The 287,109-nt window shown below is 43.3% G+C and overlaps 16 protein-coding genes, 1 non-coding gene and 1 pseudogene across 22 annotated transcripts in view; 11 read left to right on the top strand and 7 right to left on the bottom strand.

Annotated features, from left to right (window-relative positions):
- Window positions 1–20,516, top strand: part of LOC121552579 (exostosin-1-like) — a 334,670-nt gene extending 314,154 nt beyond the window's left edge. Inside the window, exons 9-12 of the mRNA XM_041865537.2 lie at window positions 10,733–10,822; window positions 14,859–15,019; window positions 19,153–19,324; window positions 20,295–20,516. Coding sequence (XP_041721471.2) covers window positions 10,733–10,822; window positions 14,859–15,019; window positions 19,153–19,324; window positions 20,295–20,480 — 609 coding nt within the window. The 3' untranslated portion in view covers window positions 20,481–20,516. The remainder of the gene's footprint in view (window positions 1–10,732; window positions 10,823–14,858; window positions 15,020–19,152; window positions 19,325–20,294) is intronic.
- A 33,225-nt stretch (window positions 20,517–53,741) lies between these two features.
- On the bottom strand, window positions 53,742–62,183 carry gnpat (glyceronephosphate O-acyltransferase). Its single transcript, XM_041865698.2, has 16 exons — window positions 62,092–62,183; window positions 61,788–61,976; window positions 61,239–61,415; window positions 60,932–61,061; window positions 60,660–60,787; window positions 60,464–60,539; window positions 59,956–60,107; window positions 59,566–59,696; window positions 58,889–59,112; window positions 57,358–57,606; window positions 57,017–57,096; window positions 56,762–56,902; window positions 56,242–56,341; window positions 55,676–55,769; window positions 55,517–55,578; window positions 53,742–55,170 (listed from the first exon to the last, which is right to left on the bottom strand). The coding sequence occupies exons 1-16, from the start codon at window positions 62,113–62,115 to the stop codon at window positions 55,127–55,129; spliced, it is 2,001 nt and encodes a 666-aa protein (XP_041721632.1). The 5' UTR covers window positions 62,116–62,183; the 3' UTR covers window positions 53,742–55,126.
- A 112-nt stretch (window positions 62,184–62,295) lies between these two features.
- On the top strand, window positions 62,296–66,085 carry c36h1orf131 (chromosome 36 C1orf131 homolog). The gene is made up of 7 exons (XM_041865700.2): window positions 62,296–62,487; window positions 62,962–63,245; window positions 63,423–63,479; window positions 63,601–63,696; window positions 63,908–63,994; window positions 64,082–64,113; window positions 64,352–66,085. The coding sequence occupies exons 1-7, from the start codon at window positions 62,406–62,408 to the stop codon at window positions 64,476–64,478; spliced, it is 765 nt and encodes a 254-aa protein (XP_041721634.1). The 5' UTR covers window positions 62,296–62,405; the 3' UTR covers window positions 64,479–66,085.
- LOC121552687 (E3 ubiquitin-protein ligase TRIM9) lies at window positions 64,633–92,549 on the bottom strand. Of its 3 annotated transcripts, XM_041865696.2 has the most exons (11): window positions 91,715–92,520; window positions 78,541–78,636; window positions 77,646–77,768; window positions 75,737–75,847; window positions 74,465–74,618; window positions 71,257–71,325; window positions 70,840–71,000; window positions 70,319–70,457; window positions 68,922–69,225; window positions 67,698–67,860; window positions 64,633–67,407 (listed from the first exon to the last, which is right to left on the bottom strand). In XM_041865696.2, the coding sequence occupies exons 1-11, from the start codon at window positions 92,471–92,473 to the stop codon at window positions 67,357–67,359; spliced, it is 2,130 nt and encodes a 709-aa protein (XP_041721630.1). In that variant the 5' UTR covers window positions 92,474–92,520; the 3' UTR covers window positions 64,633–67,356. The 3 variants fall into 3 exon arrangements, with proteins under 3 accessions (XP_041721630.1, XP_041721629.1, XP_041721631.1); XM_041865695.2 differs by lacking the exon at window positions 71,257–71,325 and having other exon boundaries at window positions 91,715–92,549; XM_041865697.2 differs by lacking the exon at window positions 64,633–67,407 and having other exon boundaries at window positions 67,769–68,524.
- Window positions 92,550–94,379: 1,830 nt separating this feature from the next.
- On the bottom strand, window positions 94,380–96,973 carry exoc8 (exocyst complex component 8). Its single transcript, XM_041866069.2, has one exon. The coding sequence runs from the start codon at window positions 96,819–96,821 to the stop codon at window positions 94,752–94,754; it is 2,070 nt and encodes a 689-aa protein (XP_041722003.1). The 5' UTR covers window positions 96,822–96,973; the 3' UTR covers window positions 94,380–94,751.
- Window positions 96,974–97,786: 813 nt separating this feature from the next.
- On the top strand, window positions 97,787–101,267 carry LOC121552665 (DNA-dependent metalloprotease SPRTN-like). Of its 2 annotated transcripts, XM_041865663.2 has the most exons (6): window positions 97,787–97,872; window positions 99,596–99,736; window positions 99,959–100,056; window positions 100,181–100,309; window positions 100,401–100,719; window positions 100,844–101,267. In XM_041865663.2, the coding sequence occupies exons 4-6, from the start codon at window positions 100,196–100,198 to the stop codon at window positions 101,029–101,031; spliced, it is 621 nt and encodes a 206-aa protein (XP_041721597.1). In that variant the 5' UTR covers window positions 97,787–97,872; window positions 99,596–99,736; window positions 99,959–100,056; window positions 100,181–100,195; the 3' UTR covers window positions 101,032–101,267. The 2 variants fall into 2 exon arrangements, with proteins under 2 accessions (XP_041721597.1, XP_045067135.1); XM_045211200.1 differs by lacking the exon at window positions 99,959–100,056.
- trnag-ucc lies at window positions 98,959–99,032 on the top strand. Its single transcript has one exon. It is a non-coding gene; the product is annotated as a tRNA-Gly (tRNA).
- Window positions 101,268–101,994: 727 nt separating the features above from the next.
- LOC121552271 (protein FAM89A) lies at window positions 101,995–107,351 on the top strand. Its single transcript, XM_041865047.2, has 2 exons — window positions 101,995–104,415; window positions 105,040–107,351. Exons 1-2 carry the CDS (start codon window positions 104,164–104,166, stop codon window positions 105,298–105,300), a joined length of 513 nt encoding a protein of 170 aa, XP_041720981.1. The 5' UTR covers window positions 101,995–104,163; the 3' UTR covers window positions 105,301–107,351.
- A 6,042-nt stretch (window positions 107,352–113,393) lies between these two features.
- Window positions 113,394–120,924, bottom strand: LOC121552831 (protein ARV1-like). The gene is made up of 5 exons (XM_041865896.2): window positions 120,829–120,924; window positions 116,692–116,811; window positions 116,383–116,536; window positions 115,949–116,170; window positions 113,394–114,075 (listed from the first exon to the last, which is right to left on the bottom strand). The coding sequence occupies exons 1-5, from the start codon at window positions 120,922–120,924 to the stop codon at window positions 113,948–113,950; spliced, it is 720 nt and encodes a 239-aa protein (XP_041721830.1). The 3' UTR covers window positions 113,394–113,947.
- A 105-nt stretch (window positions 120,925–121,029) lies between these two features.
- LOC121552830 (tetratricopeptide repeat protein 13) lies at window positions 121,030–144,955 on the top strand. Of its 2 annotated transcripts, none has more exons than XM_041865895.1 (23): window positions 121,030–121,288; window positions 121,965–122,059; window positions 122,192–122,267; window positions 123,960–124,030; window positions 124,272–124,337; window positions 124,723–124,815; window positions 126,730–126,846; window positions 126,941–127,051; window positions 127,318–127,400; window positions 127,560–127,701; window positions 130,043–130,217; window positions 130,342–130,498; window positions 130,782–130,912; window positions 132,795–132,927; window positions 133,102–133,194; window positions 133,335–133,418; window positions 133,499–133,583; window positions 135,459–135,565; window positions 142,514–142,649; window positions 143,085–143,164; window positions 143,327–143,405; window positions 143,536–143,615; window positions 143,706–144,955. In XM_041865895.1, exons 1-23 carry the CDS (start codon window positions 121,108–121,110, stop codon window positions 143,818–143,820), a joined length of 2,490 nt encoding a protein of 829 aa, XP_041721829.1. In that variant the 5' UTR covers window positions 121,030–121,107; the 3' UTR covers window positions 143,821–144,955. The 2 variants fall into 2 exon arrangements, with proteins under 2 accessions (XP_041721829.1, XP_041721828.1); XM_041865894.1 differs by having other exon boundaries at window positions 135,456–135,565.
- A 213-nt stretch (window positions 144,956–145,168) lies between these two features.
- On the top strand, window positions 145,169–151,325 carry selenol (selenoprotein L). The gene is made up of 9 exons (XM_041865897.2): window positions 145,169–145,379; window positions 146,618–146,696; window positions 146,809–146,862; window positions 146,982–147,027; window positions 147,160–147,287; window positions 149,799–149,913; window positions 150,349–150,471; window positions 150,605–150,742; window positions 150,902–151,325. Exons 1-9 carry the CDS (start codon window positions 145,274–145,276, stop codon window positions 151,034–151,036), a joined length of 924 nt encoding a protein of 307 aa, XP_041721831.1. The 5' UTR covers window positions 145,169–145,273; the 3' UTR covers window positions 151,037–151,325.
- Window positions 151,326–152,390: 1,065 nt separating this feature from the next.
- On the bottom strand, window positions 152,391–155,213 carry LOC121552833 (C-type lectin domain family 11 member A). The gene is made up of 4 exons (XM_041865898.2): window positions 154,329–155,213; window positions 153,930–154,026; window positions 153,640–153,831; window positions 152,391–153,508 (listed from the first exon to the last, which is right to left on the bottom strand). Exons 1-4 carry the CDS (start codon window positions 154,437–154,439, stop codon window positions 153,108–153,110), a joined length of 801 nt encoding a protein of 266 aa, XP_041721832.1. The 5' UTR covers window positions 154,440–155,213; the 3' UTR covers window positions 152,391–153,107.
- Window positions 155,214–155,242: 29 nt separating this feature from the next.
- On the bottom strand, window positions 155,243–157,637 carry LOC121552233 (uncharacterized protein C1orf198 homolog). Its single transcript, XM_045211199.1, has 4 exons — window positions 157,262–157,637; window positions 156,754–156,804; window positions 155,952–156,638; window positions 155,243–155,766 (listed from the first exon to the last, which is right to left on the bottom strand). Exons 1-4 carry the CDS (start codon window positions 157,565–157,567, stop codon window positions 155,710–155,712), a joined length of 1,101 nt encoding a protein of 366 aa, XP_045067134.1. The 5' UTR covers window positions 157,568–157,637; the 3' UTR covers window positions 155,243–155,709.
- A 2,252-nt stretch (window positions 157,638–159,889) lies between these two features.
- On the top strand, window positions 159,890–195,270 carry LOC121552795 (cation-independent mannose-6-phosphate receptor). Of its 2 annotated transcripts, none has more exons than XM_041865835.2 (48): window positions 159,890–160,110; window positions 160,718–160,857; window positions 168,145–168,269; window positions 168,784–168,882; window positions 169,932–170,064; window positions 170,535–170,646; window positions 170,837–170,942; window positions 171,142–171,301; window positions 171,513–171,699; window positions 171,823–171,926; window positions 172,072–172,248; window positions 173,515–173,661; window positions 173,936–174,082; window positions 175,494–175,631; window positions 175,814–175,964; window positions 176,204–176,381; window positions 176,532–176,647; window positions 176,826–176,985; window positions 177,329–177,505; window positions 177,612–177,713; window positions 177,837–177,938; window positions 179,464–179,638; window positions 180,620–180,793; window positions 180,944–181,093; window positions 181,239–181,414; window positions 181,520–181,607; window positions 181,723–181,932; window positions 182,040–182,170; window positions 182,284–182,387; window positions 182,515–182,645; window positions 182,833–183,029; window positions 184,521–184,647; window positions 184,870–185,001; window positions 186,065–186,333; window positions 186,843–187,058; window positions 187,208–187,357; window positions 187,499–187,657; window positions 187,855–188,056; window positions 188,312–188,464; window positions 188,591–188,825; window positions 188,989–189,125; window positions 189,315–189,432; window positions 190,010–190,156; window positions 191,422–191,606; window positions 191,849–192,035; window positions 192,290–192,451; window positions 192,596–192,665; window positions 192,872–195,270. In XM_041865835.2, the coding sequence occupies exons 1-48, from the start codon at window positions 159,968–159,970 to the stop codon at window positions 193,304–193,306; spliced, it is 7,524 nt and encodes a 2,507-aa protein (XP_041721769.1). In that variant the 5' UTR covers window positions 159,890–159,967; the 3' UTR covers window positions 193,307–195,270. The 2 variants fall into 2 exon arrangements, with proteins under 2 accessions (XP_041721769.1, XP_041721768.1); XM_041865834.2 differs by having other exon boundaries at window positions 171,507–171,699.
- Window positions 195,271–195,953: 683 nt separating this feature from the next.
- LOC121552146 lies at window positions 195,954–199,748 on the top strand (annotated as a pseudogene).
- Window positions 199,749–201,018: 1,270 nt separating this feature from the next.
- On the top strand, window positions 201,019–206,768 carry LOC121552583 (solute carrier family 22 member 2-like). Its single transcript, XM_045211293.1, has 11 exons — window positions 201,019–201,491; window positions 201,948–202,051; window positions 202,141–202,295; window positions 203,020–203,188; window positions 203,317–203,431; window positions 203,523–203,623; window positions 205,207–205,421; window positions 205,531–205,639; window positions 205,741–205,853; window positions 205,977–206,076; window positions 206,183–206,768. The coding sequence occupies exons 1-11, from the start codon at window positions 201,075–201,077 to the stop codon at window positions 206,268–206,270; spliced, it is 1,686 nt and encodes a 561-aa protein (XP_045067228.1). The 5' UTR covers window positions 201,019–201,074; the 3' UTR covers window positions 206,271–206,768.
- Window positions 206,758–270,177, bottom strand: LOC121552147. The gene is made up of 38 exons (XM_045211177.1): window positions 270,071–270,177; window positions 269,081–269,216; window positions 268,879–268,985; window positions 268,178–268,292; window positions 260,859–260,998; window positions 260,508–260,628; window positions 259,678–259,796; window positions 259,256–259,418; window positions 258,977–259,101; window positions 258,622–258,781; window positions 255,406–255,599; window positions 251,873–252,021; window positions 251,652–251,745; window positions 249,693–249,807; window positions 249,480–249,566; window positions 248,541–248,681; window positions 248,324–248,430; window positions 248,018–248,163; window positions 246,630–246,789; window positions 239,014–239,091; window positions 238,191–238,326; window positions 237,989–238,095; window positions 237,288–237,402; window positions 226,369–226,508; window positions 226,018–226,138; window positions 225,413–225,531; window positions 225,004–225,166; window positions 224,725–224,849; window positions 222,767–222,926; window positions 219,692–219,897; window positions 213,655–213,803; window positions 213,434–213,527; window positions 209,868–209,982; window positions 209,667–209,741; window positions 208,893–209,033; window positions 208,676–208,782; window positions 208,370–208,515; window positions 206,758–207,124 (listed from the first exon to the last, which is right to left on the bottom strand). Exons 1-38 carry the CDS (start codon window positions 270,117–270,119, stop codon window positions 206,939–206,941), a joined length of 4,911 nt encoding a protein of 1,636 aa, XP_045067112.1. The 5' UTR covers window positions 270,120–270,177; the 3' UTR covers window positions 206,758–206,938.
- LOC121552585 (solute carrier family 22 member 2-like) lies at window positions 239,661–246,433 on the top strand. The gene is made up of 11 exons (XM_041865543.2): window positions 239,661–239,749; window positions 241,601–241,704; window positions 241,794–241,948; window positions 242,675–242,843; window positions 242,972–243,086; window positions 243,178–243,278; window positions 244,872–245,086; window positions 245,196–245,304; window positions 245,406–245,518; window positions 245,642–245,741; window positions 245,848–246,433. Exons 2-11 carry the CDS (start codon window positions 241,637–241,639, stop codon window positions 245,933–245,935), a joined length of 1,233 nt encoding a protein of 410 aa, XP_041721477.2. The 5' UTR covers window positions 239,661–239,749; window positions 241,601–241,636; the 3' UTR covers window positions 245,936–246,433.
- Window positions 270,178–287,109: the final 16,932 nt, after the last annotated feature.

The following is a 287,109-nucleotide window of genomic DNA, read 5'->3' as shown; positions in this document are numbered from 1 at the left end:
GTTGTTGTTGATGTGCATAACTGAGGGAGAGAGAGCCTACCTTATCATGGTTGTTTGATGAATAGGACTGTAAACTTCCCAAATGTAAAAGGACTCCCGTGGTATTTACATATTTGCAGAAATCCATTCAGGTGTATTTTGAAGCTTTTGGCGAATGCGTTCTAATGATCTAAAGTCATTCTGTTGCTACTGCCTGTAACCACACAGTCCAGTTCAAAGTGAATGATGACAGGCCCATGTGGCAAATTGCTTATTTGCATAAAGGCCTACTGTAGCTCTGATTGGCTATGGCTCACCGTTCTGCGTAGACTCCGGTCCTTGACGAAACAGATGTTTTTATTAGGTTTTATTGCTATACAATTTTCACAAATGCCAAACATTCTAAGAATTTATGAAAATGTCAAAATGACCATATCTAAGTGCCCGCTTGTCAGAAAATGTAAAAGGAAAAAATGTGTCATATTCTTCCTGGGTGTGTATATGAACAGATTTTAATATGTTTTCATGTTGCTAAAACTCTGTCAGTTCCACTTTAAAGTCAGGGGAGATAAAATCCTTTCAAGCTTTTCTTTCATTTGTCCTTTTTGGAACTGGATCTGACTCCTGGGATCTGAGCTTAGCTTACCCTGACTGTTGAGCCATGAAGCAGCTTGATGCTGCTTCCAGGAGTGTTCCAGGCGCACTCTGGATAAAACACCGGTCCATCACAAGGCCATTACTGTGCCAAGCCTCAGCTGAATCATTTTAGTAATGCTGTAGGTACCACTTTGCAGTGATGTTCTTATGAGCTTTTAAAACAATAGGAGTTAGTACACCAGACATCATACTTCCAAAGAGGACAAATGCTCTTACTGAATGCAAGCATCTTAAACACAGTAATGCGGTTTCAATATAACTATTCTGATGAAACGATATTGCGCTGATTTGATACAGTATGAATTCTTCCAATCCTTCATTGAGTCCAAATAATCACTCCGATTGTGTTATTTGGAGCGTTCCATTCACTTAAAGAGAGTGTTCACCCAAATTACACAATTTCCATGCTTTCCTTACCCTGTAAGCAGTAAATTGACAAGTTATGACAGCAATCCATGCTTTGGTTTAGTTTCCCTGGCACTGTTTCCAAATGCTAACATTTTAGCGTTTGTAGTACAAATCCCATTCAAGTCATAGGACTGATATTATAATTTTTCATGCGTCATGTCCAAATCATTCGAAAGTATCTAAAATTGATTGTGAAGATCAACAGAGTCACTTATAGATGATTTGAACATGATGCGCAAAAAATGCTAGTATCGGTCCCATGACATAAAATGGGATTTGTACCACAAATGCTAAAACGTTAGCATTTGGAAACAGTGCCAGCCATGGAAACTAAACCAAAGCATGGATTGCTGTCATACCTTGTCTATAGACTGCTTACAAGGTAAGGAAACCAATGTGTCCTTTTGCAGTTTGGGTGAACTATCCCTTTAATTTCTGGCTTCATAAATATCTCCTACTCAAAGTCAAAGTGGAATTCCAATCAGCAGTGTCATGCTTGCTGCTTACCACAGAATTCAGTCAAATCTCTCTCACACACACACAGGCACACACTACTCAGTTTTTCCATAACCCGCAGCAGCCCAGCTGTTGTCCTAACACAGGGGCAGTGCTGACTGCAGCCCTCTCCGTGCCGCCCCATTGAGGCAGGAGCAGGACCCTAAAACCCAATGGCAGATCCCTTAATTGATACTGTTTGTTCTCATGTAGTAAACGCGGCAATGGTAAAAATGTGTTCCCATTATAACAATAAACAGCTTTTCTAAAAGTCATCTTTGGGCTCCTAATTACTCAACCAGAGTATTCTAGCCTAACAAGTCAGCTGCTCCAGAGTAGTAATTCTCCACAGCTCTCTCCCCAAACAATAAGAGCTTCACTGTGTTGAAACCAGCGAGTCAAACGTTCACATCACACTGAATCAGAGTGCTGCCAGGAGACTGAGGATAGGCTAACAGCAGATGTGTTCTGTGTTCCGTGTTCTGCTATTGTGATTATTTTGTTATCCCTCATATAATCTGCTAAAAAAGCAAAGTAATTGTATGTTTGTCAGGGGGGCAGTATATCTAAAGAGGCTCTTATTATCTGGTGTCCTAAATAGCTTACCTCCCCTCAAGGCCGGCATTCAGTTTAAACATTTAAGCAGTGTTTTCCTACTGCCTAATACATGTAACCAATTTATTTAGCATTATTATGCAGGCTCATGGAAATTACACTGTAACCTAGACCCCATTTATTGTGTTTTCAGTCCTATACTTTCCATTGTGTTTGCACTATTTTCCTTTTTAGCAAGCTAGTATGAAAAGCAGGGGCATCATTTCATGCTGTTGCATGAGTGCATTGTGTGATAGACAAGGGAAAACACCGGCTGCTGTGAAAGGGCCTTAATGAACCACAGTCCCCCTCCGTCGTAATATATAATTATTGTATTTCAATGGACTGCACTAATCAGCCCTGAGTAGAGGTCACCAGCAGCATTTGATCAAAATCCAGCATATTATATTATCGATTTTTCCTCCATGATTGTGTCCTCAGGAAAGTAACACATCTAACAATAAGTCTCCTTATCTTGTTCCTTCAATTTGGTTTCCATTTGAAGGCTAATTAAGTTGGCCCGCATCCGTGCCATGGATCATTTTATAGCCAACTGACATTAGATCACTATCCTTGCTCTCGGCAGACCTGCCACTCACTCCCAGGCCTGATGGCTTGGAGCTAAGCCCTTCACTGACTTGTGGGTTGTGTGTGATTGTGTGTGTGTGTGTGTGTGCATGTGTGTGCATGTGAGATCTCCACAGTAGCATCTCCACAGCTGTGTGTGGGTGGCTGGCTGGCTGAGTGTGTTCCTCTCCTGCGATGCGACGCCTCAAGAAGGGCTTACTGTCTCATTAGCACCTCTCCATCTCCCCATCCTTGTCTGATAGCCATTTTCATCACCTGATAATTAATATACAGCCTGGATCACAAGATGTCTCATCAGAAGGGAAAGTGGTTAATAAGAACGGATAATGAAATAAGGTGAGTCTTCCAAAGCATTAGATATTAGATCTCTTGAAAAGTGTTAGTAATTGCGTTAGTCAAATGCTTTGGAGCACTCTACCATTTTCTCCTCAGGGCTGTCATTTGTCAGTGCCCCTCTCACCATGTATACGAGGTGATCTATGGTCACTCAGGGTGTCATTTGTTGTCCCTGACCAATTCTGCCACCTTAATTAATTGTTATTTTCAATAATAATTCCCTGCTTGGCACCCTGAATTTTCAGTTCATGAGTTGACCCTCAGAATCAGTTCAGTCTATTCATTCAGGATATACTGTATGTGTTAAATGTTAGAGGGCAGAGATCAAGTAGGCCCCCACTAAATCCAGTCTGCATGGTGATTAGGCCATTCTAGGGGTCAGACCCATAATTGATAGACTTGCAATGCCTTTACTTTGAAAATCCTTTACTCCAAGGTTTCACTATTGCTCTTTGCTGCAATGTGGATATTTGAAACTATGTTGACAGATTTCCATATCAGAATTTACTGAATGGCATAATTTACTGAATTACATAATTAGGCTAAGCATTACTCATCAATATTTCTTATATTGTTCATATTCACATTTTACAGTTTTTCATTCACAACTTGGATTCACAATATCCGTATCGCCTAACCTGCAATCAAATCAAGCTGTAGGTTACAATTAAGGAATAATGACACGATTGCACTTTGAAGCAAATTAATGGTTTGTTTTTTTGAATACTGAAAGTGGAGGAAATCTATTTCTATTGCAAAAAAGCACACCTGCATGGCACAAATTATCCAAGTTAAACAAGCTGAAATATCTCACTTCACTTTCCCTTACTCCTAACAGAGTCTGTGTAAACAGCAATTGTAAAGGGAAGGTCACAAAGGAGCTGGGTTTCTGTGGGCCTGTTAGGGTTCTTGGGCCACGGGGCAGGTTGAGGTTATCCCTGGTTGGCAGGTAGCCTAGTGAAAGGTCGCTGGTTCGAATACCAGATCTGTAACCTTGAGCAAGGCACTTAACCCTAATTTGCTCCAGTGGCACGGTACTACTATGGCTGACCCTGTAAAACAACATATTTCACTGCATCTATCTGGTGTTTGTGACAATAAAACATCATCCATCTTCCTCAGACTCCTAAGGCAGGCTAGACAGCTTGTGAGAGAGAGGTCAAAAGGCTAAGGAGTAACGGCCACAGGTAGCAAACAATCAATGACAAAGACACTTGATTTGTGGCTTAATATTTAGCTGAGTCATGACTTCAGAGTTGTGTTCTGCTTATTTGGCATCTTTATCAAACATAATGCAATTTTAGTTGACAGTCACTGTAAATAATATGAATATTTAATATCTGAAAAAGCTGTACAAAATGTGAACTTCATGCGATTTCATAAAGTGTATGTTTACCCCACTATGATACTATGAATTATATAAAGAGATGGGCTTTGACAAAAATGAATCTTGGACACTTGAGCCATTAAAATAATTTTCTCTGCTGAACTTTGAACTTTGACTATGAATGTATCAAGCATCAAATATGATTAACCAGTAAAGAAAAGCATTGACAAGCCTCTAAAGATTGGCCTTGAAGTAGCAGGAGTCAATGGAGATAAGGGTGATGCCACATCTTCACCAGGTGACTCAGTGCTACATCACTGTATATCTGCCTAGAGGAAACATCCATTGACACTGACCAGGGAGAGAGGGGGAGGAACGGAGAGCGAGAGATCAAAACCCTGTGCCACTGTCTCAATGAGACTAGCTAAAGCAACCCTGGGGCGAAGACGGTCGGCCCAGCGACAGAGGAGGCGGAGGGAGACAGACACAGGAAGGTTGAGAGAGAGAGAGCGATGGGCAGACTGAAGGACAAATAGTCCCTAAAGATGTGTATTGGAATCGGAGCTCCAGAGTATATACAGACCTGATGGGAGAGCTGCGGGTGAATCAGAGGAGTGAGCGATACAACAACAACAACAACAACAACAACAACAACAGCTGGCTAGCCTGATAACCAGAGCAATGTGTAACCATCAGAACCTTCCTATATGGGGAAATTAGAGCAAATAATTGAACATTATACAGAGAGTATGCAAACTGTCAATGCAGACCATTAATACAGTAATGCAAAGTGCACTGCAAGCTAAACGAATGCCACTTAACGTTGTGAAGAGTGTGTTGATAATTCTTACCCCTACTGAGGGAGTTTCATTTGATACACACCAGTGAGAGTGCTTTAGTGAATATCCTCCAGGCTTTACGCTGAAAAAACAGTGAAATTCAGACAGCATCACTGGCATGCTGATTGACATTAGAGCTTATTGAGATTAAAGGAATCCATGTCATGTAGAATCTTTTCAAATTTGGCACAGTTTGATTAAATTATTCTCAACTAAAGAGGCACACTGCATACTCATTTCACATTGTGATATTTGCTATTCATTTCTATTTTGACAAAATATCTTCGCCCTTGGATATCCGAGTTCCCGTTTCCACAGAGGAAATATAATTAGCGTGTAATAGCAACGTATTCATTCAAACTTCACGGAAGGACTTTGTCTATGAACATACATGGAGCTATTGAAGCTGGAGTCCCCTTTTCCTCTTTTATATAAAGACCCTTAAATAATTAAAATCCTCTAATTATGAGTCAATAGCATAATTACAGGCAGCTCTATAAAGGCTGCATTTAGTCTAATGGATTAGGACGTCGACATCATAGCCCGGCCGGCAGATCGATAGTTCATACGGAAGGCACTGATCCCTAAATCTGTGGTAGGAGAATTATCATTAAAATATGCATTCCTCATGTAAAATGGATTTATAGTCCCATGAGGATTACCACTACAGCCCAAGTGTTTTAAACTGGTCTTATTAAATCAAGCCCCCAAGCCCAGGAGACTGCGAGACTAAATATACATCATTTAAGCAATAATACATGAGGCCATGTGTTCTGACATTTTTATCATAGCTGTGACGTGGTCATAGCCACGAGGCAAGCAGAAGTGGCGTAGACCGCCACAGCCATGATAAAAATGTCATAATACATCGACTCAAGTGTATTGCTTTTATACAACAGATTACAGCATTAAAAAGCAAGATTCTTTCCCAAACCATACATTTTTCAACAAAACATGATGCTACATTCACTAACACTGGTTGTCAAGTGCAATGTTAGGCCTTCTCTGGTCATTAGTGCTATTCGTATTGACTGCCATGTAAAGCAAAACTACCCATGCGCTGGTTGATAGATCCAGAAACTTTGCATGTTGCTATGTCAAACAAAATGGTTGCTATGGAGGCTTTTTACAGTGGATATCAAGTTTATAAGTTGCATGGCTGGGCAGATGACAGTGGATCTGTAAAAGTAGTAGTGCATTGCTAAGTAACGACGTGAACAATGGCACTTTTTATGAATGTGGCCATGTGTATGTTGTCTAGCATATTATGGGCAGGATAGACTCTAACAATGGGAATTCCAAACATTTACATTTCAGTCATTTAGCAGACGCTCTTATCCAGAGCGACTTACAGTTAGTGAGTGAATACATGTATTTTTTTCCATACTGGCCCCCTGTGGGAATCGAACCCACAACCCTGGCGTTGCAAACGCCATGCTCTACCAACTGAGCTACACGGGACCACCCCATTGTATAATCATATTTAACATGACAAAATGTAAACATCACATGAAACAATAATATTGACAGATCAGGACAACAAGATCAATGGCTACCACTATCTCTTCAGGAAAATTCTAATCAAATGTTATTAGTCACATGCTTCGTAAACAACAGGTGTAGACTAACAGTGAAATGCTTACTTACAGGCTCTTACCAACTGTGCAGAGAGAAAGAAAATAGAAATAGTAGAAAAATAATAAAAACAAAAGGAATAAATACACTATGCGTGACGATAACTTGGCTATATACACGGGGTACCAGTACTGAGTCGATGTGCAGGGGTACGAGGTAATTAAGGTAGATACAGTGCATTCAGAAAGTATTCAGACCCCTTGACTTTTTCCACATTTTGTTACTTGACAGCCTTATTCTAAAATTGATTAAATATACACTACTGGTCAAAAGTTTGGGGTCACTTAGAAATGTCCTTGTTTTCCATGAAAACATACATGAAATGAGTTTGAATAGGAAATATAGCAAAATGAATAGGAAATGTAGTCATTGACAAGGTTAGAAATAATGATTTTTAATTGAAATAATAATTGTGTCCATCAAACTTTCGTCAAAGAATCCTCCATTTGCAGCAATTACAGCCTTGCAGACGTTTGGCATTCTAGTTGTCAATTTGTTGAGGTAATCTGAAGAGATTTCACCCCATGCTTCCTGAAGCACCTCCCACAAGTTGGATTGGCTTGATGGGCACTTCTTACGTACCACACGGTCAAGCTGCTCCCACAACAGCTCAATAGGGTTGAGATCCGGTGACTGTGCTGGCCACTCCATTATAGACAGATTACCAGCTGACTGCTTCTTCCCTAAATAGTTATTGCATAGATTGGAGCTGTGCTTTGGGTCATTGTCCTGTTGTAGGAGGAAATTGGCTCCAATCAAGCGCCGTCCACAGGGTATGGCATGGCGTTGCAAAATGGAGTGATAGCCTTCCTTCTTCAATATCCCTTTTACCCTGTACAAATCTCCCACTTTACCACCACCAAAGCACCCCCAGACCATCACATTGCCTCCACCATGATTGACAGATGGCATCAAGCACTCCTCCAGCATGTTTTCATTTGGTCTGCGTCTCACAAATGTTCTTCTTTGTGATCCAAACACCTCAAACTTCGATTCGTCTGTCCATAACACTTTTTTCCAATCTTCCTCTGTCCAGTGTCTGTGTTCTTTTGCCCATCTTAATATTTTATTTTTATTGGCCAGTCTGAGAAATTGCTTTTTCTTTGCAACTCTGCCTAGAAGGTCAGCATCCCGGAGTCGCCTCTTCACTGTTGACGTTAAGACTGGTGTTTTGCGGGTACTATTTAATGAAGCTGCCAGTTGAGGACCTGTGAAACGTCTGTTTCTCAAACTAGACACTCTAATGTATTTGTCCTCTTGCTCAGGTGTGCACCGGGGCCTCCCACTCCTCTTTCTATTCTGGTTAGAGCCAGTTTGCGCTGTTCTGTGAAGGGAGTAGTACACAGCGTTGTACGAGATCTTCAGTTTCTTGGCAATTTCTCACATGGATTAGCCTTCATTTCTCAGAACAAAAATAGACTGACGAGTTTCAGAAGAAAGTTATTTGTTTCTGGCCATTTTGAGCCTGTAATCAAACCCACAATTGCTGATGCTCCAGATACTCAACTAGTCTCAAGAAGGCCAGTTTTATTGCTTCTTTAATCAGCACAACAGTTTTCAGCTGTGCTAACATAATTGCAAAAGGGTTTTCTAATGATCAATTAGCCTTTTAAAATGATAAACTTGGATTAGCAAACACAATGTGCCATTGGAACACAGGTTTGATGGTTGCTGATAATGGGCCTCTGTACGCCTATGTAGATATTCCATAAAAAATCAGCCGTTTCCAGCTACAATTGCCCTTTACAACATTAACAATGTCTACACTGTATTTCTGATTAATTTGATGTTATTTTAATGGACAAAAAAAATGCATTTCTTTCGAAAACAAGGACATTTCTAAGTGACCCCAAATTTTGAACGGTAGTGTATATTTTTTCTTATCAATCGACACACAATACCCCATAATGACAAAGCGAAAACAGGTTTTTAGAAATGTTTGCTAATTTATCAAAAATACCTCATTTACGTAAGTATTTAGACCCTTTACTCAGTACTTTGTTGAAGCACCTTTGGCAGCGATTACAGTTTTCTTGGGTATGAAAACTGTATTTGGATAGTTTCTTCCATTGTTCTCTGCAGATCCTCTCAAGCTCTGTCAGGTTGGATGGGGAGCGTCGCTGCACAGCTGGTGCATTTTTATGAACCAGCCTACATACAGCAGCTACCTATCAGAAGAAGCAACCCCCCACACTCTCTATCTGTTTCAGGAAGGTGGTCTTGTTGTTGTCATTGAGAGTCAGGTCTGATGCTGTCATTCATCCTAAGGTCCCTCCACAGCTGATAAATGGCTGATTACTGAGTGTATAATAGGTGTAATGAACCTGTACTTTGCCACTCTTATCTCTCTCAATATGTTCTTTAGGAGAGCTTTTTGCCACACGACTCCTAAACGACTCTTAAAGTATCCCAATGCTCCTCGTTTAATCAAGCCCTCAGCTGGTAAATGACTTTTCAATAGGCACCATGAAAGGCTCTCCTGAGCCAAGAGACTTGGCTCTGCGCAGTGCCGGCCCTGCCAGCGATACACTGCCACTATTATCCTGCTATGACGCACCGGGCAGGGATAGTTAAAGTGAATAGGAAATAGTGTCCCATTGAAAAGGACCCATTAAGCCATAATGATGCGAGTCCACAGCACCTGGAGTCAGCCACTGCAAAATAATGACAGAGGCCCTGTCGATAGCGCAGCCACACCCACTTGCTCTAGAGCAGCCAACCCAAGGCAAGGCTAATATCCAAGTCAACAGGTTATTTTCGATAACTTTTGAGGAATGAGGCAGCAGCCAGTGAGGTTGAGGAGGAGAGAGGGAGGGATGGATTAAACAGCAGCTACCTTAACCCCATAAACTTGGTGTCAAGAGCATTGCAGGGCGGTAGACAGACAGACAGACAGACAGACAGGCAGGGGGAGTTTTAGTGAGGATGCACCATACCACACTGGCTGGCAGCCTCCCAGAGAGAGCGATAGTGAAGGGGATTACCCTGACATCCCTCTCAGGAGGCCACTGCTGACAGTTCACTTCTGCCATGTGTGTGTGCTCCCTAATATTATAGGACATACTGTGCAGCAGGCAAACTACCAATAGCGCTGGCTGCAGAGAGAGAAACAGCCCATCAGTCGTTTCCAATAGAAACACCTTCAAAATGTCCTCGAAATGAAATGCCCACAGACAATAATATTGGAGATATAGATTTGAGGCATTTTATTAATAATGTCATTATTGCAAATAAATGTTTTCATTGTGTGCCTACACTGTAATTGCACTGTATTAGTAAGCACAAGTGTTATTGTGAAGTGGGGCTTTGGACAGAAGATACTGCCATGCCATTGTGGTGTTTTTTATATATAATTGGCCTTCACCCACATACTCCACAGAAGAAGGTTTTTCATCCAATAATCAGAACAATATTTTCTCCTTAAAATGAAAAGTCCTTCAATAATATGACAAAGATTGTCCTTCTATGGATTGTTAGGGAGGGCTAAAGAAATTGAATAATGTTTCAAACACTAAGAAGAAGATTAAGGTTACTCTCTGGGTGCGTCAGGATGAAGGGATTAAATAATTTGTCCATCTTTTTATCCAACATGAAAAGGTGACCCCTCTCTTGCTATTTCTGGACGAGCCCATTTAAAGATACCTGAAATACTTGTGATTGAATAGGTCCCCACACACAGTCAGAGGTGCTGACACCAGAGCCAATGGATGGATTGTTGGAGTTTGATTGAGCGATGGCAGCCATTGACCACATCTCTCTCTCTCTCTCTCTCTCTCTCTCTCTCTCTCTCTCTCTCTCTCTCTCTCTCTCTCTCTCTCTCTCTCTCTCTCTCTCTCTCTCTCTCTCTCTCTCTCTCTCTCTCTCTCTCTCTCAGACGATGAGCAGTCGCTTTTTCCCCCATGACGTCATCCTCACAGATGCTGTCCTCAGTCTGGACGAGGACTCCGTCTTGTCGACCAATGAGGTAGGAGGAAGACTTATTATTCCCTCTCTGTCTACCTGAGGCTTTAAAGTTCAAAGACCAGAATCAATCAACACTCATCTAGCAATGTTTATGTAGTGTCTTGCCCCTCCACACTTCTTATTGTGAGAACTGGAAAATACCTATGAGGGGAGTCTACCTGGTAGTAGAAGCAGAATTGTATAGTACCCAAAAACATTCTCTGATTTAATTTGATCATGGGAAAAAGAACTAGGCAGGTTCAAACAGAGAGCTGGAGTCCCAAGTCTGTGTGAAAATAAGCCAACAATTAACATTGGATGATCAGCTACAGCGTTTCCTGTCTCTTTTATCTGACATTGACATCAACAACGGCACCAACTGGTGAGATTTAGCAGCAACTGAAGAAGTGACAGAACTTCCAGACAGTTTCTTGAAAGTATTCCCTCTCCCAGGGGTGTGGAGATTGACACCAACTGACTTCCTTCATCTTCAAAGCAACTCAATGTTTTGTTTGTAGTCTGTTGTTATGCAGAGAGCCGTGTCGCTGCCCTTGTTGCTATGCTATGCTCCTTGTCTGTGCCTGCATTTTGTTCCTGTTAATTCTAATTTCTTCTATTCAATTAGTCCCTGTATAATATTTGCACATTGCAGAATCAGCAAAGCGCTAAAGCTCTTTTTAATTGCTCATTCCCATTAATGTTACTCCGTTAGAGAACAGCCTAATGGAGTAACTAAAAGTTGGGTATTTCAAAATAACTGCTCTGGTCTAATGTTTAAGCTGGCACTGAGGCCCAGGCCGCACTCTACAGAGAAAGTCACTGGTATCATGAGCTACTGTAGAAGAAATCAGTCAAGACAGAGGGAGGTGAAGCAAGGTGACAGGTTATATTAGTAGATCAAGTGTGTGGTCCAGGTGGACACACTTCACACTAATCATTCACGGTAGAGAGAAATCCATCCTCTCTAACTAATACATCTCTCAGCCTGTTGAACCACAGGGACGTCTTGCCTCATCTGATAAATTCCACCCCTGTGTTTCTCTATTAAACAGTATCAGTGAAATGGTCTGGTATCTGTCTCCAAGTGTCTCTTCCCCTGTGTATGTTACATTGTAGGTTAATATTGATGAGGTCATTTCAACACCCCTTGTCCATAAGAGAAAGCCCTGCATTGGAAAACCCCAATGGAGTTCATTTGTCAAGCATAGCGTAATAACTAATTCACTTCTCGTGGTCGGGACGGATTGATTGCCCCTCTAAAAGAAACCATTTGTTGTATTTAAGATTCCTGTTAAGTCTTGTTATTGCTTCACTGGCTGGAAACTCTGCCAAACATCTCAAACGAGGGCCTTTTCCTCCCGATGCTTTCATTATCTGGATGTAGTTAGCGAAAGGATCTTCCCATGCTGTGAAATGCAAATTCGGTGACCATGGTGCCAATTCAAAAAACAAGTATTCACTATCTGGCCTGGAATGAGAAACTAATGAATGCCCAAGTTGTTTCAAGCAATCAGAAGGTTTGTGAAACATATTACCTCTCCGGCATGCTAGTCTCTGCGAAGATCATTAGACTGTCAAACCATGAAGTCACAGTTTGATTAAGCTTCACGTCTTGGAAAGGGAAAAGCTCTAGTGGCTCATTTTGCTGGCAGTTGTAAAAAGAAATCACTCAATGAACCAAAGCAGGAGTTGCCTCTGTGTGAAGATTATGTTTGCTCTTTTTTAATCAAAGTTTAAAACGTGTGCTGAATTATTTTGGCTCAGCCCTTGGAAATGTTGATGTTGTTAGTGTCTGACACAATGTACAAGTTGGATTTGGAGTGGTTTATCTTGTTCCAAATATTGAACTTGTTAAATCAAGCTCATTAGGAAATCCATTGTTTTCTGCATCAAATTAGAGTCTTGGTGGTTGAGTCACCATAGTTGTTTTCTGCACCTGCTGCTCTCCATTCTAAGCACATGTTGTATTGCTTCAGTGTGAATCAATAACATTTCTGCTGTAAATCACAGTAAGAAAAGGTTCTGCTTTGGGAAATGTAAAACTTCAAAACTGACCGACATGTCAGTGTAATGATTATGTTCCACATGTATTTGCCTCATACCTTTTTGACGCATGATGGACACAGACAGACAGACACAGTAGGCTATGTTTCTCTTTTTGGTCTAATTCACCCCATCCATTACCTGCATTAAGAATGAGAACATCTAAGACCGTTAACATTTTTACATTTACATTTTAGTCATTTAGCAGACACTCCTATCCAGAGCGACTTACAATTAGTGCATTCATCTTAAGATAACTGGGTGAGACAACCACAAATCACAGTCGCAGCAAGTACATTTTCCCTAATTAAAGTAGTTATCAGCAAAGTCAGTGCTAGTAGGAAAATCTAGCATTAAGTTAGAGACACAACAAGGCTTTAATGAAGACGTTTCATGCAGGTGAAAGGTAACGGGTTTATAGCCAATATTCACCTTTCAGACCACAGTTATCCAAATTTGAAGCTCCCTTAAGATTTCAGTGAGTGAAGACCCCATCCTTAGTGTGAGTCTCTCAGCGTATAAGAGACCTGCAATGTGTTATTCATCTATTTGATATTTTATTTAATTGCAGCAAGTCAATTTCACCTCTGCCTTGCAAGAGGATCCACTTACATTCTATAGTGGTACAAGATTAAAGAACTAATGTTACAAAAGTTTGATGAGGATATTTCAGGGGAAAAAAGGGAGAGCCTACAGATGTGTGTCAAAGATTCCAAAAACCAGTCACAGCAAATCCCTCATCTGCTTAATAATCTGTCTCAGTAATTGCCCTTTAAACATTGAAATCATTTTAATTGAAAGGAACTGAAATGTGAGCGAGTAGAACACTTTTAATGGGACTTTTCATATTACAATAACTACATGGAACAGTGACTGGACAGAATTCATAATTGCATTGTTTCAACTCATTAATCACATGATTAAGCTTTAAGAGAGGATACGGTGTGGAATATGAATGTTCCTATCATGACACTGTCTGGCTGCCCATGAGAGAGCAGGGCACAGAAAACCGTAAAACAGTCAGCTTGTCAAAAGTTCTCCAGGGATCCAGTGGAATATCATATCAAGGGTAGATATGACTGCATGGACCATACACAAGGACATGATCTTGGTCATTTAACAAGATCTCTCAATGCCTGATGTTGACTTTCCTTCAGCTCAGATCAGAGAAGACATACTACTGTACCTGCTGGAAACCAAATGCTGAAAGTCTGTCTTTCCTATACGACTATACTTTTCTATTGTTTAATAACATATCACATCAAATGGCACAGGTAAATTATATGCCAGTAGAGATTTGTGATGGATCAGTTTGTAGACTCCTCGGAACCCATATTCAGAAACCATCTTATTTATTAAATGGGATCAATGTATGTTGCCCTTGGAAAGGCTTTCTGCATGCATAGCATTCTCCCTCTGCGCTTGTCATTTTTCTTCCTCCCTATTTTCAATCCATAATTAACTAAGACACGTTATGAATGGGCCAAATCACAGTCTGTCACAAATGATGCGAGGCACAATCAGGGCATTATAGGAGCGTAATTCCTGAAGGCAAATTATTTGCATGATATCATAAATCCTGTGCTGAGGTAATGGCTAACACAGCGATTAATCAAAGGCTACATTAAGAGAGATGTTTCCAACCTTTTCCTGAGATTTGTGGTCTCATTCCTTCATAATTATGCGCACACATCATGACAGAGGCTGAGAGGTGTTTGGTTATTTTAAGGGACTATCCATTTTTTAGGTTCTGCTCTCTGTAGCATTTTGGAAATGAATGAACAGCAAGGTAGAGTCAGTGTGTGTATTATACAGTATTCTACTATGTGGTGTTCTTCATATTCTCTTGACCTGAGTGACTGCTAGTCTTTTGACATATGTACCTGAAGAATAACTTTGGAATTCAATCTACTCTTTTGCTACATTGTACTGCAGTTGATATTGCTCATCTAATGCATAAGTAAATATGTCTATAAGGGATTTTCTAAGATGTTTTATTTTCCTCTGAACCGCAGGTTGACTTTGCCTTCATTGTCTGGCACAGTTTCCCAGACAGAATTGTGGGCTACCCAGCACGCAGCCATTACTGGGATGGCAGCAAATCAAGATGGGGCTACACCTCCAAATGGACTAACGAGTACTCCATGGTGCTCACAGGGGCTGCATTCTATCACAGGTACAGTCAGTGCCCCTGCCTGCTCTCTGTGAGGGGTGTAGGGGCCATGATATTAGCTCAGGGAGGGGATGCAGATGGCAGGGAGGAAAACTGTCCAAGCGGTAACACATCATTGACTTTGAGCACATACATGCAGGCAGGCGACGTGACTATAAAAAGCCCTAAGACATATTGTGGCCGGTTAACATCCTCCCACTGTGTAGCAGCATCTCTGTGAGTTCTTTCTCCTGCACTTGTCACTTACTCTTATCGCGGATGGGTGTGATCAGGTTTGTATTGTTCTGTACCAGCAGCACATGCTGTCACAGACAGACTGCAATACTGGTTCACATATTATGTTTTATTCAGGAGTAGTCTACTTCCTTCAGTACAGTAAGTGCCATTGAGAAAACTCATCTGAATTCCCCACACCACTGACATTTGTTGTATATAAGCGTAATAGAGAAGGAAATAAAGTATTATGTTTTTTCCTTCCTTTTTTCGTGAAAGATTTGATTGTGAAATGCAATGCATCATCAAAATGAATACAAAGTATTAAGCCATGCAGCAAATTGAATTAGGAAGTATTTTCCTCTCATGAGAGATTTGAAGTAATGTCTTTCCGGGCAGTTGCAGATAAACAGCTCTCCTAGTCATTTTTCATTGTTCTATTGTATGGTTTCAAAATGCCTCTATTATTCAGGACTCAAGGCTCTCAACGGGCTGTCTACTGAGGCATTGCGCTAATAATCAAGAGACAAGTGTTTCTACCAGATAGTCACCAGGAGAAAGTGTAGAACAATTCTATCAGATCTGCGCAATTAACAAATCAGTGTCATTAATTAGATTGCTACTTTTCCGATCCAAAGATATCAACATGAACAAAGATGAATATCACACTCTGCCTGACTGTGATATTCAGATCAGAAAAATGACAACGTTAACAAGATGATTGACAACAACATCACATAGATCAATAGCTTGGCATAGAGAGAGAGGCCTGGCCTGGGCTCACAGTTTGTCTCAAAGGAAGGTCCTTGTGCTCATCTTTCCTGCATGGATGTGACAGACAAACGGTGCTGACGGCAGACCTTGGCTGTGACACCTCACCTTCACTAGGCTGACAGTGATGTACCGCTGGGCAAGGCGCTGATGCTGCAGAGGCCAAGAGCCTAGCGGGGCTCCCGAGGAGGAGGAGGAGGAGAGGGGGGGAAAAAAAGAAAACAGGAAGTCGTCTTCTTGAGGGAGATGAGGCATGAGTCTGAAGTCTCTGGATCTAAACAGAGTGACCTCCTAACTGACTGAAGCCCATGTGTCACCACAGACAAGAAGTAATGCAGTTGATCCTTTGTCAGCCATACAGCCAGGGCCCCCAACTTAATAAACACATGGGAAATGAGACATGGCACAATCAGGGCCGCAAGAAAGAGAGGGGAGAAGTATTTCACTCTGAGAAATTAAAACATCAGTCTCTGGGTGTTGTCAGGCGGGTGGATGAGGTCGCTGGGGAGGGTGGCTCTTATAAGGGCTGGCTGGGGTGGTTAACTCCCCTCATTCTGCCAGACGGATCCACCAGACAGATTGCCACCCATATTCTGTGACTCAGTGAATAGAAAACAACAACGAGCACTATCCAGAGAAATGGTGAACATTCAGGAAATGGCACTGAGAATGGAATTAAGGAGATTTGATTTCCTGTTAGTCACTGCCCATTTTCCATTTGCAATATTGTGCATTAATATTATACTATGCAGTATGTCTATAGCTAGGTTTCCATCCAATTAACGACAGATTTTCATGCGAATATTCTAAAATCCGCATATCCGCATTTTCCCACCAGAGGTGTTTCCATCAAATTGATTTGTTGCGGATAAAAGGCTGTGCGTGATGACGTAGTGCACATAAAAATACCTTTTGCGTTTACATTTTCAAGTACCGAATAAAAAATACAAGTAAAAAGGGTGTATGTTGATATACAGTATAAAATGACGCAAGATTCAAGACTTGCTTTTCAACTAAAATATCGTACAGAATTCTTGCCACCAACAAAATGTTGAATATTTGGGGCATACAACCATCGCAGCTCTGCACATTTTGTTGTGAGGATACAGAATCAATAGACCATTTATTCTGGTATTGCCCTCAGGTAGCATGTTTCTGGTCTCAGGTTCAGGATTGGCTGAAAAAGCATAACATTAATCTAAACTTGACCCTAGAAATAGCATTGTTGGGAGATTTTGGAGAGACCTGGTCAGTCAATTACTAATATACTAATACTCTTAGTAAAAGTATTTATCTTCAACTCGCAATCTGTGGATTCTATTCGATTAGATAGATTCTAATTGTATGTTAAACATCACAGCATAGTTGAAAGATATATGGTGTGTAGAAATCCGAAGAGGGTGGCCAGCAGAGATAGGTGGGATGGGCTGAGCGAAGCTGAGGGTTGGGATGTGGAACTGGAGACAAGTGGGAGTGAAGTTGCTGGCTGGGGGGGTAGAATGAAGGTCAGAGATAAAAGTCCAAAATAAACAAAACCAAAAAGTTGAATTGACACTAAGACATTGTTACATCCAATGCCTGTTTGCCTGAGGCTGATGCCACGCAAGCGCTTGTAAGCGCGTACATATCCATACATGCAGACACATACACACATGTAAATACATTGAGGGAAAAAAGTATTTGATCCCCTGCTGATTTTGTACGTTTGTCCACTGACAAAGAAATGATCAGTCTATAATTTTAATGGTAGGTTTATTTGAACAGTGAGAGACAGAATAACAACAACAAAAACCCAGAAAAACGCATGTCAAAAATGTTATAAGTTGATTTGCATTTTAATGAGGGAAATAAGTATTTGACCCCCTCTCAATCAGAAAGGTTTCTGCCTCCCAGGTGTCTTTTATACAGGTAACGAGCTGAGATTAGGAGCACACTCTTAAAGGGAGAGCTCCTAATCTCAGCTTGTTACCTGTATAAAAGACACCTGTCCACAGAAGCAATCAATCAATCAGATTCCAAACTCTCCACCATGGCCAAGACCAAAGAGCTCTCCAAGGATGTCAGGGACAAGATTGTAGACCTACACAAGGCTGGAATGGGCTACAAGACCATCGCCAAGCAGCTTGGTGAGAAGGTGACAACAGTTGGTGCGATTATTTGCAAATGGAAGAAACACAAAAGACTGTCAATCTCCCTCGGCCTGGGGCTCCATGCAAGATCTCACCTCGTGGAGTTGCAATGATCATGAGAACGGTGAGGAATCAGCCCAGAACTACACGGGAGGATCTTGTCAATGATCTCAAGGCAGCTGGGACCATAGTCAAGAAAACAATTGGTAACACACTACGCCGTGAAGGACTGAAATCCTGCAGCGCAAGCAAGGTCCCCCTGCTCAGTGGCCGAGAGATCGCTGGTTCGGGTCCCCGATTCAAATGGGTGGGGGATCTGTCCTTGTGCCCTTGGGCGGGGCGCTTGACCCTGGTTGCTCCTGTGGATCGCTCTGGATGGGAGTGTCTGCTGGATGACTAAATGTAATGTAATGTTGAGTGGCTTCACTGCAGGTAGTTGTATGTTTTAAAAATTCAATAAAACTCTACTGACAGTTTTCTCACAAAGACATTTGCGTTATATAGCGAGTATGCCCACTCTGGTATTGGCACATGTGCTTTAGCCAACAGCTGGCAGATACAGTGCGGGTATAGCCTACATGATGAGATTATTATGGACAAAAGAGCAAGATTATTTTTCTTTGTCAAACGGCAGCCAAGCATCGATGATCATGTCACCAGAATAAGACCCTCGATATTTATTGAAAGGACCATCAAGCTCATCACCTTATTAACCTATTTAATCTGTAGCCTAATAAACTGCATGCTTTCCCGACGAGTCGTAGTGGGAGGACCACTCAACATATTATCGCATGACTCCAAGTTTACTTCGATATGATATTATATCAATACTTGCGCATAAAAGCGTTTCCACCGACATTTCAAGCATCGTTTATTTCACAGACACAAAAAGATCCCACTTTGTCTAAATTATTTCATTTAGTCGACATTTGGAAAGTTGACCAACACATTTTCTGTTTCCGTAAGGCCCGTCATGACATTTTTTAAATTCATGGTTCCATCTCTCTTCCTCTGTGTTTCTAGGTATTATCACTACCTGTACACTCACTACTTGCCAACCAACCTTCTCACCATGGTGGACCAGATGGCCAACTGTGAGGACATCCTCATGAACTTCCTGGTTTCCGCTGTCACTAAGCTCCCACCAATCAAAGTCACCCAGAAGAAGCAGTACAAGGAAACCATGATGCAGCAGGTACAGTAGGTTTCTTTGGTAACTGTATGTGTGTGTGGTGCGTGTGTTTGTCCTGAAAATCATAGCTCATTGAAGATGCCGTCTGTGAAACCATGTGTTTACCCAGGATATATCACTCACCAACAGCCAACTTTCAATAGAAGCCACAAGCTGATATCAGGTATCCAGTGCATGGGACAGGGCCCAATCTCAAGGTGTCTGAAGTGGGCCTAAAATTGCAGCCAGAGGAGCAGCCATGAGAGGGGGGGGACTGCAGGATTGCAGACCGGTTCAATTAGGAGCATCTAGTGAGAGGTGGAGGAGGAGGTTGCAGCATGCTGACAGTCTCCCTCTGTGAATCCCCGTTCGGTGTGTGTGTGCGGGCTGGGCCGGGGCCGGCCCATGTCAGGTCTGATTGATGGCCCAGCTTCAGGCAGCACGATGACTCTGCACTATCGGCCATATGATTGTCTTAATTGTGTAGACAGCAGCGTACCAGTGGTGTATTTACTCGCATCTCTTTCGACACCTAGTATCTTCAGGCCCTTTCCCTTTCCAGGACAATTTTTCCACTGCAGTCAGTGCTGTAAGATGTGTTGCCCTGCACAAGATCACACAGGAAAGGGGGGAAGTTTGTTGTAAACAAAAGGAAGTTTGTTGGAGATTGTAATGGAGATTTTGGCCAACACTTTATCAGTTGAATGGGAGTTAAAAGGCAGCAAAATAAAACCTTTCTTAGATGTAGTTTGATTTGTGTGTATGTATACAGTAGATATGAGCTGTTTTCTTAATGCCCTGGGATAAATTCCTTGCAGCAACCTATTTGTGTATTTCTAGGCGATCTTTGAAGGGGAAATTGTTTGCTTCAGGCAACACAGCTCTAATGTACCATCCTCCTCACAATATATGTTTCTGCTTTTACACTGAAGCAGAGTCAGTGAGTTTTGTGATTGGTGTGCTAAACTGACATATCTCCTCTGTCTGTCCACAGGGTTCTAAGACGTCCCGGTGGGCCGACCCAGACCACTTTTCCCAGAGACAGACCTGTATGAACTCATTCAGCGGCTGGTTTGGGTACATGCCTCTGCTGCACTCCCAGATGAGACTGGACCCTGTGCTGTTCAAGGACCAGGTCTCCATCCTGAGGAAGAAGTACAGGGACATTGAGAGGCTGTGAACCCAGCCCACACACACACACACACACACACACACACATACACAAGAGACTTGAGTGGTGTGGGTTTGGGCCAAATCTCCCTCCTAGATGCAGGTGAAAAGAACTGCCTTTTTGTAACCAGCCTGTTCAGTCAGTCAGATTGTCCGAACAATACAGTGAAATCTCTACAGAGTAATTTATTATGAAATATGCAACACCAGGACCGTTCTCCAGAGTTGATGGTCTTGGCTATTGAAGATGATTCAGAACTCTGGTTGGTTCAGCTCTCTCCATGTCAGTGAGTTGGACTGTGTCGATGTTGTCGTCATTGTTGTCAAAAGAGGAATATTGCGACTTTTCTCACGCTTCAACACAAGACTGATTGTCGTTGTCACTTCCTTCCTCTGCCAGAGCAGAACGGGAAGTGAGGTCACAAATGCCTGCAATGTGTACTCCAGTTTGGTTTCAGATTTTTTCTGTGGCAGTGTGTCTTATACAGAAATTAACTCAGTGCATTGTCTTTCCTATAAGAGATCTATAAAGTTTTTATCTCTAACATTGTATCTGTTGCTTTCCATTATTAATTTCTGGGGCTTATTGGATTTTCAATTTGGAATTGTTTTATTTTTGGTTGATTCATTCTCCTATGAGATTTAAATTGCCAAAAAAACTACTCTGATAAAAGATGCTGAAATCTATACCGCCTATTGTTTTAATTCTCTCTGTTTCAGGGATGATGGTGGTAGACAATGTGGTTAGAGGGAATAACTAACTACCATATTATTTTGTCTTGGTGAAACATGCAAAACCTGAGCAAACAACTTTTCCCATCAAAGACCACCTCAGGACACCCTCCTGATTCTCTCCATCTGTTTGCTGGCTGCTTGTATGTCTCCTCCAGGCTGTCTGTCTAAATGCTGGAGACATGCCTCTCACTGTGACCCTGCCTGGCTATAAACAAGATGTGGGTTTCTGCATCCACTGATGGATTTACTAAGTAGGTGTTGGTACTGTGTACTCATGGGGGTAGGCGTGGCGATGCTACAGACAGGCATATTTGATTTCTATTCAAGGTCTGAAGCATCTTTCATGTCCCTCCAGAGAGCCAACCCAATCTACGCTCCACTGTTCAGCTGGTTCTGAGAGGAGGAGACCAGCCTCTGCATGGCACTCCCTGTACATCCCCCGTCTCCCTCTCCCTACCAATAATCATGTTTACTTCATTACCATTCTACTATAATAACTCTGAGCATCAGACACCTCGGGAATGGTCAAAGTCTCAATGCCTTTTATTGGATTAATAGAATGTTTGTAAATGCTACGCTGTACATGGGTCAATGTTATTCATGAACATGAGCTTACCTTTGCAACTACTAATTTCTTTCTTAGGGTGAATGGGTATCAGGTATGCTAAGGAGCCAATATCTCTATGTGTGTGATGTATTTTCATAAATGAAATGTCACACTTGACACCGTGTGGTCTAGACACCATGTTCACTTCCCAGCACAAACAACCAATGATTTAATGAGGAGCCTAATGGCAGGCAGGCAAGAATGTTTTTGTTTCAGTTTCACCGAAGGGATATCTCGCTTGCCCTCTCACTTCTCACAATGATGCATGATAATGACACTGCTCCCCCAGAACTCATTCAATACAGCATCTGAGGGACCTGCCTCTAAAGAGGGCCTCTTTCTCAAATGGAACACAGTCAAGGCTATTTTACACCGCGTGGAGGCCATTCTGAATATTAATGAATAGATTTGTTGATTTATATCACCGCCAGAAGGGAGGGAAAGAACATTAGCTTGTCTTTTTTAAAGCATCTCCTCTCTTCATCTGCTCTGTTCAGAGGTAACACCGGAGAGTTGTGGAGCGAGAGGAGAGAAGAAGAGGTATAGGAGGGAGGCTGATGCATACTCCAAGTCATTTGGCCCGTACTGCCTTGGGAAATAGGAATGAGCACACAGAATGAGTCTGCCATTGATCCACATTGATCCAAACGGAGAGCCAGCCTTTATTTGTTTTCAGAGGAAGAGCAGGGGTAATGTCTGTGTTCAGGGGACACATTTAGCAGGTTCAACTATCATGCAGCCTGCTTTCCCACAGTGTTTATTAGATTCCCATTTCCCATTTATTACTGTTCCAGTTGAGGTGGTTTAGTATGTGTCACGACATACAAGAATAGCATTAGAGGCACATTTACAACTCCATGCTCTTATTCGATATCGCTGAACTTGTCTGCCCTGCAAAGCAGATGATACACAATGAATACAAATGTGACTGCGTATTTCTAATTCAAGTGTTAGTGCAGGCTTACTGGTGTCATACACACTCAAGTGCTATTGATTTACTTTCTAGTGCCTTTATATTGAAATAGTTGAAGGTGTGCATATATTATTGTTTTAGCACTATTTGCCAGTGAAACACCATGTATAAAATGTGTTTGTTACTTTGTTGAGTAAAAGTAGCGTGACATTTCCTGTCAGGTGTCTGCTATCTTCAGAGGCATAGCTACCCTTCACTGGTCTCCCCAAAGTTGATGTACAGCTGTTATCTCCAGCCTGGCTGGATGTGGGGTCAGGGAGCTTCAAATACCACCAGGCTTGGAGCTGAGGAGTTGTCAGAAGGGGAGGAAAAAGCCAATAACTGTAGACATCAAGACAGCCCATCTCAGGGCGGCATGGCAGCAAAGCCCTCTGTGACATATCTGCTCAGCACATGCCACACCGGAGCACCCAGACATCAAAAATGAAGTCCCAAATCTCTGCACATCAAATGAGAGTAAAAGCAGACAGCAGCTGACGTTCGCCCCGCCTCATAACGGGCAGTCTGAGCCCTAGATGTGTGTCGGCACATAGGTGTTCGGCACACTTTATGGGCACTGAGAAACCCTCTCCAGTGCCCCATTACTGTCACAGATGGGGTTTTATCAAGGTGTGTGACTGGAGACTTGTGTGAAACAAAAGCTTTTCTCTCTGTGATGGTACAAGCTCCCATTGAGGATGGCTGAGCCGTGAAGCATTTCTCCAGAAAGTGTTGTATCATTTTTATAATATAATATGCCATTTAGCAGACGCTTTTATCCAAAGCGACTTACAGTCATACGTGCATACATTTTTAGGTATGGGTGGTCCCGGGGATCGAATCCACTACCCTGGCGTTACAAGCGCCATGCTCTACCAATTGAGCTACAGAGGACCACATCATCATAGCTGTTCAGTGGAGGCTGCTGAGGGGAGGATGGCTCATAATAATGTTTAATACCATTCCATTGACTCCATTTCAGCCGTTTATTATTAGCCGTCCTCCCCTCAGCAGCCTCCACTGCTGTTGTTATATGTCTGTGCCTGTGTCACTGGGGCTCAGCCACAGAGTCAAGTAAACACTGAATTGGCATAAACTGAAAATAACAGGAAGTGTCTTTCTCTCGCTGTCTCTCTGTGACTGTCTGTCTCATTTTCTTTCCGTATTCCTCAGTCTTTCTATTCTTCTTTCTTTTTCTCATTAACTCTCTTTTTCTCTCTCTCTCTCTCTCTCTCTCTCTCCCCTGCTGATTTTGTACGTTTGCCCACTGACAAAGAAATGATCAGGCTAATTTTAATGGTAGGTTTATTTGAACAGTGAGAGACAGAATAACAACAAAAAAATCCAGAAAAACGCATGTCAAAAATATTATAAATTGATTTGCATTTTAATGAGGGAAATAAGTATTTGACCCCCTCTCAATCAGAAAGATTTCTGGCTCCCAGGTGTCTTTTATACAGGTAACGGGGTGAGATTAGGAGCACACTCTTAAAGGGAGTGCTCCTAATCTCAGTTTGTTACCTGTATAAAAGACACCTGTCTACAGAAGCAATCAATCAATCAGATTCCAAACTCTCCACCATGGCCAAGACCAAAGAGCTCTCCAAGGATGTCAGGGACAAGATTGTAGACCTACACAAGGCTGGAATGGGCTACAAGACCATCGCCAAGCAGCTTGGTGAGAAGGTGACAACAGTTGGTGCGATTATTCGCAAATGGAAGAAACACAAAAGAACAGTCAATCTCCCTCGGCCTGGGGCTCCATGCAAGATCTCACCTCATGGAGTTGCAATGATCATGAGAACGGTGAGGAATCAGCCCAGAACTACACGGGAGGATCTTGTCAATGATCTCAAGGCAGCTGGGACCATAGTCACCAAGAAAACAATTGGTAACACACTACGCCGTGAAGGACTGAAATCCTGCAGCGCCCGCAAGGCGTTTTTCTGGATTTTTTTGTAGTTATTCTGTCTCACTGTTCGAATAAACCTACCATTAAAATTATAGACTGATCATTTCTTTGTCAGTGGGAAAAAGTACAAAATCAGCAGGGGATCAAATACTTTTTTCCCTCACTGTATATATATATATCTCCTCTTTTTCTCTCAGTTTTACACACAAACACACAAATCAATAGACAGTCCAGGAGGTGAGAGAGGCCATGGAGATAGGGGTGAGTGGCATCGTTATTGAGTACAGTCTGAGAGTCTGTGTGTTCCTGCAGCACTGGTGTCAGACACAGGTCACAGTCATGACTCTGGCCATCTATTACAGCTACACTAGGGAAAGGAGAGAATGCTGGTGATAAATCCATCTATCTGTCTATCAATTGTTCTACCAATCTGTCAATAGGCTGGCTGTTTGTCTAGCCTCAACCTTCCAAACTGTCCATCTTTCCTTGCATGTTGATTATAATTTCTGAAACTGTCAATATTCATCCTGATTGAAATGGTGCTCTGTTTGTGCATCACCACTGCAAACTGCATAAATTATATTTGAAAAACGGCTGAGATTATAATAATTCCATTTTCATAAAACTGTTTTGTGAAACGTAAACAGTTTTCATGGCCATGGAGTCAAATTGATTGTTTTCAGGCCCTCACTGGAGACTATGAGAGGGGCTCACCAAAGTCCTGTGAAATTGGGGGAAAGACCATGGTTATCCACACGGGCCAAATTGAGTTATAATTGCAAGTAGGACACAAAATACTTCTTCCATCTCCCCAGATATTAATTATGGTAAGTTTGGAGCTGATTCTGTAGCAGGGGGAGATGGGATATCCTCCTCTGCTGTAATTGTGTTATAAAAGCCATTAGACCTCGGTTTCTTTTTATTAGAGTCCCACAATATTGCTCATCATGGCCCGTCTCTTTACATTTGTCAGATTGGGGACTGCAAGGATGGCTGTTCTGTAATGGACATCAGGGATGGGGAGGCCACCAGCCTAATTCCACTCTCTGGTATAGCCCTGTGGGAGGCTCACAGGCTGCAGCAGACCGACTCCGTCCATAGCCCAAAGAAACACCACCATCCACCGAAGCCTATTGCCTCAGGTTGATTGCGACTGAGGCTGAAATTTCTATTACCTCAAAGCGCATTTTCCTCACCAGTGGGTGGTCAGCATCATCACTTTGTGGATTTGATAGTACATATCACAGAGATGCCTCTGTGAGAGATCCTACACGTAATTACTTTACCAGGAGCGTATTATGACAGCGAGAGAGCGAGAGAGTGCTGATGTGGCGATAGGCCAGGCTCTGACAGGCTATGCTGTGTCTTAGGTCTATTCCTCTGATATTTCTGTCCAGGGTGCAGTGTTTTGTCAGCTATTCTTCCTGTCGATACAGTATGTGGATGACCGCCTCCGATGCACCTTATATTCTGTTGTGGCTTGATATGAGTAAACAGGGTGTAGCCAAGGTCTGACATGCCAAAATGGTGATTCATAGGAGAGAATTACTTCTCCAGAGAGAAGTTGCCATTTGCCGTCTCCAGGTCCCTTAATCACTTAATAAAGCCCTCTACTGGCTAGCAGTTCCCTGGGAAACAATCAAATCTGCCTGCTGTGGCTCACAAGTTTCTGTGAAAATCAGCCTTTAACTATAAGATTTATACTACAGTACTAAATTGTCAAAAATATATAAATCCTGGAAACTTGTAAATAAGGTTGAATCTGGCCTCATGTTTTCTTTAACCTGAGTCTCAATACAATACCATGAAGCTATAATTCTATAATTTTGTTTTCATATTCAACTGTATCCTCCTGTAAACAAACTGATTTCTCTATCCCGATGCTTATGGAAAGTATTGTATGTGATTAATTAAGCAATAAGGCCCGAGTGGGTGTGGTATATGGCCAATATACCACAGTTAAGGGCTGTTCTTATGCACAATGCAAAGTGGAGTGCCTGGATACAGCTCTTAGCCGTGGTATATTGGCCATATACCACAAACCCCCCGAGGTGCCTTATTGCTATTATAAACTGGTTACCAACGTAATTGTCATACCTGTGATATACGGTCTGATACTGTATACCAAGGCTGTCAGGAAATCAGCATTTAGGGCTCGAATCATCCAGTTTATAAAGTATATTATACCATGGCATTGTTGAATACTCATTTCTGATTGACTTGAAGGGTAGAATTCAATGATTATAGTTCATTCTTACATGTTCTATGTTTTAGCTGCTTTTGAAAGAAAAAGTCTAATTGAAAACATTGCCGTCGTTGAATTAGATTTTCATAAAATAGCAAGCTAGGACTGATGGTTTGGTTAGCTAAACAAGCAAGTCTGTTTGTTTGGTTACCGAGGCAACTACTGTATCTACACTGCATGACCAGAAGTATGTGGACACCTGCTCATCTCATTCCAAAATCATGGGTATTAATATGGAGTTGGTCCCCTCTTTGCTGCTATAACAGCCTCCACTCTTCTGGGAAGGATTTCGACTAGATGTTGGAACATTGCTGTGGGGACTTGCTTCCATTCAGCCACAAGAGCATTAGTGAGGTCGGGCACTGATGTTGGGCGATTAGGCCTGGCTCGCAGTCGGCGTTCCAATTTATCCCAAAGGTGTTCGATGGGGTTGAGGTTAGGGCTTTGTGCAGGCCAGTCAAGTTCTTCTACACCGATCTCGACAAACCATTTCTGTGTGGACCTCGCATTGTGCACGAGGGCATTGTCATGCTGAAACAGGAAAGGGCCTTCCCCAAACTGTTGCCACAAAGTTGGAAGCACAGAAAAGAGCCCCAGACCATTATTCCTCCCCCAAATTGTACAGTTGGCACTATGCATTGGGGCAGGTAGCGTTCTCCTGGCATCCGCCAAACCCAGATTTGTCCGTCGAACTGCCAGATGGTGAAGCGTGATTCATCACACTAGGGAACGAGTTTCCACTGCTCCAGCTGATGCTTGGCATTGCGCATGGTGATCTTAGGCTTGTGTGCGGCTGCTCGGCCATGGAAACCCATTTCAGGAAGCTCTCGACGAACAGTTCTTGTGCTGACGTTGCTTCCAGAAGCAGTTTAGAACTCGGCAGTGATGTTGCAACCGAGGACAGTTTATTATTACGTGGTACGCGCTTCAGCACTTGGCGTTCCCGTTCTGTGAGCTTGTGTGGCCTACCACTTCTCGGCTGAGCCTTTGTTGCTCCTAGACGTTTCCACTTCACAATAACAGCACTTACAGTTGACCGGGGCAGAAATTTGACGAACAGACTTGTTGGAAAGGTGGCATCCTATGACAGTGCCACGTTGAAAGTCACTGAGCTCTTCAGTAAGGCCATTCCACTGCCAATGTTTGTCTATGGAGATTGCATGGCAGTGTGCTCGATTTTATACACCTGTCAGCAACAGGTGTTGCTGAAAAAGACAAATCCACTAATTTGAAGGGGTGTCCACATACTTTTGTATATATAGTGTATCTAGTAAACTGGCAAGCTACTTCAGTGGATGTTGAACACATTTCTACCTGGCAAATGAACACATTTCTAGCGGCAAACGTGTTATATTATAGCCATGGTATGAAAGGAATAATCAATTCGGGGCTCTATAAGTTCTCTGGAAAATAATGCAACTCTGTGGAAGGTAAGTCGTGGAACACACCTTCCACGTCGTTCATTATTTTCCATACAACGCATATCCGCTCGTTGATTATCCCTTACATATTGAGGGTTCAGTCTCAACAAGATGGGTACAACAAACAAACTATAGCTGGATGTTTTGTTTGAAATATCTCAAGGCTTAAAAAGCAATGTAGACAACTGTCAAAGACATCAAAAGCATTCCAATATCAAAACTATTAATTACATCTAAAATAGACAAGTAATGGCTTCACACCATGAAAAATAAATACCAGAGAGTGATAGGGTGTACAGTGATTTACTCCAAAGGTAATAGGAAAAGACAGCCATTCCAGCATTAGCATGTCTGCCTTTCATGCTGTGGGATGAGGAACTTCTGTTGCTCTACCTGAACCTATGAAGTGGAATTGAGTCACAGACACTGAGTGCATAGTTTTATCGCTCTGCTAAAATGGAAGTGGAAGTGGTGGAGAATATTCCAGCACACTCACTCCAGGGACCCCGGCTGGGTTTTTTCTTTTACACATCGCTAAATTCCAGCAAAATATCTGCTCCCATCTCTCACCCCAGACTATCTTGCCAATTTTCCGCATCTGTAGATCTAACATGTTTCATGCGTTTCCTGCCTCCCTGCAGGGGCCCTAGCTGGCTGCCGCCGGTCCTGTGCCTTGTGTTAGAGACGCGTGCATGAGATGCACTCTGACATTTTCTGCTCTGCATTGTCCGATGTCCTCCGAGTGGTCCTATAATTAGCTCTCCTGTGTTTACCCCCACTTAAGAGAGAGAGAGTGTAATACAATTTACCAGGAGAAAGATCAAAAGAAGAGCTCTCTGGACCTCAAAGAGGGCAAATGAAACAGGAGGGCCGTCCTGTAATCTAAATGAGTGATGAGAGATGGAGGCCGTGGAATTAGAAGTTCATCACGTCTTGAAGATTCCAACTGGGTTCATATCCGGCTTTGATGTTCTGATGTTCCTACCATTCTGTTTCAGCCTGTTCTATGTGCTCTACAGCTCTGGCATCATGTTCCTCAGTCATCTATCTCTTAGCGAACATCATCCAGTCCAATAACATCAGAGAGGGCATGTGACTGGACTCAAACTAAAGTGAGATGAAAATGGGTGTGATAATTGCTCTGGAGACAAGCACCATTTACATGATGAATGAGGAAGGAGAATTTAAACTGCATACTGTGTTCATTTATTTATTGACTATAGCAGGACTCTGTTGCATTTCACGTTCAGGACGAGGTATGCATTTTATATCTTAAATCAAGATGTTAGCGTGGGTTTCAAGGAATATAGATTTTTGTGAGTCTAGCAGTATTTTTCTTGATGTATAACTCTGTTTTATACCAAACTCCTATTCACTTTTCAAACTAGGAGTAGTATAATGCTTTAGGGACCGAAAATCCCAAACCACTGACTGACCTTATCCATGTATCTGGTTAGGTTGATTCAGTCTCCGCAAATTATGTATACCCTAAATTTTCCCACTGAATCACATGGGCATTCACCTATTTTGATGAGTCATTGTTCCATGTTGCTCTCTCACAGGACATTATGAAGGGGTTCTGTCGTCCAGGGATGGTTCCATTTCCAGTCAAACACTGCATATATTTACGTCATTTAGCAGACGCTCTTATCCAGAGCGACTTACAAATAGGTGCATTCACCTTATAGCCAGTGTGATCACCACTTCACAATTCTTTTTTTGTTTATTATTTTTTAAATTTTTCTGTTTTGTTCATTTTTATTATTTTGTATATTATTTTTTATATATATATATATATATATATATATATATATATATTTTTTTTGTTGGGGGGTTGGGGTTTGGGTTGGGGTAAGGGGGGTAGAAGGATTACTTTATCCTATCCCAGGTATTCCTTAAAGAGGTGGGGTTTCAAATGTCTCCGGAAGGTGGTGAGTGACTCCGCTGTCCTGGCGTCGTGAGGGAGCTTGTTCCACCATTGGGGTGCCAGAGCAGCGAACAGTTTTGACTGGGCTGAGCGGGAACTATGCTTCCGCAGAGGTAGGGGAGCCAGCAGGCCAGAGGTGGATGAACGGAATGCCCTCGTTTGGGTGTAGGGACTGATCAGAGCCTGAAGGTATGGAGGTGCCGTTCCCCTCACAGCTCCGTAGGCAAGCACCATGGTCTTGTAGCAGATGCGAGCTTCAACTGGAAGCCAGTGGAGTGTGCGGAGGAGCGGGGTGACGTGAGAGAACTTGGGAAGGTTGAACACCAGACGGGCTGCGGCATTCTGGATGAGTTGTAGGGGTTTAATGGCACAGGCAGGGAGCCCAGCCAACAGCGAGTTGCAGTAATCCAGACGGGAGATGACAAGTGCCTGGATTAGGACCTGTGCCGCTTCCTGTGTAAGGCAGGGTCGTACTCTCCGAATGTTGTAGAGCATGAACCTACAGGATCGGGTCACCGCCTTGATGTTAGCGGAGAACGACAGGGTGTTGTCCAGGGTCACGCCAAGGCTCTTCGCACTCTGGGAGGAGGACACAACGGAGTTGTCAACCGTGATGGCGAGATCATGGAACAGGCAGTCCTTCCCCGGGAGGAAGAGCAGCTCCGTCTTGCCAAGGTTCAGCTTGAGGTGTCGTCAGCGTAGCAATGATAGGAGAGGCCATGTGAGGATATGACAGAGCCAAGTGACTTGGTGTATAGGGAGAATAGGAGAGGGCCTAGAACTGAGCCCTGGGGGACACCAGTGGTGAGAGCACGTGGTGCGGAGACAGCTTCTCGCCACACCACTTGGTAGGAGCGACCGGTCAGGTAGGACGCAATCCAAGAGTGAGCCGCGCCGGAGATGCCCAGCTCGGAGAGGGTGGAGAGGAGGATCTGATGGTTCACAGTATCAAAGGCAGCAGACAGGTCTAGAAGGACAAGAGCAGAGGAGAGAGAGTTAGCTTTAGCAGTGCGGAGAGCCTCCGTGACACAGAGAAGAGCAGTCTCAGTTGAATGACCAGTCTTGAAACCTGACTGGTTTGGATCAAGAAGGTCATTCTGAGAGAGATAGCAAGAGAGTTGGCTAAAGACGGCACGCTCAATAGTTTTGGAGAGAAAAGAATGAAGGGATACTGGTCTGTAGTTGTTGACATCAGAGGGATCGAGTGTTGGTTTTTTGAGAAGGGGTGCAACTCTCGCTCTCTTGAAGACGGAAGGGACATAGCCAGCGGTCAAGGATGAGTTGATCAGCGAGGTGAGGTAAGGGAGAAGGTCACCGGAGATGGTCTGGAGAAGAGAGGAGGGGATAGGGTCAAGCGGGCAGGTTGTTGGGTGGCCTGCCGTCACAAGTCGCAAGATTTTATCTGGAGAGAGAGGGGAGAAAGAAGTCAAAGCATAGGGTAGGGTAGGGCAGTGTGAGCAGGACCAGCAGTGTCATTTGACTTAACAAACGAGGATCGGATGTCGTCAACCTTCTTTTCAAAATGGTTGACAAAGTCATCCACAGAGAGGGAGGAGGGGGGGGGGAGGATTCAGCAGGGAGGAGAATGTGGCAAAGAGCTTCCTAGGGTTAGAGGCAGATGCTTGGAATTTAGAGTGGTAGAAAGTGGCCTTAGCAGCAGAACCAGATGAAAAAAATGTAGAGAGGAGGGAGTGAAAAGATGCCAGGTCCGCAGGGAGTCTAGTTTTCTTCCATTTCCGCTCAGCTGCCCGGAGCTCTGTTCTGTGAGCACAAAACACCTGGATTTCTTAGCCTGAATTTTAGATCCAAATTAATTCTCTCTTTGTTCCCCTCTGTATTTCTTAGCCTGAATTTTTGATCCAAATTAATTCTCTCTTTGTTCCCCTCTGTATTATGTTGCTTGCTCCTAGACTCTACCCTGGCAGAGTCTACGTGATTTCCGTGTGGCTCAGTTGGTAGAGCATGGCACTTACAACGCCAGGGTTGTGGTTTCGATTCCCACAGGGGACCAGTACGAACAAATATGAAAATGTATGCGCTCTGGATAAGAGGGTCTGCTAAATGACAAAAATGTACATGTAAAACCTAGTGTCATCAGACGGTTAGATAATCTGGGACAGTCCTCCCTGAAATGAACAAATGATTCAGTCAATCAGGATTACAGTGAGTAACCTAAAGTTATTAGGCCAAGGTCAGTCTCCTATATACAGTATATGTAATGTTGCCTATCTAAATGTAGCATAATTTCCATATGCCCACATAGGTTCAGTAAATGCAATAATGGTGTTAAAACTAATACAGAGGATAACATTTCTGCCAATAACCAAGAGGTAAGATAATTGAAATCCATTGGTCTTTGGCTAACGGGTGTTGCTTTTAGGGTAGAAATAACACTTTGACACCACCATGGTTGGTGTGGTCCTCTGTAGCTCAGCTGGTAGAGCACGGCGCTTGTAACGCCAAGGTAGTGGGTTCGATCCCCGGGACCACCCATAAATGTATGCACGCATGACTGTAAGTCGCTTTGGATAAAAGCATCTGCTAAATGGCATATTATTTTAATAATGGGCACTGATGTTTCAGACATGTACATACAATGGTACATTTGAACTCATTCAACCTCGTTCAGGTGATGAGATATGTATTCCCATCAACCATCCAGCTACAATAGCTTTAACATTAGCAACACCTTTTTGATCCTTTATATTCAACACCAGGCCTTGAGGTTTATTAGACATTTTAGCAACAGAACATAGAATATCTGACACGCTGGCTTGACTACGGCCGTCCGCTGAGGAGAGAAAGCAATAGGAAATTAATCAGTATTCAAATTGAAAGAATCAGGTTGTCATCACAGAGCAATTTGTGTGGAGATTCTATCTGATACTATTAAGCCCAAAGGTATGTGGCTCAGCCAGCCACTGGAGATAGTTTGTTTTGCCTCAACATTCAATTTAAGAGTAATTAGTTTGGATTATCCCTTTTCGACAGCCAAGCTGGTGTTGTATCTAATTCTAATTATTTATCTATGTAAAACACTTGTCGCGTCGCCTCTCTCAGTCCTGAAAGAGGCCCAGACATTACGGTGCTGTCTCGGTCTCTGTTTCTGCAGCAACAGCCTTACTAAATTAACTGGCCAGGGCCAACACGGGGCCAAGCCTCTCCAGAGTGAAAGGCCAAAGTTCCGCTAGACCATTTTTACAAACCGTAATTGTTCACCGCTCAGAGAGACAAAAACAAAATCGACAGTCTTGACGTATCCCAAGTCTGTCTCCTTTTGAAATTAATCAAGGGCTTGTATATGGGAAATGAGGTGGCATTTCCCAATAATGAGAAAAACTGTTTCCTGGCCCCAGCCACCAAGATTGACATTTTCCATTACAAATAAAAAATGTACATATGTTCGTCCATCAGTGTGTCGGGTGCAGTTGATTTTGGCACACGGTGCCAGTCAGGTCATCAATCTTCAGTATCCAGACGCAGCCTTGCAGTGGAATGGGGAGGTGTTGCGATGATTTATTAAAAGAGTGGCGGTGGAACCCTGTGGTATGGGAGCCCTGTAAATCCTGATAAAAGCAATTTAATGCCATCAATCATGCAATAGTGGGGCTGTAACATAACAGTGGGGAGTTGGGTCACACTCACAAACACCTGAACTGGGAGGTATCCATTTTACCTGATCTACAGCCCTCTGTGTAGACACACACACTGGTCTCCTTGTAATATCAATAACAGATTCATTCACTTGGCTTGCAAAAGGTTCTAGTTACTGCATAGATGTAAGTAAATAACTTGAGAGTGTAGGGTAATTAAATACAGGTCGGAGGGAAAGTATTAAACATTCAAATGAAAAAAAGCATTGTCTTATGAGGGAAGTGTTGCTATTCACACACAAACCCCAAGGTGTATTAAGTGGATGATTTATTGGATGGCAATATTCCATCTATCAATGGATTTCTGCTTGATTATCCTGGATTAAAAGGAAAACACATCACAAGGAAAAAGGTCGTATTTTCCTTCCGAATACAAAGTCCAGGGACTTGCATGCCTCATCTCATGCCTCAGTCAGAGCATATTCTCATACCAGGGGTGCACCGCCATCTTGCCTCCTGTGTAGCATAGTCTATTTTCTTCCTGAAAAGTTGTTCAGTTGCTTCCCCCAGCTGGATTTGTTTTTTGGTGGACTTGTTTGGACAATGCATCTTTTTATTGGACAAGCCAGACTGGGGAGGCCTTGAGAAATTACTTGATTTACTCCACCAGGCAGTAAATCAACGTTCCTGCATTGCCTATGCAGCTGGATCAGTGATGTGAAACATTTAGCCCCATGCTACTTTCTCCTGCAATGCAAACAAGACAAGTTAAAAACATAGGGAATGTATCTGATGCTGTGGACTGTTTAAGCAGCAGGTATTGAACTTCCGAGGCCTTTAATCCTAGTGTTTAATAGGGAGGCTCTGTGGACTGGACCATGCCAGCATAGAGCCTGATGGCAATGATGCATGAAGTGATTAATCCTAATAAACACACCCTGACATTAACGATATGAGTCAACCTGCTCACTGCATGCCTGCAGATGTCTGAACCATGTGTGCACCAAATGTGTTCATTCTGCTCTTCCTGTGTAGAACAATACATACAGTATTCATATTGAGATGTCTGTCGAGCGAGCTGGGACGATAAATCGAAAATTATCCACACAGACCAAACCAACCACTTATCGTGGACATATTGCTGATATATTTTATTACAATAAATAACCTATAGGGCCCTACTAGATAAATGTGAAGTTTGAAATGAAATAAGTTTGTTAATATCGGTGATTGTTAATGGGACAATTGATGGCTACAACATTCAAAGTAGTAGTAGTTTTAAGGGTAATATAAACAAATAACTGGTGCACATTGTTATAAACATATCGTTCTATTTATCATTATAATTGTCAATTTATTGTGATATGGATTTTTGTCCGTATTGCCCAGCTCTAGTCTAACGGGCCTAAAGAGTATAGATTTCCTCACTAAATCACTGCAGCCAGAGGGATGACTCTCAATGTGACTCAAGCTTCCCCAACAATTAGCTGTTTATCCTCGCCTCTCACCTGGCATCCTTCAACGTCAGTGAAGTCATGCAGAATAAACATAGTACCATTCCCTGCAGTAAGATACACACCCCTCTTTGAAATGAGCCTGAACTACTGCCACCTGTTAACATTGTAATCACACAACACCAGTGATTCACAGAGAGACTCATTAACAACAAGAGCTCATACTCATACCATCCCCTCATCCTCTACTACTTGGGTATTTCTTCCCCTGTACCTCCTGTAGGCTACCTCTCTACCTCTCTACCTCGTTACCGCTCTACCTCTACCTCTCTACCTCTTTACCTCTCTACCTCGTTACCGCTCTACCTCTACCTCTCTACCTCTTTACCCCTCTACCTCTCTACCTCGTTACCGCTCTACCTCTACCTCTCTACCTCTTTACCTCCCTACCTCTCTACCTCTTTACCTCTTTACCTCTCTACCTCTACCTCTACCTCTTTACCTCTCTACCTCTACCTCTTTACCTCTACCTCTCTACCTCTTTACCTCTCTACCTCTTTACTTCTCTTCCTCTACCTCATTACCTCTCTACCTCTCTACCTCTTTACCGCTCTACCTCTCTACCTCTCTACCTCTTTACCTCTCTACCTCTTTACCTCTACCTCTCTACCTCTTTACCTCTGTACCTCTACCTCTCTACCTCTTTACTTCTCTACCTCGTTACCGCTCTACCTCTCTACCGCTCTACCTCTCTACCTCTTTACCTCTCTACCTCTACCTCTTTACCTCGTTACCTCTCTACCTCTGTCCCTCTGTCCCTCTCTCCCTCTACCTCTCTGCCACCTGTTAACATTGTAATCACACAACACCAGTGATTCACAGAGAGACTCATTAAAATAATAATAATAATATGCCATTTAGCAGACGCTTTTATCCAAAGCGACTTACAGTCATGCGTGCATACATTTTTGTGTGGTCCCGGGGATCGAACCCACTACCTTGGCGTTACAAGCGCCGTGCTCTACCAGCTGAGCTACAGAGGACCACTACAACAAGAGCTCATACTCATACCATCCCCTCATCCTCTACTACTTGGGTATTTATTCCCCTGTACCTCCTGTAGGCTACCTCTCTACCTCTTTACCTCTTTACCTCTCTACCTCTACCTCTCTACCTCTTTACCTCTCTACCTCTTTACCTCTACCTCGTTACCTCTCTACCTCTTTACCTCTTTACCTCTCTACCTCGTTACCTCTCTACCTCTGTCCCTTTCTCCCTCTAACTCTCTCCCTCTACCTCTCTCCCTCTACCTCTCTCCCTCTCTACCTCTACCTCTCTCCCTCAACCTCTCTCCCTCTCAACCCCTACCTCCCTACCTCTCTCCCTCTCTCCCTCTCTACCTCTCTTCCTCTACAGTGAGGGAAAAAAGTATTTGATCCCCTGCTGATTTTGTACGTTTGCCCACTGACAAAGACATGATCAGTCTATAATTTTAATGGTAGGTTTATATGAACAGTGAGAGACAGAATAACAACAACAAAATCCAGAATAACGCATGTCAAAAATGTTAGATTGATTTGCATTTTAATGAGGGAAATAAGTATTTGACCCCTCTGCAAAACATGACTTAGTACTTGGTGGCAAAACCCTTGTTGGCAATCACAGAGGTCAGACGTTTCTTGTAGTTGGCCACCAGGATTGCACACATCTCAGGAGGGATTTTGTTCCACTCCTCTTTGCAGATCTTCTCCAAGTCATTAAGGTTTCGAGGCTGACGTTTGGCAACTCGAACCTTCAGCTACCTCCACAGATTTTCTATGGGATTAAGGTCTGGAGACTGGCTAGGCCACTCCAGGACCTTAATGTGCTTCTTCTTGAGCCACTCCTTTGTTGCCTTGGCCATGTGTTTTGGGTCATTGTCATGCTGGAATACCCATCCACGACCCATTTTCAATGCCTTGGCTGAGGGAAGGAGGTTCTCACCAAAGATTTGACGGTACAATGCCCCGTCCATTGTCCCTTTGATGCGGTGAAGTTGTCCTGTTCCCTTAGCATAAAACACCCCCAAAGCATAATGTTTCCACCTACATGTTTGACGGTGGGGATGGTGTTCTTGGGGTCATAGGCAGCATTCCTCCTCCTCCAAACACGGCGAGTTGAGTTGATGCCAAAGAGCTCCATTTTGGTCTCATCTGACCACAACACTTTCACCCAGTTCTCCTCTGAATCATTCAGATGTTCATTGGCAAACTGTATATGTGCTTTCTTGAGCAGGGGGACCTTGCGGGTGCTGCAGGATTTCAGTCCTTCACGGCGTAGTGTGTTACCAATTGTTTTCTTGGTGACTATGGTCCCAGCTGCCTTGAGATCATTGACAAGATCCTCCCGTATAGTTCTGGGCTGATTCCTCACCGTTCTCATGATCATTGCAACTCCACGAGGTGAAATCTTGCATGGAGCCCAGGCCGAGGGAGATTGACTGTTCTTTTGTGTTTCTTCCATTTGCGAATAATCGCACCAACTGTCACCTTCTCACCAAGCTGCTTGGCGATGGTCTTGTAGCCCATTCCAGCCTTGTGTAGGTCTACAATCTTGTCCCTGACATCCTTGGAGAGCTCTTTGGTCTTGGCCATGGTGGAGAGTTTGGAATCTGATTGATTGCTTCTGTGGACAGGTGTCTTTTATACAGGTAACAAGCTGAGATTAGGAGCACTCCCTTTAGTGTGCTCCTAATCTCAGCTCGATACCTGTATAAAAGACACCTGGGAGCCAGAAATCTTTCTGATTGAGAGGGGGTCAAATACTTATTTCCCTCATTAAAATGCAAATCAATTTATAACATTTTTGACATGCATTTTTTTTCTGGATTTTTTTGTTGTTATTCTGTCTCTCACTGTTCAAATAAACCTACCATTAAAATGATAGACTGATCATTTCTTTGTCAGTGGGCAAACGTACAAAACAGCAGGGGATCAAATACTTTTTTCCCTCACTGTACCTCTACCTCTACACCTCTCTACCTCTACCTCTTTACCTCTTTACCCCTCTACCTCTACCTCTCTACCTCTACCTCTACCTCTATACCTATCTACCTCTTTACCTCTTTACCTCTCTACCGCTCTACCTCTCTACCGCTCTACCTCTTCACCTCTCTACCTCTCTCCCCTACAGTGAGGAGACACGCCCTGGCGAAGGGACACACTGTCAGACACAACACTTTTAAACTGTCACTTCTGAACTGAGGGCGCTGACAGGCAGCATTGACACCTGTTTGGGCTGTCGCTCTGCCCTCCCCCGGGAGCACCATTATCTGGGAACTATCACACCGCCAAGCTACAGCGTTCAACAAGGCCGAAAGCAGTGACACAATCTTGTTTGCATGCTGCTTTTGAGGAAATCACTGTCGAGCGAGTCTGAGTTTCATTCTGGGTCAGATTAGGAAAGATTTAAAATGACACATTTCCAAACTTCAACATTTATGAACACCTACAGTGAGGGAAAAAAGTATTTGATCCCCTGCTGATTTTGTACGTTTGCCCACTGACAAAGACATGATCAGTCTATAATTTTAATGGTAGGTTTATTTGAACAGTGAGAGACAGAATAACAACCACTCCAGGACCTTAATGTGCTTCTTCTTGAGCCACTCCTTTGTTGCCTTGGCCGTGTGTTTTGGGTCATTGTCATGCTGGAATACCCATCCACGACCCATTTTCAATGCCCTGGCTGAGGGAAGGAGGTTCTCACCCAAGATTTGACGGTACATGGCCCCGTCCATCGTCCCTTTGATGCGGTGAAGTTGTCCTGTCCCCTTAGCAGAAAAACACCCCCCAAAGCATAATGTTTCCACCTCCATGTTTGACAGTGGGGATGGTGTTCTTGGGGTCATAGGCAGCATTCCTCCTCCTCCAAACACGGCCAGTTGAGTTGATGGCAAAGAGCTCCATTTTGGTCTCATCTGACCACAACACTTTCACCCAGTTCTCCTCTGAATCATTCAGATTGGCAAACTTCAGACGGGCCTGTACATGTGCTTTCTTGAGCAGGGGGACCTTGCGGGCGCTGCAGGATTTCAGTCCTTCACGGCATAGTGTGTTACCAATTGTTTTCTTGGTGACTATGGTCCCAGCTGCCTTGAGATTATTGACAAGATCCTCCCGTGTAGTTCTGGGCTGATTCCTCACCGTTCTCATGATCATTGCAACTCCACGAGGTGAGATCTTGCATGGAGCCCCAGGCCGAGGGAGAATGACAGTTCTTTTGTGTTTCTTCCATTTGCGAATAATCGCACCAACTGTTGTCACCTTCTCACCAAGCTGCTTGGCGATGGTCTTGTAGCCCATTCCAGCCTTGTGTAGGTCTACAATCTTGTCCCTGACATCCTTGGAGAGCTCTTTGGTCTTGGCCATGGTGGAGAGTTTGGAATCTGATTGATTGATTGCTTCTGTGGACAGGTGTCTTTTATACAGGTAACAAGCTGAGATTAGGAGCACTCCCTTTAAGAGTGTGCTCCTAATCTCAGCTCGTTACCTGTATAAAAGACACCTGGGAGCCAGAAATCTTTCTGATTGAGAGGGGGTCAAATACTTATTTCCATCATTAAAATGCAAATCAATTTATAACATTTTTGACATGCGTCTTTCTGGATTTTATTCTGTCTCTCACTGTTCAAATAAACATACCATTAAATGTATAGACTGATCATGTCTTTGTCAGTGGGCAAACATACAAAATCAGCAGGGGATCAAATACTTTTTTCCCTCACTGTACAACCGTCTTTGTATTCGTGGATTGATTAAAGTTTGTTATTGTGACATGTAGCAACTGTGACTCAGCTAGTACAATCGTATCAGATGCCCATCTTTATGGAACCAAGTTCTTTGAACTGTCACGGCTAGAAACATGACAACACATAATCCAGCAGATATAACTTCCTGGAACTCTGAGTATACATACAGGAACATGCACTCTTGGCCTTTGAGTCATACAATAATAGCATTAAGTGAAGTTGGAGGATGGGGAACGAGAGTGCAGCTGTGACCCTCTAGCCATCTACTCATGGCTTTACAGGTGTCTGAGGAAAGCCCAGAAGATCATCAAGGACTCCAGTCACCTGAGCCACTGTCACGTTCGTATAATGACGGGTCAGACCAAGGCGCAGCGTGATATACGTACATGTTTATTAAAACTATTAAACACACAACAAAACAAGAAACGAAACGTGAAGTCCAAGGTAGAACACATACCTTACACGGAACAAGATCCCACATCCCACTAGTTCCAATAGGCTGCCTAAGTATGATCCCCAATCAGAGACAACGAGCGACAGCTGCCTCTGATCGGGAACCACACCGGCCAACATAGATATATACATACTAGAATAACACCCATAGAAAACGCACAACAAAGAATATACACACCCTGACTCAACATTTAAGCATCCCCTGTGTCAGGGCGTGAGAGCCACAGACAGTTTACTTTGTTACGTCTTGTAAACGGTATCGGAGCATCGAGTCTCGGACAAACAGGCTCTGATACAGCTTCTACCACCATGCCATCAGACTGTTGAACAGCTAACCCTAGCTGTCTACTTGCTCAGACCTGCACCTTAGACTATTTGCACCTCAGAGGGTGTTTCTCAATATGCATACTACCATGCTCCACACTTTAATGCTCCGAGTGCATTCTCCGACCATGTTCTCTTGACTATGTTGTTGTGAGGACGAGAGTGTGGAGAAAGCATTTAACAATACATTTGAGAAGCACTCGCACTCATCCTACTGTATTACCTCATGCTTCACCTCCCCATTCACTGAGCCTTCTTCCAGCCAGGACAATGGCAACAACAGATCAAACAATATCTACACAAAGCAAACGTTTAACTTCATAATTATCAGCTAGATTTATGAATCGTAATAATCTAGCTAGCCAGCTAGTTAAACAGGCAAAAATGATCTAAAACTAATGTTATGCAAGGTAGATATACATTCTTCATGGCTAGCTAGCTGGCCCTATTGACTTATTATGGACTTACCCATTCACTGAACAGTCTTCCAGCCAGGACAACAATGGCAATAGATACGAAGCAAGATATACACAAAGCAACCATTTTACTTCACAACTATCAGCTAGCTATATGTGAATCGTAATAATGTAGCTAACCAGATAGTTTAACAGGCAAAAATGACCTAAAACTAATATTATGCAAGATAGATGTCAATTTTTCGGGGGTAGCTAGCTAACAATTCTTCGTGGCTATCTGGCTAGCTAACAGTACTAGTAGCTAGCCATGTTAGCCCTATTGACTTATTATGGGCTTGCGATCTACGGTACGTAGGCCGGTAAACATGCCCAAATTAACACAGCATGTATTTATTAACGTATCAAGATAAAATATTGTAGTCAGACAACATTTGAGATGTGAATAGGCAACATGTCATTCCGAAGTTGGAGTGTATTTTCACTCGCATCAGCTGCAATACATTTTGCGCAATTCTTTATGTGGTTGCGTCATATTTCTTTGCATACTTTCCGTTGAAGCTTTCATCAATGCATGCTTCAAAATATGTACAGACGGAGTACGCATTCGAGAAGTGCCCTCCGTGCTCCATTTCACATACTTTGATTTGGACTCATACTCCGACCCTCCTGTGCTCCAATTTGCGTGCTCGGACCCAGTGGCGGCTCCTGAAAAAATTCTCAGGAGGGGCAATTTTTCTGATGATTTAGGTGACCTACACACATTTTAAAAAAGATATGTCCAGCAACAACATGAAGACAGGGGCCGCATATAAGTCAATACCAGAAGCATTTATTGACTGATCTGGGGAGATGGATTCCAGTTTCTGTGACAGATTATAAATAATCTCTGATGCCTTTGTTATATTAGCTTTTGGTTGAATGTACTGTCGTAGTAAATATATAATGTTATAGCTTGGTCTGACTAAAATCTTGTGCATGACCCATTTTGTGTTGGGCGTTTGTTTTCAATCAATGCTGTTCCTATCCTATAACAATGGACAAAAGAGTCCTATCTTGTCAGCCTTGTCAGCAGGTGGCCAAGGACAACACCCACGCCATAGGTCTCTCAGTTCTTCCAACTCACGAGTTCTTGCTCTGAGGACACACACACACACACACACACACACACACACACACACTCATCACTGATAACACACACACACACACACATCATCACTGTTAAACACACACACACACACACACAAAAATCCCCTCTCTTTAGGCTGAACATTTGAAGACAGAGAACCCGACTCAGAGCCAATGCAACAGTGGAGGGGACCTCGCCCAACTCATCAGGACCAATCAGAAGATCAGAACTACTAGATTCAACCTACATCATTTATTGTATAAAATGTCTGCACACAATGTTTTCGGGGCTCTCTTCAGATAGCTCCCTAAGAGTTTGACGAACGAGTCCGTGCACGCGATTCCAGATATCTTTACCTCTGAATAAACTGCCTTTATTATACCATATCCACCCTGTCCAAAGTCTCTACTTGGTCTCAGTTCTCCAGTAAACTTGTGATTATCAACAGTACACAACGGTAACAAACAATTGGGGGAACTCACGGGGCAGATAGTAAGGTCGCAGTGACACAGAAAGCAGTTCAATGTCGGGGGTACAGAGTCGCTCTCTTACCAGGATCGATTTTCCCTGTGACTGTGTCAGATCGCGGTCCGCTCTGACCAGGGTGAAGCCGGCCGGCTCCACTTCTCTGTCCGGGACTCTGTCATCCAGCCAAGTCTCCCAGCTGTATTGGATTCCGCTGCCAGCAGCGTTTTCATTATTTAGTCCGTTCGTAGCGGGTATGTACACGATCAACAAGATCAGTCCAAAACCCACCACTGGAAATCCATGGTTGGCAGAATGTTTGTAAACTAAGTGTACAAATTAAAAACATAAAATAACGCCACTAAGTGTACAAATTAAAAACATAAGATAACGCCACACTGCAGGTCGCAACAGAGACGCTGCTAGCCGCTATTTTCTTAGTTACGTTCATGGTTACGTCACGTATGACGAAAGCGCGTAAGTGCAAGCCCACAGACACCCATAGAGATTGTATTGAAAGCTTTGAAATTTGAAAAAAATAGATTTTACATGGGAGTCTATGACAGACTTCTGGGCGATTTTCAACATGACTGAAATCGCCCCAAAAACGGGCGGGGCCATTTGAAGCACGACTTTAGCCTGATTTGACATTTAGTGGCAGTCAGATCAGATTAGAACACTGATAACTACTGTTGCCGTGATATAATTGATTAGAAAAAAAATCCCTTCCTTTTCCCGTTTGGCAGTGCGTCGCCCATATCGCCCTATTGAACACACCGCCCCTGCTCGGACCACGGTAGTATGCATTTTGAGAAACACTCAGAGATTATCTGCACCCTTACACACAAGCACACATACTTTCACACACACATTAGCCTCAGTGGGGTCGTGAATAACCGGACGTTCCGGTTTTCAGGGGAAATGGAAGAGAGTATGTGACTTGACTTCCGCTTTTGGACATTAACAAGGTGACCCTCCATCTAAACTCCTCCACATTTACTGGATTGGTTGAACAGTGCAGACGATAACCTCCCCCGACAGTAAAAAATATATATTGTTAGGACCAGAATGTGGGGGATCCAATTACAGGCGTTTATTTTATGCCTGCTATGTTAGGCTACACACACACACACACACACACACACACACACACACACACACAGAGAGAGAGTCAACACTGCTGTTCTAGTATATACTATTTATTCAACTGTGCAACTTTATGTTGTAAACACAGTCATACTTGACATAGCACATTCATAATTTATACTGTAATTAATATTGTGTACATATCCGTTATTTTTTATTTGATTATTATTGATATTGTAATGCAATGTGGAGGGAGCTAGCGTGCAAGCATTTCACTGCACTTTTATACCTGCTGTAACTATGTATGTGACAAATACATTTGATTTGATTTGAGGCTGAGCTCAGGGACAACCCCCTCCAGTACAGTGTCCCTGTACTACCCATGCGTCCTCAGCAGCCTGTATTTCTACTGCTGCCCCTCACTTCACTGGTGACAGAGGCTGACCTCTCGGGGAGGTGAGGCGCCCAGCGCACTGCTCCACTGCAGCGTTCAGATAACCTTGCCCTGTCATTGCATTCTCCTCTTATCAGAATCTTTTAGCAGCAGCAAATGCAATTTCCCAAGCTCTCATGGGTGCCTGCTTCAAATCCACCACAGGCAATCTGGGGTTTGATCTGACATCTTTAAGAGGGACTTGAACCGTACCAGTATTCGTTTTTTTTTTATTGCATTGGTGCAATAGTATGTCGTAAATCTTCACAACTCTTAGTACAAAACTCAAAACAGATCATTAAAAAGGCAGTTGTTTAAAATCTCTAAGAAATTTTTTTATTGACTAAGTACAACACACAAAATCAAGTTTCACCAAACTTAATCAGCTGTTTCATCTAGAAATATATGTTTCACATTGCAATACATGTTCATCTAAAGTAATTGCCTTTCACAATGCAATGCTCACATTACTTTGATATGATTCTCTTCTATTTTGTTAAAATACATTTCACTATTACTTAATCCAACTGCTCTTAATTGATGATCACTTAAACGTTTGGTAAACCTATAGATTTTACAGGTAAACTGGTTTGTCTACTATACATTTTGAGCACTACAGTGGCTTGCGAAAGTATTCACCCCCCTTGGCATTTTTCCTATTTTGTTACCTTACAACCTGGGATTAAAATAGATTTTTGGGGGGGTTTGTAGCTCAGCTGGTAGAGCACGGCGCTTGTAACGCCAAGGTAGTGGGTTTGATCCCCGGGACCACCCATACACAAAAATGTATGCACGCATGACTGTAAGTCGCTTTGGATAAAAGCGTCTGCTAAATGGCATATTATTATTATTTGATTTACACAACATGCCTACCACTATGAAGATGCAAAATATTTTTTATTGTGAAACAAACAAGAAATAACAGAAAACTTGAGCGTGCATAACTATTCACAAGCTAAATTTTAGTCTAATCTGACCAGAGTACCTTCTTCCATATGTTTGGGGAGTCTCCCACATGCCTTTTGGCAAACACCAAACGTGTTTGCTTATTTTTTTCTTTAAGCAATGGCTTTTTTCTGGCCACTCTTCCGTAAAGCCCAGCTCTGTGGAGTGTACGGCTTAAAGTGGTCCTATGGACAGAACCTCCGCTGTGGAGTTTGCAGCTCCTTCAGGGTTATCGTTGGTCTCTTTGTTGCCTCTCTGATTAACGCCCTCCTTGCCTGGTCTGTGAGTTTTGGTGGGCGGCCCTCTCTTGGCAGGTTTGTTGTGGTTCCATATTCTTTCCATTTTTTATAATGGATTTAATGGTGCTCTGTGGGATGTTAAAAGTTTTGGATATTTTTATATAACCCAACCCTGATCTGTACTTCTCCACAACTTCGTCCCTGACCTGTTTGGAGAGCTCCTTGGTCTTCATGGTGACGCTTGCTTGGTGGTGCCCCTTGCTTAGTGGTGTTGCAGACTCTGGGGCCTTTCAGAACAGGTGTATATATACTGAGATCATGTGACAGATCATGTGACACTTAGATTGCACACAGGTGGACTTTATTTAACTAACTATGTGACTTCTGAAGGTAATTGGTTGCACCAGATTTTATTTAGGGTCTTCATAGAAAGGGGGTGAATACATATGCACGCACCACTTTTCAGTTATTTATTTTTTATAATTTTTTGAAACAAGTACTTTTTTTCATTTCACTTCACCAATTTGGACTATTTTGTGTATGTCCATTACATGAAATCCAAATAAAAAGCCATTTAAATAACAGGTTGTAATGCAAAACAATTTGAAAAACGCCAAGGGGGATGAATACTTTTGCAAGGCACTGCACATAATGAAAATGTATATCTGTAAAGTAGAAACATAAAAAGTCTGATATATACAGTGAGGGAAAAAAGTATTTGATCCCCTGCTGATTTTGTACGTTTGCCCACTGACAAAGAAATAATCAGTCTATAATTTTAACGGTAGGTTTATTTGAACAGTGAGAGACAGAATAACAACAAAAAAAAACAGAAAAACGCATGTCAAAAATGTTATAAATTGATTAGCATTTTAATGAGGGAAATAAGTATTTGACCCCCTCTCAATCAGAAAGATTTCTGACTCCCAGGTGTCTTTTGTACAGGTAACGAGCTGAGATTAGGAGCACACTCTTAAAGGGAGTGCTCCTAATCTCAGCTTGTTACCTCTATAAAAGACACCTGTCCACAGAAGCAACCAATCAATCAGATTCCAAACTCTCCACCATGGCCAAGACCAAAGAGCTCTCCAAGGATGTCAGGGACAAGATTGTAGACCTACACAAGGCTGGAATGGGCTACAAGACCATAGCCAAGCAGCTTAGTGAGAAGGTGACAACAGTTGGTGCGATTATTCGCAAATGGAAGAAACACTAAATAACTGTCAATCTCCCTCAGTCTGGGGCTCCGTGCAAGATCTCACCTCGTGGAGTTGCAATGATCATGAGAACGGTGAGGAATCAGCCCAGAACTACACGGGAGGATCTTGTCAATGATCTCAAGGCAGCTGGGACCATAGTCACCAAGAAAACAATTGGTAACACACTACGCCGTGAAGGACTGAAATCCTGCTGTCACGCCCTGGCTCTGGGGACTATTAAATGTTGAGCCAGGGTGTGGATTTTCTATTGTTTAGTTTTCTAAAGAGAGATTGAACTTCACTCAACTTTCTGGTTTTCCCATTATTTAACACTCGTTAAATAATGGGAAACTCAACGTTTCCCTTTACTGTGGGAATTGTGATCGAATCAATGCAATATTAGCCACATTCAATGCAACATACTGGAGCATTCACTTTGAACTGGACTGTTTTTACAGCATGAGCGGTCATGAGTAGATGTGCTTGTTTTGAGATCAAAGCGAGAGCTACATGTTGCAACGTGTGCACATTTGTTCATATCCTTTGCTAGTTAGTGAGTTATTAGCCCAGTTATAGATAATTTTTAGTCAGCAATGGGGGAGGGATTGCATCCTACAAGAGCACAAACCCTGTCCATTTCTAGACATATTTAAAAATCTAGTCACGTAAAGAGCTTTTTTTTGTCTTAAAGGGGCAGTGTTGTATTTTGAGACAGGCTTGAATAAGCTAAGAAGCCAATACGCAGAGGGTAGCATAATTTGTCTGATTCTCTAATGGTATGGGAGTAATGATGCATTATATTTTGTAAAGTGGTTTCTTGCATCAAACAACACAACAACATTTTCAGTCACCTCCTTGTCTGAAGGACAAGTGGATAAACAGTCTAATGTCAAGCCCTGCATGTTTTTTTTCAAAACGTCTCATGGAATGTAGGCTTACATTGAACACCACACATTGGCTGCTACTGTAGGCTGAACGATAGAACAGCTATTTCCATGTTAAAATGTTATGGGATGGCTCTGTCGCAGCCGGCCGCGACCGGGAGACCCATGGGGTGGCGCACAATTGTCCCAGCGTCGTCCAGGTTAGGGGAGGGTTTGGCCGGCAGGGGTATTCTTGTCCCATCGCGCACTAGCAACTCCTGTGGCGGGCTGGGCGCAGTGCACGCTGACATGGTCGCCAGGTGTACAGTGTTTTCCTCCGACACATTGGTGCGGCTGGCTTCCGGGTTAAGCGGGCATTGTGTCAAGAAGCAGTGCGGCTCGGCTGGGTTGTGTTTCGGAGGACGCATGGCTCTCGACCTTCGCCTCTCCCGAGTCCGTCCTGGAGTTGCAGCGATGGGACAAGAGTGGAACTACTAATTGGATACCACAAAATTGGGGAGAAATAAATAAATAAATGTTATGGGATGCATTTTCTCCATTGTTTTTGATGGTAGGCTACTCTGGGAGGCCTACATTATTTGACAACGTCTTATGATGCTTCATCTTGCTTGTTTTCCATCCCACAGATCACAGGGACACATTAGCGACTGCAGAGACCCACCCTGTCCCTCCCTGTGTGTGATAGGGGAATACTCTCAAAGGGTGTGTGTGTGTGTGTGTGTGTGTGTGTGTGCGCGCGCATGCCTGTGTGCGTACGTTTGTATGTGGGTGTAGGTGCGTGTGTGCACGAGTGTATGAGGTGCTCTTTGTCACATTGCAGAGCAGCACTTCATCTTCTGGGTGCCCCATCCTTCCACGAGAACAGCAAATCAAATCTAAACAAATGAAATCTAGATGGTATCTTCTTGGCCTTCTTGTGAAACCGGGTGCTGTAAATGTCCTGGAGGGCAGGCAGTGTGCCCCCGGTGATACGTTGGGATGATCGCACCACCCTCTGGAGAGCCCTGCAGTTGCGGATGGTGCAATAGCATTACCAGGCGGTGATACAGCCCGACAGGAGGCTCTCAATGGCGCATCTGTAGAAGTTTGTGAGGGTCTTAAGGGCCAAGCCGAATTTCTTCAGCCTCCTGAGGTTGAAGAGGCGCTGTTGTGCCTTCTTCACCACACTGTCTGTGTGAATGGACCATTTCAGGTCGTCAGTGATGTGCACACAGAGGAACTTGAAGCTTTTCACCCTCTCCACTGTGGCCCCATCGGTGAAAATGGGGGCGTGCTCTCTCTGCTGTCTCCTGGAGTCCACGATCAGCTCCTTTGTTTTGTTGACGTTGAAGGAGGGGTTGTTGTCCTGGCACCACACTGCCAGGTCTCTGACCTCCTCCCTGTAGGCTGTCTTGTTGTTGTTGGTAATCAGGCCTGCCACTGTTGTGTCGTCAGCAAATTTGATGATTGACCACGCAGTCATGGGTGAAGAGGGAGTACAGGAGGAGGCTGAGCATGCACCCCAGTGGGGCCCCCGTGTTGTGGCTCAGCATGGCGGAGGTGTTGTTGCCTACCTTCACCACCTGAGATCGGCCCATCAGAAAGTCCAGGATCCAGTTGCAGAGGGAGGTTTTCAGTCCCAGGGCCCTTAGCTTAGTGATAAACTTCGAGGGCACTATGGTGTTGAATGCTGAGCTGTAGTCAATGAACAGCATTCTCACATAGGTGTTCCTTTTGTCCAAGTGGGAAAGGGCAGTGTGGAGTGCAATAGAGATTACATTTACATTTAAGTCATTTAGCAAACGCTCTTATCCAGAGCGACTTACAAATTGGTGCATTCAACTTAGGATAGCCAGTGGGACAACCACCCTTTTTTTTGTGGGGGAGGGGGGTTAGAAGGATTACTGTTATACTATTCCAGGTATTCCTTAAAGAGGTAGGGATTCAAGTGTCTACGGAAGGTGGTCAGTGACTCCGCTGTCCTGGCGTCGTGGGGGAGCTTGTTCCACCATTGGGGTGCCAGAGCAGCGAATAGTTTGACTGGGCTGAGCGGGAACTGTGCTTCCATAGAGGTAGGGGGGCTAGCAGGCCAGAGGTGGATGAACATAGTGCCCTCGTTTGGGTGTAGGGTCTGATCAGAGCCTGAAAGTAAGGAGGTGCCGTTCCCCTCACAGCTCCGTAGGCAAGCACCATGGTTTTGTAGTAGATGCGAGCTTCAAATGGAAGCCAGTAGAGTGTGCGGAGGAGCGGGGTGACATGAGAGAACTTGGGAAGGTTGAACACCAGACAGGCTGCAGCGGTCTGGATAAGTTGTTGGGGCGGTATGTGAATTGGAGTGGGCCCTGGGTGTCTGAGATGTGGTCCTCTGTAGCTCAGTTGGTAGAGCATGGTGCTTGCAATGCCAGGATAGTGGGTTCAATTTCCAGTACCACTCATATGTAAAATGTGCGCACGCATGACTATAAGTTGCTTTGGATAAAAGAGTCTGCTAAATGGCATATATTATTATTATGATGGTGTTGATATGAGCCATGACCAGCCTTTCAAAGCATTTCATGGCTACAGATGTGAGTGCTACAAACACTCTCTAATGTACTGTACGTTCATAATTTCAGTGGATTAGTTATATAGAATCACATCCAAATGTGTGTTTAAACATATTTACAGATGGAGATATCCAGTGGGAGCACCAAGCAATATCAATCTGGGAACTTCTTCTAGCTGGCTTCCTTTCTCTCACATATATTCCCAGTCATTGTCTGGGAGGGAGAATGGAGTCCATGTGAGTCACTCCCCATCAGCCAGCAGTGTACCCTTCAGGCCATCTGAACGCTGACGTTGTCAACCTCACATGTATTCCTCTGCAGACGCGATGCAACATCAAAGTTGGAATGGGAGAAGGACAACTGTCTGCAGTGCGAAGACTTCGCTATTTACCCAGTCTACTGCTAGAATGCATCACTGTAAAGTTTCTGTGTGTCATCTGTTTAGCCAGTGGTCACTGGAGCAGAAATAGAGGGGCTATATGCACCTGTGTTTGCCGGCAGGAGGACTACAAAGTCAATTAAAACAGCCAGAGGTTGTTGGTAGATGGATGGATGTACAAACTGTTTAAACAAGGAGAAACATACAGGCCCTATTCAATCAAACAATTCAAACATCACCCATCTTCATGTCTGTCTTGTCAGAACTTAATATCACTGATCCAATTTAAGACAATAGGATGTTTCAAATGAGATTTGATCAAACCACTATGACAGTGCAGCTCAGAAGGCTGATATCCATATTTTATATATTATCACTCTCATTTACCATAGCATCGGACTGCTATCCTCCTCCCTATACACTCATACAGGCCTCTGGAGACAGAAAAAGAGAGGATCAGTGTAATTGTAATTATAAAAACTATTTTGGCAGCCGAGTGCACTCATAAAACGAGAAGGGAAGTTTACCTATCCACTAATTTTAATTAACTAAAGGTTCGCTATTCACTTAATGAAAGGGCTCATTGAGACCCAATGGAACTCATTTTGTCATGCTAATTGGGAAGGCCACAGCCAGCAAGCCTAATGCTGTGTACCCACTCATTTGAATTGTGCTGATCAGCCTGCTGCTTTGTAATTTCATAATTACATTTCCTGTAATGCAGAAATGCAGTTGCCTGAGGGCAGGGCTAGGCAATGCATCATGAACCGACTCTGATTAAATATAGCGAGGGTATATAGGAGGTGGGAGGAGGAAATCCAGTAGAAGTTAACTCCAGTAATGTGCTGCATGTAGACTACAATCATTGGGCAGGCATAGGAGAGAAGACTTGTTATATAGACTAAACAATCTGAGAATTACCAACCAATTGACATAACCGCAGTATAAAAAGTGTCTTCCTTATTGAGACATATTGAATACAAAAGATCATTAATGTCATTTCCTCTCTGTGGCTTATGCACTTAACATATACAACTCCCCATTGTGCCCAGCAATCTGCATTTTCCCCTTGAATAATCAAAGCAGGAAATAGTATAATGATGGGGTTTTTTTGTATAATGGGAGCTTATTAATCCATAGGGTAGAATGAATATACTCTATTACATTGGGAGGTATGAGTTAAGGAGCACACAGCTAAATGCAGGCGCCTTTACGATGAATAGATGTCACATTACCTTTCCACATCTTGTACCTTCATCAATGTACCTTCAGATTTCACAGGTAATGTTGAGATCCTCATGTCTCTCAGTACTGCAAAGGAAATACCAAATTGAGAGGATGTTTTCTATTTTAGGGGGTAGATCAGCTTTAATATCTCCCCTTGAGAGGATGTTCTTTGACAGTAATGACATCCAGGGGGTAAAGAGAACAAGACAAGCCCACAGACATGACACGGAGAAGGCACTTTCTAATGAAGTGTGGATAATGCCATACTTTCACTGCGTATCGAATGGCCCTGATAAATGCAACCTGATGCATGCAAGAAGGCCTTGTGCATTCTATTCATATGAAATATGGCATATGAAAGGAAAATAGCTAAAGACAACACTGAGTTTAAAGACAATATACAAATACTATATACAGTATTACAAAAACATAGAATGGATAAACATTCTCTTTGCAATCATTCCCCACATATTCACAGCAGATGCTTTCTACTTTGAGTACAACTTTGTTTAGCTCATTATCTGCATCAGGCCCAGGGGGGTAAAGGTGTTGCAGGAACACACTATGGCAGATCCATCAGTTTACCAAATACCTTTTTTCCTTTATAATGTGTACTTTGGAGATCATGACAAAAATAAAGAGAGCTTGATTGCTCTCTGGGGGGGTTCTGGCTCACCGCTTAAATTAGATGGCATTGAATTGTATTACATTTTCTCTAGGCTGTCACTTCATTGCGGTCGCCATCCAAGGATTATTATTTATTTTCCCGTCAAACTGGCATCTCCAGAAATCCCACAGAACCGAGACGCTACTCTGAGAGGGGAGTGGAGGGCGGTGTATGAACTGACTGCTAATGGATCCACTCCCTGGTGAAAGTTGAAACAATGTGTTCAACAACGTGGGACATCCTCACTTGGCAGACATTTCGAATTAGACTCCTAACACGCAGGGGCAGGCTCTCAGAGGAGCGTGGGGAGTGGCGTCTCTCTGCCATGTCAACAACTCCGCTCTCTACTTAATGTCACTGACTGTGTCATGAAACAACATGTTTTGTCTTTTGAGTCTTCAAACAACTACTTCCAGTCCCTGCTGCGCCAATCAAGGTGTTAGATATCATAGCATAGGAAGGCTGAATCAAATATTTTTCTGAAATGCAAAGCATTATATCACTGTCATATATGCTCAGGTGGATATTACGCCACAAGGTTACCTATGAAAATTGTCAAGGCTAATGGTGTTTGTATTTGGGCAGGAAGTATTCAAGGAAATTAATTAAATCAATCAGACTGTCCAAGGTTAACTACTAGGCATCAACCCGTTTCAGTGAATATATCTCACATTCATGATGAGGCCACACTAACATAAACCCAATACAGACCAAATTAAGAGGTGGGTCAGAAGAGTAATAGGAAAAGCAAAGATTGGTGTTAAAAACATTACTTTTTTTTTTTTTTACGGCACTTCTGTAGATGGAAACCCACCTGACTGGCCTAACCTGTTCTCCACAGAGCCCCAGCACCAGCTCTTCAGTTGAACAGAGTTAATCTGGTTCATGCCCCTTAAATAAAGCATGTCATGAGAAAAAATATAAGTGCTGATATAGCTGTTAAAAGAGCTCAACAGAGGTCTGGATTGAGAAGGTAAATAGAGTGTGGGGACTTTAGAGAACCCAACAGTGTCAGAGAAAAATGGATGGAAGCTAGGGGATTTGCTGGCCGTATTATCTTACTCAGCAGCATGACCACAAAACAACATGATGGAAAATACTTCCCTGATATGACACGTCCATCCACATTACTTCCCTGGAAATCAACAACCTACAGCATTTCATAGAAAGAGGAGCAAGCCTGCCATCTATGGGAAGGTCATAAACATTTCTGCCTATAGATAACCACAACATTCCCCTAGTCCACAGAACAGTCAGACCATCGAACACTATATTTCAAATCTTCTTTATTTACATAACTTTTTCTGTCTGTAGATTTACTTCAAAAGGCATCATTGATCACAGTTAACTGCCACACACGGTCATATAGTTAAATGTTACTGTTCAGCAACAGTAGTCACTAATGTTAGAACATTAATTCCACATCAAAAACACATACACATTGCACCCTACTGTACATGACAGATTGGTAGGGTAACAGACACATATACTTTGGCAGGAGACCAGCAGTCAATGCATCTGCTGCACTTGGTAACAGAGATCATGGTCACATTCATGTTTTTGTCAAATCCGCATTGTAAACACAGTCATTTCAAAACAGTTCAGAAACATACTTCAGTCACACTAAACAAACCAGGAAGTATAGGAAAAGATTAGGGCAAATCCTCAGTGGTCAGGTTACATAATAATGATATATGCCATTTAGCAGACTCTTTTATCCAAAGCGACTTACAGTCATGCGTGCATACATTTTACCTGTGTGATCTTAGGTCTTAAGTTGTATCTGAGTACTACACAATAGTCATCATATATCAGAGTAACAATGATGCTACAGTACAATAGCAGTTGGATATGTAGTGCTGCCTATGTGTATTAAACAGATGTAAACAACATATGGCTCTCATGTTTGGATATTAGACCCTCAGCATATCTCATGAAATCACAAACTCTTTGGCTTTGATCATGAGAGGGTTTTTTCACTCTCACTATTCCAAATCTGTTTTTATGATATAATAAAATATAGTAAATACAATTTCTTATCTACCCAGTGTTCACTTTGTATAAATAGGCTGGTATCCTCAATTGGGTCCATAAACAACATGATGCGACCCCATTTTTGTAACAATGATTTCTCTGAAACACACACAAAGGCAACAATCCCAGCGGAGGAGAAAGGGAGCGGTCCACACCAACACACAAACACATAGATACAATACAAAAACTCTGACAGACTACACAAGCAGCTATGCCACATCAGGCGTCATAACACCAAAATAACAAATGAACAATATATTAATGAGTCCAAGCAGTGTTAGAAAACAAACAGGATTGCATCAAACGTGTTAATTAAAATGGTTACTATTTAATTTAGGTTGGCAACCTCGGAAATGTAAAACGTCTCTAGATAGAAACGTAGTTAGTGTGAGCGAAGATCTAAAGAAGTATTTCGGTGTTATTTGTCATAAAAAATGTGAAGAGCGTGTGTGTATGGAAAGAGTGTCCCAGATGGCAACCCTGTGAAGTCCCTTTTAAAAAACTATGACAAACAACCTTTGTAGTCAGCAAAGCTGTGCTCTCCTAGAAAATGTGGCATTATGGTAATGAAGGCAGAGTTTACTCTCCAGAGTTTTCATTGGCCCGCGAAGTGAGTGAATTACAGTCGAGCGAGGACAGCTTTCTGAGTGGGAAGTTTGCCTCCTGAAGAGACAAAAAACAAAATCAACCATCAGGACTCATACACTTGTGGTGTGTAATGGAAAATCCACTATAGGTTAGCTGTCATGCATGTGCCAGTGCCACATCATCCAAAGTGGGTCATGACAACTGCTGTAACAAAAAGTGTAAGTAGGCCGGTCCTCAGTACCTGATGCAGCCATTTGAAATGAAACAGCACTACACAAGCCTGTGTGACTCAAATATAATTAAATATACCATCATCTTATATAACTTTGTGTCAACCCATCTCTATACATATCTTCTGCTAGAGTACTAAGAGAGAGACTGATCTGAGTCTGATTGATATGACTGATAATTCCACTCTTACCCAGTGTATCGTCTATAGAGTTCACAGCCATCTTGTTCACTTTGAGAGTGACTTGATCAGCTCTGAAATGAAATAACAAATGATTCAGTCAGTACAAACATTCCCACAGCAAAATGAGACTTCACAACCCAGACATAGGAGCAGTTGAACTGGACTTACACTTTGACCTTTCTTACAGCATCCATGCGCAGCAAAGCGGCAAGAGCATTCTTCTGCATGTCTGACGAAAGCACCTCATAGCACCTCAGGTTTCCTGTGAAAACACACAACACAGAATGCTCACATCTGAGAGTTGGCAGTGGCATCTACAGCCACTAGATGGCAGTTTTCATTGTGTCATTTAAACCAAGCACAAGGGTGTAGACATGAAGCTGCCAACTGGGCACACACTGGTTGAATCAACGTTGTTTCCACAGCTTTTCAATGAAATTACGTTGAACCAATGTGGAATAGACAGACGTCTGTGCCCAGTGGGTAGGTTTAGGGTTAGAGCTTAGCTGGATGTGGACATAAAGCTAGGGTTAGGGTTATGGCTAGGGTTAGTGTATAGTAAGTCAAAATGTTGTTGACAGTTAGTTGAACATCTACTGAACATCTACAAACCATTAATTTGAGACTATCCAAATAAATGTACACTGTTCCACTTGTTGGTAAACTAAACATTTTATCCTGCTGACTGAACCCAGACCACACTCAAAACATTTTAGAGTGTGAAGTGAAGGCACCTGCTAGGATGAGTTTGACAGCGAAGCTGCGGACAGCAGGGATGTACTGCTTCTCTGTCAGGCCCTCACTGGCCTCCTCACAGAGGTACCGACACACCACCTAGAGGAGACACACACAGGAATTCAACACCACAGTCAACTTATACACAGCCACTGAAGACCACGGAGTGGCACCATCCAGAGGAATGTGCAGTGCTGATTTGTGGACACTCGGCATGTAACGCCATAACGTGACAATGCTCTGGTTATAGAGCTCCCTCTACTGGAGACTGGTCATGAAAGTTCATATTTCACAACATTGGCAAGACAGTTTGCCACTGTAAAATTAATTGACAACTTTTTGGAACTCCATCAATGTCAACAATACTGCTAAATCATCAGGTCAATATACAAGTCTCTTGAGCGCTTTGAGTAAAATGTAAGAAAAGTGTTTTAAGTTATGATAAAGTTAGAAAGCCATCATGAAGTATCATGCTCAGACAAAAGGTTTACATTAGTGCTAGACAGAGGGCCAGTGTACCTGGTAGCCTTGTAGGAAAGGTTCCAGCAGGCCATTGAAGAAGGAGAGGGTGGGCTGGCCTCTCTCGGTCATCTCTATCTTGTGCTGCAGCATCTGAACAGCACCAGTCTTCACCAGCAGGTAACACGCCTCCTCAAAGTCCTGCAAGGATATTCACCATAGGAATAAGTGCATACTAAGAACTTATTACGATTTTAAATTCCTTTAAATTATTTAGTTGTATTTTTTAGTCATCACTGTGCTTTTAAGTATTACCTGGACAGTGTCTCCAGGACAGAAGATGAACTCATTGGAGAACATGTTCCGAAGGAAGCTAAAGCAGTTGTACACTTCATCTGAAAGATGCAGCCTTCATTTAATTAATTGGGAAAACACACATTCAAAACCTCAGCCATGTATTCTAGCTAGCACCCTATTGGGACGACATAAAATCAGGTATATTGAGTGGAAACTCAAACTGGGGCTATATATTATATTTCAACCCTAATAAAATAGTTCTAATAAGCATATTTTAGTCCATGAAGCGCTATATAAAACCCATGAATGTACTATTATTATTAATGAGATCAGAGTTGGCCTAAAGCCAGGCCACTCACCTTTCTTAGAGGAGGCTGCGGTGTGCATGGCCACAGCCAGCATGGCGGGCCGGAGGAACACGTGAAGGACCTGGTTCCTGTAGGAGGCACAGGAGAGCACGCTGACGGCTCTGTTAAAGAGAGCCTCCTCTGGGGTCACCGGGCCCATGGGCTCCCCTACCACCAGACTAATCCGGCCCCCTGAGACACACGCCAAGCCCCTGTGGAGAGCCAGGCTGGACGACACAACCTTCGCTGTGGGAGCATGGTCTGGAGGAGAGAGAGAAAAGAGAGAGACAGAAACAAAGAGAGGGGAGTCAGACAAAGTAACAAGGTGACATGAGGCCCAGCAGTTAGCTCTGCCTGGAAGGCACACGCAGGGTGTCTAACTGAGATGATCCTTCAGATCCTGTCACAACATCAGTGAGTCATTAAGGATGGCAGGGGACATCCCCAGAGAAGTGACAAGGGACTGACTTCTGAGGCCTGGAAGGGCCACGAGAGCATCATCTGGGTCTGGTTAGCAAGCCCAGAGGTTCACACGTAGCTAATTATAGAGCTAGCTCAGTCGCTCATACTCAAACATGTATTCTTTTGACATCAAAGGGAACTGGATATCAAACATCATATTGCATCAGGAGCAGTGGGTGTGATAAATAAAATAGGGCCAGTCAAAGTCAGTGAGTGAATGGAGACTCTGCACTTTCAGGTAGAGAATGTTTTTAGGGCTCATGAAACACTTTTGTCTGAGAAAGGAAGTTAAGATTCTTTCACTGGCTAAATTCCAATACGACCATAGTGCAATCAACCCCCTGATTACATAGCTTTAGGTTTGTGTGGGGCAGTAGAAAACAAAAAAAAGAGAATTACTTTGCCTTTGATTACATTCTAAGGCAATATGTATGACCTTCACTTGTTGCCTGGAGGTGAACCAAATGTGCTGCATTTATATTTGGCCAGCAACATATCACCCTGCATCCCACTGCTGGCTTGCCTCTGAAGCTAAGCAGGGTCGGTCCCTGGACGGGAGATCAGATGCTGTTGGAAGTGGTGTTGCAGGGCCAGTAGGATGCACTCTTTCCACTGGTCCAAAAATATATATCCCAATGCCCCAGGGCAGTGATTGGGGACATTGCCCTATGTAAGGTGCCGTCTTTCGGATGGGACGTTAAACGGGTGTCCTGAGTAGCGGTGTTAACCCCGGTGTCCTGGCTAAATTCCCAATCTGGCCCTAATACCATCATGGCCACCTAATCATCCCCAGCTTCAAATTGGCTCATTCCTCTCCCCTGTAACTATTCCCCAGGTCATTGCTGTAAATGAGAATGTGTTCTCAGTCAACGTACCTGGTAAAATAAGGTTTAAATAAAAATATATATAGGCTAGGTTGTGCTGAGGCTACAAAAAAACACTAAGCAACAGCATCAATGAGCTTACTGTATAATTTGAGGTCAACCGGAGAGTTAAAGCACAATCAATGATGAGTTAAAGTTAAAAGGAAGAGTTACACTGGGATCAATGTGCATTGCCTATGGCTGGGTGTGGATCCTACCTGGCCAGTCCAGGAAGGCAGCATAGGACAGGGCCAGGCCTCGGAGCCAGAGGGTCTGCTCTGTCAGCACAGACAGCTCCAGGCCCTCCAGGTTCTGCAGGAGGAGGGAGGCCATCAGGACCCAGGGCTTCAGCACCATGTTGTCCTCCTGCAGACGCACTATCCTGTAGGCCGTGTCGTTCACAAACGACTGGGTCTCCTCCATGGGCTTCCTAGGGATGTGTCTGTAACAAGATAAGACTCCAGTGATTACTGAAGAACATGACTAACCATCTCAATTTAAAACAGGGTCTCAATTGAATTTTATTTATTTTTTAATCTGAGAAAAAAATCCACTTTAGTATTACCTAGTGGGGAGAGTTATGAGTCAGGGATTGACATTAAAGTCTGAAAGGCACTTGCCCATCGGGCATGTCAGGAATATTTTTGGGTTGCCCGAAGATCACTTGGCCAAAAATGTAAATGTGCTATTTACATGCAAAAGTGCCATATATTGCCTGCCTTTCATCTACACATAAGGGAAGAATCAGAAAGATCAGTACTGGAGTTCTTCGTATTTTGGTTGTTATCAATACAAATAAAAAACAGATCATTCTCAACATGCCCGACTGCCTGAAATTACATAAATTGTCTGTTTTTGACTTAACAATGGGGACGAGCCAGGAATATAAGTTTACCTTGGGAAAAGGTTGTACTTAGAGCGGTTGACCTTGCCCTGGGCCAGACTCCGTACTGACACTGGTTGGCCAAAGTACACATGAATGCTGCCATAGTCTTCACTGAGGATTCTCCTGGCTTTCAACAGTCCCTGAAAGGCAAAATAGCAGCCTATGTTTGAGTGTCAATATGCAATTGCCTGGCATATACTGTGTAAACACAGGTGAATGATATCAACTAAGTGAGTTGAGATATCAATGAGGCCAGGTATGCAGGAAGTAAGTTATTTTCAATCATTACTGGAAAACTGATGAAATCAAGTGAGTCTACTTTCTCCAGACAACACCTCTCTTGGTTGTAAATCAGATCCATCAGTACAGTACAGGACTAGGCACATAGTGGTGACTCACAGAGGTGGACTCCTTAGGCTTGGGCACTCCCAGGAGCTCTCTGGCATAGAGAGATTCCTCCAGTATCCTCTCATAACTGATGCTGACAGGCACTAGGTTGACATCAAACACTTCTCCTTTGAAGAAGGGTTCCATTATGATATTCAGTAGCCCTGAAATGATGAGAACCATGTACCGAAATTATCACAGTGGATTGGTTTCTCATACATCTACAGACAAGAGCATTGTATTGTTTTTAAATAATGCCACTGTCACCGTAAAAATTACATTTATTGGGGTCAATTCCGGCACCTCTCCCTTGATATATAACAGAAAATCTGGTAATGGTAGCAGAAAAGCTATTTCCTGTCACCTAGCATTTATTTGCTGAAAAATGAAAAATGTCATAAATCAAACAACTGAAATGCTACATACTGCACAACAAATGCAGAGCTCAGCAATGACCTCAATCAAAAGCAAGGAGCCAAGTCAGATACAGGAATATAAAACAACATGGATGTTTATTTACCTAATTTCGGGGTGAGGGACTTGCATGTTCGGCTTCTTGTACCCTCTAAGAAGAACTCAATAGGCGCAAATCCATTCTAAAGAACAGATTCAGAGATACAGACAGACATACAAATTAATACTCAGCACTCGCTTTGTTACAGCAACAAAGCACAATAAAAGGACAGCAGAACAGAACAGTATGTCATTGTATATACCCTCAGCATGGTCTTCACATACTCGGAGAACACAGCCCAGTACAGCTTGTCTCCTCCAAACGAGCGCCGGATAAAGAACGCTCCTGACATCCGAAGCATCTCACCAACAAACTTCATCCCCATGAAATCTATATCACACCATAATATCCTCAATATTAAGGCGAGCAACAACAACAGAAATCAGCCAAACAAAAGATAAAAGAACAAAGGAGAGAGTGTCTTTACACAGTGAACATTAATGTGTTCAGAGAGACATTGGAGCAGATGCTTACCCATGCCTGCTGCGATGACAGGCAGGGCGAGGTCATAGGTGTATAGGATGTAGGACATCAACAGGAAGTCCATGTAACTACGGTGACTGGGGAGCAGCACCACCGGATGCTCCTGGATGGTCTGTTGAAGCTGGAGAAATGAAGAACGTGTGGATATGAATTAACTTTATTCATAGGGCAAATAGTTAATATCCCATACTCCTTAATGTACTACTTTGCATTACATTTACAACATAACTCAGAATCAGATTACTATTTGATGTGGAAGTGAGCTACCATTTTTTTTTGTCAGACTCAGGACACTCACTCTCTGGATGCCCTCCTCGTTGACACAGACATGTTGGAAGAGGGTTTTGAAGGCCTTGCTAAGGGCGAATGCAAAGAAGCGGACGGTGCTGATCTGGAGCCGGTGGGCCATCTCCTCCAGAATGACAGAGGCCTCTTCTTGGATGATGTCAGGGGCCTCGCCAGACTCTTGTGACACCTGGGCATGATAATCAACCAGAAGGCAGGGGTTATGAATAATACATGTATTGCCTAACCCTAAAGACAGTTTCAGAGGATGTCGTCAATACATTAGTCATTGGTAGTCAAACTAGTTTAAACAGTGAAGGGATAGAATTAACCCTTTAGTGACAAAGTCAAGGATAACCCTGCATGCATGCAAAGTGATGTCAAAGTTACATTCATGCACACATTTTATCAACACATTTTGTAATCTACATGTAACCTAAAATTGTGGATCAGAGGGGTTGAGATGTCACTATTTTGTGAGGCACAATAGAAAAACTGAGATTTAACACTTATAACAACCAATGACAGTTTGCACATGCGGGCTATGGCACTGATTACCTACCTGATTAATGACATAGTGTAGCTGATCAGATTGGAGGACAATATTCTTGAGCATGTTTGCTTTGCAGGGAGTGACTCCCTTGTAAAGAACCGGTGCATAGCACCTCAATGCATACTTTAAGTCGCTGGAGTTCCTCCTCTCTTCCAAAATGTCTTCAAAGCCATCTCTCTTTAGCATCGGGTCCCTTTGCTGTAACGTTACAAACACAAGAATGTTAAGACAACTGGCAGAAACAGTTGACATTTAGCTCAAGTGTCAAACATTTTGGTGGGTGGGGCAAGCTAGCAATGTATAGCCTACGTACCAAATAAATCGTTTTTGATGCCATTCCTTAGCAGGTATTATAAAAACATAGATGCTGCTTTGGCTGAAGAATCACTGGCAGAGATTTAAGGTAGATATATGTTTGACTCGCTGGATAATTCCCTGCTATGAATGGCTACTTCCTTGTTTGTACATTAAACTACGGTGGCCAAGAAAGGACATCCTGATCCTGTTGCTTTTCACTTGCATACACACACGTGGGAATATTGGTTTGGTGTCAGTCATCCACAATCGTGCTTTTGCTTTGTTTCCCTATTTTATTTCGTCTTTACATGGCTTTTGTCACTGCTTGAAATGGACAACAACGAAAATGGAAAAGAAGAAAACACGGATCAGTTTTGTCTTGACCATGTCCTGAATAAGCTGTATGATTTCGGTAAGCAAAAGCTAGCTTGCTAGTTAGCTAACACACATAGCAGAGCTAGCATTAGCTACACGGAGATGGTTGTCTTACTAGTAGTAGTTGAACGTCGTCCTTTATTTACCAGTTTAGCTCTGCTTTTTATACTTGCTAGCCATTAATTTAGCTAGCTAGCAGAAAAGCTAACGTTAGCTAGCTGTGTCTGTGACGTGTTGAAACAGGGCCAACCTCTTCCTGGAGAGCAATTGGGTGTGCAGGCTTTTGCTCCAGTCCTGCATTAACATTTGTTCTACTAATTAGCTGCTTTTCTGAAACTTGATTAGCAGAATCCAGTGTGTTTGAGCAGGGTTGGCGCAAAAGCCCACGCAACTAGCAGCTCTCCATGAGGTATGGCCACCCCAGGTCAAGGAGATAGCAAGCTAGTTACTAATTTCTGTGTGGCTTGGTTCGGGTGGTCTTGGATATTTTTCTAACAGCATGTTGTTACAGGTGATAGATCAGTATCAAAGAGAGAACACAAGTCACAGAAGAAGAGATTCAAAAGGAGTGAGGTGGAGGATGAGGAGGACACTGCAGCAGATGATTGCAGTGAGACTAAAGACAGTCTGGAAGTCAGACATTCGGATATCTCAGCGATTGACCTTCCTGGCTCTTCTGAAGTTGGAAACACAAGTTCAACCACTAAACAGACACCACCAGTAGAGGTGGTCACATTCCAGGATCCTACAAAGAGACCGAGACAAGCCAGAAAGCCATCAGTGCCCAAGGACAAGGTACTATGCCAATGTGGAGCACTGAGTTCTTCAATTATGTTTTTGGAGTTTTGTTATGTTGAGACAAATTGCAAAACCTTGCCTAAAGGCATATTTAAATGGCATATTACAATTTCACCTCAACCTGAGCCTCTTGTCAGAATCATTTTATCTCATACATTTTGTACCTCCCTCCAGCTTCCTCAAACAAAGGAGAAAAAGAAGGTGGACCCAGATGAATTCAGTCTAGAAAAGGTAACAAAACAAAGTTAATGTTTTAGGATATTGACATTTTACCCAATTATGATACAATCTTATACCAATGATACAATTATTTTGTTGAATTACAATGGTTTCCTGTTTTATTGTTTGTTAGGCTCGATTAGAAGTTCATCGATTTGGAATCACTGGATACCAGAAAGTGCAGCAGAGGGTTTTTGAACAGGAGCGAGCCATCATGCTTGGAGCAAGGGTAAACTGTGGTTGCATAAAGTAAACATTTTATGCAAATTCCAGAAAGTGTAATCTCGCCTGCTATTTGCACATCAACAGAGTTCACCATATCATTCCCCCCCTCCCTTTGTAATCTACAAACATGATCCTCTGAAAAATGTTGTGTAAAGTGGGAGTTGGTTATGATAAAGCAGAGTAAATAGTCTGACAAACGTTATTTTCTATCACAGCCCCCTAAGAAGGAGTATGTAAACTACAAAGTGTTGCAGCAAAGGGTTAAGGACAAGAAGCAAAAAACAAAGGAAGCGATTCAGACGGTGAGTTGAATGATATCCCCCTAATTTAGCATTGAGTGTGATGTCATCTCAGTTCTGACTTTTTATACCAATTATTTTCCATTCTAGGACTTAAAGAAAAAGAAGACGACTAAACCAAGGTTAGTGATGTTAATCTAAGTTTTGTTTTGATATAGATTTCCAAATATGTGGACATTTTGCCACATAATTGAATAGTTATGTTTGATTATCAAAGGTGAACCACTGTCAGTAACTGTATTATGTAGCACGTTTGCTCCATGCCTCTGCTTATTATGAAGTTCTGCCTCCCTTAAGTGTTAAATCTCCATGTTTCATAGTCTGTGTTCACTGAATCTTTCATGCTGTACCATTTACTAGGGATGAGAAGAGGAAATCATCTTCCAGCAAAGCTCCAACAGGCCAGGTGGGACGCTTTAAAAATGGAATGCTGGTCCTAAGCACCAAAGAAATCCAGAAAATAAAAGCCTCCATCAAAAAAAAATAAGAAAGGGATGAAGTGAAAACAATGATGAAGAGTTGTATTTTTGCTGCATTTTTTGAGTTTTGAAGAGACTTTTCACATGAAGATGCAGTAATGGAAAATCGATGTCCAAGCCACAATTAACATGACTACAGAAAATATGAAGAGCACATTCATATTCCATCAGTTTATTCATTTATTCATTTTATAAAGGAAAAAATACAGCATTTTGCTTTTCTTTTAAACTGTATAATATGAAAACAATGCCAAGTACAATGCATTTCATATACAAACCACTTAGAAGTACAAAACGTTTACATCGTATGAGAGATGAGAACTAAAGAACATACATAACAGAATTCTGGAAAATAAAGCACAGGTTTTTGTGAACACATACCCTGGGCATGGATGCCAGTGTCCTAATGGACCAGTTGACATTCCCCATGAGGTTTGGTGGTGTACCCTGCCTAGTTCTCTGGTAGTGTGGCAGTGAGAGGGCACTAGCCACGATTCCAGGGCATGAGTTGCATGCCTGCGTTTAGAAGAGAGATGCCCCACAGACATTGCAACAACCTTACCCACATGGCATAGTCAGGGTGGGGACAGTAAATATCTCTGAAATGTATTATACATTTAGATAATATGAAATAAATATGTCTACTGTCAGTCTCTTGAGGCAGAGTCTAAGATTGAAACACAATTGTAATCTGACAGTAGTGACTGTTTCTAGCACCGTTTTTTTTTTTTTGGGGGGGGTGTTCACATTCAGAAGCAGGCTGGTAAATGCATGCCTAAAACTACAATATGACATTTAGAGAGGATAAGCTACTATGTGAATTTACTACAAAGGTTCCTTTGATATTATGGTCTGTACTGGCAGTGTGTCTGGAAACACCATTTCCATAGTGATTACTGTGATTCTCTCATTGACAACATTCACTTGGAGACACTCAATAACCAACCGTACATGCTGCAACCTGATGCAATCGCTTGTCTCTATACAAAATGGCTTTAGCCAATATCATTTATTTACCCAGGGAATGGTCACCTCCACATTGTAGCTTTGGACATACTGTTCTATCAGACAGTCTGCTCTACATCATATCAACATGTTTAATGTACAAGGCATTGGCTCTGTTCAGAGAACATTAACACAGCTAAATAAACCCAACGTTAGATTTTAAGACCATTCAAAAATGCATGACTATATTTGGTGTTTTTACAAAGAGAGAAGGATGCAAGAGTACAAATCATTTTCACCAATAGTGTACCACCATGCTTCAACACAGACTCTGAGCAGACATTTTATTCTAATAACAATAGTATTAGTATTCTTAATCCAAAAACCTGTTACCATTTTGGATTAAGGGAACATCACTTTGAAGCAACACTTTTAGTAGCAGTCTGGGATCAAAATGTTCACACAATTATAATTACAGAATATGGTACAAAACAACTCCTAACTGCATCTAATGATGATTAATGATATACCGGTATGTGAACTTAATGAGGACATGGTCAAATGTAAATGTGGGATAATAAGCCTGCCTAGTATCTAGAATTCCATGAAGGCTCCCTCGGAAAAATCACAAACGCACTGCTTAACCCTTTAAATAAATGTTGTCATCTGACATTGCCTGTTAATATGCTTGAGCCCCATTCAATTATATTAAATTGTCACAATGGTAAAAAAAAAAACGGCAAATTAACGTGATGCTGTAATGTTGACTTCAAACTCTAGGGGGCATATTTATTGTCCTGTACTAGGTAGTTTAAAAGGCTTCTGCATATCACTGTTTTAGGCATTGTTTTACTATATACAGATGGAGTTAAGTAAACTAGTTCGCTTAGAATACATGCTTAGCACACAGTCATATTTAAAGTTTCCTTACATACAGTATCATGCAATCTTGACCCTCTAGTGGTCTGTCAATACAATATTTCTAACTGCTTTACAATACCTGTTTATTCACATGAGCATACACCCTCTTAATAAATATTTCAATAGTGTAGTAAAACCCAATGCATAAACAGTAAATCGTTTGAAAAAAGATACTATCTACTGTATTTTAAATAGTTTGACAAAATATACATGGCAATGTTACATCTCAATGTCACAGTGGTTTGGCTTCACTTTGAACCAAGGTTTGTCATCTAGTGACAGAATTGTAGGTACCGTTTGTCCTCTGATTTGTCCTTTAAACAGATGTGACGATCTATGCCCTCTTATTGAAAGCGAGGCTGGGGTGAATTCCACTTCAATTTCAGTCAATGAATAAAATCCCCATAGGTCATTTTCAATTGACCAGAATTAAAATGGAATTTATTCAAATTCTGGTATGGAAAGGCTTTGTAAAGTTTCAAAGACAGTATATCACCAATAATGTGTCTAAGAAAAGCTCTATTATTCTCAACTTTTGAGTGAGGAGGGAAAGGGAAAGGGGGATACCTCGTCAGTTGTACAACTGAATGTATTCAACTGAAATGTGTCTTCTGCATTTAACTCAACCCGTGAGATAGACTGGGCTTCAGTTTCCTATAAAGAAATAGGAGTATACAAACTCTATGAAGGAACCTGAGAGAAGAGAAGTAGAGAAATTGTACTGTAGGGCATCTCATGACTCTACCCTCATATGGGATTTCGTTCCAGTGATGCACTTCATTAAAGCACCCTGTGGCATTTTGACTGTAAACACAGAATATGATTGTACGGCTTGAGATGCAATTAGGACTAGGACAATTCTAAAAACAACAGAATATTTTATATACAAAAGTCCCTTGTATATAAGACTCCCTCAATGGGTGATATTTGATCATAGGCATTGAACAGCATAAGATATACAGTAATAGCAAGAAGAGATAGGGATGGAGCAGGAGGACTACATGTTGACACCTTAGGAGGCTACTGCTGCTTAAAATTCTTTGGCACCTCCATTCCTGTTAGTAGGGTAACCTGTGAAGGACAAACATTACCAAATGAGATCATGACAGACTAAGCTGCTGACTCGAGGTCCAGGATTTGACTCTCAGGAGCCACAGAGCTTACTTTCTCAACATAATGTATATTTGCTGGTACGTAAGAATTTAATAAAAATATGTGCACAACCTATGCAGTTTAACATATCCCTAATCTGGAGATTCATTTCATTTCTAAATTAAGACAAAATGATCAGAATTTTCACAAAATACTATGTTCTCCAGAGTTCTCTGTTTAAGCAACACTGTCTGACTGTCTGTGCTCACCTGGACATTCCTGTTGATGCTGACAGCAGGCATGAAGACTCCATCCAGGTTCTCGAAGGCCACAGGGCCATGCTGCTCTTTGTTGATGAAGAACGTTACAGTGTGCTTGTTCAGGTCCAGCAGGATGCCAACAGTGGCACCCTTGCTGATGCCCCCCTCAGCCCTGCAGAACGCGCACACACACACAACAGATCAAACAGGCCCTTTGAGAGTGGTATGGGATCTCAGAGGGATAGAGGGTTGCCATTGACTCCAAACACAGTTTGGAGCGAATGGCTTTAAGCGGTTTATTGTTTCCTCTATTCAAAACATTAGATTTGACCTAATTGCTAAATAAGGTGTGTTTTGTATGTAGGCTGTGTGTGAATTGATGTACAGTAAATCCGGAATACTTGTGGTTCAACAAATGTATGAAAACAGCCTCGAGCTTCTCCTTCAGGGTGTGTAGCTTTTCTCCATTCCAATGGAATTAAGGAAAAACTTTTGGCAAAGTAAAATAAATGCATCAGTATCCAAACATCTGAAATACTTTGGCAATGCAAGGCTGTATGTAAATAGTTACTCAAACCAGTCAACTCACCCAAAAAGCCAGCAGATTTTTGTTTTTTGAGAATGAACAGCTCAAGCAACAAAATGGTCAAACAGCTATGTCACAAAGCTACAGGGCTCTACAGGGTTTCCAGAGAAAACCACTAGGCGAAAGAAACAAACAAGCAGGATTGCAGGCAAAAATCTGCCTTTGATGATTACCTGACATACATGTATACCTGGCACTTTAATGAGGGAAATGAGTGAGTCATTCTGGGTGATAGGCTCCAACGTGACAGCTGACAGGAAGATAAATAATGAGGGTCAACAAACACAAAGATGATCACAGGGAAACCTTTTAATCAGCTACTGAAAATGGTAACTACTACTGCATTATTGTTCATTAAGGGGGAAGGAGGATTGTGCTTTGTGTATTCTTGTCCCTGGAGGTAGATTGCTAAGCCTGTGGACTTTGAATCTATGGATTTCATTACTCTATACTACTCAAAAGAATAAGAGCATTGCCCTGCAAATTATCTCTTCCATTTCCAAGTAACTGCCTGCCAATATTGTATGTGCGTAAGTGGGTTATTTCTGACAGTATGACACACAATGCGGATTATGATTATTTATAAACTTCGGAAGCTGTGGAGGAGCAGGAGTCAGCCTTCCACCCCTGAGAGATGTCCCACCTACCTGTTGGTGTGGGAGTTGTTGTGCATGAACCAGCTGCGGTTGTTGTCCACGTACATGGCCCAGGCCTTATCATCCTTCCCCAGCATCATGTCCTTCATCGTGTTGATCCTCGCCACCCCGAATGACGGGTCTGGGTGGTTGTCATAGCGATCCACCATGAGCTCCCAGTAATGTACCCCCTTGGAGAAGGCGGCAGTCCCCAGGACCACACGGTCATCGTAGCTGTTGCAGCTCACCGTCTGGTTCTCATTGGTCAACATAATGTCCCTGTGAGCTGAGGTGGGGTCGAAGGTGAACCAAGCCACTGCAGGAGAGACAAAGTAGAGCAGTAGGATGAGTCAGAGAGAAACGAGAGCATGGCTGCCTGAATGAACCTTAGTGGAGGATGGAGCAGCAGGAAATAATGAAACATGATGCTATTATAGAACAGCACGATCAGCTAGGACCCTATGGCAGGCTGCATACCGTGAGATGATAAATTAATATTCACAAAGTGCCACAATTAAAAATGTAACTTGATGTTCTCATCTAAATGTCAAGCACTGGATTAATTCTCATTCAACAGCACTTTACCCATAAGGCACTGCTGTATCAAATCATTGCAGTGTATTGTTTTAATTAGCCCCATTCCTGCTATGTTGGAATAAACAGTTATCTGGCACACGACAGGCACTCACTAAGGCCTCCACATGCAGAGATCCATTGTTATAGCAGTTGGCAGATCCATAGCTGGAGCCGCCTGCACTCTAAGTCTAAACTCTCCCTGTGTCACCGCTCTGTCAGCCTCTCCATCCCTCCACTCCCTATCCCAGCCTTACACTCAATCAATGGCATCGACAGCCTATTCTATCTCCCTCTGCACCCTCTCACTGTCTTCCCTCCAGAACTGACAGGCTAAAGTATCACAGTCTGGCACGTGCTCACTGTCATGCGTTGCTAAACTGCAAGACCACTTCCACTGTCTGCCAGCACTATATCAGGACTGGACACCTCTTTAGTGGAGCTCCTTCAGCTCTGGCTTTGGCATGGCACTGCCTGGTGTTTACTGCTTTGGGCAGATAAACCAGGAGGATTCTTGGAGCCGGCTAGCACCACCACACCCAGCCAGGACAGTGACAGATTGCACAAGTCGCCTTTAATTAAAGTGGGATCGGGATGCCATTGCCATTAAGGACACAAACAAGAGTGTTGCTGGTTGATGGAAGGGAGAGGCTCTGTCGGCAAACAGCAGGCCTGGATGTCCCAGAGGACTAGCTCGGCTCAGCAGTGCTGAATACAGAGTTTCATTCTGTACCCCGGGTACTAATTAAGCCTGCCGTCCCCAGTCAGAGGGGGATCTTCCCTTTCAGGTCTACAGTTAGGTCCAAACAGAGAGCGAAGACAGAAAGAACACCCACCGTCAGATGTCTTCAGCACCACAGTCTTGCTATAGGGCCCCACCCCTGTGGAGTTGTAGGCCTTGACTCTGGCGTTGTAGGAGCTGTTGAAGTGGAGGCCGTCCACGGTGCACACGGTCTCCTTCCCTACATACACCTCCTAGGACCCACAGACATACAGTACAGCACAGGACCATCTGGCGTTAATTACGGCTCTGACTCCACCATACGCACTATGAATAATAAAATATTCCGTAGAGGTGACAACTGTTATCTATAGGTGAAATTTACTCCACATAGAATTACAGTGGAACTGTATTACACATATTGAAATAAGCTTGGCTAAATAAAATATTTCCCATAGATTCCTTGCATTGCATAATGAGCATCAACTTTCTTACATTAAACTTTTCAATTCTTTGACTAAATCTACTGTTAAAACACCAGAGAGTGAAGCGCTCCATCCTAGTGTCAGACTACATGGAGCGTCGGACATGACGACACACACTGGCTCTAATATATGAAGTGAAGGATTATCTGACCCTGTATTGCCCCCCATTGCCGTCGTCCAGCTCCAGGATGTAGCCTTCGATGGGGTTGCTAGGGGACACAGTGACCCTCCAGGCCAGGGTGGCACTATTGTTGCGGGTGCAGCACTTCTCTAGCTGCAGCAGGGGGGCCGGGGGCATCGTGGCAGTCTCCACTGGAATAGAAACGGATGGCAGGAACACCACAGAGGAGTTAACATCTATCTCTGCATGGATAGGTAGCGGTTGATAGTGGTTGTTGTCAGGCAGGTGAGAATATTAAAAGGGAAGAGTGTGGTAAAACATGCATGGGAGGAGAGCACTGTCGGGACCACTATGCCCCTTAACGTGGTGGGCTGGTGTGGGCTGGCAGGTCTCAGAGGAAAAAGGGAAAACTTGGATTTGGATGATCATATAGCAGCTCTGAAATACCTCCTGCGCTCTCCGTGTCTTTCAGTCCACCTGCATGCATTTGTTTCAATAATGGAGTCTCCTGAATATCTGAAACATGATATTGGACATTGGTTCATGTGTGACGCTTGAGTTATTTTGCAACATAGTGGAAATGATCAACTGCTGTGCTTTCTCAAGAGAATGCTGGTTCAACTCCCCATGGGTTCAGAATCACATTTCTTTTACAATTACGTTTTATTTGGGCCAGACTGAGTTAGTAACTGGGTAAGGAAAAATCTTGTTTGCTTCAGTAGGTGTTGAAGCGAATTGAAATACATATTTGTTTATATGAAAAATATATCCTGGTATTCTAGGACATTGCCAGGGGATATACACTACAAATCTTCCTCAGGTTTACTCAAGCATGGTCCTTAAAAAATAGGCTACAAAGTTTTGCATATGCTACACATCGAAACACAAGGAATAGTGTTTTTGTAATTTTTAAGGACACGTAAATGTGACTCATTTGGCCAACATCCCTAATTTATTGATGGCGCTGGCTGCGCCAGGTTGGATCTGAATGCATATGGATGTCCATTACATTTCTCAAATGTCCGGTAAATTAAAATCTTCCCTGTCATGTTGTCTGGCGCCAAATATTCCTAAAGGAAACTCTGAAATGGCATATTGTTTTTATGAAGATTTTAGAATATTCACATGAAAATCTGTCGCTAATTGGATGGAAACCTAGCTATAGACACCCTAAAGACTCTGGCAAGTGCGCTAGTCCAGTGTCACTTTGATCATCACCAGCAGCCCCAAGCATCTAAAGAATAAGCTACCAGCCAAACAAGCTTGTAAGAATTGTACTTCAACTCCTCCTTCATACCTATCTGGAGGCTGAGCATTTCTTCTTCTCTATCTCTGTAATGTGTCTGTATCTCTGTAATGTGTCTGTATCTCTGTAATGTGTCTGTATCTCTGTAATGTGTCTCTATCTCTATAATGTGTCTGTATCTCTGTAATGTGTCTGTATCTATGTCATGTGTCTGTATCTCTGTAATGTGTCTGTATCTCTGTAATGTGTCTGTATCTATGTAATGTGTCTGTATCTCTGTAATGTGTCTGTATCTCTGTAATGTGTCTGTATCTCTGTAATGTGTCTGTATCTATGTAATGTGTCTGTATCTCTGTAATGTGTCTGTATCTCTGTAATGTGTCTGTATCTCTGTAATGTGTCTCTATCTCTGTAATGTGTCTCTATCTCTGTAATGTGTCTCTATCTCTGTAATGTGTCTGTATCTATGTAATGTGTCTCTATCTCTGTAATGTGTCTGTATCTATGTAATGTGTCTGTATCTCTGTAATGTGTCTGTATCTCTGTAATGTGTCTCTATCTCTGTAATGTGTCTCTATCTCTGTAATGTGTCTCTATCTCTGTAATGTGTCTCTATCTCTGTAATGTGTCTGTATCTCTGTAATGTGTCTCTATCTCTGTAATGTGTCTGTATCTATGTAATGTGTCTCTATCTCTGTAATGTGTCTGTATCTATGTAATGTGTCTCTATCTCTGTAATGTGTCTGTATCTCTGTAATGTGTCTGTATCTATGTAATGTGTCTGTATCTCTGTAATGTGTCTGTATCTCTGTAATGTGTCTGTATCTATGTAATGTGTCTGTATCTATGTAATGTGTCTGTATCTCTGTAATGTGTCTGTATCTCTGTAATGTGTCTCTATCTATGTAATGTGTCTCTATCTCTGTAATGTGTCTCTATCTCTGTAATGTGTCTGTATCTCTGTAATGTGTCTGTATCTATGTAATGTGTCTGTATCTCTGTAATGTGTCTGTATCTCTGTAATGTGTCTGTATCTCTGTAATGTGTCTCTATCTCTGTAATGTGTCTCTATCTCTGTAATGTGTCTCTATCTCTGTAATGTGTCTGTATCTATGTAATGTGTCTCTATCTCTGTAATGTGTCTGTATCTATGTAATGTGTCTCTATCTCTGTAATGTGTCTGTATCTATGTAATGTGTCTCTATCTCTGTAATGTGTCTGTATCTCTGTAATGTGTCTGTATCTCTGTAATGTGTCTGTATCTATGTAATGTGTCTATATCTATGTAATGTGTCTCTATATCTGTAATGTGTCTGTATCTCTGTAATGTGTCTGTATCTCTGTAATGTGTCTGTATCTATGTAATGTGTCTCTATCTATGTAATGTGTCTGTATCTCTGTAATGTGTCTGTATCTATGTAATGTGCCTCTATCTCTATAAAGTGTCTGTATCTATGTAATGTGTCTGTATCTATGTAATGTGTCTGTATCTATGTAATGTGTCTCTATCTCTATAAAGTGTCTGTATCTATGTAATGTGTCTGTATCTATGTAATGTGTCTCTATCTCTATAAAGTGTCTGTATCTATGTAATGTGTCTGTATCTCTGTAATGTGTCTGTATCTCTGTAATGTGTCTGTATCTCTGTAATGTGTCTGTATCTCTGTAATGTGTCTGTATCTATGTAATGTGTCTCTATCTCTATAAAGTGTCTGTATCTATGTAATGTGTCTGTATCTATGTAATGTGCCTCTATCTCTATAAAGTGTCTGTATCTATGTAATGTCGTATCTATTAAGTGTCTGTATCTATGTAATGTGTCTCTATCTCTATAAAGTGTCTGTATCTATGTAATGTGTCTGTATCTATGTAATGTGCCTCTATCTCTATAAAGTGTCTGTATCTATGTAATGTGTCTGTATCTCTGTAATGTGCCTCTATCTCTATAAAGTGTCTGTATCTATGTAATGTGTCTGTATCTATGTAATGTGTCTCTATCTCTATAAAGTGTCTGTATCTATGTAATGTGTCTGTATCTATGTAATGTGCCTCTATCTCTATAAAGTGTCTGTATCTATGTAATTGTATAAGTATTTATGTACAAAAATAGGGACCACAATGGAAATAAGTCCCTGACTTTATTGTGCAATCCTGGTCACTTAAAAAAAAAATTGCCTACAGTATATATGTATTTTTTTTACTGACAAAATCTATCAATCAATCAATCCAAACTGTGCAGCGGAAAGAGACATCTGTTACAATACACCCAAAAGTTTAATGACATTCGGAGATTGTCAAGCCAAGCCTTCGATACTGGGTAAGCCTACAAGGTAGGGAGGGATGTATTTTCTGTTTGTCGAGATTGACATAGTCTATTTATTGAGGTGTTGAAAATGATAGATTGGGTACCTTTGCTCTGGACAAAGTCCAGCTGTATTATGGTCTGCAGCAGGGGGTCGGTGTTCAGGGTCAGGTCAAACTCAGGGCCCACCTTGGGCTCCAGAGCCCCTTTGACCCACTGGTCCTGAGACGATGTCACACGTTTGATCAGCGCATCGGAAATCTACACAGAGACACACACACAGCAGGAGGGATCAGCATAAAAGCAGATACAACTCCCCTAAAACATTCAGCTACAGTGTAATATACTATTACAGAGTGCAATATGGTTTTAATTGGCTTTTTATGATTTCTCTGAGGCTTTGTGCTTCTGGAAAAATGCCAGCGGGAAATGTGCTGCATTTAGGAATAGCCCTGTAGGGCAGTGGTTCCCAACCTTTTTCGGTTACTGTACCACCAACTGAATTATGCTCTGCCCGGAGTACCCCTAGAGTACCCCCTCGTGCATTTTACCAGTAAGCCTATGCTTATGAGTCTTCTCAAGTACGCCCTGTGGATGGGCCGAGTACCCCCTGTGGATGGGCCGAGTACCCCCTGTGGATGGGCCGAGTACCCCCTGTGGATGGGCCGAGTACCCCCTGGGGTCCTAGTAACCCTGGTTTGGAAACACTACTGTAGGATACCAGCTTTCATGCTACCTGCAAAGCTTTTGTAAGGATTTATACAAGCTTTAAATGGTACAGGGCACAGAATTTGTTCCAAGGGGTATAAGAAACTGTTCAATCAATACATATACATTTGAAGGGGGGAGGGAAGCATCGATTCCCAGAAGATAGTCTTTCCTCTCCATTTCATCTTATTCAGACCGCTCCTATCAAAAGACCAGGAGAATCAATGGCTTCCAGCTAATGGTGAGGGGAACTAAATATGACACCGTTCAACTTGATGAAGGTGTCACATACCAATGTTCAGTATCAGGTTAATCTTTATTAGTGCAAGCCAACGAGAAATGGTTTGGGATTACCTATTAAGTATCAATATCTTCATCCACATTTAGCCAACAACAAAAACATGTATCGACATCTTGCTACAAGCTTATCATATGCACTCTGAATCAATATTTATTAGTATAGTAAAATATATAAGTGATTCTTTCAAAGGTCTCCTCTGTTTGGTCTTAGCATTTAGAGCCCAGTAGGAGACAGGGACATCTGAGGGGAATGGGAGGGAAATCTTCTCTACGTGAGAGGCAGACCGGCAGGCAGGCAGCAAGGATAGCCTCATCCACAGCCTTCTACTAGCAGAGCTCCAGCCCCATTCATCCATACATCACTACTGCACCTGCAGGAAGCCGCTGGGGTCGTTCTCTTTGATCACCTCCAGACAGTACTCCATCATGCCTGTAGTCTGACGCAGCTTCATAGTGCAGTGAGTGATCTGGTCACGCACCACCTGAACACAACACATGAGAAGCCAGAAGGACACAGACAGGCACCCTTTAATGTCATATTAACACTGGGCAGGCATTTCACACACACACACACACACACACACACACACACACACACACACACACACACACACACACACACACACACACACACACACACACACACACACACACACACACACACACACACACACACACACACACACACACACACACACACACACACACACACACACACGTGGACCCCAGGAAGAGTATATGCTGCGTCAGCAGAAATATTATCAGAAAATATTGATTCATTTCAAAGCAGTTAATCACTCTATATTTAAATTAAGCATTAGAATTCCAAATGTATCCAATAAATAATTTGATTAAGTCACTGACACATTCAGGCAATTAGCCCATCATTAATTAAATGCTCATAAATTATTCAACTGGTTCTTAATTGAATAAAATAAGCAAAAAATGAGCATTCCTAAAGGGTAGATTGAATAAAATATCACACAAATATAAACACACCAGAGGACAGTCAGGAACTGTCATATCTATCCAATCATAATGAATTGGCATTAAGGTAAATAATTATAACAACTCAGATTGTATAATCCACCCATCACGCAACATTAAGACAAAAACAATCCAGGGGTCTATGGATTATGCCTGGACTAGACTGTCACGAATCACATGAAATTACTCTCTCCCTGGGAATGTGTAGTGTGGCGAAAGAGGCCACTGATAAAAACACTACTGACAGACTACAGGCTCGGAATAAATGAATTAGAGTAGAAAATGACGTTCACCGACACACACTGACACAAACACAACACTTCAGACGATTGAGCAGGGGGAAACAAATGCCCTGATGTTGGGATTACAAGATAAAAAATAAGATATTTGTGCTTTTGATGATAGAAACAGCTGCGTGATAGCTGAAATATTTTCAGACAGAGACCATTGTTTTGTAGCTGATATAAAGTAGCTTCCCGCTAATTATCAACCATCTATCTCCACCACACTGTAGGGGATCAAATGTAATGGATACCAAATGTCACCACAGCAGTTCGGTAAAAGCCCAACAACTGCTCTTTACGGTCCAGTCACTGACTTTACCATATGGCCGTGAACTAAACTCCATAAAACTCTTATTTTGTAATCTTCTGAAAAGGGCACATCAGTGTGATGGCCTTAATCAGAGTGAAATGAAGAGACCCTGCTGTGTGATGCTGCAGCAGTCCTAGCTTCTCTTCAGCTCCAGCCCTGCTAAACACAACAGCTGTCCTCTGGAGCCCCAATCCTCCAGCTGGCACATTGAGCCTGGGCATGGATCCATGTGACCCACAGAGCTTAACGCCAGCCAGCCTGTAGGCCCAGGCCTACCCCTCAGCTGGGGCTTCAGATGGAGAGGACAGGGGGGCGGAGAGGAGAGAGACCTGGGTCCAGATGCACCTCGACCTGGGCCAAAACAAGTGCACAACCCTGGATGCCCTTTGTGTCTAGAGAGAGCTGACAGCTGAGGTAAAAGAGTATATCACTACTCAGAGTTGTATTATGAATAACAGTGATCTATTGATCATATATTTGATGCAGAGAGAGTACTGTGATTATTGTTATCAACAAACCATAAACCATCTACCTAACTGAATGATGCCATCTGTACATTAAAGTCAACAGAACCTTGTCCCCAGGCTAATTGTGCACAGTGCAATCCGAGCTTGGTCTGGTGTGTGAGACTGCAGTCAACATGACGTTCCCACCCATCAAGCTGTTGGAGCGTCCATCAGATCCGACCCACTGACCCACCTTGAGCTTGTACTCCCTCTCTTTGGTAACCTTGGTGAGGAGCTTGGCTTTCTGCCGCATCAGAGCCTCAATCAGGGCGTCACACTGAGCCACCAGGCAGGCCTCGAACTCCACCCCGTTCTCCTGCCAGGGACAACATAACACATCGCTTACTGACAGAACAGGAAGGTACAGGGAGGTACAGGGTGCTAGGGCCAGGCACAGAGAGACAGGGGGCAAGGACACCACACTGATTCCTGTTAAATCTTCCATCATCGACACTGTATATCAATCATTTATGTGAGTGTAGATGAGGCCTGAGATAGTGAATTCTAATCTAGCAACACTTTGCACTCGGTTCAAGGATGAGCAGAGCTGGGATTTTACTCAAATAGAATCCCCTTAACCCGAGAATAAGAGTCTTAATACACAGCATTGCTGCAACTGATAAGACATGGCAGTGCAGTATAAAAGCTGTGATTGTCTGGGGCAGTCCCTGTGGACAGTGTTGCCGTGGTGATTAGAGTGGCACAGCAGCCCTCTCCTGCTTCAGCTGTGAGCGTGGTCACAAAAATATACTTGTGGGTCCGCTGGGCGACAAGAAGTGCTTTATAAATGATGTAGTGCCAGTCTAAAAATGAAAAAAACCTTTTAGAATCCCCACAAGTTACCTACATAATAAAAATATTCCAGAAAGTGACACTGTATGAATCTGGAGCATATTTCTTCTTTCTTTTAAGTATTTGTTGAGCATCTGTATACCCTTGATCTACAAAGCTGACAGGCACAGGTAAGTAGGTGATGGGGAATACAGGTTAAATTGATATAGGACAGAAATAACAATTGTATTCTATTTCAATACATGTGGATATTTCAATTGGATCTGCAAGACATGTATTTGAAAAGAGAATGTTACCTGTATCTGCTGAAGCATGTTCTTCAACTGCACCAGAAATTCCTTGGCATCCTTGGCTTTATCCGACACACCATTCAAAGCTTGGGACAGTTGACACTGTGAATCAAAAACACACAATTATTCATCCAAAATAAATCAAAACACAATCTATGCAGACATTTCAATTGAATGAGTTTGAGAACACAGCCATTTCTGAGAGCAATAACTCTCCAAGTCACTTCTCTAACACTGCACTCTATACTCCTCTGTAAACTGGTCATCTCTGTATACCTGTCGCAAGACCCACTGGTTGATGCTTATTTATAAAACCCTCTTATGCCTCACTCCCCCCTATCTGAGATACCTACTGCAGCCCTCATCCTCCACATACAACACCTGTTCTGCTAGTCACATTCTGTTAAAGGTCCCCAAAGCGCACACATCCCTGGGTTGCTCCTCTTTTCAGTTCGCTGCAGCTAGCGACTGGAACGAGCTGCAAAAAACACTAAAACTGGACAGTTTTATCTCCATCTCTTCATTCAAAGACTCAATCATGGACACTCTTACTGACAGTTGTGGCTGCTTCGTGTGATGTATTGTTGTCTCTACCTTCTTGCCTTTGTGCTGTTGTCTGTGCCCAATTATGTTTGTACCATGTTTTGTGCTGCTACCATGTTGTGCTGCTGCCATGTTGTGTTGTTACCATGTTGTTGTCATGTGGTGTTGCTACCATGCTGTGTTGTCATGTGTTGCTGCCATGCTATGTTGTTGTCTTAGGTCTCTCTTTATGTAGTGTTGTGGTGTCTCTTGTCGTGATGTGTATTTTGTCCTATATTTTTAATCCCAGCCGCCGTCCCCGCAGGAGGCCTTTTGCCTTTTGGTAGACCGTCATTGTAAATAAGAATTTGTTCTTAACTGACTTGCCTAGTTAAGTAAAGGTTAAATAAAAATTTAAAAAATAATAATAATAACACGTTAAGATTAAAGCCTGGGGCAGTACCAGTGACGAAATATACAGTACAGTACCAGCAATGATGTAAACAACTAATAAACATTTCACTCAAGCCCACCCACATGACCTCTGAGGTCATAGTAATCAAGGAGATTCAAACGAGGCCCTCAAAGCCATGTTTAGAGGTCAAGCCCTCACCTTGTAGTCCTATAATCATTTATTTCTCTATCTTTCACCAGATCTGCTCTGTGCTGAGGCTGATTACCCATGAGTGATGGGTAATCATGGTGTAAACCAACCCTGCTGTGATCAATCTGGCCAGGATCCAAACCTCCCACCTCCCTCCCGCTCCTCCCACCTGCTCCTCTTCCTCTTGGCCTCTATGTCAGTCTCAGTCAGGGCTTCTCTGGGGCTGGGCCTTTGGGCCATGTGCGTAGGTTCAAGAAGGCCGCAAATCAAGCCAGCCCTCCATGGTCCATTAATGTGCCATCTGGCACAAGCTGTCGGTCCGCACCGCTAACAAGGGGATGAATGATTCCCCTCCTCTTTGCTGTTTCTTTCCACCAGGGCCCCAGCCACAGACAGACAGGACAAGACAAGGGGGCATTGGCAGGCCAATGTCTGTCTGCTAAGCCCTTTCTCTCTACACTGTGACACTGTGTCAGGGTGACCTCCAGGGGTCAGGGTGAGGGGTCCGGGGGCCCTCCTATGGAGAGAGAGCCTGTCCCACGGCAACCTCCTGCACAACACCAATTAATGTCCTTTCACTGGGTTGTGCTTGTTTATCCTAACAGTGTTGTATGGGAGAGTTGGATTCAATATGGTAAGGAAGGATGCTACTACTCAACATGAAGAAATTATCAAGGGAGCCATATCTTAAAGGTTTTATCGTCTTGTCATGTTCCCCATTGTCAAATATATTTATTCTTTATGAGCTAATATTAAACTTCATGTTATAATTAAGTTCTGGATATTGTCCTCATGTGGCTCAGAACTGTCAGCGATCTCATTTGTAGAGATGGATTACAGCATCAGTGGTAGACAACCTAAATAACCCCTTCACTGTCACTAAGGATAACAGGTGAGTTATGGCAGGAGGAAATACCTTTTGTGAAGTAATTAGTAAAACGGGTCATAAGATGAAAGGTGAGGCTCTATTCTTCAAAGAGGAATCCAATTAATCATTTTAGAAATGTACCCTTAATCGTAATGTATTTCCTCCAGAAAAAAAAGGGGGGAGAGGCATCCGTTTTCCTGTCAGCAGCATCATTCCTCTCTTATTATCTGATGCAATGAATGCAATGAAGAGACCCAGTAATGTCATCAGAGAGAGAATTCTTAAGTAATATGCATGACATTCAAGAGCAGAGGCTTTCAATAGTGGAGGAGCATAGCTATTCATTTCCAGCCCAGTGTTTGGGGATCTGGCTAAGACGATGCGAAGCTGCAGCGCTCATCTGCAGTGTTGACCATGACTTCAAATGGGTCTTTAGGGACACTCCAGGAGGAATGGCATAGATTCCTATGCCCGCTTCTCCCTTTCCCCTCCCTTTTCTCCCTCGCTCAGCAGCTGTGTCATTAGCGCTCCACATCTGGTTGAGAGCAGAACCAATCTCCCTCCCCGGCTCAGCCTCACACTGCTGCTCCACGACCGACTAATGTTCAACAGCATGTCCACGACAGCCAGCACAGCACAGTGCTGCACAGTGCTGCACAGCACAGCCAGCCCAGTACAGCATCACAGAGAATGCACACGCTGCCAGGCAAATTAGGAACAACCCAAAGAAACCACGAAATCAGAGAACACACAATATTTACCATTATAGAAAATTCTCCATTGGATGATTAAATTGAGAATGTAGTGAAAGTTCCCTTTCAGTCAACTTCGGTACAACATACTATGGGGAGTCTCACTCTCGTGACTTCGATTGAAGGATCTACAATCATGCCTGACAAGTCCAATGAAATTCATGCCTTGTTGGAAGCTCCACCTTCCTCAGATTCATTCCTTCAATTATTCCGCTCTTCACCTCAGTGTAAACAAGAACGATTCATGCTAATAAAACAAACAATTGGAAAACGAGACTGTCTTACGTTGCGCCAACTAAACTGTCCCATAGTGTAATAGCCTGCTCACCCCCTGGATATTGTGTGCTGAAGGTTGTACTTGTTCTCATACGTTTTCTAATCACAAGCAATTAGTTATTCTTCCATTTGCTGGTGCAATGGCTAAGAAAACGGCCAAGATGGCTAAGAAAACGGCCAAGACGACGATGGCTAAGCCGTGTTCGGGGTCGAGATCATGCCCCCAGTCATGCGGTTACAGCACTTCTCTGAAAGATAATCACGATCTATGTATAGTTTGTTTCGGCATGGAGCACGCTAATGCAGCCCTTGCTCGAATCAGTCTGTGTGCGCATTGCCACGTACTGTGTACAAACTTCCTGGAAAGACATGTAGCATTCTTGAGGAAGCTTGGAATTACCGATGGCGACTTTCCTTTCCTGGATGCCAGTACCTCGGCTGGGACCGAGGTACAGGAAGCGGAGATGGATTGGGTCGTGGGAGCAAATGTCTTGTCTGCCTGCACCCAACTTGGCTCCTGTGTGCTCTGTCGCCAGTTACGGGAGGCTACTTGAAGAGAGAGGGTGGGCAGGTTCGGTGGGTACCCCCCGCCGCCTGTGTATGCCTCGGTCAAGCACCGCTTGCCTCTCTTCCCAGACTTATTGATGAAGAGTCCGGTCCCACCTCGGTGATCCGGTCCTACGTGGACTTTCGAGACCGGGCTAGCAAAACGAGCACTGCATAGTGTGCTAGCCAGGTTGGCTAACTCGCTGAGGCGAGCTAGCTATTACTAGTTATTCCTGCCTCCCCACAGTGGTGTTGTTGGGTTAGCGCTCTTGTTTAGTATATGTGGCGTTAAGTCGCTTGGTTATTCCAAACGGACTGTGCTGCGGTCAAAGAGGCTAGCTAGCCTAGCTTATGCTAAAAAGCCACCTAGCTAACGTCGGCTAGCATGCTTAACTTCCGGCGAGTGAAATTTACTAGCTTTCCCCTGGCGTTATGGCAACCCCATTCCTATTTTCAGTTCCTGGAGTTGGAGGGAGTGAAGGAAACCAGGTTTGCGTGCACCTCAAATGAAGAAGCAGTCCCCGAGCACTTGGCTGGGGTAACCCCCGGAGCAAGGGGCCTTGGCACGGGTCTGAGTGACCAGTGCGCCCCTCCGCAAAAACATTACTGTGACAACATAGCCCCCACGTTTGGCAAACGGGGTACTACGTCTGCCATTGCCAGAGCCCCCTGTGCCCATAAAGGGGCCGGGCTTCATGCAGGCTATACAGTCTCACGGAAGCACAACGTATGTTGGAAGCTTGTCCATATTTAATGCTGCCACCTCTGTTACCCGCGTTCCATGGTGTTCACAGGGTTCAAAGGGTATATCAATCTCCCCAGGGTGAGAGTGACAAGTTGGGTCAATGTCCACAAGGGGGCGCCCCTCCCCATAGGTGGCTCATTACTGGGATTCATTGCTGATTCCTGCCTGTAGCTCACTAGTCCCTATGAGGTGTCTAGTGATACAGGTTATGGTCTCTATAGGCGATTAGTTGTTGGTAGCGGAGTCAAGGGAACAAGCAGGGTTGGACACGACCATACTGTCTGGGAATTAGATTCAATTATGAATCGCCGCTGTCTGTTACAACAGAAGGGGTCCGTTTTTCAGAGCTGTCTGTCCCATTCCCAGCTAGGTTACAAGGCGCTTTGTTGCCAGTACCTATGACTTTGCTAACCTCCATGATAATGTTTTCTCCCTGGGTCTATTTTTTATGCGTGCGGTCAAGCGCTGGGTGCCAGCCGGTTACCGGAACGCATCTTACTGCCTAAACCGAGTGAGGCTCATTGTGATAACAGTACCCCCAAGTGGCACGGCCAATCGGGGCACATCACTGATCGCCGGAGCCCGTGTACCCAGAGTGGGCTGGGCTTTAGGCAAACTTTGAAACATAAACAACGTTTTTTCAACCGAGTTCCAAAGTGTTCACGGGTGTTAAAAGTGGTCTCCCGTAGGTGAGTTTGATAAAACGTGTTCCTTCTCCATGTTCAGACATACGGTTGTCAAGAGTGGTGTAAATGGAAGAAGAACCAATCTCTCCCAGTCTACAAGGTGGAGTCCTGCCCCTTCAGATCACGGGAGTCTTGCTGTCTGCTTCGACCAATGGCGCGCATGTGCAGTGTCGCCCTGGATCATGCGAACAGTGATATCAGGGTACAGGCTACAATTTGTTGTGTGTCCCCCACGCTTCTGCAGCATCATCTCGTCGACTGTTCCCGAGGCCTCAGTGCCCATTTTGAGGAAGGAAAGATCCTCCCATCTCCAGAAGTAGGGCAATCCGAGTGGGTCCTAGACCTACTTGCCCTCAGCAAGCACCTCAGAGTCTACAAACTCAGAATGCGATTGGCTGGTGGCGGCGGAGTCGAGGGGGCAAGCAGTGTTACACACATCCATGCTACTGTCCCGTATTCAGTCTCTAGGCTTCATAAGAAACCAGAAAAAGCGCATTCCATTTCTGGGTCTCAAGCGAGACTCACTCGCGTATCACGCTTTTCTATCCCCATGGAGGGTGTCCAGGTTTCGACTCTGCTTAGCCAAATATTGGCTGGGTCACACAGTGAATTTTCGCCAGTGCCTATGCCTACTGGGGATGATGGCTTCTGTGATTGAAGTCGTTCCTGTGGGTCTATTGTTGATACGGCCCTTCCAGCACTGAGTGCTAGCCACTCACCTGGACACATCTCGCCATGGCCCAGTGGTGGGACCCTCAACTATTGTCAGGAGGCTCCCATGGGCTGAGTTGTATCCCGAAAGGTAATCACGACAGATGCATTCCCCAGAGGGTGGGGTGAGCTGTACGAAGGCAACTCGATTCGGGGGGGTATGGACACTGGTGCGGAGTGCACTGCATGTCAATTACCTGGAGTATCTGGCGCTCAGGCGCTTCCCCCTGTTTTTGTCGGGCTGGCTTGTGCTGGTCAGAACTGAAATATGTCAGTGATGGCGTGCATCAACAGATGGGAAGAGACTGTCTCTCTCCCTCCTAACCTTGGCTCGCTCCCTATTGCTGGGGAGCAGTGTGCACATGCTTTCGATTGGGTGACGCATGTCCCCAGTTGCCTCAACTCGGGTGCAGATCTTTTATCCAGATGGGACCCTCTCTCTCAGGAGTGGAGGCTCTCCCAGGTATGGGACATTTTCAGCATTTTTCTCGATGAAGGACCCGAGTGCCCCATTGGGAATGGACGCTCTGGCGCACCAGTGGCTTCTGAGCCGCCTTTACACGTTTCCGCCAGTGGTTCTGATTCACCCCACGTTGGAGTGGGTGCGCCTGCAGGGCTTTCTATTGATTCTTGTGGCTCCCAGGTGGCCCATGCAGCCTTGGTTCGCGGAGACATTCACCTTTAGGCGGGGACCCGTGGAAACTCCTGTTGTACAGGGACCTGTTGTCCAAGGCACACGGGCAGGTTTGGCAAGCGAGGTCAGAGATTTGGTTCCTATGGGCCTGGCCCCTAAGACGGCCAATTTGATGGCTAGAGAACCTCAGAATGTTATTGCTACCATTCAGTCTGCAAGGGCGCCCTTCACGAGAGGGATGTATGCGTATAAGTGGCAAGCGTTTGAGCTCTGGTACCAAGATAAAGGACCTTTTCAGTGCTCTTTGAAGAACATCCTTATGTTCCTACAGGAGCTTTTCAAGCATTCTCCACTTTAAAAGTGTACATGGCCGCTGTCTCAGCGTGTCATGTGGGAATTGACGGAACCTCACCGGGGGCTCACCCCCTGGTGGTGCAGTTCCTGAAAGAGAGAACCGGTCTCTAAAGACCGGTCTCTAAACCGATTGCGCCCACATGGGACTTGGCGCTGGTTTTGGAGGCACTGTGTGTGTCCCCCTTTGAGCCTCTGGAGTTGGTGGATCTGAAGATCTTCTCCTACAAAACCTCCCTGCTCATGGCTTTGGCTAAACGTGTTGGGGACCTCGACGCGTTATCAGCACACCCTTCCTGTACTCAGACTCTAAGGTGGCGTTGCATCCAAATGCGTCCTTCGCCCTGAAAGTCATGGCTATGTCCTACAGGTCCCTAGATTTTGAGCTATTTCCCTTTTTGCCTCCCCCTTTTGCTTCTGAAGAGCAGCAGAGGTTGCATGCCCTGTGTCTGGTATGAGCTTTATGCACGTACATTGAACGGAACCGGGATATCTGGTTATGTGACCAACATTTTGTCTGTTTTACTAATCCAGCTCGCGGCAGGGCGGTCTCTAAGCAGTGTCTCTAGCGTCACTGGATTGTGGATCCCCCTGGCATATACAGTGCCTTGCAAAAGTATTAATTCCCCCTTGGCGTTTATCCTATTTTGTTGCATTACAACCTGTAATTTAAATGGGTATTTTATTTGGATTTCATGTAATGGACATACACAAAATAGTCCAAATTGGTGAAGTGAAAAAAAAAATAAAGACTTGTTTCAACAACAACAAAAAAGTGGTGCGTGCATATGTGTTCACCCCCTTTGCTATGAAGCCCCTAAATAAGATCTGGTGCAACCAATTACCTTCAGAAGTCACATAATTAGTTAAATAAAGTCCACCTGTGTGCAATCTAAGTGTCACATTTACATTTACATTTTAGTCATTTAGCAGACGCTCTTATCCAGAGCGACTTACAGTTAGTGAATACATATTTATTTTTTATACTGGCCCCCCGTGGGAATCGAACCCACAACCCTGGCATTGCAAACGCCATGCTCTATCAACTGAGCTACATCCCTGCCGGCCATTCCCTCCCCTACCCTGGACGACGCTGGGCCAATTGTGCGCCGCCCATGAGTCTCCCGGTCGCGGCCGGCTGCGACAGAGCCTGGATTCGAACCAGGATCTCTAGTGGCACAGTTAGCACAGAGTACACATGATCTCAGTATATATACACACACACACACACCTGTTCTGAAAGGCCCCAGAGTCTGCAACATCACTAAGCAAGGGGCACCACCAAGCAAGCGACACCATGAAGACCAAGGAGCTCTCCAAACAGGTCAGGGACAAAGTTGTGGAGAAGTACAGATCAGGGTTGGGTTATAAAAAATATCCAAACCTTTGAACATCCCACGGAGCACCATTAAATCCATTATTTAAAAAATTGAAAGAATAATGGCACCACAACAAACCTGCCAAGAGAGGGCCGCCCACCAAAACTCACGGACCAGGCAAGGAGGGCATTAATCAGAGGCAACAAATTGACCAAAGATAACCCTGAAGGAGCTGCAAAGCTCCACAGCGGAGATTGGAGTATCTGTCCATAGGACCACTTTAAGCCGTACACTCCACAGAGCTGGGCTTTACGGAAGAGTGGCCAGAAAAAAGCCATTGCTTAAAGAAAAAAATAAACAAACACTTTTGGTGTTCGCCAAAAGGCATGTGGGAGACTCCCCAAACATATGGAAGAAGGTACTCTGGTCAGATGAAATTGAGCTTTTTGGCCATCAAGGAAAACGCTATGTCCCAACACCTCTCATCACCCCGAGCACACTGTTACGGATACAGGTATCCTGTGTCTTTTTGTGTTTTTCCTCTCCTTCTGCCCTAATCACAGGTGTGATCATCCCCACAGTGAAGCATGGTGGTGGCAGCATCATGCTGTGAGGATATTTTTCATCAGCAGGGACTGGGAAACTGGTCAGAATTGAAGGAATGATGGATGGCGCTAAATACAGGGAAATTCTTGAGGGAAACACGTTTCAGTCTTCCAGAGATTTGAGACTGGGACGGAGGTTCACCTTCCAGCAGGACAATGACCCTAAGCATACTGCTAAAGCAACACTCGAGTGGTTTAAGAGGAAACATTTAAATGTCTTGGAATAGCCTAGTCAAAGCCCAGACCTCAATCCAATTGAGAATCTGTGGTATGACTTAAAGATTGCTGTACACCAGCGGAACCCATCCAACTTGAAGGAGCTGGAGCAGTTTTGCCTTGAGGAATGGGCAAAAATCCCAGTGGCTAGATGTGCCAACCTTATAGAGACATACCCAAAGACTTGCAGCTGTAATTGGTGCAAAAGGTAGCTCTACAAAGTATTGACTTTGGGGGGGGTGAATAGTTATGCACTCTCAAGTTCTGTTTTTTTGTCTTATTTGTTGTTTGTTTCACAAGAAAAAATATTTTGCATCTTCAAAGTGGTAGGCATGTTGTGTAAATCAAATGATACAAACCCCCCTAAAAATCAATTTTAATTCCAGGTTGTAAGGCAACAAAATAGGAAATTGCCAAGGGGGTTGAATACTTTCGCAAGCCACTGTAGCAGCAAGGGGCAAGGGTTACCTAGCGGGGTACACGCCCACTCCACCAGGGGTCTGGCAGTGTCTTGGGAGATGTTTTATGGATTGACTATAGGAGATATTTGTGCTGCGGGAAGTTGGGCATCACCACACAGTTTTGTGAGGTTTTATCACTTGGATGTCACTGCTCCCAGTATAGCACACAGTGTGCTTATGGCTGGGACAGGGGAAAGTCACTAGGCAGCCTGCCGCATTTGGCAGGGTCAGGTCTGTGTGGTCTGCCATGGGCCGTTTCATTTAGTATCTGTTGGGGTCGGCTTGGGGTGTGATTATATTTCCCCATAGTCTGTTGTACCGAAGTTGACTGACTGAAAGGGGACATAACGTTATGACTATAACTACTGTTCCCTGAAGGATGTACAACACCTGTTTGGCCCCGCACCGCCTGTTCCTGGGCTCGGTGAAGAGCGGTATTACATTGAAGGAATGAATCCGAGCCTCACGCTTATCATATCACCTATGGAAGGTGGGGCTTGCAGCGAGGTGCAGATTTCATTGGCCTTGTCAGGCGTGATTGTAGATCCTTCAACCGAAGTCGCGAGAGTGCGACTCCCCATAGTATGTTTTACCTCGTTTCCCTCCTTCAGTGAACAGTAGCTATAGTCATAACGTTATGTTCTATACTTAAAAGGAAGTGCCTTAACAATATATAAAATATTGATAGGATTTGCTACATTAATATATGTATGAATATGCAGAATATGGACAATTTCCATTATATAAAGCCCAGTACAAATTCGATTAATTAATTATTTCTTCAGCTTTCAGCTGTGTAGCTAGATACATCGAAAAGCATTGATCATAAATTATTGCTGCCATTTGAGATATTACACATATTGTAAAACCTGTTACATACACTTACAAAGTTAGAATATATGAATCTATTAGGCATAATTTTTTTCCAACATTCTGGTAACTTGCCTCCGTGTAGCCATGGTAACACTTGCAGTATTTGCGCACAGCACCACAATTTCATGTCCACACACTTCACAAAGGTCTTGCCCAAGCACTCATTCTCTCCTCTAAAAATAGCTCAAAAATATTATCCTGCTCCTATGCCTTTGGTTACAGTAGTTGCACACAATCAGTATAAGCACTCATCCTTTATGCCTGGTTCCCCCATCACCAAATGTTTATTCATCACAACATGAACCAAGTCTAGTGTACTAGGTACTAGGCAGGTAGAGTATGGCATAGCACACATATTCAATGGGATGGGAGATACTGTACTTTACATTACCTACATTCTGGAGCCAATGCCATTGCTGGGACTGGGAGAGGGGCTCTGTATGCCTGAGGTAGCATAGCAACCTGTCTTTAGCTGCAGTACCATCTGTATCTACAGAGAGGAACCATGGTTTCTCTAATCGCCTAAAAGGGTCTTGGTGGCCATTTTAAGGTGTAATATTTGGGAATTCAGGACAAAACAAAAAAATATGAGTTGGTTGTAACAATCCATTTGATGGCTTACATTTTTCATTAGGTCGGCGAGCTGCCCTTCTCTGGACTTGGCAGGGCCCGATTGTGCATGCCTGCTGGAGCCTGGTGAGAAATGCCCTGGCCTTGTGCATGCAGGTAACGAGTTTGGGAGAAGTGTGTAGTGTGTGTGTATGGAATTTAAATAGACACTGACTTTGGGTGTTTCTGCTTGGCTGCCCACAGGACATCCACAGGAAACTACACCACTGTGACTTCCCCTCCAATCCCTCATCTGTGGTTTATTCGCTTGTAAATACATATTCATGATGTATTCCTAGCAAGCATTTATTTCACTAACTCACAGTGGCACTGTAAAGGGGGAGAAAAACATCACTGATACCCTAAGGCAGTCCCTTGTGTTCCGTTGTTCCATTTGACATACTGTAAATAACATAAACATAACAATATCCTTCTTTACATTACTTTCAAATCATGTTTGTAAAAGCATTCCCATAGAGAAAGATAAGACTGACTACTGAAGGTCCAACCAAAACTAAATGGGGGCTTATTGTTATTCCCACTAGCAAGCCAAGTGCAATACAACAGCTTAACCACTGTAATAAGAGACATACCCACACACCCCACCACACGCACACACAAGCGCACACACTGTCTCTCATTCCCAGTGGATGTGGGTCAGATTTGAGGAGTGAGACAGCAGCAGTCCGGCAGAGGAGGTGTGTATGTGTGTGTGTGTGTGTGTGTGTGTATGTGTGTGTAGTTGGGCTTTCAGTGCTGATTAAGTTCTCCACAGACGGTCAGCACACACATGCCTCTCCATTATCAGCACTCTGGGTCTCTGCAGCATGGAGGATGACAATTGCCTCTGAGCCACAAGCCACAATCCATCTGTGGTCATAAAAGAAACCTCGGAGGAGCAGCCTTTCTCTCTCTCTCCTATCAACACTGCAATCTCCAGGCCTTCCTACCCTAACTAACAGACTGGTTGTTGAGTCTGTTCAATTGAGTTTTCTGTCAGCTCCTAGAGGAGGACAAATGATAAAGCATGTCAGAGCCGGAGGGTGGATCTGGAGCTGTGGATGAGAACGTGATTAACAGATTTGAATTAGTCCCCTGTGTCACAACAAAATCCCATCCTAGTGACAGTGACATGAAGAGCTGCCTGGTGTAGTGGACTCATTCATACATTTACATTTGGTCTCATTTACATTTAGGCTCAGTTGGTAGAGCATGGTGCTTGCAACGCCAAGGCTGTGGGTTCAATTCCCACGGGGGACCAGTATGAAAATGTATGCACTCACTACACTATGTTGGTCTGCACAAGAGCATATGCTAAATGACTAAAATGTAAATGTTCAGTGACATGGGGAGCTGTCTGGTGCAGTGGACTCATTCAAGAAGAGGCGTGAAGAGTGATAGCGTAGCTTCAAGAGTACAGAGATAATTTGCCATAATAGCAGACCAATACATTCATGTCCTCCCCCTCTTCATCAACACATACTCCCATTCCATCTCTCACTCACACACACACACACACACACACACACACACACACATTTCCAACCTGAGCAGAGCTCACTTGACCATCCCATTATTGTCAATACAGAACATTGGCCATAAAATACAGCACAAAATGGACTATGTGCTGGGGTGTAATCGATCTCACTCAACCCCAGGAAATATATGAACTAAGCGCTTCTGCATCTTTTATTTATAGGGCTCAGTACTTATAAATGCTGCTTCACGCTTATGTGATTTTCACGGTCCATTTGTGGGACAGTAGGCTAGCGTGATAAAAGTGAACTGAACTCAGAACAACCCTTCTAATCAGTGATGATGAGTGGGAAGACGGATGCATGCTGTTTGATAAATTATGGATGGAAGGAAGGTCGTGGGGCATACTGTCCCAATCATGCAAAATGTGAGATTAGTGACCCAATTTGCTCTGTGGGTGATAAAGGCTTTTAATTTAATTTGTGATAGCTGTGTAATAGCTCAATGTAATGTGTGTGTGAGATCGGGTACTACTCTACTGTCTCTCAGTCCACATTCTGCCTATAGGCATGCTATGCCTGGGAGGAGGAGGAGCAGTGCCCAGCTCTGAGTCATGGCATCCTTCTCCTCTTCACCATGTAGTGGGAGCTGAGAAAACCATGGGGCATGTTACACAGCGCTGGTGACCTTTTCACAAATTAAAATAACAAACCCAGAGCTGTACTGTAGGCAGGATTATTTATTTATCTGTGATTAGGCTATAATGTTGTTGCCTGGCTAGGCCTACTATAGGCTACCACGGATGAATTGTCCCTTACAGTAAATGTATCTAGTTGGTGTGATTTAAATGGCACTGATGACATCAGTGATGTGATGCTACACAGAGCAGCTGATGGTCAAGGCATCCCCACCGCCTCCATCCTTACCTTGTGCTGTTTCCACATGGCCGCTAAAGGTTTTACATCGTGACTCCCATGCTTGCCACCCTCCAGACACTTCATGCACAGTGGAGTCTTGCAGTTGACGCAGTACATGCTAAAGTTCTCCGTATCATGGTCTGCACATGTCCCCTGTTTGCGTAAGGTGGCGGCGGGCATCTGCTGTCCTCCTGCCGCTGGCAATTGGGTCGGTGGCACTAATCGATGTTTGGCCAGCGGTCCACGGGAAGGGTGGCATCGCTGCTGGCAAGGTGTGCAGTAAAACACGTCACACTGCTCGCACATCACAGTGGCATCGACAGGGTTGCGGTCACATAGCTGACATTTCACGTTGGCAGAGTGGCTCTGCTGATACCGAGACACGATCGCCTCCAGTAGCCGGTTACGTGGAAAGCCCCTAAACCCCCGCTCATCCAGAGAGACACTACGGTGACAGAGAGGACATGTTATGGAACAGTGGCGGTGCACCAAAGTCGGAGGAAAGACCCTGACCCCATTTGGAGACTTGATGCACGGCGTGTATGATCCATAGCCGCTGTCCGTTTCACTATACATGCTCATTTTGTCCATATCCAAATAATCGTAGTCCGAGTTGGAGGCACGGCTATGCGCTAGTGTTTCGCCTTCTGGTGTCTGTACAATGATATTTCGGGCGCACGCCAAACACACATTGTGCGAGCAAGGTAAAAGAATAGGATCCTTGAAAAGAGAGCCGCAAACGGGGCATTTTAATTCTTCATCCATCATGTCTATAAAACGCTTCTCACATAGAACGCAAGAGCAGCGATCAATGAAAACAGACCAGCGCTATTAGATACCGACAGCTCCCTTGCCCGTTTTACGCAGGCGCGCGCGAAGGGGAATTGTTGACGTTGTAGTCCGAGTGGATGGGTTCTGCAACTGCAGCTTCGCAATAACAATTTCACTTTTATCAACAACAAAAATCTACAACACCCTTAATCCCAGTGAGGAGCCCCAACCTTTTGTGAAAAATATGGTCATTGTAGGCTATTTACACCTCTGTGATACTAAACTTGTTGTGAACCAGTAGGCTATCTAAACCATATGGGTAGCAGACGCATCTGCCTGCACACTTCATAGGCTATTGAATGTGCAATGCATGTTGGTGGTGATTTAATTTCATTTAGATTTTCAACCTAATAATTTAATGAAATGCTGGATGCATATTCTGAAAATGTGGCACATTTTCCCAGAACGTTTCCCTTTTCCTACTGATATGTAGGTCGAGCTATATCTATCCATGATTTACATATGCACCCATTGTCCTTGCCAAATTGGTTGGCATCACTGTGAGCACACTGTCATTGAAATGTCCTGTCAGGCATAATTAACCAGTCAGGACAAGATTATGTGTGTCCCTGGCCCTGATGTGTGCAATGCAGCAGGCTTGGAATAATTGACATCCACTGTGGCAGTTTATAAATCAATTGGTCTCAGATGATCTGAGATCCAGTCAAAGGGCTGTCATATCAGGAGTCTAATTGCTTCATACAATCGGAAAAAAGCCACATGAACAATTGATAACTCACGCTTTGTATAACACAATCCCAAATTAGACTATCAACAGTTTACTATAGGCTATCTTTGATTGAATGATTTCAAGATTAATTTTTGATTCCAATGATGCAGGAAATATGCTTGCTGTCAAGACTCTGGATGCCAGAATTCCTTTCTCTGGAAAAATGTCAATAATATCCATAGCAGTTCTTTCAAATGGAAAATAATTGGCTCTCGAGGAGCTTTGTCACACAAAATAATATTTATCACCTTACCCTCTGTTATGTCTTTACTATGTGAATTGAGTTTGTTACAATAAGTTTCAATGTTTTATTTGGTTTTGTCAAAATGAACCACTCAGCAAGTGGCTGAAGACCATTCTAGAAAAATCTGCACTCCTGGTTCCCTTTCTCAGAACTGCAGTTAGACGATTTGAAGGGGTGACATGAGGTCAGGTTATCTCCAAAAGCAAGCTTCACTGGCATAGCTTAATCCCTGTCGATAGTTCAAGGGCCCTTTGTGAATATTTGATCAATATGTTCTATGTACTCTAAGAATGTAAAAATAAAAGGAAGAAAATAAATAAAATGAATATTTAATCTACCCTCCCATTGTGCTTAATGTTAAGGACTAGGGGCTTTTATCTGAAACTCAGTTGTTTTTCAACCCGCCAACACACCTGTCCAAGGCAGGGCACAAATGTCAACCAATAGTTGAAATATTTTGAATATCCAATCCATTAAGAAAATCCAGAGATGTACTGTGAATTTTGACACCATGTTACAAGGCTAGAATCAGTTATGATGGAAAACATTGAAAATAAAAACCATATTTTATCCAGAAATAACAACATGTCTTTTTGAGGCTTTGTTCTGAAAATCTTCACTGGGGATATGAAAAAGGTTGTATAAGAAGATTATAGTGTCAAAAAATCCCCTGCCCTCTTGATCTATTTTTTTATCATAACACTCAATCCTAGGGTCAAAAGCTACGTATATTTTTAAGTCAAAATCCTTTTTCACCATTTGGTTCAGTAATCCTTAGAATTTCCATTGTCTTGCAGAAAGTTAATCAAACAGTATCAAAAAGTATATTAAATAGTTTTTTCAATAACTGGACAAAGTTGTTATAATGCATACACTTTTTATTTTTAGAGATAATTTGTGTGATACCATAACATTTTTCAGAGGCGCATTCGTACAAATCAATAACATTCCTAACTGCATTAAGTTAATACATTACTTTATGAATCAGTCATCCTATTCCAGTTAGCCTACAATTTGTAATGCTATATCATCAAGCATAGGAAAAATAAGTGAAATTCTAAATCACAAACTATATCGATGTCATTGTCTTCAACATCACATTCAACAGAAAGAATCATCACGGAATAACCTATAAGACATGGCAGAATAAAGATTTAATAAATTCTGGCCAAATATTTGAAGTTCAACACTGGCATCAATACAACAAAAAGTGTTGTTCACAACAGGTTATCATTCACCCCCTAGACCTGAGACATAGTGCTATCAGGATTGACACGAATGGGCCGTGCACTTTTTCTCAAGTCCTGTAATTGCTTAGCAGGTTTCCCCACTCCTTCCTCAAACCTCTTTTCCACCACAGGGAGGACAGTATCGTGCAGGAAGGAGGCATTTTGGAGAATGAAAGCTTTCTTCTCTGCCTCCTGTTCACACCGCAGGCTGTAATCGACATGCTGCACAGCCACAAGGATGATCTCCCTCAGGCTCTCCAGCAGTACCATGTGCAGCTCTGGGAAGTAGAGCTTCAGTCCCTCCTCCAGGAAAGCCATCATCTGTTTGGTGAAGGCCACGATGGTGTAGCTGAGGTTGACCCAGCAGTCGTCTCCTGTATACTGATTGAAGCTGCTCATGCCACAACTGCGCATCTCCTCCTTCAGCTTGGTCAGAGCCTCTGGAGTCATTAGGTTCATCTTCCTCCACATCTCCTCAGAGTTGCGGTGCTTGGTGGCCTCAATGATGATCTCCTTGTAGCTCTGCAGGGCTGCCTTGATGTCTTTGACCAGGAGGGACTGCAGCGTGAAGGTGAGGTCCAGGCCGATTTCACTGAGCTGCTTGCAGTGCTCCTTGGCCACCTTGACACACTCAGCGGCAGTGGAGAGGCTCTCCTTGCTGTCAAACACCTGCCCACTGAAGGCATCCACAAACGTCTTCATGGATGAGCGCGACCAGACCACAAATGCTGAGTAGCAGCCTGTGTTACCGGCAAAGTCCATCTCAAACTCTTTGGCCGTCTCCAGCAGGCTAGTGAAGAAGATGTTGCAGAGCTTGTGTATGTAGAGCAGAGTAGCCCCCTCAATGCGCAGCTGGCGGATGGCGGTCTGCACAGCAGCGGCTCGGTTCTTCAGGAAGAGCTCACAGGCCTTGGTGGACTGCCCCAGACGGATTAACTGAGACACGGCCCGACGGGTCGCTTTGGGTCCCCCACGGAGGGAACGGTCAGGAGAGAGCTCAAACACCAGCACCTCTGTCAGCTGTCGGACACGCTCATCCACCTTCACCCTGAGCTCCTTCACCCTCGGACTGACAGGCTGGTCCTTCAGGTACTCATTCAGCTTGTCCAGGAGGTCCACGGCACCTTCAAAGTCCCGCTGGGCAATGCACACGTCCAGGTCTTCGGGAAGCTCCTGGATCCACTCCAAGCCCAGATCCACTGCCTCCTCTGAGTCAAAAGGGTTGGTCTCTTCGTCATCAAAAGGGTTGGTTGAGACCAAGGCCTCTGGTCTCACAGGTGAATTGGGAACCTCTACCTCTTCTGTCTTGTGTTTTTCCTTAGTCACTTTATTTTTCTTTGTCTCATCAAGGATCTCCAGCCACTCCTTTTTAATCTTGCTGTTCTCTGCCTGAAATATGCGGCTTTCAGGGAACATCAGGATTTTGAACATGTCCTTCATTGGGGGATGGTCCTTCACGTTGACGATTGCAAAGCTCTCCAGATCATACAGTGCATTGTATTTGTACTTCACTGTACCATGGCGATTCGCTAACCAGGTGGCAATGAGAAGGCAATCATTCATCAGGAAGGCATGCACTTTTTGAAGTTGTGCCATGTTGTCCACATCATATTCAACCAGGTCGCCATTGTACACTAAATACCTGCCTGGGGTGTCCATAATGTTTTTGCACCCCTCTACTTTCTCAAGCAGTGTAGTCAGTGTTCTCTGTTTCACTTCCTCTGTCTCTTTGGGGAATGCCGCCAGCATCTCCTTTGCCGTTTCATCCTTATCTGTTGAGAGCAAAGACTGGGTAATGCTCTCCATGATACTTTTCTGCTCTGTCAAAATATGACTCAGTTGGTACATCTCACTCTCCAGGTACGAAATCTCTTTGGCAGTTTCGATGAACTGTCTGTAATTCTTGTAGACATTTTTCTTCAGGTTTTGAGCCGTTTCATCTGCTAGGGTCTGTATTTTTTGACGATGTTCCTGCAAATCTCTGTCGCCATCAGACTGTTGTGAGAGATGCTTGACATAATTTTGCGGCTCGAAATTAGCTGATTCCAATTGCTTGCGCAGTCTGTTCGCCTGGTCTGTCATCTCCAACGTTATAAATTGTATTCTTCAGATTAAAAACATGTGCTAGAACAGTAATAATAGCCAGAAATAGGTGAGAACGACTGCCGACCGGCTTGTTTTTTTTTAGCCGCACAGTGCTAACAGTCAGGAAGAGGAAATAGGTTAACACCCAAAACGTCACGAGCCGTCCGGAGACTAGGTGGCCAACAAAATATGTAGTTTGGTCAAAGATGTTCGATGATATTGACAAGATAGTCGCGTGATCGCTCTAACAATGGAAATACATGTCCTTAAAGATGGAAGGCAGACAGGAGGTTGTGAGATCAGGTGGGACCATTATAGCTAATGAGAGGGCAGATACTCACGTGTACAATAGGCACAACTCCGATATAAAGTTTATTTTTTTGTTGTTGACCAAATTCGACACTCTCATTGACCTCCATACAAAAACATCTTCACTTGGTGTTATTTTCGTGGACAGATTTTGGGCAGAGTATATCATCTCGCTTCACCTATTCCTCTCTGGTATGGTTTAAAAAAGAAATGCATTGGATCATAAAATAAATGGTGTGCTCAGTCATCGAAGTTGTATTGATATTGAGAGATGAAAATGACACTCAATATTCGGTTGAACGTTTTATTTTATTTCAGTGTAAGTTTTATGCAAAATCCCGAGTAACTGTTTAGTTGGACAACATTTATTCGCGAGTGCTACTGTAGAGGGTCATCACTAGTTACTTCAGCCACAAAGTCATAAACACATTTCTTAAAATGTGATTTTAAACCTAACCTTAACCTCAGCCACACTGCTAACCTTATGCCTAACCTTAAATTAAGAACAAAAACCGAATTTGTGTGTTCATATCTTTTTTTTTTTTTTTACAATATAGCCATTTTGACTTTGTGGCTGTGGTAACTAGTGGAATCTCTGTGGAGGAATAACGTATCCCAGAATTCCCAAAAGCACCATAGACTGAAATTACACTTATTTTGAACAGGAGCGAATTTGCTGTAGTTTACTACCTAAAAATAACCAACATTAATCTATATTTAACTTAAACTGGATATTGAGGTAAGCTTACGTAGATATATAACAATAATATTTATCAGACCACGATTACAGTCGGTAAAGTTAGAGCTATCCAGCTCCAAATCAGCTGCATTGGGTTTTGGTGCATTCATTAGCCAGCTAACGTTAACTAAAGCGAGCTAGCTAGTCAACGTTATAGGACAACGATATTATAATGAGTACTACCAATCTAGCTAATCTACACTGAACAAAAATATAAATGCAACATGTAAAGTGTTGGTCCCATGTTTCATGAGTGGAAATAAAAGATCCCATACATTTTCCATACGCACAAAAAGCTTATTTCTATGTGAATTTTGGGCACAAATTTGTTTACATTCCTGATTTCTCCTTTGCCAAGATAATCCATCCACCTGACAGGTGTGGCATATCAAGAAGCTGATTAAACAGCATGATCATTACACAGGTGCACCTTGTGTTGGGGACAATAAAAGGCCACTCTAAAAAGTGCTGTTTTGACACACAACACAATGCCACAGATGTCTCAAGTATTGAGGAATGTCCACCAGAGCTGTTGCCAGATAATTGAATGTTAATTTCTCTACCTAAAATACGCCTCCAACTTCATTGTAGAGAATTCGGCAGTAAGTCCAACTGGCCTCACAACCGCAGACCACGTGTATGGCGTTGTGTGGTCGAGCGGTTTGCTGATGTCACATTGTGAACAAGAGTGCTGCATGGTGGCCGTGGGGCTATGGTATGGGCAGGCATAAACTACGGACAACGAACACAATTGCATTTTATCGATGGCAATTTGAATGAGATACTGTGACGAGCTCCTGAGGCCCATTGTTGTGCCATTCATCCGCCGCCATCACCTCATGTTTCAGCATAATAATGCACTGCCCCATGTCGCAAGGATCTATACACAATTCCTGGAAGCTGAAAATGTCCCAGTTCTTCCATGGCCTGCATACTTAACAGATATGTCACCCATTGAACATGTTTAGGATGCTCTGGATTGACGTGTACGACAGCGTGTTTTCCGGTTCCCGACAATATCCAGCAACTTCACACAGCCATTGAAGAGGAGTGGGACAACATTCCATAGGCCACAATCAACAGCCAGTCCCCTGTAGCTCAGTTGGTAGAGCATGGCGCTTCCAACGCCAGGGTTGTGGGTTCGTTTCCCACAGGGGGCCAGCATGAAAATGTATGCACTCACTAACTGTAAGTCGCTCTGGATATGAGCGTCTGCTAAATGACAAAAAAATTAAAGATCAACTCTATGCGAAGGAGATGTGTCGCGCTGCATGAGGCAAATGGTGGTCATATCAGATACGGACTGGTTTTCTGATTCACGCCCCTACTTTTTTTTTTTAAGGTATCTGACCAACAGATGCATATCTGTATTCACAGTTATGTGAAATCCATAGATTAGGGCCTAATGAATTTATTTCAATTGACTGATTTCCTTATATGAACTGTAACTCAGTAAAATCTTTGAAATTGTTGCATTTTGTGTTTATATATTTGTTCAGTGTAGGTATCCATCTAAGTTGAATTATCTTTTCAACTCCAGTAGCTAGCTAGTTGAACTTGGACGAAGATTTTGTGCTTGCCATTCAGCTGCAGGAGCAGTTTGACTTCGAGGCATCCTTATACACACCAACTGATGATAACTATGGCCAAACCAGCAAAAAACTGAAAGTTGAGCCTAGCAGCAACAATGTCATTCTATTTACATCCATCTGTTGCCCCCAAGAGACCAATGTCAATTGTGGATGAGTCGTGGGAGGTGTTTGACCCAAGTCTACGTGAGGGCCATGTTTCTGGAGTTCGATGACACGTTCTTCTGGGGAAAGCTCAGTGGTGTGGAAGTCAAATGGAGCCCCCGAATGACACTGTAAGTCTTAACGATTCACATTGTTGTATCAACCATCTGATATGATAAATGTGTTTATGATTATATCTCATACATTAGAATAATGGCTGCCCATCAACTTTCAGAATTTAAAGTGTGTGGGAACTTTGGCTGTCATGGCTATAACTGGTCCATGTGATTGCTTTCCTGTGGTTAATTTTCCATTATTCAATACCTGTCTCGTCATACAATCTTCAATTGTAGGTGTGCAGGTGTGTTCTTACGAAGGACGAGGTGGACTGTGTTCTATTTGACTTAGTGAGCCTTTACTGAAACTTAGACCCCGTCGGGATCTTGTACAGGTACTTTGACTAACCAACCTGAAACTTCTCAAATTGATGGCAATTGTATAAGATATAACATAAGCAATGTAGCTGATGTAATTTCTTCAGTATAGCATAACATGAAAATACCCTGTTATTCCAGACACTTCTGCATGAGATGATCCATGCACTGCTCTTCGTGACTCAAAACAACAGAGATCATGATGGGAATGGGCCTGAGTTCTGCAAGCACATGGACAGAATCAACCAAGCCACTGGAACTAAAATCACAGTAAGTTCTGCTCAGTGTCCCCACAATGTCAACTGTGAAAGTGTACTTTGTGTTAATGTCTCTGATTCCAGAATCAACTGTGTTCCACCAGGTCTATCACACTTTCCATGATGAAGTAGATCTCTACCGTCAGTACTGGTGGCGGTGTGAGAGGCCCTGTCAGACTCGCAAGCCCTACTTTGGATATGTGAAGAGGGCAATGTACCGTGCCCCCTCAGCCCAAGACACATGGTGGGGGGATCACCTGCGCTCCTGTGGGGGCACCTATACAAAGGTCAAGGAGCCAGAGGGTTATGGAAAGAAAGGCAAGAAGACAGACAACAGCGAAAGCAAGATAGACACCAGCAAAGACAAGAAGCCTACAGACAAGCCCACAAGCAAGAGCAAGGCTTCCAGCACATTTACTGCAGGTAATACATGTCTCTTTCTCATCTAATGAATGCTGAGAGTAGTAATATTATTTACAATTCAAAATATGGCTTAGTGAATGTGTCTTCTTGAATCTACATTTGATTTCCTATGCTTTGGTCTCAGGCTCTGGTTTACAGGATATAAGGAATATCATTCCATTCAGTAGCAAAGGCTTTTTGCTTGGAGAGAGTTCACCATCATCAACTCAGAAATCTCTTGTCAACAGTCCCACAAAACCCCTCACTACTCCTGTGTCTCCCAGACTTGTGCTGTCTCCTCCAGCTCAGGTGACAGCTAAAGGAATCAACTGATTATCCCACAGAAAAGGGGAGCTCCACAACCTCCATAGCAGGGGGAGCCCATGGTCCCTTCAGAGGACAGAAACCCCCTATTAAAAAATGTCAGCAACACCAAGGCATTTTTCAACATCAATGGTTCACCTGCTAGGGTTTACAAACCCAACAGCACTGTGACCAAGGCACATTGGACACTGTGTTAACAAACCTCCAAACGAGCTTCAACGCCATACAACACTCCTTCCGTAGCCTCCAACTGCTCTTAAACACTAGTAAAACTAAATGCATGCTCTTCAACCGAAAGCTGCTTGCACCCGCCCACCCGACTAGAATCACTACTCTCGGCGGGTCTGACCTAGAGTATGTGGACAACTACAAATACCTAGGTGTCTGGTTAGACTGTAAACTCTCCTTCCAGACTCACATTAAGCATCTCCAATTAAAAGTTAGATCTAGAATCGGCTTCCTATTTCGCAACAAAGCCTCCTTCACTCATGCTGCCAAACATGCCCTCGTAAAACTGACTATCCTACCGATCCTTGACTTCGGCAATGTCATTTACAAAATAGCCTCCAACACTCTACTCAGCAAATTGGATGTAGTCTATCACAGTGCCATCCGTTTTGTCACCAAAGCCCCATATACTACCCTCCATTGTGACCTGTACGCTCTTGTTGGCTGGCCCTCACTACATATTCGTCGCCAAACCCACTGGCTCCAGGTCATCTATAAATCACTGCTAGGCAAATCCCTGTCTTAACTTAGCTCACTGGTCACCATAGCAACACCCACCCGTAGTCTGCGCTCCAGCAGGTATATCTCACTGGTCATCCCTAAAGCCAACACCTCCTTTGGCCGCCATTCCTTCCAGTTCTCTGCTGCCAATGACTGGAACGAACTGCAAAACTCTCTGAAGCTGGAGACTCTTATCCCCTTCACTAACTTTAAGCGTCAGTTGTCAGAGCAGCTTACCGATCACTGCACCTGTACACAGACATTCTGAAATTAGCCCATCCAACTATTTTCTTTCTGCCAAAATAAGACCAATGTTCATGTTTTAATAGTAATGTGTATGAAGGGATTCAGTTTTATTTAAAAAATTTAATGTTCTTACAATACCCTAAGTATCTTCTGGCTGAATGTGCCTTTTCATAGTCCTCCTCAATGTAAAACTACAATGGCAGACTAATAGAAATCAAAAAGACAGTCTCAAATACCATTTCATCATATCACTAAACTCATTAAATTGACTGAAAAATTACAGAATTCTCGGACACATACTTCAATACCCATACATGCTCAGATGCTTTTGAATAGATTTCCTGCCTCTCCAAGGGCATAGACCACCGACGAGAAAGGTCTGTTGATTCACATTCAAAAAGTACAGGATGGTTTTATGAGGACATAACTAGACGGGCCAAGAGAGCAATGACAGTTTCCGTAAAGACAAAGTGCTTGTGCAATTTAATACCAATGGTGCTCTTTTTATCCTTGAATAAAAAAATTATGCACTCACTAACTGTAAGTCGCTCTGGATAAGAGCGTCTGCTAAATGACTACAATGTAAATGTAAAAGCAAGGCATATGTTATTTAGGGAAGGAAGGTGCAGGGGCAGTGGGGTGAGCTAAATGTCGTAGAAGAGAGGAAGGGCAGCAGATTTCAAGGAGTCAAAGACCAACAATAAGGCAGGCAGCTATATGTCACAACTTCTGCTCCTCCTGACCTGCAAGATACTGAGGACAACCCAGACAATTAGCACAATGACAAATAAGTAGCATATTATGGATTTTAGGAAGAAGACAGATAAATGAGCAGCACTAAAATGTGTTGCATCCCATTATTTTACATTTTAGTCATTTAGCAGACGCTCTTATCCAGAGCGACTTACAGTTAGTGAGTGCATACATTTTTTTTTGTTTTTTTGTTATCTCTAGCCTGTATTTAATGTGTCCTCGGGTAGACTCATGATTCTTTCAGCTTGAGTGCACTGCAGTCAAAAGGCACCAGCACTCATGTTGATTATGAAGGCTTTATGGGGTAGTCACTAACTGTCCTTGTCTTGACTGTACACAATTTAAAAACTCATTTTGAGTTCATTTCAACTCATATTGATGCACTGCCAATTCATATAAAATAGTATAAAATGTGTTTTAAGTGAGGGAATACATACATTATTTTGTTTTCCACATTTAAAATGACATGTCAGTTGTTGAGACCTTGCTTTTTCAATTACATCTGCCATTGTTTAGGCCACATGTGCCTCTGTGGGTTGGGCTTCCTCTCTTTGTTGAGGGGCTGTTGTTAGTGATGCAGGACCATGGATGGAAAGCCCACCATCTGTCCTTCATACTGACACCTTTGTTCTGCAGACACATACTTGTCATGATGACCTCACCCACCGCCAGTAAATCACTTTTGGTCGGCTGAAACATGTAAACCAGCAATTTTACACTGGCAGTTGCCAATTTCTGTGTGATAAGATTTGCAACGCTAGCCTGTTGTACTATTCTCAGTCAGTGGTATTCATGTGGCACATGTCAAGTTTGTTTCTTTTCTAAGTGTTCCTTTATCCTAAAGAAAATAAGCTTGAGAACTTTAATTTGATAAAATGTTGAATGATGGCTATTTGGTGGTGGCTCATTATAACTGTCTTAATAATTAAATCACTCCACATACTGTAAAATGTAATGTAAATGTAGAGCTGTGATTTACTTCAGGAATAATGCCGCGTTCATGCGCTAGTCGGAACTAGCAAACTCGGAAATTTCCGATTTGCTAACTGGTTGAACGCGGCACGTGTCTAACTACAACCAGTTGCAAATCGTACATTTCCAAGTTTCCTAATTCCGACTAGCACTTGAACGCGTACTCTAACAAACAAAGAACACTCTGGTATTAGGTTATGAATATTCAACCACCCTTTCCTGTCCGTCGCTGCGGGTGACGCCCAATCAGCCTGGAACTGTGTTAAAGGGACAGGAAGTGCGAGTTAGCCAGAGCTCGAAAGGAGAAGATTACTGTTGTTTGGCGTCAACGGCTGTTGCATGTTGTTCGTCGGAGATGTGCTTTTCATTCCTGAATGTGGTGATTTATAACGACTAAAACTAAAAGTATTGCATTTGTTTGAGAAAAAAAAAGGTATAACGATGAACGGTAAATCCGCGAACGGCACAGCGGGCGGAACACTGGCCTCCATTGAGGGGCTACCCCCACTGCCAAAGAGCCTAAGCGGCTTGCTGAATTCAAGCGGCGGGTCTTGGAGAGAGATGGAGAGGATGTATGCAAAGAAAACCATGATCCAAGACGACCTTAGCCGTGGGCGAAACAATTCAGACAACCTGCTTGCAAATAAACCGGCCAACCTTGATGCGGCTTTAGCACTCCTCCGAAAAGAAATGGTAAGAAGTGGAGGGGAGGTGATCAATTAATGATTGCAAACAGGAGGGAGGGAATTTTGAGGCAAAATTGTGAAATGAGAGCAACAGCTGTTCAGACAGAATCAAGAAATCACTCCATTACTGTTCATTACTTCATGGTCTAATTAGTATCCTAGCTCTTTTTGGTCGGCTGAAACATGTAAACCAGCAATTTTACACTGGCAGTTGCCAATTTCTGTGTGATAAGATTTGCAACGCTAGCCAGTAACGGTGACAACAATGAAACATTTATACATTGTTGTTTGTAGGATTTCATAGCCTACATTCATACCATGTCAGTTTGGTTTCATTTGATAGCCTACACAATCTATACTCCATTGATCTGTGTGAAGATTTCAGTAGGAGTATGTCTTTGAAAGCTTACAAAGCAAACTTTCTTCCAGCCTTACTGTAGGCCTATCCTCCTATGGGGTTAATATTTTATCCCATAAAATATTTCTGCTTAATTGAATAAAAGAAACATTTCTAGTTAAAGGCATGAAGCACCAACTTTTGTCTAATTGCTAACGTTTAGGCCTAAGTATAGTATCAAGCACCTGTTTGGGAAATCTTAAAATAATTCTAGTATCATTTTTATCTTTCCAGGTGGGATTGCGTCAGCAGGATATGTCTTTGCTGTGTCAGCTCTGGTCCCTCCATGAGTCAATCCAAGAGTACAAGGGCAGTTGCCAGGACCTCAGCGTCGGGCACGGGATAGAGAACGGCTACTTTGACGAAGATGATGAATACTACCAGGAGACCAGCACAACACCAACTGACCAACCGGAGGGAAGTGAGGCAACATCTCCCAAAAATGGGACTAGCAAGGACTCCTGGCTACAAGACTCTTTCCACATCACCATCTGAGAGACCCAAGAGCTGAGCTGTTTGCTCCTAAGTTAGACTCTACACGTTTGAGGCAATAGGCTTTTTATAAAGAGCTGTGCCATGCATTGAGTTTTGCTGGCTTATAGTCCTTTTTCAGCAGACCTCTTTCATATAAATATATACAAAAGTTCATTATTTATTATAAATGTTTTTTCCCCCTATTACTATGGACATTTCAAGTTTTCTATGATTGGGTTGTGAGTACTTCCAAGCTCTGTGTCATCTTCACAATGTTTACAGGGTTGAAATTCCAGAGACTGGGACAGTCTTTATAAACAAAATAGATGGGATTCCTGTCCCTGCAATCAGGGGAGGAAATCAACTTTTAGATGGTGTGTAGTGTCAACGGAGACTGGTTTGTGTTGCTTAGGCTGGAGAAAAGTATAAAATGCTGGAAACTGCTTACTTCTGGAATGGTTTTAAAACCAGGGGTAAGTAAGCATGTGCTTCTCAGAAGCCCTGTCTATGGTGTGCAGACGCTGTGCTTCTCAGAAGCCCTGTCTATGGTGTGCAGACGCTGTGCTTCTCAGAAGCCCTGTCTATGGTGTGCAGATGCCATACTGTGCTGTGGCTCTCCATACTTTTTCAGTTAATAGTTCAATGAGACTGGGAAGTTTGCATTGTTGAATTAAGTACAGTTGCTTCCATCATAAACCTTTGTTTTCAATTAACAACTCAATACAAGGTACCCATTACGAATTCATAGTATGTTGACCCCACTAGGACATGCATTTAGTGCACGTATGGCAATGTTGACCATAGTCTTCCATAGCCAACTGACCCCTATCTTGAGTCTCTATGTGCACTCAACATTTAGCTGCATAGACTGTATCAAAATAATTTAAGCTAGAAGTGCATTCTTGAAAGAAATTTTGCTTGTGTATCCTTTGACAATTTTGTGTGTAAACTGGTCCATAATTAATGTGCTTGTGGTACGCAAACCAAAGAGTATAATTGACGCACATTTGCTGAAATGTATTGGGTTTTAGGAATGATACTGTAAAATGCAATGTTCTTCCAGATGATATAGTCTGTTTTCTCGCCGAACAATGTACGACAATATATCAAGAATGTTTTGTAATACAGGAGGTTGATCTGTTGAGACGTACGTTTTCTTCACCGATTCAATGCAATTTGACAATATACACACCAGAGGATGTTTGGAGGTCATATACAGCATGCTTTCAAAATGGGGAGTTGAAAGAAAATGTTCACGGTACCTTCTATGCCTCAATGTGAGTGATGATCATGTACTGAATTTTCTACCTCCAGCTTCACGGTAAATGTATATTACCGCCACCAGCCCCACATTGAACATTTGTATTTAAACAGAACACTAAACAAATCTCCACACTTAGTGCCTTTTTAGGTCTCAGACCTTGGCTATTGCTGTTGTCTGTCCCTTCAACTCACAGCACTTTTCTCAATCTGGTCATGTCTTTCGGATGGTCTCATGGCAAACACGTAGTACACCGCATACTGTAACTCCAGCACAGTTACTTGTTCAATTCCCACCTAAAAGGAAACCTAATGTTTCTTCACCAGTGTCATTAATCCAGGTATGAAATGTACACAACAGCATCCTGATTAGTTCCTTTTTCATGTGGCAATATATATCCAGATGGATATAGTCTTGATTTCATCCAATCAGAAAGCTGTGTTCTTGTACCACAGTGTCATCTCGATTTGTTGGCTCTGAATCAGAATCTACAGACCTAAAGGAGTCAATATAGGCCTCAAGCCAAGAAAATGTAACCTGAATTTCAGTCCAGTGGCAAGGTCAAGATGGATGAATCTGTCATCAAAGGAGTAATATATGAATCTGTGGAGGATAAAAATAAAAAAGTATATTTCATTGTTTCCTCAGATACATAACTCACTGAGTATTTGAAGGGTTTGTTTTGTTTCAATCCATTCCTCATGTTTGTTATTTTTCAGTGAATGACCATACTACTGTTTTTGGAAGATTGTTATGCTCTCTTATGTGATAGCTATAATTATGGATTTAATAAAATGACTTGATACTCAGATTTGTTATTCCTGCATGAAACTGTCGTTCATAGGCAACTGAACACAACTGTCTACTTTGTAGCTCTAAAATTAGCTTTGGCTTTACGGGTCAGCACTCACCACTTTATAGTGTATTGATCACCCTTGGCACCGACCAATAGAACATTGCACTTCTTGAGAGTAAATTTAAATAGTTTAGTTTTATACAGTTGAAGTCGGAAGTTTACATACAATTAGGTTGGAGTCATTAAAACTCGTTTTTCAACCACTCCACAAATTTCTTGTTAACAAACTATAGTTTTGGCAAGTCGGTTAGGACATCTACTTTGTGCATGACACAAGTAATTTTTCCAACAATTGTTTAAAGACAGATTATCTCACTTATTCACTGTATCACAATTCCAGTGGGTCAGAAGTTTACATACACTAAGTTGACTGTGCCTTTAAACAGCTTGTAAAATTCCAGAAAATGATGTAATGGCTTTAGAAGCTTCTGATAGGCTAATTGACATCATTTGAGTCAATTGGAGGTGTACCTGTGGATGTATTTCAAGGCCTACCTTCAAACCCAGTGCCTCTTTGCTTGACATCATGAGAAAATCAAAATAAATCAGCCAAGACCTCAAAATAAATTGTAGACCTCCACAAGTCTGGTTCATCCTTGGGAGCAATTTCCAAATGCCTGAAGGTACCACGTTCATCTGTACAAACAATAGTACGCAAGTATAAACACCATGGGACCACGCAGCCGTCATACCGCTCAGGAAGGAGACGCGTTCTGTCTCCTAGAGATGAACGTACTTTGGTGCGAAAAGTGCAAATCAATCCCAGAACAACAGCAAAGGACCTTGTGAAGATGCTGGAGGAAACAGGTACAAAAGTATCTATATCCACAGTAAAAGGAGTCCTATATCGACATAACCTGAAAGGCCGCTCCAAAACCGCCATTAAAAAAAGCCAGACTACGGTTTGCAACTCACATGGGGTCAAAGATTGTACTTTTTGGAGAAATGTCCTCTGGTCTGATGAAACAAAAATAGAACTGTTTGGCCATAATGACCATCGTTATGTTTGGAGGAAAAAGGGGTTATTTGCAAGCTGAAGAACACCATCCCAACCGTGAAGCATGGAGGTGGCAGCATCATGCTGTGGGGGTGCTTTGCTGCAGGAGGGACTGGTGCACTTCACAAAATAGATGGCATCATGAGGAAGGAAAATTATGTGGATATATTGAAGCAACATCTCAAGACATCAGTCAGGAAGTTAAAGCTTGGTCGCAAAGGGGTCTTCCAAATGGACAATGACCCCAAGCATACTTCCAAAGTTGTGGCAAAATGGCTTAAGGACAACAAAGTCAAGGTATTGGAGTGGCCATCACAAAGCCCTGACCTCAATCCTATAGAACATTTGTGGGCAGAACTGAAAGTGTGTGCGAGCAAGGAGGCCTACAAACCTGACTCAGTTACACCAGCTCTGTCAGGAGGAATGGGCCAAAATTCACCCAACTTATTGTGGGAAGCTTGGGGAAGGCTACCCGAAACGTTTGACCCAAGTTAAACAATTTAAAGGCAATGCTACCAAATACTAATTGAGTGTATGTAAACTTCTGACCCACTGGGAATGTGATGAAAGAAATAAAAGCTGAAATAAATCATTCTCTCTACTATTAGTCTGACATTTCACATTCTTAAAATAAAGTTTTTTTTTTTTTTTTTCATTTAGCAGACGCTCTTATCCAGAGCGATTTACAGGAGCAATTTGGGGTTAAGTGCCTTGCTCAAGGGCACATCGACAGATTTTTCACCTAGTCGGCTCAGGGATTAGAACCAGCGACCTTTCGGTTACTGGCACAACGCTCTTAACCACTAAGCTACCTGCCGCCCTAACTGACCTAAGACAGGGAATTTTTACTAGGATTAAATGTCAGGAATTGTGAAAAACTGAGTTTAAATGTAGTTGGCTAAGGTGTATGTAAACTTCCGACTTTAACTGTAGCTGCTATAGAAACATCCTTCTTTGTCTATATGTGTTTTGGAGAATTGTTCACTATTTCAACACTATTGCTGTTTGACCTAGTTTTAAAAATGAATGTCTTATTCAAAAGAGGCATCGCTTAAGTTATGATATAATTTATGATATGTAACTAGTGCTCTATATGTACAGCTGAAGATAATTGTTTATCTCATACTGAAAACTGAGAAGCAAAGCTTCTGGAAGAGCAACTTAGGTGAGGTAGAGAGCTATTGCACAATATGGCTCTGCAAGTGTTTTCTTATCAGGTCAAGGCTCCGTAGACAAATCATGTGATCAACACTGGTGGACCCTCAGAAAGTTACCCTGTTACTGTATCTATTCACAGACATATAGCAACCAACCCAGCTGGGCAGCTAAAATCTCGAACTTCATACACCATCGTGTGTCCCTTAGAGTACAATATGAGCTACATGTATTCAAAGGAGAAGTGAGGGTAAATATTGACTAACATCAAGTGCCCTTTTGGAAAGCAGCCTGTAGTGAACACGCCTCTGTGCTGGGCTGAGCACCTGTTTAGGAGATTGTGGTAGATTAACATAATCTTGATTGAAAGCAAATCCAAGGTATGTGTAACTCTGCCCCTGGGATGGGACAGCTTGCCACACAAGCGCAACTGGGCTGTACCAACTATGTGCAACTGGGCTGTACCAACATTCACAGACCACAAACACACTGCTCACAACAAAGCTTTAGCAATTAATGGGAAAGAACACCAACGAATTCCCTTGGTTCTACTAACGCCAGAAAACGAATACAGCTGAGGAGTTTTCAGAGGAGATAGTATCCTTGAAGTTTGGTTTTATTCAGAAATAAGACTAAAAACATATACAAATTGTTGATGAACACTTACATAAGTGGCAATCAAATAGTGGTGTGGTTAGAAGGACATCTGACCTTTATTGTGTCAACAGATGCGCTGTCTGAAGCCTTGGTTAACTTGTCCAGAGGATTTTGGAAAATCTGATTGAGAGCTTACAGCCCGGCTTTGGCACAGAACAGTCAGCTCTCCTTCAGTGATCCTGTCTGACTTTTACTCTCTGAGCCCTGGACCTGGCTAGCACTATCCTCATGCGCTTACACTGAGCTCTTCTTCATCTCCTTCACTGAGATAGAGAATTACAATGACAAATTCTCTATTCTTCATGACATCTTTTGTCCCAATGACTCAAATGTTCTTTCCCTTTAACAGTACATTCATGCACTGGTCTCAACATCGTAATGCCTCTGATGTGATTCTTGTTATACTAATCTGATTATCCAGACTCATGATCTACCACTACACCAGGTTGAATAATGCTGCAAACACTCACTACACTCTTGCTGGAACACTTTGAGCCTTTCTCCATTACCAACACTGAGCTGGGGACGTTTAGTATGTGTGCTTCAAGGCTTACTACAGGGGTTGAAACCAGTTTGATTTCACAAGCAGTGGAATGTCTTTCAAAACATGGATCTACAATTACCCACGACCACCTGAGGCCTTACATAACACGTTCCCCCTGTTTGAAGGCACCAGGCTGGGTCAGCACGTCAGGCATTAGAGATATCTATTTATTTAAAATGACACATTTGCCATAAGTGACCCCCACTGCTCTTTAGAATGCACATCACCAATTGACTTGATACATTAGCGTACAGTATGTGCCCTAGGAACATGTGGGGTTGAATCTCTGTTCTAGCATTGTTGTTTACATTTCCTTCCACTTGACATGCCTTCTTGTTTGGATACGGTATCGATACTCACTATTCATTGAAGATACTCCACTCACTATCCTCTCCCCTTATTCCACGTGCTTGCAAGGCAAGCAGTCTAAAAACAATGACTATTTGTCATCCTGGACCATTCACTGACAGATGCTCAGATCCACTTGAGGTATCCTTGTAAGGATACCAAACATAACATTCCCAGGCAGAGTTCACTCAACGATGTAAAGGCTTGTTACAACGTGTGAGCACAACATTAATCCTGAGCCGAGTTATGGCAGGAATTACAAAAATTAAATATAAATAATTTTATCTCTGTTCAAAAAGGAGAAACAAATAAGACCAGTTTGAAAAATCTCTGAGGACAAAACAGTGAGTTATCAAAAATATTAATTTTATTCACACTGACTTCAGGCTCTGTCTGCATACAAAAACAGCCTTTCTGGAGGACATTAGTGTGCTTCATACAATTAAGAAATACCAACAAAGCAACTGGCTTTGGTCAGAAAAAATCTAAAGACTCATACAGTATGTTTGTGTATGCACTACTTAACCATAAGGTATCAAGGGGCCTTAGCACATACAGTGCCTTCAGAAAGTATTCATACCCCTTGACTTATTACATATTTTGTTGTGTTACAGCCGGAATTCAAAATGGTGAAAATATGTTTTTAGAAATGTTTGCTAATTTATTGAAAATTAAATATAGAAATATGTAATTTACATAAGTATTCAAACCCCTGAATCAATACTTTGCAGAAGCCCTTTTGGCACCTTCAGCACAACCATTCTCAGGTATTGTCATAGATTTTCAAGCAGATTTAAGTCAAAACTGTAACTTGGCCACTCAGGAACATTCACTGTCTTCTTGGTAAGCTATTCCAGTGTATATATGGCCATTTGTTTTAGGTTGTTGTCCTGCTGAAAGGTGAATTTATCTTCCAGTGTCTGGTGGAACACAGACTGAACCAGGTTTTCCTCTAGGATTTGCCTGTGCTTAGCTCCATTCCATTTATTTTTATATTTTACCCCCAATCATCGCTGCAACTCCCCAACGGCCTCGGGAGGTGAAGGTCGAGTCATGCGTCTTCCGAAACATGACCCACCAAACCGCGCTTCTTAACACCCGCCTGCTTAAGCCAGCCGCACCAATGTGTCGGAGGAAACACTGTTCACCTGACGACCGAGGTCAGCCTGCAGGCTCCCGGCCCGCCACAAGGAGTTGCTAGAGCGCGATGAGCCAAGTAAAGCCCTCCCGGCCAAACCCTCCCCTAACCTGGACGACGCTGGGCCAAATGTGGGCCGCCCTATGGGACTCCCGACCACAGTCTGTTGTGATACAGCCCGGGATCGAACCCGGGTCTGTAGTGACGCCTCTAGCACTGCCACACCACTCGGGAAGCCCCTTTCCGTTTCTTTTTTATCCTGAAAAACTACCCAGTCCTTAACGATTACAAGCATACCCATAACATGATGTAGCCACCACTATGCTTGAAAATATGGAGAGTAGTACTCAGTAATGTGTTGTATTAGATTTGTTCCAAACATAACACTTTGTATTCAGGACAAAAAGTGAATTGTTTGCCACATTTTCTGCAGTATTACTTTAATGCCTTGTTGCAAACAGGATACATGTCTTGGAATTTTTGTATTCTGTACAGGCTTCCTGTTTTTCACTCTTGTCAATGAAGTTAGTATTATGGAGTAACTACAATTTTGTTGATCCATCCTCAGTTTTCTCCTATTACAGCCATTCAACTCTGTAACTGTTTTAAAGTCACCATTGGCCTCATGGTGAAATCACTGAGCGGTTTCCTTTCTCTCCGGCAACTGAGTTAGGAAGGACGCCTGTATCTTTGTAGTGACTGGGTGTATTGATACACCATCCAAAGTGTAACTAATAACTTCACCATGCTCAAAAAGATATTCAATGTCTGCTTTTTTTTTGTATGTACCCATCTACCAATAGGTGCCCTTCTTTTTGAAAACCTCCCTGGTCTTTGTGGTTGAATCTGTGCTTGATATTCACTGCTCGACTGAGGGACCTTACAGATAATTGTATGTGTGGGGTACAGAGATGAGGTAGTCATTCAAAAATCATGTTAAACACTATTATTGCACACAGAGTCCATGCAACTTATTATGTGACTTGTTAAGCACATGTGTACTCCTGAACTTATTTAGGCTTGCCATAACAAAGGGGTTGAATACTTACTAACTCAAGATATTTTCATTTATTTTCATTTTTAATTAATTCCACTTTGACATTATGGTATTCTGTGTAGGTCAGTGACAAAAACATCTTAATTTAATTCATTTTAAATTCAGGCTGTAACACAACAAAATGTGGAAAAAGTCAAGGGGTGTGAATACTTTTTGAAGGCACTGTAAAGCCACCCTCTGTGAACATGTGTGTCAAATGCTTATTATTCCACAGCTCCTATACTTAATCATATAGGCTGCATCACCAAGAGAGTATTGCTCTCTTTTACTGTACAGCTTCAATAAAATAAAGAATTCAAGGCAATAAATGGGATTACTCACTGCAAGTTATCTCTCTCTGTGACACACACATCTTACATCTGTTCCATATCAAAATATGTGTTGCTTATACACAGCCTGTGGTTTTTGGCATTGCACAGAATAATGAATATGTTCACTATGTGCTTTCTAAGGTGGTAGGTATTTCACAAATAGCCTCAGGAATGTCCCGTAGCCTCATTAACTCCAATACCAACAGAGAGGTTATTGTCAGTGTTTGACTATATGTCTAGGCACACTCCACATAGCACTAATAGTTTCCCCTCACCGGTCTCTGGTCCAGGGCATAATAGGTGCCATTGTAACAGTGTGTTCTTTAGGACCGGCCTGAAACAGGTCATTGGAACGGCAGGATGTCCTTTATGCTCCATGGAAGCGTCTGAAACGCCTGGGCTATGCACGTCTCCAATAGCAGACCCACACACACAGCCAGCAGGGAGAGCCTTCTGCTGCAGTTAAGAATGACTGGAGAAGAGAGGAGAGGAAATGATCAGGTCTTACAAGAACACAAACATGACAATATGCAGGAAAAGTACTTGTTTAGAACACCTTTAGATCATGTTAATCTCCTACTTGTTGTAGAATTGAGAAATACTGCCATCAGTGCAATAAACCATGAATTCTACAGGAATCCAATATCAATCAATCAAATGTATTCATAAAGCCCTTTTTACATCAGCAGTTGTCGCAAAGTACTTATACAGAAACCCAGCCTAAAACCCAAAGAGCAAGCAATACAGCTGTAGAAGCACAGTGGCTAGGAAAAACTCCCTAGAAAGGCAGGAACCTAGGAAGAAACCTAGAGAGGAACCAGGCTCTGAGGGGTGGCCAGTCCTCTTCTGGCTGTGCCAGGTGGAGAATATGGGGGAGAAAGAGAGAGAGAGACAGAGAGCACAAACAGACCCCACAGAGCCCCAGGACAGCAAAACAATTAGATCCAACCAAATCATGAGAAAACAAAAAGATAATTACTTGACACATTGGAAAGAATTAACAAAAAAACAGAGCAAACTAGAATGCTATTTGGCCCTAAACAGAGCGTACACATTGGCAGAATCCCTGACCACTGTGACTGACCCAAATTTAAGGAAAGCTTTGACTACGTAGACTCAGTGAGCATAGCATTGCTATTGAGAGCGGCCGTCGTAGGCAGACCTGGCTCTCAAGAAAAGACAGGCTATGTGCACACTGCCCAAAAAATGAGGTGGAAACTGAGCTGCACTTCCTAACCTCCTGCCAAATGTATGACCATATTAGAGACACATATTTCCCTCAGATTACACAGATCCACAAAGAATTAGAAAACAAACCCAATTTTGATAATCTCCCATATCTATTAGGTGAAATACCACAGTGTGCCATCACAGCAGCAAGATTTGTGACCTGTTGCATCAAGAAAAGGGAAACTAGTGAAGAACAAACACCATTCTAAATACAACCCATATTTATGTTGGTGTATTTTCCCTTTTGTACTTTAACTATTTGCACATAATGACATTTGAAATGTCTTGATTCTTTTGGAACTTTTGTGAGTGTAATGTTTACTGTAAAAAAAAAGGGGGAAAAAGTGTTTATTTCACTTTTGTTTATCCCATGCCAATAAAGCCCTTAAATCGAATTGAAAGAAAGAAAGAAAGAAAGAAAGAAAGAAAGAAAGAAAGAAAGAAAGAAAGAAAGAAAGAAAGAAAGAAAGGAGAGTCTCGAAACAGCAGGTCCGGGAAAAGGTAGCACGACTGGTGAAGAGGTCAGGGTTCCATAGCCGCAGACAGAACAGCAAAAACTGGACCAGCAGCACGATAAGGGCAATTACCCTGAAATGTGACAAACCACAGGGGGCACACCGAGACTAGTGCTTGCTTTGCAGGCCTGATTGTTTGGTGAAAAAAACAATGCATAACGTTAATGCAACTTTAGTGAATTAATGGATTACAATTTTGGAACTATTTAATAACTCTAGGGAATAACAGAATTCACTACGTGAAAAGTCGATAGATATGGTGCTCAATGTGTGAAATAGGTTATTTAATAGTATCAATAATGAGTAATGAGAACTTTTCAATCCATTTTCACTCCAATTCACTCGCTGAATTAACAGGAACAGCGATGGAGCTAAATGTGAGTGACTAATGGTCCTCTGTAGCTCAGCTGGTAGAGCACGGCGCTTGTAACGCCAAGGTAGTGGGTTCGATCCCCGGGACCACCCATACACAAAAATATATATATATGCACGCATGACTGTAAGTCGCTTTGGATAAAAGCGTCTGCTAAATGGCATATTATTATTATTAGTATTATAATGGGAGCATTGGTACACTGAGGGAGGAGTTGGCTAATGTACCTCTGATGGCCTGAGAGTTGGATGTGAGCACAAACAGCTTGATGAGGCTGAAGCAGTGCGGGGAGTAGTCATGCTCCCATATGACTGCAGCGATGAGCAGGATTTTGCCATAGCTGGACAGCAGGAGGGCTTTCAGTAGTAAGCTCAGTTCAAAGTCATAGCCAAGCAGCCTCTGCACCAGCCACAGGAAAGACAGCACTCCAACAGAGAACGCACCCAATTCTGTGGACAAATGAACATGAAATCAGTACCAACCAGCAGAAGACCGTCATTTGTATGAAATCATTGTGAAAAGAAAGCAGGATTTGTCATTTTATCTACACTTGGAAACATTGTTATAACATTGCTATTAACATTGTCAAAGGCATGTTTGTTGATGAGTGCATGACTTGTTATAGTAATGATGTGTTTTTTTCCATGCTTTATATACCCACCAAGAGCTGCCATCCCAAACATGCCATAGAAATCCCATTCTTTGGTGTATCTAATGATGTCTGCAGGGTCATTGCTCTGTTCAGATCCCGGAAGTTGTGACCACCTCAGGTAGGACTCACACAGCAGGCAAAACACACACAGCTTCCAGTGAATCTGTAGAGGAAACCATCAATAAGACATGCCATCATGCCTTGTGTCTCTCTGCAGAGTAAATGCAATGCAATGTGGATCAAGTCTCATCAATTTTCTAAAGCATGCACTGTAATCTGACTCTGGTGAATCGTTTTTCAGTGTCTTACTGTACTTACGTTCAATGTAATGTTGAACAGAATGTGTCTGAATGCTTGAGTTTTGCATAAAATGGCATCAATCAGAATAATGACTGGATCATATTCAATGTACTTGTCCACAGGCTTTTGACAGGATTCCTGAAAGAAGTAGAGACATTTACCCATTTCAGACAGAAGATGTGGTATGTTACCTGTAAAAACTATAAGGAAATGTTTATATGACCCCCGTTGAAACAGCCTCTTATTTACCACTTAATTGCAGGTATACCCCTTTCATACATATCAATAGACCCACTTCAATTTGCTTACCGCTCCAATAGATCCACAGACGATGCAATCGCCATCACACTGCACACTGCCCTATCCCATCTGGACAAGAGGAATACCTATGTAAGAATGCTGTTCATTGACTATAGGTCAGCATTCAACACCATAGTACCCTCCAAGCTCATCATTAAGCTCGAGGGTCTGAACCCCGCCCTGTGCAACTGGGTCCTGGACTTCCTGAAGGGCCGGCCCCAGGTGGTGAAGGTAGGAAACAACATCTCCACTTCGCTGATCCTCAACATTGGGGCCCCACAACCACCCGAGCCACTGCCTGTTCACCCCGCTATCATCCAGAAGGCGAAGTCAGTACAGGTGCATCAAAGCTGGGACCAAGAGAATGAAAAACAGCTTCTATCTCAAGGCCATCACTGTTAAATAGCCATCACTAGCACATTAGAGGCTGCTGCTGCCTATTGAAATCACTGGACACATTAAGAAATGGAACACTAGTCACTTTAATAATGTTTAAATATCTTGCACTACTCATCTCATATGTATACAGTGAGGGAAAAAAGTATTTGATCCCCTGCTGATTTTGTACGTTTGCCCACTTACAAAGAAATTATCAGTCTATAATTTTAATGGTACATTTTTACATTTACATTTTAGTCATTTAGCAGACGCTCTTATCCAGAGCGACTTACAGTTAGTGAGTGGATACATTATTAATTTTTTCATACCCTCCCGTGGGAAACGAACCCACAACCCTGGCGTTGCAAACGCCATGCTCTACCAACTGAGCTACATCCCTGCCGGCCATTCCCTCCCCTACCCTAGACGACGCTGGGCCAATTGTGCGCCGCCCCATGGGTCTCCCGGTCGCGGCCGGCTACGACAGAGCCTGGATAGTAGGTTTATTTGAACAGTGAGAGACAGAATAACAACAACAAAAATCCAGAAAAACGCATGTCAAAAATGTTATAAATTGATTAGCATTTTAATGAGGGAAATAAGTATTTGACCCCCTCTCAATCAGAAAGATTTCTGGCTCCCAGGTGTCTTTTATACAGGTAACGAGCTGAGATTAGGAGCACACTCTTAAAGGGAGTGCTCCTAATCTCAGCGTGTTACCTGTATAAAAAGACACCTGTCCACAGAAGCAATCAATCAATCAGATTCCAAACTCTCCACCATGGCCAAGACCAAAGAGCTCTCCAAAGATGTCAGGGACAAGATTGTAGACCTATACAAGGCTGGAATGGGCTACAAGACCATCGCCAAGGAGCTTGGTGAGAAGGTGGCAACAGTTGGTGCGATTATTCGCAAATGGAAGAAACACAAAATAACTGTCAATCTCCCTCGGCCTGGGGCTCCATGCAAGATCTCACCTCGTGGAGTTGCAATGATCATGAGAACGGTGAGTAATCAGCCCAGAACTACACGGGAGGATCTTGTCAATGATCTCAAGGCAGCTGGGACCATAGTCACCAAGAAAACAATTGGTAACACACTACGCTGTGAAGGACTGAAATCCTGCAGTGCCCGCAAGGTCCCCCTGCTCAAGAAAGCACAAATACATGCCCGTCTGAAGTTTGCCAATGAACATCTGAATGATTCAGAGGAGAACTGGGTGAAAGTGTTGTGGTCAGATGAGACCAAAATGGAGCTCTTTGGCATCAACTAAACTCGCCGTGTTTGGAGGAGGAGGAATGCTGCCTATGACCCCAGGAACACCATCCCCACCGTCAAACATGGAGGTGGAAACATTATGCTTTGGGGGTGTTTTTCTGCTAAGGGGACAGGACAACTTCACCGCATCAAAGGGACGATGGACGGGGCCATGTACCGTCAAATTTACATTTACATTTTAGTCATTTAGCAGACGCTCTTATCCAGAGCGACTTACAGTTAGTGAATACATTTTTTTTTTAATACTGGCCCCCCGTGGGAATCAAACCCACAACCCTGGCGTTGCAAACGCCATGCTCTATCAACTGAGCTACATTCCCTCCCCTACCCTGCCGGCCATTCGCTCCCCTACCCTGGACGACGCTGGGCCAATTGTGCGCCGCCCATGAGTCTCCCGGTCACGGCCGGCTGCGACAGAGCCTGGATTCGAACCAGGATCTCTAGTGGCACAGTTAGCACTGCGATGCAGTGCCTTAGACCACTGCGCCACTCAGGAGTACAAATCTTGGGTGAGAACCTCCTTCCCTCAGCCAGGGCATTGAAAATGGGTCGTGGATGGGTATTCCAGCATGACAATGACAAAAAAACACACGGCCAAGGCAACAAAGGAGTGGCTCAAGAAGAAGCACATTAAGGTCCTGGAGTGGCCTAGCCAGTCTCCAGACCTTAATCCCATAGAAAATCTGTGGAGGGAGCTGAAGGTTCGAGTTGCCAAACGTCAGCCTCGAAACCTTAATGACTTGGAGAAGATCTGCAAAGAGGAGTGGGACAAAATCCCTCCTGAGATGTGTGCAAACCTGGTGGCCAACTACAGGAAACGTCTGACCTCTGTGATTGCCAACAAGGGTTTTGCCACCAAGTACTAAGTAATGTTTTGCAGAGGGGTCAAATACTTATTTCCCTCATTAAAATGCAAATCAATTTATAACATTTTTGACATGCGTTTTTCTTGATTTTGTTGTTATTCTGTCTCTCACTGTTCAACATTTACATTACATTTTAGTCATTTAGCAGACGCTCTTATCCAGAGCGACTTACAGTTAGTGAATACATATTTTTTTTATACTGGTCCCCCGTGGGAATCGAACCCACAACCCTGGCGTTGCAAACACCATGCTCTATCAACTGAGCTACATCCCTGCCGGCCATTCCCTCCCCTACCCTGGACGACGCTGGGCCAATTGTGCGCCGCCCATGAGTCTCCCGGTCACGGCCGGCTGCGACAGAGCCTGGATTCGAACCAGGATCTAGTGGCACAGTTAGCACTGCGATGCAGTGCCTTAGACCACCTACCATTAAAATTAACGACTGATCATGTCTTTGTCAGTGGGCAAACGTACAAAATCAGCAGGGGATCAAATACTTTTTTCCCTCACTGTATACTGCATTATATTCTATAATATTCTACTGTATCTTAGTCCATGCCGCTCTGTCATTGCTTGTCCATATATGTATATATTCTTAAATCCCATTCCTTACTAGTTTCGTGTGTATTGGGTATATGTTGTGAAATTGTTAGATATTACTTGTTAGATATTACTGCACTGTCGGGGCTAGAAGCACAAGCATTTCGCTACACCCGCGATAACATCTGCTAAACACGTATGTGACAAAGAAAATCTGATTTGATTTGAAATTAGGAGGGGTGGGGGGTGTTGTTAAACCATGGGGGCTGTTTGCAGTTTAAATTAGGGAGGTGTTAAACAATGGAAGTGTTAATGTCTTTACCTGCAAAAAAGCAGAGAACCATTCACACAGACCCGATACCTGTATTTTGGTTACAGGGTCTGTGAAAATGCAGGAATCATGACTCGGTCTTTAGGTGGCTTTTATTTTCCCACGTTTTTTACCCCCTACCCCTTTCAGATATACGAAAAAGCTGTTATAAAAATGCAGACATGATAAATTAGTGGGATTTTGGTCTATGTATGAAAGGGATAAAACAGGCACACCATACGCATTTATCTAGCTTTTATGGCTAAACTAGATAGCTAGCTTACTGTTTTATCTGTTGTAAGGGTAGAGACCCAACCACTAACCACAAATATCAGCTAACTATCCATCATCAGGCATCATAACTTGAATAGAAACAGAGAAACCGCTGGCAGTGACAGGTCCCTTCATTTCTAGCTAGCCTAGCATCATCAGTTAGCTAATATCTAAACCAGGAAATGAACATGGGCCAGTTAGTTAACTCACACATATGTTTATCTTCAAGATCCCATTACTGTAATCTCTGCGAAGCTCGTGCGCGTCCTTAATGCATTCAACACATCTAAAGAAACCCTTTCCCATTCTGTTTTATGTTCGCGACTTGGCAACGATGGAGCAACCAGCTCGAGGAACCTGACTTCCTGGATTTATGCGTGATTGGTTGGGAGATGTAGTCGTTTGCAGTTTGGCTGGCGGTTTAGGTCAAGAGGGGGCGTAGGTACTCGGGAACTACATTACCAAAGCTCCCGCGCTCCTCACCGACACATGAAACACAACATGGCACCTGCTGGCCGGGGTGTTGTTGTGGTAGTCCTCTCATTTCTGTACTTATCCCGTGCTATATTTTCCACTGAATACTTCTCTACACTTACTTTCTTTAATAGCGAACTGCATAAACATGGTTGCAGCTCTCCGTCAGAGTGGGAGGAATACGCAAGTGATTGCGGTAAGTTTTGCCACGTCCTTGTAACTCGCTGTGTAAATGTGGCTAGCTAACAAAACCTATATTTTTCCGCACCCGTTGACAGGAGGTTAGCTACTGTACTAGCTAGCAAGCGTGGGATATTACCCGCTCTCTCGTAGAGGTTAGGATTTGATGGTAAAGGTCAGGGTAGAATCAGAGGCTCCTCAACTGATATTTCAAGATTAATAGTACTAATAAGACTTCGACAAGGTCCCCAGTGCTATGATGTCCTCACCTAGATACGTTTTTACACACAATGTCAGTTAGTACATTCTGCGTGTCTTTCCTGCGCGTGAACGTAACCCAGAGCGCACCTCAAAGCTCGCGATGGTCTTGCTTGCACAGGTTCTGTATTGGAATGTGCAATCAATGTATTAAAATAAAATTGCATTGCAAACTGTGACTGAATCAAAATATCCAGGATAATGAATGAAATATGAATGAGATCATCCTATGACTTTCCCACTGAAAGATCACAAAGCAAGGCTTTTATGAATCAATCAATAATAAAAGATTAGTATTTGATGTGACCAGTCCCTTCATTGCAGATCAGGTAAGAAGCCTGCCAATGTTTTTGATCCTTATCTCTCCCCATAATGACCAAGTTGGCAGCAGTCTGGCTGCTGTGTTGTGTCTGATGCTGTATATTTCCCTACAGAGTCCTCCGTTCTACAGTTGGACAACCCAGACTGTGAGGAAGGAAGCAACCTGCCATGCGAGTCTGTCTTCTCTCTCAACGCAGAGAAAATTCTGGTGAGATGCACAGACTTCATTAAGATCTCAATGCTTTTGCCTTGGCATTTTTGTTTGACTGAACCTTTTATTTTCACAGAGGAAACTGAACGTGTAGCTAACTACACAATGATCTCATCTTCTTTCAATCAGAGCCAAGCCAAGTTGTTCATAGAGCAGAAACGATTCCCGTTTGCAGTGGACAACCACAACACAAATGAGGAGCTTGGTAAGTTAATCTAGTAAGAGTTTGGTATGTGGAGTGTATGCTATACAGTGAGGGAAAAAAAGTATTTAATCCCCTGCAGATTTTGTACGTTTGCCCACTGACAAAGAACTGATCAGTCTAATTTTAATGGTAGGTTTATTTGAACAGTGAGAGACAGAATAACAACAACAAAATCAAGAAAAACGCATGTCAAAAATGTTATAAATTGATTTGCATTTTAATGGGGGAAATAAGTATTTGACCCCTCTGCAAAACATTACTTAGTACTTGGTGGCAAAACCCTTGTTGGCAATCAGAGGTCAGACGTTTCTTGTATTGGCCACCAGGTTTGCACACATCTCAGGAGGGATTTTGTCCCACTCCTCTTTGCAGATCTTCTCCAAGTCATTAAGGTTTCGAGGCTGACGTTTGGCAACTCGAACCTTCAGCTCCCTCCACAGATTTTCTATGGGATTAAGGTCTGGAGACTGGCTAGGCCACTCCAGGACCTTAATGTGCTTCTTCTTGAGCCACTCCTTTGTTGCCTTGGCCGTGTGTTTTGGGTCATTGTCATGCTGGAATACCCATCCACGACCCATTTTCAATGCCCTGGCTGAGGGAAGGAGTTTCTCACCCAAGATTTGACGGTACATGGCCCCGTCCATCGTCCCTTTGATGCGGTGAAGTTGTCCTGTCCCCTTAGCAGAAAAACACCCCCAAAGCATAATGTTTCCAACTCCATGTTTGACGGTGGGGATGGTGTTCCTGGGGTCATAGGCAGCATTCCTCCTCCTCCAAACACGGCGAGTTGAGTTGATGCCAAAGAGCTCCATTTTGGTCTCATCTGACCACAACACTTTCACCCAGTTCTCCTCTGAATCATTCAGATGTTCATTGGCAAACTTCAGACGGGCATGTATATGTGCTTTCTTGAGCAGGGGGACCTTGCGGGCGCTGCAGGATTTCAGTCCATCCCGGCATAGTGTGTTACCAATTGTTTTCTTGGTGACTATGGTCCCAGCTGCCTTGAGATCATTGACAAGATCCTCCCGTGTAGTTCTGGGCTGATTCCTCACCGTTCTCATGATCATTGCAACTGATCTTGCATGGAGCCCCAGGCCGAGGGAGATTGACAGTTATTTTGTGTTTCTTCCATTTGCGAATAATCGCACCAACTGTTGTCACCTTCTCACCAAGCTGCTTGGCGATGGTCTTGTAGCCCATTCCAGCCTTGTGTAGGTTTACAATCTTGTCCCTGACATCCTTGGAGAGCTCTTTGGTCTTGGCCATGGTGGAGAGTTTGGAATCTGATTGATTGATTGCTTATGTGGACAGGTGTCTTTTATACAGGTAACAAGCTGAGATTAGGAGCACTCCCTTTAAGAGTGTGCTCCTAATCTCAGCTCGATACCTGTATAAAAGACACCTGGGAGCCAGAAATCTTTCTGATTGAGAGGGGTCAAATACTTATTTCCCTCATTAAAATGCAAATCAATTTATAACATTTTTTGACATGCGTTTTTTCTGGATTTTTTTGTTGTTATTCTGTCTCTCACTGTTTAAATAAACCTACCATTAAAATTATAGACTGATCATGTCTTTGTCAGTGGGCAAACATACAAAATCAGCAGGGGATCAAATACTTTTTTCCCTCACTGTACATTTCTGCTATCGAAGCCCTTTTGCTTTACTCTCATTTTCTTTTCATTGCAGCTATAGGATATGTTCTTATTGGAAATGGCCTGTACGATGAAGCCATCAAACACTTCTCCTTGTTATTACAGGTTGGTTAACATTCATAGATGCATGAATTACAACACACATCTGTATATATGTCTTGGTCTGGCCTACTTGACAGTTTGAATAATGCATATTTTTTGTTTAGTCAAATATATGAATAGTAGAGAGACAGACATAGACATTTACATTACATTTTCTCTTTCTCCTTGCTTTGAATATGTTGTGTGGTTTGCATTTGCAATAAAGGACATATTTCTTATCAGTGTGTGTTGTGCTCTGGTGTAGGGGGATCCAGAGGTGGTCAGTGCCATCTACGGGAGAGGGATAGCATACGGAAAAAAGAGTCTGCAGGTAAGTGATCACATTAGCATGATACTGGAGTTCACAGAATGTTGACACCAGCAGTTCTATTCAGTCAGCCAATGTTTGCACTGTGACACATCATAAATAAAAATCTAATCTGTGCTAACTTTTGATTATGAGAGTGGCCCCACCGGGGACCCTGCTCAGCAGTTAGCATGTGTGCGTGTCAGTGGATGTGATTGATAAAGGCTGAGAGTGGTGATTTTTTAACATTTATATTTAAGTCATTTAGCAGACGCTCTTATCCAGAGCGACTTACAAATTGGTGCATTCAACTTAGGATAGCCAGTGGGACAACCACCCTTTTTTTTTATGGGGGGGTGGGGGAGGTGTGTCCAATGGAGGTGAGACTGTCTCTTTTCTTCTATGGAAGGACATCAAGAATGCAGACTTGGCGCTGTTCGAGTTAAGCCGAGTCATCACTCTTGAGCCCAACCGTCCTGAGGTGTACGAACAGCGGGCAGAGGTGAGGATAATGCTAGGCCTGTTTTGGCGTCATGGGTTAACTGTCTGTTCGTGTTAGACCTTGTGTTAGGGTATTGGTTTTCATTGGGGTTTACGATCATGCTTGAATTGTATGTCTCTTTGAATGGAGCAGGTTTCTATGTAGCCACATGCAAAATGGTTACAAATGAGTGAGGGTGGTGGTATTCTCTCAAGCAGGCTTTTAAAAAATTGTGCACAGGAGGCAACCACTGTTGTATTAACAATATGCCTAGAAGTAGCCTAGTTAATAGACCATTGGACTGCCCCACAAGTAAAATGAAGGGAAAGTACAGTGCATTCGGAAAGTATTCAGACCCCTTGACTTTTTCCACATTTTGTTACTTTACAGCCTTATTCTAAAACTGATTAAATTATTTTTTTCCCTCATCAATCTACACACATTACCCCATAATGACAAAGAAAAATCTGTTTTATTTATTTTTTGTGCAAATGTATTAACATTTTTTAAACTGAAATATCACATTTACATAAGTATTCAGACCCTTTGCTATGAGACTCGAAATTGAGCTCAGGTGCATCCTGTTTCCATTGATCATCCTTGAGATTTTTCTACAACTTGATTGGAGTCCACCTGTGGTAAATTCAATTGATTGGACATGATTTGGAAAGTCACACACCTGTCTATATAAGGTCCCACAGTTGACAGTGCATGTCAGAGCTAAAACCAAGCCATGAGGTCGAAGGAATTGTCCATAGAGCTCAGAGACAGGATTGTGTTGAGGCACAGATCTGGGGAAGGGTACCAAAAAATGTCTGCAGCATTGAAGATCCCCAAGAACACAGTGGCCTCCATCATTCTTAAATGGAAGAAGTTTGGAACCACCAAGACTCTTCCTAGAGCTGGCCGCCCGGCCAAACTGAGCAATCGGGGGAGAAGGACCTTGGTCAGGGAGGTGACCAAGAACCTGATTGTCACTCTGACAGAGCTCCAGAGTTCCTCTGTCGAGATGGGAGAACCTTCCAGAAGGACAACCATCTCTGCAGCACTCCACTTCTCAGTAAAAGGCACATGACAGCCCGCATGGAGTTTGCCATAAGGCATCTAAAGGACTCTCAGACCATGAGAAGCAAGATTCTCTGGTCTGATGAAACCAAGATTGGCCTGAATGCCAAGCGTCACGTCTGGAGGAAACCTGGCACCATCCCTACGGTCAAGCATGGTGGTGGCAGCATCATACTGTGGGGATGTTTTTTAGCGCCAGGGACTGGGAGACTAGTCAGGATCAAGGGAAAGATGAACGGAGCAAAGTACAGAGAGATCCTTGATAAAAATCTGCTCCAGAGCGCTCAGGACCTCCGACTGGGGCAAAGGTTCACCTTCCAACAAGACAACGACCCCAAGTACACAGCCAAGACAATGCAGGAGTGGCTTCGGGACAAGTCTCTGAATGTCCTTGAGTGGCACAGCCGGAGCCCAGACTTGAACCCGATCGAACATCTCTGGAGAGACCTGAAAATAGCTGTGCAGCGACGCTCCCCATCCAACCTGACAGAACTTGAGAGAATCTGCAGAGAAGAATAGGAGAAACTTCCCAAATACAGGTGTGCCAAGCTTGTAGTGTCATACCCAAGAAGACTTGAGGCTGTAATCCCTGCCAAAGGTGCTTCAACAAAGTACTGAGTAAAGGGTCTGAATATTTATGTAAATGTAATATTTAAGTTTTTTTTAAATTTGAATACATTTGCTGAAATTTCTAAAAACCTGTTTTTGCTTTGTATGGGGTATTGTGTGTAGATTGATGAGGGGAAATAAACATTTAATCCATTTTAGAATAAGGCTGTAACGTAACAAAATGTGGAAAAAGTAAAGGGGTCTGAATACTTTCCGAATGCACTCTGACTTGCAAGTTTTACTTGAATAATGTGCTTGCAGATTCTTTCTCCACTTGGAAGAATCAGTGAGGCTCTGAGTGATCTCTCCAAAGCCATCCAGCTCCAGCCCTCTGCCCGCCTCTACAGACACAGAGGAACTCTGCTCTTCATCGCCGAGGTCAGACTGACAATGTATTCAAGTTTCTGATGAGTGTTGAAATAGAGTTCAGTTCACATAGTGGGTTTTATATGCTTTTGTTTTCTCTAAATAGGATTATGTGGCAGCTATGGAGGATTTTCAACAGTCTTTGGATCTGAAGAAAAACCAGCCCATTGCCATGCTATACAGAGGTCTAACATTCTTCCACAGAGGAATGCTCAAGGTAGTCCCGTGTAGCTCAGTTGGTAAAGCATGGCGCTTGCAACGCCAGGGTTGTGGGTTTGATTCCCACGGGGGACCAGTATGAAAATGTATGCACTCACTAACTGTAAGTCGCTCTGGATAAGAGCGTATGCTAAATGACTCAAATGTAAATGTAAAAATGTATAGACATTTTTGTAGAAAACCAGAGTTGCTCAACTTTGAGTACTGCCAGTATAACCAGTTATATCCCTGCACGTTTACGATACAATCTTGTCTTCGATCCAGGAAGCCATTGAAACATTCAAGGAGGCCCTGAAATTAAAATATGACTTCATAGATGCATACAAAAGTCTCGGACAGGCCTACAGGTACAGTAGGGATGCTCTATGGCATGCTTTGGTTTCAACCAATGTGCCTCAAAGTTAGGACCCAGAATTCTTCCTGGTCAGGTCACATGGTCAGGAAGAACTCAGGGCCTTAGTACTCATGGGCCAGTGCAGTAAATGATCCCTGTTGTGTGTGTGTAGAGAGTTGGGGGACTTTGAGGCAGCCATGGAGAGCTTCCAGAAAGCCCTGATGCTCAACCAGAACCACATCCAGTCTCTGCAGCTGAGAGGCATGATGCTCTACCACCACGGCAGCCTCCAGGAAGCCATCGGCAACTTCAAGGTATTGGCCGTGTAACACACAGCTTCTTTCTCCTGACACAATATCAGTCTACCACCCATTACAAGTGGTAACTACTTTTTTTAAATGTAGTTTAGTCTTTAGTAATTTTGACAAATATCATGAAGTATTAGTCACATTTTTGTCATTTGAATAATGATTTAGTCTAGTTATTGTCAAAATGACGAAAACAGTGGGCCATTTTAGTCAACTAAATGCCCTTTCATTTTAGTCACATCACATTTGTATTGCCTCATTAACCTATAGTAAACATAAATCACTGACTTCCATGTGCACAAACATAGCCTTGTCCTACCAACATATTTTTCTGTATAACATCCTATCGCATGATTCTCTTCCCAACAGCCAAATTGGCAGCAGAACACATTACTCGGCAGCAGATTAAAAATCACATCTCTTGACAGGGCTCCAGACTAACTTTTTCAGTTGGTGGCACCAGCCATGATTTGGTCGCACCAATTTTGTTCCGTGGCATCACACAATGGAACAAATTAGTAATCACCTTATAAAGTCATTCACAGTGCTTTAGACTGTGTAATAGACTGCTGAGATGGTAGGCTATTCAATAAATATGTTGTTTCATCTAACATGTCCAAGCAGGAATACATGATTCAAGGTATTTTGATGTGCAACCTAATCCAGTGATTGTCATGAATTGTGGGTTGACAATAGGGTATTGTTGTTATATTTTACTGTTGAAATACGGCTCCAGAATATTCTGAATTTTGTGGTTCAATAGAGATGAATTTGCCTACATCTTTATGTATACTAATATCATAGGCTAATTTATTTTGGGGCTAATTCACCACATGAGGAAGTGAAAACTCAAAACACATTAGCTAGATTTCTAACACTAAATATAATACCCACCCTACTGTAGCTATAGTATCAAAGTTCTGTCATAAGTAGTGGTCTGATAGGTTGCAGCAAACTAAAAAGCTAGCATTATCAATCTGTTATTACCTGAGCGTATATATTGAGATGATGCTCTTTCAGATTGTCTCTTGAGGTTGGTAGTATTCGACTTGGTTGGTAGTATTCCCCTTCGACTTGTGGGTGTAAACGCTGTCTTCTCCCGTGGAAACGTTGCATTCGGTTTGAATCAACACGATAAGCAAAGTGGCTCCAAACGTTGCCCCTTTTTCTACCGGGAGCTTGTACTATACACAGGAAGAGTCGCCATGTCATGTGCGTTATTTGCATCAATGATGTGTTGCAGCCAGATTGGAGAATCTCTCCAAAAACTCTTGTCCAGTCCATTTACCAGTCAGGTTTTAGTCACAGAGTGTTCATCAACTGAAATGAAAAATCATTTTCGTTTAGTTATAGTTTTCTGGGTCTATTCTAGTCAGTTATCATCTCGTCAATTGCCACTGAAAAATGGGTGTTTGACAAATATTTTCGTCATTATTGTTGTTGACAAAATTAACACTGCAAGGGATTCTCCTGATGGTTTGTTTTCACTGTGGCTTCAGGCAGTTGATGGCAACGCAGGCTAACGAGCAGCAGTGCCGTGCCCCTGATCACAGACGTGTGTCATGTAGGCCGTACTGACTATCGTCATTTTCCATATCCCCTATCTGTCCCCATGATGGCATTTGCCTTACTGTCCCATCGGCAGCCCCGCTGTGGTGACTCAGTAGGCCTCATGCATTGATGTGTAGTAGATGTGGCAATACTATGACGGTTACTACCGGGGTGGTGGGTAGCCTAACGGATAAGAGTGTTGGGTCAGTAACCGAATGGTCGCTGGTTCGAATCCCGAGCCGACTAGGTTAAAAATATGACGATATTCCCTTGAGCAAGGTACTTAACCCTAATTGCTCCAGGGTCGCCCTTGATAATGGCTGACCTTGGCCGTGACCCCACTCTCCAAGGGTGTCTTGGGGAGTTGGGATATGCATGTCACACGTGTATAATACACACTTGTGAAACAGGACAAATCTAAGCACCCACCAAATTAATATTATTATTAACTCTAATTGCTCCTTTAAGTCGCTCTGGATAAGAGTGTCTGCTAAATGACAAATGTATATATAAATATATATATATATTACCTCCCCCACACAGCAGCTTACATGACCGTGTCACGTGCTTCCCACACTCCCTGTGGAGAATGTGGTTTGGTGGGGTCATGAGTCAGTCTAGAGCCGTCATCCTCAGGCCGTTCACGCAGTCAGCAGCGAACTGTAGTGATATCCACTTTGAGTCTGAATTATGTATGTCTGAATTTGAGGTTCCCTCCCTCCCTTTTTAATTATTACACCTATGTGCGTCATTGGACTTGATGTGTAACACCTCCATGTTGTATTGTGTTTTGCAGAGATGTCTACAGTTGGAGCCCTACAATGAGGTGTGTCAGTACATGAAGGGTCTGAGCCACGTGGCTATGGGACAGTTCTATGAAGGCATCAAGGCTCAGACTAAAGTCATGTTGAATGACCCTTTGCTGGGCCAGAAGGCAAGCTCGGAATATCTCAAAGTGAAATACCTCAGAGGTGAGCGCAGCATTAGTGACCTCTCAACTAACATTTCAACCTGAAGCTGAATGTTTTATCTTTGATAATTTCTTGTCTCTGGAGATCGATGGTTTGAATCTCTCATGTCATTTCCCCCCCACAGAATACTCTCGCTACTTGCACTCACATCTCGACATACCTGTGGCAGAATACAATGTTGATCAGGATCTTCCAGGAAACTTCAAAAACCACTGGGCAAAAAACCTCCCTTTTCTTATAGAAGACTATGAGGAGCAGCCAGGACTGCAGCCTCATATTAAGTGAGTTCAAAGGGATAGAACCTGCTACTGACTGAACACAGTTCAATATCTTCTGCCAGCATTGTATGAAACATGTATGCACTCACTAACTGTAAGTCGCTCTGGATAAGAGCGTCTGCTAAATGAAAGAAAAAAAAATATATATATGTAAAATTGAAGTATAGGCTAACTGATAGGTAATGGAGTAGGCTAATTTAGTTGACTTTGACCTACTCAGTGTTTGTGCTATTCAACCCATTTGTAACCTGCCCAACTGATCTTGTTTCATGCCTTGTCATTGTAGGGATGTTCTACTTCAGAACTTTGAAAGCTACAACACTGAAGTTCAGAAGCTCATTTGCACAGCTGATCACCTTGGTGCCCTTATGCAATACAATACACCAGGATTTCTTCCCAATCGCAGAATACACAGAGGTGGGTGAGTCACTGAGACACATTAGAGTTGTAGTCCTCTTATGTACATTCTTGGCTGAAATCAGATTAAGTGACTCTATCAGTTTAATCTACTAGTATCAGCCCTGAACTTGTTAAAAAACCCTATGCATGCTGGTAAGAAACTATTGTAGAAGTCGTTTTTTCTGGAATACATATTCTCTGATCCGATCTTATGTCTTACAGTGCCTTGCAAAAGTATTCATCCCCCTTGGTGTTTTTCCTATTTTGTTGCATTACAACCTGTAATTTAAATGGATTTCTATTTGGATTTCATGTAATGGACATACACAAAATAGTCCAAATTGGGGAAGTGAAATGAAAAAAATAATAAAAAATAAATAACGGAAAAGTGGTGCGTGCATATGTATTCACCCCCTTTGCTATGAAGCCCCTAAATAAGGCCTGGTGCAAACTGTTACCTTCAGAAGTCACATAATTAGTTAAATAAAGTCCACTTGTGTGCAATCTGTGTCACATGATCTGTCAAATGATCTCAGTATATATACACCTGTTCTGAAAGGCCCCAGAGTCTGCAACACCACTAAGCAAGGGGCACCACCAAGCAAGCGGCACCATGAAGACCAAGGAGCTCTCCAAACAGGTCAGGGACAAAGTTGTGGAGAAGTACAGATCAGGGTTGGGTTATAAAAAAAAAAAATCAGAAACTTTGAACATCCCACGAAGCACCATTAAATCCATTATAAAAAAATTTGAAAGAATATGGCACCACAACAAACCTGCCAAGAGAGGGCCGCCCACCAAAACTCACGGACCAGGCAAGGAGGGCATTAATCAGAGAGGCAACAAAGAGACCAAAGATAACTCTGAAGGAGCTGCAATGCTCCACAGCGGAGATTGGAGTATCTGTCCATAGGACCACTTTAAGCCGTACACTCCACAGAGCTGGGCTTTACGGATTAGTGGCCAGAAAAAAGCCATTGCTTAAAGAAAAAAACAAGCAAACACGTTTGGTGTCCGCCAAAAGGCATGTGGGAGACTCCCTAAACATATGGAAGAAGGTACTCTGGTCAGATGAGACTAAAATTGAGCTTTTTGGCCATCAAGGAAAACGCTATGTCTGGCGCAAACCCAACACCTCTCATCACCCCGAGAACACCATCCCCACAGTGAAGCATGGTGGTGGCAGCATCATGCTGTGGGGATGTTTTTCATCGGCAGGGACTGGGAAACTGGTCAGAATTGAAGGACTGATTGAATGGCGCATAATTCTTGAGGGAAACCTGGTTGTCTTCCAGAGATTTGAGACTGGACGGAGGTTCACCTTCCAGCAGGACAATGACCCTAAGCGTACTGCTAAAGCAACACTCGAGTGGTTTAAGGGGAAACATTTAAATGTCTTGGAATGGCCTAGTCAAAGCCCAGACTTCAATCCAATTGAGAATATGTGGTATGACTTAAAGATTGATGTACACCAGCAGAACCCATCCAACTTGAAGGAGCTGGAGCAGTTTTGCCTTGAAGAATGGGAAAAATTCCCAGTGGCTAGATGTGCCAAGCTTATAGAGACATACCCCAAGAGACTTGCAGCTGTAAATGCTGCAAAAGGTGGCTCTACAAAGTATTGACTTTGGGGGGGGTGAAATAGTTATGCACGCTCAAGTTTTTTTGTCTTATTTCTTGTTTGTTTCACCCCAAAAAATATTTTGTGGTAGGCATGTTGTGTAAATCAAATGATACAAACCCCCAAAAAATCTATTTTAATTCCAGGTTGTAAGGCAACAAAATAGGCAAAATGCCAAGGGGGGTGAATACTTTCGCAAGCCACTGTAAATCCAGTAGCTCTATAACAGTATATTTCAAAGTTCTGAAATTGAACGTGTTCTGTATTTCACTTCAAAAGCCATGGGTCTAGCAACCCTAGAGGTCATGCAGGCAATGCAGCGCACCTGGAGCAACTCAAAGGTGCGAGTCAATGGCAAAACCAGGCAGATGCAGTGGAGAGACATGTTCGATATAGCTGTCAAATGGAGGAGGTGAGGTTTGGGTGTGAGACTTGTTTGAGAAAGTTACTATATAACAATGTTATTACAACAATGCACATCTGCAGTATCGATCAACACCCTGTCTGCAGTTTCTTTATTGTCAGTCTGTGAGGTTTGGTACATGTTTCATGTCATACATCATTGTGTTGTTCTGTCCCTTTGAAGGATTGCTGATCCAGACCAGCCTGTTCTGTGGCTGGACCAGATGCCTGCCAGAAGTCTCAGCCGAGGGTTCAATAACCATATCAACCTCATCAGGTAACCTTAAGGAAAATGACATAAAATCATCTCAAAGATAGTCCCTGTGTGAATTTAACACATAACAAACTGTAGAGTCAAGTTGTAATTTTAGATATCCTTTTTGATAATGTGGTTTTCCTGTTTTTTTTGCATCACAGAGGACAGATCATCAACATAAGATACTTGGCCTATTTTGACAAAATACTCAACTTCATCAAAGACCGAATATTGGTTTACCACGGGTGGGTATTTTTTAAAGAAAATACAGATAGCTTTTTATTGGAGAAATCTGTTGGCTTACTTATTTATGCATTGTCCTCAGGGCATACAACCCAAAAGGCCTACTGGAAGTCAGACAAGCACTGGAAAATGTGGACAAGGTGGAAGACCTTCTCCCCATAATGAAGGTAATAAGGAACAACACCCAGAAAAGAAAATATTGACTCATCAAAATAGTATGATATAGTGTTTTCAGACTCTGGACCCAGGGGGCAAAGCTTTGAGGCCTGATATATTCATGGAAATAGCATCTACAGTGAGGGAAAAAGGTATTTGATCCCCTGCTGATTTTGTGCGTTTGCCCACTGACAAAGACATGATCAGTCTATAATTTTAATGGTAGGTTTATTTGAACAGTGAGAGACAGAATAACAACAACAAATTCCAGAAAAACGCATGTCAAAAATGTTATAAATGTATTTGCATTTTAATGAGGGAAATAAGTATTTGACCCCTCTGCAAAACATGACTTAGTACTTGGTGGCGAAACCGTTGTTGGCAATCACAGAGGTCAGACGTTTCTTGTAGTTGGCCACCAGGTTTGCACACATCTCAGGAGGGATTTTGTCCCACTGCTCTTTACAGATCTTCTCCAAGTCATTATGGTTTCGAGACTGACGTTTGGCAACTCGAACCTTCAGCTCCCTCCACAGATTTTCTATGGGATTAAGGTCTGGAGACTGGCTAGGCCACTCCAGGACCTTAATGTGCCTCTTCTTGAGCCACTCCTTTGTTGCCTTGGACCGTGTGTTTTGGGTCATTGTCATGCTGGAATACCCATCCACGACCCATTTTCAATGCCCTGGCTGAGGGAAGGAGGTTCTCACCCAAGATTTGACGGTACATGGCCCCGTCCATCGTCCCTTTGATGCGGTGAAGTTGTCCTGTTCCCTTAGCAGAAAAACAACCCCAAAGCATAATGTTTCCACTTCCATGTTTGACGGTGGGGATGGTGTTCTTGGGGTCATAGGCAGCATTCCTCCTCCTCCAAACACGGCGAGTTGAGTTGATGCCAAAGAGCTTGATTTTGGTCTCATCTGACCACAACACTTTCACCCAGTTCTCCTCTGAATCATTCAGATGTTCATTGGCAAACTTCAGACGGGCCTGTATATGTGCTTTCTTGAGCAGGGGGACCTTGCGGGCGCTGCAGGATTTCAGTCCTTCACGGCGTAGTGTGTTACCAATTGTTTTCTGGGTGACTATGGTCCCAGCTGCCTTGAGATCATTGACAAGATCCTCCCGTGTAGTTCTGGGCTGATTCCTCACCGTTCTCATGATCATTGCAACTCCACGAGGTGAGATCTTGCATGGAGCCCCAGGCCGAGGGAGATTCACAGTTATTTTGTGTTTCTTCCATTTGCGAATAATCGCACCAACTGTTGTCACCTTCTTACCGAGCTGCTTGGCGATGGTCTTGTAGCCCATTCCAGCCTTGTGTAGGTCTACAATCTTGTCCCTGACATCCTTGGAGACCTCTTTGGTCTTGGCCATGGTGGAGAGTTTGGAATCTGATTGATTGATTGCTTCTGTGGACAGGTTGAGATTAGGAGCACTCCCTTTAAGAGTGTGCTCCTAATCTCAGCTCGTTACCTGTATAAAAGACACCTGGGAGCCAGAAATCTTTCTGATTGAGAGGGGGTCAAATACGTATTTCCCTCATTAAAATGCAAATCAATTTATAACATTTTTGACATGCGTTTTTCTGGATTTTTTTGTTGTTATTCTGTCTCTCACTGTTCAAATAAACCTACCATTAATATTATAGACTGATCATTTCTTTGTCAGTGGGCAAACGTACAAAATCAACAGGGGATCAAATACTTTTTTCCCTCACTGTAGGTCCTAGGAACTACTAAGTGGTGTGTACGATACGATATCATGTACTAAAACATCTATTGCAAAAACATCCAAATTGATATATCAACTTGGCATGAGTTTCACAACTGATAGAATGTAGATGTCTGATTTGCTGCTGTTTTTTCATTTTTATCCTGAAGCAGTTTAACAGTAAAACAAGGGATGGCTTCACAGTGAACTCCAAGGTGCCCAGTCTAAAAGACCCTGGGAAAGAATATGATGGTTTCACTATCACCATAACAGGAGACAGGTCAGTTTATTTGGTTCTAATAAATTAATAACAAACTAATCTCTTGACTTTATAGTCTCCATCAGTGGTTTGCCTAAGCTTTTCCAATCATACAGAAATCCGAGACACATTTCCTCATCACTGAACATCATTTCATGTGGAAAAACATCAGGGTTTATTATGTCAACTCAGCTCAGTTGAAAGCAGTTAAGTAATTCAACACATTGTATATTTTTGTTCATTCAAATTCAGTGCTCAGGGTTTTCTGTTAGGGAACTTCTAGCAAAGGTTCTAGATCTGTTTGTTGACATTGCATTAAATGTACAGTACCAGTCAAAAGTTTGGACACACCTACTCATTCAAGGGTTTTTCTTTATTTTTACTATTTTTTACATTGTAGAATGATAGTGAAGACATCAAAACTATGAAATAACACATATGGAATCATATAGTAACCAAAAATGTGTTAAACAAATCAAAATATGTTTTATATTTGAGATTCTTCAAATAGTCACCCTTTGCCTTAATGACAGCTTTGCACACTCTTGGCATTCTCTCAACCAGCTTCATGAGGTAGTCACCTGGAATGCATTTCAATTAACAGGTGTGCCTTCTTAAAAGTTAATTTGTGGAATTTCTTTCCTTCTTAATGCGTTTGAGCCATTCAGTTTTGTTGTGACAAGGTGGGGGGGGGTATACAGAAGATAGCCCTATTTGGTAAAAGACCAAGTCCATATTATGGCAAGAACAGCTCAAAAAAGCAAAGAGAAACGACAGTCCATCATTACTTTAAGACATGAAGGTCAGTCAATACGGAAAATTTCAAGAACTTTTAAAGTTTCTTCAAGTGCAGTCGCAAAAACCATCAAGCATTATGATGAAACTGGCTCTCATGAGGACTGCCACAGGAATGGAAGACCCAGAGTTACCTCTGCTGCAGAGGATAAGTTCATTAGAGTTACCAGCCTCAGAAATTGCAGCCCAAATAAATGCTTCAGAGTTCGTCACAGACACATCTCAACATCAACTGTTCAGAGGAGACTGTGTGAATCAGGCCTTCATTGTTGAATTGCTGAAAAGAAACCAGTACTAAAGGACACCAATAAGAAGAGACCTGCTTGGGCCAAGAAACACGAGCAATTAGCAATAGACTGGTGGAAATTTGTCCAAATTGGAGATTGTTGGTTCCATCCGCCGTGTCTTTGTGAGACGCAGTGTGGGTGAATGGATGATCTCTGCATGTGTCGTTCCCACCGTAAAGCATGGAGGAGGAGGTGTTATGGTGTGGGGGTGCTTTGCTGGTAACACTGTCTGTGATTTATTTGGAATTCAAGGCACACTTCACCAGAATGGCTACCACAGCATTCTGCAGTGATACGCCATCCCATCTGGTTTGGGCTTAGTGGGACTATCATTTGTTTTTCAACAGGACAATGACCCAACACGCCTCCAGGCTGTGTAAGGGCTATTTTACCAAGAAGGAGAGTGATGGAGTGCTGCATTAGATGACCTGGCCTCCACAATCCCCCGACCTCAACCCAATTGAGATGGTTTGGGATGAGTCAGACGGCAGAGTGAAGGAAAAGCAGCCAACAAGTGCTCAGCATATGTGGGAACTCCTTCAAGACTGTTGGAAAAGCATTCCAGGTGAAGCTGGTTGAGAGAATGCAAAGGGTGGCTATTTGAAGAATCTCAAATATAAAATATATTTTGATTTGTTTAAAACTTTTTTGGTTACTACATGATTCCATGTGTTATTTCATAGTTTTGATGTCTTCACTATTATTCTACAATGTAGAAAATAGTAAAAATAAAGAAAAACCCTTGAATGAGTAGGTGTGTCCAAACTTTTGACTGGTACTGTGTATATATTTTGTATTATTATACTTTTTTTAACAGGTAGGGCTCAAAACAGGTGGGGCTCTGAATGACGGGTCGCCACTGGTGTTGTCTCAATTGATGGCAGGCACAACACAAAAACCTCAGATGAAAAAAAAACTCAGATGAAATGGGGTCTAAGCTACAACATATTCTAATCTGAAACAAATCGGAATTTACACATTTTTAGATAATTTACGTTAAAGGTTTAAAAATGAAAAAAATAATTTAAAAAAAGTAAATGCATTAGATTGACGACAACACTGTAAGCTTAAATTACAGTGCATTTGGAATTATTCAGACCCCTTGACTTTTTCCAAAAAAAATTACGTTACAGCCTTATTCTAAACTTGATTAAATTGTGTTTTTTCCCCTCATCAATCTACACACAATACCCCATAATGACAAAGCGGAAACAGGTTTTTAGAAACTTTTGCAAATGTATTAAAAATAAAAAACGTAAATATCAAATGTACATAAGTATTCAGACCCTTTACTGTTGAAGCACCTTTGGCAGTGATTACAGCATCGAGTCTTCTTGGTTATGACGCTACAAGCTTGGCACACCTATATTTGGGGAGTTTCTCCCATTCTTCTCTGCAAATCCTCTCAAGCTGTCAGGTTGGATGGGGAGCGTTGCTGCACAGCTATTTTCAGGCCTCTCCAGAGATGTTCGATCGGGTTCAAGTCTGGGCTCTGGCTGGGCCACAAAAGGACATTCAGAGACTTGTCCCGAAGCCACTCCTGCGTTGTCTTGTCTGTGTGCTTAGGGTTGTTGTCCTGTTGGAAGGTGAACCTTTGCCCCAGTCTGAGGTCCTGAGCGCTCTGGAGAAGGTTTTCATCAAGGATCTCTCTGTACTTTGCTCTGTTCATCTTTGCCTCGATCCTGACTAGTCTCCCAGTCCCTGCTGCTGTTAAAAACATCCCCACAGCATGATGCTGCCATCACCATGCTTCACCGTAGGGATGGTGCCAGGTTTACTCTAGACGTGACACTTGGCATTCAGGCCGAAGTGTTCAATCTTGGTTTCATCAGACCAGAGAATCGTGTTTGTCATGGTATGAGAGTCTTTAGGTGCCTTTTGGTAAACACCAAGCGGGCTGTCATGTGCCTTTTACTGAGGAGTGGCTTCCATCTGGCCACTCTACCATAAAGGCCTGATTGGTGGAGTGCTGCAGAGATGGTTGTCCTTCTGGAAGGTTCTCCCATCTCCATAGAGGAACTCTAGAGCTCTGTCAGAGTTGCCATCGGGTTCTTGGTCACCTCCCTGACCAAGGCCCTTTACCCGATTGCTCAGTTTGGCCGGGCGGCCAGCACTAGGAAGAGTCTTGGTGATTACAAACTTCTTCCATTTAGGAATGATGGAGGCCACTGTGTTCTTGGGGACCTTCAATGCTGCAGAAATGTTTTGGTACCCTTCCCCAGATTTGTGCCTCGACACAATCCTGTCTCGGAGCTCTACGGACAAGTCCTTCGACCTCATGGCTTGGTTTTTGCTCTGACATGCACTGTCAACTGTGGGACCTTTTATATAGACAGGTGTGTGCCTTTCCAAATCATGTCCAATCAATTGAATTTACCACAGGTGGACTCCAATCAAGTTGTAGAAACATCTCAAGGATGATCAATGGAAACCGGATGCACCTGAGCTCAATTTCGAGTCTCATAGCAAAGGGTCTGAATACTTATGTAAATAAGGTATTTCTGTTTTTTATTTGTAATAAATTTAGAAAACTGTTTTCACTTTGTCATTATGGGGTATTGTGTGTAGATTGCTATAATCTTTATTTTTTATTTTTTAATTCGTTTTAGAATAAGGCTGTAACTTAACAACATTTGGAAAAAGTCAAGGGGTCTGAATACCTTCCGAAGGCACTGTATATCAAACTCAACCCTTTATCTTTTCCAGTGATGAAGACATGGATGTCTCGTGGTATGGTGGGGAATGCAAAATCTGTCAACTTTGAGCAACTTCTATCTCCTGAATGTTTTGGCATTCAGGTCCAAAAAGTCATTTTCTGACCACTTCTTCCATGGGCAAATATGTATGGGAAGTTTTGTTTAAATCAAAAGGGATGTTGTCAAAAAGTGGATTTACTCAGAAGCAAGAACTGCAGTGTGATGCATACTGTATGGATATCCTCAAGTGTGAAATATTAGCTAAAAAGAATGGTTGCATCTGAGACATGAAATACAGTGGGGAGAACAAGTATTTGATACACTGCCGATTTTGCAGGTTTTCCTACTTACAAAGCATGTAGAGGTCTGTAATTTTTATCATAGGTACACTTCAACTGTGAGAGATGGAATCTAAAACAAAAATCTAGAAAATCACATTGTATGATTTTAAAGTAATTCATTTGCATTTTATTGCATGACATAAGTATTTGATACATCAGAAAAGCAGAATTTAATATTTGGTACAGAAACCTTTGTTTGCAATTACAGAGATCATACGTTTCCTGTAGGTCTTGACCAGGTTTGCACACACTGCAGCAGGGATTTTGGCCCACTGCTCCATACAGACCTTCTCCAGATCCTTCAGGTTTCGGGGCTGTCGCTGGGCAATACGGACTTTCAGCTCCCTCCAAAGATTTTCTATTGGGTTCAGGTCTGGAGACTGGCTAGGCCACTCCAGGACCTTGAGATGCTTCTTACGGAGCCACTCTTAGTTGCCCTGGCTGTGTGTTTCGGGTCGTTGTCATGCTGGAAGACCCAGCCACGACCCATCTTCAATGCTCTTACTGAGGGAAGGAGATTGTTGGCCAAGATCTCGCGATACATGGCCCCATCCATCCTCCCCTCAATACGGTGCAGTCGTCCTGTCCCCTTTGCAGAAAATTATCCCCAAAGAATGATGTTTCCACCTCCATGCTTCACGGTTGGGATGGTGTTCTTGGGGTTGTACTCATCCTTCTTCTTCCTCCAAACACGGCGAGTGGAGTTTAGACCAAAAAGCTCTATTTTTGTCTCATCAGACCACATGACCTTCTCCCATTCCTCCTCTGGATCATCCAGATGGTCATTGGCAAACTTCAGACGGGCCTGGACATGCGATGGCTTGAGCAGGGGGACCTTGCGCACGCTGCAGGATTTTAATCCATGACGGCGTAGTGTGTTACTAATGTTTTCTTTGTGACTGTGGTCCCAGCTCTCTTCAGGTCATTGACCAGTTCCTGCCGTGTAGTTCTGGGCTGATCCCTCACCTTCCTCATGATCATTGATGCCCCACGAGGTGAGATCTTGCATGGAGCCCCAGACCGAGGGTGATTGACCGTCATCTTGAACTTCTTCCATTTTCTAATAATTGCGCCAACAGTTGTTGCCTTCTCACCAAGCTGCTTGCCTATTGTCCTGCAGCCCATCCCAGCCTTGTGCAGGTCTACAATTTTATCCCTGATGTCCTTACACAGCTCTCTGGTCTTGGCCATTGTGGAGAGGTTGGAGTCTGTTTGATTGAGTGTGTGGACAGGTGTCTTTTATACAGGTAACGAGTTCAAACAGGTGCAGTTAATACAGGTAATGAGTGGAGAACAGGAGGGCTTCTTAAAGAAAAACTAACAGGTCTGTAAGAGACGGAATTCTTACTGGTTGGTAGGTGATCAAATACTTATGTCATGCAATAAAATGCAAATTATTTACTTAAAAATCATACAATGTGATTTTCTGGATTTTTGTTTTAGATTCCGTCTCTCACAGTTGAAGTGTACCTATGATAAAAATTACAGACCTCTACATGCTTTGTAAGTAGGAAAACCTGCAAAATCGGCAGTGTATCAAATACTTGTTCTCCCCACTGTATACTGTATAAACACATTTTACTGAGTTAGTTCATATAAGGAAATCAGTCAATTGAAATAAATTCCTTAGGCCCTAATCTATGGGTTTCACATGACTGGGAATACAGATACAGTGGGGGAAAAAAGTATTTAGTCAGCCACCAATTGTGCAAGTTCTTCCACTTAAAAAGATGAGAGAGGCCTGTAATTTTCATCATAGGCACACGACAACTATGACAGACAAATTTAGATTTTTTTTCTCCAGAAAATCACATTGTAGGATTTTTAATGAATTTATTTGCAAATTATGGTGGAAAATAAGTATTTGGTCACCTACAAAAAAGCAAGATTTCTGGCTCTCACAGACCTGTAACTTCTTCTTTAAGAGGCTCCTCTGTCCTCCACTCGTTACCTGTATTAATGGCACCTGTTTGAACTTGTTATCAGTATAAAAGACACCTGTCCACAACCTCAAACAGTCACACTCCAAACTCCACTATGGCCAAGACCAAAGAGCTGTCAAAGGACACCAGAAACAAAATTGTAGACCTGCAACAGGCTGGGAAGACTGAATCTGCAATAGGTAAGCAGCTTGGTTTGAAGAAATCAACTGTGGGAGCAATTATTAGGAAATGGAAGACATACAAGACCACTGATAATCTCCCTCGATCTGGGGCTCCACGCAAGATCTCACCCCGTGGGGTCGAAATGATCACAAGAACGGTGAGCAAAAATCCCAGAACCACACGGGGGGACCTAGTGAATGACCTGCAGAGAGAGCTGGGACCAAAGTAATAAAGCCTACCATCAGTAATACACTACGCCGCCAGGGACTCAAATCCTGCAGTGCCAGACGTGGTTGGCAATGACACAGGTCAAACGTTTTCTGTAAGTCTTCACAAGGTTTTCACACACTGTTGCTGGTATTAGTCCTTATCCAGAGCGACTTACAGTTAGTGAGTGCATACATTTTCATACTTTTTTCATTCTTTTGGCTCATGAAACATGGGACCAACACTTTACATGTTGCGTTTCAAAAAAAATTCAGTATTGAAACAGCCAAACCCCTATTTGAACCTTTTGAATTCTTTGTCCTTCAGGTTGGACTTTCTAAAAAAACTTGAAATACTAAGCTTGAAATACAAAGCTTGAAATATGATTTGGCTTGTTATTCTACCTCTAACCCTACAGCTTTCACCAAAGTGCGCCTTGTTATCTGTCCCATGATGAATGTTGATGTATGTACAGTACAGTAGATGTTCATAGAGACCAAGGTGTTTGTTCAGACTGTGTGTATTTGTGTTACCTTAGAGTGGGGAACATGCTGTTCTCAGTGGAGACCCAGACCACAGAGGAGCGCACGCAGCAGTACCAGTCTGAGATTGAGTCGATCTACAAAGACCTGACTGCCAAAGGCAAGGCTCTCATGCTGTCCACTGAACTTGGGGTATGCTCTCTCTTCCTCTTTCTCTCTCTTCTTCTTCTTCTTCCCTATTCCCTCTCTTTTCTTTTCTCTGACTGTCAGTGTTGGCTTCCAGTTGTGCGATTCACTGCCACCTCAACAATCTGATCCATACTGTTGCTTTCCTATCTGATGTAACACACGTTTTTCTATTGTTGTGTTGATAGATTTACTCTCTACCACTGAAAATGTGGAGCAGTCCGTTTTGTATGAGGCTACCTAACCTGTTAAAGGGAAATTCCACTCAATTAGTCCACTGTTGATAATGTCCCAAAATGTTTTGCATGTCAGCAGTCAAGTTTTCAAGTTATTGGACTTTCAAGAAGCCAAGTGTCACTGGCCACATCCTTGTGTAATGATATGACCTCTGTAAGTGGACCCTGTAGTATGAATTGCATTGTTTTTGTTTCTATCTTTTAGGATGCAGATGCAGTGTGTAATTTAATCCTCTCCCTGGTTTACTACTTCTGTAACCTTATGCCCCTCTCCAGAGGGTCCAGGTAAGGTTTTGTCTAAGTCATATAACCATCAATACATGATGTTAAGGCACATGTTTCAGTTGGTCTTCTCTGAATGGTGATTTCATTTTGTGAAACAGTTTTTTTAGTTATGAAATCAGTCCCATTTCCCATACTTTTTTGTCTCTATTTCTCTTTTTTCAGTGTTGTGGCATACTCCGTTGTCATGGGTGCACTGATGGCCAGTGGAAAGGAGGTGATAGGCAGAATCCCCAAAGGGAAGGTAATCGTGACGTTTTGCTCTACTTTACACTACTTTATTTTAATACATTACATTTCCCAGTGGTGGTATCAATGTGGTAACAATGTGCCTGGTTTTTAAGCTTTTTTCTTGTTTATGATGATTTTTTTAGTTGGTTGATTTTGAAGCCATGACAACACCCAGTCCTGACAGCTTTAGTAAAACAGCTAAAAACTGGATGAATTTAAAGAGGTGAGTAGCTCGACATGCCCACTGTTATCACCTTTAAACGCATCATAAGTTGGCCAATTATTGTATTGATAACCTTTTTTTACCTCATAGTCTACCAGTGTGGTACCATAGTCTTCCATCGGTAGCAGAAACGTTCCCGACGACTAGAACCATGATAGAGGTCCTCAACACGGACTCGACATCGCACTGTCCAAAGAAGTCCTAACACCACTTCTCCTGATGAGAACAAGGGCCACTCGCCCTGTCCACTCTCTCTGCTCACTCTTTCTGCTCATAGTCTCTCTGGCCAAGCTCAACCCCCAAAGCACAACATCTGTCTAAACATGATTTATGGCAACTACATGTTGTTCAGATATGTATGCAATACCAGCAAAACCCTAGTAGGGTCTAGTATGTAAAAGCTAAGAAGCAACATTTATTTGAATGGGAGGTAATCTCTCGATCGTGATTGGCACTAAAATTCTAACTATTTTCTTTTAAAAAACCCTCAGTCTATAAGCAAAGAAAGTGGGGGAGGAGATTATAAGATGTAAACTTTCCTTCAGGGCTATTCTATTCCACTTGGGATACTTGAACATTTAGAAAAGTCAAGCAATCTTTTTATTTAGTCTTGTCGATGGTGCGATTGTGGAGAGTGTCACTCTGTGGCATTTCCTTTTTCAGTAATTGTTTTTAACTTGACCAATAAAGGGCATGAGGCAGGGCTGGTTTTAGGTTGGGTCAAACTTGTTTTGGGGAAAGCACACAACAATGGTCCTCTGGTCTTATTTTGAGACATCTGTTTCTGTCTTGTTGCTGTTCTCTCTTTCTTTTTTCCGTAAAATGTTTTTAAATCATTTGACAATGGTCTTATCGACACACAACATTTGAACACATGTTCAGGGATACATTAAGGGGAGTATGTTCAACTGCTCTGAAGAACCTCTTCATGTGAGGACAAGCTTTGGTGTTCAGTTTGTATGTTTCCCACTTACCCTTAACTGTGAATGACAGAATAAAATATGCATTGCCTGCCGGAGTCCTTATTGAATGAGCTCCAGAGGATCAAATAAAATAACCAACAACAATGTTAAGTTCTCTGCTTAACGTTATTTAATTTTTTGGCAGAACTACTGTTTTATCATGATGTTTCCATATCAATGTTTGTGCTGAATGGCTGGGAGATTTGTTTTAATATTTTTTTTGCACTGGGTGAATTGGCTATGTTTATTAAACCGCTAAGGTGGATTTTTAAGCTAAGCATATGTCCCATCTTGAAGTTTAAACTCGAAGGAAAGAAATCTGTGGAGATTTTAGGGAATTGGGATGTTCAATGGTCAATAAAATTGGTTGACAAATGAGTGGTTTGTTTCTTGTTATTTCAATTCAACCAGGAGTGAAACTGATATGGTTATCTACAGTTATGCCAGATCACCCACAAAGATGTTATTAATTAATGAGCTTGCTTTCTACCCCTTTCAAACACACCTTGCTTGTACTTTCATTCAGGTCAGCAGATGTCGCACAAGTGCTCCTAAATACTGTAAACCACTATGACCTTAGCCAAATCATGTGATGTTTCTGATAAGCCGAAGAGGATATGGTTTGCATGCTTGCTACACAGTTGCAGCTAACACTACTGTTTCTGCTCTGCTGGAGGAGGCTGACAGTTCCCAGAGATGGCTGAAGATATCAGTGAGGCAGAGGATACTCTTATTTATTGTTTAACAGGCTTGAATACTATGGGAAGAATTCTACTCGAAAATGGCAAGAAAGAAGCAGCAGGTACAGTATACTACCGGTATTTCAGTAGCTATCGTGTGGTGCTAGCTAACTACTGTCACATATGACCTATGCTGAGTGAGCCAACAATATCAATAGACTCTGGATAGCTATGAATATTGAAATAATATTGACAGTGATCTGTGAGCCCTAGAGTGAATTTCTCTACATTGCATGTACTGTTGCCTACAGTGGGCTTTTCAAACTGGGACGGAAGTGAATTATGTATTTTTTATGAATATCGCTACCTGCAACAGAATATCATTTGTATGTATCTGACTGCGTCCAGCATGAACGAAGTTAGAGGTAGTTTCACGAGCCAATGTAAACTAGCGTTAGCGCAATGACTGGCAGTCTACTGGAACGTTAGCATGCTAGCTGTTCCTCTTCATCCGACTCTGGGGAAGTAGATAAACGGCTTCATTGCAAAATTTCGAACTATCCCTTTAAAATAGAGCAAATTACCGTTTTCTTTTAGGCTTGCCGTCTGTCTCAGTGGTAATTTTCCGGATGGAAAACTGTTTCTGTGTCAATTTGAAGGACCAAAACCAGATAGAAAGAAGGCAGAAAATATATTGAAATATATATATATATATATATATATATATATAATAATAATCTTTGAAAACTAACAATCAAATAAAAGCTAGACAGTAAGCAAGAATAAAAAAATAAATTTTAAAAACGGGCATTCAAGGCACATGCCTATTGATTTTGTACAAATGTTTGAGCAGAGGAACATGGCATTAGCGCCATGGAAATAATGCATAGAATTTCTGGAAATTTGCTTCAAAACTGCAACATTTTCTCTCAGCTCAATGGAAAAAGTTTAGATTGCAGAAAATTTGCTTTACAACAGCAAAATGTACTTAACGCCACCAATATACTTTTCTAGCTAATTGACTATGTTAGAGTTTATGCTTCCTCTTCCACTTTGGGGAGGTCAACATAATGAAACTGTACACCAAATCTATTCATTTAAAAATGATGATTACTTCAAATTGCCATTATCAATCACCTTTGCTAACATATGATGGGGGTCCCTGGGTAGCCAGTTTGCCTGGGCAGGGGTCCCTGGGAAAGAAAAGTTTGAAAACCCCTGGCCTACAGCACATGTTCTCAAAGTAGAAAAGTGTGATCGGGGATTAGTAATTTAGCAATATGGGAACTAAGCTCCGTCATTCATTTGCCAGGACTGTCAGTTGCACAATCAGCTACAATGTTTATTTGTCATTCTGCAGGTTCCATTGAAGATTTTGTCCCAAATAAAATTACAACATTATTTGGATTAATGACTTGTGGTGCCAACTTCTATAACAGGTGGGTGTGTGTTAGAGACTTTTGGCCTACTTTAGTTTCAGTTTCTTTCTCTCCTTTGGTGGCAGATATTCAGTCCAATCCTGATGAATACATTTTTGTTCACGTTTGTTAGTATTGGTGTGAAGAAGAGGAGTGAGGCTGAAGACCTGTGGAAGAAATCTTTTCAGTGAGTTTGGAGAGCAAACATCAGAGAACTGCGTTACTCAATCTGCAAACTATTGTTCTTTTAGAAGAAGAATAAATACATTTTGACAATGACACTTCTCTCCCCCATTCCTTCACCAGCCATGCCAAGGTGCAAGAGCAAGTTGAGGAACTCCTGCAGTTGGAGGTTAGTCTTCCATTCTACACAATGGTCTATTGTTATCCGTGATTTCAGGTGTACTTTTGGCATGACTTGAGAGATGAGGTTGTAGTAAATATGTAATAGAGATGTAATAGGTGTGTGTGTGTGCTCCTGTAGGAGGAATGGGATGCCTTTCTGGACTGCATAGACACTGAGCTGAAGACAACTGACAAGCAGCTCACAGGAGGCCCAACCTCACAGAACCTGAGTGCTGATACGCCCCTCACAGATGCTAGGAGTGGAGAGTGAGTCAACATATACTGAACAAAAATATAAATGAAACATGTAAAGTGTTGGTCCCATGTTTCATGAGCTGAAATAAAAGATCCCAGAAATGTTCCATATGCACAAGAAGCTTATTTCTCTCAAATTTGTCAAGATAATCCATCCACATAACAGGGGTGGCATATCAAGAAGCGGATTAAACGGCATGATCATTACACAGGTGCACCTTGTGCTGGGGACAATAAAAGGCCACTAAAATGTGCAGTTTTGTCACACAACACAATGCCACAGGTGTCTCAAGTTTTGAGGGAGCGTGCAATTGGCAATTTTGGAATGCTGACAGCAGGAATGTCAACCAGAGCTGTTTCCAGAGAATTGAATGTTCATTTTCTACCATAAACTGCCTCCAACGTCGTTTTAGAGAATTTGGCAGTACATCCAACCAGCCTCACAACCGCAGACCATCTGTAACCACGCCAGCCTAGGAACTCCACATCCGGCTTCTTCACCTGCGGGATCGTCTGAGACCAGCCACCCGGACAGCTGTTGAAACTGTGGAATCTCTGCACAAACTGTCAGAAACCGTCTCAGGGAAGCTCATCTGCGTGCTTGTCGTCCTCACAAGGGTCTTGACCTGACTGCAGTTCAGCGTCGTAACCGACTTCAGTGGGCAAATGCTCACCTTCGATGGCCACTGGCACGCTGGAGAAGTGTGCTCTTCACAGATGAATCCCGGTTTCAACTGTACCAGGCAGATGGCAGACAGCGTGTATGGCGTCGTGTGGGCGAGCGGGTTGCTGATGTCAAAGTTGTGAACAGAGTGCCCCATGGTGGCCGTGGGGTTATGGTATGGGCAGGCATAAGCTACGGACAACAAACACAATTGCATTTTATAGATAACTTAACGAGATCCTGAGGCCCATTGTTGTGCCATTCATCCGCCACCAAGACCTCATGTTCTTTTTTTTCTCCCCAATTTTGATCTTGTCTCCAACGGGCTCGGGAGGCGAAGGTCGAGTCATGCGTCCTCCGAAACATGACCTGCCAAACTGTGCTTCTTAACACCCCCCAGCTTAACCCAGAAGCCAGTCACACCAATGTGTCAGAGGAAACACCATTCAACTGACGACCAAAGTCAACCTGCAGGCGCCCGGCCCGCCACAAGGAGTCGCTAGAGCGCAATCAGCCAAGTAAAGCCCCCCCGGCCAAACCTTCCCCTAACCCGGACGACGTTGGGCCAATTGTGCACCGCCCTATGGGACTCCCGATCACGGCCGGTTGTGACACAGCCTGGGATCGAACCCGGGTCTGATAATGCACGGCCCCATGTCGCAAGGATCTGTACACAATTCCTGGAAGCTGAAAATGTCCCAGTTCTTCCATGGCCTGCATACTTACCAGACATGTCACCCATTGAGCATGTTTGGGATGCTCTGGATTGACGTGTATGACAGCATATTCCAGTTCCTGCCAATATCCAGCAACTTCGCATTGAAGAGGAGTGGGACAACGTTCCACAGGCCACAATCAACAGCCTGATCAACTCTATGCGAAAGAGATGTGTCACGCTGCATGAGGAAAATCGTGGTCACATCAGATACTGACTGGTTTTCTTATCAACGCCCCTACCTTTATTTTAAGGTATCTGTGACCAACAGATGCATATCTGTATTCCCAGTCATGTGAAATCCATAGATTAGGGCCTAATGAATTTATTTCAATTGACTGATTTCCTTATATGAACTAACTCAGTAAAATGTGTTTATACAGTATCTGTGACCAACACAGCGGCGCAACATTCACTGGGGACAGGGGGCCATGTCCCCCCCACATTCTGAAATTGCATTTTTGTCCCCCCCAGTTTTATCATTGGAATGTGATACAAAACGAGGCAACGGTGTGCTTTAGGACGATGCGGACGCCTCTGAGCGGTCGGGTAGGCTGTTTGGAGTGTTTATCCGACTGGATTAAAAATAATAATTATTATTATTATTATGTTCCCCCCCCACTTCTAAAACTAAAGTTGCGCCCCTGGACCAACATATGCATATCTGTATTCCCAGTCATGTGAAATCAATAGATTAGGGCCTAATTAATTTATTTCAATTTGACTGATTTTCTTATATGAACTGTAACTCAGTAAAATCTTTTAAATTGTTGCATGATGCGTTTATATTTTTGTTCAGTGTAGAACCATTACATTTTAGATTTTAGTCATTTAGCAGACGCTCTTATCCAGAGTGAGTGCATACATTTTATTTTAATTTTTTTCATCAGCATAACCAGCTTGCTCACATCATTGAAATAGTCTGGACCGCCACTGTGGTAAACTTGTCTCAGAAGGACTAGGAGAAAGTTCAGGGAAAATTGTGAAGAGTACAGTCTGAGTACAGTCTGCTATTTACCTAGAAATTACATCGTAAAATATTAATAACCAAATAATTCCATTTAGGTTTCTTTGGGATTGAGATCTTTAGTGTTTCAGCAGGTATAAAATACCCAAACTGACCCTCTGTTGTTGTGTTTTGCAGGAATGTGACTCTGGGCCAGTACTTTGGGAAAGGGGAGAATCTACTGCTCGTCCTTATCCGACACTTTGGATGACTACCGTGACGAGAGCACGTGGCTGAGCTGGAGACCCAACAGGTCAGTCTACCTGAGAGGAGAGGAGCTCATCTCCTACCATCTCTCAGTGCTCCTAACTTCCTTTAACACCACCTACCTACCATCTCTCAGTGCTCCTAACTTCATATAACCTCTCCTACCATCTTTAAGTGCCCTTAATCTCTAGCAGCCTTTAGTGCCCCGTATTGCACTCTGTTTTCAGTAGGGATGGGTGCGAGTACTTGAATATTCGAGTGTTCGATTCAAGGTTTGTAATCTATTTCTAGTATGTCAAATGCAGTGAACATTTTTAAATGTACTTTTCAGTTGTGTATCAGAACAACCAGTAGGTCTAATTGGAACAATCGATAGCACACCTCAAACTTTTTTGGCCTTCAGACCCATTTCACGCTAAATTTTTTGCATATGAGCACTCGAACACAGACATTCTTTCAAATGCCCATCGCTAATTTTAAGGGACTCCTAGATTCTCAGTCGGCTCGGGTACTGGTGGTTTCCTTTGGCTGTCGGGAAGGTGCTCAGCTCTGGCTAGAACAGACGGGCTGCAAGTACGACATGCTGCTTGACCCACAGAGGAAGGTAAGAGTACGGCAGCCACTGTAGAGGGCCACTCAGGGCTGATCTGGACCTTTGGTATTTCAATGTAAAGCTTGTATGTACTCAGTGTTATGCCAATGTTTTGCCTACTGGAAACGTATTATCTGTGTTCCAGATTTACAGGGCATTTGGCCTAGGATCTTCCTATTTAAAGGTGATGAATTTCCACTGCTTACTTCAGTATGCAGAGTATGTTGTGTTAGGCCAAGAGTTTCCTGACATTCCACCACGTTTCCTGGAAGATCTCTATCAGGTATTCAGAAATCCTACTTAAGATACAGTATACATTAAACACAGAAAATAATATTTCCTCTTTCTATTAAGAAAAGTATCCATACAATGCCCAATTATTTTGGGATAGGTTTGTATAATCCATGTCCTCATTATAATTCCGTTTTTGATACGATTTCAGATGGGCGGTGACTTTGTCCTGGATGAAGGCGGGAAAGTGATCCTCTCTCATCCCTGCAAGAATCCAATGGACAGGCCTGAAGTAACACAGATGGTGGCTACCATCTCGTCTGGTGGCCATCCTACTAGCTTATAATGTAGTAGTGACTCGCTCCATCTGAGTGGACATGGCACTGACCTCTCATTGGAAGGGCACCTCCTTGGCTTGTGTGGATGAAGACACGGCTCAAGCTCATGACCTCATGAAGAGCAGTGTCTGAAGGGAACTCACAAGCCAAGGACAACTGCCCTTTCTGCTGCGGGATTAGTGCTGCGCTAGTGCTATTATTTCTGACTGAATTCTATAATATTTTTCTCCCCAATTTCCTGATATCCAATTGTGATCCAATTACGATCTTGTCTCATCGCTGCAACACCCCAACGGGCTCGGGAAAGGGGAAGGTCGAGTCATGCGTCCTCCGAAACATGACCCGCCAAGCCTGCTTCTTAACACCCGCTTGCTTAACCCGGAAGCCAGCCGCACCAATGTGTCGGAGGAAACACCGTTCAACTGACGGCCGAAGTCAGCTTGCAGGCGCCCGGCCCGCCATAAGGAGTCGCTAGAGCGCGTTGAGCCAAGTAAAGCCCCCCTGGCCAAACCCTCCCCTAACCCGGACGACGCTGGGCCAATTGTGCGCTGCCCTAAGGGACCCCCGATCACGGCCGGTTGTGTCACAGCCTGGGATCGAACCACAGGCTGTATTGATGCCGCAACACTGCGATGCAGTGCCTTAGACCGCTGCGCCACTCGGGAGGCATAATTGTAGATTCTAATGTTTACTGAACTTTGAATTAAATTAATTCAGATCTCAAGGATGATTTTTAAAGGTCCAATGCAACCGTTTTTATCTCAATATCAAATCATTTCTGGGTAACAATTAAGTAACTTACTGTTATTGTTTTCAATTAAAATGGTCAAAAATAAACAAAATAGCTTCTTAGCTAAATGCAATTTCTCAAGCAAGAATTTAACTAGGACTGTCTGGGAGTGGTCTGAGAGAGGGGCCTAATTAGAGGAGCCTAATGGGAGTTATGTGTAACCTGAAAACTAGCTGTTATTGGCAGAGAGGAGGGAAAGGGAAAGGGGGATATCAAGTCAGTTGTACAACTGAATGCATTCAACTGAAATGTGTCTTCCGCATTTAACACAACCCTTCTGAATCAGGGCAAACTCTCTTTGTTATTGGTGTATTAACTTATACCACCTGGTGATGTCACAATTTCACAGTATTATTCCAACCTCATAGTGTGGAAATATAAACTGAGTGTACAAAACATTATGCTTTTTCCATGACATACACTGACCAGGTGAATCCAGGTGAAAGATATGATCCCTTAATGATGTCACTTGTTAAATCCACTTCAATCAATGTAGATGAAGGGCAGGAGACAGGTTTAAGAAGGATTTTTAAGCGTTGAGACAATTGAGTGCAACTCAATATTGGGAAGGTGTTCTTAATGTTTTGTACACTGTATATATATAAAACACTGGAAAATCACGTTTTTGACTGCACTGCCCCTTTAAGGATAATCACTGACTTTATGAGTAAAACAAATCTGATCATGTAACTGTGACAGAGCTTTTTCAAATATTTTATTGCACAATATTTGTACCGAAACTATGCTGTTTACATTAACTGTGAAAAAGTACAGTAATAACGTTGTATACTTTTAATCATGATAAATTGAATAAATATTTGGATAATCCAGTTTTAGTTTAAGTCTTCGATCCAAAGTATTCAGTATTCAGCCAAAGAGACTGGCATAGCTTAGAGTGAGTAATAAGTTACGTATATTTTTTTTTACAAATGTGGACTAAGATGAGCACCATCTGTCTGTACAGTATATTAGGCCATGGGTTTGATACATTTTTTTCTTTTTTTAACAGTATGTTAAATGTGTTATGGATTATTATTCAACACTAGCACCATCAACTAGTAAACTAAAATGTTATTGAGTATTGAACAGTATGATATATAGATTACAACCCACCTCTTTGTGGATCAATGACATCCCCTATTGCTTTTTAAACAAAAAAATAATAATAAAGATTTTACAAGATAGATAACTACTCCTGATAAATTATCCACAAGGTACATTTTCGTCAAGCTTGGCTGGATTTGTGTTTCTGAAATTTCAGATACTTGTCAAAAGTTTGAAGAAAAGGATCAGGCATCAAACTCACAGAGGTAAGACATATTCCTGTCACAATAGTTGTCCCACCAGTCCCCATCATCTGAAGCCATGGCCACACAGTTCTCCCGCTTGCCTCCGTCCGGCTGGCTGGAGAGGAAGTGTTTGCGCCACTGGAAGTAGGTAACGTATGTGTTGTCCTCAAACAGGTAGAGTCCCTCAGAGCGCAGGTCATTGATGCCCAGCCACACAGGCCAGTTCCCTGGCTGGAAGAAAGCCTTGACGTATTCTGCCAGGGCTTCCTGCTCCTTCCTGTCCCGAGGCATGGCCATCCTTCCGCCACGCTCCAGGCACTTCTGGGCTGCCCCTGCATACGTCTCATATGTGCGGTAGACCAGATAGCACTTATACCCCACCCGTCGGCCCTTCTGACATCCTAGGAAGAGGAGGAAACATTTCACCTTTTGTTTTTCATGATTTTATAATGGTTTTTCATAATTCCATTTTAAAACATTTGAACTATTGAGAGGAAAAAGGTCAAGGGAGGTATGCAGAGTGCAGACATACCCTCCAAGCGGCCAATCTCCTTGCGGTTCTCTTTGGTGAAGAGGGAAATCTGTTGCATGGTCTCCTCTACCTCCCAGAGGGTGCCGTCCAGCCGGGACACTCTGTCTAGCAGTTGGGTCACCTTCACGTCCAGGGTGTAGTGGCCCACATTCAGTCTGTGGATGGCCTGATCCATTGATGCCAGTCTGGACACTGTTTAAGAGAAAACCTCAGAAGTTGTTTATGTCTGACAATTCAGCAATAATTTGTAGTGTGTAGTGTATAATTTTCTTGAGTTTGTGCAGACATACAAATATAGTGGTATGTGTTGTCAAAGTCTGAGACAGGACTGGGATCTTGCTCCTCCGGTACGTCTTCTCTCGCCTGTTTCCCCTGAGTCTCTGGGTTCTGAAGGAAACAGTGAGGGTAAAACATTTGCAACCAATACTCCAGCTCCTCCACTGATTGCCATTATAGTGAGACTGTTACACTAAATAACATAGTTATAATATAGTTAAAAAGACATAAAACTAGTCTAGGGGTTTCCATGGAATAATGACAACATAATGAAGATGTTACAGTACTCTATTTGAGTTTATGTGCATCTGTAGAATTAATTCCATTCTTACTGCACTAACAATGTACTACTATACCTCCTTAACTGATGTTATGTCCTAGTTCAAAATCTGCAAGCGAGTACAAGTCCTCACTTCAGTTGGTGTTGCATCGACAGGATCTCCATCTTCGGTGCCGCTGTCTGGATCACTCAGGCTGAGTGAACACATACACAAGACGGTGACTAGGATGGCTGCTTTTCCCATTTTACCCTGTAATAACTTTGGTTGTCCTCAGTATCCCTCTGTCATGCCCTCTCTCTCTCTCTCTCTCTCAATCTCACTCCCTCCTGTCGTTCTGACTTGTCCTGAGCTGGCCTCCCCAACAACAGGAAACCTCTGTTTTTCCTATCACCTCCCACTTCCACACTTTGAGTTAACAGTGCACTTTTACAGAGGCGGACCTTTGGTGGCACACGTTCCTATTAATACAGTCCACTTCTATTAGGGCGAACATGAGGATTTGCCAGTGGAAATAAATCACAGTAGTAGAGGCAGTGGTTGTGGTGAGTGAATTTGCAGGGAAAATTAGAGTCAATGTATCCCTATGTGCTGAAGTCATGGCAGACAGGAGGAATGCCAGTTAAAATGCCACAAAAATCATAGTTTCCATTCCACAGGCACCAGGACTTGGACATGAACTAGCTAGGTCTGCTAGGATGTCTGGGTGTGGCTACTGCCAGACACTGAAAGGGCTGAGTGTGTGGTGTAACTGAAATGTTCATACAGATTACTGTGAGGATGACTCTGCACAATGCAAAAATAGGATGTGCAGTATCCTCCATAAGCATGCCTTTGACAGTACACGGAGAAACTTGACTAATACAGATATACAGTACATATTAGTCTGATGCTTTGCTGGTTTTCCTTTTCCATTTTAACAAGGCCTGCTCAGATGGTTAATTCTCTATTTGTGAGATTTTCTCAATTGAACCCACAAGTTCTCTGCTGCCACATGGTGGACTGATATTGTCACTGAATTAAAAAAATAACAATCCCAGAACAATGACCTCATTCTGTACAATTTATTTGCTTTGAATCAGTGATTTCAAAATGTATGAGTGCAATATAGCATACAGTGAATATAATTTACATACAAAATTCTGTAAAATAGTACTCTAGTAGTATAAATGGTTGTAGATCTACATTGCAAGTGGTATAAATCACTTAACATGCTGGCTTACCTAAACATACCACTTTGAGTGCTTCTCATTAGTGTACACTACAGTAATGCTTAGCACTATTACGAGGTCAGAGTAATAAAGGTAAAGGTAACAGCTGGAGTGTGTGGGTTCTGGCAGTGGGCAAACAAAAGCACACATGTAGTGAGATATGCCATAAAAAGCCATTTAAGATAAATAGACATAGTCAGTTCAATTGTTGGCTTTCCTTAATACATGTATTAAAATGGTCATCACAATGGTCCTTCTAGTGTTGAGTTGATCCAGTCACTCAATGTTTTTACTTGAAGCCGCTGTTACCAGTTGTCAAGAAAGTCAAATCCGGTCTTCAGGACGTTACTGCTGGTATTAAACTGGTAGGAGAAAAATAGAACATCTCAATTAGAACAGTACAGAGCACACAACTTGAAGTAAATGTACTATGTAACAACATGTTAATACAGAGTAATTAGACTGTTACTACACAGGTAAATGCTGTTGCCAATTTTTCTGGATCAAAATATCTTTGATCAGTATCAAACCACAATGGGTTGTTCACCTGAGCGAAGGTGGGACTGGTGGCCAGTTGAGACTCAGACTGAACAGCAGCCTTCTCCTCTCTGTCTCTGGCAGTGTTGCCTGAGCGGGCAGGGGACTTGGTGGGCAGCCCTGGGGATTTAGTGGGCAGCCCTGGAGTGAAGACGTCCTCCACTGTGTTGCTGACTGAGGGGAGGGTGCTCTGAGCGCGCTCCCAAACAGCCACAGTGGACGACACACTGATAGGAGCAGGGGTAGGAGTCACGCTCATAGGGGTCACACTTATGGCTGCTGGGGGGGGGACACTGATGGGCACAGGGGTAGGAGGCGCAGGCAACCGGGGGGCTCTCTGCTTGGTCACCCGTGGTGGGGGTGGGGTCTCCTCTGCCTCCTTGGGGGTGGGCTCCTGACGAAGGTAGGAGGGCAGTGGCTTCTCCCCCTTCTCCAGGGACTTGATTTGGCTGGGGGTTAGGGAGTAGAAGTCTGCCTGTTCACCCTCCAGCCTGGATCTCTCAGCACTGATCTTCCAGAAGGAGGAGGACTCCTCTTTCCTGTCCAGGCCGAGGATCTCGCCATTGGACACCTTGCTGCTCTGGGTTACCTTGCTCAGCTGGCTGCTCTGGGTGACATTAGGTGGCTTGTAGTCAGCTGTTGAAGAGGAGATGCCCTGCACAGATTCCCCTGTTGTCAGGCTGAAGTCCAACTGGCTCTGTAAAGAGAAAGGAGATGGTGTGTTGACCGAAAATAAAATGTGTACTGTAGCTACATCAATTTAAGGTAATCTTGTTAATGGTAGAATACAACATGGACATTGTCATACACACCTTGGTCTCCCAGGAGAATGGGGCAGAGTGCTCATCTTGCCAAGTTATGTCCTGAAATTGAACACAAAAACTGTTTTTTTCATCAAAGTGTGATTAGTGATAAACCACTACTCTCTTCACATGCAGAAACAGTCTGCCACCGTCAGGTTACTGGATTATAGGACTATACTAGCTGGCTGGCTGAGTGTTTTGATAATCTAGTGAATCAATTGACAGCAAAACAAAAATTGCTAGTTTCCCAGATTTGTCCAAATCAGACAGATCATGTTATCATACAAATGCCCATCTGTATATACCATGGGGAAGACCATGATGAAAATTGCCATCTGATCCATTTCGATGTCTTGCATTGTTTTGCTACTGGTATGACGTTTACCAGCTCAAACCTCGGTCGTGGCTAGCTAGTATGTTAGCCATTTTACCTAGCTGGAATCATGCGAGAAAACGTAGCTATTTCTCTAGGAAATAGATATGTGACTACCAATGCAAATCGGGTAAAAGTCCGTACCTCATCACCAAAATGGACAATTTTCTGTCCTGTCTGAATGAGCAATTTAGGATAACAAATGACTTCTTCTCGGGCAACCCTATGCATTGCATATCGAGCACGAATATGGGGGTCCATCATTCCATTGTCGATGGCGCTGTCTTGTTCATTCGGTGTCATTTTCTCCCAATCGGGTCCATGTCTCTCCTTGATGTTCTCCCTTTCTTGCATTATTTTCCTGGCCATGGAGTTGATGGAGGAGAAATACTCCAACTTTTTCTGCTCCATCATATGGGCATCGGCCCCTGCCATCGTCGCGGCAGCCATTTTTCGACCAGCTGTACAGCATTCCTGTGCGTTGAAAGGGAGCGGTCATTGATGACGTACGAATGTGAACATAATGGGCGCGTTCCTCTGCCCAGGTGTTGCTGATGCATGACATATATTACAACGCCTGAATAGGTTGCTATTTTAAGTATCAGCTAACAACATATGTTAAAGCAACCTTGATGCTTTCAAGACAACTGGTAACTCGCCGAAAAAGAATATGGTGAAATCATGACTTCAGTCATCTTCAGGTCGGAAAGTCGGAGCTCTAGAAAGATGCCCGAGTTTCAGACTTGGAATTCCCAGTTGGATGACCGTTCAAACCGCTTTTTCCTAGTGGGAAACTGCTTTTTCCTAGTCGGAGCTAGTTTTTTCCCGTTTCCTTGACTTCAGTGCGTTCAAGTTGTCTTGAACGCACTGATGTCATGTCTGAGATTTCCGAGTTTCCAGTTATTTCGAACACGGCATCTGTCAGTCGATGACACAGTCGATGACGTCCCACGCAACCATTGGTTGATGCAATAACGTCTGAGCAGGGCAACGCGACCACTGATTTCACGCATGTGCAGCCATATAATTAGAATAGGCTACTAGAATGGATATGAACCTTCTTATGATGGGATATAGGTCAGACATTTTGGTCAGGGAGTTGGTCAAGCACAATGACTTATATAAACCCTGGATTGTTGATGCTATGTATTGGCCACTGAGAGGCTTTGAAGCCACCGGTCGGCCACATTAGCACTCCCTAGTATAATCAGTCCTCCATAGGAATGAATGGAATTCTACAGTATTTAAATTCAATGTTTCAAGGTACAAAATGTCATGTATTTGAGTATTTTTGTTGTAGTGGGGCCAGTAACATTAGTACTCTCTAAAAAAATACCTGAAGGAAAATGTTTTTATGCATGTATTAATTTTAAATGTGTATGTTTAGCTCACATAATATCATTTAAAAGTATGCATTAAGTGTCTGTAATATGATACACGTGTCAAAAACGAATGTAGACATTAATAAAAGCTTCCAAAATCAATTTTACAATTGAGGAGGAGTGCAAAGATGGCTGCGCATTGGCTTAAATACAGCGCCCCCTCTTAGTCATCCAGCTCCCCCTCTTAGTCATCCAGCTCCCCCTCTTAGTCATCCAGCGTTTATACACAACACTGGTCAACCATGGTTTGCCAGTGCTGTGATAAGTTTACCCAAGTCCGGCAGATGGCGATATGGAGTCGTTTCATTTAACCGTCCAAAGGGAATGTATGCAGCCGGCTATACACTCCTATCCCCCATTAAGGCTGCAAAGGCGTCGATTTCCTCCTTAATTCGATTTAATGGCTCACCGTTGGAGAAAAAAAACGGGGAAATTGCGTACTGTCTTAATAAAACAAACATTTCCACCACAATTTTCGGACAACTTCCGGATGTTGTACCACCCGAGTCTGTTGTTTAACGCCTCTATCACGCTGACAGTGTCTTTGCATTTTGGTACACCATGAGTACATTCATTTCCAATGCAAAGCTGCGTTTGCCTTGCAGCATTGTGTTGCAGAGCGTTATGTGTGGTGCATTCGTTGGATTTATTGAATGTATGCGTAAACGGCTTGACAGAAACGTTAGCAGAAGGTGAATGTTGAACTTTTGTTGCACACACATTCAGATTATGCTGTGTACCATTTTGCGCCATAACACTGTCAGTGTGCTCAAGACGTAACCGAGACTGACGTGCACTGCAACATCAGGAAGTAGCATTAGCCACCCTAACATGGTGGTGGAAAAATGCAAGTGAACGCCCCTCCACCGCATAATTATGACTAGGAAACTCGTGTATGATCTCTGGACCCCGATCTTTCCCATATGCTGAACTCTGACATCACGCATCAGGGCGGCAGGTAGACCAGTAACTGAATGGTCGCTAGTTCGAATCTCGAGCCGACAAGGTGAAAAATCTGTTAATATGTCCTTGAGCAAGGCACTTAAACCTAATTGCTCCAGGGTTGCCGTTGAAAATGGCAGACCCTGGCCGTGACCCCACTCTCCGAGGCTGTCTCTGGGAGAGTGGGCTATGCAAAAAATCGATTTCCAATTCACACATGTCCACACTTGGACATGTGTGAAATAGGACAAATATAAGCACCCACCAAATTATTATTTGGCAGAATGGTTATTGCGTTTCTTCCGTGCTCCGAGGCACTTGAACGCTCCAAGTCGTTCCTCCGATCACTCTGTCACAACGTGAACGCGTTGTTCACGATGACTCGTGGAAGGTCATACCACGTGACGTCTTCTATCATGTGTTTAGTTTGTCATGTGATTCACCCAGTTCCTGCTAAGACTACCAGCGGACTTTTGCTGTATCATGTCGGACATAGTGCTCTAGTTTATAATACTGGAGACAAAACATGGACTCGCCTTGCAATTGTAACAAGGCTGTGCCTTGGAAAATCGTTGTAACGTTACTTGTTTCGATCACAACGGTCCTGGTTATATTTCCCTCCGGCACAGCGGGTTCTGATGTCAGCCTCTGGTACCAAGACCTCTGCAGGTAAGGAGGCACCGCTCACTCGCGCAGTCTCATGACAGTAAACAAGAGGGTATAAAGCTTCTTTGGAAATGGAAAGTGTATTTAGCAACAAACGCAGCTTATACAGTTCATTTAGTGTGGTACAGTACAATGATACAATGCTGTTTCCATCCTCATATGTATGTCTCCATTGTCAGCTGCTTCTCCCCCTGAACCTGGTTTTACAAGGCAGTAGTTTGGATAGAAAGATGGTGTCTAGTCAGTTGGCTGATCACGGTATTTATTATGAGACTACTTGTGAGAACATACGGCTTCAAATAGAACTGGCATCTGGAGGAGGTCGGTGGATAGACAGGAGGGTCACGAGTTGTTTGTTTAGAAAGACAATTGTAGGCTACTTTTATGTACTAGGCTAAAATAATAGCCATATATGCCACTATATGGTGATTCATTTCTGAGTCATGAAAACGTTGCTGTGATCATATTTGGAACTGCATATGAATGTTTTTTTGATTATATGTTTTTTGAGGACACATAGATAACTAAACAGTACAATGTTTATGTAAACATTGAGATGGTGTGAATGTATTTCTACATGTATTTTTTTTTCTGTCTCCTTTTCCTCCAGTTACAAATGGGAGGCTATAGACCAGGACAACAAAGTCAAATACACACTGAAGCTCTGTGACTCCTCACCTCACACAGGATGTGGGGCCGGCAGTGCTGTCTGTGCCAACAACCTCACCAGTCAAAAGAACCAGTCAGTGGGTGAGTATAGTTAGGGACAAGAGTTTTCCCTGACAATGTGACCTGGTCAGGACCAACTGGGCACTGGCCCTATTACAAGGCTCTGGAGTTGTTCCTGGTCTGGTAACTTCTGCTCAGGAAAAACTATTGGCCCTAATTCTAGTACAGGGCCCTGCCTCTGTTAGGAGGATGTGCTAAGGGTTCATTAAGTGAGGTTGGCATTTGATGATCTGGCCTGCTGATTAGGCAGAATGTTTTGCTGCTGTAGATAGATCACTGTAGTAGATGCTGCTGTCAGGACACAGTGGGGGTCAGCAATAGCACCATGAGCACCCCAAAGTATGGACCCCAGTCAGATGCCAGTCAAGTCAATGTCCATTGATTCCGTTGATTTGTTTCAGTGATGTGTCAGTTTAATGCTGTTTCGTGAAGAGACACAATTCTTTATAGAATACAACATTTGGGTAATGATTTGGTGATAGGTTAGGCTATCTGTCAAGTGTAGGGTCTGGTCTGTCAAAACAAAACGTAAAAGGTAGGCAAACCTTTACTGGCAGTTTATCTTATCAAACTGTTCCTCAATGATGACACACACAGTACTATTTGGTAAGGTATGTCATTAAAATCCCCCAACTGAAAAAACAGAAGCCTTATCCTCAGCTTTTGCTGTAAACAGAGGAAGCACTGATATCAAACTAATTGAATCACACTTGATACTTTGCTTTGCTTCACTTTAGTGCTGATGTAGCTAAGCATTTCAGAAAAGTGGTGGCAGGTAGCTTAGTGATTAAGAGCGTTGTGCCAGTAACCGAAAGGTCGCTGGTTCTAATCCCCGAGCCGACTAGGTGAAAAATCTGTCGATGTGCTCTTGAGCAAGGCACTTAACCCTAATTGCTCCTGTAAGTCGCTCTGGATAAGAGCGTCTGCTAAATGACTAAAATGTAAAAAATTTAAAATGTTTTCCTTGTCAAATATAGGCTAGCTGTTTTGGCTATATATCGTTTGTGGTTTACCTGGACTTATTCATAATTTTTTAAGCTCAAATGATTGTGCACAAATTAATCTGACCATTGCTAGACTATTCCATAACATGATCATCACAACAAGTCCCGGCCCAGGACACTTGGCCATGACCTTCACTCAGTGACTAATCAGTGTTTGGTTGCGCTCAGGGTGAAACACAGTCGGGTCATGATTTAAAGTCTACATGAGAGAAATGCCTGCAGATGGTATGACACCCTGGGCTCAACTCAACAAGCTCTGAGTGTCAGAGTAGGACAGGAAGGGGCTCTTGTGACAGATCTAATGCTGATAACTAGCGACTAACCTATTTATTTTGTGTTGGAATAATCAAAGGAGGTTAAAGGTGAACCAGACCAGCTGCCTGTTTTCATGACTGTGCCTTTACGCTATGATAAACATGCAACAGACAATTTGCAAGCTTAGAAATCGCTCACACAGCTTTGCTCTGAATTCAACCAGGCTGCTTGCATGCAGGCAATTGACCTTGCATAATATGTATTTGAATCTTCCAAGTCACCTCTATTGTTTAGTAATTTATGTTACTGGGTCAGCTGAGTAGCAATTTGTCAGCTCTAAGCTCTGCTGAATAGCTTTCATTTAGGCCACAGAATAATATATATATATATAGACATACAGTGCCTTCGGAAAGTATTCAGACCTCTTGACTTTTTCCACATTTTGTTACATTACACCCTTATTCTAAAATGGATTAAATAAAAACAATTCCTCAGCAATATACACACAATACCCCATAATGACAAAGCAAAAACCGTAAAAAACAAAAAACATTTGTAAAAAAACAAAAAAAAGATATACCTTATTTACATAAGTATTCAGACGCTTTGCTGTGCGACTCAAAATTGAGCTCAGGTGCATCCTGTTTCCATTGATCATCCTTGAGATGTTTCTACAACTTGATTGGAGTCCACCTGTGGTAAATTCAATTGATTGGACATGATTTGGAAAGGCACACACCTGTCTATATATGGTCCCACAGTTGACAGTGCATGTCAGAGCAGAAACCAAGCCATGAGGTCGAAGGAATTGTACGTAGAGCTCCGAGACAGGATTGTGTCAAGGCACAGACCTGGGGAAAGGTAACAAAACATTTCTGCAGCATTGAAGGTCCCCAAGAACACAGTGGCCTCCATCATTCTTAAATGGAAGAAGTTTGCAACCACCAAAACTCTTCCTAGAGCTGGCCGCCCGGCCAAACTGAGCAATCGGGGGAGAAGGGCCTTGGTCAGCGAGGTGACCAAGAACCCGATTGTCACTCTGACAGAGCTCCAGAGTTCCTTTGTGGAGATGGGAGAACCTTCCAGAAGGACAACCATCTCTGCAGCACTCCACCAATCAGGCCTTTATGGTAGAGCGGGCAGATGGAAGCCACTCCTCAGTAAAAGGCACGACAGCCCGCTTGGAGTTTGCCTAAAGGCACCTTAAGACTCTCTGACCATGAGAAACAAGATTCTCTGGTCTGATGAAACCAAGATTGAACTCTTTGGCCTGAATGCCAAGTGTCATGTCTAGATGAAACCTGGCACCATCCCTATGGTGAAGCATGGTGGTGGCAGCATCATGCTGTGGGGATGTTTTTCAGCGGCAGGGACTGGGAGACTAGTCAGGATTGAGGGAAAGATGAACGGAGCAAATTACAGAGAGATCCTTGATGAAAACCTGCTCCAGAGCGCTCAGGACCTCAGACTGGGGCGAAGGTTCACCTTCCAACAGCACAACCACCCTAAGCACACAGCCAAGACCTCAGGAGTGGCTTCGGGACAAGTCTCTGAATGTCCTTGAATGGCCCAGCAAGAGCCCGGACTTGAACCCAATCGAACATCTCTGGAGAGACCTGAAAATAGCTGTGCAGCAACGCTCCCCATCCAACCTGACAGAGCTTGGGAGGATCTGCAGAGAAGAATGGGAGAAACTCCCCAAATACAGGTGTGCCTAGCTTGTAGCGTCATACCCAAGAAGACTCAATGCTGTAAAAGCTACCAAAGGTGCTTCAACAAAGTACTGAGTAAAGGGTCTGAATACTTATGTAAATGAGATATTTCTGTTTTTTATTTGTAATAAATGTTTTTTTTTTAAATGATGGGGTATTGTGTGTAGATTGATGAGGGGAAAAAAACAATTTAATCCATTTCAGAATAAGGCTGTAATGTAACAAAATGTGGAAAAAGTCAAGTGGTCTGAATACTTTCCAAAGGCACTGTGTGTGTGTGTGTGTGTGTGTGTATATAAACTCAGCAAAAAAAGAAACGTCCTCTCACTGTCAACTGCGTTTATTTTCAGCAAACTTAACATGTGTAAATATTTTTATGAACATAACAAGATTCAACAACTGAGACATAAACTGAACAAGTTCCACAGACATGTGACTAACATAAATTGAATAATGTGTCCCTGAACAAAGGGGGGGGCAAAATCAAAAGTAACAATCAGTATCTGGTGTGGCCACCAGCTGCATTAAGTACTGCAGTGCATCTCCTCCTCATGGACTGCACCAGATTTGCCAGTTCATGCTGTGAGATGTTACCCCACTCTTCCATCAAGGCACCTGCAAGTTCCCGGACATTTCTGGGGGGAATGGCCCTAGCCCTCACCCTCCGATCCAACAGGTCCCAGACGTGCTCAATGGGATTGAGATCCGGGCTCTTCGCTGGCCATGGCAGAACACTGACATTCCTGTCTTGCAGGAAATCCCACACAGAACGAGCAGTATGGCTGGTGGCATTGTCATGCTGGAGGGTCATGTCAGGATGAGCCTGCAGGAAGGGTACCACATGAGGGAGGAGGATGTCTTCCCTGTAACGCACATTGTTGAGATTGCCTGCAATGACAACAAGCTCAGTCCGATGATGCTGTGATACACCACCCCAGACCATGACGGACCCTCCACCTCCAAATCGATCCCGCTCCAGAGTAAAGGCCTCAGTGTAACACTCATTCCTTCGATGATAAACGCGAATCCGACCATCACCCCTGGTGAGACAAAACCGCGACTCGTCAGTGAAGAGCACTTTTTGCCAGTCCTGTCTGGTCCAGCGACGGTGGGTTTGTGCCCATAGGCGACGTTGTTGCCGGTGATGTCTGGTGAGGACCTGCCTTACAACAGTCCAGCCTCTCTCAGCCTATTGCGGACAGTCTGAGCACTGATGGAGGGATTGTGCATTCCTGGTGTACCTCTGGCAGTTGTTGTTGCCATCCTGTACCTGTCCCGCAGGTGTGATGTTCGGATGTACCGATCCTGTGCAGGTGTTTTTACACGTGGTCTGCCACTGCGAAGATCAGCTGTCCGTCCTGTCTCCCTGTAGCGCTGTCTTAGGCGTCTCACAGTACGGACATTGCAATCCTCATGCCTCCTTGCAGCATGCCTAAGGCACGTTCACGCAGATGAGCAGGGACCCTGGGCATCTTTCTTTTGGTGTTTTTCAGAGTCAGTAGAAAGGCCTCTTTTAGTGTCCTACGTTTTCATAACTGTGACCTTAATTGCCAACTGTCTGTAAGCTGTTAGTGTCTTAACAACCGTTCCACAGGTGTGTGTTCATTAATTGTTTATGGTTCATTGAACAAGCATGGGAAACAGTGTTTAAACCCTTTACAATGAAGATCTGTGAAGTTATTTGGAATTTACTAATCTTTGAAAGACAGGGTCCTGAAAAGGGGACGTTTCTTTATTTGCTGAGTTTATATAGATAGATAGATAGATAGATACAGTTGAAGTCGGAAGTTTACATACACCTTAGCCAAATACATTTAAACTCAGTTTTTCACAATTCCTGACATTTAATCCTAGAAAAAATTCCCTGTCATAAGTCAGTTAGGATCACCACTTTATTTTAAGAATGTGAAATGTCAGAATAATAGTAGAGTGATTTATTTCAGCTTTTATTTCTTTCATCACATTCCCAGTGGTTCAGAAGTTTACATACACTCAATTAGTATTTGGTAGCATTGCCTTTAAATTGTTTAACTTGGGTCAAACATTTTGGGTAGCCTTCCACAAGCTTCCCACAATAAGTTGGGTGAATTTTGGCCCATTCCTCCTGACAGAGCTGGTGTAACTGAGTCAGGTTTGTAGGCCTCCTTGCTCGCACACACTTTTTCAGTTCTGCCCACACATTTTCTATAGGATTGAGGTCAGGGCTTTGTGATGGCCACTCCAATACCTTGACTTTGTTGTCCTTACGCCATTTTGCCACAACTTTGGAAGTATGCTTGGGGTCATTGTCCATTTGGAAGACCCATTTGCGACCAAGCTTTAACTTCCTGACTGATGTCTTGAGATGTTGCTTCAATATATCCACATCATTTTCCTTCCTAATGATGCCATCTATTTTGTGAAGTGCACCAGTCCCTCCTGCAGCAAAGCTCCCCCACAGCATGATGCTGCCACCCCCGTGCTTCACGGTTGGGATGGTGTTCTTCGACTTGCAAGCAGCCCCCTTTTTCCTCCAAATATAACGATGGTCATTATGGCCAAACAGTTCTATTTTTGTTTCATCAGACCAGAGGACATTTCTCCAAAAAGTACGATCTTTGTCCCCATGTGCAGTTGCAAACCGTGGCTTTTTTATTGCGGTTTTGGAGCAGTGGCTTCTTCCTTGCTGAGCGGCCTTTCAGGTTATGTTGATATAGGACTAGTTTTACTGTGGATATAGATACATTTGTACCTGTTTCCTCCAGCATCTTCACAATGTCCTTTGCTGTTGTTCTGGGATTGATTTGCACTAGACGCACCAAAGTACGTTCATCTCTAGGAGACAGAACGCATCTCCTTCCTGAGCGGTATGACGGCTGCATGGTCTCATGGTGTTTATACTTGCATACTATTGTTTGTACAGATGAACGTGGTACCTTCAGGCGTTTGGAAATTGCTCCCAAGGATGAACCAGACTTGTGGAGGTCTACCATTTTTTTTCTGAGGTCTTGGCTGATTTCTTTAGATTTTCCCATGATGTCAAGCAAAGAGGCACTGAGTTTGAAGGTAGGCCTTGAAATACATCCACGGGTACACCTCCAATTGACTCAAATGATGTCAATTAGCCTATCATAAGCTTCTAAAGCCATGACATCATTTTCTGGAATTTTCCAAGCTGTTTAAAGGCACAGTTAACTTAGTGTATGTAAACTTCTGACCCACTGGAATTGTGATACAGTGAATTATAAGTGAAATAATCTGTCTGTAAACAATTGTTGGAAAAATTACTTGTGTCATGCACAAAGTAAATGTCCTAACCTACTTGCCAAAACGATAGTTTGTTTAAAAGAAATTTGTGGAGTGGTTGAAAAACAAGTTTTAATGACTCCAACCTAAGTGTATGTAAACTTCTGACTTCCTGTATATAGATATATGCCATTTAGCAGACCCTTTTATCCAAATCGACTTAGTCATGCATGCATACTGAAAATATCTAATGATATAAGAGCCATAAAGCATGGTGCATGAAAGGAATCACAATGGCACTTGTGAGTGTGACAGTGTTCACTAACACAGCAGTGGATTCAGTCTCTGTTTATTCAGTGCTATCTGGACAAGCGATAGTAAAATATAAATGCCCTACTTATCATTACATAAAGCTTTGCGGTTGGTGCTGCACTCTAAGCCTTTTTACCTCCCTCTGAGAAGGAATTTTCTGCTGTGCAAAGCAGTTAGTCCTTGCTGGATTCTGCCCCTTTGAAACACAATAATAGAAACCCCAGCCAATGTGGTTAGAGGGGAAAATACAGTGTCTTTGAGGTAATAACTGGTCAGAAAGTTTGTTCTCTCTCTCTGGTTGGCGTTTAGCTGTAACTGTACGTTTGGAGCCTGCCCAGGGGCCAGGCTGTTGGCAGAGCAGACAGAGACAGGCAGTGTTATGCAGTAGGTCACATTCCCATGCTGTGTTATGCAGTAGGTCACGTTCCCATGCTGTGTTATGCAGTAGGTCACGTTCCCATGCTGTTATTCTTTCTGGACTGTACATGGCCAGAGAGCTCAGCAGAAAAATGGCCTCAACTACTAACCCTTCCAGACCCTGTGCCGTAATGCTTTGACACAACACTGTAGGGACTGGGAGAGTTGGTGGAGGCTTCAGATTCAGTTGAAACCTGTATAAATCATCCGCTAGAAACCACTGGGAATGTTTAAGGTTTTAGTGAATTGTTGAGGTTGTTTTGCAGGGAGTACGTGGTTCAGCATAGCCTACTGAAGCAAATTCTTAAACAATTCTATTACTTGTCTCAGCATTTGCATGTTTAAAAGGCATGTGTTTCTCACTCATCCACTTCTATTTCCAGGGGATCTGTCCTTAAAGAAAGTGACTGGGAGCAGCGTGATAGATTTCAACAGCACTGAGAAGTGCCCAGGCAGTAGCGGTACTAATGTCCAGAGCAGCATCAGTTTCCAGTGTGGGAAGACTATGGTAAGTCACAAGTAGCACCTGTCATTACAAAGGAAGAGAAGTCATGGGAAATATATGTATTGAAAGCTGCTTATGAATTTCCTGTCAAACCACACTTGTGGGTTTTAGTTTGAGAATAATTTCATCACAAAGCGTTGTTCTTTGTCAATCCGATGGTGTAATGAAACTGCAACCACTGTGGTGGTTTCTTTATTTGAAAATGTTAAGTTCTATTGAGAAACATTTATATTAAATATCATACAGTGCCCTCCTATCCTTATAAAAAAACAATACCAGGCCTGCTTGTTGATAAGTGTGACCATGTGATTGCAGTATTGAGAGACCATGGGTGGAACAGTAGCTTTGCAGCTGAACAAACACAGTAATCATGCTGCTAGTCCAGTTCCTCTAGTAGTGACTTCCTTGTAGGCCATCACACCCACTTCTACTGTTGCAGTTATGAGACAAAGCAAACTGTCAGGTCAAACAGTATGTCATATGTCAACTTGAACTATATTTTTTATCTTACCCCCAGGGAACACCAGAGTTTGTCACTGTGGCCCAGTGTGTTCATTATTTTGAATGGAGAACATATGCAGCCTGCAAAAAGGATAAATACAAGCCCAATAAAGAGGTATGTCTGAATAGTGGTCTGCAGCTGTCAGGGCAGGACGTGTGTATGTCACCCCTTTGTGGTGTGTGTGAGTCAGTGACAGTGTGTAAGGCTGCGTTGGTCCCACTGTGTGAGTCTGTGAGGTGAGTCTGTGACGAGCACATTCACACTGTGGAAAATCACGAGTTCTCAGAAAGTCACTTGATGCCTCTTGTTCAAAGGGGAAAAAAATGAATAGTCATTCCAATATTACACTGAGTAAACAAAACATTAAGAACACCTGCTCTTTCCATGACATCCCTTATTGATGTCACTTGTTAAATCCACTAAAAATCAGTATAGATGAAGGGGAGGAGACAGGTTAAAGAAGGATCTTTAAGCCTTGAGACAATTGAGGATTGTGTATGTGTGCCATTCAGAAGGTGAATGGACAAGACAAAATATTTAAGTGCCTTTGAACGGAGTATGGTAGTAGTTGCCAGGCGCACTGGTTTGTGTAAAGAACTGCAACACTGCTGGGTTTTTCATGCTCAACAGTTTCCTGTGTGTAACAAGTATGGTCCAACACCCAAAGGACATCCAGCCAACTTGACACAACTGTGGGAAGCATTGGAGTCAACATGGGCCAGCATCCCTAGGGCGGCAGGTAGCCTAGCGTTGGGCCAGTAACCGAATGGTCGCTGGTTCGAATCCCCGAGCCGACTAGGTGAAAAATCTGTCAATGCACTTAACCCTAATTGCTCCAGTAAGTTGCTCTGAATATGGGTGTCTGCTAAATGACTAAAATGTAAATGAATGCTTTCGCACCCTGTAGAGTCCATGCCCCGACGAATTGAGGCTGTTCTGAGGGCATAAGGGGGGGTTCAACTCAATTTACATTTTACATTTTAGTCATTTAGCAGACGCTCTTATCCAGAGCGACTCAATATTAGGAAGGTGTTCCTAATGTTTGGTATACTTGGTATATATTAATTTTCTGTTACAGTAGGTACCAGTCCAGAACAAACTGAAAATAGAAGACGATCAATCCTGTCATGTTGTAATTCTTTACTCTTTCACTCTGTGTCTAGGTCCCCTGCTATGTCTTTGACACGGATGGGAAAAAGCATGACCTGAACCCACTCATCAAACTCACAGATGGTTACCTGGTGGATGACTCGGATGATGATGTTGACTTTTATATTAACATATGCAGAAGCTTAAGTGAGTTTCTTTACTGTGCTCAATTGTTCAGTGATACTGTTTTTAGACCTGCCTGTTACTATTCTGTGAATAATACGGTATAAAAATGTACATCATGAATCTACATCACTGTTCATTAGCATATACAGTACCAGTCAAAGGTTTTGACCTACTCATTCAAGGGTTTTTCTTTATGTTTACTATTTTCTACATTGTAGAATAATAGTGAAGACATCAAAACTATGAAATAACACATATGGAATCATGTAGTAACCAAAAAAGTATTAAACAAGTCAAAATATATTTTATATTTGAAATTCTTCAAAGTAGCCACCCTTTGCCTTGATGACAGCTTTGCACACTCTTGGCATTCTCTCAACCAGCTTCATGAGGGTGGCTAAATGACTCGGGGATTCGAACCAGCAACCTTTTCGGTTACTGGCCGAACACTCTTAATCCCTAGGCTCATCTCACCTCTGCCTCCTCTACAGACCGACCAGAGAGCCCCTGCACCGCAGGCTCTGCTGCCTGCCTGACCACCAGCAACGGCTCCTTCAGCATGGGCCTACCAACTACCCAGCTGGAGCTGATCTCCAAGGACCGGTACAGCCACGCTAATGCCATACAAAAACACAGGCAATGCTAATTGCTAGCTAGCAGTCTCTGTCTCTAGTCTGCCTCAGTCTTAGTAATTGCTGCAAGACCTTTGTTTTGACCTCTTGGCTATTGACCAGCTCCAGAGCTGCGTTGCCTTGCTGAGTTGCAGATTTCTCTCTCTTTCTTACCGTGTCAGATTGAGCCTGCGATACGAGGGAGCCTCAGACAGCCCGCTGGACTTCTGCAGTGGCCACAATCCTGCTGTCACCATCACCTTCATCTGCCCCTCACTTAGGCAGGAGGTAAGACGGAAGCCTGGGCGTCTGTCCCATGGATCTCCAATTGATCACATAATTAATCATACTACAGAAAGTGTTAATACATAGAATAGTGGTATTTCATATAATACTACATTTAAACACTGGATTAAACGACAAGATCTCCCTTAGGCAGTTAAGATGTAATTTTAGTCATGTGTGACCTTTGACCTTGCCATTACAGGGTAGTGACCCCAAGATGACAGCGAAGTCCAACTGCAGGTACGAGGTAGAGTGGGTGACAGAGTATGCCTGCCACAGAGACTACCTGGAGAGCCACAACTGCACCCTGACCAGCAAGCAGCACGACATCAGCATAGACCTCACCCACCTCACCCTAGGCCGTGAGTCCACCAGCCCAGAGCATTGTGGGCTTTGAGAAACATTGCATATTTTTTGTGTAATAAAAGGAAGTAATGCTATGAATAATCATATGACTGTCCCAATTCTCACTGACTCAGGCTAATTTTTATTCACAGTTTAAGCTACTTCCTCTAACAGTGAATGACGTGTTGAAATATATCACTGCGTCACGTTCTGTCTGTGTAGCTACAGACGATCCCTATATGGCTGAGGCCAAGAGCAGCGATGGGAAGGACAGCTATTCCTACTACCTGAATGTGTGTGGGGAAACCAAGGCAGGAGATTGTGGTGACGACCAGCACTATGTGTCAGCCTGCCAAGTCAAAGCAACAGGAGATGTCAAAAAGATTGCCGGGAGATACAAAAATCAAACACTAAGGTTTCTTAAATATTAATAAACTCCTTTTCTTGCCAGATGTCTTCCGCTTTCTCCATCTCAGCTTCTCTCTTTCTTTTCCCCTTATTTGTAACAGTTGTCCCTTTTTATTGCACTCTATTCCAGGTACTCTGATGGAGATCTGACTCTGATCTATCCAGATGGGAGCAGGTGTAGCTCGGGCTTTCAGCGCATGACCATCATCAACTTTGAGTGCAACAAACTGGCAGGTGAGCATAACCCATAGCATATCCGAAGAGAAAGCAAGGCCCTTTTAAATGAACAATGGTTTCTGCTGTAGAGGCCACTCCACAATGACAGATCCAAGTCATGTCCATTACATTCCCCCTTATTCCTTATTTGTGTGTTTCTCAGGAAACGGTGGCCGCGGCTCGCCTGTGTTTGCTGGTGAGACAGACTGCACCTATTACTTTGACTGGCAGACGGCTTACGCCTGTGTCAAGGAGACGGAGGATCTACTCTGCATGGTCACAGACAAGAAGACTATGCACTATAAGCATTATGACCTGTCCCCCTTAACACGTTACCCTGGTAAGATGGAGTCCTGGATCATCTCCATTTACAGAGAGCTTGAACACTGCGTTCACCTTACATCCCAGTTAAAGATCAGCATGTATGAATGTAAATGACCAGCCCCTTGACTTCTAATTTTATACTTTAAGTGAAAGTGAACAGAAAGATGAGTATGAGCCCTAATACATTTAAATACACATTTAAGGCCTCCCGAGTGGAGCAGCAGTCTAAGGCACTGCATCGCAGTGCTTGAGGCATCACTACAGACCCAGGTTCGATCCTAGGCTGTGTCACAACCGGCTGTGACCGGGCATCCCATAGGGCGGTGCACAATTGGCCAAGCGTCGTCTGTGTTAGGGGTTTGGCCGGGGGGGCTTTACTTGGCTCATCGCGCTCTAGCGACTCCTTGTGGCGGGCCTGGCGCCTGCAGGCTGACTTCAGTCGTCAGTTGGACGGTGTTTCCTCCGACTCATTGGTGCGGCTGGCTTCCGGGTTAAGCGGACGGGTGTTAAGAAGCGTGGTTTGGCGGGTCATGTTTCGGAGGACGCATGACTCGACCTTCGCCTCTCCCGAGCCCATTGGGGAGCTGCAGCGATGAGACAAGATCGCAATTGGATATTATGAAATTGGGGAGAAAAGGGGGGTAAAATACAAAATTATATAAATAAATAAATATACATTTAAATATACTGTACACTGAGTATACCAAACATTAGGAACACCTTCCTAATATTGAGTGGCACCCACCACAACCACCCTTAGAACAGCCTCAATTCATCGGGATATGGACTCTGAGAAGTGTCGAAAGCGTTCCACAGGGATGCTGGCCCATGTTGACTCCAATGCTTCCCACAGTTGGCAAGTTGGCTGGATGTCCTTTTGGTGGTGGAACATTCTTGAGAAACACGGGAAACTGTTGAGCGTGAAAAACCCAGCAGCGTTGCAGTTGTTGACACAAACCGGTGTGCCTGGCACCTACTACCCATATCCCGTTCAAAGGCACTTCAATCTTTTGTCTTGTCCATTCACCCTCTGAATGGCACACATACACAATCCATGTCTCAATTGTCTCGAGGCTTAAAAATCCTTCTTTAACCTGTCTCCTCCCCTTCATCTACACTGATTGAAGTGGATTTATCAAGTGACATCAATAAGGGATCATAGCTTTCACCTGGATTCACCTGGTCAGTCTGTCATGGAAAGAGCAGGTGTTCTTAATGTTTTGTATAGTCAGTGTATATGCTAAACCACATAACTTGTCTTGGTGTTATCTGTGCCTTTCAGAGTCTGAGTTGGCCCAGAACTGGGAGGCTGTGGATGCCAATGCCCCCAAGTCAGACAGGATGCGCTTCTACGTCAATGTGTGTCACAAAGTCCTCCAGCAGGGGGCCACCAGCACCTGTCCCGAGGACGCTGCCATCTGCGCCGTGGGTACGTCTGGAGAAGATCTGGGTCTGTCTTCATAAATCGTCTCGGAGTAGGAGTGCTGATCTAGGATCAGGTCCCCCATATCCATGCAATCTCATTCATTATGATCTAAAAGGCAAACCTGAGCCTAGACCTACTCTGAGACGCTTTCTGAATACAGGCCCTAATTCTTATCTGTACACGGACAGCATACTGTCAAATCTGAGAGACCAAGATGGCTTACAGTTTGTAGCTTGTTTGTTGCCTTAAAAAATATGTATTCCATCCTCTCTTTTAGGAAAGGACAAAGTCATCAGCTTGGGCAAATTTCTCACCTCCCCTAACAAGACCGACAGCAACGACATACAGCTGGTATACACTGAGGGAGGAGAATGCAGGAAGAACATGAAGATCAAGACCATCATGATTCTGAAGTGCAAGCCAGGTGACAGTGTTAGAAATAGTTAGTTGCGGAGTCCAAGGTGAACAACTGTTTGCCTGAAAGTAGTGTTGCACTGTATACTGAAACTCTTTTTTTCATTTGATCTAATAGAACATGAAAAACGGTTCGGTACTAGAATTTTTGTTACTTTCGGTACTTCTGTCAAATGTGTCTCACGTCGTCTACTGATTGAGAGAGGATCAAGTCTGTATCAGTGCTGCCGATGTCCCCTTATAACATGAGAGCACCATGCCTGCTCCACTTAGTCATTGCTAGATCTAGGCTAAAACCCTTTCCAATGTAGGCTAGGCAGCCGATAGTGGGCGTTAGATCTGCACTATCGTCTTGGATTGATGTGCCCAGCCGGTAATACACTTGTGGACCAGCTCGTACATAAAGCATCCTCCATTCAGGCTGCAAAGGCATCATTTTCTTCCTTAACTAGGTTTCATGTCGGGCCGTCCCCCCCCCCCCCAAAAAAAATGAAAAATACATGTACTGTCTTAATAAAACAGTTTTCCACCACCATTTCCGGACACGGTGTGCAACATCCTAAGTCATCCGAAAATCCGAAAATGGTGGTGGAAAATTAAGACAGTATACATATCTTTCCATTTTTAAAAATGTTTTACGTCCCGCCATTAAAGCTAGTTAAGGAGGAAAGTGATGCCTTTGCCATAATGCAAAATATTGCTGATTTGTCACCAGAACATTATTTATTCACTTAGTCTCTCCCAGTCAAGATTGTCTGTGCTGGAACCTCGAAATGACTGTGTTTCAATGACTGTGTGAATGACTGTGTGAATGATGTCATGGGTCTTAAAGAGACAGTGCGCACTTTTATAAAAGAAGAGATTGCTTCTTCTATGCAAATGTTGTTGGTCAGTACAATAATGTAAGTCCCAGCTGGAATGGAAAGAGATTGTTTTTCATCTGTCCAAATAACTTAATGCATGCCCACACTCCTATTGAATATGCATTTACCTGTATTGTGAATAGGCCTATAGGCTACAGCTTGATTTACCATTCAAATAAATAATTATGTAGTTAGATTGTTTTTTTTTTTACCAAAGTCAAATTTATTGTATGATTTGTATAATTGATTCATTAATGCATACATTCAGAAATCCAAAATCTCTAATGATATTGAACTCAAAATATCTTTCTGGAACAAGTGTCATTCTGTGACTATGGCTAATACACCTTCTTTTTTGCTGTGGTATTGTTTTGGGATCTGGTATCGTGATACTAAACCTGGTACCGAAGTCAACATTTTGGTATCGTGACAAGACTACCTGAAAGTGGAGCTAGCTAGCATTCAGTTCTACCTTCATGTTGTCTTTAAAGTCTACCTGTTCAACTCCTCCTGACTTTCTGTGTGTGCGCCCCTCTCTCCCCCTGTCCTTCTACCCAGGTGACCTAGAGAGCGCCCCCATCATGCGGAGTGTGTCCAGTGATGGCTGTGTGTATGAGTTTGAGTGGTACACGGCTGCAGCCTGCGTCATGTCCAGGACAGAGGGGGACAACTGCAAGGTGGAAGACCCCCAAGCTGGTAGGTCACATGGACCCACTGGACCCAGATGCCTAACAGCAATTTGTGTCCACCTGTCCAGAACTTTAATATTGTTTCATATGGAGGCAGGGAGACAAGGACAGGAGGTTTAGATTATGGAGATGTAATATGGCTGTTTGATGCGTTACTATAATTGTTTCTCTTTTGTCTTCTCTCTACAGGGTTCTCATTTGACCTGTCCCCCCTGTCTAAACCTGGAGGAGGCTTCTACAACATGTCCAATGGAGATTATGACTACTTCATTAACGTCTGTGGCTCTGTCACTGCAGCCAAATGCCCTCTGAAGGCTGGGGCCTGCCAAGTGGACCAAAGGCATGTATTAACCATTTAAATCATGTCATACTAAATCCCTGTGGATATACAATAGGTGGAAGTGCCCTATTACAGTAGTAGGAAAATAGGATCAAGCTTATATCTGGGCTTCATACATGTGCTTTAGAGTTCAGACTGAGGTTAGAGGAGGACTGAATGGACTGACCGTTTTAGTTTGAAGTAATGGATGGATATACTGTAGCTTCTGTTCTTATGTTTGGTGTGTCTGTCTGCTACAGTGGCTCTAATTCATGGAGCCTGGGGGAATTTACCTCTCAACTGTCCTACTATGACGGGATGATCAAGCTGTCCTACAATAACGGCTCTCAGTACAACAACATGCAGCACACCCTTCGCTCCACTATGATCTCCTTCCTCTGTGACCGAGAGGCCGGCGCCGGCAAGCCAGAGTTTCAGGTACTGACTGGGTCCTGTCCTGTCCTGCTGACAGATCTCATCCAATCTCTAATAAGTAGTTCCTCATATGGTTCACCTATGCACTGTTCCACCTGTATAATATTTATACCATGAATATACCATTATTTATAACCATATTGATCCTCACAGCTGGAAGACAAGTACACCTATAACTTCAGGTGGTATACGTCCTACGCCTGTCCAGAGAGGCCACAGGAGTGTGTGGTAACAGACCCCAACACTCTGGACCAGTACGACCTCTCCAGGTGAGAATTCCCTGCACAAGGATATGTTATGACTAGGGCCCAGAGTTTTCCCAGACCACAAAGCTTACTTTGTCCTGGTCAGGTCATGGAATCAGGAAAAACTCTGTCCTAGTTATGTCCAATGAAGGCAGACATGAAACAATATTTGAAGAATGTGTGTAACCCTCCTCTCTCCCAGTCTCTCCCGGTCTAGTGGAGGGAGGAACTGGCAGGCCATGGACCTGTCTGACCCTAACAACCTGAGGAAGTACTACATCAACGTGTGTCGTCCTCTGAATGCCGTGCAGGGCTGTGACCGCCAGGCCTCCGTCTGCCAGATGAAATACGAGCCTCAGCAGGTTAGTGTAAAAGCTCCAGGATGACCTACAGGATGAGGTTTACACACTATGATGTGTGATATACACTGTTTTGGTCATGGAACTTGTACTTCAGTTTCTTTATATCACCAGAGTACAGTATCTAACCAATGGCATTATCAGGAAAACAGCGCATTAAACAGCATGAAAAAGTTCAGAGACTATTCCTCAAAAATTATATATATTTATTTTGTTATTTATATACATTTAAGGTAAGTCTGTTAGTATCCCTCTTCTGGTTCTGGTAGCCATCCGCTGTGGGTCTGTCTTAGTACTGAACTGTAGCTCGACGTGATCCTGGTCTTTCTCTGTGTGTTGTCTTCAGGGCATTCTGTCTGAAACGGTGTCTGTCAGTAACATGGGCCTGGCTAAGAGAGGTCCAGTGATCGAAGAGAAGGACCGCCTGCTGCTGGAGTACACAGACGGCTCCGAGTGCATCTCCGATGGACTGAAACTCACCTACACTACACACATCCACCTGGTCTGCTCCAGAGGACCTGTGGTAAGTGAAATGGCATATTTATAAAGCAATGTCAAAAAAATGTATATCATAAAGTCTGTCTAGGATTTTAAGAGTGAGATGTGCCTTTCTTTGTCTGTATCTGCAGTCGTCCGGCCCTCGTTTCCTCAATTATGGAAACTGTACGGCCAACTTCATGTGGGAGACCGGGGCAGCTTGTGCCATCAGTACTGCTGATGAGAAGAACAAGGTGAGCTGTTGGATTCCACATCAACTTGAAGCAAATGTTTGCCCATAAAGTCTTTAGATCTTCTGTTAGATTGGGGAGGTCTCGTCAATGATTTTTTAAATGTTTTGTTCTATTCTATGGCAGACCTGCTCTGTGAGGGATCCCAACACCGGCTTTGAGTTCAATCTGCATCCTCTGTCCTCTAAGACTGGCTACAAGGCTGAGGGGAATGGGAAAACTTTTGTGGTAAGTCACTAGGGATGTTCATCTGTCCCTTTCAAGATGATTCGATACGTATCTAGATGCATATGCTCAGATACGATACAGGAACGATACGTTTTAGTTTGAAACTATTCGGTATGATTAGAAGAACAAATCAATGCGATACGATTCGATGCACTAACATTTGTTGCATAAACACATTCATTTTCCATTCTGCTGGAGCTCTTTGAGCTGACTTCTCTCTCTGTGTGTGTGGTTATGATGAAACTGGGCATCTATCACCACGCTATCAGATAAGGGGGGCAATGTTTGCTTTTTGTCCCCCCACTTTTCATCTGAAATCACCATTACCCACTAATTAATTTGTAATTTTTGCAGTTCCAAAGGGTTTGAGTTCGTAATGTATAAATATTGATCTTAAAAAATTAGCTATTACATAGCACAACTTTGGATTTCACCCCCGTTTCAAAATCGAATGGCAGACCGTTTGGAAGTGTTCTTTTCCTCCCGCTTTGACCGTGCACTACGTGTAGAAAAAGTGATTGTTGGCCTCGTTATGAAATTATCAACTTTACCCTGTATGTCTAAAAATGACCATATACACTGATTGTTTAAAGCAAAAATACCAAAACTATTGCTGATGGTGAACCTGAAAATTCTATATAAAATCTAATTTAGCCTAAGCCCCGATCAGCAAGTAGCCTACAGTATATAGCCACGAGTCGATCAGCAGGTAGGCCACCTGTCCAACTCATTCCACGGAGGGCCGAGTGTCTGTGGATTTTCACTCCTCCCTTGTCCTTGATTGATTAATTAAGGTCACTAATTAGTAAGGAACTCCCCACACCTGGTTGTCTTTAATTGAAAGGAAAAACCAAAAACTTGCAGACACTAGGCCCTCCATGGAAAAAGTTTGACACCCCTGAGGTAGGCTATATAACCAGATGAGTCGTGTCTCAGGTGCTTGCTTAGGCTACTTTATTCTGGGAAAACACAATTTTAAACAGCACATTTGATAACAATAACCTAGCAAATTACATTGGTTATCACTCAACTAATAAAGCCTAAAATTGCACAAGCCATTTTACAAACATTTGAATGCTGAAGGTGACGCGCGGCCTACCTCTCATTGGTCAGGTTTTCGGGAAGGTAGAAGGAAAGTAATATGAGAAAAAAATTTTAGGGAACCGGCAATTTGTAACGTTTCAATCGATTTTCTGACTGATGCATGCTACATTTGGATCGGTTTGGGGTCCGCGGAAACATTTGAACCAGGGATCGATGCATATCCAAGCAGTTTTAGTTATGTTTCATTCTAACTTCTCCACACGGTGGCAGGTTGTAGTCTCTGGCCTGCATAGCAGAAATGGCACATTCACGGAAATGTTGACTAATGTGCATCGTCCCTGTCAAATAAAGTAAACTAAAGTGAATCCATTTCCCCAGGTTCATGAGTTGACTTCTGCAGTGAAATGTACACATACACATTGTTTGTGTAGTAGTGTTTCTGGGCACTGTGCCTGACTATATGACACTGTCCTCCCCCCAGGTGAATATCTGTGACGAGGTGGCAGAGTGTGGGAAGGACCAGGGGAAGCCTGTAGCTGGCTGTGAGCTGGACAATGGCCTGGTTGTTGATCCTGTAGGAGTGGAGAGATCTCTACAGTACTCTACTGACGGCCTGCTCACACTCACATACAAAGGAGACCTGGACAGGCCTACAGGTACAGTCAATGGACCCAGCTATCTTCAATCAACACGGCTGCTCCCTTCGACATAAATGCATGATTTGCACAAAAATCGTACACACAGTCTTATATAAAAGAGTTGCACATTACAGATCGCCAGTTAGGATACTATGACAATAATAGCATGGCTGCCTAAGAAATTGAATCCACATTATTTTGGATGCTATAGCCTTCGTTTCTCAAACATTCTTTGACTTAAAGAGATTTTCCAGAAGTTTAGTATAATTTCCGTCAGTAGTTTTGAAAGTAGTGCTCGTGAGCCAAAACTGCCAAAATGGTGTACAATTGTGTACGTCAGCATCACGTCATTGTTCTCGAGCCTCTGTAACGTGTGCGCATAGAGTAAAAAATAAATAAAAAATGGTGTGCATGTTGGGCTCACCCTGCAACCTCATTGGACAATACTGGGCTGACCTGATCCCTCCCACTTTAACCTTGTAACCTCATTGGACATAATTCCACCTGCCAATCAACATTGTCCATCACGTTTGGGATCGGGATCACACGCCTGGTAAAAACCTTATAACCTGTTGTGCAATATATTCCAAAATTAAGTGTACAGTCTTTTTGATCGGGTTGACAGTTATCTTCTAAATGCATGGATTTGATCTATGTATTTTGGCTGTTATCAAAATAACTAATTGTGAACGCATGTAGCCACTCATCCCACTCGCTTCAGAGCGTACGTTCACTACATGACAGGAACGAGCACGTAAATTAGATCTCAGGCACTAAGTGATGGCAGGTTTGAATGTAAGGATTCTGTGCCTTTTTCCGCTGGGAGAGGACTGTAGGTCGTTTATTTTGCATGTATGAGCCATACATTGACACGTTGAGTCCAAAACGAGAGGTTTAAAAAATAACATAGTTTTCAATCCTCTGGAAAATCCCTTTTTAATAAGTCAGTTCATAAGCATTTGGTCTGATAACTGACCTGATTCCTCCCTTCTCCCCCAGGCACCAGGAACACCTTCACCATTAGTTTTGTGTGTGACCAGGATGCCCACTCTGGCACTCTGAAACTGGTCCGAGAAGAGCTCAGCTCATCTACACACGTCACCCATGATGTCCTCTTTGAGTTCTCCACAGCACTGGCATGCATCCCTGCCCCTGTGGACTGTCAAATCACTGGTAGGAACACTGTCAATGTCTTCAAAACAGTATGGATGTCTTCAGTACGTCTCTAACGTGGCATATATCACTTTATCCACCTTAAAAAAATGGTCATAGAAATGGGTCTCTTCATTAATTAAAATACATAGTTTTTCCTTCTCTTTTTAGATTCCCATGGTAACGAGTATGACCTGAGTCACCTGAGCAGGGACAGTGAAGACAGTCCCTGGGTGGCCATCGACACGGCTGAACAGGCTAAGAAACGTAGCTTCTTCATCAACGTGTGTAAACCTCTTCCTCCGGTCCAGGGCTGCCCCGGTGAGTCACACGCCATGAGCCTATGTTGATATGCTGGCCAGTGAGGTGGAATACCTCTGTGCTGTACCATCAGTTTAGCATTACTCTGCCAATGTTTAGCTTTGTGTTTTAACTACTGTACATGCATCTATGTATGCATCTGCAGTTGGTCTCTTGGGTGCGTGTGGCACCTTGGAGGGTAAAGGTGTGAACCTGGGCTACGTCCAGTCCAGCCCACAGGTGGCCTCTGACGGCTCCATCAGCATTGTCTACCTCAACGGGGACCGCTGTGACAAAGGCCACTACTCCACACGTATCATCTTCCAGTGTGACGCCAACCCTGTGAGTAACATAATGAAATTTTACTTATTGATGATACTGATCCTATTACCATATATTTTCCCTCCTAATACCTATATTTTTCTTGGTTGGTTCCTTTACTAACAGGGCTCTCCTGTATTTGACCGCCAAGACGGCTGTGAATATGTGTTCGTCTGGAGAACCTCCGAGGCGTGTCCTCTCACCAGTGCTCAAGGTAGGCTTGAAAGAGGAGGCTGCCATGTTTAATGTTGTGGCTGTAAGACTGTTACTTCTCTCCACTAGTGTCATCATCATGCTCAAGTTAACTCTCCTCTCCCTGACTCCTGCAGGTGAAAACTGTAAAGTCAAGGACCCCAGAAGTGGCTACATGTTTGACATGAGCTCCCTGTCAGGGAAGGACTACATGGTGAAGAGTGGCCAGTACCAGTACCACTTCTCTGTCTGCGGGGGGCTTCAGAGCGGGATCTGCACACATAAAGACCCAGGAAGTCACCAGGTGTCAGCCTGTCAGGTGGAAGGCAGCACCCACAGAATTGCCGGTATGTAAACATGGTAATATACTTGGTCTTTAAAAAGCTTTGATTTTGGTTTGTTAGTAACTGATCAAAAACCTCAGGCATGTTGCTTTTTAAATCATTTATTACAGGGATGGCCTCACAGACTCTGAGCTATGTTGGAGAACAACTGGTACTCAACTACACTGGTGGGGAGACCTGCCACAAGATCTACCAGAGATCCACAGCAATCTACTTCTCCTGTCATCCTAAAATGAACCCTGTGAGTCTGAGCGAAGCTAAAGATGAAACGTCTAATGCAACTTTTCTGCTTGTCCCAAAGTGTGCTTGAGTGTGGTAGATACTGGGGTTGTTTTGTGTTGTTTCTGCTTATAGGGGGTGCCAGAATTTATCAAGGAGACTGCAGAGTGCACCTACCTCTTTACCTGGCGTACTGCTCTCGCCTGTATCCCCGTCAAAACTACCAGCTGCTCATACCAGTACGCATAGTCATATTCTATTCTGGGAGCTCTCTTCCCACCACAACCTCCTCTTTCTCCCAGACAATGACTGGTTTCTTCTTTTGTCTGTTATCTCTCTGACTGCCTTTTATTCTTCCTCTCACAGAGATTCTAATGGCAACTCGTACGACCTCTCTTCTCTGGCCCTGGACTCCAGAAACTGGGTGGTGGAGCCCAGCACTGGGAAGCAGGAGCGTTACTACATCAATGTCTGCAAGTCTCTGGTGCAACAGGGGGGTAAGTGCCTATCTCCGACACCACAATCCTTTATATGAAGGACACTGGTGGCTCCTATATCCTTTTTATTTCCCAATTGTGTGAACAAATATCAACATTCTCATAGTCTTCAGTCACAATTTGAATGTGGTGCAATTATGCTCACCTTCTGAACCATTGGATATATATTTCTTTCCTCATGTTGTAGGCTCCTGGAAGTGTCCGTCCAACGCAGCGTCCTGTCTGAAGAGTGGGGAGCACTATGTGAGTCTGGGAGAGGCCGAGTCTGCCCCACAGTGGGACCAGAACATCCTGGTACTCAAGTACACCAATGGAGAGATGTGTCCCGGTGGACAGAGGAAGAAGAGTACCATCATACGCTTCAAATGTGACCGGGACAAAGTGGTAAGGGATCATACATTTTACATTTACATTTTAGTCATTTAGCAGACGCTCTTATCCAGAGCGACTTACAGGAGCAATTAGGGTTAAGTGCCTTGCTCAAGGGCACATTTACGTCATTTAGCAGACGCTCTTATCCAGAGCGACTTACAAATTGGTGCATTCACCCTATAGCCAGTGGGATAACCACTTTACAATTATACTTTTTTTTTTTTTTTTTTTTTTTTTTTTTTTGGGGGTGGAAGGATTACTTTATCCTATCCCAGGTATTCTTTAAAGAGGTGGGGTTTGAAATGTCTCCGGAAGGTGGTGAGTGACTCCGCTGTCCTGGCGTCGTGAGGGAGCTTGTTCCAACATTGGGGTGCCAGAGCAGCGAACAGTTTTGACTGGGCTGAGCGGGAACTATAAGCTTCCGCAGAGGAAGGGAGCCAGCAGGCCAGAGGTGGATGAACGCAATGCCCTCGTTTGGGTGTAGGGACTGATCAGAGCCCGAAGGTACGGAGGTGCCGTTCCCCTCACTGCTCCATAGGCAAGCACCATGGTCTTGTAACGGATGCGAGCTTCAACTGGAAGCCAGTGGAGTGTGCGGAGGAGGGGGGTGACGTGAGAGAACTTGGGAAGGTTGAACACCAGACGGGCTGCGGCATTCTGGATGAGTTGTAGGGGTTTAATGGCACAGGCAGGGAGGCCAGCCAACAGCGAGTTGCAGTAATCCAGACGGGAGATGACAAGTGCCTGGATTAGGACCTGTGCCGCTTCCTGTGTAAGGCAGGGTCGTACTCTCCGAATGTTGTAGAGCATGAACCTGCAGGATCGGGTCACCGCCTTGATGTTAGCGGAGAACGACAGGGTGTTGTCCAGGGTCACGCCAAGGCTCTTCGCACTCTGGGAGGAGGACACAACGGAGTTGTCAACCGTGATGGCGAGATCATGGAACGGGCAGTCCTTCCCGGGAGGAAGAGCAGCTCCGTCTTGCCAGGGTTCAGCTTGAGGTGGTGATCCGTCATCCATACTGATATGTCTGCCAGACATGCAGAGATGCGATTCGCCACCTGGTTATCAGAAGGGGGAAAGGAGAAGATTAGTTGTGTATCGTCAGCGTAGCAATGATAGGAGAGGCCATGTGAGGATATGACAGAGCCAAGTGACTTGGTGTATAGGGAGAATAGGAGAGGGCCTAGAACTGAGCCCTGGGGGACACCAATGGTGAGAGCACGTGGTGCGGAGACAGCTTCTCGCCACGCCACTTGTAGACATAACACACACATGCAGATACACACACGCATACACACAAATATGCAAACTCACAGATATGCACACACACAGTTGGTAGAGCATGGCGCTTGCAACACCAAGGTTGTGGGTTCGATTCCTATGGGGGACCAGTATGAAAATGTATGCACTCACTACTGTAAGTCGCTCTGGATAAGAGCGTCTGCTAAATGACCAAAATGTAAAATGTAACTGAGTAGACTGACTGTGTTTCTACCCCAGGATTCAAGGCCAACCCTGATCACGGCCATAGAGGACTGTGTCTACACCTTTGTGTGGTTCACTGCAGCTGCCTGCCCCCTCAACAGCAGCCAGCATGGCGACTGCAGAGTCACCAATCCAGTCACTGGTGAGTGCCACTCCCACACACAGCCACTGAAAACTGAAAGGCTGCTGCCTGCACTAGACCATATAAAAAAATCTGAGGAAGTATTTGAAGTTAGTATGATTAACATGGAAAAATACCACCATTCTCATAGAATCCCGGTGCAGTAGTCAAGCACACGACCGCACAGAGTTACTGAGTTTTTTTTTGACACGTGTATGTGCTGTATTGCCCTCCTGAACCCAGGCCACCTCTTTGACCTGAACGGACTAAGGCAGGAGGGAGGCTACACTGTGTACGACAACCTGGACCCTAGGAAGATGTTCAGGCTTAACGTGTGTGGGGAAGTGGCCAACGCAGGCTGTGGACCAGACACAGGTACGACCATATTCTATCTCACAAGCTCTGGTTTGGTTGGGAAAGCTCTTTTTATACTGGTCAAAGCCAGATCCTCTCAGGAATCAGGCCTGCCAATGTCTGCCATCCAGCAGTGATCGGCTTACTGATCCATGGACCAGACAGGGGTCCCAAGATGACTGTTTCAAAATGAAGCAGACTCTTCTAGACAATGTTTGTTTATTCAGCTGTATTATGTTATAGGTCTGTGGCTCTGCTTCAAACTCAGGACTGTGAGGCTGGTTCTCCAATGTTACCTTACTGGGAAAAGAGAACTAGATGTTCAAAGACAATCAAACATTCACACGCATTCACATGAGACATTTTGAAACAAAAAAGCTAACAAAAAATCTTAATCCCCGGGGCCTCCCGAGTGGTGCAGCGGTCTAAGGCACTGCATCACAGTGCTAGAGGCGTCACTACAGACCCGGGTTTGATCCCGGGCTGTATCACAACCGGACGTGATCGGGAGTCCCATAGGGCGGCGCACAATTGGCCTCTCAGGACTTTGTTTGAGGATAGAGGCAAAAGGCAACAGTCTGGTTTCAGTCTCTGATAAGGTAGGACAGCTGTGGATTAGGTAAGAGCGAGGAATTCGACCCGAGGTCAGATCCCCATTTCACACACACACAAACCCAGTGAAAGGAACCAATTAAGTTATTGCCCAGCAACAGAGAGTACCCATGTTTAATTCTGACTCCCATGTTTGTGATAGACTTTGTTTATCTCATAGTTTGCTGAAAAATCCTCATCAGTTGAACAGTGTTTCCTCCGACACATTGGTGCGGCTGGCTTCCGGGTTAAGCGGGCAGATGTTAAGAAGCGCGGTTTGGCAGGTCATGTTTTGGAGGAAGCATGACTCGACCTTCGCCTCCCGAACCCGTTGGGGAGTTGCAGCGATGAGACAAGATCGAAAGTGGGGAGAAAAAAAAAAACGGAATATTTGGCTTTCCGAAATTGAGCACTTCGACTTGAGTTTGATCAACGTAGACAGTCCGTTCAGTTGCTTATGGTCATTTTGGTGTGTGTGTGTGTGTGTGTGAAGGTGCAGGTGTGTGTATCAAGGAGACCAAGAGTGCGCTGAGTGGCGGGCGGGCCAGCAGGAAGCTGTCATACCTGGACCAGGTGGTGGAACTGGTCTATGAGGGCGGGGCTGTGTGTGCGGCCAACCCCGCCATCACACACAAAAGCATCATCAGCTTTGTGTGCAAGGCCCATGGAGAGGCCAGCACGGGGCCGGTACTGGTGGACTCGGACAAGAACACGTGCACACACTTCTTCTCCTGGCACACGCCCCTGGTTTGCGAACAGCAGGTAATTACAGGTGGTGTTTCCCAATTCCAAAACAACCCGTAGCCTCCTAACCCCTAGACTGAGTATAACTGAAAGGATTGGATAGATGTAAGCAATATGGCAATTTGCATTACCTAGCCCCTGATATGATAGGTGGAATTTATTCAGCTTACCAGTCATGCCATACATATCAGGCAACCAGTGAGCCCTTGATGTAAAGTCATTTCAAACAAGTCGATGTGCTGTTCATGTACTGTAACTGATGTTAACTGACTGTCTGTGTTGAATAACCAAACTACATGCATGTGCTGCTTTACACAGGTGACTGAAAGGTTTTGTTAATACATAACGTTTAGTCTGCTGAATGGTAGAGGAATTACCTCAACTGACATCAACTTTCTATTAGAATTTGGTATACTGTATTGGCTGTATTATATCTAATAGGCCATTTTAATATGTAACCATCTGATGTGTGTCTCTTTTCTTTGCTAGCCCCCATCGTCTCTCTGACTTTCATGATGTTTCCATAGGTGAAGTGTTCCGTCCTGAACGGCTCTACCCTAATTGACCTGACTCCTCTGATCCATGTGACGGGCTACTACATGGCCACAAACGAGGACCTGGTGGACAAGGACCAGTCACCTGACTTTTACATCAACATCTGCCAGCCCCTCAACCCCATCCCTGGGGTCACCTGTCCCCCAGGGGCCGCTGTCTGCATGGACCCCGACGCGGGACCCCCTGTAGTGAGTCACACACACAGAAACGCATGCACACACGTACACCCACACACACACACACAGCAGAAATGAAGACTCTTTAATAGTATTCCCTCTGCGTTTACAAACCAGCATGCTCAAGGATTTCTCTCTCTGTGTTTCTCTCCTGCTAACAGGACATTGGTCGAATCACTTCCACCCCAGAGTTCAACAGCATGACCAATGAGGTGTCAATCACCTTCAACAGCACCACCACCTGCCCCTCTAACTCCAACAAGAACTCCACCTCCACCATCCTGTTCACCTGCCAGAGAGGCCTGGAGCTGGTCAGTACCACACGTGGCACAGATGGAGAGACCTTTTCTTTCATTGTTGTCTTCTTTTCTCACTGATGGTTCTTGTGTTGAAAGATGGCAGAAATAGAAGTAATGCCTTTGCAGTATTAAAGCCTCTTTCCTGTCCCCCAGGGCTCGCCCCAAATGATCAGGAAGCAGGACTGTATGTATATGTTTGCGTGGGCCACTCCAGTGGTCTGTCCTGATGCCACTCAGACCAGCGGCTGTACCCTAACTGACTCACAGCTGCAGTTCACCTTTGACCTCTCACCCCTCTCTGGGGAGATCCAGGTGGGTTGACCTTTCCTACGTGACCTCTTACCCTCTATACCCTACATATTCTATTATAGCTACTTAGCTATATTTCTTATCTATGCATTAACACATAGTTGTCCATGTATTAGGTGGACAGGGCTTTCTTTCTAAGTAGTTCTTCTTTTTCTTGATGCCTTTCATCCTCGTTGATACCCTTTGTCTTTCTCTGCCAGGTGCCTGTTGGCTCGGAGACCTTTAAGATCAATGTGTGTGGCGCGGTGGCGGACCCCAACTGTAAGAACAGTGCAGTGTGTGTGCAGTCGCCGGGCGGATCAGCGTTCTCCTATGGCATCAGCCAGGCCATGACTATGGACTACAAACATGAGGAGCAAGCTGTCTTCATGCAGTACGGAGGAGGAGACATCTGCCCAGCAGGTTAGACTGTTCTCAGTCAGTCCTGCCTCTGAGTCTATGACCAAGTCGGAAATGACACCCTCTATAGTGGACCGCTTTTAACCAGTGCCGTGTGTGGCAGTGCATTATATATGGTGTTATTTAACTTGCAACCTATGATGCCTTGATGAGGTGTTTATCTGCCTGTTGTGGTGTTGTATCCCAAAGTGAAGCTCATTTCATTTGAGACAAAATATAGTGCTGTTTTTTTATTGCTGTACATGTTTTCCTTTTCAGTGACTGAGAATGAGGAGGTGTGCGTGTTTCCCTTCAACTTCCTGAAGAAGTCGTACACAGCGTGTACAACCGAGGGCAGGATGGATGGGAGACTCTGGTGTGCCACCACCAGCGACTTTAATAAGGACAGGAAATGGGGATTCTGCGCTAATGGTAATGACTGGTCAAAGCAATGCTAATAGGCAGTCTTGTATAATGTGGAACAGAGTTTTGATTGTGTCTCCTGGAGGTTCTGGGCTTAGCTGTGCTCAATTCTGCTGTGTGTGTTGTCTCTCTCAGTTACAGGGAAGAGGCAGTCGTCCATTCTGTTCACCTGTGACCAGTCAGCTGGCCACGGTACCCCACAGCTTCTCAGTGAGACGGGAGGCTGCGCTGCCACCTTCCAGTGGAGAACCACGATTGTATGCCCACCCAAGAAGATGGAGTGTAAGCTGGTGAACCAGCACCAAACCTACGACCTGCGCACCCTCTCCTCTCTCACAGAGCCCTGGAAGTTCAGCCACAACAAAACGGCGTATGTTTAGCTTTTCCCTTTTCCTCTATATATTTTCCTCTCCCTCCTCCCCTTCTGTCTTTCTCTCCCTCTGTACTACATGATGATGAGTGAACATGCACAGTAGTGGCAAGCTGTTAGAAAAAAACATCTTTAAACTCTAGCTTGGCTGTGCTGTCTCCAGGTACTACATCAACCTGTGCCAGGGGATCCATGGGGGCCTGCCAGACTGCCCTGAGGGAGCCACGGTGTGCCGGAGGACCAGTGAGGGGAAGACCCAGACCCTGGGCCGCGTCTACACCCAGAAGATGGCCCTCTCAGGTGGGTCTTACAGCTCCCTCACATCCCGCTACCCTCTACCCACACCTTAGCAGGACTGGAGGAAACTCTTTCAAAATTGGAATGTCATGTGTTACGTTTCACATGGTTCTTGGGCTTGTGTGTTTGTGTCCCAACCCACTAAGATAAGCTGTTATAGACGTATTGCCTTACCAACCCTCCCTCTCCCAGATAAGAAGATCCTAGTGAGCTACACCATGGGAGACACTGTGTGTGGGAACGGCCTCCAGGCCAAGACAGTGGTCCAGCTGACCTGTGGTCCTAACATAGGCCAGCCCAAGCTGCTGAGGTGAGTGGGCTGTAAGCAGTTAGCCTGGGAGTCTCCTCCGCTGTAGCCTTGTCCCAGACCTGTTTGTGACGTATAACCAACTGCTATGGTTGTTGGCTATACAGTACAAACAGATCTGGGACCTGGCCACCTCCTACAAGGGAAAGCCAACTGTCTTCCAGTCAGCAACTAACGTGGTCCTGTGGGAAAAACCAACCTATTCAACTCAACAACACTATAAAAAGTTACTGAATAATCAAGTTGAAGAGGCACTTTAACCTCCTTCATAGTTGAAAATTGACCACTTAAATGTACATTTGAAGTCTTGAACGTCATGTTTATTTTTCTAGTGAAACTTTTCCATCGTTCACGGTTTCATTTGTCGTTCTTTGTAGGATGCCTGTTAACTCTCGCTACCACACACACATACCGTACACACACATACCGTACACACACATACCGTACACACACATACCGTACACACACATACCGTACACACACATACCGTACACACACATACCGTACACACACATACCGCACACACACATACCGCACACACACTCAGTGACTACATTTCTGTGTCTCTGTCTCTGCGTAGCGTGGATGAAGCCTTGTGTGAGTTTGTGCTGGGCTGGGAGACGCGTGCGGCATGCGCTGCTCAACAACGTGAGGTGGTGATGGTCAACGGAACCATCAAAGTTCCCGATACAGGCGCCAACTTCAGCCTGGGGGCCCTCTACTACAGGTGACACCTCTCACCACCAACACAGTTCAATCAACCAACTTTGTAACAACAACCCAGGCCACCTCTCCATTCTAGTCCTGTGTGGCTCAGTTGGTAGAGCATGGCGCTTGCAACGCCAGGGTTGTGGTTTTGATTCCCATGGGGGACCAGTATAGAAGAAAAAAAACAAGTATGAAAATGTATGCACTCACTACTGTAAGTCGCTCTGGATAAGAGCGTCTGCTAAAATGACATAAATAAAATAAAAAATGATGTTCTCCCTACAGATCCACAAATAAGAGAATATTCTGCAATTACTGTGTCCAAAATACCACAGTCGACTGCAGTTACTGCACTTTTACTGCAGTTTCAAAACTGCAATCTTTTTTTGTAAGGGTCATACAGCTAGAGTTAAACCATTTAACCCTGACCATCTTATATTGACACCTGTTATGAGTCAAGTTCATGTGCTGAGCCAAAAAATATATATAACATGTTATCTTCCAGGTCATTGAGGTTATATGTTGGAAAACAAGCTTCTTTGCATCCTATCGGTATTATATAACAACCTCAGTTGCTAAGGGAAGTCAGGAGTCCCTGTGGCTGGTTTTGGATTCATATCGGGATTTCCTAAACCCAGACAGAGAGAGATCATAGGTCAAAGCATAGAATTAGGAATTAGAATACTAGAATGGACATGAACCTTCTTATGATGGTCCAAAGATCAGCCGTGTTGGTCAACCATGGTTTTGCCAGTGCTGTGATAAGATATTGTGTAAAACAATGAATGTGAAAAATTTATCTGCACTGTATGTGTGTTAACTAGCTAGCTAGCCAACCAGTTTTAGAGAAATTATTCCATAAATGTTTCAAATTAACTGCCAATAAGCCAACATTCCAATCAAACAATCCAGTCAATTCACAGTTCACATGGCTTACTTTTATTTTCCTGCATTAGTAAAAGCAGGAAATGCATCACCTATGCCTCTACTGCCATTCATTCCAATTAGACTGGTTTTGGATTTCTCCCTGACTAAGATGGCTGCCATTTTGCCCCCGTTGTGGGTCAAAACCTCTTATGTCATAAAGGGTCAAATGTTGCTCTGGCCTCTTAACTGCCTGAATGCCTATCACAACACCAGTGGGCCTCTGATGCAATTGAACCTCTCTACAGTTCCAGCAGGGAACATAAAACAAACATTTATAAATGTACTAGAGGGAAGATAAAATAAGCCTTTTATGAATTTACTCAGACCAGGTTTTTTGTCCCTCTGTCCTCTCCGTAGGCTCCACCAGGCCTCTGGGGACATTCGCTCCAATGGGGACAAGTACATCTATGACATCCAGCTGTCAGGCATCACCGACAGCTCCTTCTCCGTGTGTCTGGGGGCCAACATCTGCCAGGTGAAGATCAACGGAGACTACAGGAGGAAGATCGGCTCCTCCAGCAAGGCCAAGTACTACATCAAAGGTAAGACATGTGAGCTAGACACAGGTTTACTCCAAAGTGGTCTGGGCCTTTGGGGAATAGAGTGTGGTTGGGTTTGGGGCGTGGTGTTGAACATCCTCAGTGCCTCACCTTGCACTTATTAAAGATGAGACGGATAACATCACTCACAAGATACAGTACTGATACTTACATTGACGTCAATGACTCAACGAGCTCACTCCATTAAGCTGCTTGTGATTGATGGATGTACTCTCTCTCCTCAGGTGGTAACCTGGACGTGCTGGTCCCATCTGAGTCTGTGTGTGGGCGGGACAAGTCCATGAAGGCGTCGTCGGCCATCTTGTTCCACTGTAACCCCTCAGCCGGGGAGGGCATCCCAGAGTTCCTGTTGGAGACGGACGGATGCCAGTACCTCTTCATCTGGCACACCTCCACTGTCTGTGGCCTAGTGTGAGTCAACAACTCTACACACAGACATCAGGATAAAATGCTTTGAAACAGGAAATACTACCTGAAGTTGGCCTATAAAAATACTAGGCTTTTCAACTTCAGCTTTAAAGGTCTTTCTTCCATTTTTGTCTATTGAAAGCGACCCAGAGCTGTTCATTTTTTGCTAGTCCTTACATTGAATTGGACTTTGAATTTGAATGAAAGATGCTGTATAAAGTAAAGAGGTGTGACATTTTGTCTGGTGTGCCATACAGAACTGTGGACACCTCCGCGTCCAAGCAAACTGACGATGACAGAGGGGAGGACCATATGGCCTTGTCTGGGAGGAGCCAGGCTATGGGGGCAGTCCTGAGCGTGCTATTGGTTGTGCTGACCATCTGTCTGCTGGTTCTGCTACTGCACAAACGAGAGAGGAGGTAGAGACATCTACCCTCTTCATCTTCCCCATTAGCATAGGGCCTATGGATACTAATTTGTGAATACAGCTTCAGTGTGTTTTGGTCATATGGTACATGCATCCTATTTATTTTAATCTTCTCCTAAATCTTTTCTATTTCCAGGGAGCTGGTTATACAGAAAGTGATTGGATGTTGCAGGAGAGGAAAGCCTGTCTCTTATAAATACTCCAAGGTATCCACACCAATAAACCCTATAGTAGAGAGGAAACCAACCAGCTTTGTGTTAAAGAATTTTAAAAAACACAGTATGCTACAGTGTATATAGTCTCTTTCAATTCAATGTTTATATTTGAAAGTAATTGATTCCATGTCAATGTTGGTGTGGCGATTGCCCAGTGCTTAATATTTTCCCCTGTGTCTGTCTGTCTGTTCCTTCAGGTGATCATGGATGATGAGGGAGTGGAGGATGAGATGGAGTGGCTGATGGAGGAGATGGAGGCCCCAGCCATGTCCTCTCGCCTCGGGAAGGAGGGCCAGGAGAACGGCCACATCACAACCAAGCCCGTCAACGGCGACGCCCTGCGCTCCTTCTCCCTGGATGAGCAGGAGGACAGTGAGGACGAGGTCCTATCTGTCCCCGGGGTGCGTGTCCACGGTGGTCGGACCACTCTACGGCCCTCGAGCTCCAGGACCCGCACCTCAAGGCCCCTCCGCAGCGCCCTCCTGGAGGAGGAGAGTGATGAGGACCTGGTGGGGCTCCTGGAGGACAGGGAGAGAAGGGGAAGGGCCAAGCCTCACCGTGACAACAGACCCCCCCACAGGAAACAACAAGAGCTCCAGGATGACAGCGATGAGGACCTGCTGAGAGTGTGAGGGACTCCCCATCCCCCCCGTCACGTCCCATCCACCTGAACTAATCTCTATCTCTTACTCTTTCTTTCTCTTTCTCTTTCTCTGAATGTCTCCACACAACGACAACAACGCAAGAAAGCAGAAACCCTTAGGAGTTTTGTTTATTTTCTAAAGGGAACGATGCAAAATGTCTGTTGGCTGTTTACAGTTTTAAAGAGCAGATTTTTTGGGGGGCCCTCTTCGAAAGAAAGTTGATGCCTTCCTGATTTAGTGTTTTCATCAATTAATTGTTTTTGTACTGTTTGATTTAGATTTAATTTATGTACATAGGTAATGGGATTCTATTTTGTCACTTGCATGTTCCTGAGAATTGCTTATTCACGTTTTTTATTATTTCATTTTGCGGACTGATTTGCTCTGTAAAACTCTATACTGCTAACCTTGCCAGGATTGGACATGATTGGCCTCTGTGTGAATGGATTGTTGTGAAAATGGAAGATAAGTTATTGGGAAAACAGGGACTTGAAATTGTGTTGCTCATACCATGACTCATTGGTACATGGGATTCTTAAGTTGTATGTTTTTGAGTTCCCCAAATCGTATTTATTCAACAACAGTATATCAAATCATCATGTGGTTTTGTACTTGCGCTCCATATGTACATCACAGGCACAGCTAGTTGCTGTATCTGTTAAATGGTATAAATGAACTTTGCTTCTAGATGTTGCCTTGTCAAAGTCATGACCGAAGTTTATTTGAAAGGGGAAGTTTTCTGTAGATCTGAAACTCACTTTTTGCAAAATTGCATGTGCTATCCCTCAAACGGAAGTCATGAAAGATGTAGCTAGTGCCATTTAAAGATGCAATGTATTTGTGAGCTTGAGATCCCCTTTTCAGTCTTGCTCAGCCATATCTATCCAATGCAGATGCTTTACTGGGTCTATAGCAGCAATCACAGTATTACTTTTCTGGGAAAATATATGGATTCTTTGAAATTAATTTAGCATTTATCAGTTGGCACACACAAGTACACAAACAAACACCAGTACTAAAACCACATGTACACAGGCAGTCACTAATTCCACTCTTATGTATCTGTAGTTGGGACAATATCTCATATTCATGTCAGTGGTACAGAACAGTAATTAGAAAAAGCTTTTGAAGTGGAACTTGCCTCACTAACCAGTCTGGCTATAGGATGCTTGTTACCGTTGTCTCTCTTCAGACGTCAAATTGGAGAGTTACTTTGTTATGCCAGTGTTTATCACCAGGGTTGAAGCTAATGTTCACACACTTAGCAAGCAGCCGGCCATAGCGATCTTATCCAAAAAAAGAATGGTTGACCTTTCAGGGTATTTATTAAGGTTTGTAGCTACACGTTATTAATAGGAGGAAGGTTTTGGAAAAGTGGTCCTCCCTGCAGCAGCACAAAAAGCTTCACAATGTTTTGCGAGATAAAAAAAAGATTTAATTTTGTATTTATTTTCATAATTTTCCTCACCTTCAAGATCATGCATTGAAATTGTGACAACTGCACAAAGGCAAACATTTAAAACAGACATAACTGTAGAAGTCAGATGATGAAAAATAACTAAGAATGCAAACCATTGCAAGCCAGTGTTTGAGTTTGGTCCCTCAGAACAAAAGAGGCATCTTCAGGTACTTTGATATGGGGAAAGAGCACTTGCTACCTCTCCTCAGGAGCGATAGAAAGTAATCCTGTGTGGTAGTAATGTGAAGGAAACTCCTTGCTCGTTGTATAATGTCTAGCTCTGCTGTAAGCACCAAAGCACGTCTGCTTGGTTAATCTGTGTGGGTATGAATCATGGGATAAGGAGCTCCATTCTGATGAGTTGGTAGTTTTGGAGGTGATTTGGTTCTTGTATGTTATTTTCTCAAACATGTTTTACTGCTTTTGTCTGTTTTCATATTTAAATGTTGATGTAAAAATGTTGCATTATTTGAATAAAAACAGATCAGCTGTCCGTCACAGTTGTTTCTATTAAAGAGGAACATCATTTAGCCAAATCTCCACAATCCTGGAAGTGCTAAGGTTACTCTGTTACTCTGAAAGGTCAACAGGTTGACCTCAACGCACTGATGCATTTATTGAACAGAACCTCAGAAGTCTCAGTACTGTATGTTTCTAAGTGACTACACGTTTCCCTAGTCATAAAAAACATTTCTGTAAGATCAATCATATTTTTGACCCTGTTGACTTTCCACTGTAAACTTGAAAAAAGTGACAAACACAGTTGAGAAGTATTCAGTTTTTACAATACAGTAAATATTGACCGTAATGAAATGGACATAGTGGCATGATGTAAGTCTTTATTAAATGTAATTGAGTGGGCAATGCATCTGTAACTCCCCAAGACCAGGTAAAATCAAGCAAGACAACAAATATACAAACAGTATACACTAATGTAACAATGAAAAACATTTTGTGGTTTGTGATGGACCATCAATGAATGTGTTACTGGATTTGGCCCATTACCAAACCAAAAGTAGATTAACAAATTGACGTCTGTAGCCTGCTCTAGTGAATGTGTCTAAATGCGTCTGGTCACTGGTAGGTCGAAGGTCAACCTCTGTTGGACCTTTGATTGTTTTCACACCGTTAAAAACCATGCAGTCACAAATGTCTTAGAGACCGAGAACTGCAACCATGTACTTGTACACTTTTGATGACATCCTAGAGGAGGTGGGCAAATTGGGGTGATCCAAGAAGTGAATCACTGTCCTGCTATGCATGATCTCCATGCCATGGGCCGGTGTCTACGTAGGCATTATGTTCTGGGGGTTCACCCCAGAGCATTGGTGCCGGGACTCGGGTGAGTCAGATCCGGCAGAGCTGTGGTTGGAACCTGATGGACACTAGAAAGATCACGGTCCCTCTGGTCAACACCTCAGGAGTGCTGGTCCACAGCCAGTGTGAGCAGTATGACCTGGACCGGAACAATACGGGTCTGACATGTGACAACCCAGAATCTGACCTCACTGACGACCACCGCAGGAAAGCTCCCATGACCTCCTGCAAAGAAGGCTGGGAGTATAACTACAAAGGAAGGCAGTCCTTTGTGACTTAAGTGAGAACTTTATGAAATATACAGTACCAGTCAAAAGTTTGGATTCACCTACTCATTCAAGGGTTTTTCTTTATTTTAACATTTTTTTATATTGTAGAATAATAGTGAAGACATAAACTATGAAAGAACACATATGGAATCATGTAGTAACCAAAAAAGTGTTAAACAAATCAAAATATATTTTATATTTGAGATTCTTCAAATAACCACCCTTTGCCTTGATGACAGCTTTGCACACTCTTGGCATTTTCTCAACCAGCTTCATGAGTTAGTCACCTTGAATTCATCTCAATTAACAGGTGTGTCTTCTTAAAAGTTAATTTGTGGAATTTCTTTCCTTCTTAATGCATTTGAGACAATCAGTTGTGTTGTGACAAGAAGATAGCCCTATTTGGTAAAGTACCAAGTCCATTTTATGGCAAGAACAGCTCAAGCAAAGAGAAACGACATTCCATCATTACTTTAAGACATGAAGGTCATTCAAAACTGATCATTTCAAGAACTTTGAAAGATAATTCAAGTGCAGTCGCAAAAACCATCAAGAGCTATGAAACTGGCTCTCATGAGGACCGCCACAGGAATGGAAGACCCATAGTTACCTCTGCTGCAGAGGATAAGTTCATTAGAGTTACCAGCCTCAGAAATTGCAGGCCAAATAAATGCTTCACAGAGTTCAAGTAACAGACACTGTCATTGTCCTGTTGAAAAACAAATGATAGTCCCACTAAGCCCAAACCAGATGGGATGGCGTATCACTGAAGAATGCTGTGGTAGCCATGCTGGTTAAGTGTGCCTTGAATTCTAAATAAATCACAGACAGTGTCACCAGCAAAGCACCCCCACACCATAACACCACCTCCTCCATGCTTTACGGTGGGAAATAGACATGCAGAGATCATCTGTTCACCCACACCGCGTCTCACAAAGCCACGGTGGTTGGAACCAAAAATCTCCAATTTCCACAGGTCTAATGTCAATTGCTTGTGTTTCTTGGCCCAAGCAAGTCTCTTATTTTTATTGGTGTCCTTTAGTAGTGGTTTCTTTGCAGCAATTCAACCATGAAGGCCTGATTCACATAGTCTCCTCTGAACAGTTGATGTTGTGATGTGTCTGTTACTTGAACTCTGTGAAGCATTTATTTGGCCTGCAATTTCTGAGGTGCTGTTAACTCTAATGAACTTATCCTCTGCAGCAGAGGTAACTCTGGGTCTTCCATTCCTGTGGCGGTCATCATGAGAGCCAGTTTCTTGATGGTTTTTGCGACTGCACTTGAAGAAACTTTCAAAGTTCTTGAAATGTTCAGTATTGACTGACCTTCATGTCTTAAAGTAATGATGGACTGTTGAGCTGTTGCTTATTTGAGCTGTTCTTGCCATAATATGGACTTGGTGTTTTACCAAATAGGGCTATCTTCTTGTCACAACACAACTGATTGGCTCAAATGCATTAAGAAGGAAAGAAATTCCATAAATTAACTTTTAAGAAGGCACACCTGTTAATTGAGATGAATTCAAGGTGACTAACTCATGAAGCTGGTTGAGAGAATGCAAAGCTGTCATCAATGCAAAGGGTGGTTATTTGAAGAATCTCAAATATAAAATATATTTTGATTTGTTTAACACTTTTTTGGTTACTACATGATTCCATATGTGTTATTTCATTGTTTTGATGTCTTCACGATTATGCTACAATGTAGAAAATAGTAAAAAATTAAGAAAAACCCTTGAATGAGAGGGTGGTCCAAACTTTTGACTGGTACTGTATGTTCAAGACATTGAATTTTAATTGAATTTCAGAACAATGAACCGATTAAGATGGCAGTGAATGATAAGGTATTTGTGATTTTCAGTTTGACCTGGTGTGTGCTGATGCCTGGGTGGTGGACATGTTCCAGGCGACACTCAAAGTGGGCTTCTTCATAGGCAGCATAGCCATTGGATACCTGGCTGACAGATACGGAAGGCTATGTGGGTCAGACAGAAGATCCCACCAGTGCAGATTTCTTACTGACTTTTAGAAAGACTTAAAGAACGAGAAAAGTGAAGGAAAGTGGACTTGCTAAAAGAGAGTGAACCCTTACTGAAAGAAATAAACTTCTGAAATACTATGTGTAGAGATGGAAAAATGAAATATAAAGATTTGAATTTCCATCCCCTGGGTGTTCCTTTTTCTCCTTCATTTTCGATTTGGCAGAAAGAAGTACTTCTTAATGTCCAACCTCTTGAATGGGATTTTGGGAATCCTTGTAGCATGCTCTCCAAATTGGGTATCCATGCTGGTCTTCCGAGCATTCTATGGCTTTGGTGACAAGGGTTGGTGGCTGGATATGTCCTGAGTATGACAACATTACTTTTTTAAACAATGTCTAAAACCTTAACATTTTAATTGTAATTTTACATTTCAAATTGTTGTTTTACAAATTGTAGCTGTAATAATTACATCATATTGCTCTTGTGGAGATCACACTTCAGTCACAACACTTTTGACCATAGCATCATGTCAGAGGCTTCCTCTCTCGTCTCTATGTATCCTCTGTGTTCTGTCCTCATGCCCTGCTTTTATCCCCTCTCCTCAGTCACTGAGCTGGTAGGAGTAGAGTACAAGAGAACTGCGGGAGTCATCTACCAGATGTTCTTCAGTGTGGGAATTCTCATCCTGCCCCTCATCTCCTACTTCATCACAGACTGGTGTTGGCTGCAGGTGGTCATCACTGCACCTTACATCCTCTTCCTGTTCTACTACTGGTAAGACCTGGAACTGCCTCGTACTGTATATATTCAGGTAGATTTTTGTTTGTGCGTTTCATGTATTCAAGCTTTTTATATCGCATTTTCTATTCTGGCTTCCAGGCTGATCCCAGAGTCTCCAAGATGGCTTCACTCTCAGCACAACGCAAAGAAAGCTGTGAAGATCACTGAGGCAATACCTAAAGAAAACAAGAAAACCCTGTCCAAGAACATTGAGGTGAGAAATTATTGCTTTGAAGGGTAGATCAAATTTAAGAAACTAAAGAAAGCTCCAGTAACTGAAATGTAGTTTGTTATTACTCACATTTGGCTGTTGTATCTTACAGACACTCAAAGACAGCACTGCATGGTAAACTAGATTGAAGAATAACTTTCATATGCTACTGTATCTTACATACGATGAGAGACGGCAATGCCGAGACCTCAACTGCCTCATTCATGGACCTAATCAGAACTCCAAACATGAGAAAACACACCTTCATCCTTACCAGTTTCAACTGGTATACCTTTTCCACAAACAACAAGAACATATCAGGAACTATAATAGCCTTATTAGTCACAACTATAATGTTTCCGTTACAGCCTCTTGCCCACCGCCACCCACATGACGACCAACAAAGAACCTGAGACTGTCTGATTCCCTCCTGGACTTCTTAGAGGGTGGTGATGAAAGTATGAGAGGGTGGTGATGAGCAGTATTTATTATTTCATGTTATTTTATGTTAACGTTACCTGTCCGTTTAATTTGTTGTCTCTAATACAATAAGGATTGTTTGTATAATGGTGTTTGTGAAGTTTTATGTTTTATATTATATATCCTGTATGTTGTGTGTCTGTATTCTTTTTTACATTGTCTATTGCTGGCAGCACCTATTCACTAAGTCAAATTCTGGGTATGTGTGCATTTACTTGGGGAATACATTTATTCTGATTGGAACTTATTTTGATTTCTTTCACCTCTACCATGTGTCCATGGTTACAGTAAGATCTCCCTCTCAGATCACGGTGGTCCTCTGTAGCTCAGCTGGTAGAGCACGGTGCTTGTAACGCCAAGGTAGTGGGTTCGATGCCCGGGACCACCCATACACAAAAATAAATAAATGTATGTCGCTTTGGATAAAAGTGTCTGCTAAATGGCGTATTATTATTTTATCATGTGCTTTGTGACATGTTTTTATTTTTTTTATTTGATCATGTGTTTAAAGTAATTAACTGAAATGTGTTGTTGCCCTAGCTTTGTTATTATAAGTGTTGGTAATATTGTCATCAAATAATTTATTAACAGTGAATGTTTTTTTGACATTTACTTACCTGCCATTGTAGAGAAGTGGACGGATTGTGTTGTTTCTGTGAATTGACATTATGTTGTGTGAGCAGAAAATATGTAAGAGAGAATGTCTATGGTTACACAACCCTACATCCGCAAACACACCAACTTGTAATAAAAGTATGTGACATTAAACTACAATTACAATTATGTGATTATCTTGCAGGAGTATAGCAAAAAAATCCACAGTGTCTAATTTGCATAATAACCATCCCAACTTAGAATGTATAAACTATGCTCTAAGTTCACTTTGAGAGTGAAGTATTAGCATCATAAAATTAATGTGTGAAAGAGTATACTATAAATATGTCTAAAAAACAACTTTTATAGTTAAAAGTAATCCACTTCCTAAGGGTTCGTAAGGGCACTATTTCTTTGTGAGACAGAAAGTGTGTTATTTGATTTGGCTCGGTGACACTTTACAGTAGATGACCATTCAGATATGCTACACAGTGGAATTGCACACAGCCAGCACTATTAAAAAGTAACATGCTGCCTCCGTTGGCGATTCAACACAGTAAGTCCAAGGTCAACCTCACTATTGGACTTTTGATCTGCTCTTTGCTTTTAAAACCCCTGCAGTCTCACAAATAGTATCTCTGCTTCTGACACCCAACGCTGCAACCATGACCACCTTCGATGAAATCCTAGAGGAGGCAGGGAATTTTGGTCGTTGCCAAAAGCGCATTTTCGCTCTGCTATGTATGGTGTCGTTGCCTTTTTCTGGGGTCTATGTGGGCATTGTGTTCCAGGGGTTCACCCCAGAGCATTGGTGCCGGGACTCAGGGGTGAGTCAGATCCGGCAGAGCTGTGGCTGGAACCTGATGGACACTAGAAAGATCACGGTCCCTCTGGTCAACACCTCAGGAGTGCTGGTCCACAGCCAGTGTGAACAGTATGACCTGGACTGGAACAATACGGGTCTGACCTGTGACAACCCAGAGTCTGACCTCACCGACGCCCACCGCAGCAAAGCTCCCATGACCTCCTGCAAAGAAGGCTGGGAGTATGACTATCAAGGCAGGCAGTCCTTTGTGACCGAGGTGAGAAATTTCCCTTTTTTTTATTAGACAATAACTTGTATTGTTATGTAACACTAAACAAATTAATGTTTTAAGACATTAAAGGGATACTTTGGGATTTTGCCAACGAGGCCTTTTATCTACTTCCCCAGAGTCAGATGAACTCGTGGATATCATTTTTAATGTCTCTGCGTGCAGTTTGAAGGAAGTAGCTAACTAGCGCAAGCCCAATTGCTAACTGGAAGTCATAGCACGCTAGCAGATACCCATATACTTCCAGTTATTGTGCTAACGCTAGTTAGCATTGGCTCGCAAAACTACCTCTAACTTCCTTCTTACTGGACACAGAGACATAAAAACAGTATCCACAAGTTCATCTGACTCTGCGGAAGTACTGTAGATAATGGGCCTCATTGCCAAAATCCCCAAGTATCTCTTTAATATGGCAGTTCATTATGAAGTATTTGTTCATTTCAGTTTGACCTGGTATGTAATGATGCCTGGGTGGTGGACATGTACCAGGCTACACTCAATGTGGGCTTCCTCGTTGGAAGCATAACTTTTGGATACCTGGCTGACAGGTAAGTTTACTTCGCAACGCAGAAGAAATATTCTTTTTTTCAATATTAGATCCTGTTTTTACATTCTCTTTTTTTCTTCTTCTTTGAAGGTTCGGCAGAAAAATGAGCTTCTTGATGTCCAACCTCTTGAATGGGGTTGCTGGAATACTTGTAGCAGTGGCTCCAAACTATATATCCATGCTTGTATTTCGCACAATCTTTGGCTTTGCTGTCAAGGGAGGCTGGATGTCTGTATATGTGCTTAGTATGAAAAAAAAACCTTTGTCCCACAAAAGTTGATATATTAACTACGGCGTATATGATTTTGATTAATAATTTGCAGCAAATTTTTATGGTTTAGTAAATAGGAAGTTAGTTTATTTCCTATGCAACTTTCAACAGAGGAGGATGGTCAAATTATGTTTCAGTAAAACTCTTGCTTGACTTAAGGTTACATGCTTTACTGTACAGTATGTGTCTTACCTGCAGTGTTGGGGAAATATAGTTGACCAAGTTACCAATTACTTCACACTGAAAGAAGTTAGCTACACTAAAGCTACCTTTAAGAACAATATAGTTGACTTAACTAAAGTTACATTTTTAAAAAGTAGTTCACTACACCCAAACTACTTTGTGATAAATTATCATATCTAAATCTGATATGTCATAGACTACAAATTGCAAGAACAGATCATTCTGGAGTCAGATGTTTACAGAAGGTGTACTTTAGCCTATTAAACACAAAAACTGTTTCAAATTAGAATTAGGCAGGTCTGATGCCGAAAAAAATCTTTTTTGCCTACTTTACCCATATTTTATTTTTGCACAAATTGTTGTGTTGTTCCATTAGTTAGCTACACCGCTACATGGCAAAAGCAATTAACTACTGAAAACACTACCAAGATTTGAATTGAATTCAATGCAGTTAAATTACTAGTTGAACTACATGTAGTTCATTACTCCCCAACACTGCTTACTTGTCTCCTCAGTTACTGAGCTGGTGGGAGTTGAGTACAGGAGGATGGTGGGCGTGATTTTCCAGATGTTCTTCAGTGTGGGTATTCTCGTTTTGACCCTCATTGCCTACCTCATCACTGACTGGCGCTGGCTGCAGGTGGCCTTCACTGTTCCTTACTTCATATTTCTATCTTACTTCTGGTAAGACCCGGAATCACCTCAGATATTATACAGGCCTGTTGTAGGATCACCATGTCCAATGCCCTGCTATACTGTATGTCTGCATGGTTCTGAAAACCTCATGTTGCGTCTCACATTTTGGCTTCCAGGTTGATCCCAGAGTCTCCAAGATGGCTTCTCTCTCAGAACAACTCAACCAAAGCTAAGGAGATCACTGAGGCAATAGCGAAGGAAAACAAGAAAACCCTCTCCAAGAACATTGAGGTAAGAAATGTTTCAGGGGATCATACATAATTAAAAAGGCACTGCTAAACTAGATTTGATGACAACTTCCATAGCCTAACATATTTTACAGACGCTGAGCGATGACAATGCAGAGACCTCAACTGCCTCTTTCCTGGATCTGGTCAGAACTCCAAACATGAGAAAGCACACCTTCATCCTCATGTTCAACTGGTAAGACCCATGCTGCAAAAAATTGCTAGACATCTATGACCAATGATTTAAGCTTAAATTACAACAGCACTTAAGCTATATGTAATGTGGGGGATTATACCATAAATAATCTTCCCTGTAGCCGATACTACTACTTTTTTATACGTGAGGTCCCTGGGACAGTATTCAATAATCAAGGTTTCGCTTCAGAATGTTCTGTTTAACTCTGGGCAACATAAAATACATCATACATACCAACAACAACCCAGGAGAACATGCCAAGGGAGAAGGAGAGCGGCACCAATGGAGACAGGTACTCTTGCCATAGAACCTTTACTCCCGATTAAACTTGTCCATTTGCAATACACAATGGTTGCTGCTCCCGTCCTCCAACGGCATGCCAGCCTTTACAATTTTTAGGGGATCCCCTGAAACATCTTCTTCTTCAGTGGAGTTTAATGGTGGTTGGCATCCATTACTGCCCCCAATTCAAGTATAGTATAAATCTATTACACTTTATGATACAAAATGGAAAAGGGGTAAATAAAATAAAGATACAAATAAATGTTGAATTACCCTACCAACTAACCCTATACTCATTCAAACCAATCACCTTATTCCACTACTTTAACCCTCTCTGATCCTACCCCAGGCCAACTGCCTGAGAGGACTGGACACTACCACTCAACACACCTTGTAACTCTTCTGAAGTCAAATCTCGTACCCCCAATTACTTCTCTGCAGCTGCCACCACATGTATTTTAGCTGACTTACGTTTCATCTCTGCGGTACAGTTGATAAGCATTGCTATGAATGCTAAGAAGCCAACCTTACTGAAACATATATCACTCATTGGCCTATCCCTCTGTTCTTGCACATATCTACTATTGTGAAAATTCTTACACAGGAAAACTCTAAGTCAATCTTAAATTATTCATTGTTTATTGTCAGCGCGCTGGAGAGGTTACAACGAACTTGATGCACCATAGTGAACGTCTGTCAGGAGCTCTAATGGGGCAGTTCCGTTAGTACTCTTATATACTGCAGACAAGTTATATTTGCATGATTTAGCTTATTCATCATTAATTCATCATTAACATCTGCTTCATTCATGTGACCGACCAATACTGGGTCATGCATGTGACAGACCAATACCTCACGAGGCTTCTTCTCTCTAAGCTGAGACCTTGAAACTGAGATATCTTTTGTTCTCAAAACAAGGGTCTGGGCGTACTGCCAAATTGCAGATACTGATAGTGAGGGTTCTTTCAATCAGTCACTTGCATGAACACAGAAAACAGTTATTAGAAAAGCACAAACATTGAACACAGAAATGTATAAAATAGAAAAGCACCAACATAACATTTTCCATCACACTGCTATTCACAGAGATCCTCTCAGAATATCCCCTGAAACAAGGGAAAAGCTCAGTTTTTATACAAAAAGCCACACCCTTAATTAAAAGGAGGTGCACCTGTGACTGGCAGAGGCAAGAGGGTGCGTTCAAGAACCACAACAAACTTTAACCCGTTACATATACATTTATGACAGGGTCCCTTTCTCTTCTCGTGGCCTAATTTGATGTTGTATCATCATCTTCACAGGTTCACTAGTGCTATTGTCTACCAGGGTCTTATCATGCGTGTGGGAATCGCAGGAGGAAACGTCTACATTGACTTCCTGATCTCTGGCCTGGTAGAGTTCCCTGCTGCCTTCCTAATCCTCTTCACCATCGATCGTATTGGACGTCGTCTTCCCTTTGCTACGGCCAACATTGTAGCTGGAGTATCCTGCTTCATCACTGCTATGATCCCAGATAGTAAGTGTGCAATATCTGAAAGGAAACTTGTTAGAAAATGGTAGTACCCCGTCTTATTTAATGTGCATAGTACATACGATACAGTAATGTCTCTCTCTCTCTCCTGCAGGTTACTTCTGGGTCAAAACAGTTGTGGCCTGCGTTGGCCGGTTGGGCATCACCATGGCATTTGAGATGGTGGTGTTTGTGAACACTGAATTATACCCCACCTTTGTCAGGTAAGGTTTACCAGGGGTGCACATCTCAAAATGTATAACTAATAACAAACATAGCAGGAAACAAATTATGGAAAAAATACTACAACTGTTTCTCTCCTCAGGAACCTGGGCGTGTCAGTGTGCTCCACTCTGTGTGACATCGGAGGCATCGTTTCCCCGTTCCTGCTCTACAGACTGGCTACCATCTGGCTGGAACTGCCACTCATCATCTTCGGTACATGATTAAAACACTAATTAACCTGTTATAAGATGCTTATACACCGGAGACCATTTCTGTCTGAGGAGTCCATTTCTGTCAGACACTCAATGTGGTAATATGTTTTGTTGTACCCCACAGGGGCGATAGCGTTCGTAGCTGGAGGTTTAGTCTTGCTGTTGCCTGAGACCAGAGGTGTAACACTTCCTGAGACTATCGATGACATTGAGTTCCCAAACAGGTATGATTTTCTTTATCACTTCAAACTAAACTAAATTGCACTGTAGTGTGTTAGAGGATTTGTTTGGGGAATATGGATTTATTGTACATATTCCATTGGTGATCAGACACAAAGAAAACTGCCTGAAGAGTCAACAGCTGACAAATCTCTTGCCCACTGACATGACGACCAACAAAGAAACTACAATCGTCTGATCGATATTGCTCCACCTCTTCGCCACAAGATTGACAGCATACTGAACTCATATACTGTATTTACGAATGTATAACCTATAATATGTTTTTTGCATTTGTTGTTTCCTAACACTAGCTGATGTGAATCCTTTCATGTTTTTGTGATGCTGGTATTTATATGTATTACTGTACAGGACATGATTTTAGATCATAATAATGATCATAATAATAATTTAGATGTTAAAATACACACAATGGTGATTTCTATCATTTAAAAAAAATATTTCAGTTGGAAATCCCCAAATGATATCCACTATCAGTCCTCCACTAATTTTATGGTAGAAGTTGCCAGAAATGTCATCTTCTCAAGTGTGTTTTGAGAAGATTTTCTTATTCTAAACTGTCTCTAGTTATCCCAAATGTTAACATACCCCAGTCGTGTTAATGTTATATACATGTATTGTTGACTGACCTGACTGAAATTAATAAAAAGGTTTCCCATCAAAGATCCCAATGACACACAAGCTCTTCCTTTATTTAACATGTGGTCAAACACCATTGTTGTGTACCAGGCTAGAACCTTGCAATTTCGGAAGAAATCACTTACCACAGGTATTTAATTTGTACTTTCAAGTCTTACAAGTCTTAATAAAACTACATTTAGGGCTCAAATTCAACATTCCTCAAGATTATGGAGGTATAGCAGAGGGTGAAGAATTAATCTTCATCTGATTGTTAATCCAATCCATAAATTTAGATACTCTGATGTACACCCCTGGCTTCATGGCGTCGGCACAGCCCAGACCCCACGATGTCACTCCCTGGAGAACAAAGGTGTTCTGAGCATGGCACACCAAAGGGCCACCACTGTCACCCTGGAAGAAGTCAAAAACAGAGGTAAAAAACTCTGATGCAGTTAACTTTAAACTCATTGTGGAAACTGCGGTATACAACCAACCACACAGTCCTTAATGAAATTGAATGACTACTGGTTGTTGCTGAGCATGTACACTACCAGTCAAAAGTTTTAGAACACCTACTCATTCAAGGGTTTTTCTTTTTTTAAACTATTTTCTACATTGTAGAATAATAGTGAAGACATCAAAACTATGAAATAAATCACAGACAGTGTTACCAGCAAAGCACCCCCACACCATAACACCTCCTCCTCCATGCTTTACGGTGGGAAATACAAATGCGGAGATCATCCGTTCACCCACACCGCATCTCACAAAGACATAGTGGTTGGAACCAAAAATCTAAAATATGGACTCCAGACCAAAGGACAAATTTCCACCGGTCTAATGTCCATTGTTCGTGTTTCTTGACCCAAGCGATTCTCTTCTTCTTAATGGTGTCCTTTAGTAGTGGTTTCTTTGCAGCAATTCGACCATGAAGGCCTGATTCACACAGTCTCTTCTGAACAGTTGATGTTGAGATGTGTCTGTGACTTGAACTCCGTGAAGCATTTATTTGGGCTGCAATTTCTGAGGCTGGTAACTCTAATGAACTTATCCTCTGCAGCAGAGGTAACTCTGGGTCTTCCATTCCTGTGGCGGTCCTCGTGAGAGCCAGTTTCATCATAGCGCTTGATGGTTTTTGCGACTGCAAGATATTGAAATGTTCCGTATTGACTGACCTTCTTCTCTTAAAGTAATGATGGACTGTCATTTCTCTTTGCTTATTTGAGCTGTTCTTGCCACAATATGGACTTGGTATTTTACCAAATAGGTATATCTTCTGTATACCCCACTTACCTTGTCACAACACAACTGATTGGCTCAAACGCATTAAGAAGGAAAGAAATTCCAAAAATTAATTTTTAAGAAGGCACACCTGTTAATTGAAATGCATTCCAGGTGACTACCTCATGAAGCTGGTTGAGAGAATGCCAAGAGTGTGCAAAGCGGTCATCAAGGCAAAGGTGGCTATTTGAAGAATCTCAAATATAAAATATATTTTGATTTGTTTAACACTTTTTTGGTTACTACATGATTCCATTTGTGTTATTTCATAGTTTTGATGTCTTCACTACTTTTCTACAATGTAGAAAATAGTAAAAATAAAGAAAAACCCTTCAATGAGTAGGTGTTCTAAAACTTTTGACTGGTAGTATATACCTGGCAACTGTCTGCTCCCCCTTCAATGTTCCCAGCACACATCTCATGGTCCTTGACTCTGTTGTTCAGGTAGGCAGGACGATTACACACTTTATTTTCTATAACAGGGAAGCCCGTCTCCTTGAGGAGCCCTTCTCCACCAGTTCCTACAAACACAAAGATCAATGTTTTATGTCGGAAAATATAGAAAATGTTTGGTATATTTGCATCAACAAAGTAATGGAGTCCTGGACAAAAGAATAACTTCATTTTGTGTCATGTTATGAGAGCAACCATGAGGGGAAAAAACATGCATGACTCTTGAACCTTGTGTCTCTCCCCATCCTGTCACATAGCACTCAGTTCCAGATGGTACCACGTAATCCTTCTCAGGTAAGCATACTGGTAAAACGTTGTCATTTATGAGTGCAGGGCTGCAACCAACCACACAAGTCTTTTTACAGCCTCTGACTTCCAAACAGCAAGAAAAATATAAAACATTCTATTGAGTTTTTCTTTAATGACATGCAATGGCCTCACTCACCTGTCTAGCTTCAGTAGTGCAATGTCTGTCCCGCCAGGTCCCAGGATCAGTTTCTCCAGGTTACGCTCCTGCTTGGACGCTTCATTCGCTCTCTCTGTATGGGTTCCCAATACCACCATGTAGGCAGATGGCCTCTTTGATCTGACACACACACAGGAAGATGTACTTGTATGTAATCCATAATTAGGACCTCACAGTAAACAATACTAAACAGTCATGCTGCTTTTCTGTTGTGTAGGAGGCTAACACTCAGCCACTATCAATTTTCCCTCTAATCTGCATGTGTGCGCGGGCGCATTTCTAGCCATCTTTGAAAAGCTAGTCAGGTAAAGAGCTTTTTTTATGTCTTAAAGGGGCAGTGTTGTATTTTGAGACCGTCTTGAATAAGCACATTTGCTGCTACTGTAGGCTGAATGATAAAACAGCTATTTCCATGTTAAAATGTTATGGGATGCATTTTTCTCCATTGTTTTTGATGGTAGGCCACTCTGGTAGGCCTACATTATGATCAAATAGCCACAGTAGCCTACTTGGCCACTGTTAAAACTGTAACTTAAAGCTGGTACAGCCTCAGTGCTCACAGTAAACGCGTGCTGGAAGTTGCACAGAATTTTTACAATGTTCAAGTTTGCGCTCAGCAGACCTTTTTTGAGGGAACATTGGCCACTACTACAGAGTATGTACAGCTGCCCTTCTTGTTGGTATAGGTTTAGTCAGTAATAAGCCTCATGACAACTGAGTTGATATGGGCACTGATGAGGGCTGCTCTCTCACCTCTCCAGGCAGTGGGCAGCGGTGAGGACCCACTGAGGGGCGATCAGAGTTCCTCCACAGAAATGGATGCCAGTGCTGCAGAGGGACGGACAGAAGAGTAACTGAGTAAGTTCTCCAAGAGATATTGTTTTTTCTTATTGTATAGAGGTATCAATATATTAATGAGATTCATGAAAGGGAATGGGATACTATCCTCCATACTTGGTCCTTAGGCTGATCTGCCAGGGCCATGAGTGGGGTTTGGATACACAGCCTCCAACGATGCGACCGAAACACCTCATGGGCTTTGTAACAGGCTGCCCACATTTCAAGCCAGCTGGAGACCAGAAATACCGTTTTATTTCTGCATTCCACAATGTAGACCAGATATAGCAGATGTACATACAGTAACCACATACAGTAAATCTGGATAAAACAACTGTGTTAAAACAACAGGGGGGTAGTTATTGGGTGCACAATTTTATTTTATGGGTCTATAATAAAAAAGTAATTTAATGGTAAAAATGAATGACCTTTTAATGTGGCATGAACACAACCATTCATGATGCTTTCATCTGATTGAACAAAACAAATCACTTCAAAAAGTAGGCTATCTGTGCATGTTCCTCCACTCCAGAATAATGGAAACGCTACTTGGTGAATGGAAATAGACATCTGTTTACAAACACCAAAAAGTGTGCCTAATGACATTCAGTGATCGCCATTGATTGGGCCTACAGTACATTCATTGATGCGTCTTGGTGACAAATATACTTTTTTTGTAGCCTGTAAAGTCAGGACACCTGAAATGGGGCTGAAAATGTCCCAGGGAAAACGGGATGGTCACCCTAACACACAGGGTCAACTTACTACACTAGGCTACAATGTGTAGGCCAATTACTATGACCTTTAAATAGGGCTTCCGGTAGCCAGTGATGTAGTGGTAAAAAAATCGGTGGATAAACTCTTTGCCAGTCACGGTGAAAAATATAACGCTCCCTATAACGCTCCCTATACTATACTAATAAAATACACGAGTTGAATCAAAACATGTTTACATCTTAGTTCATGAGTTGTCCGTAATTCATGAGTTGAATGCATAGATCGTGTGACATAAAACACTACCTTTCTTTCCTTACATTAATGACATTTATGACATTGTTATTTGTCATTATTAAGCATTTAACAATTGAATTAGAACATTGAGCTTAAATCCAGCACGATTCCTGGATCTTGGAGATCTCGGAAAATGCGCTGTAAGTGTAACAATGCCTACATAAAATGTAATTGTGTTTCGCCATGAAAACAGTTCTCATGGGCACACAAATCCAAAATAATGTAGGCCTATGGCATTGCAAAATGGAATGCTTCTAACAGAAAGAGTCAACTATAGGCCTACTGTCATTAATGTTGGATGGATTGGATGCACATTGGTGTCTAGCTGTGTCACGATCGTCTAAGGAGGAGGACCAATGCGCAGCGTTGAAGGTGAACATATTTATTTAGAGAATGATCACACGATCAAAACAACAGACGATAACGTGATGTCTACGGTTGAACACAAACCAAATAAGAACAAGAAACCACAATGAATGAGTGCCAAACGGCTACCTAAGTATGACTCCCAATCAGAGACAACGAGCTACAGCCGTCTCTGATTGGGAGCCACCCTGGCCAACATAGAAAAGCAAAACTAGACCCACAACCTACAACACAAAACATAGAAACTAACACCCTGGCTCAACATACGAGAGTCCCCCGAGCCAGGGCGTGACAGTACCCCCCCCTAAAGGCGCGGACTCCGATCGCGCCAACCAAACACAACAGGGGAGGGACCGGGTGGGCACTCCGCCTAGGCGGCGGATCCGGCTCGGGCATGATCCCCACTCGCTCTCTAACCCCCAAAGTACCCCTGGTCCGGTCTGGCCCTGCTGACCGGAGCTGGACTGCACACTGGTGGAGCGGATTGCTCTAGCTCCGGCGTGAAGCAGCTGACCCGTGCCGAACCAGGCACCAGTGGAACAGGCCCGGGCTGTGCCGGACTGACGACGCACACCACTGGCTTGGTGTGGGGAGCAGGGACGGGCCGAGCCGGGCTGACGAAGCGCACCACTGACTTGGTGCGGGGAGCAGGAACGGGCCGAGCCGGGCTGACGAAGCGCACCACTGACTTGGTGCGGGGAGCAGGAACGGGCCGAGCCGGGCTGACGAAGCGCACCACTGACTTGGTGCGGGGAGCAGGAACGGGCCGAGCCGGGCTGTGACGGCGCACCACTGACTTGGTGCGGGGAGCAGGACGGGCCGAGCCGGGCTGACGAGCGCACCACTGACTTGGTGCGGGAGCAGGAACAGACCGGACCGTACTGGGGACACACACCACTGGCCCCTACACCGGGATCTGGAACGGGCCGGACCGGACTGGTAACACACCCCAGTACCTCTCGCCGTGCCTCTCCACCTTCCATCCCCTCTTCGACCAGTGGCCCCCGTAACCTGGCGGCCTCCTCTGCCAACCCGCTGGACCGCTCTATCGTGGCCTCCTGCTGCCCCGACGTCGTGAGCCCCCCCCTAAAAATTTTCTGGGGGTCTCTCCTCCCCGTGGGCCAGGCCTCTATAGTTCTCGCCCAACTCTCGCTCTTCTGTCTCCAACTCCCGCTATTCAGGTCCTCAATGGGCTTGACCCAGTCGAAGCTCTTCCTCCATTGTTCCCAAGTCCACTCTCTCTGCTCTTCACTCGGCTTGACCCAGTCGAGGCTGCCACGGAGATCTGCTAGGGATCTCCCTGGCGATGGCTCCTCGACTCGCTGCTTGGTCCAGTTGTGGTGGTTTCTTCTGTCACGATCGTCTAAGGAGGAGGACCAATGCGCAGCGTTGAAGGTGAACATATTTATTTAGAGAATGATCACACGATCAAAACAACAGACGATAACGTGATGTCTATGGTTGAACACAAACCAAATAAGAACAAGAAACCACAATGAATGAGTGCCAAACAGCTACCTAATTATGACTCCCAATCAGAGACAACGAGCTACAGCCGTCTCTGATTGGGAGCCACCCTGGCCAACATAGAAAAGCAAAACTAGACCCACAACCTACAACACAAAACATAGAAACTAACACCCTGGCTCAACATACGAGAGTCCCCCGAGCCAGGGCGTGACAAGCTGCAGGACAGTTGTCTAGTGATATTGTCGACCATCATCAGCTGATCCAGGAAAGAAAACAAATGTTGATAAAAAAGAATAAAGCTAAATAAATGTATTCTGGCCAGGACAGCACAGAGAACACCAGTACCCGCAATGAGCGCTCTAAACAGCTGACTGACAAAAGCAAACAATGATAAATCAATGGATAAATCTTCTGAATTGGAATAAAGGCTGTTTTTTATCAAGGGTGCATGGCAAACAAATGGTGAAAATGAGCAAGTACAAAGGAAAATCTATGCATTTAAAGGAGCTCAGCTGTGGCCAAAATTCAACACTACTGAGTGCACAGTGCTGTGGACATGGAGGTTTGTGCAGCCACGTAGAAATAAATGGTTTAAACCATGACAAAGAGGTGGGGGTGTTTGTTCAATTTGGAAGCTTTTATTTTAATATTTACCACCGTAAAACATATTTACCACTGCATTTTAAACAAATAGGAGAATGGTTAAATTAGCATTATTATACACCCCCCAAAGTTTGACTTTTGTTGTATTTGGGAGAACTCATGTCTCATTCAGGGAAGCTGAGCCCCCCCTGGCTCTCCCATAATTCGCACCCTGCTCACAGTAGTCTACATACCGCAATCTGGGATTTGGCAGTAGTCCCATTTCTGGCTTCTGTCTGTGGTGTAGCACCATGGTCCATTCACGTCATTGTCAGGGTTTCTACAATTCTACCAGTGAAAAGGGGCGCTGAATAAATTGAAGTACATCTTCCCAAATGTCTGTCATATGAAATACTTTTGCAGTATCGTCTGACATTATTTAAATATGTCTTATAAGAAGATTCCTTGAACTTACATTGGACTCCAGGCCTTTGTCAGGGTGGGATTCAGGGGTGAAGCTGATGTGCTGATGGGGGCTCTGGGCGCTCCAACTCTGACAGGTGACACCCAACATGGTCATGGAAGTAGGACCCCTGTATGTCCCCCCGTTGCCCACCTTGCAATCTGAAAGCCACAGTCAACAGAAAACAATATCACGGATCAATTTCTACCCTCAACACTGACAATGTAGGGTGAGTGAATGAATGCTGAACTAAATTCTAATCTAGGTAGTGTTTTCAGTAGTTAATTATTTAAAATGTTTTCCCATGTAGCGAAATGGTAAGAAATGTGACTGTTCCTGGTGCAAATACAATGTCCTATCCCGGAGCTCGAGTAAATGACATTACTAAGCTGCTCCCGAATGTACTACGTCAGGACATGGAAATCCATTCTATCGTAGTCAATGGGGGTTTTAATGACATTATGAAGGGCAGCTCTGATCAGTTGAAACTGGATTTTAAAGAGCTGATTGACTCTCTGCTAGACACCAACAAAAGACCCATCATATCTGGCCCTGTGCCCTCTCTGAATCGTGGCATTGAACGCTTTAGCAGGATTCTTTCTCTTCACAACTGGCTACGTGATTATTGCAGCTCAATGGGTGTAACGTTTGTTGACAATTTCGATACCTTTTGGAAACAAAACACGTTTGGCTTGCGAAAGTATTCATTAATTTTTCCTATTTTGGTGCCTTACAAACTGGAATTAAAATTGTGTTTTTGAGGGTTTGTCTCATTTGATTTACACAACATGCCTACCACTTTGAAGATGCAAAATATTTTTTATTGTGAAACAAACAACAAATCAGACAAAAAAACGGAAAACTTGAGCGTGCATAACTATTCGGTCCCCCCAAAGCCAATACTTTGTAGAGCCACCTTTTGCAGCAATTACAGCTGCAAGTCTCTTGGGGTATGTCTCTATAAGCTTGGCACATCTAGCCACTGGGATTTTTGCCCATTCTTCAAGGCAAAACTGCTCCAGCTCCTTCAAGTTGGATGGGTTCCGCTGGTGTACAGCAATTTTTAAGTCATACCACAGATTCTCAATTGGATTGAGGTCTGGGCTTTGACTAGGCCATTCCAAGACATTTAAATGTTTGCCCTTAAACCACTCGAGTGTTGCTTTCGCAGTATGCTTAGGGTCATTGTCCTGCTGGAAGGTGAACCTCCGTCCCAGTCTCAAATCTCTGGAAGACTGAAACAGGTTTCCTCAAGAATTTCCCTGTATTTAGCGGCATCCATCATTCCTTCAATTCTGACCAGTTTCCCAGTCCCTGTCAATGAAAAACATCCCCACAGCATGATGCTGCCTCCACCATGCTTCACTGTGGCGATGGTGTTCTCGGGGTTATGAGAGGTGTTGGGTTTGCGCCAGACATAGCGTTTTCCTTGATGGCCAAAAAGCTAAATTTTAGTCTCATCTGACCAGAGTACGTTCTTCCATGTTGGGGAGTCTCCCACATGCCTTTTGGCGAATACTAAACGTTTACTTATTTTTCTCTTTAAGCAATGGCTTTTTTTCTGGTCACTCTTCCGTAAAGCCCAGCTCTGTGGAGTGTACGGCTTAAAGTGGTCCTATGGACAGATACTCCAATCTCCGCTGTGGAGCTTTGCAGCTCCTTCAGGGTTATCTTTGGTCTCTTTGTTGCCTCTCTGATTAATGCCCTCCGTGACTGGTCCGTGAGTTTTGGTGGGTGGCCCTCTCTTGGCAGGTTTGTTGTGGTGCCATATTCTTTCCATTTTTTAATAATGGATTTAATGGTGCTCCGTGGGATGTTCAGAGATATTTTCTTTATAACCCAACCCTGATCTGTACTTCTCCACAACTTTGTCCCTGACTTGTTTGGAGAGCTCCTTGGTCTTCATGTTGCCGCTTGCTTGGTGGTGCCCCTTGCTTAGTGGTGTTGCAGACTCTGGGGCCTTTCAGAACAGGTGTATATATATTGAGATCATGTGACAGATCATGTGACACTTAGATTGCACACAGGTGGACTTCATTTAGCTAATTATGTGACTTCTGAAGGTAATTGTTTGCACCAGATCTTATTTAGGGGCTTCATAGCAAAGGGGGTGAATACATATGCACGCACCACTTTTCCGTTATTTATTTTTTAGAATTTTCTGAAACAAGTAATTTTTTTTCATTCCACTTCACCAATTTTGACTATTTTGTGTATGTCCATTACATTAAATCCAAATAAAAATCAATTTAAATTACAGGTTGTAATGCAACAAAATAGGAAAAACGCCAAGGGGGATGAATACTTCTGCAAGGCACTGTATAAGGAGGATGGGATCCACCCAAATCATTTGGGTTTCTGGATCCTTTCACAGCATTATAGGGCTGTGTTGAGACAATGACTTATCAATGACCCAAGCCTAGCTCAGCTAATCCCTACCATTGTGACGCAGTTGTCATAATGCTTCAGCAAATGTACATTACACCAGGGGCTTTGGTAGACACAATGTAAGTAACCTAATTTATGTCCCTCTAACTGCCCTGAATGCCTCTGCTAGTCCTACAGCTATTGTATGCAGTAATCATGTGCGTATGAACCAGATTTATACTGTTAGAACTGAGGCGGTGTGCCCTAGGAGGAAGTCCACTGTGTGCAGCTCACTCTGCACTAACATAAAAAACATGATTATATCTACTTCTGCTAAGCTTCCCAGTAAAGTAATGAAATCAAGTAAGCATCCCAGAAGAAAAGTGCTCAAAATAGCCCACATTAACATACAGTATAGAGAGAGTGGATCTTTGTTCTGGAGTTAGGAAGTTGGAAGAGGCAGGGCTATGTCTGTTATAACTAACTATGGTACCATATTAAATATATTATATGAACTCCCCATGAAAAGTGTCTAAGTACATCCTTACATTTGTAATCACTTGATACCCTAGAAACTCATCATAACAGGGAGAAAGGATAAATTATTCATCTATATGTTATTCCAGTTTAGAGTCCATTGATAATGTTGATTGAGGAATGAGGAATGTTAAATTGGAAATGTATAAAGTGGATTGAGGTTTACAGGATTGAAGATGTGGAAAGAAGACTATCTCAGTAGATCAGATAGCTCCCCAAGTGACCAGGGAAAAGCTTGGGGTTCATCTGACTGCGCATGGATGACGAAGACAGACGTTTTTGTTATTTTTATATTAATGTGACCAGATTATAATATCCATGTAACTTAGTAATGGTTATGGATCTTTGTATTTGTGGGGATGATGTCATGATGGTCACAATTTATTTATATGGATGTTTTCTTGGTAGCATGTCTAAGATGATGGGTCAGTTATTTAGCATAGGTTAGGATATAGTCAGACATATACTACTGATTGGGAATATTGTGTTTTATATGAATTGTTGGGGGTTAAGTAATCTTACTTACCACAAAATAAGAAAAAAAAAGTGGATTGTAATGATGTCATGTCATAGTATTGTGTGGACCAGGGGGAGAGTTAGTAGATAAGTGGTTTGCTGCCACGGAGTCTACATTCCGTTATGTCAAAGGAGATTACTGAGGTTGATCTTAGAATAATTGATGGACAGGATATACTGACAGGGGTAAAGGGTAATAACATCAAAGAATGGGAGTGCCCATGGAGGTTTACCAGATGCTCGTGGAGTGACTTGTAACAGAGTGTATATATAGAGAGAGTGGATCTTTGTTCTGGAGTTAGGAAGTTGGAAGAGGCAGGGCTATGTCTGTTATAACTAACCATGGTACCATATTAAATATCTTATATGAACTCCCCATCAAAAGTGTCTAAGTACAGTGAGGGAAAAAAGTATTTGATCCCCTGCTGATTTTGTACATTTGCCCACTGACAAAGACATTATCAGTCTATAATTTGAATGGTAGGTTTATTTGAACAGTGAGAGCCAGAATAACAAAACAAAAATCCAGGAAAACGCATGTCAAAAATGTTATAAATTGATTTGCATTTTAATGAGGGAAATAAGTATTTGACCCCTCTGCAAAACATGACTTAGTACTTGGTGGCAAAACCCTTGTTGGCAATCACAGAGGTCAGACGTTTCTTGTAGTTGGCCACCAGGTTTGCACACATCTCAGGAGGGATTTTGTCCCACTCCTCTTTGCAGATCTTCTCCAAGTCATTAAGGTTTCGAGGCTGACGTTTGGCAACTCAAACCTTCAGCTCCCTCCACAGATTTTCTATGGCATTAAGGTCTGGAGACTGGCTAGGCCACTCCAGGACCTTAATGTGCTTCTTCTTGAGCCACTCCTTTGTTGCCTTGGCCGTGTGTTTTGGGTCATTGTCATGCTGGAATACCCATCCACTACCCATTTTCAATGCCCTGGCTGAGGGAAGGAGGTTCTCACCCAAGATTTGACGGTACATGGCCCCGTCCATCGTCCCTTTGATGCGGTGAAGTTGTCCTGTCCCCTTAGCAGAAAAACACCCCCAAAGCATAATGTTTCCACCTCCATGTTTGACGGTGGGGATGGTGTTCTTGGGGTCATAGGCAGCATTCCTCCTCCTCCAAACACGGCGAGTTGAGTTGATGCCAAAGAGCTCGATTTTGGTCTCATCTGACCACAACACTTTCACCCAGTTCTCCTCTGAATCATTCAGATGTTCATTGGCAAACTTCAGACGGGCCTGTATATGTGCTTTCTTGAGCAGGGGGACCTTGCGGGCGCTGCAGGATTTCAGTCCTTCATGGCGTAATATGTTACCAATTGTTTTCTTGGTGACTATGGTCCCAGCTGCCTTGAGATCATTGACAATATCCTCCCGTGTAGTTCTGGGCTGATTCCTCACCGTTCTCATGATCATTGCAACTCCACGAGGTGAGATCTTGCATGGAGCCCCAGGCCGAGGGAGATTGACAGTTATTTTGTGTTTCTTCCATTTGCGAATAATCGCACCAACTGTTGTCACCTTCTCACCAAGTTGCTTGGCGATGGTCTTGTAGCCCATTCCAGCCTTGTGTAGGTCTATAATCTTGTCCCTGACATCCTTGTAGAGCTCTTTGGTCTTGGCCATGGTGGAGAGTTTGGAATCTGATTGATTGATTGCTTCTGTGGACAGGTGTCTTTTATACAGGTAACAAGCTGAGATTAGGAGCACTCCCTTTAAGAGTGTGCTCCTAATCTCAGCTCGTTACCTGTATAAAAGACACCTGGGAGCCAGAAATCTTTCTGATTGAGAAGGGGTCAAATACTTATTTCCCTCATTAAAATGCAAATCAATTTATAACATTTTTGACATGCGTTTTTCTGGATTTTTGTTGTTGTTATTCTGTCTCTCACTGTTAAAATTAACATTATAGACTGATCATTTCTTTGTCAGTGGGCAAATGTACAAAATCAGCAGGGGATCAAATACTTTTTTCCCTCACTGTACATCCTTACATTCGTAATCACTTGATACCCTAGAAACTCATCATAACAGTGTATCTGTAACTTTCTCACTCATCATTATTCACGATTCATTCAGGATCATCTGTTATCATGGTAGCATCCACATTTAATGTAGAAGTGTTTAGAATCATATTCTATTCTTATTTTCAATAAAAGTGACTACAAAATGACTCACTATATTATTTACCATTAATTCCTATTGGGCACAAAATAATCTTAAACACAACCAAAACAAACAGCAAATGCATCCAACAAGTTTGTACAGTCCCAAGCTTAATGTAGTCATTGCGTGCTAGGAATACGGGACCAAAATACTTAACGTTTTACTACTTTAATATACATTTAAGTGAATACTTTTAGTCCCCAAAAATGGGGGGACTATGTACAAAAAGTGTTGTAATTTCTAAACGGTACACCCGATATAGATTTTAAAAAAAACTCAAATTAAAGCTGACAGTCTGCATTTTAACCTCATAATCATTGTATCAATTCAAATCCAAATTGCTGGAGTGCAGAGCCAAAGCAACAAAATATGTGTCACTGTCGCAATACTTTTGGAGATCACTGTATATTTTCAAAGTAGCTTCCCCAACACTGATGAAAGGATGGATGGATTACCTCTGCTGTTGTCTGAGGGTGTCTGGGAGGGTGCTGGCTTGGGCTGGTCATGTTTGTCAGGCTTGGGAGTAGGCTTGGGAGCAGGCTTGGGAGCAGTTGGGCATTTATCCACACTGCAGAACTCCCAACGAACAGAGGGTTCAGTGGTGTAACACCATGGAGCACGGTCGCCATCAGGGTTCCTACACAGGTTTCTTCTCAAATCGCTGTGAAACACATGTAAAAGACATAATGTCCTCAGACACTGCAGATTACATATTACATTGTTTGGCTTTTAATGACCAGATAGTAGAAGACAGAGATAGAGCTAGAGATATACATTTCCCACTGGGCAGAAACATCAGTTCAACATCTAGTTTTGATTTACATTTGATTTACACAATGGATTTAGTGTCACACCAGCCTTCGCTTTGGTTCCCCCTCCTGTCCAGCTCAGGCATTCGGTGTCGCCGGCCTTCTAGCTGCTGCCGAACCTACTGCTGGAAAACGCCCTTCACTCATCAACCCTGGACTTGTCTCGTCATCATTACACACACCTGGTTCCAATCCCCACTATCACTATTTACTCCCTCTGCCATTTGTCTTTGTCGTCATTGTAAATGTTACTTGTGTTCCTGAGAGGTATCTCTCCTACTATTTCCTGAGTACTTTATATTTTGCACTTTGGGTTTATGAAGATATATTTTGAGCACAACAGCGTTTGGGTTTCTTCCCGCTTTGATCTATGGTGCTTAAATAAATTCAGTAGTTCTAAACCTGCAACAACCTCCTGCCTACTTCTCTCTACACCTGTGACAGAATGACCGACCCAAGAAAACAGGAAGCAGCAGGACATCCTGCCAACTGCAGGCTACACTACCACCTTCCCAGCTCCCCGTGGTCGTTCCAGCCACCCCACCACCATCTACATCACCCGGTCCGATCAGCAACGTCCACCTGCTCCTCCCGGAGTGGTTTAACGGCACCCCAGCTCACTGTAGGGGGTTTCTCCTGAAGTGTGACCTCCACCTTGCCCGTCATGCCAGGACGGCCTCCGAGAGGGACAAGGTGGCCTTGGTGATCTCGGTGCTGACAGGCCGGGCTCTGGAGTGGGCGCACGCCGTCTGGGAGAGGGACGGTCCAGAAGTGCATTGCTATGAGCGCTTCACCCAACTCTTCCGTGTCGTCTTCGACCACCCACAGAGGGCCAAGAGAGCGGTCCAGGACAGCGTCGGAGTACGCTCCGGACGGTGGCTGCGTCCACTGGCTGGAACGACCAGGCCCTGTTGACGGTTTTCCGCAGCAGGCTACAGGAAGACATCCAGACCGAGCAGGCCTGTCGCGATAAAGACCTCACGCTGGAACAGGTCATCGCCATGGCCATCCACCTGGATAATCTCCTGCGTGCCCGTCGTCGCCCATCCCGGGGGTTCGGGTTTCTCCCAGGAACCTCCAGTGAGACTGAGCCCATGGAGGTGGGCACGACGCACCTTCCCCCTGCGGAATGTCAACGCTGCCGTCAACAGGGTCTCTACTCCTACTGCGGGGAGTCGGACCACCCCTGGAATACCTGTCCCAGAAGGAGAACCAGGCGAGGAAGCGACAGGCCGAGGAGCGCTCCTACACCTTCCCAGGTAGGCGTGGACGTGCCTTGCTCCTCTCTGTCCACACAGCCCGTCCTCCTCCCTGTCACCTTCCCTGACTATCATGGTCCCCCACTGAGTCCTTCCCTAGTGGACTCAGGTGCTGCAGGCAATTTCCTAGACCAGTCAGTGGCCTTATCATTACGCATTCCTCCAGTCCCTTTACAACCCCCTATCCCAGTCCATGCCCTAGACAACCGTCCCCTAGGAACAGGACTGGTGCACCAGACCACGATTCCCATTTCCCTCACAGTTAATCACAACCACCACGAACGCATCACTTTCCTCATCTTAGACTCTCCTGCACACCCCGTAGTTTTAGGTTTCCCCTGGCTACGGTTGCATTACCCCAGTTTATCATGGACAGAGAGGAGGTTGTTGGGTTGGTCGCAGGAGTGTCAGGGGAGGTGTTTCTCTGTGTCAATCTGTGCCAATTCCGTGGAAAGTCCGGACCAGGCCACCCACGTCCCTATCCCAGAGGAATACCGGGACCTACAGGTGGCCTCTGCATGACACAGAGGATCGGAGGAAGAAAGTGACACCCATTATCCCCTGTCCCGCATTATAGGCTCCTGCTCCTGCTCCTCCGCCCTCACCTGCCCACTACGTGCCCTCTGATGTGCGGGACTGTCTCCTCGCCTGGGCACACACAGCAGCTGTGTCGGGGCACCCGGGTATAGCCCGTACTATCGACTGTCTCTCCGCCAAGTACTGGTGGCCCACCTTGACCCGGGACGTCCGGGTTTACGTCTCTTCCTGCTCCACCTGCACACAGAGCAAGACACCTAGACACCTAGACACCTCCCCTATGGCAAACTCCACCCACTGCCGGTTCCACAACGACCCTGGTCCCATCTCTCGGTGGACGTTGTCACAGACTTTCCCCCCTCGGAGGGGCACACCACCATCCTGGTCGTTGTGGACCAGTTTTCCAAAGCCTGTCATTTTATTCCTCTGCCTGGTCTCCCTACGGCCCTGCAGACCACAGAGGCTCTCTTCTCTCACGTCTTCCGGCCATTTGTCTTTGTCGGTCATTGTAAATGTTACTTGTGTTCCTGAGAGGTATCTCTCCTACTATTTCCTGAGTACTTTATATTTTGCACTTTGGGTTCGCCCTTTGCCTTTTTGTTAATGAAGATATATTTTGAGCACAACATCGTTTGGGTTTCGTCCCGCTTTGATCTATGGTGCTTAAATAAATTCAGTAGTTCTAAACCTGCGACTGCCTCCTGCCTACTCCTCTCTACACCTGTGAAATTTAGGTCAAAAGTTGGGTGAAAAAATACAAAATGCCCTTACGTTGATGACTTTTTGCAAATCCAATCAGTTTTCCACATTGCTTCAATGTCATCACATAGATTTTTTGGGGTTGAAATGACGTGGAAACCACATTGATTCAACCAGTTTTTGCCCAGTGGGTAGAGATTATATTTGACTATGCTCTAGGCCTCACGCTTTAGGGAAGGCCTGCGGTGTCTTATTGTGACTGTGAGGTGTCATCGAGCTCCAGGCCTGGCATTTCTTCCCACTGATGGTCTCTGTCACCATACCACGATAGTCAGTCCCGTTGCCCACATAGCAGTCTTCCTCAGCTGGAGGGGGCGCTGCGTAATCTGAGTTTTAAAAACAATATCACCCATGTCAACCAAATTAAATATACATTTTGGTGAAAAATGTAGGCTGTATGGATTGGTAGTGGATTACATGAGTTTCGCTACATAGTTAGTAAGTAGCGACTGTAGCACTTGGGAAAGCTCTATATACAGTGGGGGGAAAAAGTATTTAGTCAGCCACCAATTGTGCAAGTTCTCCCACTTAAAAAGATGAGAGAGGCCTGTAATTTTCATCATAGGTACACGTCAACTATGACAGACAAAATGAGAAAAAAAATCCAGAAAATCACATTGTAGGATCTTTAATGAATTTATTTGCAAATTATGGTGGAAAATAAGTATTTGGTCAATAACAAACGTTTCTCAATAATTTGTTATATACCCTTTGTTGGCAATGACACAGGTCAAACGTTTTCTGTAAGTCTTCACAAGGTTTTCACACACTGTTGCTGGTATTTTGGCCCATTCCTCCATGCAGATCTCCTCTAGAGCAGTGATGTTTTGGGGCTGTCGCTGGGCAACACAGACTTTCAACTCCCTCCAAAGATTTTCTATGGGGTTGAGATCTGGAGACTGGCTAGGCCACTCCAGGACCTTGAAATGCTTCTTACGAAGCCACTCCTTCGTTGCCCGGGCGGTGTGTTTGGGATCATTGTCATGCTGAAAGACCCAGCCACATTTCATCTTCAATGCCCTTGCTGATGGAAGGAGGTTTTCACTCAAAATCTCACGATACATGGCCCCATTCATTCTTTCCTTTACACGGATCAGTCGTCCTGGTCCCTTTGCAGAAAAACAGCCCCAAAGCATGATGTTTCCACCCCCATGCTTCACAGTAGGTATGGTGTTCTTTGGATGCAACTCAGCATTCTTTGTCCTCCAAACACGACGAGATGAGTTTTTACCAAAAAGTTCTATTTTGGTTTCATCTGACCATATGACATTCTCCCAATCCTCTTCTGGATCATCCAAATGCACTCTAGCAAACTTCAGACGGGCCTGGTCATGTACTGGCTTAAGCAGGGGGACACGTCTGCACTGCAGGATTTGAGTCCCTGGCGGCGTAGTGTGTTACTGATGGTAGGCTTTGTTACTTTGGTCCCAGCTCTCTGCAGGTCATTCACTAGGTCCCCCGTGTGGTTCTGGGATTTTTGCTCACCGTTCTTGTGATCATTTTGACCCCACGGGGGTGAGATCTTGCGTGGAGCCTCAGATCGAGGGAGATTATCAGTGGTCTTGTATGTCTTCCATTTCCTAATAATTGCTCCCACAGTTGATTTCTTCAAACCAAGCTGCTTACCTATTGCAGATTCAGTCTTGCCAGCCTGGTGCAGGTCTACAATTTTGTTTCTGATGTCCTTTGACAGCTCTTTGGTCTTGGCCATAGTGGAGTTTGGAGTGTGACTGTTTGAGGTTGTGGACAGGTGTCTTTTATACTGATAACAAGTTCAAACAGGTGCCATTAATACAGGTAACGAGTGGAGGACAGAGGAGCCTCTTAAAGAAGAAGTTACAGGTCTGTGAGAGCCAGAAATCTTGCTTGTTTGTAGGTGACCAAATACTTATTTTCCACCATAATTTGCAAATAAATTCATTAAAAATCCTACAATGTGATTCTCTGGAAATTTTTTTCTCAATTTGTCTGTCATAGTTGATGTGTACCTATGATGAAAATTACAGGCCTCTCTCATCTTTTTAAGTGGGAGAACGTGCACAATTGGTGGCTGACTAAATACTTTTTTTCCCCACTGTAAATCCAATGCATTATCATCATCATCATGATGCAGTGTAAAGTGACCTGGTCCAGGAACATCTCCACAGCTAGGCACCTTGCAGTACTCCCAGCGTGTCTCTGGGTCTGTAGTAAAGCACCAGGGCATCTTCTCATTGTCTGGGTTCCTGCAATAGTTCAGTTCCAGGCCTCTGACAGGAACACAAACAACCACACATATTGGTTAAATCACAGTCAGTCTGTATCTATAAGACATTAAAACACTGATCGACTGCACTGAGAAAAGCAATGCTCGGTTCTTCCTTGACTAAAAACAAGTTGCCCAATCTCATGGGTTGATCTTACTTGCATGGGTAGTTGTCTGGAGTTCTGTTGTGCTGTTGGGGCGTCTGAGTTGCCCAGAGCTGACAGGCTTTCCCAGATGCTGTCACGCCGACGGTTCCCCTGTAGGCACTGCCGTCGCCTGTGGCACAAGTGAGCTCCTCCACCACCTTGGGAGGCTCAGAGGCTAGGGGAGAGGGAGAGAGTGAGGAGAACTCCCTGGGAGTTTGTAAACTCATGCTTTAATTAAATTGTCTATTTTTATGTGAAAGAGCAGGGGAACGAGGGGCCATGGGAGACAAATGAGATAAAAGATGAAGGGAATGAATGGGGCTAGTAGGGACATGATGGGCAGACGGGGGAGAGATCCAGGGTACGAAAGCCATAGACAATATACTAGTAATAGTGTTGTATATCTATGATGATAGCTCACTGCAGCGAGGGATGGAGCAGAAGTCCCAGCGTTTGGAGGGGCTGGTGGTGAAACACCAGGGTCTGGGGTCTCCGTCTGGGTTCCTACAGTAATTTTCCTCCAGGTACTTCTCAGGAAGACTGGAGAGACAGGGAGGGGAGGGGATGGGGGGGATAGGCAGAAAGAGAAATACACCGAGAAAGGGACACAGGAAGAGGGAAAGAGAGCAAGATGAAGGATCACATGGTTAGACATATACAGTAAGCTCAAAAGTATTGGGACAGTGACACATTTTTTGATATTTGTGCGTCTAACTTTCTCACTCATCATTATTCACGATTCATTCAGGATTATCCATAATCATAGTAGCATCCACATTAATGTAGAATTTTTCCCAATACTTTTTGTCCCCTAAAATGGGATAATGTACAAAAAGTGCTGTAATTTCTAAATGGTGCTGGAGTACAGAGCCAAAACAACAACAAATGTGTCACTTTCCCAATAGTTTTGAGCTCACTGTATAACAAAGATATTAGAGAGAGAGAGAGAGAGAGAGAGAGAGAGAGAGAGAGAGAGAGAGAGAGAGAGAGAGAGAGAGAGAGAGAGAGAGAGAGAAAGGCTATTACGCGCTGGGAATGTAGCCGTGGTTGTGAGGTTTCTGGACGTCCCAGTGCTGGCAGGTGTAGCCATTCTCAGTGGTGGAGATCTTTCCCCTGTAGTTCTTACCACTGCAGTGCATACATTCCTCTGTGGGCCAAACAACAGCACTTTAGAAATAAAACACTTCCAAATTACACTTAATGCATTTTTTTAGGTGAACTGTCATGATGAGTGAGTGACTAAAAAAGGTAGTCAACTCTTTGTTTGAATATAGATTGTATTTTAGTGGTTTTGAAATCTTAACTTTTGTGCAAACATGACACCAGCTGTTTCATAAGCTTATTGGGAGTGGGGACATAACAAGATATTGAGGGTACCGCTGCAGTTCTGGACGTTGCAGGTCTCCCATCTGGTGTCAGGGTCTGTGGTGTAACACCAGGGGCCTTTGCTGTCCCCATCAGGGTTTCTGCAGAAGTTGGACTCCAGGTCGGCTTTGGAGTGTGTAGACGGAGTCATGCTGTAAGAGACGTTCACAAAGATAACGTGAATTACCTTCAGCTGCTAAGAAATCTAACCTCACAAGTTACTTAAAGAGATTGAACAGGATCTTAAGCACTTACAAATTTGTAACATATTGTATGATTATTATTTTTTTTTTTGCAGGACGTGGTTTCATTTGGCCCCCCCAAGTTTTCTGAGCAAAAAAAAAAGTGTTTTTACATTTTTATTGTTGGACATAAAAGACTGTAAAAACACCAGCAAATCAGCTCCAAGTGATTTTAATTTAGGAAATCTGTTCCAAAGTATTCTCACGCATTGTAGAGAGATATATGTCTCCCGAGTGGCGCAGTGGTCCAAGGCACTGCATCGCAGTGCTAGCTGTGCCGCTAGAGATCCTGGTTCGAATCCAGTCTCTGTCATAGCCGGCCGCGACCGGGAGACGCATGGGGCGGCGCACAATTGGCCCAGGGTAGGGGAGGGAATGGCTGGCAGGGATGTAGAGCATGGCGTTTGCAATGCCAGGGTTGTGGGTTTTTTATACTGGGGGGCCAGTATAAAAAATTAAAAAAATTATGTATGCACTCACTAACTGTAAGTCGCTCTGGATAAGAGCGTCTGCTAAATGACGTAAATGTAATGTAAAATGTAGGGTTGCAAAGCTACCGACAATTTACCAAAGTTACCGGAATCTTCAGTCATTTTGGTATTTAACAGAAAATATATGGCAATCTATCCTAACTTTGGTAATTTATACTTGAGTAACTTCAAAAATGTGTATTTATATAAAGTATTCATTTTTTTTGTATATCTGTATCCATATTGTCCACGAGTTTCTAGTAGATAGACCATATGGTTCAAGAGAAAATAGCCTAATTAACGAAAAAAGCATCTAATCAACAATGGCATAATTTTCAAATAACTCTGCAACTGTTCCAACTATTGACTTTTTTCACAACTGCCACCAGTTTGATGCCAAAACATTGACAACAAATACATATTGACATAGTAAAATAAATCAAAGTGTGTTAAGGATATTTCATGCTGAAACCCTCATATATATGGTATTCACTAAGTTGATGGTTTATATTTAAGATACTGTTTTACAGCTTTGTCATTCTATATATATATTTTTTGTGTCATCTTATTTAATTACTTCATATGTTTTACATAGAGGGTGTCACGGTTTCGGCCGAGGCTGCTCCTCTTCCTTGTTCGGGCGGACTTCGGCGGTCGTCGTCTCCGGAGTACTAGCTGCCACCGTTCTATGTTTCTTGTTTCGTTTGGTTTTGTCTGTGCATAACACCTGTCCCTTGTTTGTGTCTTGATTGTTCTCCTATTTAGTTTCTTGGTTTGGGGCAGGTGTTATGCGTGATTGTTTATGTCAGACTGCCTCTGTATCGTGTCTAGTTTCTCTCGTTGTTGGCTTGTGCCCGAGAGTTCGCACTGCGTGCGCTTTTCGTTGTTATTTGCGCACTGTGTTTGGTGCGTAATTGTTTTGCGCCACCGGTTGGGTTGGTTATATTATTGTGTACGTGCTTGGTTACGTTACTAAAGACGGTTGAAGTCATCCTGGTGCCTGCGCTTGATTCCGACACTCATCCACACACACACCTGTCTGACAGAATCACGCATCAAGATGGAATCAGCAGGAGCGACCGCGCCACCAGCTGATTTGGCGGAACGTCTTCGAGGTCAGGAGGACCGGATGAACCAGGTCTGCCACGCTCTGGATAGGGTGATGACCACGCTGCACCGTTGGGAGACCAGCGGGGTTCCCACACCTCCACACACCGACCCAGATCCAGCGGTCAGCCCTCCAGTGTCCTCTTCGGAACCCAGTGGGATTCGGCTCTCGCTCCCGAGGGCGTACGACGGCTCCACCGCCGGGTGTCAAGGGTTCCTGCTGCAGGTGGAGCTCTACCTCGCCACCGTCCACCCGGCGCCCTCGGGACACGAGAGCGTCTCAGCCCTCATCTCCTGTCTCACCGGCAAGGCGTTGGAGTGGGCCAACGCCGAGTGGAGGAGAATGGACGCCGCAACGACGAACTACGCGGAGTTCTCCCGCCGCTTCCGGGCGGTATTCGACCATCCACCAGAAGGGAAGGCGGCGGGGGAACGTCTGTTCTACCTCCGACAGGGGATGAGGAGCGCCCAGGACTTTGCATTAGAGTTCCGGACCCTAGCGGCTGATGCAGGGTGGAATGAGCGGGCCCTGACTGACCATTTCCGCTGCAGCCTCCGAGAGGACGTCCAGCGAGAGTTGGCGTGCAGGGACACGTCGTTGACTTTCGACCAACTGGTCGACATGGCCATCCGGCTGGATACCCTGCTCGCCACCCGTGGGCGTCCCGGAGGGGGGTTCGCCCATTCCACTCTCCAACGCCTCCCGAGCCGAGTCCTATGGAGCTCGGGGGTGCTGGGCGCTAGGGAACGGAGGAGAGGAGCCCACGGGGACCCGGCCCTTGCACCAACTGTGGTCGTGGAGGGCACACTGCGGCTAGGTGCTGGGGCGGGTCCTCCAGAGGAGGAGATGGCAGGACAGGCATTGGGGGTCACCCCAGGTGAGTAGGCGCCCTGCTTACCCAGAGCTTTCTGTCGTGCACCTAACCTTGCCTGTTTGTTTCCCACAGGTTGCACCTCGTTCCCAGCATAAGGCGCTGGTAGATTCAGGCGCAGCTGGGAATTTTATAGATCGCCAGTTCTGTTTAGAGTTAGGGATTCCCCTCATCCCAGTGGATAAGCCTTTCCCCGTCCATGCCCTAGATAGCCGTCCGTTAGGGTCTGGTTTGATTAGGGAAGTCACAGCACCACTTCAGATGATGGCGCAGGAGGGTCATGAGGAGAGAATTCAGCTTTATTTGATTGACTCTCCTGCGTATCCGGTGGTGTTGGGTCTTCCCTGGTTGATAACTCATGACCCTATTATTGGGTGGCGAGAGAAAGCTCTTAAAGGGTGGTCTGCTCAATGTGAGGGGCGATGTCTGGGTGTTTCCATAGGGGCGACCTCGGTGGAGAGTCCGAATCTAATGCCAGCATTGCAGATTCCCCCCGAGTATGAGGATTTGGCACTGGCGTTCAGTAAGACTAGGGCTGCTCAGCTGCCGCCTCATAGACGGGGATTGTGCGATAGATCTCCAGTCAGGCGCAGCTCTCCCGCGGAGCCATGTGTATCCCTTGTCTCAAGAGGAGAAAAGATCTATGGAGACATACATCTCTGAGTCTCTTAGACAGGGATACATACGGTCCTCCGTTTCACCCGTTTCCTCAAGTTTCTTTTTTGTGAAGAAGAAGGATGGAGGTCTGCGGCCGTGTATTGATTACCGCGGTCTCAATCAGATCACAGTGAAGTACAGCTATCCACTTCCTCTGATTGCGACTATGACGGAGTCACTGCACGGTGCGCAGTTCTTTACAAAATTGGATCTTAGGAGCGCATACAACTTGGTGCGCATTCGTAAGGGCGATGAATGGAAGACAGCGTTTAGCACGACTTCTGGGCACTACGAGTATCTAGTCATGCCATATGGGTTGATGAATGCTCCCTCAGTCTTCCAATCCTTCGTTGATGAGATTTTCCGGGACATGCAGGGACAGGGAGTGGTTGTGTACATCGACGACATTCTGGTGTATAGCCCTACCCGTGCTGAGCATGTAGCCCTGGTGCGCCCGAGTATTGAGGAGGCTGTTGGAGCATGACCTATATGTCAAGGCAGAGAAATGTCTGTTTTTTTCAGAAGTCGGTCTCCTTTCTGGGTTACCAGTTGTCTGCGTCAGGGGTGAAGATGGAGGTAGACCGGGTCTCGGCTGTGCGTAATTGGCAGACCCCAACCACTGTGAAGGAGGTGCAACGGTTCTTGGGTTTTGCGAATTACTACCGGAGGTTTATCCGGGGTTTTGGACAGGTGGCAGCTCCCATCACGTCTCTGTTAAAGGGGGGTCCGGTGCGCTTGCGGTGGTCAGCTGAGGCGGACAGGGCATTTGGGAGACTGAAGGACCTGTTTACCTCGGCGCCGGTGTTGGCGCATCCGGATCCCTTCTTACCGTTCCAAGTAGAGGTGGACGCGTCAGAGGCCGGGATAGGGGCCGTTCTTTCCCAGCGGTCTGGCACTCCACCTAAACTCCGCCCCCTGTGCGTTCTACTCAAAGAAGCTCAGTCCGGCGGAGCGGAATTATGGCGTAGGAGACAGGGAGCTGTTAGCCGTAGTACAGGCCCTAAAGGTGTGGCGGCATTGGCTCGAGGGGGCTCAACACCCTTTCCTCATTCAAACTGACCATCGTAACCTGGAGTACATCCGGGCAGCTAGGAGACTGAATCCTCGCCAGGCTCGTTGGGCTATGTTCCTGGCCCGGTTTGTGTTCAAGATCACATACATCCCTGGGTCCCAGAACGGGAAGGCAGATGCTCTGTCCCGGCGGTATGACGCAGAGGAGAGGTCAGTTGAGTCCACGCCCATACTACCGGAGTCTTGTCTGGTTGCTCCGGTGGTGTGGGAGGGTTGATGGTGAGATCGAGCGGGCGTTACGCACCGACCCGAGTCCTCCTCAGTGTCCTGTGGGTCGGACGTACGTTCCGCTCGAGATCTGCGATCGCCTCATTTGTTGGGCTCATACGTCCCCCCTCCTCTGGCCATCCGGGTATCGGCCGGACAGTGCACTGCCTTAGCACGAAGTACTGGTGGCCAACGTTAGCTAGGGATGTGAGGATTTATGTCTCCTCCTGTTCGGTGTGTGCCCAGTGTAAGGCACCCAGACATTTGCCCAGGGGTAAGTTACAACCCCTGCCTATTCCACAGCGACCCTGGTCCCACCTCTCGGTGGATTTTGTTACCGACCTTCCACCCTCACAGGGAATACGGCCATCCTGGTCGTTGTGGATAGGTTCTCGAAGGCCTGTCGTCTCCTTCCCATGCCGGGTCTACCCACTGCCCTACAGACCGCTGAGGCTCTGTTCACCCATGTCTTCCGGCATTACGGGGTACCCGAGGATATAGTGTCTGACCGAGGCCCCCAGTTCACGTCCAGAGTGTGGAGAGCTTTTATGGAACGGTTGGGGGTTTCGGTAAGCCTTACCTCGGGTTATCACCCCGGAGAGTAATGGGCAGGTTGAACGTGTCAACCAGGATGTGGGTAGGTTTCTGAGGTCATACTGTCAGGACCGGCCGGAGGAGTGGGCGAGATATGTGCCCTGGGCCGAGATGGCACAGAACTCTCTTCGCCACTCCTCCACCCAACTAACCCCTTTTCAGTGTGTGTTAGGGTACCAGCCGGTTCTGGCACCATGGCACAAGAGCCAGATCGAGGCCCCCGCTGTGGATGAGTGGGTGCGGCGCTCGGAGGAGACGTGGGGACGCTGCACACGTCCATCTGCAGCGTGCCATCGTCGACAGAAGACGAGCGCCGACCTACACCGCAGTGAGGGGCCAGTGTACGCACCGGGAGATCGAGTCTGGCTCTCAACCAGAAACCTGCCCCTCCGCCTGCCCTGCCGGGAAGCTGGGTCGGCGGTTTGTAGGGCCCTTTAAAGTCCTGAGGAGATTGAACGAGGTGAGTTATAGGTTAGAATTACCTATTGACTACAAGAATATTAACCCCTCGTTCCATGTGTCTCTCCTCAGGCCGGTGGTAGCTGGTCCACTCCAGGACTTTGAGATTGAGGAGACTCCTCCGCCCCGTTGGACATCGAGGGGCTCCGGCGTACACCGTGAGGTCCATCCTGGATTCTAGGCGCCGGATGGGGGGTCTTCAATATCTCGTGGAGTGGGAGGGGTGCGGTCCGGAGGAGCGGTGCTGGAGTGCCCAGGAGGGACATATTGGACCAGTCCCTACTGACCGAGGTTCCATCGGGGTCATCCTGCGCGCCCTGCTCCGCGTCGTCCGGGTCGTCCCCGAGCTCCGGGTCGGCGCACGGCTGGAGCCGCGCGTCAAGGGGGGGGTACTGTCACGGTTTCGGCCGAGGCTGCTCCTCTTCCTTGTTCGGGCGGACTTCGGCGGTCGTCGTCTCCGGAGTACTAGCTGCCACCGTTCTATGTTTCTTGTTTCGTTTGGTTTTGTCTGTGCATAACACCTGTCCCTTGTTTGTGTCTTGATTGTTCTCCTATTTAGTTTCTTGGTTTGGGGCAGGTGTTGTGCGTGATTGTTTATGTCAGACTGCCTCTGTATCGTGTCTAGTTTCTCTCGTTGTTGGCTTGTGCCGAGAGTTCGCACTGCGTGCGCTTTTCGTTGTTATTTGCGCACTGTGTTTGGTGCGTAATTGTTTTGCGCCACCCGGTTGGGTTGGTTATATTATTGTGTACGTGCTTGGTTACGTTACTAAAGACGGTTGAAGTCATCCTGGTGCCTGCGCTTGATTCCGACACTCATCCACACACACACCTGTCTGACAGAGGGCCAGAGATAATCTGAAGTACCCAAAAGGGCCACTAGACTTCTTGTGATAGATTACATAAAATCTATCACAGATACAAAAGATACAAAAATTCTGGTTGTTTACTGGTAAACTTTGAAAGTTTCCAGTAATATACCCTCCCTTTGCAACCCTAGATATCCTGTATGTGATCGTCTACAAACGTAAGCAAGGTTTGAAGTTATTTTATCAAATATTATATCTGTTTGGGCTTCTTGCGGTTATTTTGCAGTCTACAAATTATTTGTAATTATGTTCCACTACTTTCAAAACTACTGGCAAAAATTATACAAAACCTTTACAATGCATCTTTTAATCTGCTGGTAGTCCATGTTATGTCAATAAAATACTTAATAGGAATATGAGAAATATTGTACAAGGCAGGGCCGGTATTATGGGCGGGCTTTAGGGGGCCTGGCCCGCTCTACCATACCTCCTTGGTTTATTTTTATTTTTGTATTTTTTATTTCACCTTTATTTAACCAGGTAAGCCAGTTGAGAACAAGTTCTCATTTACAACTGCGACCTGGCCAAGATAAAGCAAAGCAGTGCGATAAAAACAACAACACAGAGTTACATATGGGGTAAAAAAACATAAAGTCAAAAAATACAACAGAAAATATATATACAGTGTGTGCAAATGTAGCAAGTTATGGAGGTAAGGCAATAAATAGGCTATAATGCAAAATAATTACAATTAGTATTAACACTGGAATGCTAAATGTGCAAGAGATTATGTGCAAATAGAGATACTGGGGTGCAAAAGAGCAAAATAAATAACAATATAGGGATGAGGTAGTTGGGTGGGCTAATTTCAGATGGGCTGTGTACAGGTGCAGTGATCGGTAAGGTGCTCTGACAACTGATGCTTAAAGTTAGTGAGGGAGATAAGAGTCTCCAGCTTCAGAGATTTTTGCAATTCGTTCCAGTCATTGGCAGCAGAGAACTGGAAGGAATGGCGGCCAAAGGAGGTGTTGGCTTTGGGGATGACCAGTGAGATATACCTGCTGGAGCGCAGACTACGGGTGGGTGCTGCTATGGTGACCAATGAGCTAAGATAAGGCGGGGATTTGCCTAGCAGTGATTTATAGATGGCCTGGAGCCAGTGGGTTTGACGACGAACATGTAGTGAGGACCAGCCAACAAGAGCGTACAGGTCACAGTGGTGGGTAGTGTATGGGGCTTTGGAGACAAAACGGATGGCACTGTGATAGACTACATCCAATTTGCTGAGTAGAGTGTTGGAGGCTATTTTGTAAATGACATTGCCGAAGTCAAGGATCGGTAGGATAGTCAGTTTTACGAGGGCATGTTTGGCAGCATGAGTGAAGGAGGCTTTGTTGCGAAATAGGAAGCCGATTCTAGATTTAACTTTGGATTGGAGATTCTTAATGTGAGTCTGGAAGGAGAGTTTACAGTCTAACCAGACACCTAGGTATTTGTAGTTGTCCACATACTCTAGGTCAGACCCGTTCGAGAGTAGTGATTCTAGTCGGGTGGGCGGGTGCCAGCAGCGTTCGATTGAAGAGCATGCATTTAGTTTTACTAGTGTTTAAGAGCAGTTGGAGGCTACTGAAGAAGTGTTGTATGGCATTGAAGCTCGTTTGGAGGTTTGTTAACACAGTGTCCAATGAAGGGCCAGATGTAAACAAAATGGTGTCGTCTGCGTAGAGGTGGATCTGAGAGTCACCAGCAGCAAGAGCGACATCATTGATATACACGGAGAAAAGAGTCGGCCCAAGAATTGAACCCTGTGGCACCCCCATAGAGACTGCCATAGGTCCAGACAACAGGCCCTCCGATTTGACACATTGAACTCTATCTGAGAAGTAGTTGGTGAACCAGGAGAGGCAGTCATTTGAGAAACCAAGGCTATTTAGTCTGCCAATAAGAATGCGGTGGTTGACAGAGTCGAAAGCCTTGGCCAGGTCGATGAAGACGGCTGCACAGTACTGTCTATTATCGATCGCGGTTATAATATCGTTTAGGACCTTGAGCGTGGCTGAAGTGCACCCATGACCAGCTCGGAAACCGGATTGCATAGCGGAGAAGGTACGGTGGGATTCGAAATGGTCGGTGATCTGTTTGTTAACTTGGCTTTCAAATACTTTCGAAAGGCAGGGCAGGATGGAAATAGGTCTGTAACAGTTTGGATCTAGAGTGTCACCCCCTTTGAAGAGGGGGATGACCGCGGCAGCTTTCCAATCTCGGGGGATCTCAGACGTTACGAAAGAGAGGTTGAACAGGCTAGTAATAGGGGTTGCGACAATTTCGGCGGCTAGTTTTAGAAAGAAAGGGTCCAGATTGTCTAGCCCAGCTGATTTGTAGGGGTCCAGATTTTGCAGCTCTTTCAGAACATCAGCTGTCTGAATTTGTGTGAAGGAGAAGTGGGGGGGGGGGGGCATGGGCAAGTTGCAGCGGAGGGTGCAGAGTTGGTGGCCGGGGTAGTGGTAGCCAGGTGGAAAGCATGGCCAGCCGTAGCAAAATGCTTGTTGAAATTCTCGATTATTGTAGATTTATCGGTGGTGATAGTGTTTCCTAGCCTCAGTGCAGTGGGCAGCTGGTTTGATAATATATTGATAATATTGATAATTTATTTGACCGAAACGTGCGCCAACAGGAAGACGCATCAATCTCAGTTAAAGCATCGAAACGAGCGAAACAGCGCCGCTGTCTCAGTATGTGTTGACCAGTCATCTGATGCTGTCTGGACCAAAAGAGTATAGCATGTCATACTATTTCTGTCCAGAGAGCATCAGATACAGTACATGGGCTACATATAGAGGGGCGCTGTTTCGCTCGCTCTGCTGCTTTGTCCGGTGATATAGTTTCAGCAGAGTCTGTCCAGTATAAGCTCAATGCGTTTCTTTGGGAATAATATGCAGACATAAGCTTCCTGCCTTTGGGACAAAGACTCCCATTGTTATGGCGGAGACATGAGCATCTCGCCATTATATACAGATCTCTGGTTTCAGGCTCTTGCGAGTTGGAAATGAAAGTTGGCGGGTGCACAGTGCATTGTTAGCATGCTGGGTTGCAGGGTTGCCCGGAAGTAAATACATGTTTTGCCATAGCTATACAATTACTCCTGTCTAAATAAAATAATTGAAAAAACTTCACCAGGGAGCATGACTTAGCCACAGAGGTTAATTATCTTATAGATTTTTTTTTTTGCTGTGGATTGTTTCAAATCACAAATGTGTTTGGGAAGCCCGCGATTTGGGTTGTGCTCGTGGCAATAGGTCTAGCTGATTGAGTTGCGGCTGTCAGTGAAAAGCGTCTAAAATCTGTGTTAAGATCATGTGTTTAGAGTATAACGGGCACTTCGTCCCCCCCTCATTCTGAAATTGCATTTTTGCCCCCCCCCCAGTTTTATCATTGGAATGTGATACAAAACCAGGCAACGGTGTGCTTTAAGACCATGCGAACGCCTCCGAGCAGTCAGGTAGGCTGTTTGGATATTTATCCGACTGGATAAAAAAAACTTTTAAAAACTCTGAGGGCCCGGAATAGGCTAGTTGATATATACAATGTTGCAAGTTCGCTAGCGACAGCTTCAGGATGGACCAAGTGATGGTTTGATGAAATGTTGCACTTCACTAGCAATAGCTCAAGTCAAGACAGATAGAAAGGGAGGCAGACAGGCGGAGTAGAAAGATTAATGTGATTGAAAGAACCAGAATTTTCATCAGGATATTTTCTACTGTTTTTATTTGTTGGCTTTAGGCCTATTTATTGTACATAGTTGATGATGGAAGTTATAGGCCTACTCAGGGGCGCAACTTTGGTTTTAGACACTCCAAACAGCCTACCCGACCGCTCGGAGGCATCCACATGGTCCTAAAGCACACCCTTGACTCGTTTTGTATTACATTCCAATGATAAAACTGGGGGGGACAAAAATGCAATTTTAGAGTGAAGTTGCGCCCCTGGGTCTACTGCAGCATCTCTGAGTTCTATGCTCTCATTTCTTTAGCCGCCAATGAATCACAGTGTATCAATGTGTCCAAATGGCAGAGGCTAGAGCTCTCGCAAGAGTTGAATTTTAACTTTTAGATTTTTATAATTTTACTTCAGATTTTTATGATTACCCACGTGACAATAATTTTGAGAAAGGAAAACGTTATTATTGAAATTAAACTGTTCCACGAAAATGCGCATATACAAATAATCATAACTGGCACACAGATTGGTAGAAATGGTAGGATAAATTGCAGGCCTAAATTTCCCTAAAACTCACGAGCTGCCTATGGTCTTTACTATTACAGCCATAAAAACAATTGTGAGCGCGCAAGCACGTGCACACATAGGAGGTCCCGTGAAAAAAATCAGAGGCCTGTCCAACTGATTAGTTCTGGCGCCAGATCTGGTACAAGGTGTGGCGGAGCATACTTTGGCTTTTGTGGATATTTTGATGCCCATCTCTGGCAAGTCTTCCCAGAGATTGTTTTGGACTTTGTTCCTCTGTAGTCCATACCGATTCCATTTACACACTCCTTCAAGTACTCTGTAAAGACAGAGAATAAGATGTCTCAACAGTAGTAGGTGGGTTGCTTTTTAGTAATCTTCTTGGGTAATTAAAAAGCATCATCAGGCTTTTACTATCTGAGATGTTGTCAGATATGGTCAGTATGGAATTTGAAATACCCTATGTGCCTCCCACTGAAGGACTGATTGGACTCTCTTGTTTAGATAACCTGCTTCAACTCTTCGGTTTGTTTACTGACACAGTCCAATCCTCTTACCAAAAATAATGTTGACAAATACAATCACATGAAACTCAATTGTATTCTAATATTTGTAATACATTATGTATTCATGATGATGAGATGCATATTTACTGTATGAAATGAATGAGAGCCCTTCAGGTCTACAGATGTAGGATCTAAATTTGAACCAGTTTGCTACAGCAGGACAATAATCCTGTAGCAACAGGAAATGGGAATTATTATGTGGATTATAATTAATGGACATTTTTGTAGAGGGTTGATACATTTTTCATAAGAGAAAATCTCCTGTAACAGGGTAATCAAATTAAGATCCTACATCTGTAGCTACTTATCAAGAAAAGTCAGAAACACATTAGGACTTGCCTTTCTTTTCATATAGAGAAGTGATGGTTCTTCTCAGAACAGGCTCTATTTTGCTGTTTGCTGGTATTGTCAAACATTCTTGATCCTTTTCAATGTACATGAAGGACCTACCAAGAAACATTCAGAATGAAATTTGACTATGTAAATCATCTCTCACAAATTAATTAATTCTCACTATTAATGACCATAAACATAATGATACCTGCAAGTGAAAGCTTTTTCAACGTTACACTTGATGGCACATTCTAGGACTGTGTCTACTAAGTATTCCCTCTTCACCAAAGAGAGAATCCAGGCGCCCTCTGTTTTTGCATATTCGTCCAGGACAGCCGCACTGACTAAAAGGACAAACAGATAACAAATACTGACTATGACTGAAAATATTACCGGGCCCTGTTTGCTTACACTTGCTCTGTGATGCAATGCTTAAACCCAATGGTTCCAGGGCTAAGCTGCTGTTACAGACCGCTAACATAGATGTTGCAACATGAAGGTCTATTGACAAATGAGTCATTTCTGGAGTGGACATACACCACAGACAAAAAACAAGTTATTTTAAAACAATTTACAAGTAAGACAAATGTATGTGATAAACAGTGTTTCAACACTTTACATTGTTCTTATTACTGTGTACCGTGTAACAAGTATTGTAGTTACTCATTCTTCCACTGTAGCGTACTTCCAATACAGCAGTAAACCTAGCCTTCAATAAAGGCTAATAGGTAGATAATTACAATACACTGTACAGTAATAAGAACAATATATAACATGTGATTAAACTAACTGCTTCAGTTATAAGGTTTGACAGAAGATAATCTTACAAAATTATTAGATTGAAGAACTAAGCACACCTGAAGTAACTTCGTAGACACAGGTACCTAGCAAAAAACTTAAGGGAACTTAAGGGAACAGATAGAAGGACTAATTTGTGAATAAATATTAAATTCGCAAGTATAAACACTGTGTGGGAATCCTTCAGTTCACTTCAACTTCCAATGCGTAAAATGATGCCAGCTATATCTTACCTGCAGAGAAAAGGGTGCCTAGCAAGAACACTGCTTTGTACAGGTCCATGATGCACACTGTCAAGCAACGTATACAAACTCACCAGTTCGATGCGTTTTGTGTCTTTTTAGCCATGTCAGTAAGACAAATAGATAGATTTCACTCATCAGTCAATCATTGGCCTAACAAGGACATGGAGCAGAGGTCAGGCTGTGTATGTCAATGGGATTTGAGTACATTCACATACATAGTTCTGTCTTGATGTATTGTACTGTAGGCTACAGCTGCTCTCCACCTCACTCGCCTGATGGTAGAATTTTTCATCCATAACTCCTTTTATACTATATGAGGCATTTGTATTCTAATCAATAATGTTGTGTCTTGTCACATCACTCTGTATAAACAGACACATCTCAAAAACCTTACGAGAAATTAAACGCAGAGACAGAAGTGTTGAGTGACATGTTTATGCAATAAATAAAAGTAGATTAAAATGTTTCAGATGTTTTGTTTCAGAACATTTTTATGACAAATTATCTGTGTGATGTAGCTCTGTCTAAAATCGATATTGGTGGTTAATTATCAGCTAAAAGAGACCAATGTCCTCTTTTGCAAACAGAACTTTACAAAACAACCTACTTTTGTTGTAGAGTAATTCAATAAATCACCTCTTTTCAGTTAGTTGCTATTTATTTTTGCAAGAATTACGGAAATGGCTCCTTCGCTCACTCATTTTGCCTCAGATATGAGTGAAAGGTAAGGTGTTCTGAGAGGGGTAATTACAAGATTAGGCTACGAGACTAGCCTACCTGGCGCATGACAGATAGATAGCCAACATCAAGGTTCCCCAACTGGTGGCCTGTGAGCCACATTTACCCCTCAAGTTTTCTGAGCAAAAAAAATACAACAAAGAAATTATATACAGTGGGGAAAAAAAGTATTTAGTCAGCCACCAATTGTGCAAGTTCTCCCACTTAAAAAGATGAGAGAGGCCTGTAATTTTCATCATAGGTACACGTCAACAATGACAGACAGAATGAGAAAAAGAAATCCAGAAAATCACATTGTAGGATTTTTTATGAATTTATTTACAAATTATGGTGGAAAATAAGTATTTGGTCAATAACAAAAGTTTCTCAATACTTTGTTATATACCCTTTGTTGGCAATGACACAGGTCAAACGTTTTCTGTAAGTCTTCACAAGGTTTTCACACACTGTTGCTGGTATTTTGGCCCATTCCTCCATGCAGATCTCCTCTAGAGCAGTGATGTTTTGGGGCTGTCGCTGGGCAACACAGACTTTCATCTCCCTCCAAAGATTTTCTATGGGGTTGAGATCTGGAGACTGGCTAGGACACTCCAGGACCTTGAAATGCTTCTTACGAAGCCACTCCTTCGTTGCCCGGGCGGTGTGTTTGGGATCATTGTCATGCTGAAAGACCCAGCCACGTTTCATCTTCAATGCCCTTGCTGATGGAAGGAGGTTTTCACTCAAAATCTCACGATACATGGCTCCATTCATTCTTTCCTTTACACGGATCAGTCGTCCTGGTCCCTTTGCAGAAAAACAGCCCCAAAGCATGATGTTTCCACCCCCATGCTTCACAGTAGGTATGGTGTTCTTTGGATGCAACTCAGCATTCTTTGTCCTCCAAACACGACGAGTTGAGTTTTTACCAAAAAGTTCTATTTTGGTTTCATCTGACCATATGACATTCTCCCAATCCTCTTCTGGATCATCCAAATGCACTCTAGCAAACTTCAGACGGGCCTGGACATGTACTGGCTTAAGCAGGGGGACACGTCTGGCACTGCAGGATTTGAGTCCCTGGCGGCGTAGTGTGTTACTGATGGTAGGCTTTGTTACTTTGGTCCCAGCTCTCTGCAGGTCATTCACTAGGTCCCCCCGTGTGGTTCTGGGATTTTTGCTCACTGTTCTTGTGATCATTTTGACCCCACGGGGTGAGATCTTGCGTGGAGCCCCAGATCGAGGGGAGATTATCAGTGGTCTTGTATGTCTTCCATTTCCTAATAATTGCTCCCACAGTTGATTTCTTCAAACCAAGCTGCTTACCTATTGCAGATTCAGTCTTCCCAGCCTGGTGCAGGTCTACAATTTTGTTTCTGGTGTCCTTTGACAGCTCTTTGGTCTTGGCCATAGTGGAGTTTGGAGTGTGACTGTTTGAGGTTGTGGACAGGTGTCTTTTATACTGATAACAAGATCAAACAGGTGCCATTAATACAGGTAACGAGTGGAGGACAGAGGAGCCTCTTAAAGAAGAAGTTACAGGTCTGTGAGAGCCAGAAATCTTGCTTGTTTGTAGGTGACCAAATACTTATTTTCCACCATAATTTGCAAATAAATTCATTAAAAATCCTACAATGTGATTTTCTGGATCTTTTTTTCTCAATTTGTCTGTCATAGTTGACGTGTACCTATGATGAAAATTACAGGCCTCTCTCATCTTTTTAAGTGGGAGAACGTGCACAATTGGTGGCTGACTAAATACTTTTTTTCCCCCACTGTAGATAATCGGCCTCATTGCCAAAATCCCCAAGTATCTCTTTAATATGGCAGTTCATTATGAGGTATTTGTTCATTTCAGTTTGACCTGGTATGTAATGATGCCTGGGTGGTGGACATGTACCAGGCTACACTCAATGTGGGCTTCCTCGTTGGAAGCATAACTTTTGGATACCTGGCTGACAGGTAAGTTTACTTCGCAACGCAGAAGAAAGATTCTTTTTTTCAATATTAGATCCTGTTTTTACATTCTCTTTTTTTCTTCTTCTTTGAAGGTTCGGCAGAAAAATTAGCTTCTTGATGTCCAACCTCTTGAATGGGGTTGCTGGAATACTTGTAGCAGCGGCTCCAAACTATATATCCATGCTTGTATTTCGCACAATCTTTGGCTTTGCTGTCAAGGGAGTCTGGATGTCTGTATATGTGCTTAGTATGAAAAAAAAACCTTTGTCCCACAAAAGTTGATATATTAACTACGGCGTGTATGATTTTGATTAATAATTTGCAGCAAATTAGTCTATGGTTTAGTAAATAGGAAGTTAGTTTATTTCCGATGCAACTTTCAACAGAGGAGGATGGTCAAATTATGTTTCAGTAAAACTCTTGCTTGACTTAAGGTTACATGCTTTACTGTACAGTATGTGTCTTACCTGCAGTGTTGGGGACATATAGTTTACCAAGTTACCAATTACTTCACACTGAAAGAAGTTAGCTACACTAAAGCTACCTTTAAGAACAATATAGTTCACTTAACTAAAGTTACATTTTGAAAAAGTAGTTCACTACACCCAAACTACTTTGTGATAAATTATCATATCTAAATCTGATATGTCATAGACTACAAATTGCAAGAACAGATCATTCTGGAGTCAGATGTTTACAGAAGGTGTACTTTAGCCTATTAAACACAAAAACTGTTTCAAATTAGAATTAGGCAGGTCTGATGCCGAAAAAAATCTTTTTTGCCTACTTTACCCATATTTTATTTTTGCACAAATTGTTGTGTTGTTCCATTAGTTAGCTACACCGCTACATGGCAAAAGCAATTAACTACTGAAAACACTACCAAGATTTGAATTGAATTCAATGCAGTTAAATTACTAGTTGAACTACATGTAGTTCATTACTCCCCAACACTGCTTACTTGTCTCCTCAGTTACTGAGCTGGTGGGAGTTGAGTACAGGAGGATGGTGGGTGTGATTTTCCAGATGTTCTTCAGTGTGGGTATTCTCGTTTTGACCCTCATTGCCTACCTCATCACTGACTGGCACTGGCTGCAGGTGGCCTTCACTGTTCCTTACTTCATATTTCTATCTTACTTCTGGTAAGACCCGGAATCACCTCAGATATTATACAGGCCTGTTGTAGGATCACCATGTCCAATGCCCTGCTATACTGTATGTCTGCATGGTTCTGAAAACCTCATGTTGCGTCTCACATTTTGGCTTCCAGGTTGATCCCAGAGTCTCCAAGATGGCTTCTCTCTCAGAACAACTCAACCAAAGCTAAGGAGATCACTGAGGCAATAGCGAAGGAAAACAAGAAAACCCTCTCCAAGAACATTGAGGTAAGAAATGTTTCAGGGGATCATACATAATTAAAAAGGCACTGCTAAACTAGATTTGATGACAACTTCCATAGCCTAACATATTTTACAGACGCTGAGCGATGACAATGCAGAGACCTCAACTGCCTCTTTCCTGGATCTGGTCAGAACTCCAAACATGAGAAAGCACACCTTCATCCTCATGTTCAACTGGTAAGACCCATGCTGCAAAAAATTGCTAGACATCTATGACCAATGATTTAAGCTTAAATTACAACAGCACTTAAGCTATATGTAATGTGGGGGATTATACCATAAATAATCTTCCCTGTAGCCGATACTACTACTTTTTTATACGTGAGGTCCCTGGGACAGTATTCAATAATCAAGGTTTCGCTTCAGAATGTTCTGTTTAACTCTGGGCAACATAAAATACATCATACATACCAACAACAACCCAGGAGAACATGCCAAGGGAGAAGGAGAGCGGCACCAATGGAGACAGGTACTCTTGCCATAGAACCTTTACTCCCGATTAAACTTGTCCATTTGCAATACACAATGGTTGCTGCTCCCGTCCTCCAACGGCATGCCAGCCTTTACAATTTTTAGGGGATCCCCTGAAACATCTTCTTCTTCAGTGGAGTTTAATGGTGGTTGGCATCCAAGATGTTGCATTACTGCCCCCAATTCAAGTATAGTATAAATCTATTACACTTTATGATACAAAATGGAAAAGGGGAAAATAAAATAAAGATACAAATATATTTTGAATTACCCTACCAACTAACCCTATACTCATTCAAACCAATCACCTTATTCCACTACTTTAACCCTCTCTGATCCTACCCCATGCCAACGGCCTGAGAGGACAGGACACTACCACTCAACACACCTTGTAACTCTTCTGAAGTCAAATCTCGTACCCCCAATTACTTCTCTGCAGCTGCCACCACATGTATTTTAGCTGACTTACGTTTAATCTCTGCGGTACAGTTGATAAGCATTGCTATGAATGCTAAGAAGCCAACCTTACTGAAACATATATCACTCATTGGCCTATCCCTCTGTTCTTGCACATATCTACTATTGTGAAAATTCTTACACAGGAAAACTCTAAGTCAATCTTAAATTATTCATTGTTTATTGTCAGCGCGCTGGAGAGGTTACAACGAACTTGATGCACCATAGTGAACGTCTGTCAGGAGCTCTAACGGGGCAGTTCCGTTAGTACTCTTATATACTGCAGACAAGTTATATTTGCATGATTTAGCTTATTCATCATTCATTCATCATTAACATCTGCTTCATTCATGTGACCGACCAATACTGGGTCATGCATGTGACAGACCAATACCTCACGAGGCTTCTTCTCTCTAAGCTGAGACCTTGAAACTGAGATATCTTTCGTTCTCAAAACAAGGGTCTGGGCGTACTGCCAAATTGCAGATACTGATAGTGAGGGTTCTTTCAATCAGTCACTTGCATGAACACAGAAAACAGTTATTAGAAAAGCACAAACATTGAACACAGAAATGTATAAAATAGAAAAGCACCAACATAACATTTTCCATCACACTGCTATTCACAGAGATCCTCTCAGAATATCCTCTGAAACAAGGGAAAAGCTCAGTTTTTATACAAAAAGCCACACCCTTAATTAAAAGGAGGTGCACCTGTGACTGGCAGAGGCAAGAGGGTGCGTTCAAGAACCACAACAAACTTTAACCCGTTACATATACATTTATGACAGGGTCCCTTTCTCTTCTCGTGGCCTAATTTGATGTTGTATCATCATCTTCACAGGTTCACTAGTGCTATTGTCTACCAGGGTCTTATCATGCGTGTGGGAATCGCAGGAGGAAACGTCTACATTGACTTCCTGATCTCTGGCCTGGTAGAGTTCCCTGCTGCCTTCCTAATCCTCTTCACCATCGATCGTATTGGACGTCGTCTTCCCTTTGCTACGGCCAACATTGTAGCTGGAGTATCCTGCTTCATCACTGCTATGATCCCAGATAGTAAGTGTGCAATATCTGAAAGGAAACTTGTTAGAAAATGGTAGTACCCCGTCTTATTTAATGTGCATAGTACATACGATACAGTAATGTCTCTCTCTCTCTCCTGCAGGTTACTTCTGGGTCAAAACAGTTGTGGCCTGCGTTGGCCGGTTGGGCATCACCATGGCATTTGAGATGGTGGTGTTTGCGAACACTGAATTATACCCCACCTTTGTCAGGTAAGGTTTACCAGGGGTGCACATCTCAAAATGTATAACTAATAACAAACATAGCAGGAAACAAATTATGGAAAAAATACTACAACTGTTTCTCTCCTCAGGAACCTGGGCGTGTCAGTGTGCTCCACTCTGTGTGACATCGGAGGCATCGTTTCCCCGTTCCTGCTCTACAGACTGGCTACCATCTGGCTGGAACTGCCACTCATCATCTTCGGTACATGATTAAAACACTAATTAACCTGTTACAAGATGCTTATACACCGGAGACCATTTCTGTCTGAGGAGTCCATTTCTGTCAGACACTCAATGTGGTAATATGTTTTGTTGTACCCCACAGGGGCGATAGCGTTCGTAGCTGGAGGTTTAGTCTTGCTGTTGCCTGAGACCAGAGGTGTAACACTTCCTGAGACTATCAATGACATTGAGTTCCCAAACAGGTATGATTTTCTTTATCACTTCAAACAAAACTAAATTGCACTGTAGTGTGTTAGAGGATTTGTTTGGGGAATATGGATTTATTGTACATATTCCATTGGTGATCAGACACAAAGAAAACTGCCTGAAGAGTCAACAGCTGACAAATCTCTTGCCCACTGACATGACGACCAACAAAGAAACTACAATCGTCTGATCGATATTGCTCCACCTCTTCGCCACAAGATTGACAGCATACTGAACTCATATACTGTATTTACGAATGTATAACCTATAATATGTTTTTTGCATTTGTTGTTTCCTAACACTAGCTGATGTGAATCCTTTCATGTTTTTGTGATGCTGGTATTTATATGTATTACTGTACAGGACATGATTTTAGATCATAATAATGATCATAATAATAATTTAGATGTTAAAATACACACAATGGTGATTTCTATCATTTAAAAAAAATATTTCAGTTGGAAATCCCCAAATGATATCCACTATCAGTCCTCCACTAATTTTATAGTAGAAATTGCCAGAAATGTCATCTTCTCAAGTGTGTTTTGAGAAGATTTTCTTATTCTAAACTGTCTCTAGTTATCCCAAATGTTAACATACCCCAGTCGTGTTAATGTTATATACATGTATTGTTGACTGACCTGACTGAAATTAATAAAAAGGTTTCCCATCAAAGATCCCAATGACACACAAGCTCTTCCTTTATTTAACATGTGGTCAAACACCATTGTTGTGTACCAGGCTAGAACCTTGCAATTTCGGAAGAAATCACTTACCACAGGTATTTAATTTGTACTTTCAAGTCTTACAAGTCTTAATAAAACTACATTTAGGGCTCAAATTCAACATTCCTCAAGATTATGGAGGTATAGCAGAGGGTTAAGAATTAATCTTCATCTGATTGTTAATCCAATCCATAAATTTAGATACTCTGATGTACACCCCTGGCTTCATGGCGTCGGCACAGCCCAGACCCCACGATGTCACTCCCTGGAGAACAAAGGTGTTCTGAGCATGGCACACCAAAGGGCCACCACTGTCATCCTAGAAGAAGTAAAAAACAGAGGTAAAAAACTCTGATGCAGTTAACTTTAAACTCATTGTGGAAACTGCGGTATACAACCAACCACACAGTCCTTAATTAAATTGAATGACTACTGGTTGTTGCTGAGCATGTACACTACCGGTCAAAAGTTTTAGAACACCTACTCATTCAAGGGGTTTTCTTTTTTTAAACTATTTTCTACATTGTAGAATAATAGTGAAGACATCAAAACTATGAAATAAATCACAGACAGTGTCACCAGCAAAGCACCCCCACACCATAACACCTCCTCCTCCATGTTTTACGGTGGGAAATACAAATGCGGAGATCATCCGTTCACCCACACCGCATCTCACAAAGACATAGTGGTTGGAACCAAAAATCTAAAATATGGACTCCAGACCAAAGGACAAATTTCCACCGGTCTAATGTCCATTGTTCGTGTTTCTTGACCCAAGCGATTCTCTTCTTCTTAATGGTGTCCTTTAGTAGTGGTTTCTTTGCAGCAATTCGACCATGAAGGCCTGATTCACACATTCTCTTCTGAACAGTTGATGTTGAGATGTGTCTGTGACTTGAACTCCGTGAAGCATTTATTTGGGCTGCAATTTCTGAGGCTGGTAACTCTAATGAACTTATCCTCTGCAGCAGAGGTAACTCTGGGTCTTCCATTCCTGTGGCGGTCCTCGTGAGAGCCAGTTTCATCATAGCGCTTGATGGTTTTTGTGACTGCAAGATCTTGAAATGTTCCGTATTGACTGACCTTCATGTCTTAAAGTAATGATGGACTGTCATTTCTCTTTGCTTATTTGAGCTGTTCTTGCCACAATATGGACTTGGTATTTTACCAAATAGGTACATCTTCTGTATACCCCACTTACCTTGTCACAACACAACTGATTGGCTCAAACGCATTAAGGAAAGAAATTCCAAAAATTAATTTTTAAGAAGGCACACCTGTTAATTGAAATGCATTCCAGGTGACTACCTCATGAAGCTGGTTGAGAGAATGCCAAGAGAGTGCAAAGCGGTCATCAAGGCAAAGGTGGCTATTTGAAGAATCTCAAATATAAAATATATTTTGATTTGTTTAACACTTTTTTGGTTACTACATGATTCCATATGTGTTATTTCATAGTTTTGATGTCTTCACTAATTTTCTACAATGTAGAAAATAGTAAAAATAAAGAAAAACCGTTCAAAAAACTTTTGACTGGTAGTATGTACCTGGCAACTGTCTGCTCCCCCTTCAATGTTCCCAGCACACATCTCATGGTCCTTGACTCTGTTGTTCAGGTAGGCAGGACGATTACACACTTTATTTTCTATAACAGGGAAGCCCGTCTCCTTGAGGAGCCCTTCTCCACCAGTTCCTACAAACACAAAGATCAATGTTTTATGTCGGAAAATATAGAAAATGTTTGGTATATTTGCATCAACAAAGTAATGGAGTCCTGGACAGAAGAATAACTTCATTTTGTGTCATGTTATGAGAGCAACCATGAGGGGAAAAAACATGCATGACTCTTGAACCTTGTGTCTCTCCCCATCCTGTCACATAGCACTCAGTTCCAGATGGTACCACGAAATCCTTCTCAGGTAAGCATACTGGTAAAACGTTGTCATTTATGAGTGCAGGGCTGCAACCAATCACACAAGTCTTTTTACAGCCTCTGACTTCCAAACAGCAAGAAAAATATAAAACATTCTATTGAGTTTTTCTTTAATGACATGCAATGGCCTCACTCACCTGTCTAGCTTCAGTAGTGCAATGTCTGTCCCGCCAGGTCCCAGGATCAGTTTCTCCAGGTTACGCTCCTGCTTGGACGCTTCATTTGCTCTCTCTGTATGGGTTCCCAATAGCACCATGTAGGCAGATGGCCTCTTTGATCTGACACACACACAGGAAGATGTACTTGTATGTAATCCATAATTAGGACCTCACAGTAAACAATACGGTGGTCCTCTGTAGCTCAGCTGGTAGAGCACGGCGCTTGTAACGCCAAGGTAGTGGGTTCGATCCCCGGGACCACCCATACACAAAAAATGTATGCACGCATGACTGTAAGTCGCTTTGGATAAAAGCATCTGCTAAATGGCATATTATTATATTATTATTATTAATACTAAACAGTCATGCTGCTTTTCTGCTGTGTAGGAGGCTAACACTCAGCCACTATCAATTTTCCCTCTAATCTGCATGTGTGCGCGGGCGCATTTCTAGCCATCTTTGAAAAGCTAGTCAGGTAAAGAGCTTTTTTCTATGTCTTAAAGGGGCAGTGTTGTATTTTGAGACCGTCTTGAATAAGCACATTTGCTGCTACTGTAGGCTGAATGATAAAACAGCTATTTCCATGTTAAAATGTTATGGGATGCATTTTTTCTCCATTGTTTTTGATGGTAGGCCACTCTGGTAGGCCTACATTATGATCAAATAGCCACAGTAGCCTACTTGGCCACTGTTAAAACTGTAACTGGTACAGCCTCAGTGCTCACAGTAAACGCGTGCTGGAAGTTGCACAGAATTTTCACAATGTTCAAGTTTGCGCTCAGCAGACCTTTTTTGAGGGAACATTGGCCACTACTACAGAGTATGTACAGCTGCCCTTCTTGTTGGTATAGGTTTTGTCAGTAATTAGCCTCATGACAACTGAGTTGATATGGGCACTGATGAGGGCTGCTCTCTCACATCTTCAGGCAGTGGGCAGCGGTGAGGACCCACTGAGGGGCGATCAGAGTTCCTCCACAGATATGGGTATGGATATGGATGCCAGTGCTGCAGAGGGACGGACAGAAGAGTAACTGAGTAAGTTCTCCAAGATATATTGTTTTTTCTTATTGTATAGAGGTATCAATATATTAATGAGATTCATGAAAGGGAATGGGATACTATCCTCCATACTTGGTCCTTAGGCTGATCTGCCAGGGCCATGAGTGGGGTTTGGATACACAGCCTCCAACGATGCGACCGAAACACCTCATGGGCTTTGTAACAGGCTGCCCACATTTCAAGCCAGCTGGAGACCAAAAATACAGTTTTATTTCTGCATTCCACAATGTAGACCAGATATAGCAGATGTACATACAGTAACCACATACAGTAAATCTGGATAAAACAACTGTGTTAAAACAACAGGGGGGGTGCACAATTTTGGGTGCACAATTTTATTTTATGGGTCTAGAATAAAAAAGTAATTTAATGGTAAAAATGAATGACCTTTTAATGTGGCATGAACACAACCATTCATGTGGCTTTCATCTGATTGAACAAAACAAATCACTTCAAAAAGTAGGCTATCTGTGCATGTTCCTCCACTCCAGAATAATGGAAACGCTACTTGGTGAATGGAAATAGACATCTGTTTACAAACACCAAAAAAGTGTGCCTAATGACATTCAGTGATCGCCATTGATTGGGCCTACAGTACATTCATTGATGCGTCTTGGTGACAAATATACTTTTTTTGTAGCCTGTAAAGTCAGGACACCTGAAATGGGGCTGAAAATGTCCCAGGGAAAACGGGATGGTCACCCTAACACACATTGTCAACTTACTACACTAGGCTACAATGTGTAGGCCAATTACTATGACCTTTAAATAGGCCTTCCGCTAGCCAGTGATGTAGTGGTAAAAAAATCGGTGGATAAACTCTTTGCCAGTCACGGTGAAAAATATAACGCTCCCTATACTTTCAATGCATTTTTCTGAAAAAGGTGGGTAAACTGCGTTTAGTTGCGTTTACCCTCCGCTAGGCCTATACCACCCCCGGTAGCCTACCCTCTCAGCCAAGACAATTTTACACACATGAACACACGCAGAACAGGTAGCCTACATTCAATAAAATACACGAGTTGAATCAAAACATGTTTACATCTTAGTTCATGAGTTGTCCGTAATTCATGAGTTGAATGCATGGAGTCTTCATAGATCGTGTGACATAAAACACTACCTTTCTTTCCTTACATTAATGACATTGTTATTTGTCATTATTAAGCATTTATCAATTGAATTAGAACATTGAACTTAAATCCAGCACGATTCCTGGATCTTGGAGATCTCGGAAAATGCCTACATAAAATGTAATTATGTTTCGCCATGAAAACAGTTCTCATGGGCACACAAATCCAAAATAATGTAGGCCTATGGCATTGCAAAATGTAATGCTTCTAACAGAAAGAGTCAACTATAGGCCTACTGTCATTAATGTTGGATGGATTGGATGCACATTGGTGTCTAGCTGTAGGCTAGTTGTCTAGTGATATTGTCGACCATCATCAGCTGATCCAGGAAAGAAAACAAATGTTGATAAAAAATAATAAAGCTAAATAAATGTATTCTGGCCAGGACAGCACAGAGAACACCAGTACCCGCAATGAGCGCTCTAAACAGCCGACTGACAAAAGCAAACAATGATAAATCAATGTATAAATCTTATGAATTGGAATAAAGGCAGTTTTTTTTATCAAGGGTGCATGGCAAACAAATGGTGAAAATGAGCAAGTACAAAGGAAAATCTATGCATTTAAAGGAGCTCAGCTGTGGCCAAAATGCAACACTACTGAGTGCACAGTGCTGTGGACATGGAGGTTTGTGCAGCCACGTAGAAATAAATGGTTTAAACCTTGACAAAGAGGTGGGGGTGTCTGTTCAATTTGGAAGCTTTTATTTTAATATTTACCACCGTAAAACATATTTACCACTGCATTTTAAACAAATAGGAGAATGGTTAAATTAGCATTATTATACACCCCCCAAAGTTTGACTTTTGTTGTATTTGGGAGAACTCATGTCTCATTCAGGGAAGCTGAGCCCCCCCTGGCTCTCCCATAATTCGCACCCTGCTCACAGTAGTCCACATACCGCAATCTGGGATTTGGCAGTAGTCCCATTTCTGGCTTCTGTCTGTGGTGTAGCACCATGGTCCATTCACGTCATTGTCAGGGTTTCTACAATTCTACCAGTGAAAAGGGGCGCTGAATAAATTGAAGTACATCTTCCCAAATGTCTGTCATATGAAATACTTTTGCAGTATCGTCTGACATTATTTAAATATGTCTTATAAGAAGATTCCTTGAACTTACATTGGACTCCAGGCCTTTGTCAGGGTGGGATTCAGGGGTGAAGCTGATGTGCTGATGGGGGCTCTGGGCGCTCCAACTCTGACAGGTGACACCCAACATGGTCATGGAAGTAGGACCCCTGTATGTCCCCCCGTTGCCCACCTTGCAATCTGAAAGCCACAGTCAACAGAAAACAATATCACGGATCAATTTCTACCCTCAACACTGACAATGTAGGGTGAGTGAATGAATGCTGAACTAAATTCTAATCTAGGTAGTGTTTTCAGTAGTTAATTATTTAAAATGTTTTCCCATGTAGCGAAATGGTAAGAAATGTGACTGTTCCTGGTGCAAATACAATGTCCTATCCCGGAGCTCGAGTAAATGACATTACTAAGCTGCTCCCGAATGTACCTACGTCAGGACATGGAAATCCATTCTATCGTAGTCAATGGGGGTTTTAATGACATTATGAAGGGCAGCTCTGATCAGTTGAAACTGGATTTTAAAGAGCTGATTGACTCTCTGCTAGACACCAACAAAAGACCCATCATATCTGGCCCTGTGCCCTCTCTGAATCGTGGCATTGAACGCTTTAGCAGGATTCTTTCTCTTCACAACTGGCTACGTGATTATTGCAGCTCAATGGGTGTAACGTTTGTTGACAATTTCGATACCTTTTGGAAACAAAACACGTTTGGCTTGCGAAAGTATTCATTAATTTTTCCTATTTTGGTGCCTTACAAACTGGAATTAAAATTGTGTTTTTGAGGGTTTGTCTCATTTGATTTACACAACATGCCTACCACTTTGAAGATGCAAAATATTTTTTATTGTGAAACAAACAACAAATCAGACAAAAAAACAGAAAACTTGAGCGTGCATAACTATTCGGTCCCCCCAAAGCCAATACTTTGTAGAGCCACCTTTTGCAGCAATTACAGCTGCAAGTCTCTTGGGGTATGTCTCTATGAGCTTGGCACATCTAGCCACTGGGATTTTTGCCCATTCTTCAAGGCAAAATTGCTCCAGCTCCTTCAAGTTGGATGGGTTCCGCTGGTGTACAGCAATTTTTAAGTCATACCACAGATTCTCAATTGGATTGAGGTCTGGGCTTTGACTAGGCCATTCCAAGACATTTAAATGTTTGCCCTTAAACCACTCGAGTGTTGCTTTCGCAGTATGCTTAGGGTCATTGTCCTGCTGGAAGGTGAACCTCCGTCCCAGTCTCAAATCTCTGGAAGACTGAAACAGGTTTCCTCAAGAATTTCCCTGTATTTAGCGGCATCCATCATTCCTTCAATTCTGACCAGTTTCCCAGTCCCTGTCAATGAAAAACATCCCCACAGCATGATACTGCCACCACCATGCTTCACTGTGGCGATGGTGTTCTCGGGGTTATGAGAGGTGTTGGGTTTACGCCAGACATAGCGTTTTCCTTGATGGCCAAAAAGCTCAATTTTAGTCTCATCTGACCAGAGTACGTTCTTCCATATGTTTGGGGAGTCTCCCACATGCCTTTTGGCGAATACTAAACGTGTTTACTTATTTTTCTCTTTAAGCAATGGCTTTTTTTCTGGTCACTCTTCCGTAAAGCCCAGCTCTGTGGAGTGTACTGCTTAAAGTGGTCCTATGGACAGATACTCCAATCTTCGCTGTGGAGCTTTGCAGCTCCTTCAGGGTTATCTTTGGTCTCTTTGTTGCCTCTCTGATTAATGCCCTCCGTGCCTGGTCCGTGAGTTTTGGTGGGTGGCCCTCTCTTGGCAGGTTTGTTGTGGTGCCATATTCTTTCCATTTTTTAATAATGGATTTAATGGTGCTCCGTGGGATGTTCAGAGATATTTTCTTTATAACCCAACCCTGATCTGTACTTCTCCACAACTTTTTCCCTGACTTGTTTGGAGAGCTCCTTGGTCTTCATGTTGCCGCTTGCTTGGTGGTGCCCCTTGCTTAGTGGTGTTGCAGACTCTGGGGCCTTTCAGAACAGGTGTATATATACTGAGATCATGTGACAGATCATGTGACACTTAGATTGCACACAGGTGGACTTCATTTAGCTAATTATGTGACTTCTGAAGGTAATTGTTTGGACCAGATCTTATTTAGGGGCTTCATAGCAAAGGGGGTGAATCCATATGCACGCACCACATTTCCGTTATTTATTTTTTAGAATTTTTTGAAATAAGTTTTTTTTTTTTATTCCACTTCACCAATTTGGACTATTTTGTGTATGTCAATTACATTAAATCCAAATAAAAATCAATTTAAATTACAGGTTGTAATGCAACAAAATAGGAAAAACGCCAAGGGGGATGAATACTTCTGCAAGGCACTGTATAAGGAGGATGGGATCCACCCAAATCATTTGGGTTTCTGGATCCTTTCACAGCATTATAAGGCTGTGTTGAGACAATGACTTATCAATGACCCAAGCCTAGCTCAGCTAATCCCTACCATTGTGACGCAGTTGTCATAATGCTTCAGCAAATGTACATTACACCGGGGCTTTGGTAGACACAATGTAAGTAACCTAATTTATGTCCCTCTAACTGCTCTGAATGCCTCTGCTAATCCTACAGCTATTGTATGCAGTAATCATGTGCGTATGAACCAGATTTATACTGTTAGAACTGAGGCGGTGTGCCCTAGGAGGAAGTCCACTGTGTGCAGCTCACTCTGCACTAACATAAATAACATGATTATATCTACTTCTGCTAAGCTTCCCAGTAAAGCAATGAAATCAAGTAAGCATCCCAGAAGAAAAGTGCTCAAAATAGCCCACGTTAACATACAGTATAGAGAGAGTGGATCTTTGTTCTGGAGTTAGGAAGTTGGAAGAGGCAGGGCTATGTCTGTTATAACTAAATATGGTACCTTATTAAATATATTATATGAACTCCCCATGAAAAGTGTCTAAGTACATCCTTACATTTGTAATCACTTGATACCCTAGAAACTCATCATAACAGTGTATCTGTAACTTTCTCACTCATCATTATTCACGATTCATTCAGGATCATCTGTTATCATGGTAGCATCCACATTAATGTAGAAGTGTTTAGAATCATATTCTATTCTTATTTACAATAAAAGTGACTACAAAATGACTCACTATATTATTTACCATTAATTCCTATTGGGCACAAAATAATCTTAAACACAACCAAAACAAACAGCAAATGCATCCAACAAGTTTGTACAGTCCCAAGCTTAATGTAGTCATTGCGTGCTAGGAATACGGGACCAAAATACTTAACGTTTTACTACTTTAATATACATTTAAGTGAATACTTTTAGTCCCCAAAAATGGGGGGACTATGTACAAAAAGTGTTGTAATTTCTAAACGGTACACCCGATATGGATTTAAAAAAAACTCAAATTAAAGCTGACAGTCTGCATTTTAACCTCATAATCATTGTATCAATTCAAATCCAAATTGCTGGAGTGCAGAGCCAAAGCAACAAAATATGTGTCACTGTCGCAATACTTTTGGAGATCACTGTATATTTTCAAAGTAGCTTCCCCAACACTGATGAAAGGATGGATGGATTACCTCTGCTGTTGTCTGAGGGTGTCTGGGAGGGTGCTGGCTTGGGCTGGTCATGTTTGTCAGGCTTGGGAGTAGGCTTGGGAGCAGTTGGGCATTTATCCACACTGCAGAACTCCCAACGAACAGAGGGTTCAGTGGTGTAACACCATGGAGCACGGTCGCCATCAGGGTTCCTACACAGGTTTCTTCTCAAATCGCTGTGAAACACATGTAAAAGACATAATGTCCTCAGACACTGCAGATTACATATTACATTGTTTGGCTTTTAATGACCAGATAGTAGAAGACAGAGATAGAGCTAGAGATATACATTTCCCACTGGGCACAAACATCAGTTCAACATCTAGTTTTGATTTACATTTGATTTACACAATGGATTTAGTGTCACACCAGCCTTCGCTTTGGTTCCCCCTCCTGTCCAGCTCAGGCATTCGGTGTCACCGGCCTTCTAGCTGCTGCCGAACCTACTGCTGGAAAACGCCCTTCACTCATCAACCCTGGACTTGTCTCGTCATCATTACACACACCTGGTTCCAATCCCCACTATCACTATTTACTCCCTCTGCCATTTGTCTTTGTCGGTCATTGTAAATGTTACTTGTGTTCCTGAGAGGTATCTCTCCTACTATTTCCTGAGTACTTTATATTTTGCACTTTGGGTTTATGAAGATATATTTTGAGCACAACAGCGTTTGGGTTTCTTCCCGCTTTGATCTATGGTGCTTAAATAAATTCAGTAGTTCTAAACCTGCGACAGCCTCCTGCCTACTTAATATGCCATTTAGCAGACGCTTTTATCCAAAGCGACTTACAGTCATGCGTGCATACATTTTTGTGTATGGGTGGTCCCGGGGATCGAACCCACTACCTTGGCGTTACAAGCGCCGTGCTCTACCAGCTGAGCTACAGAGGACCACGACCTTCTCTCTACACCTGTGACAGAATGACCGACCCAAGAAAACAGGAAGCAGCAGGACATCCTGCCAACTGCAGGCTACACTACCACCTTCGCAGCTCCCCGTGGTCGTTCCAGCCACCCCACCACCATCTACATCACCCGGTCCGATCAGCAACGTCCACCTGCTCCTCCCGGAGTGGTTTGACGGCACCCCAGCTCACTGTAGGGGGTTTCTCCTGAAGTGTGACCTCCACCTTGCCCGTCATGCCAGGACGGCCTCCGAGAGGGACAAGGTGGCCTTGGTGATCTCGGTGCTGACAGGCCGGGCTCTGGAGTGGGCGCACGCCGTCTGGGAGAGGGACGGTCCAGAAGTGCATTCCTATGAGCGTTTCACCCAACTCTTCCGTGTCGTCTTCGACCACCCACAGAGGGCCAAGAGAGCGGTCCAGGACAGCGTCGGAGTACGCTCCGGACGGTGGCTGCGTCCACTGGCTGGAACGACCAGGCCCTGTTGACGGTTTTCCGCAGCAGGCTACAGGAAGACATCCAGACCGAGCAGGCCTGTCGCGATAAAGACCTCACGCTGGAACAGCTCATCGTCATGGCCATCCGCCTGGATAATCTCCTGCGTGGCCGTCGTCGCCCATCCCGGGGGTTCGGGTTTCTCCCAGGAACCTCCAGTGAGACTGAGCTCATGGAGGTGGGCACGACGCACCTTCCCCCTGCGGAACGTCAACGCTGCCGTCAACAGGGTCTCTGCTCCTACTGCAGGGAGTCGGACCACCCCTGGAATACCTGTCCCAGAAGGAGAACCAGGCGAGGAAGCGACAGGCCGAGGAGCGCTCCTACACCTTCCCAGGTAGGCGTGGACGTGCCTTGCTCCTCTCTGTCCACACAGCCCGTCCTCCTCCCTGTCACCTTCCCTGACTATCATGGTCCCCCACTGAGTCCTTCCCTAGTGGACTCAGGTGCTGCAGGCAATTTCCTAGACCAGTCAGTGGCCTTATCATTACGCATTCCTCTAGTCCCTTTACAACCCCCTATCCCAGTCCATGCCCTAGACAACCGTCCCCTAGGAACAGGACTGGTGCACCAGACCACGATTCCCATTTCCCTCACAGTTAATCACAACCACCACGAACGCATCACTTTCCTCATCTTAGACTCTCCTGCACACCCCGTAGTTTTAGGTTTCCCCTGGCTACGGTTGCATAACCCCAGTATATCATGGACAGAGAGGAGGTTGTTGGGTTGGTCGCAGGAGTGTCAGGGGAGGTGTTTCTCTGTGTCAATCTGTGCCAATTCCGTGGAAAGTCCGGACCAGGCCACCCACGTCCCTATCCCAGAGGAATACCGGGACCTACAGGTGGCCTCTGCATGACACAGAGGATCGGAGGGAGAAAGTGACACCCATTATCCCCTGTCCCGCATTATAGGCTCCTGCTCCTGCTCCTCCGCCCTCACCTGCCCACTACGTGCCCTCTGATGTGCGGGACTGTCTCCTCGCCTGGGCACACACAGCAGCTGTGTCGGGGCACCCGGGTATAGCCCGTACTATCGACTGTCTCTCCGCCAAGTACTGGTGGCCCACCTTGACCCGGGACGTCCGGGTTTACGTCTCTTCCTGCTCCACCTGCACACAGAGCAAGACACCTAGACACCTAGACACCTCCCCTATGGCAAACTCCACCCACTGCCGGTTCTACAACGACCCTGGTCCCATCTCTCTGTGGACGTTGTCACAGACTTTCCCCCCTCGTAGGGACACACCACCATCCTGGTCGTTGTGGACCGGTTTTCCAAAGCCTGTCATTTTATTCCTCTGCCTGGTCTCCCTACGGCCCTGCAGACCACAGAGGCTCTCTTCTCTCACGTCTTCCGGCCATTTGTCTTTGTCGGTCATTGTAAATGTTACTTGTGTTCCTGAGAGGTATCTCTCCTACTATTTCCTGAGTACTTTATATTTTGCACTTTGGGTTCGCCCTTTGCCTTTTTGTTAATGAAGATATATTTTGAGCACAACATCGTTTGGGTTTCGTCCCGCTTTGATCTATGGTGCTTAAATAAATTCAGTAGTTCTAAACCTGCGACTGCCTCCTGCCTACTCCTCTCTACACCTGTGAAATGTAGGTCAAAAGTTGGGTGAAAAAATACAAAATGGCCTTACGTTGATGACTTTTTGCAAATCCAATCAGTTTTCCACATTGCTTCAATGTCATCACATAGATTTTTGGGGGTTGAAATGACGTGGAAACCACATTGATTCAACCAGTTTTTGCCCAGTGGGTAGAGATTATATTTGACTATGCTCTAGGCCTCACGCTTTAGGGAAGGCCTGCGGTGTCTTATTGTGACTGTGAGGTGTCATCGAGCTCCAGGCCTGGCATTTCTTCCCACTGATGGTCTCTGTCACAATACCACGATAGTCAATCCCGGTGCCCACATAGCAGTCTTCCTCAGCTGGAGGGGGCGCTGCGTAATCTGAGTTTTAAAAACAATATCACCCATGTCAACCAAATTTAATATAAATTTTGGTGAAAAATGTAGGCTGTATGGATTGGTAGTGGATTACATGAGTTTCGCTACATAGTTAGTAAGTAGCGACTTTAGCACTTGGGAAAGCTCTATATAAATCCAATGCATTATCATCATCATCATGATGCAGTGTAAAGTGACCTGGTCCAGGAACATCTCCACAGTTAGGCACCTTGCAGTACTCCCAGCGTGTCTCTGGGTCTGTAGTAAAGCACCAGGGCATCTTCTCATTGTCTGGGTTCCTGCAATAGTTCAGTTCCAGGCCTCTGACAGGAACACAAACAACCACACATATTGGTTAAATCATAGTCAGTCTGTATCTATAAGACATTAAAACACTGATCGACTGCACTGAGAAAAGCAATGCTCGGTTCTTGCTTGAGTAAAAACAAGTTGCCCAATCTCATGGGTTGATCTTACTTGCATGGGTAGTTGTCTGGAGTTCTGTTGTGCTGTTGGGGTGTCTGAGTTGCCCAGAGCTGACAGGCTTTCCCAGATGCTGTCACGCCGATGGTTCCCCTGTAGGCACTGCCGTCGCCTGTGGCACAAGTGAGCTCCTCCACCACCTCGGGAGGCTCAGAGGCTAGGGGAGAGGGAGAGAGTGAGGAGAACTCCCTGGGAGTTTGTAAACTCATATGCTTTAATTAAATTGTCTATTTTTATGTGAAAGAGCAGGGGAACGAGGGGCCATGGGAGACAAATGAGATAAAAGATGAAGGGAATGAATGGGGTTATAGAGTCGCTAGTAGGGACATGATGGGCAGACGGGGGAGAGATCCAGGGTACGAAAGCCATAGACAATATACTAGTAATAGTGTTGTATATCTATGATGATAGCTCACTGCAGCGAGGGATGGAGCAGAAGTCCCAGCGTTTGGAGGGGCTGGTGGTGAAACACCAGGGTCTGGGGTCTCCGTCTGGGTTCCTACAGTAATTCTCCTCCAGGTACTTCTCAGGAAGACTGGAGAGACAGGGAGGGGAGGGGATGGGGGGGTAGGCAGAAAGAGAAATACACAGAGAAAGGGACACAGGAAGAGGGAAAGAGAGCAAGATGAAGGATCACATGGTTAGACATATACAGTGAGCTCAAAAGTATTGGGAAAGTGACACATTTTTTGTTGTTTTGGCTCTGTACTCCAGCACCATTTAGAAATTACAGCACTTTTTGTACATTATCCCATTTTAGGGGACAAAAAGTATTGGGAAAAATTCTACATTAATGTGGATGCTACCATGATGATGGATAATCCTGAATGAATCATGAATAATGATGAGTGAGAAAGTTATAGACGCACAAATATCATACCCCCAAGACATGCTAACCTCTCACCATTACAATAACAGGAAAGGTTAGCATTTTCTGGGGAGGGGTATGATATTTGTGCATCTAACTTTCTCACTCATCATTATTCACGATTCATTCAGGATTATCCATAATCATAGTAGCATCCACATTAATGTAGAATGTTTCCCAATACTTTTTGTCCCCTAAAATGGGATATTGTACAAAAAGTGCTGTAATTTCTAAATGGTGCTGGAGTACAGAGCCAAAACAACAACAAATGTGTCACTTTCCCAATAGTTTTGAGCTCACTGTATAACAAATATATTAGAGAGAGAGAGAGAGAGAGAGAGAGAGAGAGAGAGAGAGAGAAAGAAAAAAGGCTATTACGCGCTGGTAATGTAGCCGTGGTTGTGAGGTTTCTGGACGTCCCAGTGCTGGCAGGTGTAGCCATTCTCAGTGGTGGAGATCTTTCCACTGTAGTTCTTACCACCGCAGTGCATACATTCCTCTGTGGGCCAAACAACAGCGCTTTAGAAATAAAACACTTCCAAATTACACTTAATGCATTTTTATAGGTGAACTGTCATGATGAGTGAGTGACTAAAAAAGGTAGTCAACTCTTTGTTTGAATATAGATTGTATTTTAGTGGTTTTGAAATCTTAACTTTTGTGCAAACATGACACCAGCTGTTTCATAAGCTTATTGGGAGTAGGGACATAACAAGATATTGAGGGTACCGCTGCAGTTCTGGACGTTGCAGGTCTCCCATCTGGTGTCAGGGTCTGTGGTGAAACACCAGGGGCCTTTGCTGTCCCCATCAGGGTTTCTGCAGAAGTTGGACTCCAGGTCGGCTTTGGGGTGTGTTGACGGAGTCATGCTGTAAGAGACGTTCACAAAGATAACGTGAATTACCTTCAGCTGCTAAGAAATCTAACCTCACAAGTTACTTAAAGAGATTGAACAGGATCTTAAGCACTTACAAATTTGTAACATATTGTATGATTATTATTAATTTTTTTGCAGGACGTGGTTTCATTTGGCCCTCCCAAGTTTTCTGAGCAAAAAAAAAAGTGTTTTAAAATGTTTATTGTTGGACATAAAAGACTGTAACAACACCAGCAAATCAGCTCCAAGTGATTTTAATTTTGGAAATCTGTTCCAAAGTATTCTCACGCATTGTAGAGAGATATATGTAGGGTTGCAAAGCTACCGACAATTTACCAAAGTTACCGGAATCTTCAGTCATTTTGGTATTTAACAGAAAATATATGGCAATCTATCCTAACTTTGGTAATTTATACTTGAGTAACTTCAAAAATGTGTATTTATATAAAGTATTCATTTTTTTGGTATATCTGTGTCCATATTGTCCACGAGTTTCTAGTAGATAGACCATATGGTTCAAGAGAAAATAGCCTAATTAATGAAAAAAGCATCTAATCAACAATGGCATAATTTTCAAATAACTCTGCAACTGTTCCAACTATTGACTTTTTTCACAACTGCCACCAGTTTGATGCCAAAACATTGACAACAAATACATATTGACATAGTAAAATAAATCAAAGTGTGTTAAGGATATTTCATGCTGAAACCCTCATATATATGGGATTCACTAAGTTGATGGTTTATATTTAAGATACTGTTTTACAGCTTTGTCATTCTATATATATATTTTTTGTGTCATCTTATTTAATTACTTCATATATTTTACATAGAGGGCCAGAGATAATCTGAAGTACCCAAAAGATGTCATGTGATAGATTACATAAAATCTATCACAGATACAAAAGATACGAAAATTCTGGTAGTTTACTGGTAAACTTTGAAAGTTTCCAGTAATATACCCTCCCTTTGCAACCCTAGATATACTGTATGTGATCGTCTACAAACGTAAGCAAGGTTTGAAGTTATTTTATCAAATATTAAATCTGTTTGGGCTTCTTGCGGTTATTTTGCAGTCTACAAATTATTTGTAATTATGTTCCACTACTTTCAAAACTACTGGCAAAAATTATACAAAACCTTTACAATGCATCTTTTAATCTGCTGGTAGTCCATGTTATGTCAATAAAATACTTAATAGGAATATGAGAAATATTGTACAAGGCAGGGCCGGTATTATGGGCGGGCCTTAGGGGGCCTGGCCCGCTCTACCGTACCTCATTGCCCATCCAAATAAAATAAAAATAAATTTTTATTTTTATTTTTTATTTCACCTTTATTTAACCAGGTAAGCCAGTTGAGAACAAGTTCTCATTTACAACTGTGACCTGGCCAAGATAAAGCAAAGCAGTGCGATAAAAACAACAACACAGAGTTACATATGGCGTAAAAAAACAGAAAGTCAAAAAATACAACAGAAAATATATATACAGTGTGTGCAAATGTAGCAAGTTATGGAGGTAAGGCAATACATAGGCTATAGTGCAAAATAAATACAATTAGTATTAACACTGGAATGCTAGATGTGCAAGAGATTATGTGCAAATAGAGATACTGGGGTGCAAATGAGCAAAATAAATAACAATATATTTAAATTTACATTTACGTCATTTAGCAGACGCTCTTATCCAGAGCGACTTACAAATTGGTGCATTCACCCTATAGCCAGTGGGATAACCACTTTACATTTTTTTTTTTTTTTTTTTTCGGGGGGGTAGAAGGATTAGTTTATCCTATCCCAGGTATTCCTTAAAGAGGTGGGGTTTCAGATGTCTCCGGAAGGTGGTGAGTGACTCCGCTGTCCTGGCGTCGTGAGGGAGCTTGTTCCACCATTGGGGTGCCAGAGCAGCGAACAGTTTTGACTGGGCTGAGCGGGAACTATGCTTCCGCAGAGGAAGGGGAGCCAACAGGCCAGAGGTGGATGAACGCAATGCCCTCGTTTGGGTGTAGGGACTGATCAGAGCCTGAAGGTACGGAGGTGCCGTTCCCCTCACAGCTCCATAGGCAAGCACCATGGACTTGTAACAGATGCGAGCTTCAACTGGAAGCCAGTGGAGTGTGCGTAGGAGCGGGGTGACGTGAGAGAACTTGGGAAGGTTGAACACCAGACGGGCTGCGGCATTCTGGATGAGTTGTAGGGATTTAATGGCACAGGCAGGGAGCCCAGCCAACAGCGAGTTGCAGTAATCCAGACGGGAGATGACAAGTGCCTGGATTAGGACCTGTGCCGCTTCCTGTGTAAGGCAGGGTCGTACTCTCCGAATGTTGTAGAGCATGAACCTGCAGGATCGGGTCACCGCCTTGATGTTAGCGGAGAACGACAGGGTGTTGTCCAGGGTCACGCCAAGGCTCTTCGCACTCTGGGAGGAGGACACAACGGAGTTGTCAACCGTGATGGCGAGATCATGGAACGGGCAGTCCTTCCCCGGGAGGAAGAGCAGCTCCGTCTTGCCAAGGTTCAGCTTGAGGTGGTGATCCGTCATCCATACTGATATGTCTGCCAGACATGCAGAGATGCGATTCGCCACCTGGTTATCAGAAGGGGAAAGGAGAAGATTAGTTGTGTGTCGTCAGCGTAGCAATGATAGGAGAGGCCATGTGAGGATATGACAGAGCCAAGTGACTTGGTGTATAGCGAGAATAGGAGAGGGCCTAGAACTGAGCCCTGGGGGACACCAGTGGTGAGAGCACGTGGAGCGGAGACAGCTTCTCGGCACGCCACTTGGTAGGAGCGACCGGTCAGGTAGGACGCAATCCAAGAGTGAGCCGCGCCGGAGATGCCCAGCTCGGAGAGGGTGGAGAGGAGGATCTGATGGTTCACAGTATCAAAGGCAGCAGACAGGTCTAGAAGGACAAGAGCAGAGGAGAGAGAGTTAGCTTTAGCAGTGCGGAGAGCCTCCGTGACACAGAGAAGAGCAGTCTCAGTTGAATGACCAGTCCTGAAACCTGACTGGTTTGGATCAAGAAGGTCATTCTGAGAGAGATAGCAAGAGAGTTGGCTAAAGACGGCACGCTCAATAGTTTTGGAAAGAAAAGAAAGAAGGGATACTGGTCTGTAGTTGTGGACATCAGAGGGATCAAGTGTTGGTTTTTTGAGAAGGGGTGCAACTCTCGCTCTCTTGAAGACGGAAGGGACATAGCCAGCGGTCAAGGATGAGTTGATCAGCGAGATGAGGTAGGGGAGAAGGTCACCGGAGATGGTCTGGAGAAGAGAGGAGGGGATGGGGTCAAGCGGGCAGGTTGTTGGGCGGCCTGTAGTCACAAGTCGCAAGATTTTGTCTGGAGAGAGAGGGGAGAAAGAAGTCAAAGCATAGGGTAGGGCAGTGTGAGCAGGACCAGCAGTGTCATTAGACTTAACAAACGAGGATCGGATGTCGTCAACCTTCTTTTCAAAGTGGAGGATTCAGCAGGGAGGAGAATGTGGCAAAGAGCTTCCTAGGGTTAGAGGCAGATGCTTGGAATTTAGAGTGGTAGAAAGTGGCCTTAGCAGCAGAAACAGATGAAGAAAATGTAGAGAGGAGGGAGTGAAAAGATGCCAGGTCCACAGGGATGAGGTAGTTGGGTGGGCTAATTTCAGATGGGCTGTGTACAGGTGCAGTGATCGGTAAGGTGCTCTCACAACTGATGCTTAAAGTTAGTGAGGGAGATAAGAGTCTCCAGCTTCAGAGATTTTTGCAGTTCGTTCCAGTCATTGGCAGCAGAGAACTGGAAGGAATGGCGGCCAAAGGAGGTGTTGGCTTTGGGGATGACCAGTGAGATATACCTGCTGGAGCGCAGACTACGGGTGGGTGCTACTATGGTGACCAATGAGCTAAGATAAGGCGGGGATTTGCCTAGCAGTGATTTATAGATGGCCTGGAGCCAGTGAGTTTGACGACGAACATGTAGTGAGGACCAGCCAACAAGAGCGTACAGGTCACAGTGGTGGGTAGTGTATGGGGCTTTGGAGACAAAACGGATGGCACTGTGATAGACTACCTCCAATTTGCTGAGTAGAGTGTTGGAGGCTATTTTGTAAATGACATCGCCGAAGTCAAGGATCGGTAGGATAGTCAGTTTTACGAGGGCATGTTTGGCAGCATGAGTGAAGGAGGCTTTGTTGCGAAATAGGAAGCCGATTCTAGATTTAACTTTGGATTGGAGATTCTTAATGTGAGTCTGGAAGGAGAGTTTACAGTCTAACCAGACACCTAGGTTTTTGTAGTTGTCCACATATTCTAGGTCAGACCCGTCGAGAGTAGTGATTCTAGTCGGGTGGGCGGGTGCCAGCAGCGTTCGATTGAAGAGCATGCATTTAGTTTTACTAGTGTTTAAGAGCAGTTGTAGGCTACTGAAAGAGTGTTGTATGGCATTGAAGCTCGTTTGGAGGTTTGTTAACACAGTGTCCAATGAAGGGCCAGATGTATACAAAATAGTGTCGTCTGCGTAGAGGTGGATCTGAGAGTCACCAGCAGCAAGAGCGACATCGCGGAGAAAAGAGTCGGCCCAAGAATTGAACCCTGTGGCACCCCCATAGAGATTGCCATAGGTCCAGACAACAGGCCCTCCGATTTGACACATTGATCTCTATCTGAGAAGTAGTTGGTGAACCAGGCGAGGCAGTCATTTGAGAAACCAAGGCTATTTAGTCTGCCAATAAGAATGCGGTGGTTGACAGAGTCGAAAGCCTTGGCCAGGTCGATGAAGACGGCTGCACAGTACTGTCTATTATCGATCGCGGTTATAATATCGTTTAGGACCTTGAGCGTGGCTGAAGTGCACCCATGACCAGCTCAGAAACCGGATTGCATAGCGGAGAAGGTACGGTGGGATTCGAAATGGTCGGTGATCTGTTTGTTAACTTGGCTTTCAAATACTTTGGATATAGGTCTGTAACAGTTTGGATCTAGAGTGTCACCCCCTTTGAAGAGGGGGATGACCGCGGCAGCTTTCCAATCTCTGGGGATCTCAGACGTTACGAAAGAGAGGTTGAACAGGCTAGTAATAGGGGTTGCGACAATGTCGGCGGCTAGTTTTAGAAAGAAAGGGTCCAGATTGTCTAGCCCAGCTGATTTGTAGGGGTCCAGATTTTGCAGCTCTTTCAGAACATCAGCTGTCTGAATTTGTGTGAAGGAGAAGCGGGGGGGGGGCATGGGCAAGTTGCAGCGGAGGGTGCAGAGTTGGTGGCCGGGGTAGTGGTAGCCAGGTGGAAAGCATGGCCAGCCGTAGCAAAATGCTTGTTGAAATTCTCGATTATTGTAGATTTATCGGTGGTGATAGTATTTCCTAGCCTCAGAGCAGTGGGCAGCTGGTTTGATAATATATTGATAATATTGATAATTTATTTGACCGAAACGTGCGCCAACAGGAAGACGCATCAATCTCAGTTAAAGCATTGAAACGAGCGAAACAGCGCCGCTGTCTCAGTATGTGTTGACCAGTCATCTGATGCTGTCTGGACCAAAAGAGTATAGCATGTCATACTATTTCTGTCCAGAGAGCATCAGATACAGTACATGGGCTACATATAGAGGGGCGCTGTTTCGCTCGCTCTGCTGCTTTGTCCGGTGATATAGTTTCAGCAGAGTCTGTCCAGTATAAGCTCAATGCGTTTCTTTGGGAATAATATGCAGACATAAGCTTCCTGCCTTTGGGACAAAGACCCCCATTGTTATGGCGGAGACATGAGCATCTCGCCATTATATACAGATCTCTGGTTTCAGCCTCTTGCGAGTTGGAAATGAAAGTTGGCGGGTGCACAGTGCACTGTTAGCATGCTGGGTTGCAGGGTTGCCCGAAAGTAAATACATGTTTTGCCATAGCTATACAATTACTCCTGTCTAAATAAAATAATTGAAAAAACTTCACCAGGGAGCATGACTTAGCCACAGAGGTTAATTATCTTATAGATTTTTTTTTTGCTGTGGATTGTTTCAAATCACAAGTGTGTTTGGGAAGCCCGCGATTTGGGTAGTGCTCGTGGCAATAGGTCTAGCTGATTGAGTTGCGGCTGTCAGTGAAAAGCGTCTAAAATATGTGGTAAGATCATGTGTTTCGAGTATAACGGGCACTTCGTCCCCCCACATTCTGAAATTGCATTTTTGTCCCCCCCAGTTTTATCATTGGAATGTGATACAAAACCAGGCAACAGTGTGCTTTAAGACCATGTGAACGCCTCCGAGCAATCAGGTAGGCTGTTTGGATATTTATCCGACTGGATAAAAAAACTTTTAAAAAACTCTGAGGGCCCGGAATAGGCTAGTATATACAATGTTGCAAGTTCGCTAGCGACAGCTTCAGGATGGACCAAGTGATGGTTTGATGAAATGTTGCACTTCACTAGCAATAGCTCAAGTCAAGACAGATAGAAAGGGAGGCAGACAGGCGGAGTAGAAAGATTAATGTGATTGAAAGAACCAGAATTTTCATCAGGATATTTTCTACTGTTTTTATTTGTTGGCTTTAGGCCTATTTATTTTACTTAGTTGATGATGGAAGGTATAGGCCTACTCAGGGGCGCAACTTTGGTTTTAGACACTCCAAACAGCCTACCCGACCGCTCGGAGGCATCCACATGGTCCTAAAGCACACCCTTGACTCGTTTTGTATCACATTCCAATGATAAAACTGGGGGGGACAAAAATGCAATTTTAGAGTGAAGTTGCGCCCCTGGGTCTACTGCAGCATCTCTGAGTTCTATGCTCTCATTTCTTTAGCCGCCAATGAATCACAGTGTATCAATGTATCCAAATGGCAGAGGCTAGAGCTCTCGCAATAGTTGAATTTTAACTTTTAGATTTTTATAATTTTACTTCAGATTTTTATGATTACCCACGTGACAATAACTTTGAGAAAGGAAAACGTTATTATTGAAATTAAACTGTTCCACGAAAATGCGCATATACAAATAATCATAACTGGCACACAGATTGGTAGAAATGGTAGGATAAATTGTAGGCCTAAGTTTCCCTAAAACTCACGAGCTGCCTATGGTCTTTACTATTACAGCCATAAAAACAATTGTGAGCGCGCAAGCACGTGCACACATAGGAAGTCCCGTGAGAAAAATCAGAGGCCTGTCCAACTGATTAGTTCTGGCGCCGGATCTGGTACAAGGTGTGGCGGAGCATACTTTGGCTTTTGTGGATATTTTGATGCCCATCTCTGGCAAGTCTTCCCAGAGATTGTTTTGGACTTTGTTCCTCTGTAGTCCATACCGATTCCATTTACACACTCCTTCAAGTACTCTGTAAAGACAGAGAATAAGATGTCTCAACAGTAGTAGGTGGGTTGCTTTTTAGTAATCTTCTTGGGTAATTAAAAAGCATCATCAGGCTTTTACTATCTGAGATGTTGTCAGATATGGTCAGTATGGAATTTGAAATACCCTATGTGCCTCCCACTGAAGGACTGATTGGACTCTCTTGTTTAGATAACCTGCTTCAACTCTTCGGTTTGTTTACTGACACAGTCCAATCCTCTTACCAAAAATAATGTTGACAAATACAATCACATGAAACTCAATTGTATTCTAATATTTGTAATACATTATGTATTCATGATGATGAGATGCATATTTACTGTATGAAATGAATGAGAGCCCTTCAGGTCTACAGATGTAGGATCTAAATTTGAACCAGTTTGCTACAGCAGGACAATAATCCTGTAGCAACAGGAAATGGGAATTATTATGTGGATTATAATTAATGGACATTTTTGTAGAGGGTTGATACATTTTTCATAAGAGAAAATCTCCTGTAACAGGGTAATCAAATTAAGATCCTACATCTGTAGCTACTTATCAAGAAAAGTCAGAAACACATTAGGACTTGCCTTTCTTTTCATATAGAGACGTGATGGTTCTTCTCAGAACAGGCTCTATTTTGCTGTTTGCTGGTATTGTCAAACATTCTTGATCCTTTTCAATGTACATGAAGGACCTACCAAGAAACATTCAGAATGAAATTTGACTATGTAAATCATCTCTCACAAATTAATTAATTCTCACTATTAATGACCATAAACATAATGATACCTGCAAGTGAAAGCTCTTTCAACGTTACACTTGATGGCACATTCTAGGACTGTGTCTACTAAGTATTCCCTCTTCACCAAAGAGAGAATCCAGGCGCCCTCTGTTTTTGCATATTCGTCCAGGACAGCCGCACTGACTAAAAGGACAAACAGATAACAAATACTGACTATGACTGAAAATATTACCGGGCCCTGTTTGCTTACACTTGCTCTGTGATGCAATGCTTAAACCCAATGGTTCCAGGGCTAAGCTGCTGTTACAGACCGCTAACATAGATGTTGCAACATGAAGGTCTATTGACAAATGAGTCATTTCTGGAGTGGACATACACCACAGACAAAAAACAAGTTATTTCAAAACAATTTACAAGTAAGAAAAATGTATGTGATAAACAGTGTTTCAAACACTTTACATTGTTCTTATTACTGTGATTAAACTAACTGCTTCAGTTATAAGGTTTGACAGACTCCTGAGTGACGCAGTGGTCTAAGGCACTGCATCGCAGTGCTAACTGTGCCACTAGAGATCCTGGTTCGAATCCAGGCTCTGTCGCAGCTGGCCGCGACCGGGAGACTCATGGGCGGCGCACAATTGGCCCAGCGTCGTCCAGGGTAGGGGAGGGAATGGCCGGCAGGGATGTAGCTCAGTTGATAGAGCATGGCGTTTGCAACGCCAGGGTTGTGGGTTCGTTTCCCACGGGGGGCCAGTATAAAAAAATAAAAAATGTATTCACTAACTGTAAGTCGCTCTGGATAAGAGCGTCTGCTAAATGACTAAAATGTAAAGATAATCTCACAAAATTATTAGATTGAAGAACTAAGCACACCTGAAGTAACTTCGTAGACACAGGTACCTAGCAAAAAACTTAAGGGAACAGATAGAAGGACTAATTTGTGAATAAACATTAAATTCGCAAGTATAAACACTGTGTGGGAATCCTTCAGTTCACTTCAACTTCCAATGCGTAAAATGATGCCAGCTATATCTTACCTGCAGAGAAAAGGGTGCCTAGCAAGAACACTGCTTTGTACAGGTCCATGATGCACACTGTCAAGCAGCGTATACAAACTCACCAGTTCGATGCGTTTTGTGTCTTTTTAGCCATGTCAGTAAGACAAATAAATAGATTTCACTCATCAGTCAATCATTGGCCTAACAAGGACATGGAGCAGAGGTCAGGCTGTGTATGTCAATGGGATTTGAGTACATTCACATACATAGTTCTGTCTTGATGTATTGTACTGTAGGCTACAGCTGCTCTCCACCTCACTCGCCTGATGGTAGAATTTTTCATCCATAACTCCTTTTTATACTATATGAGGCATTTGTATTCTAATCAATAATGTTGTGTCTTGTCACCACTCTGTATGCATAAACAGACACATCTCAAAAACCTTACGAGAAATTAAACGCAGAGACAGAAGTGTTGAGTGACATGTTTATGCAATAAATAAAAGTAGATTAAAATGTTTCAGATGTTTTGTTTCAGAATTTTTTTATGACAAATTATCTGTGTGATGTAGCTCTGTCTAAAATCGATATTGGTGGTTAATTATCAGCTAAAAGAGACCAATGTCCTCTTTTGCAAACAGAACTTTACAAAACAACCTACTTTTGGTGTAGAGTAATTCAATAAATCACCTCTTTTCAGTTACTTGCTATTTATTTTTGCAAGAATTACGGAAATGGCTCCTTCGCTCACTCATTTTGCCTCAGATATGAGTGAAAGGTAAGGTGTTCTGAGAGGGGTAATTACAAGATTAGGCTACGAGACTAGCCTACCTGGCGCATGACAGATAGATAGCCAACATCAAGGTTCCCCAACTGGTGGCCTGTGAGCCACATTTACCCCACAAGTTTTCTGAGCAAAAAAAAATACAACAAAGAAATTATATACAGTGGGGAAAAAAAGTATTTAGTCAGCCACCAATTGTGCAAGTTCTCCCACTTAAAAAGATGAGAGAGGCCTGTAATTTTCATCATAGGTACACGTCAACTATGACAGACAAATTGAGAAAAAAATATCCAGAAAATCACATTGTAGGATTTTTAATGAATTTATTTGCAAATTATGGTGGAAAATAAGTATTTGGTCAATAACAAAAGTTTCTCAATACTTTGTTATATACCCTTTGTTGGCAATGACACAGGTCAAACGTTTTCTGTAAGTCTTCACAAGGTTTTCACACACTGTTGCTGGTATTTTGGCCCATTCCTCCATGCAGATCTCCTCTAGAGCAGTGATGTTTTGGGGCTATCGCTGGGCAACACGGACTTTCAACTCCCCTCCAAAGATTTTCTATGGGGTTGAGATCTGGAGACTGGCTAGGCCACTCCAGGACCTTGAAATGCTTCTACGAAGCCACTCCTTCGTTGCCCGGGCGGTGTGTTTGGGATCATTGTCATGCTGAAAGACCCAGCCACGTTTCATCTTAAATGCCCTTGCTGATGGAAGGAGGTTTTCACTCAAAATCTCACGATACATGGCCCCATTCATTCTTTCCTTTACACGGATCAGTCGTCCTGGGCCCTTTGCAGAAAAACAGCCCCAAAGCATGATGTTTCCACCCCCTTGCTTCACAGTAGGTATGGTGTTCTTTGGATGCAACTCAGCATTCTTTGTCCTCCAAACACGACCGAGTTGAGTTTTTACCAAAAAGTTCTATTTTGGTTTCATCTGACCATATGACATTCTCCCAATCCTCTTCTGGATCATCCAAATGCACTCTAGCAAACTTCAGACGGGCCTGGACATGTACTGGCTTAAGCAGGGGGACACGTCTGGCACTGCAGGATTTGAGTCCCTGGCGGCGTAGTGTGTTACTGATGGTAGGCTTTGTTACTTTGGTCCCAGCTCTCTACAGGTCATTCACTAGGTCCCCCCGTGTGGTTCTGGGATTTTTGCTCACCGTTCTTGTGATCATTTAGACCCCACGGGGTGAGATCATGTGTGGAGCCCCAGATCGAGGGAGATTATCAGTGGTCTTGTATGTCTTCCATTTCCTAATAATTGCTCCCACAGTTGATTTCTTCAAACCAAGCTGCTTACCTATTGCAGATTCAGTCTTCCCAGCCTGGTGCAGGTCTACACTTTTGTTTCTGGTGTCCTTTGACAGCTCTTTGGTCTTGGCCATAGTGGAGTTTGGAGTGTGACTGTTTGAGGTTGTGGACAGGTGTCTTTTATACTGATAACAAGTTCAAACAGGTGCCATTAATACAGGTAACGAGTGGAGGACAGAGGAGCCTCTTAAAGAAGAAGTTACAGGTCTGTGAGAGCCAGAAATCTTGCTTGTTTGTAGGTGACCAAATACTTATTTTCCACCATAATTTGCAAATATTCATTTAAAATCCTACAATGTGATTTTCTGGAGAAAAAAAATCTCAATTTGTCTGTCATAGTTGACGTGTACCTATGATGAAAATTACAGGCCTCTCTCATCTTTTTAAGTGGGAGAACTTGCACAATTGGTGGCTGACTAAATACTTTTTTCCCCCACTGTATATACACTGAGTCTACAAATACATTAAGAACACCTCCCAGCAGCGTTGCAATTCTTGACACAAACCGGTGCACCTGGCACCTACTACCATACCCCGTTCAAAGACATTGAAATATTTTGACATGCCTCAGTTATCTGAAGGCTTAAAAATCCTTTATTAACCTGTCTCCTCCACCTTCATCTACACTGATTGAAGTGGATTTATCAAGTGACATCAATAAGGGGTCATAGGTTTCACCTGGATTCACCTGATCAGTCTGTATCATGGAAAGAGCAGGTGTTCTTAATGTTTTGTACATTCAGTGTATATATTTGTAAATGCTTTTCATTGTTATACATAATAGACTGTAAAAACACCAGGAAATGATTGTATTGTTGATCTCCCCTATCATCTAGGCTTAATGTGCTCAGCCGGTAATACACTCCTGTCCCTCGGCGAAAGGTTTGTACATAAAACATACTCCATTCAGGCTGCAAAGGCATCGGTTTTCTCCTTAACCAGTGGCGACCCGTCATTCAGGGCAGGTGGGGCAGAGCCACATACAAACAAATAAAGCCGCATACAAACATGGTCTCTTTTTTGCTTTTTTGAGTAAGGCAGCTCCAAAATGCATGTGTTTCAGCCTAGCTCAGTGCTTTCTGTGGTGGTGGGGCAGCCAGCGGAAAATATGGAGCATAGGGGTTGGTAATGTTCTCTAGTTGCGCCGTGATTGGCTGAGTGTTCTGTCACTCATGGGGATACTACGTCACCGCAAAATCTACAGGGAGAGCTCGAAAAATCAAGCCCCTTGGGTGCTGCCATAGAGTTACATTAGAAGTGCCCATCCAAGAAGGCTCAAGGTCATTGGCCACAGATAAAATGAAGTCAAATCACGTTATATCTACCGTAGCTTTGATTGGACTGATCATGTCAACATCATACTTTCAAAATCTTAGCTAGCAAGCTAGACAAGCAGTCATCTTCATGAATCTAGTCGACAATCTACTGGCAAATCCTTTTCAATCCTTCTCATATGAAGAGGATTATAGATTAAATGTATCGGCACTCATCGACCATTGGACATAAAAATCACAAATTCAACAGTGAGTGGTTTGGAAGGAATCAGTGGCTAACTGCAACCGTTGCAAAGCAATCACTAGCCTGCTATTCAGTGGAGCGGGTGTGTGGACCAAGTCTGGGTTTAAGTGTCTCTTTTCCAAGCTTAAAAGGATAAACATTCACATGCCATTGGCCAGAAGAGTTTGAATACATTGGCCATGCTGTCAATCCAGCATGATTTCTGCTGCGTTCAAAACAACTGTAAACTCGGATCTGGGAAATCTCAGACTTCAGTGAGTTCAAGACAACTGGGAACTCTGAAAAAAACAAGCTCCAACTGGGAAAATAAGTTTTGAATGGTCATCGAATTCCAAGTCGGGAACTCGGGCCTCTTTCTAGAGCTCCGACCTGAAGATCACTGACGTCATGATTCAACCTTGTTTTTTTCTGAGTTCTCAGTTGTCTTGAAGGTACCATCAATCCAGAAAATGCCAACTTTGATGACAAAGTTCTGAATTCTGTCGCTGTACATTTCAAAAGTACTGAACAAATAGTTATATTGACTACGTCCGTCCTAGCTCGCTCATTAATGTCTTAATCGAAATGACGGACTGCTGCTTATCCACTCATTGTTCCCTTATGCCATAGTTTGTACATCTCAATTGTCAGTAGAAACCACATTTGTTTAAGCAAGTCAGCCATATCAGCTATGTTTTTTTTAAAGGCAGTAAATGAGGCTGAATTAACTGTTTCGCTGCCAGGTGTAGTGGTGGTAAGGATTTTACTCCATGGTGCTGAAAAGAAAGCTCTGCTGTTGGGACAGCTTTATGTAGGCCCTAACAGTTTGTGGGCACTGTTTGTCACCGTTATAGTGCAAGTAATGTATTGTTTAGTATTGTGTTGTGTTGTTAAGTGGCTTAGCTGGCATCTAAAAAAATTTGGGAGAGTTTTCCCCACCAAGATTTACATGCTAAAATTGCCACTGTCCTTAACTAGCTTTATTGGCATGCCACTGGAAAAAAAGGGGAAAGATATGAATGGAGATCTAGCACGCACTAGTGGCTGCCTAGGCTACACATATAATAGATGGGTGGGTTGTTTAGCAACAAAATCAACACATGCACAACCATGGAGCAAAACAGGCAGGGTTGGCTAAGGGTTGCCATGACCGCAGTTTTCCAGTCAATTGGGCTACTTTGAAAACGATGTCATGGGTGAAAATGTATTTGTTGTTGGTTGCGGGTTTTTGAGCTACTTCTTAATTGCATCGTAGCTGCCATGGCATTTCTCTTTAAAGCTTTTTTATATTAATTTAACTGTGACCTATCAGGCAGTGAGGCAGGCTGTTGCTGAGTGAGTGAGTGAGTGTGTGAGTGAGTGAGTGAGTGAGTGAGTAAATACATGACTGAATGAGTGGTGGGGAAGGAGGGAGTGGGAGGGCTGGAGAGGTGTGTGTGTGTTGGGCATAGTTATTGGTGTTGAGAGAGCTCTGCAGCAGGCAGTAATGCCAAGTGATGTGAGAACAACAAACTAATTAACTAGCACTGGCTAGCTACAAACTTCTCCCTAATAATTATTGTTTGCCTCGTTCATTGCAACAACTAGCATAGGTTGATAATATGACTAGGATTGTGTCTTTGCCTGCCAATCCAATTTGTGGGAGGTGCTTCAGGAAGCATGGGGTGAAATCTCTTCAGATTGCCTCAACAAATTGACAACTAGAATGCCAAAGGTCTGCAAGGCTGTAATTGCTGCAAATGGAGGATTCTTTGACGAAAGCAAAGTTTGAAGGACACAATTATTATTTATATTAAAAATCATTATTTCTAACCTTGTCAATGACTACATTTCCTATGCATTTTGCTATATTTCCTATTCAAACTCATTTCATGTATGTTTTCATGGAAAACAAGGACATTTCTAAGTGACCCCACACTTTTGAACGGTAGTGTATATCAACAGAATCAAGCCTTTAGAGGTTCATGTTAATTATCCTTCATTATAATTGTCAAACATGACTGGCGTTTAGCCTATATTTATGTAATTAAAAGTCTCCTTAAAGTTTGGCTACATTTTCTGGCACCTCCCTCATGTTAGCATCGGTGTGGACATGAGAGGATGTAGTCTATATATATATATATATCCTAGGCTACACTTTTACATGTAGGCTAATTATTTATGTAGGGTGAATTAGGAATACTGTAAATGGGATTATTTAATTTTTTCCGTCTTCTGTAACCTCTTTCGACATCTATCCAACATATTAGCCCAACACATGATACATTTCTGAAATTAAGATGTTTCCTAATCACAAAAACAAAACAAATGTTGATATCACATTCACAGGAGGCATAACACACCCATTTGTGTACACTGACTCAAAACCATATTTTCAGTTCGCATTTGGTAGACTGGGACAGCAGGTTAAATAATCTGGGACACCATTATTATAGTCCTAATTGTTCCCCAATGACAATTCAATTACATTTTGTGTGATTAGGAAACATCTGAGGATTTCAGAAATGTACACCACATGACCAAAAGTATGTGGACACCTGCTCATCGAACATCTCAGTCCAAAATCATGGACATTAATATGGAGTTGGTCTGCCCTTTGCTGCTATAACAGCCTCCACTCTTCTGGGAAGGCTTTCCACTAGATGTTGAAACATTGCTGCGGGGACTCGCTTCCATTCAGCCACAAGAGCATTAGTGAGGTCGGGCACTGATGTTGGGCGATAAGGTCTGGCTCGCAGTCGGCGTTCCAATTCATCCCAAAGGTGTTCGATGGGGTTGAGGTCAGGGCTCTGTGCAGGCCAGTCAAGTTCTTCCACACCGATCTCGACAAATGTTGAAATAGGAAAGGGCCTTCCCCAAACTATTGCCACAAAGTTGGAAGCACAGAATCGTCTAGAATGTCATTGTATGCTGTAGCATTAAGATTTCCCTTCACTGGAACTAAGGGGCCTAGCCCGAACCATGAAAAACAGCCCCAGACCATTATTTATCCTCCACCAAACGGTTGGCGCTATGCATTGGGGCAGGTATCGTTCTCCTGGCATCCGCCAAATCCACATTTGTCCGTCGGACTGCCAGATGGTGAAGCATGATTCATCACTCCAGGGAACGCGTTTCCACTGCTCCAGAGTCCAATGGCGGCGAGCTTTACACCACTCCAGCCAACACGCAGCCGTCATACCGCTCAGGAAGGAGACGTGTTCTGTCTCCTAGAGATGAACGTACTTTGGTGCCAGAAGTGCAAATCAATCCCAGAACAACAGCAAAGGACCTTGTGAAGATGCTGGAGGAAACAGGTACAAAAGTATCTATATCAACAGTAGAACTAGTCCTATATCGACATAACCTGAAAGTCTGCTCAGCAAGGAAGAAGCCACTGCTCCAAAACCGCCATAAAAAAGCCAGACTACGGTTTGCAACTGCACATGGGGACAAAGATCGTACTTTTTGGAGAAATGTCCTCTGGTCTGATGAAACAAAAATAGAACTGTTTGGCCATAATGACCTTCGTTATGTTTGGAGTAAAAAGGGGGATGCTTGCAAGCCGAAGAACACCATCCCAACCGTGAAGCACGAGGGTGGCAGCATCATGCTGTGGGGGTGCTTTGCTGCAGGAGGGTCTGGTGCACTTCACAAAATAGATGGCATCATGAGGAAGGAAAATTATGTGGATATATTGAAGCAACATCTGAAGACATCAGTCAGGAAGTTAAAGCTTGGTCGCAAATGGGTCTTCCAAATGGACAATGACCCCAAGCATACTTCCAAAGTTGTGGCAAAATGGCTTAAGGACAACAAAGTTAAGGTATTGGAGTGGCCATCACAAAGCCCTGACCTCAATCCTATAGAAAATGTGTGGCCAGAACTGAAAAAGCGTGTGCGAGCAAGGAGGCCTACAAACCTGACTCAGTTACACCAGCTCTGTCAGGAGGAAGGGCCAAAATTCACCCAACTTATTGTGGGAAGCTTGTGGAAGGCTACCTGAAAGGTTTGACAAAAGTTAAACAATTTAAAGGCAATGCTACCAAATACTAATTGAGTGTATGTAAACTTCTGACCCACTGGGAATGTGATGAAAGAAATAAAAGCTGAAAAAAATAATTCTCTCTATTATTATTCTGACATTTCACATTCTTAAAATAAAGTGGTGATCCTAACTGACCTAAGACAGGGAATGTTTACTAGGATTAAATGTCAGGAATTGTGAAAAACTGAGTTTAAATGTATTTGGCTAAGGTGTATGTAAACTTCCGACTTCAACTGTATATGTTTCCATGTCACAGTAACAGCACTTACAGTTGACCGGGGAAGCTCTAGCAGGGCAGAAATTTGACGAACTGACTTGTTGGAAAGGTGGCATCCTATGACGGTGCCACGTTGAAAGTCACTGAGCTCTTCAGTAAGGCCATTCTACTGCCAATGTTTGTCTATGGAGATTGCATGGCTGTATGCTCGATTTTATACACCTGTCAGCAACGGGTGTGGCTGAAATAGCCGAATCCACTAATTTGAAGGGGTGTCCACATACTTTTGTATATATAGTGTATTTGATACAACTATTAAAACTCTGTATACAAATGGTAATAGCTCTATCAAATTGAAAGCAGGTAGCCTACCTCTCCAAGGTTTGAATTAATGCGGGGTATCAGACAAGGGTGTCCAATTTCACCTCATCTCTTCCTATTAGCCACACAGCTTCTTACTTCTCATATTAAGACAAGTGTTTTAATGGGTATTTCTATTGCAGACGTGGAGATCATTATTAGTCAGTTAACGGATGACACCACCCTCTTCTTAAAGGATTCCTCTCAGATTCTAATTGTGCTTAATGTGATTCATTCATTCTCAAAGCATCTGGTCTTGGGTTAAATGTGAACTGTTGCCAGTAAAAAAAACGTTGATATGCCCTCAATCGCTGACATCCCAGTTAAGGATAAAATCACTTATCTGGAAGTTACGATACCAAAGAATCAAAAAGCTAGATGTTTTCTGAACTTTAACCCTATCATAGAATAGATAAAAACTCAAAAGAAACTTCATCATTGGTTATAATGGAATTTATCTCTGAAGAGTAGAATATTGCTCACAAAGGCTGAGGGTATTTTCCCACTTTGAATAACACTTTCAAGATTAATTCCCGAAGAATCCTACCTCTATATGGAATTTTATCTCTCAATATGTTTTTTCTCATTTAGGTGGCCTCAACTTTCTCCTACTGTGTAATTACAATATAGAAAAAAATCGGACTAATTTATCTAATTTCCATAAACAATCCCATTTAGCATGGTCTTTGATCTACAAGCACAATTTTTCTCAACACAGACATTTTATCTGGAACAATAGAGATAGCTTATACAAAGGCAAGTCCTTGTTTTTTGAGAAATGGTTCCAACTGTTCAATGATAAAGGTATTTTATTTAATTATGCCAAATGTTTTGCTTTTCATAGGATACTGCTGTAGTTTTTGATGCAATCCCCTCTGGAGTTAGTGTACTTTTTAAGGATGCCCTTTTCTTGAGCCACCTGACTCACCTGTAGGCAAGATATGTTTCTCTCCTACTGTTTTTGTCTTTATTTTTACCTCCCTTTTTCGTGATTACGATCTAGTCTCATCGCTGCAACTCCCCAACGGGGTCGGGAGAGGCAAAGGTCGAGTCATGCGTCATCCGAAACATGACCCGCCAAACCGTGCTTCTTAACTCCCACTTGAATAACCAAGAAGCACCAATGTGTCGGAGGAAACACTGTTCAACTGACGACCGAAGTCAGCCTGCAGGCGCCCGACCCACCACAAGGAGTCGCTAGTCACGGCCAGTAATGACACAGGATCGAACCCCAGGCTGTAGTGACGCCGCAACACTGAGATGCAGTGCCTTAGACCGCTGTGCCACTCGGGAGGCCTTACATGCCTTTTTCAATGTGATGTTGTTTCAGTCCCATATGTGATATCTTTCTGGAATGGCCTTTTAAGAAATATTTATTGGGAAAAATGTTGGTCTCTTTCTCAGAAGTTTATTTTAACTAATAAGATTAAAAGAGATTCATTCAAATTAATCCACAAGTGCTACCCTACTCAACTTTATCTTAAAAAGTGTTTAAAAGACATTGATGTTTCTTGTACCTTCTGTAATGAACAACCGGAGACTGTTTTACATTTATTTTGGTATTGCTCTTATACCCAGAAGCTGTGGCAAGATCATATACAAGCAAATTTTGCCCTTCTACTTGAAAATGTGATATTTGGTTTTCCAAAGTTTTCCAAACACTATGCAAAGCCTTTCTTCTTAATCCACCTCATTGTTATTTTAGCTAAATTCCACATGAATAAATGTAAATGTACAAGTCGAAAACCTTTTTGAGAATGAAACTGAACAATATATGAACACAATTTCTTCTTCCCATAACAAAAAAGCTATCAAAACTTAGAATGTTTTTAATCTTTACACAGTATTTATAAAATGTATTGTCTGTATTCCCATGATTGTTGTTTGTTATGTTTGTATACTCTGTTGTACACTCTTTGTTTTTTCTATATTGTATATTTTTAATTGCTTTACATTAAATAAAAATAAAAGCTGGCAGGCAGATGCTGGAAGAAGTTTCTGATTGACAGAGGGAGGGCTTTGCATAGGCACTTTGTTGTGTTTTTTTGTGGGATTGGGAAAAAATGCCTGGAATGTAAAATAACGTTATTAACCGGTTCCCATGCTTTTAAAATAACGGTTCTGTTCCGGAACAGTATAGATCACTTTCGTTCTGGGTTCTGATTCTGTTCCTTGAAAAATGTTTTCTGTTCTGTTCCCTGAACCGGTTCCAACCCCTGGCTCACAGCAATCCCTGGTGTTTTCCTAGAGAATATCCAAGTTTGCTTTGGGCAAAATAATAAAGGAGACCTGTTCCACCCTCTGGGATGTTCTGCAACAACAGGTGCTGAAGGTTCCAGAAAAGAGAACGTTTTGTAGTGGAGCGATTGACGGGAAACATTGTCTAATACAGGCACCAAAAAATGCGGGATCAACCTACCACAACTACAAGGGCACCCACAGCATTGTTCTACTCGCAGTCTGTGATGCCAGGTACTTCTTCATCATAGTAGATATTGGTACTCCCGGCAGGTCCAAGTGATGGGGGAACATTCAGTAATTCTGTGTTTGGCTAGAGGATGCAGTGTGGTGACCTCGACCTTCCATAAACAGGCCAACAATATTCCTAAAATATGTTCTCTATCCTCCGTGGCCATTATGAATTTGTCAAGTTGAATATTTCTGGTATTTATATGCTACTAGCCTCTGCCGAGTCCCCAACAACCGGATGTTCTGTTTTTCAGGGGAAATGGAAAGGGTCAGTGCTATCTGGGATCCGTGGGACGTCCATACCCTAAAACCTAACCTTAACTCCTACCTTTACCCTAACCCTGGAAAGAGAGCCTGTGACACAACTTCCACTTTTGGACGTTATCAAGGCGACACTCCATCTTAACTCCTCCTCCACGTTTACTGGATTGGTTGAACAGTGCAGAAGAGAACCTCCCCTGACAGTTTTTTTTATTCTCGCCAAGAACAGTATGTAGGGGATCTAGTTTCAGGTGTTTATTTTACGCCTGCTACATTAGGTTAATAGGCTACAAACTTTCCTTTCCTCCTATTGGTTATATAATTGCCCAAGCATAGCACAAGGAGGCTTATCATCATCCAGCACACTTTAGGACCAGTGAAAAAATGACATGTTAGTAGGCTATTGTTCCTTTTTTACAAATAGCCTATCATTTATTTGAGGTTCAATTAACAAGGATTTAGTGAAATGATTAATGCATAAAGCCATTTCAAACCTGTTGGAATTTACTGGATTACAAACGTTTTAAGTTTCAAATTTTAATGTCACATGCACAAGTACAGTGAAATGCCTTTCTTGCAAACTCAAAACCCAACAATGCAGTAATTAATAACAATGTATTACTAGAAAGAAAAAAAACATGAGAAATAATAATAAGAAATATAAAATACACAATAAAGTAAGTCAGTAAGCATACTAATATTTAAATAGTCCGTTCCAATACCATATTTACATGTGCAGGGATACTGGAGTGATGGAGGTTGATACTGTATGTGTAGGGGTAAGGTGACTAGGCAACAGGATATAAGATAAACAGAATAGCAGCAGCTTGCATGTGAGTGAGTGTGCGGGTGTGAAGTCTCAGTATAAATGTATGTGAATATTATGTGTGAGTGGGAAGATGATGGAGTGAGTGTTTGTGTGTGTGTGTTGGAGTGACAATGTGTGTGAGTGTGTAGGGCCCTGTGAGTGTGCATAGAGACAGTGCAAATACTGAAATAAAAGGTCAATAAAGATACAAGGTAAACTCTGTCCTTGTAGCTATTTTGTTAGATAACTATCAGTCGTATTGCTTGGGGATGGAAGCTGTTCAAGAACCTGTTGGTGGCAGACTTGATGCACCGGTACCTCTTGCCGTGCAGAGAAAATAGTCTATGGCTTGGGTGGTTGGGGTCTTTGATGACTTTCCGGGCCTTCTTTTCACACCGCCTGATATAGAAGTCCTGGATGGCGGGAAGCTCGGCCCCAGTAATGTACTAGGCTGTCCGCACAATCCTCTGTAGCGCCATGCAATCGTGGGCGGTGCTATTGCCATACCAAGCAGTGATGCAGCCAGTCAATATGCTCTCAATGGTACAGATGTAAAACAATTTTCAGGATTTGAGGGCCCATGCCAAACTTTTTCAACCTCCTGAGGGGGAAGAGGCACTGTCGCGCCTTCTTCACGACTGTGCGTGTGTGTTTGGACCATTTTAAGTCTTTAGTGATTTGGACACCGAGGAACTTGAAGCTGTCTACCTGCTCCACTGCCGCCCCGTCGATGTGGATGTGGATGGGAGCGTGCTCGCCACCCCACCCCCCCCGTTTCCTGTAGTCTACGATCTCAAGGAATATAATTTTTGGATGTCTGGATGTTCGCCATAAAGACGGGAGTACCTGTTGATTAGAAATATCCTATTTTGTAATTAATTCAAGGAATCCTACACTTGCTGGCCAGGAGTTAACTTTTTTGAAGCATCTTTATAGACGTTCTTCTCAACTAGCATAGAGACCAGGGTGCTCCATAATTGTACAAAAATACGGTCCTCCATAGTGTTAAGTTTGTACACACCTACTCATTCAAAGGTTTTTCTTTTGTAAAATAATAGTGAAGACATCAAAACAATGAAATAACACATTTGTAGTAACCAAAAAAAGTGTTAAACAAATCAAAATATATTTTAGATTTTTCAAATAGCCACCCTTTGCCTTGATGACAGCTTTGCACACTCTTGAATGAGTAAGTGTGTCCAAACTTTTCACTGGTACTGTATGTATTTATGTATTCTGTATTTTAGCTATGTATGCTAACGTTAGCTAGCTAGCTGTCAACCAGGCATTTGATTGACAGGTTAGATTCGTTGTCATGGTTACGTAGCTCCAGTGGCTCGAGCCGCAGCCTGTGCGCAGCCCGTCGGATGTACCCATGACAACGGAGGCAGCCAGGGTCAAAGATGAACTTTTTTAATGTCTGTGATACACGGAAAAACCGACAGTCGCAGTGACGGTCTACAAACATTCCACAGGAGTATAAATTAAATGTTGTTTTGACCGACCAGCGACACTTGTTGCATTCTAATTGTCTACAGACATATTGATAGACAAAGTATAAACCAGCCTTACAGTTGTTGGTTAACAAGCTAGCAAATATTTTGCCATATTAGTGTAGACGTGACAAGAGTCAAAACATCTCAAAACAAGACATGGGGCATGTTCGAGCGGATCACTTTTGTCAACGAGTTGACCATCGTTGGTCACCGCCTTTCAAAGTGTGTTGCATTATGATTATAAAACTTGTCCAACTTGTGACTACATGTCATAGTGCATGGTTTCCCAAAGTTGGTCCGGGGCCCCCCTGGGTGCGCGTTTTGGTTTTTGCCCCTGGTTGACAGCTAGCTAGCTAACGTTAGCATACATAGCTACACAGCTGATTCAAATAACCAACTCATCATCAAGCTTTGATTATTTTAATCAGCTGTGTGGTGCTAGGGCAAAAACCAAAACGTGCACCCAGGGGAGGACCAACTTTGGGAAACCCTGTCATAGAGAATGAGAGGCCTCTAGTGGCCAAAAGGCCGTTTTAGAATGGGCAGCGCCATTGTGGGCTTCCACCATTTTAATGTAGTCAACTGTGTGGGACTTCCAACTTCATTGTCTGATCCCTCCTGGTGACCCTGTTGGAGTCATGTCCGACTGGGTCATCAGGAGGGATCAGCCAATCGTGAAGAAGAAAATGGACTACTTCAAAATGGAGATTGCCTCAATGACGCTGCCCGTGCACTCAGATGCCATAATGGGAACTATACAGGCATACCCGGCTCCACGTGGGGGCAAAAGGGGGCTTAGCCCCCTCAGTTGAAACTTGTGCCCCCTCAGCTTTAGTTTTATGTTCTTACACAACATTTTTTAAAACATAAAAATAGCAAAAAAGTTCAAAATGATTGCGTGACAGGTTGGTACAAAATCTGTATCTCTGCTGCGCTGTGTCAGCACAATGGACAAAGCGCGCCACGGTATGTGTAGGGGGGTTATTCAAAGCCACTAGAACGAATAGGTATGAGTAAAGTGGGAAAAAACACTTCTCATCTGTTGTAGGCTAAGTGCATAACATGATATGCCTCCGCTTGTAATATTTGATTTTGATTTATACGGGTGGTGTCAAGTTTACCTTTGAAGTGGCTTCACTCAACTCTGCATCACACCCCACACCACTACAGAGTTTAGTTAGCGTCTTAGCTAGCTGTAAAAAGCATTAGTGTTATTCGCCTTAGCTTATTTAGCTGGCTCGAACTATCTAAACTGCCACGATGGATATCAGAAATTGTACCCAAACAAATTTGAAGGAGAGCGATGAGCAGCAGCAGCATCAAATCACTGAGGCCGCCACTAAGCCCAGCAGCGATGATGCTGCGGAGCTCCAGCTAGCTCCGCGTGCAGAGCCTTCCCCCTCTTCCACTAGCGCTGCCAGGATCATGGCTCCAAAGCCACCTCTGACTGTTCCTGATGATCTTGGAACAGAGGAGCCAGCCTAGGTTAGCCTAGAATCCTAATGTTAATTTAATAGCAACTGGTTCGTAGGAAGAGAGTGGTTGGAATACTCGGTTACTGCAGATACTGCATTTTGTTTCCCATGTCGAAAGTTATTTGTTGGGTCCAATGCTAACACAGACAAGGCTTTCACCCAAGCTGGGTATTCTTCTAACTGGAAGCATGCTATTGTTAGTACCAAAGGATTCACTAGGCACGCATCAAGCAAAGAGCATTCGAAATCAACGGCACTGTGGAAAGAAAAACAAGTTTGGGTCTGGGTACTGAAGTGTTAACACTGTAATGGCTGGAATGGCATTCATGGAACAGTATCAAACACATGGAAATCACATGTTTGACTCTGTTCCCAAATATTCCATTCCAGGCATTACAATCAGCCTTTCCTCCTATAGCTCCTCCCACTAGCCTCCACTGCGTCACACAATATTCAAATGAAATGATACGGTTCATAAGTGAGATTGTCACTGAGGAAGCTACATGCGAGAACTCGTTTTCCACTTTGACAAATGTGTTCAGTCAGCACAGAAGAAGCATGCTACAAATCAAAATGTGATTTGATTTGACGCCTGAGGAAAGCTTAACTAATCCAACTGGCATTTGAGGTGGATTTTACAAGAAGATTTCGGGGAGAATGGAATGATCGATTACTCAGGAAGTTCCACAGAGCATCAAGGAGGCGGCAACTGTTCTGAAAAGTTAAACAATCTAGCTGGTTGGATTTTATACAAATCGTGCTTTAGTGTGTATGGCGCTGTCCATGGTGCTGATAGAGCTTAGCGGAGATTTCGCGCCAACCTGTTACTTCTTGGTCAAAAGCATTTCAACTTTTATGTTTATTGTACTATAGTGTGAGATAAGCAGAATTCAATATAATTCCAATGCAAGAACCCAAATGACGCCCCTGGGTATAGCTACATATCAGTATGGTTCATCATAGAAATGTATACATTCTATTATGGTTTTCTTGGTAGCCTATTGGTTTTCGTGGTTGTAAATGGAACTAACTGTACGTATTGGAAACATGTTTATGGTGGCTGGCATTGCTTAATTGATTACGTGGGTCGAATTTGATTCATAGAAGTGTATTGTGCCATATCACAACGTGTTGCTGAACTCAGGAGCGCCAAGCAGCATGATTTTCAGTCTTTGAAGCGGGCCTGTTTAATACTGCTATTCAGTATTTTTGTTTGTACACATGAACAACTAGGCTACTACTTTCTGAATTTAGTTTGCATTATTTTGGTAAGACAGCTGTGTGTACGGCTGCATTCACATAGGGTACTATCTTGTAGCCTATATTCATTACCAAAACTGCCTTGTTTTAGTGTGTAGGGCGCTGTCCATTGTGCTGATACAGTGCAGCGGAGCAGGTCTATCTAATTAAGCATCTCTGAGAGATTTTGAGCTGGTGGCAGGTCTGGGTTCCAACAGGAGCCATATACAGTGGGGAAAAAAAGTATTTAGTCAGCCACCAATTGTGCATGTTATCCCACTTAAAAAGATGAGAGAGGCCTGTAATTTTCATCATAGGTACACGTCAACTATGACAGACAAATTGAGGAAAAAAAATCCAGAAAATCACATTTTTTTAATGAATTTATTTGCAAATTATGGTGGAAAATAAGTATTTGGTCACCTACAAACAAGCAAGATTTCTGGCTCTCACAGACCTGTAACTTCTTCTTTAAGAGGCTCCTCTGTCCTCCACTCGTTACCTGTATTAATGGCACCTGTTTGAACTTGTTATCAGTATAAAAGACACCTGTCCACAACCTCAAACAGTCACACTCCAAACTCCACTATGGCCAAGACCAAAGAGCTGTCAAAGGACACCAGAAACAAAATTGTAGACCTGCACCAGGCTGGGAAGACTGAATCTGCAATAGGTAAGCAGCTTGGTTTGAAGAAATCAACTGTGGGAGCAATTATTAGGAAATGGAAGACATACAAGACCACTGATAATCTCCCTCGATCTGGGGCTCCACGCAAGATCTCACCCCGTGGGGTGAAAATGATCACAAGAACGGTGAACAAAATCCCAGAACCACACGGGGGGACCTAGTGAATGACCTGCAGAGAGCTGGGACCAAAGTAACAAAGCCTACCATCAGTAACACACTACGCCGCCAGGGACTCAAATCCTGCAGTGCAAGACGTGTCCCCCTGCTTAAGCCAGTACATGTCCAGGCCCGTCTGAAGTTTGCTAGAGTGCATTTGGATGATCCAGAAGAGGATTGGGAGAATGTCATATGGTCAGATGAAACCAAAATATAACTTTTTGGTAAAAACTCAACTTGTCGTGTTTGGAGGACAAAGAATGCTGAGTTGCATCC

Source organism: Coregonus clupeaformis, chromosome 36 (genome assembly GCF_020615455.1).
Source record: "Coregonus clupeaformis isolate EN_2021a chromosome 36, ASM2061545v1, whole genome shotgun sequence".
Lineage (NCBI taxonomy): Eukaryota > Metazoa > Chordata > Actinopteri > Salmoniformes > Salmonidae > Coregonus > Coregonus clupeaformis.
The sequence above is the reverse complement of the archived record's forward strand: the minus strand, read 5'-3'. Positions and strand labels throughout refer to the sequence as shown.

Bases quoted from the DNA above. Each gene is read 5' to 3' on its own strand.
- gnpat (XM_041865698.2), bottom strand. From the start codon at position 62,115: ATGGCATCAAAAACGATTTATTTG. The intron at 61,977-62,091 runs GTACGTAGGCTA...GTAACGTTACAG, and splicing joins CATCAAAAACGATTTATTTG to CAAAGGGACCCGATGCTAAA. The intron at 60,540-60,659 runs GTATATACAATG...TCTGTTCTTTAG, and splicing joins ATGTGAAGACCATGCTGAGG to AATGGATTTGCGCCTATTGA.
- c36h1orf131 (XM_041865700.2), top strand. From the start codon at position 62,406: ATGGACAACAACGAAAATGGAAAAGAAGAAAACACGGATCAGTTTTGT. The intron at 63,246-63,422 runs GTACTATGCCAA...ACCTCCCTCCAG, and splicing joins CATCAGTGCCCAAGGACAAG to CTTCCTCAAACAAAGGAGAA. The intron at 64,114-64,351 runs GTTAGTGATGTT...ACCATTTACTAG, and splicing joins AAGAAGACGACTAAACCAAG to GGATGAGAAGAGGAAATCAT.
- LOC121552687 (XM_041865696.2), bottom strand. From the start codon at position 92,473: ATGATGGATGAAGAATTAAAATGCCCCGTTTGCGGCTCTCTTTTCAAG. The intron at 71,326-74,464 runs GTACCCAATCTA...ATCATGTTTCAG, and splicing joins GGACTTTGTCCAGAGCAAAG to ATATTCAGGAGACTCCATTA. The intron at 70,458-70,839 runs GTCAGATAATCC...TGTGGGTCCTAG, and splicing joins GCAATGGGGGGCAATACAGG to GAGGTGTATGTAGGGAAGGA.
- exoc8 (XM_041866069.2), bottom strand. From the start codon at position 96,821: ATGACAGACCAGGCGAACAGACTGCGCAAGCAATTGGAATCAGCTAAT.
- LOC121552665 (XM_045211200.1), top strand. From the start codon at position 99,716: ATGGAGCCCCCGAATGACACT. The intron at 99,737-100,180 runs GTAAGTCTTAAC...CTGTTATTCCAG, and splicing joins TGGAGCCCCCGAATGACACT to ACACTTCTGCATGAGATGAT. The intron at 100,310-100,400 runs GTAAGTTCTGCT...GTGTTCCACCAG, and splicing joins CCACTGGAACTAAAATCACA to GTCTATCACACTTTCCATGA.
- LOC121552271 (XM_041865047.2), top strand. From the start codon at position 104,164: ATGAACGGTAAATCCGCGAACGGCACAGCGGGCGGAACACTGGCCTCC. The intron at 104,416-105,039 runs GTAAGAAGTGGA...TTATCTTTCCAG, and splicing joins CACTCCTCCGAAAAGAAATG to GTGGGATTGCGTCAGCAGGA.
- LOC121552831 (XM_041865896.2), bottom strand. From the start codon at position 120,924: ATGGGAAAGGGTTTCTTTAGATGTGTTGAATGCATTAAGGACGCGCAC. The intron at 116,812-120,828 runs GTGAGTTAACTA...TACTTCTTTCAG, and splicing joins TCTTGAAGATAAACATATGT to GAATCCTGTCAAAAGCCTGT. The intron at 116,537-116,691 runs GTAAGTACAGTA...TTTCCTCTACAG, and splicing joins TGTTCAACATTACATTGAAC to ATTCACTGGAAGCTGTGTGT.
- LOC121552830 (XM_041865894.1), top strand. From the start codon at position 121,108: ATGAAACACAACATGGCACCTGCTGGCCGGGGTGTTGTTGTGGTAGTC. The intron at 124,031-124,271 runs GTTGGTTAACAT...GCTCTGGTGTAG, and splicing joins ACTTCTCCTTGTTATTACAG to GGGGATCCAGAGGTGGTCAG. The intron at 126,847-126,940 runs GTCAGACTGACA...TTCTCTAAATAG, and splicing joins CTCTGCTCTTCATCGCCGAG to GATTATGTGGCAGCTATGGA.
- LOC121552833 (XM_041865898.2), bottom strand. From the start codon at position 154,439: ATGGGAAAAGCAGCCATCCTAGTCACCGTCTTGTGTATGTGTTCACTC. The intron at 154,027-154,328 runs GTGAGGACTTGT...TGTTTCCTTCAG, and splicing joins TCGATGCAACACCAACTGAA to AACCCAGAGACTCAGGGGAA. The intron at 153,509-153,639 runs GTATGTCTGCAC...TCCTCTTCCTAG, and splicing joins GGAGATTGGCCGCTTGGAGG to GATGTCAGAAGGGCCGACGG.
- LOC121552233 (XM_045211199.1), bottom strand. From the start codon at position 157,567: ATGGCTGCCGCGACGATGGCAGGGGCCGATGCCCATATGATGGAGCAG. The intron at 156,639-156,753 runs GTGTGTATGACA...TTCTCTTTACAG, and splicing joins CATTCTCCTGGGAGACCAAG to AGCCAGTTGGACTTCAGCCT. The intron at 155,767-155,951 runs GTGAACAACCCA...TTCTCCTACCAG, and splicing joins CCAGTCCCACCTTCGCTCAG to TTTAATACCAGCAGTAACGT.
- LOC121552795 (XM_041865834.2), top strand. From the start codon at position 159,968: ATGGACTCGCCTTGCAATTGTAACAAGGCTGTGCCTTGGAAAATCGTT. The intron at 181,933-182,039 runs GTATGTAAACAT...CATTTATTACAG, and splicing joins CAGCACCCACAGAATTGCCG to GGATGGCCTCACAGACTCTG. The intron at 188,465-188,590 runs GTAATGACTGGT...TGTCTCTCTCAG, and splicing joins ATGGGGATTCTGCGCTAATG to TTACAGGGAAGAGGCAGTCG.
- LOC121552583 (XM_045211293.1), top strand. From the start codon at position 201,075: ATGACCACCTTCGATGAAATCCTAGAGGAGGCAGGGAATTTTGGTCGT. The intron at 203,624-205,206 runs GTAAGACCCATG...TCATCTTCACAG, and splicing joins TTCATCCTCATGTTCAACTG to GTTCACTAGTGCTATTGTCT. The intron at 205,854-205,976 runs GTACATGATTAA...TGTACCCCACAG, and splicing joins ACTGCCACTCATCATCTTCG to GGGCGATAGCGTTCGTAGCT.
- LOC121552585 (XM_041865543.2), top strand. From the start codon at position 241,637: ATGTACCAGGCTACACTCAATGTGGGCTTCCTCGTTGGAAGCATAACT. The intron at 241,949-242,674 runs GTATGAAAAAAA...TTGTCTCCTCAG, and splicing joins GATGTCTGTATATGTGCTTA to TTACTGAGCTGGTGGGAGTT. The intron at 245,519-245,641 runs GTACATGATTAA...TGTACCCCACAG, and splicing joins ACTGCCACTCATCATCTTCG to GGGCGATAGCGTTCGTAGCT.
- LOC121552147 (XM_045211177.1), bottom strand. From the start codon at position 270,119: ATGGACCTGTACAAAGCAGTGTTCTTGCTAGGCACCCTTTTCTCTGCA. The intron at 225,532-226,017 runs GTAATAGCCTTT...CTGTCTCTCCAG, and splicing joins CACGGCTACATTCCCAGCGC to TCTTCCTGAGAAGTACCTGG. The intron at 209,983-213,433 runs GTATGTAGACTA...TCTGGTCTCCAG, and splicing joins CTGCCAAATCCCAGATTGCG to CTGGCTTGAAATGTGGGCAG.